General features: G+C 35.8%; 14 protein-coding genes, 1 long non-coding RNA gene and 1 other non-coding gene across 27 annotated transcripts in view; 10 read left to right on the top strand and 6 right to left on the bottom strand.

Moving 5' to 3' along the window:
- The window catches only part of Ndf (Nucleosome-destabilizing factor), a 38953-nt gene extending 7253 nt beyond the window's left edge, over positions 1-31700 (bottom strand). The window contains exons 1-7 of the mRNA XM_070295048.1: positions 31594-31700; positions 31472-31508; positions 30092-30180; positions 29881-30007; positions 29539-29640; positions 29263-29454; positions 27535-27708 (exon numbers count right to left, since the gene is read on the bottom strand). Coding sequence (XP_070151149.1) covers positions 27535-27708; positions 29263-29454; positions 29539-29640; positions 29881-30007; positions 30092-30180; positions 31472-31508; positions 31594-31628 — 756 coding nt within the window. The 5' untranslated portion in view covers positions 31629-31700. The remainder of the gene's footprint in view (positions 1-27534; positions 27709-29262; positions 29455-29538; positions 29641-29880; positions 30008-30091; positions 30181-31471; positions 31509-31593) is intronic.
- LOC138932844 (leucine-rich repeat and immunoglobulin-like domain-containing nogo receptor-interacting protein 4) lies at positions 15922-21221 on the top strand. Of its 3 annotated transcripts, none has more exons than XM_070295046.1 (4): positions 15922-16370; positions 17007-18850; positions 19126-19408; positions 19749-21221. In XM_070295046.1, exons 2-4 carry the CDS (start codon positions 17016-17018, stop codon positions 20409-20411), a joined length of 2781 nt encoding a protein of 926 aa, XP_070151147.1. In that variant the 5' UTR covers positions 15922-16370; positions 17007-17015; the 3' UTR covers positions 20412-21221. The 3 variants fall into 3 exon arrangements, with proteins under 3 accessions (XP_070151147.1, XP_070151146.1, XP_070151145.1); XM_070295045.1 differs by having other exon boundaries at positions 15922-16554; XM_070295044.1 differs by having other exon boundaries at positions 15922-16660.
- A 774-nt stretch (positions 31701-32474) lies between the features above and the next one.
- Positions 32475-35003, top strand: Ndfip (Nedd4 family interacting protein). 2 transcript variants are annotated; one of them, XM_070293820.1, is made up of 6 exons: positions 32475-32676; positions 33097-33258; positions 33329-33460; positions 33625-33748; positions 33828-34013; positions 34105-35003. In XM_070293820.1, the coding sequence occupies exons 1-6, from the start codon at positions 32650-32652 to the stop codon at positions 34206-34208; spliced, it is 735 nt and encodes a 244-aa protein (XP_070149921.1). In that variant the 5' UTR covers positions 32475-32649; the 3' UTR covers positions 34209-35003. The 2 variants fall into 2 exon arrangements, with proteins under 2 accessions (XP_070149921.1, XP_070149920.1); XM_070293819.1 differs by having other exon boundaries at positions 32477-32676; positions 33329-33469; positions 34105-34996.
- Positions 35004-35769: 766 nt separating this feature from the next.
- On the top strand, positions 35770-35841 carry Trnaq-cug (transfer RNA glutamine (anticodon CUG)). Its single transcript has one exon. It is a non-coding gene; the product is annotated as a tRNA-Gln (tRNA).
- A 722-nt stretch (positions 35842-36563) lies between these two features.
- On the top strand, positions 36564-38752 carry Cyp40 (Cyclophilin 40). 2 transcript variants are annotated; one of them, XM_070294188.1, is made up of 7 exons: positions 36564-36779; positions 36862-36999; positions 37253-37551; positions 37637-37771; positions 37860-38114; positions 38182-38334; positions 38459-38752. In XM_070294188.1, the coding sequence occupies exons 1-7, from the start codon at positions 36641-36643 to the stop codon at positions 38483-38485; spliced, it is 1146 nt and encodes a 381-aa protein (XP_070150289.1). In that variant the 5' UTR covers positions 36564-36640; the 3' UTR covers positions 38486-38752. The 2 variants fall into 2 exon arrangements, with proteins under 2 accessions (XP_070150289.1, XP_070150287.1); XM_070294186.1 differs by lacking the exon at positions 38459-38752 and having other exon boundaries at positions 38182-38439.
- A 938-nt stretch (positions 38753-39690) lies between these two features.
- Positions 39691-46134, bottom strand: Cep97 (centrosomal protein 97kDa). 2 transcript variants are annotated; one of them, XM_070294184.1, is made up of 13 exons: positions 46068-46134; positions 45642-45793; positions 45154-45312; positions 44979-45080; positions 44629-44825; positions 44276-44359; positions 43872-44167; positions 43591-43680; positions 42644-42847; positions 41973-42578; positions 41758-41890; positions 41452-41677; positions 39691-41364 (listed from the first exon to the last, which is right to left on the bottom strand). In XM_070294184.1, the coding sequence occupies exons 1-13, from the start codon at positions 46078-46080 to the stop codon at positions 40768-40770; spliced, it is 2859 nt and encodes a 952-aa protein (XP_070150285.1). In that variant the 5' UTR covers positions 46081-46134; the 3' UTR covers positions 39691-40767. The 2 variants fall into 2 exon arrangements, with proteins under 2 accessions (XP_070150285.1, XP_070150286.1); XM_070294185.1 differs by lacking the exon at positions 43591-43680.
- A 1663-nt stretch (positions 46135-47797) lies between these two features.
- Positions 47798-55839, top strand: LOC138932627 (probable RNA-binding protein EIF1AD). 3 transcript variants are annotated; one of them, XM_070294652.1, is made up of 5 exons: positions 47798-47865; positions 51934-52222; positions 52468-52645; positions 55500-55656; positions 55750-55839. In XM_070294652.1, exons 2-4 carry the CDS (start codon positions 51950-51952, stop codon positions 55646-55648), a joined length of 600 nt encoding a protein of 199 aa, XP_070150753.1. In that variant the 5' UTR covers positions 47798-47865; positions 51934-51949; the 3' UTR covers positions 55649-55656; positions 55750-55839. The 3 variants fall into 3 exon arrangements, with proteins under 3 accessions (XP_070150753.1, XP_070150755.1, XP_070150752.1); XM_070294654.1 differs by lacking the exon at positions 47798-47865 and adding an exon at positions 47997-48034; XM_070294651.1 differs by lacking the exon at positions 47798-47865 and having other exon boundaries at positions 51817-52222.
- Positions 48023-51903, top strand: Tam (DNA polymerase gamma, catalytic subunit tam). Its single transcript, XM_070294644.1, has one exon. The coding sequence runs from the start codon at positions 48023-48025 to the stop codon at positions 51803-51805; it is 3783 nt and encodes a 1260-aa protein (XP_070150745.1). The 3' UTR covers positions 51806-51903.
- A 593-nt stretch (positions 55840-56432) lies between the features above and the next one.
- On the top strand, positions 56433-65308 carry LOC138932625 (tubulin beta-3 chain). The gene is made up of 4 exons (XM_070294649.1): positions 56433-56520; positions 61098-61206; positions 63768-64341; positions 64477-65308. Exons 1-4 carry the CDS (start codon positions 56464-56466, stop codon positions 65105-65107), a joined length of 1371 nt encoding a protein of 456 aa, XP_070150750.1. The 5' UTR covers positions 56433-56463; the 3' UTR covers positions 65108-65308.
- Positions 65309-65953: 645 nt separating this feature from the next.
- Positions 65954-68522, bottom strand: LOC138932833 (tubulin beta chain-like). Its single transcript, XM_070295020.1, has 6 exons — positions 68466-68522; positions 68084-68195; positions 67637-67855; positions 66972-67380; positions 66533-66782; positions 65954-66374 (listed from the first exon to the last, which is right to left on the bottom strand). The coding sequence occupies exons 1-6, from the start codon at positions 68520-68522 to the stop codon at positions 66012-66014; spliced, it is 1410 nt and encodes a 469-aa protein (XP_070151121.1). The 3' UTR covers positions 65954-66011.
- Positions 67830-71582, bottom strand: LOC138932626 (tubulin beta-4B chain-like). Its single transcript, XM_070294650.1, has 4 exons — positions 71485-71582; positions 70486-71150; positions 68822-70266; positions 67830-68195 (listed from the first exon to the last, which is right to left on the bottom strand). Exons 1-3 carry the CDS (start codon positions 71539-71541, stop codon positions 69660-69662), a joined length of 1329 nt encoding a protein of 442 aa, XP_070150751.1. The 5' UTR covers positions 71542-71582; the 3' UTR covers positions 67830-68195; positions 68822-69659.
- Positions 71583-71604: 22 nt separating this feature from the next.
- On the bottom strand, positions 71605-88815 carry LOC138932624 (organic cation transporter 1). Of its 3 annotated transcripts, none has more exons than XM_070294645.1 (9): positions 87481-88815; positions 86496-86858; positions 76529-76787; positions 75156-75247; positions 74407-74610; positions 74023-74269; positions 73786-73917; positions 72817-73174; positions 71605-72577 (listed from the first exon to the last, which is right to left on the bottom strand). In XM_070294645.1, the coding sequence occupies exons 1-9, from the start codon at positions 87604-87606 to the stop codon at positions 72307-72309; spliced, it is 2052 nt and encodes a 683-aa protein (XP_070150746.1). In that variant the 5' UTR covers positions 87607-88815; the 3' UTR covers positions 71605-72306. The 3 variants fall into 3 exon arrangements, with proteins under 3 accessions (XP_070150746.1, XP_070150747.1, XP_070150748.1); XM_070294646.1 differs by having other exon boundaries at positions 72817-73171; XM_070294647.1 differs by lacking the exons at positions 86496-86858; positions 87481-88815 and adding an exon at positions 83206-83872 and having other exon boundaries at positions 76529-76783.
- An 11229-nt stretch (positions 88816-100044) lies between these two features.
- Positions 100045-104323, top strand: Vps28 (vacuolar protein sorting 28). 2 transcript variants are annotated; one of them, XM_070294474.1, is made up of 4 exons: positions 100045-101436; positions 101507-101824; positions 103044-103266; positions 103397-104323. In XM_070294474.1, the coding sequence occupies exons 1-4, from the start codon at positions 100139-100141 to the stop codon at positions 103814-103816; spliced, it is 2259 nt and encodes a 752-aa protein (XP_070150575.1). In that variant the 5' UTR covers positions 100045-100138; the 3' UTR covers positions 103817-104323. The 2 variants fall into 2 exon arrangements, with proteins under 2 accessions (XP_070150575.1, XP_070150574.1); XM_070294473.1 differs by lacking the exons at positions 100045-101436; positions 101507-101824 and adding an exon at positions 102671-102811 and having other exon boundaries at positions 103038-103266; positions 103397-104318.
- Positions 104324-114233: 9910 nt separating this feature from the next.
- Positions 114234-115307, top strand: LOC138932447 (uncharacterized). Its single transcript, XR_011446770.1, has 2 exons — positions 114234-114563; positions 115045-115307. It is a non-coding gene; the product is annotated as an uncharacterized lncRNA (long non-coding RNA).
- A 1018-nt stretch (positions 115308-116325) lies between these two features.
- Positions 116326-132416, top strand: LOC138932832 (tubulin beta-1 chain-like). The gene is made up of 5 exons (XM_070295019.1): positions 116326-116439; positions 124085-124407; positions 124597-124846; positions 125058-125065; positions 132194-132416. Exons 1-5 carry the CDS (start codon positions 116326-116328, stop codon positions 132414-132416), a joined length of 918 nt encoding a protein of 305 aa, XP_070151120.1.
- Positions 132417-173988: 41572 nt separating this feature from the next.
- Positions 173989-280906, bottom strand: Trim9 (E3 ubiquitin-protein ligase Trim9). 2 transcript variants are annotated; one of them, XM_070294098.1, is made up of 9 exons: positions 279347-280906; positions 274401-274676; positions 197931-198026; positions 196830-197223; positions 193517-193549; positions 184665-184837; positions 179609-179747; positions 178317-178547; positions 173989-176899 (listed from the first exon to the last, which is right to left on the bottom strand). In XM_070294098.1, the coding sequence occupies exons 1-9, from the start codon at positions 279836-279838 to the stop codon at positions 176571-176573; spliced, it is 2163 nt and encodes a 720-aa protein (XP_070150199.1). In that variant the 5' UTR covers positions 279839-280906; the 3' UTR covers positions 173989-176570. The 2 variants fall into 2 exon arrangements, with proteins under 2 accessions (XP_070150199.1, XP_070150200.1); XM_070294099.1 differs by lacking the exon at positions 193517-193549.
- Positions 280907-288358: the final 7452 nt, after the last annotated feature.

Genomic DNA, 288358 nt, shown 5'->3' with positions numbered 1-288358 from the left:
TAATAGCCAATCAAATCAAATTAAAAAGATAAAATAAATTACAAAGGGAAAGAATTAAAAAACTTTTTTAAGATAAAATAAATTTATATATTGTAGAAAATATAAAAATTAAATCAATGTATACGGTATAGGAAAAAATTTTCTAAATCTTGTTGAACTTCATTAAAATTCTTATTTTTAATTCATCGTAATCGTATCGTACAAAAAAATTGTGCTAATCGGAACGCGATTACCACGCAATATTCACTGCGTAAATTCCGGGGAAACTAATTTTCCGAATCAATGCCACGAATCTCATAACGTAAAATGTCATACGAAAAACAAGTACGCGACAGGTGACTTGGCAATCGAATAAATAAAAAGTACTGACAGACAAGAGACGGTCACGACGAGTTGCAATAATGTATACGGCCTTGAATGAACTTGGGCAACTTGTACGGTTTCCATGAAGGAAGAAATCCAATGATTTTTAGGACAAACACACTGCACACCTTTCCATTTCTTGTCACGATAACATAATATGACGTCGATTTTCGCTTAATCGCTCGTAATTCGATAACCCTAATGATAAAATGTATGAGTTTTTTCACTATCTGTTATTTTAAAAGACTCATAAAATCCTAAAAGCGCATAAAAAAAAAGACATTAAAGAAATAGTAGTTTTGAATAAAGTACTTTGTAGACATAAAACGCGTGCAATAAAGTCATATTTAGAGAATTAAATTATCACCAATAAAAACTAAATTATATAACTAGTGCATTTACTAATATACATTTCACAAAACAGTTTGTATTGATTTGACTTAATTTTCGCGAAGTTTATGCAGTGAGAGATATTACCTATAGATATTATTATATCTTTAAATGAGTCCAATCTTCTCAATATGCCCACGTGTTACACTAATCGAATAAAACCATTAATGGCGAATGAACTTACAAGGTTTTCTTTGTACATTACTTTCTTACTGTGTATTTTTAATTTCTTATATATGTTGTCTTTTACAATCTGCTTTATCATATTTAAATATAAATTACAAATAAGAGAAAAGAGATACAATTCTTAACAATTTTAGCTCATGTAAGATGTTATATAAATATTATATAAAAGTGAAAAGACTCGCATCTCACGCATGTATGGCCTACGAAACACACGTGGGTGAATAACTGTATATGCTTAACATTGAGGCTGACGGTTTGGCGTCCGCATTAATGGTCGATGAGCGAACAATACCATTTGCCATTCCCGCATTGTATCCATTATACACTTGCAACACTGCAATTGTCAACGTAATTCCTCATCAAACAAAATATTTGTCGATGAGATTGCCACTTTATTCATCTATATCGAATTTCCATATACATAAAAGATATTATGCTACTTTATTTTTTTTTCAACACATAAAAAATATCTTCAAAGTTAAAATATTTTGATTGCGTATCGAATTAATCTTATCATAAGCAAACATAGCAAATATGTGTTACGAAATTTAAAATTTTAATACCCTACGCAACTCTAATATGATTTATACCGGGTGTCCCATTTTAAAGGACCCACTCAAATATCTCAGAAACACTGCGTTAAATCGAAAAATGATTCAAACAAAAGTTGTGTGGCTTCAAGGGGGCCATAAGATGGTGACAATGATTTGACCTTGGAAAATCATTCGAAGGTCATGTGAAGGTCAACTTTAAAATCTCAAATGGAAACCCCCATTTTTTATTTAGTATTCTTGTAGCTGACATCGAGAGCTTTCCAAAACACTATAATAAAGTATTTTTTCATTAAGTACTTTTTGAGTTATTTTATATTTTAATCTGACATATTTTGATATAAAAAATTAAATATCTCGTAAAATATTTAGTTTTCGATAATCTTACCGTAATACTTCTATGTACAGAATAATGAGACAAATCAATTAGTATATAAAAAAAAAATTGTTTTTAAGAAAATTATTTACAATGTATTTTTTAAAACAATTATTTGTTTTTTTTTGGCACTAATTAATTTGTCTTATTATTCTGTACATAGAAGTATTACGGTAAAATGATCGAAAACTGAATATTTTACGAAATATTTTATTTTTTATATCAAAATATGTCAGATTAAAATATAAAATAACTCAAAAAGCACTTAATGAAAAAATACTTTATTATAGTGTTTTGGAAAGCTCTCGATGTCAGCTACAAGAAAAAATGGGGATCTCCATTTAAGATTTTAAAAGTTGACCTTCACATGACCTTCAAATGATTTTCCAAGGTCAAATCATTGTCACCATCTTATGGCCCCCTTGAAGCCACACAACTTTTGTTTGAAACATTTTTCGATTTAAGGCAGTGTTTCTGAGATATTTGAGTGGGTCCTTTAAAATGGGACACCCTGTATCTTACATTTCAATATATCCTGTACTTATCACACTTTTATTATCAATTATGTTCTTCTGATAATATAAGATATTGTAATTGTACTCAACGCGAAAAACTCTTGGATCAAATATAAAAATTAAGTTTTTTTAATTAAGAGAAATCTATTTTTGATTAATAAATTATTCTTTCTCTTTCGGGTGAAGGAACAATCGGCATAGCTCGCCGAGATATCACAATTGTGGGATACTCACATATTTCCAATAAAAGGAGAATAATCATAATTGATAAACCAGGAAACCGAAACATGATATTGTTGCATAGACAGCTATTGCGATTAATATCTTGAATAAAAAAGGCTTGAAGAATGAAGAGATCTATTTATTAAAAGTGCTTATCTCTTGAATCACTAACAAAAAATCTTTACACGTAAAAGAATAATTTGAAAAATTAAATTCTGCAATAAAATTTTGTGTTACAATGTTTGTTTCGCGAAGAGCCAGAGAGTCCTGTCAAAACTTTAAATTGATGTCTCTCTCTACATTTATAAATATCGATCCGCCGATAATCAAATTGTTTCATTCGGTGGGTGAAGCAGTTTTGATTGACGGCAAAAGATACGAATTAAACGCACACGCGCGCACGTGATCGCATGCGATCATGCATTTAATTAAACATTATTCCATTATGCGCGTACCCACGTAAAATTACGCAAAAGCCGACAATCGCGAGTAATGCTTTTCTTATGCATATCGAGATACGGATCTCCTCGCCGATTGTTCCATTATGCGAAAGTGTCCATTGTCCACGCAAAGAATACACTTTTGATCTTTCCGGTACCATATGGACACAAGAGACATCCGAGCGGAAATTGGGCCGGTAATAAATTCGATTCAAGTGCTGATACCAACTTTGACAGGAATACGCCCAGGTAGCCAAGAAGAAAGAAAAAGCGGCAAGGAATGTTAAACAGCGGGATAATTAGGAAGCCGTCTGTAAACTGCTTCAAAGACTCGGCACTAACAGCCTTACGAACAAAAACGATAAAATTACTAAAGGATGGAATATTCGATGAAATTGACGATTGTTGGTCGTTCAATTGCCGTTTTATTGCCGCGGGATGTTCATGTATGACTTACGTAAAAAAATTTTCATAGTTAAAAAAATAAAAAATTTGGAAACACGAGGGTTTCACATAAATGTGTAAAATTTCGTAGAAAAAAATATACAGAGAGAGATTGATCGCGGCTGTGTAAAAAAAAATAGTCAACAATAAATATAATATTTTTAAATATTTTACATAACATAAAAATAAATGTATTATTATATAATACAATTTATTTGAAATGAAATTTGTAATGTAAATTAAACCCGATGCCATTTGAATTCGCAACGCGAATGCTTGTAGGCGGAACGAGCCAGTGCAGTTTGGTTCTCGGAAAACGAGATTATGTAGACGCAATTTATTTTACTATACTATAGATTTGAAAAATCCTATTAACATGTTAGCGAATCGATTATTTGCGACAGAATATCCTTTTTTTTTTCTCGATAAAATAAGCTATGAACTATATCCTGTAGACAGGTAGATTAGGAAGCCGAATTTTTATCGAAGTCGATTTGCTTATAGCAAGTTCGCCTCTTTATTGTTGGGAGATGAAGAAATCGAAAGCAATCACGTTAGCGTGAAAGTATAATGGTTTGGCACTTTCTTGTTTTCACTTTTCCGCAGATGGAAACCTTCATGCGGTGTTATTTTATCATCTATCAACCAAAAGCTAGGTAAACAATCGGCTCTTGAGTAAGCAAAACGAATGTCGTCGAGATTCAATGTCGAAGTAATCGTCCTTGGTACTTTCCATTCTTGATTTTGCGATAAATTGAGAAAATATTATCTACAAGATATATTCAATTTCTGAGAGAATAATATATGTATAAATAATATATGCAAAAAAATGTATGCAGTTAGAAAAGTTTAATTGTATTTTTTCACTGTCTCTATCGTCTTTATAAAAGCATAAAAGGAAGTTTGAAATTGAGTATTTAATATTAGGTGTACAACTTTGCTTCCGCCGTTTTCTTATAGATGGCTTTAGCGGTAAGTAGTGGTCGAAATAAATAGATCATAGATGTCATGCGATAAACTTGGGCATCTGTCAACATAACCCCATAGAAACATTAGTCGATTTGTGTCTGCATCATAAAGTTACTCTCGATTGAAAATGTCAGTTTACGAGTCAAATTCTCGTCATTTGCGGGAGGTTTTAATTTTCTGCTTCAATATGAAGAAATCCGCGGCTGAGGCTCATCGAATGCTCTCAAATACTTATGGTGAAGCCGCTATTAGTGAAAGAACGTGTCGTGGGTGGTTTCAACGCTTCAAGAACGGTGATTTTCACGTCGAAGACCGGCATAGCGGTGGAAGAGAGAAGGTTTTCGAAGATGCAGAATTGGAGGCATTACTTAATGAAGACTCGAGTCAAAGTCAAAAAGAATCATTGGGAGTGACTCAACAAGCAATTTCAAAACGCCTTGTAAATGTATAACCAGTTTTTTTACAATAAAGCCTCGAATTTCGGAAAAAAACGGCGGAAGCAAAGTTGTACATCTAATACATAATGGTACATCCAAAATTAGTAACATATATATATATATATATATATATATCAGATTATCGACATTATATCTTTAAATACATTGATATAATTCCATCAATAGTTATATATACTGATATATCAATGTCCGATATTAATAGATATTTATTTTTAACTACCACGGCATGTAATACAACAACGAGCTATGACAATTCATTTGGCAATATAAGTAACACATGGGTGCAATGGCCGTTGCCAGTATCTACGGCCCTGATTCTCTACGTGCGCGTTTATATATCCGATACCAAGTATTTATAGCCACGAGTACAATAGCTAGAGAAAGTAACTTGTTTGACAGTTGTGAACCTTTTCACACAAGATTTTACTATACCTACACATTCCATCAGAAATGAACCTTTCGAGAATGTCAGTCTGATCGGTAAAATGCCGAAGACGAAGGCGGATAACGATACTGAGAGCACTAAGAAGAGACGAAGAAGCAAGAGAACGGAGAGAGAGAGAGAGAGAGAGCTCAGCGAAAAAGAGAACGATAGGAGGGGTTCAAGAGGAAAGAGAGAGAGAGAGAGAGAGAAGAAACCGGGGGAAGCGGTCGACACAGCGGCACGCCAAGCAACCGGCACGTTTAAATAAAGAGCCGACGGTAGTTGCGACGTTGCCGGATTGGCTCACTATTGATCTGCGGACTCGTTCAGCGCAGCAGCCGGGGGTCATGCGCCTGTGAAACGGCAACGTCGCGCGTCTCCCAGCTGATCGGGGAGCTCCGCTCTCGACTCAGCCAAGCTCTACCGTTGTCGTTTCATCTCTCTCGTTTCATACAAGAATCGCATTGCCTTGTTGCACTCATGCAACTAGAAACGCGATACGTCGCACGGCCTAGCCGAGCGTGCGACCGCTATTGCCCCGATTCGTAAAGCGAGGACTTCTCTCTTTCTCCCTGTAAGAAAGTGTGTCGTTCCGCTGTGGTACGAAGACGAAACCCTTCTTTTGCTAGCGCATTGCTCGCGTTACGTAACGAACATTATATTTTTTCACGGCCGGCAGGGCCTATAGAGATACAAGATTGCACCAGCGGTGACTCGCGCTTTTTAAAATGAGAGCTCATATATAATTAAAACAATTTTTTCAGACTACACAGGCATCTATATTTATATGTCGTGATAATTAAAAAAATATTCAAACATTTGATTTCTCGTAAAGAAAATCGAGTATTGTCAGAAGTATTTCATATACCATACGGTTACCAATATTAATCATGCTCTATCGACTTCATAATTTCTGAGCGCATTATTTTATACCACATCTATCACTCAGAAATAATGAGGACGGAAAGAAATCTCAGAGTACAATTGAACTTTAACATTCCGAATAGTACAGCGGACACATCTCAATCGCGGTCATTGCGTGTAATTCTCTCGCAACCAGAGATTTATCGTATCTCGAAGAATGAAATTTTTATGAGATTCTTTAAGAGCCATCGATTTTTTCAATGCATCCTTTTCCATCGAAGATTCCCATCTTATGATTATTGTACTTATCGACGTCGTTATGTAACATGCGCAGAAATTAATCGTTCTCTTATTTTTCGGAGAAACCTACTTTCGATGCTCAATGAATTATATAATACACTTTCAAAAATAGCGCCGCGATCTTTCGGGAATAATTTCCTTAAGCTATTCGTATATATCGTCGCTGTTCCTATTTCGAAAGATCTTAATGCAAGATAAATAAAAAACTCTCATATAATAATTATTTAGAAATTATTTTTAAAAACTATTTGAAAATAGGGGATGCATATATATACATATCATTTAGAAAAAAGACATCTTTTTTTTTTTTTTTTTTTTTTTTGTTGAAAAGTGGTATTTATTTTATGCGATCATTCGCGATTTGTTTAAATGATGAAATTGCATTAAAATTCCATATGGATTCGTGGTGGATACTTCATCTTCATATTTGAAGAAATATCGTGCAAACAAATATAAGAAAACTATTAGGTGTACAACTTTGCTTCCGCCGTTTTCTTTCCGAAATTCGAGGCTTTATTGTAAAAAACTGGTTATACATTTATGATTCAAAGTATTGTCCATCGCTGGCCACTACTTTCTCCCTTTTTTTGACTTTGACTCGAGTCTTCATTAAGTAATGCTTCCAATTCTGCATCTTCGAAAACCTTCTCTCTTCCACCGCTATGCCGGTCTTCGACGTGAAAATCACCGTTCTTGAAGCGTTGAAACCACTCACGACACGTTCTTTCACTAATAGCGGCTTCACCATAAGTATTTGAGAGCATTCGATGAGCCTCAGCCGCAGATTTCTTCATATTGAAGCAGAAAATTAAAACCTCCCGCAAATGACGCGAATTTGGCTCGTAAACTGACATTTTCAATCGAGAATAACTTTATGATGCAGACACAAATCGACTAATGTTTCTATGGGGTTATGTTGACAGATGCCCAAGTTTATTGCATGACGTCTATGATCTATTTATTTCGACCACTACTTACCGCTAAAGCCATCTATAGGCGGAAGCAAAGTTGTACGCCTAATAAAAAATAATATATTACTTTTATGAATTATATTTTTCGTGCAAAATTGTTTTTTCTTCGCCGAATAGTTTCTTTTCTTAGACGCAAAATGGAATCTCTTCTGTAATTTTTAATGATCTAGTTGCACGCGTCGAAAAAGTACGAAGGCGCGGTGACGAGATCAATACGAAACTCATAAAAGTCGTCTTACAGAGTAACCTAGCTGTGACTAAATAGTGCATGTCCTCAAAAGAGCTGAAGCCTTGGTGTGCATAGAGAGATCAGATCGAAAAAGCAGATGACCCTACCCTTTGGTACCGCCTCCCCCTGACCATGACCGACGATGTGTGCAAGCAAGAACGGAGGTGGAAGCAAGTTTTCATGTGGCCTTCCCGCAACCTACAAAACTTCGCCAATCGAGGCCAGACTCAATCTTATTATTAGATAACAAAAGTATGCAATCACGTTCTCTCAAGCTGACTGACTTGCAGCAACGGTTTAGTTTGGACATTAGACCGATCTTTCAATCTTATTTAAATTGCAATCTATACTAGGAAGAATATCCTTTTATAAAAGTGAATAAAATTTTAATGACGGTTTCTTTGATAAATTTGTAATTAACTATAGAAATCGATAAAGCTCTCTGACAAGTATTATAAATATATTAATCAAAGAATGGATTATTCTATATATATATATATATATATATATATATAATAAGAACCGAGCGCAAGATCATGAAAGCAAAAATAAATATAAATATAATTTTAAGAAATTAATTGAGGGGTAAATTTATTTAGACGTTTCAATCCCACTTCGGGCTATCTTTGGTAACCGTATAAAGCAAATTAACATACGATAAGTATAAAAAATACAAAATTGCATAAATAGTAGGTATAAATGATACATTAGAATATAAATACTTGGATAAATAGAAGCAAAAAATTATATCATGAGATCGTAACATGTATCGAATCCTACGATCTCATGCAAACTTTCCGGATGAGGAGCCTCCTACCGGTTCCAGATGTTAGAAATGAAAATTTAGTTTGCGTGAGATTGTAGGATTTGACGCATGATACAATTTTTTGCTTCTGTTCATCCAAATATACAATATGTTCTAATGTACCACTTATATGCATTGTCCGCTCTCATGCAACTTTATATTCTTTTATGCTTATTGTATATTAATTTGCTTTGTATAGTTACCGAAGATGACCTGAAGTGGGACTGAAATAATCCACATCTAATCAATTTATCAATTAATTTCTTAAAATTATGTTTATTTTTATTTCTGTGTACAGCTTGCGTTTGGCTTATATACAGGGTGTCCCGTTTTAAAGGACCCACTCAAATATCTCAGAAACACTGCGTTAAATCGAAAAATGTTTCAAACAAAAGTTGTGTGGCTTCAAGGGGGCCATAAGATGGTGACAATGATTTGACCTTGGAAAATCATTCGAAGGTCATGTGAAGGTCAACTTTAAAATCTCAAATGGAAACCCCCATTTTTTATTTAGTATTCTTGTAGCTGACATCGAGAGCTTTCCAAAACACTATAATAAAGTATTTTTTCATTAAGTACTTTTTGAGTTATTTTATATTTTAATCTGACATATTTTGATATAAAAAATTAAATATCTCGTAAAATATTTAGTTTTTGATAATCTTACCGTAATACTTCTATGTACAGAATAATGAGACAAATCAAACAGTATAAAAAAAAAAAATTGTTTTTAAGACAATTATTTACAATGTATTTTTTTAAACAATTATTTGTTTTTTTTTTGGCACTAATTAATTTGTCTTATTATTCTGTACATAGAAGTATTACGGTAAAATTATCGAAAACTGAATATTTTACGAAATATTTTATTTTTTATATCAAAATATGTCAGATTAAAATATAAAATAACTCAAAAAGCACTTAATGAAAAAATACTTTATTATAGTGTTTTGGAAAGCTCTCGATGTCAGCTACAAGAAAAAATGGGGATCTCCATTTAAGATTTTAAAAGTTGACCTTCACATGACCTTGAAATGATTTTCCAAGGTCAAATCATTGCCACCATCTTATGGCCCCCTTGAAGCCACACAACTTTTGTTTGAAACATTTTTCGAGATATTTGAGTGGGTCCTTTAAAATGGGGCACCCTGTATATATATATATATATATATATATATATATATATATATATATATATACCCGTTCTTTATTTAATATATTTGTAGTTAACTTTTCCTCTCCAAAGTTTCTACAAACTTCAACGTTGTAATAAATTTGATAAGAAAATAATAGAGTATAATATACAAAGCATGCTGTATAATAATATATATATATATATATATATATATATATATATATATATAACAATAAAATTATATTATTTATATACGGAATCGAAAATAAATGGCTGATCGTTTGATAATACCGTTCTCGAAAGCTTCTATTTTTAATCGCAATCAGGATTATAAATATTTTACTAATATTATAATTAATAATCGTAATTTTATTCTTTGCATCCAAGTTCTCCTTTTTCAATATACAAAACATCGCTCGGTCATAAAAACGTCTCGATCATGTCTACTCGACATGAGTTTACGCTAGGCTTTTACGGTAGCCATTCTCGCCCGACCTGATCGCTTTTATAGATCGTGGCGCAGTCGAAGATGTACGTCGTCGAGGACGAGGGTGACGACGACGGTCGATGTTCAAGGCCGTATCGGCGAACGGTGCGTGACAGTTTAGACAAGTGAGCTGGCACATTTGTTAGCGTGGGTGGAATCGGATATCTCAAAAAGGGGTCTTTTCCCACTTTCTTTTCAAAATATCAACAAAATTGGAAGAAAAATATGCGAGAATTTGAAATATATGATAATATAGAGAATGTGGTCTCTCTCGAAATATTTAAACACATCAAGTCTCGCAAAATGGTAATGTTTCAAAATCTCACGAATTATTAGATTCGAGAGCATTATATTATCATAAAACGCATATCGCTTCAGATTTTTTGAGATAAAATTCTTTTTCATGTAAGCGACTCACTCATAGGAAAAAAAATCTCCCTTTATCTATTATAATGATATAAGCATCGATAGCTTTGTAGAAAGTGTTATCGATATATTGTACATTATGTAATGAGTGTTAACACGAAGAGCCCGTAAAATTTAAACGACCCTATCCTTTTCTGTGTTACGAATAGGTTGAAGGTTGCTCATTAATTCTCTTCCACAAACGCGAATTAATCTAGGAGATCGCCGCTACATATTTGATGAAGATGATTATACGCATATTGAAGCATTTATCTTGAAAATGGTGCGGGTCACATTGCAAACATCATCGGCCTTGAGTGCAAAGCAAGATTAATATACATTTAAGTCTTGATACAGATAACGCGCATTTATAAAATGCTCTTTGATGTTTTCATAGTAGAAGAAAAAAAATTTAATGTAAGTAACGACATAAATGAAATAATATTCCGTGGTTTTTTTTTTTTTTTTTTTTAAATCGTAAACGATTGAATCTAAAAATACTTTTTACATTTCAGAAATCATCAAAATTATGACACGGATCTCAAAAGAATATTAATATTAATATTACGAAAGAATGTGAAATCATGTTACACAAAGGCCAATCAGGACAATCTTGGACAGCCAAATAAAGATGTAATATCTTTCGCAAATGATAGGAGCCGAATCGCGATAGCCGATAGTCACGAGCGAATAGCGTTTTCTAAATGCATATCGTTATGCAGATTATTACGCAGCTGTAACATATGGAAAATTTTGTATTTATTAATCTTAAATTAGAAAATATTAACTTAATCGAATATATTTACTCAATTAAAATGTGTATTAATAAAACGTGCACTTTCTCCGAATTATTTCAAAGAGAATTGGAATAGAATAATTTTGAATCTCTCATCGATTTTGAATAATTTCATAATTTTGCAGAAATTGAAGTTGAGTTATGCTATATACAAGGTCTCTGTTAAAATAACATAAACAGCGAAGCTTGACGCATTCCGACCCCTGTGGCTTACGTAAACGCGATTGACGTTCCAATAACGCGTGCTATCGCAAATTCTTCGTTCAATATAAATAGTTTTATCGGATTATTGACCTTTATTATATATGCAATGGCAAAGAAGATGGCTCTATTAACCGGGCGAATAGCTTCGATTATTCGTGAGGCGTGCTTGGCACGAATGATAACGGCTCTCGGCAAATCATGATTGAGTTTATTGACAAATGGTTACTCTGATTCGCGCAATAAGCAACATTTGCGGCATAACATCGCGACGTTCACCTCATTGATTCGATCGCGAAATTGTTTCCCTTGCGCGCCAGCATTGTGCGCAATTAACAAGCTCCTACGGTTTTGCGAAACAAACCGTGTATCCGCATAAGACCTCCGTCATTGAATCGATTGTTTGCAAATAAGGCGGCGTGTTATGTAATTGCTCGCTATTGTCGCGAAATACACGAAACTTATAATCGCTCTGATGCAAAAGCATTTTTTTTTCCAGCAATAAAGATTTTAATTCTTCAAATATTGGAAAACCTAAAGCCAAGAATTTCTTGACATATCATGCCTTGCGTAGCACATTTAATATATTTTACATAAAAGTTGCTCCACATTTGATGGGAACTTAGATTAAGTTTTGCAAATGAACATATCGAATCTTTGATCTCCGAAAGAGCTTTTCTAAATTGTCTAAATCTCTGTCTAAGCTTGGAAACAGCGTTGAGCGATGTTTCCGATTCGACTCCAAATGGCTCGTATGTTACTGGCAAAAGCGAAGAACGAAGTTAGGTCATGGATCGATATTGCACGGTGGATACCTAAGGGATAATCCACCTCCATCCTTCGTATATCGTTCAAATACGCCACGATACCCTCTTTATTCAAACAGAAATCAACGAAACACGATAGTGAACGCGTATTAACAGTTATACAGAGTGCCTATAAATGTGCTATTTTGTAGATAAATCCTTGCAATCTATTCATAAATTATTCATGTATTTTCTGCAATACAATATAAATAGTAAGTATAATATAATGTATAATATATAGATATATGCAGGGTTGGAAAGTAACGCGTTACTTGTAACGCCGTTACCGTTACAGTTACTTTTTTTCGGTAACTGTAACGGTAATGGCGTTACAAATTTTATTTGTAACGGAAAAAGTAACTTCGTTACATTTTTCGGTAACGAGTAACGAATTTAACAGTTACTTTTATCGTTATTTTTTTCAAATTTTTTGATTTATTTAAGATATTATTCTTGCTATTGTGCGTGATAAAATTTTTATCTTAACCGTAAAGCCGTAAGCAAATCGACCAATTAGCATTCTTATTATGTTGTAATCTCATTTACTACCAGTTCTAAGTACCTTGCAACGAAAATTAGAAAATCTCAATAAATCTGACCTTATAGATTGCCATTCATTAGTTGAAGCTATTCAGCAAGGTTTAAATAAAAGGTAACTTATTAATTTGATTAATACATATGTTATTTAATTTTAAATAAGGATTTAATTGAAAAATATTATTTTATTTTAAACTATTGATTCAAAAGTATTAATTTCAATAAAACAAACAATGTCGCTTAATTTACTATATTTGATTTTAGATTTCTTACAATATTTGAAACAAAAGAATTAATAATAGCAGCATGTTTACATCCAAAATTTAAGTTAAACTGGTTAACCGGAGAAAAAAGAAAACGTGCTGAAAATTACTTGGAGGATTTATTGGGAATCCGATCAACTGAAAATTCTTCAAAAGCTGGAAAATCTGACGATCACGATGATTTTTTCATTTTTGAGCAAAAAACGGTGCAAAATGAATCTGAACAAGAAGAATTGCAACGGTTTTTAAAATCAAATAATTGTAATATAGAAATGTTAAACGACTATCCAAAACTTAAAAAACTTTTTATTAAATATAATACAGCTCTACCAAGCAGTGCATCTGTATAAAGAATGTTTAGCATCGGTGGCTCTGTATTAACACCACAAAGAGGGCATTTAAATGATGATACTATGGAGCAACAAATTTTTTTAAAAATTAATAAAGAATTTCGATAAAATTTAATCATTTATTTTGTAATAAACCTTGAATGAAATCTTGCTTACAATTTTTTAAAAGTTTTTCTTATGCAAAATAATTTATTAGTTTGTATTGTAAAAAAATAACGGAAATTGTAACGACTCGTTACTTTTTAGTAACTGTAACGGTAACGAGTTACTTTTTAAAATTAGTAACGAGTAACGGTAACGAGTTACTTTTTAGAAAAAATAACGGTAACGGTAACGAGTTACTTTTATAAAGTAACTTTCCCAACCCTGGATATATGCATAGCAAAAATAAAATAATACATGAAAAAATTCAGGAGAAGAACATAGCAGAATTCGATGTTAAGATAAAACACGTTTATTCTTCATTTCCGTCACATTAAAAACGGTGAAACTATATTATAATGTATACAGTCTGCATTTGACGAAGCGAAATACAGCGATAAGATATTGCACTTTATTCCTATCTAGAATTTATAATTTATGCTAATGACTCGCTTTACGTTCATAATAAGTAAAAATGAAATATGACATTAGAATACATAATATGCTGTATCATTATCTCTAATGTATCACTAGAACAAACAAACAAACAAACAAAAAAACAAAAAAACCAACAAACGTTATTTATTATTAGAAATTTCAATATTTGGCGGCATATAATTTTTTTGAACCGTATAAAAGCTATAATAAATAACTCTTTTTATTTTTACATCTCGACTCTAGAGGTATAGATTAATACGTATCGATAATATTGATTTTCATTTTAACGGAATTTTATTTAACTATCACGAATGTTTCGATTCATTGGGAAGTGATTGCAGTTTCCAAAAACGCTAGACATCGAGGCACCATAACTAGAAATAGATTTGATTAAACGCGAGCGAACGTGGGAGTATCCCCTCTGGCTAAGATGCTCGTGAAATTCTACCGTCTGCACGATCAGTTCCATTAGCGGGAATCAATGTTTAAGGCCTCATTCTACCGCTGATACGAAGTTGCATGGTATGTCAGCACAGCTAACAATTGGCAAAAATTTCTTTATCTTTTAACATTTATCTCTGAACGGTTGAACAAAATAGTGATAACAACCAAGTACTATCTCTCCAGATAATAATAATAATAATAATAAAAACAACAACAAAATTGCAAATATTCAAGGCAAAATACAACTACTAAACATAATGCTATTTATTATACGAGGAACGATATCTTTCTTGATTCTACAGAACTTTGTTTCATAATGTGAATAGCTCTTAGAAGCTCCATTTATGGCCCTACATCTTTATCTACAAGATACAATCGATAATGAGATTAAAATCTTTCTTTTTGATTCTAGATTTGTTCCAGTCTTAAAAAGAGTTCGTAATTCTCTGATCCTATTTTTAAGGTCCGATTTTTACAATTCCATTTACGAGACTGAAAAAAAAAAAAAAAAAAAAAAAAAAAAAAAAATGTTGATTCTATAATAAATTCTAAGTATGTTTAATACATTTTACTAGTGATATCAGATTTGTTTAACCTTGACCGTGAATGTATGTTTAACATGTTTTACTACAGATGTCTGATTTATTAAACTTGGCCTGTCATGTTATGTTAGAAGCAATGTGTGAGCTATAGATTGATTAGCTTTATGCTTCTCCCTGATCGCTGAGAATGTTCAAGGAAGTGCTTAAATATTGTTAATCGAAAATCAAAATTAATCACGGCTAAAACGCACTTGTTTCTCGATCATACGTGGTAGTCTTCTTACAAACGATGAAACAACATCAAACATTTTCAGCAGCTAATTTGGCATTAAACTTGAAATTATTTTGGATCGTTAATCGCGATATTGCGATATAGCTCGAAGACAAGAGCCAAGATATCCGACTCGAGAGAAACACGTCCGGAAATATCTTCGAGAAAATGTTGAAAAAATGATCGGACGTGACGAACCGATGCTGAAATAAACCTGGGTCGCTGTGCCAATGGCACGCTCATTTCAGAGGATATTCGATGGATTCGTCGAATAGAATATCAAATAGAACCGTCTGCGGGAAATCCCAGACTCTCAGAAGGCATTCGACAGGGCCATTGCCGAGGGGCTGCTGCCTTCTATCCAAACCCTTCTTGCCCTTGCTCTGCCATCGCTTTTCGTTGAGCGTTGAACCGCTCTTTTACAGCTGTTCTCTCTCGCACCTGGTACTGCCCTCCCGCCACCCTCTCTTCCTCTCTCTCTTTTATCCTACTCGTTTCACAGAGAGGCCGACGAGGTCTGCGTCGGCGCCGACTGACTGGGGAAGTCGGCGACGTTGCCGGTTCTCGCTCAAACTGGCGGTCGCCACGAGGAGAGTCCGCTGCTCCGATAGAGCCGCGACCGGAGCTCCATTCCACAGTCGCTTTTTGCATCTGACGCGCGGCGGGTGGATGCAGCCGGCCACCGGGAGCGTGATATATATGAACGTGTCATGTGACACGCGGTGACAAGTGGTGCGCGCTACGGCGTTGCTGCGCTCGACATGAACGGGGACGGTTACCGAGACGAATAGAAGGAGAACGAGAAGGCGTGACAAAGAAAGAAAGAGAGAAAGAGAGAGAGAGAGAGAGAGAGAGAGAGGGGTGGGAGAGAGGGAGAAGGGGTAGGGAATAAGAGACGAAAGAAAATAAACCGTTTTTGCGGGTATATCCTCCGTGCGTGCGTGCATACGTGAGACCACCGATGTCGGTTTAACGTTGTTGATGGATTGATATTTCTCTACGATCTTGTGGTGCTCCTTGTCCCGGTGCTAATGCGGTACGGTACAGGTGAGCGCAATTATGTTACCGGCGCGATACGACGGCAGCATTAACGGACGACAACACGTTACTAATACAATCTTCGAATCATCATTCATCGTCAGCATCAATATCGTCGTCGTCGGACACATCAGGAAACTCCCCGACACACCCGTCGTCGTGAAACACGGTGCTGTTGGATTCCTCGTAAACGGTTAGGCTCCAAGAGCTCTCTTCTCTTTGTGTTACTATCCGTCTCGCATTATCCTTGGCAGCGAAATATTCGGGGTAGTCTGCGGGGAACACGACCGTGATTCTCGGTAGGTAGATAGAAAGAAACAGAAGAGATTCGAGATGTCTCATGGGAGGAGATTTTAGAGGTACAGAGGATGCTAAACACGTGGTCGAGTAACCGATGTATCGAAATTATTGCCGGTGTCGAGCGGACAGAAAAAAAGGAAAACAAAGTAGAATTCGATCGTGAGCTATAAATAAAAACCTTGTCTTTTAGTTGTAGTCTTAATCTTTTAGTAACTAACTGGGTAGTTCAATAGATAGTCTAGAATCGGTACGGTCATAAAGAACTCGTTCGAAGACTTACGCGTAGAAGCCCCTTTGTCAGGGATATGGGAGATCACTGTATCTGTGAAAATCGTCATATTACAGGTCTTAGGAATGCGGGAGCGGGTGGTGACGGAAAGCGATGGTCTGCGCTCGAGGTGGTTGATCTTTCTAGTCGCGGTGGTAGCAGTGGTACGAGTCACGGGTGCACCTTCGAACATACTGTCGTCGATCACGAACACGTCGCTATCGTCGTCGGTCACATCTTTGCAAATAAAATGTCCCGGTGGTTGCGAGTGCACAGACAGCAACAACGGCGGCATCCTGGTATGCGTGGAGCGCAGTTTTCTCGGTCTTGGCTTACCCCGAAGTGTCACGAACGTGTTGCTAAAGAATGTTCAAGCGGCTGCGATTCCAGTGTCCGCCTTAGAGGCATCTGTCAACTTGCAAAGTCTGGTTTGGACGTCAAGCGGCATCGAGAATGTAGAATCTGGTGTGTTCCGCATCACCACGCATCTCGAGCGACTCGACTTAGGTGATAATCGGCTGTCCGAGCTGCCATCGGACGTTTTCCATCCATTGCATCAACTTCAGTACCTGAATCTCACCGGAAACCGGTTAGCCGTGTTGCCGCAGCTCCTGTTTGACGGCCTGAATTGTCTCCAGGAGATTCGTCTGGCGGCGAATCTGCTCTCCGTATTGCCTTATCAGGCGTTCGCGCCCGCCAGGGAGCTTATGCGACTCGATCTCAGTAGTAACCTATTGGTTTCGCTGCCGGATCATAGCTTTCAACCGAATCAACAACTGCAGGAGCTACGATTGGCCGGTAACCGGTTGACCAAGCTGCCATCTCGGTTATTCTCCGGTTTGATTCAACTAAAAGTGCTCAATCTCGCTAATAATGAGATCGACACGCTGCCACGTGGCCTTTTCAGCGATCTCACGGCCTTGGAGCACCTCGATCTTGGGAACAATCCAATCGCACGTCTCGCCGACACCGCGTTTCAAGGCCTCGCCAATCTACGATGGCTTAGTCTGAGTCATCTGCCGATCTCATCGCTGCCTGTAGAGGTCTGGCGACCCATTAGCAGACTAAGGACTCTCTTGTTATCCGAGACCAAACTGGAGAACCTCCGAAATGAGAATTTGGCGGGTCTGATCGAGCTGGAGACTCTGGAGATCAGAAACAGTCCGTTGCGCGAGATCGGTCGATTGACTCTGAACGAGACGCCATCTCTACGTAGAATCGACTTGCGGAATAACGATCTAACCTTCCTACCGGCGAATGTGGCGAATCTGCCACTACTAAATGAACTGCAGCTACAGGGCAACCCGTGGGCTTGCGACTGTCGTATGTTTTGGTTCCTCAAATGGGCGGAGAGCAGAAGGCATCTACAAGCGGCTTTCCAGAGTGGACTCAAATGCGGCCATGAAGTGGGTGGTACTGTAGACACCCTGCAGACGTTGCGTTACCTCAAGTGTAGTCCACCAATTCTAGTACGAGCTACCAGTACCCAACAGCATCTCCTCCTGAGCTCAGTGTTGCTGGAATGCGAGTTCATCGGAAATCCCGCACCCTCCTTGACCTGGGTCACTCCGAATGGTTTAGTTTTCCACTGGATGCCGGATCCGGCCTTTCCCGATGCCTTTGTCGAGCATCCGCCTGTACACAGCTGGTTGTCAGATCAGCCGATCGTTGACGACGGCCGCATACGTGTTCTGGAGAACGGTTCTCTCTACATCAAGATGTTGCTACGGCAAGATGTGGGCAAGTACAAATGCACGGCGGTGAATCCAATCGCAAATGAGACCATCTACGTGACGTTGCACATGGACTCGGTAACTTTGCACAATATCAAGATCTTCAGCATCCTCGTCGGTGCGGTCAGTACTGCGGCGTTTCTTTTAATCACGCTGTTGGTGCAACTGCTGCGGTACTTATTATTGAAGTGAGTATCAATAGTGATATAATTAGATGACATATACATTGTATTTTTCTTATATATTGTATACTTTGCAACACTATAAAATGTATTGTCAGTATTGTCGATTCGTTAATAGTTCGCGAATGACAGTAATTGTTCGTCAAAAGCGTCAACTTTGATGAGTAGACCAAACAACTCGCAGGAAGATCGGGTGATAAATTCATCCGATTTACAATTTCGACGATTTTCTATATTTCTTTCGTACTCTCTCATTAACGGTTTTTCCATATTTCTCATAGATGCGGATGTGCCAAGTGGTGCGTGTGCTGTAGACATGTAGGAGCAACGCCGCGGGCAAAGCAAATCTACCAAATGCTCGATAACATTGAGCAATACAAGAGTCAGCAGCTTGAAAGACTGAGGGAGAACTATACGCAACAGGTGCACAGAATTAAAGATAACTGCGCTCAGCAAGTGGAATGGATCCGCGACAGCTATGAAGGTCAAATGCAACATATACGGGACATACGGGATTACGGTACCAGCCACCTGACTGCGTTGAGAGATCAGTATTATGATCAGGTACGATATTCTGTGCGATTATTCTTTATCGCAGAATTGTATTTTTTACAAATAAACACAATTTTTTTTATTATCGTATTCGCATCTATTTGATCTACGTGATTTTGTTGCAATGCGCAAATTATTGTATGCGAAAAATCTTATATGTGCGAAGCTCGTTATCATTGTTTTGATCTACATCTCGTTGTTAGAAAAACAATTCTTTATCGAGAAAGCACGATCGAGCTTAAGAGTCACGTAGCGCGGATCAATTGTCGCGATAATAACGAGATAACGTGAGATATCGTCATATGCAATAAATGTACATACTAACCGCGTCTATTTTTTTATTTTTTCGCAGGTGAAGAGAGTACGAGATTACTCCACCAGCCAATTAAATTGGGTGCGCGAGAATTACGTCTTCCAACGGAACAAAATCCGTAAGTTCAGCGCTCATCAGGTATTGCGATTGCGAGAGAGTTACAAGTACCAACAGCAGACGCTAGTCAAAGTGCTGGAGAATTTGCCGAATCTGTATTTCGACAATTGCCGGAGCGGCTCGTGTGGCAAAAGCAATTCCATGGTGTTCGATCCTAATAAAGACGATCTCAACGACATGGATACATATTTCAAGGCGAAGCTTGATGATCTAACGGCAGGGATGAGTCTGGAGGATGTTAATAGCGAATATTATACGCCAACCGAGCTATCATCGGCCAGTCCAAATGGTCAAAATATGATGGATGGCATTCATATTAATTACATTGAAGAGACCGGTCCGCCACCGCCGCCTCCAGGACTCGTCTCCATGTTATCTACTTCGACAATGCTACAATGTATTGATGAGTATGACAGCATGTTATCCGTGTATAACAACTACGAAAACAGCAACAAGCCAATTTTTAGAGGCCCAAATAATACAAACTTTCTGACCGAAGAACCGCGGAAAGAGATTCCGGAAGCCCTGGGACTTCTAGCATCTAGTAACAGTCTACCTGATCTTCCACGCGAGACTAAACTCTAGCCGACAGCTCGTTAAAGCAGTCAAGAATGGGTTCCTGCTATCGTTTAAGTTATCAGAAACATAGAGAGAAACGTTCTCGAATAATCGATAAGGTGGAATGGAATGGAGGAATAATCGTTATTCTGTTCGATAAGTGGGAAATTTGCGTCTTCGATATCGAGAAGACTGCTCGAAGCTTCTTCCGGTTTCAATTATACTAATAATAGACTAATTCGAATAGAGTGTCCTAAAAGACAGTTCGAGAATTCGTACATTAGTGCCAAGAAAACGGAAGATCCTTCTTCTGTCGAGATCGAGACTGTCGATTACAACAAGTGTGCGCGTGTGCTAACTTAGAAGAATAAAAAAAAAAAAAAAAATATATATATATATATACGGACAGTTTTCAAGGACTCTCTTATATAATCGACCTTGCAATCTGTCCGTCTCGTCAAGCAATGTGTGCTTTTCAGTGCGTCGTCGTTTTTGGATGACCGATATCATTCGAAAAGATGAAGGAATAAAGATAAAGATATGCAAATTGCATTTCGCGCTTCGTCAACTCGATTATAAATTAATTTCTTCTTGCAAGTGCGATGAGAAAGAAAAAAAAACTTCGCCTAGTTGTCAATTCCACAAGTCTTAAGATTGCGATTTCCGTAAGAAACCATTCTTAACTCTTCTGTAAATAGGCGTGCGTGAAAATTTTATGTATCAGTGTCCGCGAGAAAAAAAAATCGGATTTCATTCTCTATCGCAAAAGACTGAAAACAATGAGATTGATTCGCCCACAATCATTCGTTTTAATTTTTGTCTCTTTCTTCATCGCGAATAATCGAAAAATGGCGAAGAACACCGGTCGCGTTTGCTCGCATCTCTTTTTTTAATCGCTTGTGTTTAACGTAGTAGGTTATAAATTGTTGACACACAAACAAACAAACACACACACACACAGAATCTTATCGAAGAGAGAAAAGAAAAAAACATATACCATAAGTGTAACAAACGTACGTACTTAATTTTTTGTTCATTGTAGGAACATATCCAACCGTTCGTGATTATTACAAAAAAAATGAGGAAACAGAATAAATTATAATAAAGAAATTATTGGCTGTTAGAATTTTTGAAATTAAAGCACCGCTTCTGAGAAAGAAATTGTATGTACAGTTTTAGTTGCAATGGGATTGTTCTACAAGTTTTCCAAGAATGCATCATTTTGTTGAATAAATCTTGACGAACCATCGCCAAACCTCGTCTTTCTCTATGTCTTAATCGTTTTTTTCCTTTTCATTCTCGATAAGTAAACTGAAAAAAACATTGCTTCGCAAAGAGTTAATCCCTATCCAAATTCCATTTCGCGAGATAAGAGATTTCTTGCAGAAAAATATATTGATAGCTCAATTTGAAAAATATTGAATGCTCAATTTAAATAGAAAGATAAGAGTGCTAATTAGCAATGAACAGATCGATTCTGATAATTATCGTTGCTAATTCTAAACAATCTAATTAACGTGGATTCTAATTTCTAGATATCTAGATTATCATTGTAATATTATTCAGTGTCCGAGTTACAAAAATAAGAGTGACAATTAAAAGATACAGAATAAGAGTGGATTGTGCATAATTTGTCAAATCCAATTTAAAACTCTTTAATAAATTATGATCATTAAATCATAACATGCAAAAAGGATTTAACAAAAAATCACCAATCATCTATGGACAGAATAATTCAAAATTCAAATAAATTTAGAATAGAATAAAAGAAAAATTTTTAAATATGTTAAAAAATTTGTTTAGCTATATTAGATTTATACAAGAGATAGCAAAATAATTTTATTTTAAATCGATTTATTTTTAAACATATTAATCTCAAAAAGACTTTTTTTTCAGAAAATGTGATTTTTCTGAAATCATTTGATATCCTCGTTAAATTTTAATTCTATTATTACTTTAAATCAATAATATAGTTCCATAATAAATTTAAAAATTTATAGAACTATATGATGAGAAAAATAATGTTATTTATGAAAAAATATTGAAGTTTATAATTATTACGAATACACGTACACAAAATAAAAACTGAGTATTATTTTTCAAATATAAAATTTTATGTTAATTAATTAATAGTTAATTAAAAACTATTTTATAATTTATATTAATCATAAAATATAAAAATATATTAGGGATAGCAAAATACACATATATTTATTTCGAATGCTATGTTAAGAAGACCCAAGGAAGACTCAAATATTTATAGATTTATCACTTGGTTTGCTTAGAAATTCATCAATCGTCTCGATCGAATCGTAGAGAACGCATACTTTCATACGAAAAAAGTTACCTGATAAAAGAAGGTACCTGCATACCAATCATCTACGCAAATGACACTGCTAATCATAGAAATGACTGAATCACAATAACAACGATATCAATGGACGGAACGGAAAGAAAAATGACCGAGGCCAGAAGAGCGTTGTTTTCTTTGGATCGTGTCAGCGACGTTACACGAGAGATAAAGTTTTATCGTGTTTTCTCTGCTTTAGATAGAGGGGGAGGCCGCATACAAGACGAAGCGTAACCATGGCGGAAACCATATAGCCGGTCTTGGTGTTACGGCGTCGTAATGACGTGAGGAAAAGCATATCCTATGTCGAAAAAAAAACGTGCTAGGCTAAATCCGAAGAACTCAATCAGTCATGATTGGAAATCAATAAGTCATTAAATTCAAACTTGATGAAGTTGGAACATTTTCTTAGTGAAAAGTTGGGTGAAAGCCTAATTAAGGAAGTTTCGGTAATAATTAGTCATGAAATAAACAGACATTAATCTTCCAAATAATCCACTTCATTATCTCACCTAATGGGTTCTATCAAAAAATCAATAGAAAAGTTTCTAATAAATAATATTTATATGTGATTAATCGAAAAATATTGTAATATTCATTATGCCAAAACTGAATCTATGTGATTTAGCGATATTTTTAAATATTGATCGGTAAAAAAAATATGATTTTCCATATATATAATACAAATTAGTGTCAAGAAGCTCTTATACAATATTTCGTTGTCGAAGTTAACATTTTTGTGACTGTCAAGTTCTATTTACAAGTAAATATCAAAATACAGATTTGCAGTTATAATGCAAATACTTAATTATTGACATATATTTCTCACGATTCTTACAGCAGTGCAAAAAGTTATAAAAATTTATTAACAGCTTCTGGCTCTTGACTAAAACATGTATGAATAAATCAAAAAAGCATATCAAGTATCACTGTTAAATATTCAATATAACTAATTAAAAAATTTTCATTTTAATTAATTGTATATATTATATATATATAAATTAGTTTTTAATATATTTTAAATAATTGCAAATGTGTTTATAATAGAACCTGTAACTTACTAATATCAGAAAAATTGTCATTTTAAAAATGTCGAGACTGAGATTTCATTTATGTCTTTTTTTATGTAAGATACAATTATTTATATGGATAATTAAAAAAGTTTTAATAATTAAGATAAGAATTTTTTTAATAACATCTGTCTTAAAATAATTAATCCAATTTTTTATAGAAACATAATTACCGCAAGCATTGAACATTTTTAATTAATTTGCTAATCATTCTTGAAAATTAAAAGATATTTACGCAATTTTTTACAAAGAAAATATTTCCCCATATTTTCATCAAAAAATATTCTCCGTCTATTGATTTCCAACTTTTCAGACGCATTCTATACTTCATCTAGATTGACGAATTAAAATGGTAATACTATATAAAGTGCAATCTAGTGCCTAGTCTCGTCGGTACATCCACGAGTGTGCTAATTTAAATTTAAATTATTTTCGCCCCAATTTATTCGGAGTTGATTGAAATAATTACAAGTATAGCGTATATCTTGCAATTGAAAATTTAATTCAAGATTTTATTAAAAACTTGAATAAATAGATAAATGACGGGCGATACACACTGTCATTATTTATACAATGATTCTTATTATCAATTCGTCAGAAGCGGTACAATTATACCAGTTTACAGATAATATCTAAAAATAGCAAAATCAATTTTAATAAAAATGTTATAATATATCATTTGCATATTATGAAAATTGTCATAAAAATATATAGCCTCTCTCTGGCAATAATGTTTTAGTATATATTTCTGTTGTTCTGTGTGTCTCAAAATTTTTAACAAAACCGTGAGTCTCTTTCCGTTTACAACTCTGTTTACTTTCTATTTAAGATTATTATCTCTCCATATTTTTTTCCGGACTATCGCCACGATGATAATTCAAGAAGAATTGTTTAGAATTTTAAGTTATCTCTAACAATAAATAAAAGAAATAAAAAAAATTTTCGATATAAAATCTCGATGGCAAGAGAAGAGCTAATAAAAACTGAACCGCATATATTAATACGTAAATATTGATTTCAATATGATTGGCTTCTGTATATATAATATTTGTCAAATCCATCGATCTGCTGCGTATACACATTTCAAAGAGAAAATTCGTTACTATTCTAATTCAGAGACAATCATATATATATGCTAATATTTACACCTGCTTTTTTCTATCAAGTAATTCGATGATAGCATTTATTTTATCAACAAATGAATGAATTATCATGCAGAAAATTAATTTACATCAAAAGTATTTGAAATTGGTGTTCGATTAATAATTATCAACTTGATTAAATTTCGTTATTAAAAAAAAAAAAAAATTAACTTTTAGATTTTTACTACTTAAGATCGCGTCGCTTCTAACATAAACAATCTTTTAACTAAAATATTAGATTATGAGGCAATCAGTATCAATAAACCTTTCATATCACTTTTTTATTTGTGATTATATAAACATAAGGAGAAAATAAAATCTGATTGATGTGTTTACCCGCGTATTTCCCAACATATGGTTAAACCGATCTATATTACTGCATTATATAACCAGACTAGGTAAACATTCTAAAAGATGAACAAAAAAATGAGAAATCTGAAATCTACTATGCTTAGAAAATAGATTAATCTAACTACTCGCGTCATGGCACATCGAATCTTAGGTGAGAGAATCCTTCTCTGTTCCTTTATAGATCGGAAAACTTGTACTTATGCTTCCAGCATATATATTTTTTATACATCGTTTTAAATTGTAAAGCCTTAACGGAAGAGTGACGCGTGTAGCACACATGTAAATTAATTATAGCGTAAAAAACGCATTATTGACTCTAATTATGAGACGTATTATAAAACATTGAAATAACCTGAATCGCGCAAAGATACTTTCCAGCAACGACTTTTCGCGTTCCGATATATATTATTATATTGACAGTGGCGTAATACAATGATGTAGATAATCGGTACTTCAAAGTTCGAAACATTAAAAAGAAAAAAATTATTATTAATAAATTAAAAATGAGTTCCGCCACTATCTATGCGTATATGTAAATAATTATAGAAATTATAAAATAGATTATAAAATTTATTCCATGTGTGTAATATCTAATGAGAAAGTCGTCGTAAAAAATGCCGTTTTTAACGGAAATCCTCATAAAAAATAATTCTCTAGCAAAAATTTATATATTATAAGAACGTCTTTAGAGCGATAAAGAAAAACTTTACTTTCTTAATGCCTAAAACTATATCGGCTATTTGTATAGAACATCCTATGCAACTTTGATATTTTATTCAACATGTTTCTTAAACGCTGTGATTTGTTAACTTTAAAGGAATATATTACGATTTAAATTATCCATATATTATAGAATATAGAACTTGTGTGTGTGTGTGTTGGGTGTGTGTGTGTGTGAGTGAGGGGGGGGGGGAGAATTATCCACTTGAATGTCTTTTTGGTGCAATTGATTATAAGTTGATGATAACGAATTGTCCTCGGAATTATTGTAAAAATAATAATTATTTGGAGCATATATATATTTATTCATTAAGTTTTATAATTACGATATTGAAAAGTATTAAAAAGAGAATAAATTATACATAAAATCAGGATAAAAAGGTATAGCAAATTTTTCATTAATTGTAAATAATATTTGCCAATCACTGAATTTGTCAAAGATATATCGATGTTATCAGGTTATATATCTATATTGTATACAAGTAACTCATTGTGTTACAACTCAAAATTTGAAAATTGCATACCAAAGAAGAAACATCTGAGATGCAAATATATGATTATTAAATATTGTATAAAAATATATAATTGTTTTAAAATTTGTTTCTGCAGCTGAAACACTGTTTTCATATTTTCGAGAGTTTAATCCGATTTCCATTGTTAAAAAGAACAAGCAATTCTTATGGTTATTTCTGTAAGAATATCGTTTCAAAATATTTTAGATGTAATCCATCACAAGAGGATTACCTTTCAAAATTTAACATTGGAATATCTTGTCGAGCTTTCCACCGGCATTCTTCTATTTTCTACTCCAAGAAGTATCATCGATATATCAAAAAGAACAATAAATAAGTGCAATGGAATAAGTTATTGTTTTTTATTCCGTAAACTTGCATGTTTCAGAATAAACAATGGAATAGCACCGATTTATATTAAAGGCATATACTGTTCACTATTCAAGCAATATTCATATTAAAAAATAAAAGGTCCAACGATTAAATTATTTCAAAATTTCGACTGAACGATAAAGAACCTAAAACCACTCGTAATGAGTGACCTGTTCGTTTTTACGAAAATAATTCCGAGTTATTTATTTCGATCGAGATAATGTCGGCGAAAATAATTTCGAGTTATTTCTTTCGATCGAGATAATGTTGGCGAAAATAATTTCGAGTTATTTCTTTCGATCGAAACAATATCTGTGCTCAACATCTTAAGTTAATAAATCTTCAGTTAATAAAATGTTTATTATATGATTGTTGGTTATGACTTTTGATTTCCTTCAACAATCCTCTATCCAATGTTTTTCATTTTAAATAGCATGAGTTTTAAGTAATTTTAATGAATTAAAACAAATAAATTAATATATAAGAAATTTTATATGCATTTATATATAAATTGTTAATAGAAAATAAATGTAGTTATAATAATAATATTTCAATTATAACGCATCGGCAAAAATTTTCTACGCACGCTGTATAGTGGAAGAAAAAAAAAAAAGAAAAAAATTTGATACATACCTTTTCCTGCGTCCGATTCCACACGATCACGCTATGACCACTGTTGATCAAATTTTTCACGATACCGCTACCCATGATGCCAAGCCCGAGAAAACCAAATTTCAGATTTGATGGGAGAATGTTCTTCTCCTTGAGAGTTTCTGACATCGTTTCGAGATCTAGGGGCGGTGTGACCTGCGGAAAAAGATAAAGGAATATTACGGAAGCAATACTCATAAATTATTTCTGAAATTATTTCTTAAAAAAATACATATAAAAATAAAATGTTTTTTTATGACAAATATTCCTTCCGTAAACAGGCGCGCACACGCATGCACGCACACACTCATGCACACATACATACACACACGCAGGCACATACGATTCAATTGATATAAATTTTCGCTGCTTGAAATGTTAATATTTAAATAATTGTAACTTTCTTTCTTTCTTTTTATTTATATTCTATTTAATTATATTCGTCATATAAATGTTTCAGCAGTAGATACCCGAGCAGTAGATAATTCGAATTAAAAATACTGTTATTTTATTTATTATTAATACAAAATTAAATAATTTTCTGGTAAATGAAATTTTAATAAAAAAAAAATAAAAAAGAAAGAAATAATAATAATAATAATAAAAGAAAGAGTCTGCAGTTAATTGTAATTAAAATCCGATTTAATAGAATCTTAATTAAATTCTTGATTACCAAAATATTTATACTAAAAATTAGAAAATCATTAGAAAACTTAAAAACTTTTAACAAGAAAATATAAGTGATGAGTGATTAGTAAGAATAATGAATTTACCGAGATATGAATCATTAGATAAAACAATTTTTTATAAACTAAATTTCAAGAATGTATTAAATTGGATATATGGATAATATCTTTGAAATCCTAAGCAGATCTTTTTTCATGTCTTATAATATATACATTTATATGAGTAGCATAACTTTTAATAAATATATAATAAAATAATCATAAAATTTTACATACATTTTGTATATGTGTGTATACATACATACATAAATATATACACATATAAATAATGCCATTTAATATATATAACATTGCAAAATTAATATGTTTAAAATTATAAATATTATAAAAATTATATTAAAAGACTAGAGATAAAAATCTCTAAATTTGCAAAGTCATTAAGTATGGTATGTCTAAAATCTGAGGATATAATTAAATATCATATTGTTTTTATCATAATTAAAATAAATTAAAAATTTCTTTTAGTTTATAAACTATATTATCATAAAAAATATATATTTTCAATATATTTTATTAAAACTAAAATAATATTATGTATATGGAATAGGTATAGTAACAGGATCACTGTGTAGCTAAGTACGGCACTGAGACACTGCGTTCGTATATATACGGAACATTACGCGCACATATGCCGTACGATTCTCAGCTTATGATAACATCCTATATAATATATTCATGGATAATAGATGGCGAATAAGAAAAAATTCTAATTCAAATAATTATATTTAGTGTTAAATGCGAAATGTAAGTAGAGCTTCAAATATTTAAAAACAAAATGTCGCATCTTTTATAATTATCTAATCTCAACTCTATAAAATGTTCCACTTGCATAATATCGAGAGCAGATTTATGTCAGGTTTAATAATATTATTAAATCGTATGTTCTAAAGATTACTTGTGTTAATACTCACAGTACAAAGTATAAATTTTTTCTATTAACAACGAAAAAAAATTAATTACTTACAGGTCTGGTGACATTTGCCGGTCTGTTTAGAAGCGAGCTCGTTTTTCTAGCCGGAGTAGAATGATTCAGTGTAGGACTGACACTGCCGACTCTATTGCTATTGCTGGTGCTTGATTCCCTACGCTGCTTTTTAGCAGGTCGACGATCATCTGAACCACTCTCCCTTAACCGCTTAGGAATTTTTGTTACTTCCTGTAGTAATAGTCAATACGAATATATAATACAAAATATAATAAACATTTTTAACAATTGTGGAAAAATGTGTTTGCTACCAACCTTGCGAGGTTTTGGCGGTTTAACGACAGGTTTTTTCTCAGCTACAGTCTCTTCTTTAAGTCTATCGAAGAGGGAATCTGGATCTAAGCCATCTTCGAATACCTAATGCACATCAATAGATATTATCATTTTTATTATGCAAGATTAATTAGATGTATTATTTCTAATTTTTGTTGTTACATTAATTATAATACATGTTCCATTACTAATATTTAATTTAATTAATAATATATAGTTATATTTGTTAAAAACTGTATAATTAATATTATATCAGATTATATATATAATATATAGAATTATAAATAAAATTATCAAATACAAATACATAAATTTTGAACTCACTTCTCCTTTGGCGATAAATTCTTCTATGGCTTCCACTGCATCTTTGAATGCACCAGACTTGCTAGATTTCACTAATGTATCTTTATACTCTTGGTACGGTTTAATGTGGGATTCTTCTATCCACGCACTACAAAAAACACATTGAGAAATATAAAATACAGTAACATTTTATGAATATATAAAATATAAACAATTTGTAAATAAAACTTACTAATTGTTTGTTCCAAAGAAGAAAATACACTGTACTGGTCCCTTTTTAGTGTTTGCAGGCTTCTTTAAGTCCTTTGAAGGAACTGACACCTTCACATGCCATTATAAAATTAATATATAGCCTGATGTATTGATAATTACATTTCTTTTTATATATGTTTTGTATTTCATTTTTATTTACAATCCATTTAAAACACAATGTTATATATATATATATATATCTTTATATATAAAATAAAAGATAGATATATACAATAATTTGAAAATTAATTCTAACAGAATACTTTGGTATGATATAGTTGTGTCATTTACAAACTGAAAGTTCGCAACTGTAAACTTTCAGTATCTATATATGTTTTCATGACATAAGATTAATAGAAAAATATGAATAAAAATATTGCCAGAGGTATGGATATATTATTAAAGATAATTCGTCAAATAATACTCGAATAATAATTATCCATCTATAAATCATTTATTTATAAGTGTCATGTAAAAAAAAAAAAAAAAATTGAATTTTTATATTTATACATATTAACATGATTTTCTGAAGATAAAGTTATTAATATTAAGGTGAAGTTATATCTAAATAATAATTTTATAAACCACTCCTGATCTTCGTACGTCCCTATCGTGAAACGATGTACAATTACCGCGTAAAATTTGAGGGGCTCTGGAGTTACGTCTTTTAATACCTACTCTATTTCTTTCTCTCCTTCTACAGAAAAATATGCATTTATTGTAAACGTAAAAAATGCGGCTGCGACAAGCTGATCAGACGTAATCGGATCCGCTCGAACAACACTCGTATTCGGACGTCATGCGCGCGTTATTATCAATCGAAAAAGATAGCTAGATTACGCGGGACAAATTCTGAAATTCTCGACGATAGCGAGTCTCAATATCGCTAATTTGATATTCATCGCGACGACGAGAAGTTACGTGATCCGCGACGATCGCTTTCGCCAAGAGAGAAGAAGAGAAGGTGAAGAAGGTGGGATAGTAAGGGAGAAACGCATTAATTCGGCGTGTATTCCACGGGATTTAGGTTATATTTTCGCGGCCTGCGCACCGAATTTGAATTCGAAGGTCAGATGTGGCGGGAGATAAGAGACGCGCGATGCGATGCGGGTCAAAGCTAGTGGCGTCGACAGCCAAATCCGGGGGATAGAAGACGATGTTGCGGCAGAATAACTTGATACGAGCGAACGCGGCAAAACCCGCCAAATACGAGCGTGCGCGCGCGCGCGCACGCGCGCAGAAGACGATGTTAACGGGAGGAGCGTAGCGAGAGAGCCCGCGTTACGATAGTCACGGACAAGGGAAAGGGGGGAGGGGTGGAGAGGGGGGGGGAGAGAGGGAAGAGGGAATCAGCACTTACCCGGCCGGGCCACGGCGAGAATCCCTTCATTTTCGCCCTGAAAGCCAGAAAGAGAAACGAAGAGGATTAATACGCCTGGCACTAAAATACACAATCGCAATATGCGCACTCTTAATACACACCAAACTAAGTCACCCAATTTGAATACTTCCGACATCGCGTGGACGAAGAGAGGACCTGTCTACCTACTCCCGCAACGATCAGCGAACGACTGGAGCAACTGACTGACGAACGGAGCGTCGTTTGTGCGCGACGACGTGAACCAAGCCGCTCCTTCCCCCGCGCCCCCTCCCCACTATATCATCCTCGTCGGACGGCTAGTCAAGCGAGCGACGGTTTCACGGATGAACGATGTTGACGATGCTTCTGCATGTAATACGTAAACGTTGAATCCACGTATTATTCGCGATGCGCAAAGGATGTATCGCGACGTTGTTCGAAAGGACGATAAGAAAGTCATTGTTAACGGTACATATCTGGTGCGCGTTGTCTTCCGGCAGTTGGGATCCCGTCCTAAGGCTCGGTTCTCATTGCCCAATTGCTCGCGTCCAATCGGAGCCCTCGATATTCCGACTCTTCGTAATCCGAATTTTCGCGGATTATCTTCTATATTCAAGTCACAGTCGTAATTGTTGATAAATGCTTGTGATGTCGAAGATAATATTGCTGGAACGTACAATTAAATTAGGTTAACTATTCCTTTGGAATCGTAAATATTAATTAAGAAATTTGTTTTCTTCTCACCTGCATTTTCTGTGATACTTTATTGATAGTATAAAAGTATAAAATATACACATATCGACTATCGACAGTGGTCGATAAGGTTTATATGAAAACTAAAATAGAAATTTAAGACAAAATAGCCAAAGAAATGCAGCAGTGTACTATGAAAATATAATAAACATCTGTAAAAAAGAAAGAAAAAATTCTCTTTCTTGAATTCATGATTGCGTTGTTTGACCGGAACCTACAAAATATCGAGGATGATGGACGTGACTTTAGAGCGATCGTGAAACGTCACGTCGGCTACGACATACCAGCTGTCAGCCATCGGAGTTGTGAACGGTTTTTATTAATTTGGAAAGTGACGTTTCTCGCGTTTCATAAGCGCGTGCCGTCCCTCGCGGAAATAATTTCCGATACCGTTTGTCAATTTCCATACGGAAATCTGGCCGGAAATGGACAGTAACGTTCGTCACAATACGGTATGTCTACTGACGAACCATACATGGTTCCATTCACTAAACCTTTCTAGGACACATTTTATCCTTTCTCGTGCCGAGAAGAGTATCTTGTGCGAAATATTTCTATGCGAAAACATCGTGTCAATTTATGTGTCACGCACGACAAAAACTCGCCTCGCATGATCGTCAATATTTTCTTGCTCGATTATAATTAGCTCTGTTCAAATTGTTAAAATGCTTACCCATAATGTCATATTATTTATGATCATTTTTATTGGATTCTGTATCTCGGCATTGTTATCTATTATCTGCCACGAGACATATATATATATGTTTATATTACGAATGTTTTTATCGATTATATCTTTTGAGAATAATTGGAAGCGATACTTTGTAAACTATATGTATTTATCGAAATCTATCCTATGCACTGTTTTATAGCCGCCTCAAACAAGTGCGGATACCAGCGGTGAAACGTCACATCAGAATGAAATTCCTACGGTTACTGTAGCTATGCCATTCATGCAAGTTGATATACTCAGTCATTCCGGAACTTCTGCTGCTGGTACACAGGCAAATAATCTGACAACAGCAAATCGAATGGTAATATAATATAACATATAGTAAAAATCTTTCTACATTAAGTAATCACTAACTTGATAAAATTATCCAGGTCGATGGAGAAGAGATACCACCTCCAAAACCAGACTTTTCTGCACCACCTCCTTACGAAGTAGCTACCAAATTGCCCAGTTATGAAGAAGTGCAGCGTGAAAAAACTCTACAAGGCGAGCCACAACCTCAAGTACATATGGTACATAGCTGTACTTGAAAGAATTGTATATATTTATATATTGTATAATGTATTGTATTTATGTATGTATTATATATATATATTTTTTGTTTTTAAATTTATATTTTAAACATTTAGGTTTAGAATTCTAAGTTATTCTAATATTCCTATTATAGCCAGGAAATATTAGATCACCACAACAACCTCTAACAATATTGGCTATAGACACCGAGGCTGCAGAAGGAGATCCAGAAAGTGGATTACTTGGTACAGACTTTATGTTCTTCACAGCATTTCTTGGTGGGATATTCTTTTATTTTTTCAATTTTAATGTTTTTTAAAATGTGATATTTATTTACATTAATTCTACTTTTTATAGTTGCATTCCTATTCAATTGGATTGGGTTCTTATTGCTGATGTGTTTCTGTCACACTATTGCCTCTCGTTATGGTGCGCTGGCTGGTTTTGGCTTGTCTCTGACAAAGTGGACACTCATTGTCAAACACTCTACCGATCTTGCTTCGCGTGAGAACTCATGGCTTTGGTGGTTGATAATGGCATTTGGTTTGTATGATGTTTAAGAAACTTAATCAAAAGATATTTTAATGTAACAATTGTTATTAAAAGTACTGAAATATGATATTACTTGTTTCAGGAGTCTTAATTTGTGTACGTGCCATCATTCAATATTTGAACATCAAACGCGGTTGGAGACTATTGTCCGGCAGTGCACAGGAGCGTTTACTTTTTTTCTATTAAAAACCGTTGAATCTGCACTTCTCTTCTTTATTCAACTTGGCTTTAGAACAAAGAGAATTTTTATGTGGGGTCATATTTGTATAATATATAATCGACAGATTATTATATAAATTGTAATATCTATCAATCGTGTCTAATGTAGAACAAAAACAAAGATCTTAAAAACGATTTGAGAAAATTTCCGGCGTGAAATGGAGATAATGCGAAAAAAGAAACGAAAAAGAGAAATTCATTTTTCGCGTATACATCTATATTCACACATCCTAAAACACTATTTTAAGTGTTATCATACAAGATAGCATACGGGAAGAAAAAATGTACTTTTTTATTGCTCAAAATAATATGAAAAATGCTTTAAGCCAATGATTTTATTATTCATTTGCTGCGTATTATACATTTAAATTACTGAAATAAATGTAAACACGCGTGGAGCGCGTGTGAAATTGTTACGTCATATCGACTCGAGTTAAAACTAATCGCGCGAAGGAACAAATTATATTATTCGTTATTATTTCCAAATAAGTAATGGAGGACAAAAAAGTTCTGATAGTATATAATATAGTTTAGCACTAGAAAAGCTTCTAGAAATTTGACTACTTACTATATGTATATGATAAGTGTATCGAAATCTTGCTTGTTTATATAATATTAATATAATTTTCATATATATATATATAGAGCAAAAATTCTTATTGAAAAAATTCTGTGAGATATAGATAAAAGATATATAAGTATATGTATAAAATTTATTATATGAAATAAGTGATATGCAATTATATGTTATTATGTGAGGAATTTCATTGTTATACTTACTTATTACAATGATAAAACAGAAAAATGGATATTGGATATTTTATGTTCTCGACTATCCTATTCATTTAATTCTAGAATTATTGCCATTTTAACATCTTTAAAAAAAAAAAGAGATTTAAATCATCTGTTAAGTAAGTTCGAATATATACTGAGCTAGCTTCAATGGAGACTTTGTGTTCATTGTAAACATAATTTGAATCTCTGCTCTTTTAAGTAAAATTTGAATCTGATAAGCAAAATTCAATTTTCCCATTAGCAGATTTTAATCTCTGACATTTCGCACAATGTTGAGCCCATTTTGTACTCCATTATAATATGTAATATTTATTTGTATTATATACAGCATGGAATTTTCGATATGATTTCTCAATATATAAATTCCACTGTATACTTATCAAAATCTGTAGGCCAAATTAATTCCATCATTTCTTAATTTTGTTGTTTACAATCTGAAAAACAAAAATCATTGATAATTGCTGATTAATATAATTTTATAAACTGATGCTGAAAAATCTCAATATAATATTAAAATTTATTGAATTTGTGCAAATATACATGAAAGAAATAAATTTTTATCTCTCATCGAAGATACATGTAATATAATTCTGTCAGTACTTAAATTGTTAACACCTGTTACCAATTCTAAATTTAACAAATTAATGTTTTAAAATTACATAATATTGGCAATAATTTTTATTGAAAAATTTCAATTGTTTATGTACATTATCTACTGTACTCTTACTCAAGAGGTCCCATGGTGTAATGGTTAGCACTCTGGACTCTGAATCCAGCGATCCGAGTTCAAATCTCGGTGGGACCTAATCGTTTTGCGAACGTGTATATATTTTCTTTTATTATTTTTTTAGTAGTTTTAACTAACGATAAAATAAATAATATAGTTTTAATTTTTAATATATATAAAATACATAACTAACAATAAGATTATATTGTTGTGAAAATTGAGAGATGTGTTGTAAGAACAATTAATATTTAGATAGTAATTTTCACTATACTGTGAAAGAAAAAAGGAAATAAAGTTGGAGTTTAAAAAATTTTAAATTTGAAGTTTTTATATATGTATACCCTCTCTTCTACCTTTTCAATCTTTGTTCAACTTTCAGTAAATAACAAAGATATTATACATTGAGAACTGGTTATATATACTTTCAGACTTATTTAAAGTCATAAAAAAAGTTAGCTCGATTTTTATCTCTGACAAATTTAAATAACTCTCTCTTATATCCTTATCTCTTCTTATCTCGTACAAATACACAAATAAAAGAATTATTCTGAATGTGAGATTTTCTCTCGGTCTCGTTGACATCTTTAAGAAATTATTTCGTTCGAATATTCTTTATTATTAGGGTTTTGAAAAATATATTTTTCTATGTTCAAAAATAATAAATCTTACAATTATATATAAAATAATTAATTAATTGTGTTAATGTATTATTAGAGAGAAAATCTTTCCTCTAATATTATAAATAGTAGTTAGAGAAGCAGCGCGTATATCAGAGACACAACGGTTTTGAAATTTGACATTTGTGTTTATATGTGAACTTCACGTCTTCACGTATACATCAAGGTGACGAATAACTTTTCATCTTTTAAATATTTAAATGAATAAAATTGTTCACAGCGATTTTTATACCAAAGAAAATGTGAAACTGTTTTCCTCGAAAAGGAATATGAGCGATCTTCTTAGCGATAAGGACAATCCCGTGGTTTTCCTGGACATTACGATAAACGACGAGAAAGGTATTTCGCATGAGGTTATAAAATATCGCGATGTAAATATTTCGTTACAGCGTAAAAAAATTATGATTTTATTATTATCTAGTGGGAAGAATCATCATAGAATTGTTTAAAAATGTAGTGCCACAAACCGCGGAAAATTTTCGTGCCTTGTGCACCGGCGAGAAAGGTGTTGGAACAAAGGCTAGGAGATTACATTACAAGGGAAGTATTTTCCACAAAGGTATGCATTTCATAATATTCTCAATATTAAATCCTCTATTGTAATGTAATTTGTAATCAATTAGTTTTATTATTTTTCTTCTCATATTTCCCTTTGTTTGTCAATCGTTATAATCTTGAGATTATAATACAAAAATAGATTTCTGTGTCTGTAGAAACATAGATTTATTATTTATTTGAGTAAGAAAGAATTAGAATCTAATTGATTACAATAATTGACTCTTATACATTCGTGTAATTTTGTATCGCTGCAGTCATTTCGCAGTTTATGATCCAGGGTGGAGATATTGTCAATTTTGATGGGACTAGTGGAGAAAGTATTTACGGTTCTTATTTCAACGATGAAAATTTCACATTGAATCACAAATCTGTTGGATTACTTAGTATGGTAAATGAAGGCAAACCGCATACCAATAGTTCCCAATTTATTATTACTGTTCAACCTTGCACACATTTGGATGACACTCATGTAGTATTTGGAAAAATTATAAAAGGCATGGGTGCAGTGTTAGAAATTAATAAAGTGCACACTGAAAAGGACATTCCAGTTGAAGTAAGATTGTGTATCTCTTAGTGCCCAAGGATAATAGTTTCTTTCATCTATGATAAACGTTCAGTGTCACGATTGCTTTGTTTAGAAAATAAGTATAGTTGATTGTGGAGAACTGAAAAAAGATGAGGATTGGGGATTGGAAGAAAATGATGGATCAGAGGATATTTATACCCCATGGCCAGAAGATTGGAATTATTCTTTACATATTGAGAAGCTCAGTGTAAATTATTGTTCACGTATATATTTCCGAAAATCATTTTTTATTGATATTAAGTTATTTCTTAATTTTAATTTATTCACTTTTTTAGCACAAAAGCATGGAGAAAATCATAAAAAGGATAAAGGATTCCGGAAATCTTTATTTTTCCAAGAAGAACTTTGTAGATGCTGGTAGAAAATATAAAAAAGCATTACGGTATTATCTTTGGATGTGCCAGCAGAAAGATATGCCAGATACAATTTACGTCTCATTGGTAGAGCTTAAATCAATTTTATTGCTTAATTTAGCTGCTGTATATCTAAAGCAGAAAAAGTATCGTGAAGTTATAGATCTCTGTAACAAGGTAAGTAAATATTTTGTGAGAAAAATCAAAAAGATTGCATTATATTTTAACATATAATTTAATTCAGGTTCTCGAAACAGACAATACTAATGGTAAAGCTTTATTTAGAAGAGGGCAAGCTTACACCAGCTTGAATGAATATAAATTGGGAATAGCAGATTTAGAGAGAGCATTGGAGATGTACCCTAATGATAAGGATATTACGAGAGAAATAAAAAAAGTAAAAAAGATGGATAAATCTTATTTAGATTTTGAAAAAGCAATATGTCAGAAAATGTTTCATTGAGTACATTTTACATTCATAAAGATTTTAATAAAAATATTTATATATTTTTATTTTTTAGATAAAAGAATGCATCACTCCTCTGTAGATTAAGAAATTGAATTGGATATTTAAAAATCAATAATTTTTAATTGATTATTATATAATAAAAATCAATTTTTGTAGGATTAATATATCGATTTTTCAATTAATATTTAAGTCAATTATATAATTGTGTATATATATCATAGTACTCATGAAATGAAGAGAATATAAGGATATTAATAATTCTCTGTATGTATTACATCTTTTTTGATAAATTTTTATTAAAAACGCAAATATATCTATGATATATTTACTAAGAAAATACTTGGATAATATTTGGGTAAGAAAATACTCTAGGATTATTGAATATTCTCAGAGACAATAATATTTGCATAACATATTCTAATCCTGTGTATATTTCTTAAAACAATGTTAAATACAAATATAAAATGCAATTTAAATAATATAATTTAAATATAATAGGAATGTATTGCCTTATGTATATAAAATTTATAAGTTGTCAGGGAATGTGTGAGAAATAAATACAATACTACACAATTTATGTTTCTACATTCTCGTTTCATAAGGAAAATGTCTATTCAACCCGTACTATTACAAGAAAATTATTTTGGTTTATATATCACATATCATATCATGTTTCTCTCGACAAATCACAGGAATAAAAATCTTAGCTAAGCTTCCTCTATTGAAGCAAACATTGCTGCAAATATCTTGTAAGTTACATTAGACGCACATTGAACATTCATCTCCAAGTTCATAAAAATGTTGAATTATTCAAGGAATTCCAAGCATTAAAATATTAGCAAGTATAATCGCGTCTCTTCATTCTTAATTTCACTCTTAATTATTTCCCTTTTTACGTTATTTTTCACTGCTCTTTTATTACTTGACATTCTTTATTATACACATAGAATAAATGTTGCTATGTTCATAATGGTATGAATGATCTATTAATACACGGATCTTTTAATTCGAAATATATTTTTCTGAAATCTAATGATTTTAAAAGAAAATATACCAAAAACAAGATAAACTTCTCTCATTATAATCAAATTTTTCAATTTCTTAAATCTATTTTAATTATAAACTGATTTAGAATTATATTACATATAACATTTTCATTCTATGTATTGTGACCAAATGCAAAGTAATAAATTAAGATCAGTGAAAAAGGGAATAGTAAAGAATAAACAATAAGAAATATAGAAACTACATATATATATATATATATATAATATGCTGCAATCAATATAGGTATAGTATTAATTTAGTTAAGCTCGCGTGTATTTGCAGAATATTGAATTGTTCAATGAACAGTTATATGTCATATATAAATATTAAACAGAATCAAAAGAAACACAGTGTTATATTTTTTCTATATGATTTAAATCGTGCTTTTTAACGATATAGCGAATCTTAAATGAAGATTTTGCGATGTTTATTTCATAGCCTTAAGTAATATCTATACATAACAATTCTGAGGTGAATATCTACAGTGTACCTAAATGTAAAAGCTACTGTATTGACTAGAGTATCAATCATATCTTTTGCTCTAATTTATTTTAATATTTTAGTATTTTTAGTGTACGTTAAAGATAATACTTCTTTGTACTGCAAATAAATAAATTATTAAATACGAAACTGCTGCATGAAAGAAATTGATTAGATATATTAAATGAATAATAAATATATATTTTTTACACGTTTTTAAATTTAAAGAAACCGGCACCTTTTGAAATGCAAGTTATGTTTTCTTAAAGTATTTTATGAATCTATTTCGATGAGAAAGAGCATTATAAACAGAATTAGTGTAACACTTTCAGAAACAATTCCCGATATCCAGTACGGTGAAATAAATTTATATTTTACTCGAATGTATATATTATCACGTTAACAGTTGGATGTTTGGACGGAAAATTTCTGAAATTTTTTGACATTATACGGAAGTAATTTATAACAAAAATTGTACTTAAATTTTGACCGAAACGTTTCATAATTATCGAAATAAATTTCATTGATATCGCTTGTGCGCAATGTTTTTATCAATCTCATTTATTTAAGCACGAGAGATTATTACTCCGTCAGAATGGCAGCTTTGTTCAATGTTGATAAAATTTCTTCTTATATTTCCTCTTATAATAAAATGGTTTTTACGATTAAAATTAAATTTCGTTTTATAATATTATTACGATTATAATTATTATTTACAATGAGCATTATATTTCGCCATTCGTCTTCTTTCTCTTTCATTTCACACATACCGTCTTACCGTGATTGCGCTACTCACAAGGCATATGGTGCGAATACGAGTCGATATATTCAAATCTACGAGGTTTCCTTATCATCTCCATTAACCGCGTTCTTCTTATCGCAATTTCCACAAGCTTCCGCTACATTTTCCGTTTCGATTAAGTTGTGCAATTCCTTGCATAACGCTTCCTCGCATACCTCACCATCTATTGCCGCGTTCTCGATTATATTTTCGTAATCGTTTGTCGCAACCTCGTTCTCGACTGCCTCCTTAAAGTCGGATTCTATTATCTCCTCGCAACTCTTAAACATCTCGGGATTATCATTCAAGTGCGGCCCCTCTGGATTTTCATTTGAGTTCAAGATGTCCGTATTGACTTCGTCGTCTGTTGTGTCAGTTGATTGCGACACTTTCTTCAGCACGCTGTCCACCAAGTTGGACGCGAAACTTTTGTTCTCGTTTCCCTCGTGTATTGTTTGATGTATCGGTAGACTTTGCGGTCTATTAACTTGTGGACGTCCATACGGGAATGTGTTCTCTTCGCCCGCCGGTGTGTGCACGGCAGATATTTCCGTTTGAGTAGCGACACCGTTATCAACAAGATCGGGTCTTGACTTCATACTAGACATACAACGCTTTATTTCGGACATCGAATCCTGCAATTGCTGGACCTGACAAAAGAAATAAAAAATGTAAACTGTTGGAAACATTTTATAGAGTCCATCATGTGCACAGAACTTACTCCATTAACAACTCACTTGAGTATGAAGTAGATTGCAGGTTTGAGTGAGATTACTAACTATATCTGTATTTGATTGCAGAGTATTATTGCCTGTATCATTAAAGGTATTTTCTCGATTGCTGCCTGGTTGCAAACTGACAACTTTCTTCCATAATGCGTTTATTGCTTGCATTTGTAATAATTGTAATTTATGTTCACTTTCAAGAGCGGTTCTTGTAGCTTCCATGTCAGTTGATAGTTTCCTGTAAAATGTTCTACCTGTGTATTTTATTTTATAAATAATATATATAGAATTGCATAACAAAAATGTGTGCAAGTTTACTGGATGTATTTATTTGTTCTCATCATGTCAATTGTTTTTAATATATTTGTAGCTTTTCTATTAAGATTCCTTGTATGATAGCCTCGCCACATTCTTTGAATACAGATAGCAGCCTTTTCTGTTTGATCCTGATCTGTTAATTCGAAAAAGTATCCATTAATGCACACCATTAAGTACTTTTATTTTAATACTCCTATTTTAAAATCATGTCTTACCTTTGTTACTATCTTCTTGCCTTCGTTGAATAGCTCTATGCCGAATACTATCCAATTTCGCTTGACATACTTCACTATCCTCGTCACTACTTTGAGTTCTGTTATCAACATCGCCGTTCTTATCTTCTTTGTTCAAGTTACTCTTGAGTCTCTCATTAGCGCTTTTCGGTCGCTGTATACTTCTGGCTAGATTGGGACTTTTTGTGCTCCTCTTCGCAGGCAATGTCTTGCTCTGAACATAATTGTTAATCTTGACGCTATGTGGGCACTTGGTATTAGCATACGTCACGATCGGCTTAGCTATGTTCGGTTTCACGACGCTGCAATTTGTCGCCGAATTACTCTTCATGAGAGCGTTCGCTTTTATAGCGTATAAACTCGTTTTCGCCATAGGATTGATAGTATTTATGATCGGAATTGCCTTTCCATCGCCATCCATAGATGGTTTGCTAGGTATTGTTATTTGACAAGGAGACGTTAATTTACTTGGTGTGGGAGTCTTTGGTAAAATCCGCGAAAGACCCGACGGCGGACGAAAATCTGGACTCATTAAAGATTCTGGTACTGGTACGAGTTTCGTAGCCGCTTGCAAAGGACTCGATGTTTCTAGATAAAAACATTTTTCTCTTATTGTGATCTGATTCTATTATTTGATTATATAATTATATTACCTTCCATATCTTGCAGATTGTTGTTTGGTGTTTTATTGTTATTCAATGTACCAGAGAGCATATTGGGATCTAAGCTTTGGGTCATCAGAGTCGAATCATGATCGCTGCTCAATAAACCATGACACGAAGAAACTATAGCGTCAGTATGACAGCTGGATACCATTCGGTCTGGTGATTTCATTTTCAGAGAATTCCTCGAAGAAGCTTAAGTTAAATATTGTTTGATACTGTTGTTAATGTTTATCGTGCAACAATCGAGATTATATATCATTTGTATAAAATATATTTGTGCTTGTGGGAAGTTTCTGTAGATGCTAATATTGCTACCAAAAAAACATGCAAGAATGATTTATGTGTAATCTACTTTAATTAAAATTATACTACATTATTCATTAAATATACTATTCAAAAAAAAGATGTGAACTATGTGAAAAGGTCTCTTTCCAAATCGTCCAATGCTAATATGCTAATAAAATCCTCTAAATTTATAGCTGTAATAATATATTAACTGCTTTCATTTGGCCAATCGTCATTTGTACTGTAAGCCTAAAGAAGCAACTGCTCAGAAAGTACTATGCATGAGAGGAATAGGTATGTGCATGAATCCAAACTAATTGGTTCTTTTATCTTTCAATTGTTTTGAATAATTGATTAATATTTGCTAAAAGTGGAATATATAGACTGTAAAAGACTAACAATGAAAGTAAAACATTATAAAAATATTATATATATGACTTATATCAATGTTTATATGAAAATTATTAAAAATAAAAGATAAAACTTCAATTAAATTTAATTTGAATTATTTAAATGATTATAGAATAACTACATAAATTGAAATATATCATTTTCATTAAACACAATTTAAAGGATAAAGTTGTTCTTAGATTCTTGCACATTCCTGATATATGATATATATGATAAATCCTCAATTTGACCTTGGATACCTTTGCAAGGGATATGGCAGACACAGTACTTTGCTTCATAAAATTTTGGTGATTGTAAGCATTTATCTTCATAGTATGTCAATATTGGCACTAGAGAAAATAGATCATAACTAGGATGTGTGTATCAAACAACTTGACGATTGGAAAATCTACATCACTAGTCCACTTCTCACAAATATGATATTAAATTGAATTCTAAAAAATTCTAAGAATTTTTGAAAAAAAAACTCATTCCATTCGAGTCTCCAATATGGCAAAAAAGATGGATATATTGGACTCACTAGGTCGTCTGGGAGAGTTTGTCTTGTTATGACTAAGTCTACGTCTAGCGGCTGGAGAAGGACTCATTGTCACGCTACTTAAGCTGTGCACGCTTCCGGCATCGCTCTGTTGATTTAATTGCTGTTGGTGATGTTGAGCTTTGCTCAATATCAGCCTAAGTTTCCTGTCCGTCTCGTTCTCTAAGGACTCGCCCGAAAGCGGACAGACAGATGCTAAATATTGAGCAAGTAAGGCGTGTTCACCAACGCGGAATTGTCTACCGCGTCCCTGAGAATACAGCCACTCTGCTTTCAAACTGAGTAAATGTTGTTGCCAATTAGTTTTAATTATTCAAATTCAAAATGTTCGTGAATCATAGTCTTGATATATTAATTATATAAAAATATATTTTTGAGAAACCCACCTTTCAATAGGATCAATCGCATAACCATCAATGGATTTTAAGCTCATACACCAATTAATAACAAAAGGCCGATAGTCAAATCCACTATAGACCATTTGTTAAGAATAATATGCTATTGTAATGCTATATGATAAATGTAAACTAATTTTCTTATATCTAATAACTGTGAAAGCAATATTTAACCAGCAAAGATTATCACTTATAGTATTTGAAAAATAGAATGCTACAGTATTATGTCTTAGTATAACAAATTTCTTTGCAGCTATAATTAATATTAAAAGATAACATCGACAAGTCTACTGATTTCTAGATGAAATAGTAATGTGCGTGCGTATGTTTTACAAAAAGGATACATACTATTACCTGTCATACTGACACACGGATTGTTAGCAATAGAGAAATTCACCAGATTTTTAAGATTAGCCAAATGTGACATTTCATTCAGATCAGTTATATTGTTATTTGCCAATGTAAATGTTTCTAAAGATGTGGGTAAGTAACGCTCGCATTGCCGCAATGTTATTATGCGATTATTATGTAAAAAAAGTTCCTAAAACATTATTTATCATATAATAATACAAAATAAAAGATACATATTAACTGTAAAGCATCATTCAAACTAAACTAAGTAAAGCAATAAATCAAAGCATTTAATTATTGTTACATAATAATTCTAGACAAAAATATATCCAGAATGATATACCTTTAAACTTCGCAGATAAGATATATCTGAAATATGGCTGATGCTGTTTTCAGACAAATCCAGATGTTCCAATTTGATATTTGTGTGTAGATGTTCAATAGACTATAAAATATACCATTGTTATATATTATAATATTACAGAATAGTAAAATACTATGATTGCATTCCATCATACCTTGATATTATTACCCGCTAGACAGAGAGTCTGCAAGTTGATCATGTCCTTGATACCTTCTATTGTGAGTATACCATTGTTTGCCAAATTGAGAGTAACAAGATTATGTAACTTTGACACACCATACATACGCAATAATTGGTTTCTGACTATAGAAAGCTGAAATTAGTAGAAACATATATATATATATTAATACATATATATAGTTTTGTATATTGTATTGATAGAATAAATAATTTTATATAATATATAAATACTATAATTTTATATCAGATCTACTAATGTAATGAGACTGTTTTAAACGATAGAAATTAATGCGTAATAAAACTTTATAAAAAATTCACAATCCTTTTATATAGAGAAAGGCTTAACACAGCTATAGAATTAAAAGAGCTAGTTACAAAACTTTACATTTATATATATATATATATATATATATATACATATGGATTAACAATACCTTTTATATAAATTTACGCATAAATTACCTTGGTAATTCTGTGATAAGAATCCAGATTATCAAGCCGTTGTATGTCATTGTCGTCTATGATCAATGTACTAATATCAGCGTCTGAGGGACATCGGCTGAGTTTCTTGAGGCCCTGACCGCTCAGATCGAGAGTATCGCACACCAGAGATTCTAAAAACAAGCAAAGATTTGTCAACTTAATATTCTCGTAGATACATGTAGGATACAACGTGCATTTAAACAAAAGGTGACAGAGGAAAAGTCGTATGGTCAGACTGAGACAAGTGCGCGGAAAGATGGAAAATTAAATTACGTCAATGCGATAAACGGCAGAAAATTCACGAAGAGTGAAGGGGAAAATTATTTATCCGCGTTACGTTCCATTATCGTCTCGTAAACAAATTAAAACGGCAAATTAAATAACATTTTCGCTACGAATACTAACCCATCGAAGCCATGATGAACACAATAAACTGGTGGACGCCGAGATCCGAGATGTCGTCGCGATCACAGACGGTACGGCGAGAACCGAAATATATACTGGGTGGCCCATTTTAATCCATCCAGTCGAATATCTCAAAAACCAAGCCCGGAAGAGAAAAATGTTTCAGACAAAAGTTGTTTGGTTTCGAGGGGGCCATAAGATGGTGACAATTATTTGACCTTGGAAAATCATTTGAAGTTCATGTAAAGGTCAACTTTAAAATCTTAACGGGAAATCCCCATTTTTTATTTAGTATTCTTGTAGCTGACATCGAGAGCTTTCCAAAACACTATAATAAAGTATTTTTTTATTAAGTACTTTTTGAGTTATTTTATATTTTAATCTGACATATTTTGATATAAAAAATAAAATATTTCGTAAAATATTCAGTTTTCGATAATTTTACCGTAATACTTCTATGTACAGAATAATAAGACAAATTAATTAGTGCCAAAAAAACAAATAATTGTTTAAAAAAATACATTGTAAATAATTTTCTTAAAAACAATCTTTTTTTATACTTTTTTTTTCATTTAAGATTTTAAAGTTGACCTTCAAATGATTTTCCAAGGTCAAATAATTGTCACCATCTTATGGCCCCCTCGAAACCAAACAACTTTTGGTCTGAAACATTTTTCTCTTCCGGGCTTGGTTTTTGAGATATTCGACTGGATGGATTAAAATGAGCCACCCAGTATATATATATGCGAGTTTTTTTTTCAATATTTGCGAAGAGAGACGGATATATTTCCTGTAAAAAAAGCTATGCCCTTTTACGAATCATATTTTCTCAAATTTATAAACCGAAAAAATTATTTTCAGTCAAAACTGAGCATTTATTAATAAAAGTAATTGATTTATAATTATAAATTCGTTAATTGTTTTTATGTATTTATTATTCATAACACTGTATAAAAGAAAAAGTTTCACATTTGTAATTATAAAAATGTGTAATTACGAAAGGCATATTCGCTATTGATTTTTGAATTGCGTGATCAAGCGTACAGCGTACATGCTAGTATTAGGCCGGATTCACACTTTGGCAGAAAAGCAGAAAAGCAGAGCTCGCGTTAAAATCAGAACTCGCGTTAAAAAAGCAGAACGTACTGCTTACTTTCAGCGCGAGTTCTGATTGGCTTCTGCTTTTCTAGCACAAGTTCTGATTGGCTTCTGCTTTTCTACCAAGGTGTGAATTCTCCCTTAGAGAGAGAAGCTCGAAAGGGAGTCTATTTTTTTTATAGCTGAACTAATAATGAGAGAGAGAGAGAGGGAGAGAGAGAGAGAGAGAGAGTTGGATTGGGTGTATTAGGTCAGAGTTGATCTTTTTCTCTCCTTAGGAGGAGAATAAAAATAAGGTACAATAAAAGCCTTAAGAATTTACATCAATAAACCTTAAATTTTAGTCATCACTCCAAATATTGTTGGAAATATATTTATATACATTTATAGACATATACCAACAGTCGAAAAGTAATGTAGTACGGAAAGCAGCCTATGTAAAACACTGGCATGACTTCTACGGTACGTTCGGAAATAGTACCCGAACAACGTTCTATCTTTGTTCAATTTTTAGTAAATAACAAAGATAGAACGACACTCGTGTGAACACGGGTGATGTTTCCGCACGCAGAGATCTTCCTCAGGCTTCTTTTTCTGTCTATATGAAAACAAAGATTTGACGATCTTTAAATTATTAAATATTGAATTACTTAATAATTCCGTGATACCAAACAGAGTTTGCTTCATTTAATATCGTCAGGTAAGATGTTGTTTCTTTTTATTTTTCATTGAAATTTTTAGCAAAATATCGCTTTATATAATATTGCACGCGGTTTCGATAAGTTCAGTTACTGAAACATGTGCTTCGTGTTTTATTAGCCGCGAGATATTCAAAGGAAGAAATGTGAGACGATAAAATGCGGTTGAAGGTTCGTTTGATTAATATTTGCATTCGACATAAATGCACAAAGGTACCGAATGATATACGAATTTCCAAGAAGAGTCAATGGAAAAAAGTACGTTTAAAAACTGTACGACATGTGGAATTCCAACAGGAGGATCCAACCTCTAAAAGCGCCGCACAACCCGCATTGAACTCTATTTATAATACGCCTGCAATACCCGATAATTTCGAAGCTGGTTTCTGCAAATTATTTGAAGAGACATCGAACAAAACAAATATTAATATACAGGTTTTAAAAGAATTGAAAGTGGATAAGAAAGAAAATTTAGATGTAAAATTGAAAACTCACGATGTAAACATGCAAATAACTGAATCGTCACATCAACAAATAACCCAAAATGATGCTCAGGAATTTAAAAAATCAGGAAATAGCACGGATATTGATAGGGACACCAATTTAAGAGAGGACACTACCAGAGTTAATGAAGTTAATATGCAAATGCTGTCCAAAACGTTGCATAAACAATTGTTCAGAAAGGATAGTAAACAAGAATGTCTCTCTGAAGAGGAAATCAACAGCATCAAAAAAAATTTAAGCACGTATAGCATAAATGTAGAGGATGCAACCAGGTTGCCAGATGTAAACTTGAAGCTACCAGTTTTGGAAGGAAAAGATATAGAGGAACATTTTTATAACATTGGAAGGGAGCAGGTTAAGCCGTATCTAAAAATCATAAATGAAATTATAAAGGACATTCCTGAGATGCCAAAAAAATGGCTCTTCAAAGAAGGCTGGACTAGATATACAGCAGATGGTAGGGTAGAAAGTGTAGATTATCCATTGGAAGATGGAGTAGTTTTTGATGTTGAAGTTTGCATGAAACAGGGTCCTTTGCCTACTCTTGCCACAGCAGTCAGTAATAAAGCTTGGTATAGCTGGGTATCAAATTCTTTGGCGCAAGATATCGATCAAATGTTTGACACACAATGGTTCATGCCAAATATGCTTATTCCTATGGAAAGTAGCAGAGAAGAACATGGCCACAAATTGAATCAACATCAGAAGAAACCAAAAATCATTGTAGGTCACAATGTGTCATATGACAGATGCAGAATTAAAGAGCAATATTGGATGAGATGTACAGGAAGTCGTTTTCTCGATACTATGTCATTACATATATGTGTCAGCGGTCTTAATAGCTACCAAAGATCATTATTATTATCTAAAAAAACGGATCTAGAAAAAGATGGCTGGCAATCCAACACATCGCTAAACAGCTTGATAGAAGTGCACAAGCTGTATTGTGGTTACGAGATAAGTAAGGAGCAGAGAGATATATTTGTCAAAGGTACTATCAAAGATGTTAAAACTAATTTTAATATGTTGATGACTTATTGTGCCTCTGATGCTGTTGCCACTCATAATGTTCTACGTAATTTATTTCCGCTTTTTCAAGAGAGGTTTCCTCATCCAGTTACTTTAGCTGGAATGTTAGAACTCGGCTCTGCATACTTGCCAGTGAATTCTAATTGGCAGAGATACCTGGAGGAATCAGAATCCACTTTTGACGATTTAAATTACGAAGCAAAGTTCACTCTCGCTAAGAGAGCCGACGCCGTTTGCCAGCTCATGCACGACGAGAGATATAAACAAGATTTATGGATGTGGGATCAAGATTGGAGTACGCAGAAAATTAAACTAAAGAATAAAATGTCTTCAACAAAAGTAGAACTTGCCAATGTAGAGACAAAAGAAAATACAAAAGAACAGTCAGACAATAAGAGATATTTATCAGATGAAGAAGAAGAAGAGGAGGATCTTTTGGCAAAGGAATTTGCTTATTTAGAAGAGACTAGGCATCTGTTACCTGCCAGAATGCCTCATATGCCGGGATATCCAGCCTGGTATAAAAAACTCTGTTCCAAGCCAAACGATGAAGATTGGATACCAGGTCCGCAGAACATCAGCACCTCCATGCAAGTAGTTCCAAAACTATTAAATCTGACATGGGAAAAGTATCCGTTACATTATATAAAGGAACATGGTTGGGGAATTCTGGTGCCCTACAATGATGATCCCGATGTTGAGACTAAACTACCATTAAAAAATCTTTTAGCGCACTGCCCTTTGCCAACGACCAACAAATCTAGGGACACATCCGAAGACGTTATGTCCACTTTAAGAACAGACGTGCAAGACGATCTCCACAAAATAGAATTCTGGCGGTTTAAGAAAAAGCAGAATGGGCCGGATGATAAGATATACAAGGGTACCGGCATGTGGTGCAATGTCGACATCGATAACTGTTGCTACTTCTTTAAGCTACCACACAAGGACGGTGTTAGTCATAATGTCGGTAATCCGCTCGCCAAGGATTTTCTCAATAAATTTTCCGAGAACGTACTTGCCGGTTTGGACGTCAGTGCCGCGGAGGTGCTGAAAATCGCTCGTATGTTGTCCTACTGGCGAAACAATCGCGACAGGATCATGTCGCAGCTGGTGATATGGTTAGACGACTGTTCTCTGCCTGGTAGCGTCAAGAGGATCAAGAAACATACGCGTTATGGCGCGATAATACCTCAAGTAGTCGTTTCCGGTACTTTAACGCGACGCGCCGTGGAACCCACGTGGATGACAGCATCAAACGCACATATCGAACGAATTGGTTCCGAGTTGAGATGCATGGTTCAAGCGCCGCCAGGATATAATATCGTCGGCGCCGATGTAGACAGCCAAGAATTGTGGATTGCCTCAATTATCGGAGACGCGCACTACAAAAGTATTCACGGGGCAACGCCTTTCGGCTGGATGACTCTGATTGGCACTAAATCCAACGGTACGGATATGCACAGTGTCACCGCTAAGGCCATTGGTATTTCACGTGATCACGCCAAGGTCATCAACTACGCACGGATCTACGGCGCTGGCCAAAAATTCGCCGAGCGATTGTTGAAACAGTTTAATCCATCCATGACTGATGCCGAGGCTACTTCTAAGTCACGCAAGATGTTCGCCTTGACCAAGGGTAAAAAGATGTTTCGACTAAAGACTGAATTTGTTAATAATGATCTGGAAGATAAGCCTTACACATCTTATCAGGCATATAAGATGGCACAATTGCATGGGAAAACGTTGCAAGACATGTTCCAAAAGTCCGAATGGATAGATGGTTCGGAATCGGCCATGTTCAACCGGTTAGAACAGATTGCTGGCAGTAAACATCCAGTCACACCGTTTCTCAACGCCAGATTGAGTCGCGCTCTGGAGATCACCAATACCGACGACGATGACAAATTCTTGCCCACCAAGATTAATTGGGTTGTGCAGAGCGGCGCGGTGGACTTTCTTCACCTGATGTTGGTCTGCATGAGATGGTTGATGAGAGATAACGCAAGATTCTGCTTGTCGTTTCATGATGAAGTGAGATATCTGGTCCCATCTAGATACAAGTATAACGCCGCGCTGGCAATGCACGTGACCAACTTGTTGACGAGATCGTTCTGCGCCTCTCGACTAGGCATGAAAGATCTGCCAATGTCGGTGGCATTTTTTACCGCTGTGGAAGTCGATACTGTCCTTCGCAAAGAATCTGTTCATGATTGCAAGACCCCGTCGAATCCTCATGGCTTGCAGAATGGATATGAAGTATCGCCCGGCGAGAGTTTAGACGTATGGGCCGCCTTGGAAAAATCCGATGGCTCTCTAGGCTGGTGGCATGATGTGAAAAGTCGCAAATTTAAATCGGCAGAAGATTCAATCATCGAACAATTGCCGAAATCTCATAAAGCTATTTAAATTACGGAAATCATGAAATCAATTTTGTATCACGATCTTTAAAAATGCGAAGAATTATGTTTTAAATAAGAAAAAGTTAATGAAGAAGAGAGAAAAAAATTAAAATTCATGGTATTTTTTAAATTTAGTTTTTTACAGAGCGCAATGTCATCTTCTATAGCGACGAAACGTAAATACGTTCTCCAAGAGTTTGACGATATGAGCCTTCCCACGGATTCGCAAACCATTGTACGAATCGTTCAGGCCCGCGGCCATAATCTTCACGAAATTGTCACTCCCTCTGGAGAGCAATTCATCGTCTCGATGCCTACCAAATTCAGACAGAATATTTATGTAAAGAGAGGTGACTATATTGTTATCGAGCCAATCAAGGAAGGGAAAAAGGTTAAGGGCGAAATTGTCAAGATACTCACAAAGGTAATTCATCGTCTTATAGCTACTCCCATGGTTTCTTCTATCATTTTACACGAAAATTTCTGATTCAAATATCAATAAAATTATATAAAATATACCAGAAAGAAATTTTTATATACTAGGCGTTGCAATGTTACCGAGTCGCTTGATCAATAAAATAATAAAAAACGTCAAGTTAAAATCCTATTGCAACACATTAAAAAAGATACAGACTTTATTTTTTATTAATAATGTATATACGTTTTAAGGATCACATAAAATGGTATCGTGCACAGAATTGTTGGCCACCGGAATTCGATGAAGATCCGAAAAGAAACGGACAATCGATAACAACGAATTATACTATGTGCGACGATGAGGAGCTCTTTGTAAATACGAATAGGCATTGCGCTCATGAGGAAACAGACGATAGTGAAAGTGATTCCAGTGAGTCTGATTCTGATTAATATTATAATTTAAAACCAACAAATTTTATCTTTGTATTATATTACAAAAATGTACATACATAGACAATTTTGTGCCTGTTAAAAACAAATCTTTCTTCTTTTCTACTCGAACGTTATGTATATAGTTATATAATAAATTTTTGCATATAAGATTGACTTCAACAGGATGATTTTCTCTTAATACGCTCTAGCAAAAATAAATTTGCAAGACGAACCAGTTACAATTTTAAATTATCGGCGTTTTGTAAACATAACACGCTACAGAACGTAAAAGAGATACCTAATCATAAAATAACTGAAGTACTTTTGAGGATCTAAGGATCATCATTTACGAGAAAAGAATATTATATGGATCAAAAGTTAATTGTGTGAAATTAAGAAGATAAAATAAATCAATAATCTTGATAGAAAGGAGACATGGACCAGGAATTTCTCAGTGGATAACATGTTATGTAGCTACGTAGTTCAAGATTTTACGTGGATATAGAGGCGTCAAATACGGGTTTTAAACCTGGGAGATGACCGCTCTCAGGCTTTCTTTCTGCGATACGTAGCATTTTGCATCATAACGTTATAACAACGTAATATAATACGGTACGGTTATGAAGGAATGTTGTGAGCGCATAGCTTCGGCTAGTGAGCTAACGGATTAATGAAGTACAGTTAAACCGGACGGAATTAAAGATCGACCGGACACGAGATTTCGGTCTCGCGCCGAATCGTTACGTGCTTCAAAGAGGCGAACGCACAAAGAGCTGCGTCACATTGTTTCGTTTGAGAAACTGGCCGGCCGGTCGGCACGCAAGAAACTCGAGTCGGAAATAATTGTGGCCTGCGTATGACCCTGCACTTCCGCTTAATAACAAACGTCTCCTTTCTACCGAGATTATCGCTTTATCTTGACTCTCTAATTTCGCGCAATTAACCTTTGATCCGCATAATATTCTTTTCTCACAAAAGATGAGTTTCGGATTTTCGGTACTTCGGTTATTTTATTATTAATTTGCCAATTTTTAATTTGTACGTCGCGGCATTAATGTGCATGCGAAGCGATTTTCGTAATTAATTTATATAATAATAATATATTAATAATATAAAATTATAGATATATAAATAATTATTTAACGTACAATATGTACAATTATAAAATTATTATTGATATATAAAAATTTATGAATTATTAGAACATATTAATTATAAAATTGAAATTGCGCGCGCGTGTACATGCGCAATTACCGGACACGATTTGGTGTCGTTCGCCTTTCATAAAACGCAGACATTGACCTTAGTAGAAACAAAAAACATGACTCATCATCCCCGCTGCGTGTTGACCGTCTCGTCTTGCGAATTCGATCCATCGCCAGGCGCCGCACGCAACGACAAAATGTGCGCATGTCCTACATACCTAGCTGATTGAAAGAAAAAGAGAACAAGAGAGAAGCATCATTTTTTTTTTGCCTAGTGCACCAAATACCAACTCTTCTTCCGTAATCTCCTTTATTTATTAATTTAATTTCACGTCATTCTCTTTTCTTCCAAATAATTTGTTCTATTTCAAGGATATCGACGTTAAATTGAAATACACTCAGGAAAGTGCAGGTTTAATCTTTGGTGCATAACAAATGCGGGTTAATATTACATAGAATGCAAGCGCGCGATAACGGTAATTAATCGTTATTATTGTCAGGCGCAGTTACTTCCGTACTTGGAAAAAGAAGCCACACACACAGTTCCATTAGAATGATATAAAAAAATTATTTCAGTAATTCTTATTAAAAATCTGGAAAATTTATGTACTGTATTAGATATAAAAGTCGCTTCATTTTGATTTGATTATTAATTATATTTAATTACGTATATGTTGATAAAGAAAAAGAAAGAAACAGAGAGAGAGAGAGAGAGAGAGAGAGAGAGAGAGAGAGAGAGAGACTGAAATTGATCTCAAATCGCATTGTTGTGTTTGACAAAAACTGGCATTTATCGAACTTCTTTCTTTCTGAATGCGCACGATGATTGCGTGTCATCGTGTCAATGACGCGGATGTTAACGGGAAGTGAGAAAAAACGTTAGAATAATAGACGGAAGCTTTTTACAACAGCGGGAGACCGTGAAGGAGCGCGGCGCGCAGCTGGAGACGGGATGCGCGACTATCGTCTCGATTATTATCGTCGTCGACGAGGACGGTGGAAAGCACGTAGAGTGTCGTTTTAAGAGAGTGATTCACCAGATAAAGACTTCCAACATCTTGCTTCGTTCGTGCACTTTCAATGTTTTTTTTTTTTTTTTTTTTTTTTAGAGCGACATCCTGCTTTAAGAATTCGTGGCATGCAACCGTATGACTGTGTTCTGTGCGTTATACGAATAATTATACGTTGTAATTTGAAGCGACCAACTATTGAGGTTTTAATATGAATGTATGTGTATGTGTGTGTTTAATGTTAGAGAGAGTAGATCATATAAAATATTATTTACAGACTTTCACGGGCGTATATTTAATTACTATTTATTAATTACCATATTTAGAAAATAACATTTTAGAAAATTGCTTTAAATTATATAAAAAAGTTTTTAGAAGAAATTTATTTATATTTATTAAATAAATTATATATAAAATTTTTAATACAGATTTATATAATAAGTTGGACAATATTTTTTTGCTATTCTTAACAAGCTCTAAAGAAATGTTGAAGTATCTTCAATTCTTGCTTGAAAGTAGGGCAAAAACGATTGAACTGTAGGAAATTAACGTAATTAAAAATATGTTAATCTGTAATATTTATATTTATATTATTATATACTGACGTTTCAATGCCATTGTCAATTATAATTCGCAGACATTAACAGCATGCAAGCGTTGCCCCAGAATTCATATGACCGAAACGCTTCCCGCTTAAACGTGATACCTTCGCCTGTATTCACAACCAGAAGGAAGTATGTACTTTCCAAAAAAAATCCTATCTCTTGTTACAGTTCCGGTGAATGAGCTCCAAGGTAATTCGATATAAAGAATAATCGTACCGTCGCAATCAATAATGTTACACACTGGCGCAAAAACCCCATACTAGCTATATATATAATTTACAGCTTCCGGTGAAATCAAATCAGCGGCAATAATTAATTCGCATTATATTCGAAGAATCGATTTTGCGCTCCAAGCTCAGGAGAGTTGATGCTGCGGATAAAAGAAAAGAAATGACTACTCGCTCCGATGATCAGAAGAAGCTTCGCTCGCGCGGTGTATCTATTCATAGAGCGAAGAGAAACAAACGGACTGGAAGAGCGTACTCCGGAATACAGATTTGTGTATCGCCGAGGGTTTACACACCCCTTCTCGGAGTGTAACCCCGGATGCGAAAACCAGCCCCGTTGTTTTTCCTCCCCTCGCTCCCTCCCCCATCTCTCTTTCGCTCTTCTTTCCTTCTCTCTCCGTCAGGACGACGGATTCTCCTCTCCCCGCTCCTCTCTTGGGCTTAAACCCCATCATCGCCAAGCGCCGTAGCTTCGCTTCGGGAGAGTGGAGTTCAGGAGGCCGACACGAGTGCGTTTCCCTCGTCCGGCTCGTCATCCATTCGCAGGCCCGACTCGCGACGACCGGTTGCACACCTCGTCTCGGTTGCACTCAGCTGCACACGCTACGCACAGATACGCATTCCATTTCGACGCATCGAGCACGCACGTCACAGCAGACCGGTACGGTATCGAGCCGCGACTACGGTATAGGATACGAGAGGATCAGGAAGGGATCAGCTGTTCTTATTCGCCACGCGCACCGTTTTTCCGCGCTGAAAGGAAAGCAGGATGAGGGAGATCGTGCATCTGCAGGCTGGACAATGCGGCAATCAGATCGGCGCGAAGGTAGGTCGATGGTTAATTACTAAAAAGAGACATCCTTTCTTAGGATCCTTTCAGGTCAGTATTGAAAATGTGAAGGTAAAATTACTGCATGTGTATTTGAATTTCAAACTTCAAACTCGAAGTTGATTCCTTTTCGGCAAATTTGACAAGAGGTTGCTTGTTCATCGGGGAAGCGGTTTTTTAATGTTCTATATTTTTAAGTATTTCAGAAATCATTTATTCGCACTAGGATGACGTTATATTTTTCAATAGATTTTCTAACACATTTAAATGTATCATTTCCCACTTCTGTCTATCTTTAAAAGAAAGTATTTCGTTAAAACAAAACGTCGATAAATTAATAAACTGATACTATAATTCCAAACGAAAATACGGAGATTAAAAATGTAATTTTAATATTGAAAGCTAAGAGGAATGAATAGAAGTCGCGATATATTCAAGTATATTCAACAGGGTGTGGAGAGTCGCAGGAGAGCATCGCGATAGGACAAGAATAATTTATTTGTTTGCGAAGATACGTGGTGCCGGAAATTAACCGTAAACCTGGTTTATGTCGCGTGCGGAGACGGACAGTCAATTAAAGCGCGAACAAGCCAGGCATTGTGACTCACTGTCTTTGAAATATCGATCTTAGTTCGCTCAGGGCACTTTCGTCGTAAGTTCCAAAAGAGTTGCGCTCCTCAAACTCTCTCTTCTCGTTCTTGTTATATTCGTTTTATCGTTAGCCGAAAATTTTTTTCGTTTCTATTATTTTCAAGGAATTATTCTGTGTCCGTCAAAAAAATGCGTTTATTATTATTATTATTATTTTTTTTTTTTTTTAAATACGTAATATTATTTTAATCATAAAAAATAATTGTGAAGTGAATATTTAATCTAAAACGATTAGCAAGAATAAAAATATAATTCCGTGAACTTGAGCTATCTTGTAAAATTCTCTGGTCTCCCACTTTCTTGTCATAATCAATAAACTCGGCGGAAAGTAATCAGCAGGCACACGCGAGCGTTGTTTCGAAAAAAGAAAAAAAAAATCCGAAAGAAAAAACCGAAGTACAATCTCTTTCTCATCGTTTGACTGCGGCTATAATTAAGTCGAAGATAAGGCAGCGCACAACGAGATGGAATTTAAAGAGCTTCGGTCGTTTCGCTATTGAGATTACCCCTTCTATCTCGTGCGGCCAAAGTGCGTAAAGTGACCCAAGTTTTAATCGTGCTAGCGAACATGAAGGGCAGGGGCAGGAAACGAGACGAGCTTACTTAGCGTGTACTTAAAGAGCACTTAAAATTCTGCAGTAATCGTCTTCATTATCCATTGGCGTGAAAATGAGTGGAGTCGGTCGTCTCAAGATTTATCTTTTGAAATTAAATCAGTTATTTGAAAAATCAAGCAAATTATTCTCATGAGATATTGATGAAAATAAAAAAATTACTTTTACATGCGATTATAAAATAACTTGCTTGTTGAAGGAAATTAAATATCACTTATATCTATAATTGAAAATGAGTATTAATATTAATTATTCTTATTGCTTGTTGATTCTGAGTCAGACACGTTATCGGAAATATTGTAAAGTATTATTGTGAGAGAAGCACTTCAGATTCGTTAATCCATTGATCGTGTTTATAGGCGTGACAACATAGGGATTCGCGATATTTGATATTCGATTACATCAATTATTGTGCGCAATATTACAAAAATATATTTTTTGCATTGAAGATCAATTACTCTGTATGTTAATTAATTGTTAATTTATACTCTAATTTGTCTATTGTGTTTATTTTTTGGGAATACTTTGTTTCCATATATTTTATTCTTTACACAATTTTCTCTTGTGTATATTATTTTAGTAAATATTAAAAAAATTTGGCGAACAATCCAATTTGAAAACTGTCGTAAAGATTTAATTGCATTTAGCTAAAATAAACTTTTTGCTTTATCGTGTTTTATCTTCGATGAGTGATACCTTATCAAGTTTTTGTGTAGCTTTCTTACGAATTAGGATCTTTCTTACGCGATATTGCTTATCGCGAAATGACACATGTTATACCGTGAAGGACTCAATGAGTCAGAAACATCTTTATCAGTAACGTAGTCAAATATTTAGATTTAGGCAGAGAGTGGCAAAATATTTTAAAATGAGAAATATTATAATTAAAAATTACACATTAAATGATAAAAAAGCAATACATTTACTAATTAATTAAAGAAGTTTAGAAAATGTATCTATTTTTATATATTGATTATGCTTTTTTATAAATTATGAATAATTATCACATACAATCTACAATATATATATATATATATATTTGCGATATAAATCTTTTCTGTTCAAAATCTGAAAATTAATTAATTGACAAAATGAAGATGTAATGTTAGGAAAGTGCAATCTCTCGTTAGAGTGAATCAATTCGCTAAAAATTAATTCAATTTTTACAATCGGATGCGCATTATTTTCGTCAGTCTAGCAGACGATCGTCAATCTTGAAGAGAATATCCGTCCCTTCACTTTATTCTAGATGTGATCCACTATCGCTTCCGCGGTATTATTTTCCGCTCGAAAGAGTTTAACTATTGCAGGAAGCAAGAACGAGAAGAAGTTTCTGCGAGATTACGGAATGTTTATGATCTAAACGAGATTATACGACGATGTTTTTGAGTAATTGAAATAGCTATCGAAGATTTGTGAAAATCTTGTTTGAGAGAATTGGCTAAACATTTCTCAATAATTATATTACAATTTTGCGTTTTACATCATTCGTCTAAGAGAGAGAGAGAGATCTAAGCAAATATATACAATATTATAATTAAAAGCCTACGAAATATAATTTTTTATATTTGGTTTTTTAATAAATGTGACAATATGCACATATATTTCTTGTAAAATGGAGATCTACAAAATGATATCTCGATAATGATATAAATATTCTACTTTGAATGTTTGTGAAAAAAATGAGAGATGATTACGATTGATATGATTAGATTAATTTTTATTCCGTACGATAATAAGTGCAGCGAGGATGCACCAGGATTAGGGTTGCATGAGACCCAAGACAAGACAATATTCGCAAAAATATTGTATTGGTCTTGAAAATTTTAATCTTGTCTTGGTCTTGAGAGGATTTTTGTATCAAAAATCTCTTCTTGTCTTGTCTTGCCTTGATTTTTATTAACAGTTTTTATTTAACACTAAATTATTCGTCAGCTTGATAAAAAAGAGAAAATAGTAAATATATCTGATTTCTTCTGTTATCCGAAGCGCCGAACACGATTTTCGTTTGTTCTTTACTGCGTATGCTCACGTTTCGATTGTGCAGACGCAGTCTAAAAACGAAAACCAAGTTCTTCCGCTGAATATGCAAACATTTCCGAAAGTGATAATGAAAGTTCGGAAGTAAGTGCAGTTAAACAATGCACATAGAAAACTTATTTTAAGTATGAAACAAGAGACAATGAAAAAAATCGGCGTATGTTTATTATGTCAAAAAGAAAATGTGACTAAAGAAATAAAAATGAAAAATAGTAACGCTACTGGATTAAAAAAACATTTGGAGAAAGATCATAAAAAAGCATATGAAGATTTAGTTGGATTAAAAGCAATGAAAAATAAAATATTGTCAGAAAAATAAAAAGCGATAGATATATTTTTAAACGTAAGTATTGAAATTAAACTTTATAAATTAAGTGATATAAAATAATTAATTTGCACTATTTTTATGTCACATTAAAGTGTGCAATGATAATGATGCGCAGACTCTTTAAATTTAAATTTTTTAAAGTTTTTAAATTTATAAATGTTTTTATTTACTAACAATAAAATTTTTTGTCTTTCTCGCCTATTTCCATATTAATTAAAATCTCCGTTCAGAGATCGGGAACAATTAGATAACTTTTTCTAAAAACCAAAACTTCTTGATAAGATCAAGAATCTTGATAATTTGTTTTGGTATTGTCTTGATAATTAATTTAAGATCTTGTCTCGATCTTGTCTTGAAATTCAAGACAAGATCAAGACAAGACCAAAACTAGTCTTGGTATCCCGTGCAATCCTAACCAGGATGCAGTTAGAATAATCGGAGAGACGCATTTCGCCGTGGCTGCCGCCTCGGCGACTCGATTTGCTATTAATAGGAAGAGAAAATAGTAAAGACAAGACAAATATATGTGGAGAGAGAAGAAATGTTTTAACCGGAGGGTGGACATGAGCCAGGGGGGCGGCCGCAGGGGCCGCGTTAATTCCGTGCATCCCTATTTTTGGATGTCGCGCGTGTTATCCCCCCCCCCCTCCCCCTCGTCACATCGCGACCCGGGAGCTTTAGGGTAACGTGCTCGATGGGAAGCCGCCCTTCATTCGATACGTCGAGTGGCTCGAGAGTTTAGCGAAAAGCGCAACACAGAATAAACCTCTCTCCAAGACGAGTTTTATTTAGGAAATGATAAGAGGATGCTCTCCCTTCTCCCCTCTGACCTATTTTTATATAAAATTATTTTTTCTAGTTACTAAATATTCCTGGAAATAAGCGAATTATTTGAGCAATTGTATATTCATATAGCATAATGTTATCGCATCATGTTGCAGTTCTGGGAAGTCATTTCTGAGGAGCACGGTATCGACCAGTCAGGCATTTATCACGGGGACAGCGATCTGCAGCTCGAACGAATCTCCGTGTATTATAATGAGGCCTCTGGTAAGAACGTGTATTAAATATTACATGTGTTAAATATTGTACTAATATTTTTTTTCATTCCTAAATTCAATTGGAATTCAACTTATTATTGAAATATTGTTATTACGTATACTATATGCTAGAAATTTAGTTTTTTATATACGTAATAAACATTTTCAAGTTTTTTAAGAAAATTATTTATCTTAAAATAATTATAAGAAAAATAATTATATAAAAAATAATTATAAGAAAAATAATTATATAAAAAATAATTATAAGATACTCGAGAAAGCATTATATATATATAATGCTTTCTCGAGTATCTTACATACAGACATGACATACAAATATACATGATACTTACGTTAATGGAAATCGGGTTACTGACGCACCTGGCTTCTCGGTGAAAGGATGTATACAAAGATAATTAATCTAGAAATATCAAGAATACAGTAGAATAAAAACCTCTAGAACTGGTTAATTTAATTGCAACTAATTTAACTTTTTTATGTAGTTCTGTTTAAGCATATCCATACACACAAATGACAGTTATACTTAAAAAAAACACATTACTAAATATTTTCAAAAAACAATAATTTCTAATGTTTATGCAAGTTGATAAAAAAAAGAAATGACATATAACAAAGTGAGTATTTGCGTATTATGAAAGTACGAAGAAATCGTATTCACGAGTGAGGAGAGATTTTTCGATTCATTGCTGAGATCTTTCCAATGGAGATGACTTCTCCCTCTTTCTTCTCTCTGCGCGGATTCTGCCCTCGTGTCAAAAATAGCAATAACGAGAAAGGTAGAAAAGCGCGTGTCCCGCGCCGATGGATGAGGAGAAACTTCGGGACACGCATTTACGCTGAAAATAGCCGCTTTGTGTGGTCGGAGACTTATAGATTGCGGCTGCAACACGATTTCAGGACTTCTCATGCATTTCTTCGCGGCGTGAAATATAATTATTTCCAAGAACGTAACGCGCGGTACGCGTTCTCGCACGTTTGAAACAGCTCAATTAATGTGGAACGTACACATTAACGCTGTAAATTATTCGTTATAAATAGACTCGAATACATATAAAAAGAAAAGCTTATATTTTTCATGCTTGTATATCTTTTTTCCTTTTTCTATATTTTTAATTTATATACTTTTAGAGCCGTTGTCATAATATCTATATCTATAATATATGTCTTATTAGCAATTGATAAGAGTATTGGATATTGGATGATTGCATAAGTTTGTGCCCGATTTTCATAGATGGCATTAAATTACTGCATGGCGGAGTTCTATTGTTTTCGTGTGGTAATTGTTGCTTACACTGAATAGATGACGTTGTCTCATGTCAATTTAGCGTCAGATATTGTTCAGATAAGTCCATTTGTGCATAAGAGAAATCATTAAAAATGGAGAACGAAAGGTGCATTTGCGGCATGTAATGCTATATGAATTTCGGAAAGGCGTGAGTGTTGGGATTGCACAAAAAAATATTCAAAGCGTTTATTTGGACCGCGCTCCTGCTCTCCGAACAGTCAAAAAGTGGTTTGGCAGATTTCGAAATGGTGATTTCAACATGGAGGATCAACCCCGCTCTGGACGGCCTTCTGGCATTGATGATGACATTGTGCATGCCTTAGTGGAAAGAAACCCAAGGATTACAACTGAGGATATTGCTGAGAGGCTGAACATCGATAATTCAACCGCTTTTCGTCATTTAAAAAAGCTTGGATACATTTCCAAGCTTGATACGTGGGTGTCGCATCTCCTGACTGAAAGGAATAACTGAAAGGAAAACTGCAGGAGTTGTAATGGGAAATTCTGCAGCACCCGCCATATTCTACAGATATTGCGCCTTCAGATTTTTATCTGTTCCGGTCTTTGCAGAATAGTTTAAATGGCAAGAATCTCAATTCCGAGGAAGCTGTCGAAAATCACCTTACAAACTTTTTTCAAGAAAAACCAAGTTCTTTCTTCAAAAATGGAATCGACAAGCTTATAGATGGTTGGAAAACCATTGTAGAAAAAAATGGAGACTATATAATTGATTAATAAAAGTGTTATCTCTAAAATATAATCTATTGAAGTTTATATTTAAATCGGGCACGAACTTATGCAATCACCCAATAAATGCATATTTCATTAAGTATCTATGTTAAAATTAGAATCATCTTTATTGTGATGCTAATTAAATCGCATAACGCGGATCTTCATATTCTTTTGATAGCATATCCCGACTCATTTGCAAACGATACAGGCACGCATTTCCGTCGATTACTATAGCCGTTACGGATTTTTGGTAGAATGACAATAGCGACTAATTAATATGATAGCTTTGACGTCTTGTATCATTCATGAGTCATACGGCGCCTATTGAATACAATCATTGACGTCTCATACGTCTTATCTTCGATATTTATGTATGTATTTAATAATTGAAAAAATTTAGAAATTTCTTTCTTAAATAGCATAATATATATTGTTATCCCGTTTTTATTTTAAACATTTTTTTTATTTCTTGCCTTTTTCATAGTATTTTAGTATACGTGTTAATGATCTTATTCTTCATTTTTTCATCTCAGTTGCGACATCCACGAATGGAGGAAAATACGTGCCACGTGCGATCCTGCTGGATCTGGAGCCGGGAACGATGGACGCCGTACGTTCCGGCGCTTACGGAAAGCTCTTTAGACCGGACAATTTTGTGTTTGGGCAATCCGGTGCTGGTAACAATTGGGCAAAGGGCCATTACACCGAGGGCGCTGAATTAGTCGACTCTGTTCTCGATGTAGTGCGGAAGGAATGCGAGAACTGCGATTGTCTTCAAGGTTTTCAACTCACTCACTCGCTGGGAGGCGGTACCGGATCCGGAATGGGCACCCTGCTAATCTCCAAGATCCGCGAGGAGTATCCTGATCGGATTATGAACACTTACTCGGTGATGCCGTCGCCCAAAGTATCCGATACCGTCGTCGAACCGTATAACGCGACCCTATCGGTGCACCAATTGGTAGAAAACACCGACGAAACCTATTGCATCGATAACGAGGCCTTATACGACATCTGCTTCCGCACTCTCAAGGTTTCCAATCCGAGTTACAACGACCTCAATCATCTGGTCTCGCTCACTATGTCCGGAGTAACGACTTGTCTCAGGTATGTATAAAAAATCTACGGAGCCAATAAGGGAATTTATAGAAAAAATAAAATTTTCCCCGAATAGCAAGGATTGATTGATAACGTTTTCATCTCGCAAATAAATTTGCAAATAACACAGATCGATTTTTTCAGGTTCCCTGGACAATTGAATGCCGATCTCAGAAAGCTCGCGGTGAATATGGTGCCCTTCCCACGCCTGCACTTCTTCATGCCGGGCTTCGCACCTCTGACGTCCAGGTCCATGCAACAATACTCGGCGCTTTCTGTACCAGAGCTCACCCAGCAGATGTTCGACGCGAAGAACATGATGGCGGCTTGCGATCCTCGCCACGGCCGATATCTCACCGTGGCGGCTGTCTTCCGCGGCAGAATGTCGATGAAGGAGGTAGACGAGCAGATGCTCAGCGTACAGAACAAAAACAGCTCGTACTTTGTCGAGTGGATACCGAATAACGTGAAGACCGCTGTCTGCGACATCCCACCGAAGGGCCTGAAAATGTCGTCGACTTTCATCGGCAATACCACCGCTATTCAGGAGCTATTCAAAAGGATCTCCGAGCAATTCACGGCGATGTTTAGAAGGAAGGCCTTCCTACATTGGTATACCGGTGAAGGTATGGACGAAATGGAGTTCACCGAAGCCGAATCCAACATGAATGATCTGGTATCCGAATACCAGCAGTATCAGGAAGCCACAGCGGAGGAGGACTTTGAAGCAGAAGAGTGCGCCGATGACTTCGAAACTTGCGAGCAGGAAAACTGAAAGTAACGCAATATTGCTTTCTTTTTCTGATTCTATCTTCAGCTTTTCTATCTGTGTCCCGTTATCGTAGAAGCTTGCAAAACGACCGACTGCGCGCTTGCGAGAAACCACCTTTTGATACTTTTATATATGATACGCTTTGTAATTGACGAAGTGAATGTAATATAGGCGATTGAAATGATTTTTATATACGAGATTGTGATACCATGATATTTATATATATATGATATATATATATATATATATATATATATAAATATATATACATATGGATTAACAATACCTTTTATATAAATTTACGCATAAATTATTATATATATATATATATTTATGAGGATGAGTAATTGAAGGTAAATGATATTAATTGCGGCAAAAAATAAATTGAAGAATAATTATTTAGAATATAATATAACTATCATTAATTTTTGATACGCCTATATTATATTCAGCTTTATTAGTGATAATTATAAAGATCTTAATATGTTGCTTGGATAAATGTAACATGGATTGGACTGTAATAAAAATTCTTGAAAAACCACGCTTTTATCACAATTGATAATCTTGAAATAATGGAGTTTAAATTTTTATTCTATATAGTAAAAAGATTCTTCAATCCAAGATTAAATTCTTTTGTTTATCTTTTTTGGAAACCTTTTTTTGTAATATATAATATCACACTAATTGCACTATACTATAGTTTCTTTATATTTTTTTTATACATTTTATATGCATTTACAAGTAGCAATAGATAAAATTATGAAATCTTGATTTTTCATGATAAAAAGCATTTTTGATATTATTGAAAAGTGAACGTGTATATACACACAATAATTAATTCATGCAGTTCTTTCTTGGCTGATTTAACATATATATATATATATATACTTACAGTGTCAGATTCGGTTCAGTCTTCAACATACGGTATAAACTCTTCGACGAAAGTCGTTTTGGCTTCTGCACTCTGATACTGTTGATATTCAGAGATGAGGGAGGACAAACTGTTCTGAGCCTCCAAGAAATCAGATTCCTCCATACCCTCGTTGATATAAGAATGGAGATACGCCTTTCTTGTGAACATTTCTTGAAATTGGTCGAGCAGCGTCTTAAATACATCCTGAATCGCGGTCGTATTTGACAGCGAAGTAGCAGATATATTCGTATTATACGTTGCTATGTCGCATATAGCAGTTTTAATATTATGCGGAATCCATTCGACGTAATGTGAACTGTACTGATTTTGTAAGAGATGTATGCTTTCGTCCACTTCCTAAAAAAGAAGAGTTAAATCGTGTCAAAATTTCAAAATATTTTTTCATTTTATATATATATATATATCTTTACCGTCTTTTATGATTTTATATTATTTAAAAAATACCAAGCTACAAAATATTTTATTTTATACTTCTAATTTTTATTAATGGATACCTTAGTTGATATTCTGCCTCTGAAAATAGCAGCGGCGGTAAGAAATTGTCCATTTCTAGGATCGCAATTGATAAACATGCTTTCACTTTTGAACATATCTTGAATCAATGTTCTAACCTTCCCTTTTCTACGAGCAAACTTATATCCTGGTTGTAGGGGTACGTATCCAGGTACGAAAAAGTGCAGTCGTGGAAACGGCACCATGTTTACCAGGAGCTTTCTGAGACCTGCATTTAACTGACCTGGAAACCTATAACAATAACAAGCAAGTAAGACGAAATGAATAAAAATCTCTTTTAAATTTTCCGAATGTGAAAAATGAAAATTCTTTTACAGCAAATATTTTTTTGTTAATACGCTGTAATATTAAAAGCTTAACAATATTAAAGTTTTACATTTAATTAAACGCTGAAATTCATAAATATGCCGTCATCTCTACCTCAAACAAGCTGTGATTCCTGACATGCAGAGAGAAATTACATGATTTATCTCGGGATAGAACTCTTTATTTGTTACAATTTTCAATTTGTCGGAGCAAATGCGGCTGATAGCGTCGTTACTGATGCAAAAAACCTCCTGGATGCAATCGATCAAATAGGGAATCGTTAATACCGCGTTGTAAGGTTGTGTTACTATGTTGTCCTCTGATGACGGCATCAATGTGTAGGATTTCAGAATTTTATTGGGATATTCCTCCATCATATATAGGGCGAACAAACTGCCGAAACCTGATCCAGCACCGCCGCCCACAGCATGCACAATCTGTATACCTTTGTTAATAATATATATATAATTATTAATCTTTTTTACTAATTTAGAGAGTAAAAAGATTGCTCTATGCAATAAAAAAAATACATATATATGATTAAACGTTCATGACAATAATAATAAAGAGTGACAAGGGGGGGGGGGGGGGTCAGGGAGAGAGAAATAAATGAATTAATAGTAATAGCTTAGTAATAATAGTAATTGATAGTCTAATTCTCTTCTCTCTGTTCCTCTCATTTTAATCAGCTAAAAAGCTTTAGTAGCAAATAGATGCGTTGATTTTCTTAACCGCTCAAGCAATATCAAATTCTTCGCCGAGGTTATTAAACTTTCAACCTTGAACCGAATCGCAGGCCTCGACTTCCGTTCGCACGATCTTCAAGGCTTCTTCCAGGATGTCGGCTCCTTCGGTGTAATGACCTTTGGCCCAATTGTTATTAATCGCGGATTTGCCGCACACTACATTGTCGGGCTTAAATAGCGAGTTAGATAACACGTAATGCATATTTTTACAATCGAAATCAAGCAGTACAGCTCTGGGCACGTATCTTTCATCTAGAAAAAAAAAGAAGCAACTGCCACAATAATTCCGTATCTGGCGTGATGATCGCTTTATATATAACGATCTCTTTTAATTGTGACAAATATAACTACGCGTATCGACTTCTCTGCCGTTTATTCCGAGAGAACCTTCCGTTTAATTAATACATGCAATTATTATTGTATAAATTAGCTTTTGAAATGATAACAAACACATATTACAGTTGCGTGTAATATTAATACCTGCACCTTCCGCAAAGTACACATCAATACGTTGCTTTTGTAGTTCAGAAGTGTTTGGTTTATATCTGCCACACTGATCCAATCCATGCTCGGCTGCAATTACTTTCCAAAACTAAAAATTAATTTATATATATTATATATATATATATATCACATTTTGTTACATAATTATTATATTATGTAACATTATTTATATTAATATAATAAATATATTTTGTAGAAATTTAGTACGTGTGTGTTTTCTTCAAAAAGAGAGATAATATTTATTATAAAATTATTTTTTACGAAAAATGAAATGTACGTTTGATGAAATATATTTGCACATTACATTACAAAAGACATAGCGTGTGTTTCAGGATGTAAAACAGGTTAATATAGTCACCATTTTTCCAATACGGTTACCGCAACGCCCTATTTGCACGTGCACAATTTCTCTCATTGTGAATATATTAACTGGGATAATTTTGAAATTCGAATCAAAGAATTGATAATTCTTTTAATCCGAACAATTACATTTTTGTTTCTAGTTTTACAATATGACTATTAAACATAACATATACATACAAAATTTCAATATCGTGCAAACTACGCTATCTTAATATCAATAACAGTATCGATACAGGTTACAGATATCGTTTGTAAATATCGATCTCAAGACAATTAGAAGCTAAAAGTAGCATCAATTTTTTTTTTCAATTATATTTTTCTTTTTAATAATTTTTATCTTTGTAATAATACCTCTAATTTTTGGGATAAAATATCGCTGTGGTCTTTCAATCTATCTTACACCAAACAATCTTTTCTTGAATCACACAATGCGCGATCTGTCAAAACATTTTTGCAATCACTTTTGTAATATTTATTATCTGACCAAATCATAATTTCTATTATATCGCTATAATTTCTCGAAAACGTTGTTAGGTTGATGTTGCAGCAGAAATCGACATTAAAATCGACACGCGCGGATACACTGGATTCGCCCAACATTTTTGCTTGTCGCAGTTCGCAGCTCAGGCAATAACACGCGTTCTCCGTTATTGCACGCAATAATAAAGTGTTTGCCCTCGCGGGGCACCGATGAGATAATGCGCGATCGCCAATTTTTGCCGAGGCCTTGGCTTCATCAATGTCAGTTGGCCAGAAGGACGATATGGAGTTCGATAACGAGAATCGCGTCTCTAAAAGCCTGCGAATATTCGTCTTATTTAAGAGACGCGTGTATTTATCACGCTGTATGGACAATGTTATTAACAGATACAAATGATACTGTCGACAGCGCGAGAAGTAATTTGTGTGCGATTCCTAAACGATCGGAATACAGCGTGCTTAGAAAAAGTCGTTAATTAATTTGCGGCCATGAAACTAATTCCATGTTTCTGCCGCGACATATTATTTATTGTAAACTTCGCAAAAACAGTACAAATAATCGAAATCTTTTCTCAAAATGCGTGTACACAAACGACATACAAAATGCTGTAAAATATTAGTAAAGCGAAAGTAAAAAAAGCAAAAGTAACAGGTACAAAAGAAAGAATCGTCAAAAAAATTAAGTCCGTATTAACTTCCTCTCTTTCTTCTACTTCTCCATTTCTTCCTCATCTATTTCATCATCCTCAATTGTCGCGTCTTGATACTGCTGATATTCTGATACCAAGTCGTTCATATTCGATTCCGCCTCGTTGAATTCTAATTCATCCATGCCTTCGCCAGTGTACCAGTGGAGGAAGGCCTTCCTCCTGAACATCGCCGTGAATTGTTCGGAGATTCTTTTAAACAGTTCCTGTATGGCCGTGGAGTTGCCGATGAAGGTAGCGGACATCTTGAGGCCACGGGGTGGAATATCGCACACCGCTGTCTTTACATTGTTCGGTATCCACTCGACGAAGAACGGGCTGTTCTTGTTCTGGATGTTGAGCATCTGCTCATCGACCTCTTTCATCGACATCCTGCCACGGAACACGGCCGCCACGGTGAGATAACGTCCGTGACGTGGATTGCAAGCAGCCATCATGTTCTTAGCGTCAAACATCTGCTGGGTAAGCTCCGGTACGGTGAGAGCTCGATACTGTTGGCTTCCTCGGGATGTGAGAGGCGCGAAACCTGGCATGAAGAAATGCAGTCGGGGAAACGGCACCATATTCACCGCGAGCTTCCTCAAATCGGCGTTCAATTGGCCGGGAAATCTATGATTATTTATAATAAATAGCTTGTATATTTATTACTTATCAATTTATACACATTATATATATATATATATATATTTATTATATTGCGATAATTTCTAGAAAGCATTGTTTGGTTGATGTTGCAGCAGAAATCGCCTTAAAATCGACACTCGCGAATACACACTGGATTTTTTATATTTATTTATGATATAATTCAATAACTTTTATACAACAGACCTTAGACAGGTTGTTACACCAGACATGGTAGCAGAGACTAGATGATTGAGATCACCGTACGTAGGTGTAATTAGCTTTAAAGTGCGGAAGCAAATGTCGTAGAGCGCTTCGTTGTCGATGCAATAAGCTTGATCCGTGTTCTCCACGAGTTGATGAACCGACAGGGTGGCGTTGTAAGGTTCTACAACGGTGTCGGAGACTTTCGGAGAGGGTACGACGGAGAAGGTGCTCATGATCCTGTCCGGATATTCCTCTCGGATTTTAGTGATGAGCAGAGTGCCCATTCCGGACCCGGTACCACCTCCCAGCGAATGCGTTAATTGAAAACCTTGAAGACAATCGCAGCTCTCCGCCTCCTTCCTCACCACATCGAGCACCGAATCGACCAGCTCGGCGCCCTCGGTATAGTGACCTTTGGCCCAGTTATTGCCGGCCCCCGACTGCCCAAACACAAAGTTGTCAGGTCGGAATATCTGCCCGAAGGATCCCGAACGCACGGAGTCCATCGTGCCGGGTTCAAGGTCCACCAGAATCGCGCGCGGTACATATTTCGGTCCGGAGGCTTCGTTGTAATAAACATTGATTCGCTCCAACTGAAGATCCGAATCCCCGTGATAGGTGCCTGTAGGATCGATGCCGTGCTCATCTGAGATCACCTCCCAAAACTATACAAATTGTAAGAAACAATTAAACGCCAGATCAAATGATATTAAATGTCGAGAAAAATGTAAGCGTGATAAATGATAAAATAGAAAGGTAAATTTATTAATTAAAAAATGATCATAGAGCGATTGTGTATGTTTAATTAATAAAGCCTATTTTTTAAATCCTATTATACTGATTATTTCCAAAAATTAACTTTGAATTTTTAATATAAGTATTTTAACACAAATATTTAAAAAAATGGCGTCTAAACGCGATAAATATTTCAGTAGGTCGATAAAGCTTTGAAATCATGATCGCTATTATCGTATGTTTTATTTTTTTACGGTTACTAACCTTGGCACCAATTTGGTTGCCGCATTGACCGGCTTGGAGATGAACGATTTCACGCATTTTGTATCGAGTATCAAAACGTTAGGACAAAGTAACTACACGGGATTCGACGACAATCTCCTTAATGATCGCGATAGAAGATCCTCGAAAAATTCAAAGATGAGGAGCGAGGATATTACGGACTTGCCCAAGATGTCATTTAAACAGAAACAGGCGACTGCTAGATTCTCCTTGGCGACTGTCTGGCTACCCGTGTAGCTTTCTACTTATCACAACATCGCAAACCGACGACGTAAATATGTTTTATTTCAGCATTTGAGCTATAATGCTTGTAAAATGTGAATCATGCACAGATTGGCAAGGTTTTTCTCAGACGATCTCGTCAAAATGCCCCGCATCGATATAGATATTAAGATATTTTATTTAAGCTAATTGAAATCACAACAAGACTCTCTTGTTCAATAAACGTAAGGACAAAATGCAAAATCCACGTCTAATCAAAAACATAAAAAAGTATAGGTGTTACTTTCTAAAGTTCTCACGGCGTTGATCCTCAATCCACACGCATATCAATCACGCACACACATCGCGACGACAGTACACTCTCTTGCAACACAGAAAAAGAGACAAAAATCGAGCCGTGCCAGTGTTGTCGACAAACTCAGGCAGGTTTTACAAAGGAAGTACATTATAATAAATGGAAAAATAAATACAATGTGCGTGTGTCTATACCGATAATTATATAACACAATGTTTGTAAAGAGAATCAATTTATAAGATTGTTTCTCTCTCTCTCTCTCTCTCTCTCTCTCTCTTTCTCTCGGTTCATTGCGACTTCCGGCACACGTTCACTTCCACTATCACGCTAGACGTTTTCGATCCGACAACCGTCTCGATGTTCGTCAGCTCCTCTCCCTTGGATACGCTTAAGTTCCTCGCCTCTTCTTCTTTTGAGGGAAGCAGGGTAGCTGGCTTCTCGCTCTCCGATGTAGTCGCGACTTCCTGCGCCGCAATCTTCGAGGTAGACGAGCGACTACCCGGTCCACCGTTCACCAGATACCTCAACGGCACGGACTCGGATTTGCCTGAGCCTTTTCTGAAGCGCCAACATCAGCTTGGTTAATTAATTAATAAACACGAGAGAGATCATTAATAGAAAAAAATTAGTCATAATAATGTTTATCGTATTATTTGATAAAATAAAAAAAATATATATAATTTTAATTATGCAGAAATTGTTCCGTAAAAATTTTTTCTCTGAAAAAAAAAAAAAAAAAAAAAAAAATCTGGAGTGGTTTTTTTTTCCGTCAAATTTTCATCATCGAGATTACTAACTTTGGTATCGTCGGGCAGGACCACAACTTGAAATCAGCCCCGAACTGCTCACCCTCCTCGATCGTCTGCGGCAGGTGGATGTTGAGCGTCTCCGGCAGGAATACGGAAGTGAGGGCGCCGGCAACGCTCAGCGAACCCATCACGATCAGGGGTAAGACTCTCGAGTATACCGCCAAATGAACGATGTAGGGAAAGGTGAGAAGGCCGATGCCGGCTATGAAAGAAGCTATGCCCATCGCCTGAGACCTTAGCACAGTCGGCAGTAGCTCACCGACGAAGACGTAGAAGACGGCGAAGGACGCAGCGATGCCGAATTTCCCGATCATCGCCAGGCTTACGGTCACCCAGACCGCGTCTGCTGCGACAAGGGCCGATTGTGTATATAAGTTGTATATTCCCTGAATCTCTCGATTATAGAGCGGCATATTTCATTTCCTTAAATTCATCGACTCTCCTTTTAAGAGGGGAATTTAAAACTTACATTTCGTTGACTTCTATATATTAATAAGAGAAGTTATGCATGCAGAATAATAACTAATTTATAAGCAGGTCGAACGTTTACTCGTAAACGTTGTGACGTCGGCGCGACGGTAATTCCCGCTCATACCGAACATGTGTGAGTGTGACAATATCATGACGAATTCAATAAGCTAATGACGTTTGAGGCCGCCGTGACGCAGAAGTACGCGATTCGGCTTAATATTTTTATTCAATTCCGCGAAGATAATCAAATAATATGGAGATGAGCAACGCGCGTATATAATAGCATCACGCATTATACATTTATGTGTCATCATTCATTTTTCGCTTTTTAAAAATATTTTATGATGTGATAAAATGAATATAATTAAGGGTGTATAAATATAAAAAAAAAAAAAAAAAAAAAAAAAAAAAATTTCAAGAAAATTACATTTTTGTTTATTGAATAAGATCTCAATCAAAGTAAGAGATGAATCGACAAAGTAATACCTTCGGGCACGAACATACACGACACGCAAGCGAGCCCACCCAGCATCATGGTCACGCATAATACCCATCGTCTGCCCAATCTGTCCATCGCGTACCACGTAATGAAGTACGATGGAATCTCTACGATACCTCCTACGGAAAATAAGCAAAAGAATCTCATAAATTTTGGATGATATGAAATCATGAAATTTATGATAATCGAGATAAAAGCGAGAGAGAAGAACAAGGAGCGTTTACCGATAAAAAAAGCCAGATAATCGGAGACACCTAGATTGGTCGTGTTGTAAGACAGTCCGTTGTACACTACCGCGTTCGCCACCCAATCGAAAGCGAGAATGAAGAACTTCTTTCTAATGTTCGGATTCGTAATCAGATCCATGGGTGTCGCGGACGACGGCGGCGATCTGTTCTCGCCCTCCACGTCGATGCTGCCGTCAGAGTTCTTACCGTTACACGATATTCCCTGTCTCTTTAATATTTCTACCTACAAATAATGATCGCTAAATATCATATAACTCTCTCGATTATAATGGAAGAATGAAAAATATATTTTTTATATACGTTATGAAAACGTAGAGAGATATGTATATATTATGATAATTAAATATCAAACGAGATTACCTCCATTTTTCTAAGAAAATTCGTAGGCACTGTTTTGCCATTGACCTTTGCCATATGCTGGACGATTACTTCCGCCTCGTCTATTCTGTTTTTACTGAGAAGCCACCGCGGCGACTCGGGGATGATCCAGTAGTAACTGAAGAGAAGAATGAAAGGCACCGATGTGGCTAACGATAAGGTGTACCAATGCCTTAACAAATAACCCTGACGAAAAGAAAAAAATAAAAGCATATACCAGCGAATGAAGACGGAAAATAAATAATAATCTTTTGTATCTTTTTTGGCCATATTTTCGAATTTCATCACGTATATTTCCTTAATGCACAATTTTTTTTTCTCTCTTATAATTTAATTTTAATATATATATATATATTGTATAATAAATTTAATTTGCGATAAAACATAATAATACATTAACTTCTGCTAAATTTCGAATTAAGAAGGCAATTTGGCATAAAAACGAATTATTCGAATTTATTTATCTCTCTCGCGCGCGTCGCTTCAGGGACATCGGAATGTTTCTATTTGCATGCGGCGAATCACTCGCATTTGCATACGCTCGTATCATATGATACACGCTGATAAATCGCTTGCAAAATGATACGCGTTGCACCCTCGTATTAAGTTTATTGTGCACGAGATGTCGCCTCGCGCGATCATGCGAGTGTCCCGACGTCAAGATTTTTGCCACGAAACATTGTTGTAGACTGTATTTTGCTCCTTCACATTTTATAAAGGAGAATACTTACCAGCAATGCTAGAAGAGACATTGCCGTAGCGAAGAACATACAAATTACCATCCCGGCAAATGTTCGGTATCTTGGTCCCATCAGCTCGAGAGCTGCAACAAAATTACAAGTGTCATTTTGTCGATCTTCTATTTACAAGAAGAAAGACATTGTAATCTCTCTGATTCTCTCTTCTCTTTCTGTTTTTAAGCTTGCTTTTAAGCAATCTTGAATTCGTTAAAAAAAAAAAGATTCAAGATATTGGATGATTGCATAAGTTCGTGCCCGATTTTCATAGATGGCATTAAGTTACTGCATGGCGGAGTTCTATTGTTTTCGTGTGGTAATTGTTGCTTACACCGAATAGATGACGTTGTCTTATGTCAATTTAGCGTCAGACATTGTTCAGATAAGTCCATTTATGCATAAGAGAAATCATTAAAAATGGAGAACGAAAGGTGCATTTGCGGCATGTAATGCTATATGAATTTCGGAAAGGCGTGAGTGTTGGGATTGCACAAAAAAATATTCAAAGCGTTTATTTGGACCGCGCTCCTGCTCTCCGGACAGTCAAAAAGTGGTTTGGCAGATTTCGAAATGGTGATTTCAACATGGAGGATCAACCCCGCTCTGGACGGCCTTCTGGCATTGATGATGACATTGTGCATGCCTTAGTGGAAAGAAACCCAAGGATTATAACTGAGGATATTGCTGAGAGGCTGAACATCGATAATTCAACCGCTTTTCGTCATTTAAAAAAGCTTGGATACATTTCCAAGCTTGATACGTGGGTGCCGCATCTCCTGACTGAAAGGAATAAGCTGCAGGAAAACTGCAGGAGTCGCAATGGGAAATTCTGCAGCACCCGCTATATTCTCCAGATATTGCGCCTTTAGATTTTTATCTGTTCCGGTCTTTGCAGAATAGTTTAAATGGCAAGAATCTCAATTCCGAGGAAGCTGTCGAAAACCACCTTACAAACTTTTTTCAAGAAAAACCAAGTTCTTTCTTCAAAAATGGAATCGACAAGCTTATAGATGGTTGGAAAACCATTGTAGAAAAGAATGGAGACTATATAATTGATTAATAAAAGTGTTATCTCTAAAATATAATCTATTGAAGTTTATATTTAAATCGGGCACGAACTTATGCAATCACCCAATATAAATCTATTGATGACTTTATGCATGCATTTTATATGTATGTGTATTTTATTTCTTTGTGTGTTTTCTGTATTACATAAAGTATAAAATTAAGAGATAAAATTTCTCTACAAGTTTATCTCAAATTTTGTCGCAAATTAAAGATTGTGTTGCAGTATATGTATTGTCATGTATATTTTTGCTTGAAATTTGATGATTAAATAGCTTGTAAATTATGCGTGGTCAACTTACCAAGTATAAAAGGTATCTGATAAATGGCAGGAAAAAAGAGACCATTCACAGTCCTCAGCGCGGTGTAGATCACGTAATTCGGACTGAAGCTCGTGGCGATGGAGAATATCACCTCGAGGAACAGGATGGCGAAGAAGGCCGTTCTTCTGCCCCATTTGTCGGCGATCCAACCGAACACAACGTTGCCGAAAAGACTGCCAACGTAGAAGAAAGTCGTCGACGTGGAAGGCCACCAACTGTTGTCACATACCAGGTCTAGCTATGTGGATATAGAACGCCATTAAACTACTTCGCCGACACGAATTTGCATATTGGCGAAAATAAGTCATGGTTTAAGTCATAATAAAAATAAAAAAACAAATGCTATTAAAAACATGTATGTTTTAATTAATCGAAGCGTTTCAAAGTTTTTTGCATTTCGCTTATCTAATCGAGAAATGCCAAACAGTCGAGCATGAGAACTGAAATAAGATCACTGTGCAATCAAGAAAATTCTCACCCAACCAATGTGATTACGAATAATGACTGTATGACGACTCGAGGAGATAAATCGATATCGCGGAATGTCCGAGGAAGTCATTGCTCTGATCAAATTGTCATCGTTCTTCTCATATAAACATACACATAATATATATAATTGTAGACTGTCTTCGATAAATGTGATTTTGAGATTTTACAAAAATTATGATCGACATGTATTTCGTAAGATTTGCATCATGGTATAAGAATACAAGATGTTGTAACATTAGAATACGTTAAAGTTCACGGAATGAACTTCAAATTAAATTAGAGAACTCGCATTATTCTCTAAATATAAAAATTCAACATGTAACATATATTGGCTGTCTATTAGAATGATAATCTAAGCTTCCGATATACAAACATACCTTGCGTTTTAGAATTCGATACATGAATTTGAAAAGCATATTTTCAAAATTTTATAAAAGTTCAAAATTAAATTTAAAAATTCTGCATAGATTGATTACAAATTCATTCGCGAACACTCGCTGACATTGACGATGAACGTCATAAAGCGCTCTATGCACATACACCCGCACAATAGCATATATGCGGCGCGCTATGCGCCAACATTAGCGACGAACCGGAGTGCGTGCTCGCACGCGTGTGAATACACGCGTCATTCGGTTGATCGTCATTTGCTCGTCGGTCCAGCATCGGTGACACACGCACCCGCGTGCGCGCTTCGAGGAATGGAGCAGTGGCTGGAAGCTAGAAAGTGGGAGATGCTGCGCTGGACCGGCACAGCGCGATGGTGGAGGCGTTTCATCTCGTTGCGTTCACTCATTGCGGAAGGCTACCGGCGTAAACGCGCGAGTGTTTATCGCGAGTGGGGGAGAGCACGCTTACGTGTACGTGTACGAGAGAGTCTGTATGTAAATTGCAAGCTCGCATGCGGACGCGCGTGTTCGTCCGAAGGACGCCAAGGTGTATTGGTAAGCTTCCCACAGTGAGAAGTGTCCATCACCCTCGTTTGACAGGAGGAACACGGTCCCCCTTTCCCCGCGCCCTTTAAAATCCCCGTCTCTCTTTCTCTCGCGCGGCAAAATCGACGCGATCATCTCAATGAGCGTATGTTTGTTAATGCAAACGATGACGACAGATGCTTACACTTTGTACACTACATTTTTCATATGACACACTAATTAAAAAATTGCGCGTATGTCATTTTAGAAAATTATAGTTTCTACTACGCTTATATTTTTTCCAATGTTGTTGAAAGAAACTATATAATTGCATAAGAATTACTTGCGCAGATTAAGTTTAAATTAATTTTTAATATGGATAAAAAAATATTTTTTCATATATATATATATATATATATATATTTGTATTTAAAAGACAATTAAATTCCAATCAAATGCTTTTGATAAATGCTTATTATACTCAATCTATTTTATAAGCAAGAATATCGTCTTGACTTTACAATAGCTTAAAATGATTTAGCATTTGTGCAATCGCGAAATAATAGTTTTGAAGAAAATAAGGAAATCGTGCGCAAAGATTTTGTTAAAAATTCTCTTTCGCTAAGAAATAACGTGGATGCGGTTGCATCCTGCATTCTCGACATACATCAAAAAGATGTAATTAACATTATTAGCAAGAGCAACCCACATACGACAGCTGAACAAACAAAATCTCTCGATTGAGTGCCTATTAGCTTCAACAAACAAAATCTACCTGTACACGCTAATAGCTTTGACACAAAGTTTGATTTAAGCAAATTGCCACTTACGGACTTTCGAGGTCTGCGCGAAACGCGCAAAAGATAAATTGCGCGGAAAGACAGAAGTGCACCCGCTGATGATGCTACCGAGTTATTGTCAAGGGCAGTGCGCGCCGTCCATAAGGACATTAATAATACGTATGTACTTTGTCACCCTGACACACTTTGAAATCGCGCGATATATTGATATGGCCGCGATACCGTTTGTTATCGCCTTTCTTTACGCGACTTGTTGCACAGATTCGACACATCGATATTGAATTCTACGTCGATAGGATCGATGATATATGTCGGCATGATATTTATAATTAGATAAATTTAATTAGCTGAGGAGGTAAAGATTTTCAAGTAATTTAGGTTTTGTGTTTAATAGTAATGGAAATTATAAAGAACACATAAAGGATTTGTATAACAAAGGAAGGTTGGCAGCCAATAAAACATGGGGTTTGGGGGAAAGGATTTGTAGAGATGATTTTACAAGAAGGTGGGGGTTATTTAGGTATCTGGTGCAGAGTGTAATGTTTTACGGAGTGGAAATATGGGACTGGGAGGAAAAGAAGGAATTAGAAAGAGTGATGTTAGATTACGTAAGATGATTATTCAGGTTATAATGCTGTACGCCAAGGTATTTAATGTCGAGAGAATTAGGTTTAAACAAATTAAGGATAGAGTGGGGTATAAGGTCTTGGAGATATGAGGAAAAGATAAGAGGTATGGAAGAAAGTAGATGGGTAAAAAAGTGTTGGATGGAAAAAGAAGTAAATAGAGGGGGGGATATGTATAGTAGGGGGAGAGAAAAATATTATAATAGAAATGGGTGGGGTATCGAAGCATTAGAAATTTTAAGAGAGGAAGGAATTGATATTAGAGAGGAGTTGAGAAATAGGGACAGGGAAGTGCAGAGACAATTAGAGGATAATAAAATTAGGGAAGCTAGATATAATAAGAAATACAAGGATTTGGAAATAAGGTTGGAAGGGCCAGTGTATTTAAGGGAAGGAAATGTGGATATAAGAAATTTAGGCGACAGCGTAAGGGCTTTATTAAGGTTAAGGTGCGGAAAGATGGAGGATAGAAATAAATATTGGTTAGGGGAGGAAGCGTATGCCTGTGTATTTTGCGGTATAGGCGAGGATTGTACAAGTCATTATTTTAAAGATTGTGATGTAACTAAAAGTTGGTTTATAGAAATAGGTAAGGATGAGAATGAAGTAGAGGAAAAATTGTGGAACAATGTGTTAGATGATGCGAAAGGAAGGTTATTAAGGAAAATTTGGAAGGAGAAGGAGAAGGTTATAAGAAAAATAGGAATATAAGGTAGTTATAAGGGTATGTATGAGAGAATGAGAAAGATATGTGAGTTATAGGTATTGTGTAAACCAAGTCCACTTCTTGGCGTTAAGCTGAAGTTAAATAAAGATTATACATTATTATTATATTTAATTAGCTGCGAAATATATGGATCACAGGAGAGGAGATGCAAAGAAACGATACGATCAATATCAAAACTTCGCGTCAAATTTTGCGGAAATATTGTGTGATAATTAGTCGATAGTAATTGAGGACAAAGTCTGTGATACATTTATCTACATACACTTAACTTCGAAACACGGCACGACAAAAGTTTCTGTTCGCCATACTATACTTATACTCAATTAAGATTGCAACCGCTTTATTTATAAAAAAAATGAAAATACGAGAACCGCCTAAATACGAGCCGTGACGCACATCGAGAGGCAAACCTGTCCTTTCATTTTCCGTTTTTTATTGTCATTGCTTTCTACTGCTATGGTGCTATGTCGCACTCGTTCGCTTGACTATTTTATTCCTCTTTTATCATTTATCATTTTACCCTTTTAATCAATTTACTATGATGCTTGTTTCGTCACGAAATAATCACGCCTTTCGTAAATGAATTAAATTACTTTATCGAAAAGTATACATTGAAAACTTTTAGAAAAGATGCATGATTGATTTGTTAGGAAGTATAAATAATTTAGCAATTCTATTGTGCAACGGACGTTTTTAGTCGCATTTTCTATAGATTAAATTATTCTGTTATCGATTCAAGATGAAGAGTCTCGTAAACTACTTTGGCTGTGTATATTTTTGTTAATCAATATCGGATTTTTTTTTTCTTAGATTAAACATCAATCTAAAGTTAGCGATTTTCAAGCATTCTCACGTGTCCCCATGCATATTCGTAATTCATTAAGTTGTTCGCTGGTCCGCGTGAGTGATTTAGAATGACGGTATCCTGAGAAACTGAAATAGAACAAGCAAGAAAGGATTTTATGAAATGTATTTGTTCTGTTACCGGATGCAAGTGACAAGTCAGCAAAAACTGCTTTTTTATCAATTTATAAGAGAATAACTGTGTGTGTGTGTGTGTGCGGTAAATAATGCTATAATTGAAGCTAATTCATATATAATCGAAGCTATTCATCTGTAATAATTAAATTATCGAAAATATGATATTAGTATATTTTTTTTGAAAGCTAAATTTATTTAACTATAATTATCATAGCGTTATAAATGTATACCGAGGTTACCGATGTAAATTACACATATATAAGTTACGGAATATGGATATAAATTATCACGGCATCCTATAAATTAAATCCGGGCAGGGGGAGAGAGGAAGTGGCGGATATGTGGTATATTCGTCTTGGCCGCTTGTCACATGTCGACGCGGAAAAGACAATGACCTGTACCGCGGTCTCGTGCGGCGTAGTGTCATTAAAGCGAAGCTCCTAAATCGAGCACAATAAATCATCGGATCGGAAGCGAAGGATACAGGCGCGAATGCCCACGCGCTTATTTTTTATTCACGCTGGCCTCTCGTTCTCTCCACCACGCAAACATATCCGAAAAAAAAAATATTTTCCCAGATTGCATAAGCGTTTCAAAATAATAATTTCGTCTCATCCTAACCAAACGAATTATGTGCGGTGCTAATTAAATAAACGCTCACGAGAGTAAAATAATTGAAAGATTTCAATACAAATGACACTTTAAAAACGATACACGCGCATACATTACACATCGATGCGTACTTATCAATATCAAACAATTATCTTTATATTATATCTCGTTAAATATCCAATAAAAAGAAGTACATAAAAGATGCGGGAGCGAAAAAAGTGACACGTGAAAATGCGGAAGAAAGAGATGGAGGAAGAGAAAGAGAAGGGGGAAAAAAAAACGGAAGCTTGTCGCGTTGAATCCGGTAGCGATCAAGTACGTAGGAACATATACCCTCTATATGAAGAGAGGTAGCAGTTTGTGCGAGGCGTTTGATGTGACATATCACATGACCGGATGCGGGGGTAGGTAAATTGGTCGGTAATTGCTGACGCCACCAGAGTTGCAACCTATCGGCCAGTCACTCGGTCGCTCATCAACCTTGTCATCACCTGTTGATGATTCTCGTTGCTGAATTCTCGCTGAATCCCTTTGGCGGAATCTTAGAATTCCGGCGCGTTAAACGCGAGACGTCACTCTTCTCGTGATTTCGAGAAATTCGCTCGTAAATCATTCATATTATCGCACATAGTTGTTTTTCTTTTATTTAGAATAAGCAAATTTTTTTTTTTATTTATTTCATTTATAGTAATTAATTTATGTGACGATTTGTTATATAATAATTCTCTCTTTTTATCCGAAAAAGCAACGATATATTTTTCGATTCCAGTAATGGTGTAGTATCTCGCATGAGACGCATTTATAAACGGACAAAATTTATTTCCCGCGCGTTTATCGCATTAAATTAAATCTCTCTGCAAAAGCGAGATAAATTTGGCTGTTGTATCTCATGTCGGTTAAATAAATTTTGCGGATGATTAATTAAAAGTACGGGCGGAAATGCAGTGGTTGTAATTCATGTGATTCTGCTGAATAAAAACGACAACCGGGCGCGTAAACATCGGATAGAACGAGCAAATACAATAAAATAAACGTAAACGCGATGCACTGATAGGCTTAACGTCGCGCTTATCAGATTCTGAGGAATACGCGAAGAGAAAATTATGTAATAATTCTCTGATTTATCATAAGCGGCATCATATAAACGAGCGCATTCGCAGATATTAATATCCGTAACTAGATAGGCAAAATAAATACAGACAGGTCATACAATTTCGAGAGGTGTACAAACGTATTTGCTCTTTAAAAAAAAACAAAAACAAAAAAAAACAACATAATCAATATTCAGATTCATCGTCAGTCAATAATTATCTCATACAAAATCCGCTACGAAATTACGATCGAAAATCGGTTTAGTAAAAATCAATAGAATTGTATAAAAGAAAAGAGGAAGGAGAAAAAATACGCCTAGATTTTCGACCCCGTGCATTGCGATCCCCGTTACGTCAACAGTTCACGTTGCGTTGTCTAATTGTGGCAATTTAATAATGTCTTAATGAACACTTACGACTCACTGCCACGTGACAGCGAGGTTTATCCAGTCCCAGGCTCGGCTGTTTTCTTCGATATTCAAATGCACGACGGAAAATGACTTCTTTTGGAAACGCTATACGCGGTGTTGACTTGATACGGATTAAACACGGAGTTGCCTTCTGCAAGACGCGTTTTGCAACGAAAGCAAAATACGAAATTATAAATATAACGTAAAACGAGACGACACAATCAGAAATAAAATAAATCACACTCCGTGAAAAAACACTATTTTGGCAAAACATTTGTAGAAACGGACATTTTGCATTTTTTCAAATATTGTTCTCGCATTTGCGTATTTCATAGCGGAAACGTGATCCTCATAATGAAAATGTTTACGAGCGTCGACGAAGATTTCACGCAACCGAGACGAATGATGCTCGTTATAGATAGAGGATGTGACGAATCGTTCTGAATACGACCGCTTGTAGTTACGTCAATTTTACGCACGTCTGTTGGAAAAATTGCTTTACGTAGTTTACTCGTAAACACGCTGTTCGTCAATAATTTCCGGTATCAATAAGACCGATCTCCCTCTTTAATCTCGTTCTCTATCAATATAAAAAAAATTGTTTTAATTCTGAATAATATTAGGTGTACAACTTTGCTTCCGCCGTTTTCCTATAGATGGCCTTAGCGGTAAGTAGTGGTCGAAATAAATAGATCATAGACGTCATGCGATAAATTTGGGCATCTGTCAACATAACCCCATAGAAACATTAGTCGATTTGTGTCCGCGTCATAAAGTTATTCTCGATTGAAAATGTCAGTTTACGAGCCAAATTCTCGTCATTTGCGGGAGGTTTTAATTTTCTGCTTCAATATGAAGAAATCTGCGGCTGAGGCTCATCGAATGCTCTCAAATACTTATGGTGAAGCCGCTATTAGTGAAAGAACGTGTCGTGAGTGGTTTCAACGCTTCAAGAACGGTGATTTTCACGTCGAAGATCGGCATAGCGGTGGAAGAGAGAAGGTTTTCGAAGATGCAGAATTGGAGGCATTACTTAACGAAGACTCGAGTCAAAGTCAAAAAGAATTGGCACGATCATTGGGAGTGACTCAACAAGCAATTTCAAAACGCCTAACCAGTTTTTTATAATAAAGCCTCGAATTTCGGAAAAAAGCGGCGGAAGCAAAGTTGTACACCTAATACTAACAGTCACCAAATTCCCTTCGATACATTTTTAATCGAATATAATCCTCCAAGGATGAACACTTTCTTTTTACGACAGCTATGGAAAACACGGTGAGATAATAAACGCGGGAACGTCACGTCTCTCAAGATTTGGTTTCACGATATCGCGCTTAATCAGACCTAATCGTGCGTAATCCGCGCTCCATCATTTAATCCGTTCGCGCCAATCGTTCTCATCATCGTCGGCAAATACTTCACGGAAAGACGAGAGATCTCGTCACGGAGGTACGTAATTTCGTTCCGCGAACGGGACCGCAGAAGCTCGGCGCGATGCACAACCGTCACTGGGGCAACGCTATCAAGTCAAAGGCCAAGGCGACGTGGGTGAAATCCGATGCTAGACAAAGAAGAAATTTGCCGGCGACGATTAAGGCCGTTGTAGGAATATTAAGCGAATCGTCATGGCTATGTTTCGCGCTATGAACACGTCCAAGTTATTCACTCGCGCGTGAAAATCGCCTCTTCTTCTTTTCGCGAATTTGCAACAAAAGAAACGTCTGATTTTACTCTTTCAAACATATAATAAGAGATTTTTATCATCAATTATAAATTTAATTTGTCGTCCAGAAAGAAGAAATAAATTAATGCGAGTTTATTTCCGTTTCACGGGCGATGAAAACGAGTAGATCGGTCTTTTGTAATTTTTTCACCATTATAGTCGCCATTGTTACGTATCGTTTTTTTTTATAACATGTACTTTGTACTTAAAAAGATACATACAGGGTGTCCCATTTTAAAGGACCCACTCAAATATCTCAGAAACACTGCGTTAAATCGAAAAATGTTTCAAACAAAAGTTGTGTGGCTTCAAGAGGGCCATAAGATGGTGCCAATGATTTGACCTTGGAAAATCATTTGAAGGTCATGTGAAGGTCAACTTTAAAATCTTAAATGGAAACCCCTATTTTTTATTTAGTATACTTGTAGCTGACATCGAGAGCTTTCCAAAACACTATAATAAACTATTTTTTTATTAAGTACTTTTTTAGTTATTTTATATTTTAATCTGACATATTTTGATATAAAAAATTAAATATCTCGTAAAATATTTAGTTTTTGATAATCTTACCGTAATACTTCTATGTATAGAATAATGAGACAAATCAATTAGTATATAAAAAAAAATTGTTTTTAAGAAAATTATTTACAATGTATTTTTTTAAACAATTATTTGTTTTTTTTGGCACTAATTAATTTGTCTTATTATTCTGTACATTGAAGTATTACGGTAAAATGATCGAAAACTGAATATTTTACGAAATATTTTATTTTTTATATCAAAATATGTCAGATTAAAATATAAAATAACTCAAAAAGTACTTAATGAAAAAATAATTTATTATAGTGTTTTGGAAAGCTCTCGATGTCAGCTACAAGAATACTAAATAAAAAATGGGGGTTTCCATTTAAGATTTTAAAGTTGACCTTCACATGACCTTCAAATGATTTTCCAAGGTCAAATCATTGCCACCATCTTATGGCCCCCTTGAAGCCACACAACTTTTGTTTGAAACATTTTTCGATTTAACGCAGTGTTTCTGAGATATTTGAGTGGGTCCTTTAAAATGGGACACCCTGTATATATATATATATGTATTAAGCGACCACTCGGCCCGTAAAATCAAAATTATCCGCAACGATTTAAATTTTTTTGCCACATATATTACACTTGTGTAACGATACATAACAATTACAACATTATCGTTAGCGAATTAGACATGCCGGTAAGAGCAAGGAGCGCAGAATGTATACGCTCTGTATACTCTTTCGTATATTAAATTGTTTTTTTACGCGCGGTTATCGATAGTAAAAAGCAATTATTTGTCCTTCATCGAAGAGTTGAAATTAAAAATCGACGCTCGGATTCTCTCTTACTTTAAAGCCATCCAAACAATTCGCAAGAAACTGCCATTGCCCACACGCAATCAGTACCAGACACGAGTGTCTCAAGTGCCTCGTTACGACGGAAACAGTCGCCTCGATGAACGAGCTACATGAAGTCTCTCTCTCTCTCTCTCTCTCTCTCTCTCTCTCTCTCTCTCTATCGGTGAAAGAGAGAAAGTCGAGTTTACCTCGGTCACAAGGGTGCTATCATAGTCCCTGGTGTCGTAGTTCCACCCGTATCGGCACTTGGTAGTCGGCCAGTCGGGACTGCTGACCGGCGGCGATCGGCTCGTTGACGGACGAAACGACGTGGTCGAGGGCAACGTGTGGCCGGTGGCGTTCTGCAGATCGTCGGCGTACCGCAGCCACGAGTCGATTATCTCCGTGTAATTCACGTCGTACATGTGACACTTGGAGTAAATTCTCCTGCCGTCGGATTTGACCGTGTAGGGCAGCGAGAGCGCCTTTCTCTCCTCCAACGACATCAGATCCGTCAGATTCTCCAACTCCGGTATCCTGCACCAGTGTTCCGGCGAGGCGCTCACGAACACCTGTTCCGAAATTACGTGAGTCTAAAGTCTCTGATTACTCGGATGTGTAGATATTTTGTTACGTTCGCATCTACTTATCGCTGCCTCGTAATATACTGCCTCGATTTAACAATGTAATTTTCATTATCAACAGCTTTCATCTCAGAATGCGGAGACATTTGAAACGCTCGTTGGATATTTTATGAATTTAAATATCTGATATTCGATATTAATTTATCGTTTGTTCATTTTTATATATATATATTTTATCAAGAGAGCGAATAATCGAGTTATACATATTAAATTTTCGCGAAATTTCTGTGCCTTTAAACTGTACGCATAATAGCTATTGTATAACTATTGTATATTTTATCTGTTCGCATAATTTAATATCGCGTGCTTCAAAAAAATCTACCAATCGGATCTATTTATTTATTATCTTATTCATGGTAATTTTGCGATTTACGTTTTTGCAAGATATAGATTCGTATTAATTAATATAATATTAATATATAAAGTATATATTAAACATTGAATTTCATTCAGCATTTTGCTGTTATTTGTACGTTGTATCAATCCCCATTTCAGCGACGACCCTCGAATCTCCTGAAACGAAGCATCATGACAGAAGTGACACGCTTACTTGCGAGAACGCCAGGAAGGCGGCCGGCAGGGTGGCGGGTATGCACAGCAAGTAGTACATGATGTTCTGGTATCGGCCCTTCTCTCCCACGTGTACCAGCACCTCGTCGAAGTCGATCGAGCTCATGTTTCCGGCGGTGTCTCTGCGACTCTGCCGTGTCTCAATCTCAGCTTCACCACGACGACGACGACGGCGATGACGGCGGTGGTGGTGGCGGCGGCGGCGGCGGCGGTGATGACGATGACGGCGACGATCGTGCACGATGCGACGGTGGCGTGGTAGACCTTCGAATTACACGGCATGACCGCCGTCGCTCATCCTCGAAGGCAGCCACGCCAAATTACAAACGCACGTTTCGCGCCCGTGTTTTCGTACGACCGCGCGCCGAGGAAGTTCTTCCACCTCCTTGGCGCTGCCTGCTCTCTTCTCGTCACCTCCACCCCCGCCTCCTTCTCTTCCACCTTCTCGTCCTCGTCCTCCTCTTTCGTTTCCTCGTCCTTCTGCCGTCCCTCTGCCGTCTAGACACTGGATCCGATGTTACCCCGAGCGTGTCGAATCGGGCTGTTTTTCGAAAGCGACAACTTTCTCACGATTCGGATGTGAATTACAACGCGAACCCGGTTATTTCATACGAGGGGTCCAAGATCGCGCACGATAATATCAAGAATACTAGCGAATCGCGGTTGATCGGGATCGAGATGCCGATTTCCATTCGGCTGAAACAAGCGCGTTGCATTTCATGTCTCATGTCGTAAACCGAGAGTACGTTTTGTTGTCTGACCAACGCTGACCGAATCCCCTTCGAGAGCTTGTCAAAAGCGCCGAGTGTCGCGATCCACGTGCGTCGATCAGTTTGCGCGATCCTTGACGTTTCGTTTGGCGGATATAAATTAATCGTGAAAATTTAAAGATGAAATGAAAGGAAAAATAGGAAAAGTAATAAACTCGCTTGATCGCGGAGCAGTTTGATCCTTTTTCACTTGCCACGTGCTCTTCACTGTCACCTCACTATTGTGTCGAGGACCTATTGGATCGAGTCAATCTTCATCTCGATCCTCTCGTCTAACATTCGGCAACTGTTCACACTGCGTCTTCACAGTATCGTTATCTCAAACGATCGTCACGGTAATCTAAGTCGCGGATATTAAACTTTGCGGCTTCGCGGAGTCTGAATAGTTCGTCTGATCACGCAAACTTCTTCCACTGAAAATCCGATTCGTCCGATCGGGGCACTACGCGGGTCGACGTTCACTCACCCTTGCTCATGATTGTTTACGGAAGTGACGCGCGTCCACTTGACTCTCCCGCTCTCTCTCTCTCTCTCTCTCTCTCTCACTCTCGCGTTCGGCCGCGCACGCTGCAGCTTGGCTGCTGCGACTGACACTTCTCGACACCGCTCGCGATTCACTCGCGACAACGCAGCGGTTCCTCGTTTACGAGGGACCGTCCCTTCATCCTTCGTACAAGTTCCTCGTTCGCTCGTCACGAACGCGATCACGGACGCGTAGATCCCGGATTCGGCTACTGTGCGAACACTTTGATGATGACGATGATGATGATGACGTCGTCGTCGTCGTTCGCGCGATAGAGCGGCTTATACGCCGCGGGCATCGCGACGATCAGCCATTGCCGGAGAAGACCTCCTCTCGTCTGATCCTACCGAACATCATCTTCGTCGGGATCTCGCCACCTCCTCTTTCGACCGATCGAGAGTCACCGCCGCCGTCGCTTCTCGGTCAAGCGCGTCGCCGCAGTCTCCGGACGTTCGTCCGCCTCGCCGCTTCTCTCCCTCTCTTTCTCTCTTTCTCTCTTTCTGCAAACGAAATTTCCTTCATAGTGCACGCTATCGTAAATGCTCGCTAGTCGTTAGCTTCCGCGTGCGACGATCTCGCACGATCGTCACGACGGAGATAAAGCCGGCGGATTTTGACACGAGGGTCAATTCCGCGTCGCCTCGTCTCCGAGGGAACGTTTCTGAAAAAACAAGTTAGATTCGCGAGGTGGCTATCTGAAAAAAAAAAATCATGAATCCTGGATATCATCAAACGATAGCACGGGGGATTTATTGCTCGACGTTGATAACAAAAGGAATTTCCCCTCATCCTTTTTTTTTCCCTCGAGAGAAAATGTGACAAATTTCCTTACTGTTATAAAACTCATGTAAAGATTTTCTTTTCAATATAGATACAGATTTCCAGAATCTATGATTTATGCTTCTGAATTGATTATAATAACGATACGATCCTTATTGCTTTTCAAGAGATCGAAATTTTGCACAATTTATTATTCATGGAATTAATTTGTACGCGTCGATTAGATCCTTTTATTAGCTCTGCATTTTCAAATTCGCATAATACGATGAGACTTTCTTCAAATTTCATTTATATATATATATCCATTCAAGAGTTCCAAACTTCTGTGAAAAATAATCTTGAAATTTTAATTTTTCATCTATTTTATATCATTTATTATATGCATACATATAAAATCTGCTTTATTGTAATTTAATTCAAATTGATTTAATCTTATTCAATTGAAAACGCAGATAGTCTACGGATGTTGGAATCATTTATTTCTTTACACATTTAAAATAAATTAATGAAAAATTTTTAATGATAAACAAAAAATTCGTACTCCGAGCGCTTTTATCGTTCAAACTTATTAACCGAATTACATCGGGTTTTCGCAATTAGATCATCACAGTCACGTGCGTCGTTGGAGTATGAAAAATCTGCACGCACGTGCCGGAGAAACTGTGGAAATGACAAAAGAGAGATAAATAAGAGCGCGCCTATGGTGCAGATGAACAGAAAATGACCCGACTTCGCGCCCTCCGACAAAATTACGCGTATCTCCTATTATCTCGTGTTGCATTATTTTCATAACATCGGGATGTGCGGATGCAACCATGCGAGCAGAATGCAATTCTCGCACGCTTTTGCCGCTCGGCGTTAGAAAAAACTGCGCGTTCCCACAGTAACAAAACTTTGTCTCTTTGAATTAAAGGTGTGTTTAATATTTTTTTTTTTTTTATTTAATCGAGCGCGATTTTAAGAAGCAAAGGACATAGAAAGACCAATTCGAGATCTAAGAGATAAAGATTAAATTATATGATAAATCATTCCTCATATGAGGAAAAAAAATTCTCATTAATGATTTAATACCGCATCTATAAAAAGATGCTTATAAGTCGTTTCGTAATAAAAAATTAAGATTGATCGAATCTTTCCTCTTAGAATCGAAAGAGTTAGAAGATCTGAAGGATCATTCAAAATTCAAGAAAAATTAGCGCGAGTTAATGTTTGTGAGAAACGTTTAGCATAAATTATTTAGCTAAATTAACATAATTTTGCATAAATTATTATGTCCAATATAGATATATTTCTGTTGAAAGTGAAATATCAAATATACATCGTTATGATAACAACAAGAATCACAGAGAAAACATTATTGCAACAAAATGCGTCGCTCTGTAGAAATGTATTCCTATATCAGTGATTGAGATTAATAACATGTAATATTTCAAATTTACGTCACCTGATGCGGACTTTGATAAGTAAAGGAGAATAAACATATTTCTCTGTTCGCGTTGTTAATTCGTTCGTAAATTACGATCATCCGGCGCGATTGCGATGTGTTAACTGTGTGTTGCAATTTAATTCTTTTTTTTTGCATAGACGTAAGAATGTCACGCGCATGCAACTTTATTAATATATATTGTACGTAATGATGTGTGCTCAGTTATAAACTACTAACAAATAAAGAAGATGTTTATATGCGTTACAATTTATCATTGTACGTCATACTTTATAAATAACTGTCTCAGCATTTTTATTACTCTTTGATATCTAACTCTGTAAAAGACGCAATGTAATATCTACTATATATTTATCATCGTATGATATGTAAAATAATGCATAATATTCTAGATTTTTAGAGAATATAAATTCCATGTCAAAATCGACATAGTCAAAATGACAAAATCAATATACCGGATATAAAAATTTCAAAGATTATCAGATTTTTTATTGATTTCGCTATTTTCAATTCGTCAATTTTGACATATTTGTATTAAGCGAAAATACTTAAATTTAAATAAATATATTGAAAAGTATTTGATAGGTCTTCGACGAGTAAATTTTCCCGCAATAGATTACATATTCAAATAAAATATCTTATTAACTATAATCGATATAACAAATTCTCTCTCTCTCTCTCTCTTTTTAAGAATTAAAAAAGTTTTAATAAAATATAAAAAAAAGTTTTAAACACTCACATAAGCATTTATTTTTGACTGCAAAGAAGCTTTTCTACGTATCACATATGCGTTAGCTATAATACGATAAAGTATATGAAACTAGTTTTTTTGCAATTTAAACATTTTTTTAAACAATTTGAAGATTGAAATCGTATTCAGTGTAAAAAAATTATTAGAAATAATTATTCTTATTTTTATGTTTGAAAATTATTTCTTATCGAACTGTGTAAACAGTTATATTTCGCTATATATTGTATATCCTAGATAACAAAACGCAGCAAAATAGAGAATAATCGTGCAACTTCTAGGCAAGATAAGACCATTAATGGCATTCCTACGTGCTCGTCGACAAATTATTATTGTCACGAAATCGTCGATAATCAAGCCATCGTGTAGTACATGTTTCTATCTTATCTTCGAATCTTCTTCTTTTTACCGCTATTTTTTTTGTCAAATAATGATAAAGACGAATAGAGATTTAGAATGTCAAGATTGCCAAGATTTTATTTATTGTCTTATGGAAACTACCTATCGGACTTTTGTTAAGATGTGGCGTGATCGTGTCTGGGAAAAATTTGAAGAAACTTTCAAATTTTAAGAAATTAGGCTTTCATGTGACATTACAAATTTCAAATAATCGCGGGCTAATAAGAGCCAGAACGCGGATAGTAGTGCGTTAGTTTCATAGAAAAATAAGTTTTCTATGAAACTGAATATGTGCACAAGGCACGAAATTTACTTGGTGCTATACCAAGATTTTTTTTAAAATTTGTATCGGAGAAACTTTGTTTGGTGATATAAAATGTTGATGTTTATGATTTTGTAAACAATTTAATAATAACTTAATCGACAGTATTTATAAATATCTTTTACGAGATAAGAAATGTGTTCTTTCTTGAAAATAGAAAAAATATAATAGATAATGGATTAAATCATACTCATATTTATTGTATCCTCATAACGTATGCAAATCCGAATTGCGCAGGCGGTTTCTTCAATTTTGTAATCCCACACGCACACGCACACAAAAGGTTGACGCTTTATCTATTTATCAGCTTATAGTTGACGTAAGGTAACTCTAAACCTCGAAGAACATACGGTACGCTAGTGCTTATGCACGCATGTGTACGCTCGCGCCTCTCATTGTTCATTACAATTACGGGTGACGTCACGAGTGCAAACAATGTCATTCCGTTTCGCACGCCTTCGCATTCTGCCCATCCCTCTCTTCCCTGTACGCGATCTCCCACCTCGTTATCTCCGCCGTTTCTGTCATCTGCGTGTTCGCATGCGAATCCGGGCGCCTACGCGATTTTTTTTACACATTCCATACCGTCGTAGGATCTTCTGCAGAAATTCCATGTTTCGCTTATATTTTAATTTTTTCCTTGGTAAAAGTTTCATTGTACTTTTTTTTTAATAATACCTAATTTATTGCTATATTTAATAATCCATAATTTAATAGGGCATAATTTTCATATAAATTTGTTATGTGTAGATTTTACAATTCATATAACTAAAGCGAAAATATATATGTTAAATTGCATTAAAAATGACTGTCAAAATATGTAGTCCGCGATAAATATTGTGAAAATAGCGAGGAAAATATTGAAGATTGCATTTACATTTTTTTCTTGATTTAGTTTAATAGACATATGAAAATTGTGCATGCTTTCAAAAACGTCATGGTTATAAATGTTCAATAACATTACTCATTATAATATCCAATAAAATCAATGACGATATTAATCGAAGACGAATGAGATTCTGCAAAGGCGTTGGTTAGTTTGTGGAACTTGCTAAATAATTCTCTCCTCGATATGACAGAGGTTGAACTTTTATAATGATGCAATGCATATATGTATAAATAATTTTTTATGTTATGCTTTAGTCATAAGATGTATGAGGAAATATAATTCGCAATGCTATCAAGTTTTTGCATTTTATCGCGAAAATGAAGAAGCAATAAAAAAGTTTTATAACGAAAATGAAGAAGCGATCTGTATAACATTATAAATTTATCGTTTTGTAAAGTAGACTTGGCAATCCCACTCACATGTTTCTGAAATATAAATATAATCATAGATAATTATAACCCATACAGCACTGAAGCTTGCAACAACATTGCTGCAACATTGTAATATTGCATATTGCAGTTTAATGTTGCAGAAATATTGCAAAGACATTATTTTACAATATAACTTTAGCAATGTTACAGCAACATTCCGAAAATATGACAAAAAAAGTATTCAATAATCGTTAGTTCATTCGTTTACCATTATGCGGCGCATGTTGCGCTATTTATTTCGCATTTAATTTTTAGTCATGATGATTATATAAAATTTACAAAGAGCGGCTAGTAAGATTAAAAAGATATAATAACTATTTTTGTTAATTTAAGTCGTATGATATGACCTCAATACAGGGGCTCAGACATTGGACTAAAAATTCTTTTAATAGTTTCCATTCTTATATAAAATCAAAAATTTGATAATGATTTTCTAATATGTAAGATACTTTAGATTTTAATAAATAAATTTTGAGATTATATAAAGACAAGAGAGATGTGAAAAAATTCACCACAATCTTTTTGCATCCGGATATCTGAATATTTCGGATACAAAGAAATAGTGAATTTGCACAATTGCAAATTGAGTTTTTTCTTATTTCTCTTAGATATTCTCTGTCACTGAAGGAAATCGAATGTGTACTGAAAAATTTACATTTTATAATTTCGTTATTATTATAATACAGAAAATCTATATACACGCTAGATCCTGACTCTTATAGGCCTAATTTCTTATTATTTTTTTTATATGTTAAGGATATTATATCGATAAATATACATAAAGCATTATTGCATATATATTATATTGCTATGTTGCTGCAATATTATATTGCAATATTTCTGTAGGCGGACATTTTACTGTTGCTGCAATATCATAACAACGTTGCAGCAACATTTCGCAATGTTTCTGCAATGTTGCAATCTTGCAGAAAAATGTTGCTGCAATGTTATTGCAATCTTGCGGTGCTGTATGGGAACTTGCCAATTTAACAAAATCATAAGCACGTAGCACGTAACAAATTTTATACACGTTATTTAATAAATGATATCGTTCTATGGAAATTCGTTTCAGATCGATCTTTAGAATCGATCTCAAAAATCGTCTATATTTGTACTTGTGTGCACCTGATAAAATTAAGGATGTAACCGTCTCTATTCCAGCGATAGTATAATAGCTATGCCTGATAAGAGAAATGGTAGCGGAGATGACGTGCTTCACTATGACGTAGATTTCTCTGACGCGATTTCGATCAATCGAACCTGTTGCGAAATGCAAAGATAAAGGAGATTTTGTGTATCTGGAAGAATTCTTGGACATAATAGCATATCTTTAAACAAGTGTAAAGTGTCATTAATATAATTCCTCGATCATTTAAACGAGATATTTATCCATCTATACGTGATGCATTATCGAAGACTAGTAATATTTCATTTTTATATTTTATATTTATTTCAGATTTTATATTTTCATATTTCATTTGTTTCAATTCTCAAAAGACAATTCGAGAGATTAATAGTTTATTTTTTACTTATTCTATCATACTGTTTAAATATGTCAAAAGTAATCACTAATTTTTACTAACAATATTCTTTTATCTCTATCATATAACTAGAATTGGAATCGGACAATTAATTAAATTGCAGCATTAAAATAATTTAATTGCTAGTATTCCATTTTCAAAATCCGTTTCGCTAAATTGCCAGATATTCGCAATTGCTCTGGTATCTCGGCCTCGTGAATGAATAAATCAATCATCCGATCTTACCCCGATATCGATCAATCCCTGCGATTTCCTACCACAAGGATCGAAGAAAGCTCGATGAAGCGCTCGCGTCCGGCCGTCGCTTCCTCTGCGTTACGCTGATTGAAACGCGACAGCGCGCAGATGGGGCTGATGACGAGAACGATGACGATGATAACGACTTGATGCTGTCACTTGAATGGACCACCTCGGATAAACTAGACGGAACTCGCTGCCTTTTCTTCCTTCGCGAGCCGCACGTACACAAGAGCGCCTAAGGGATCACTGTATAAGACCCCGATTCGCGCCCGTTCGCAAGCACGCACGTACGCACGCACGCAGCAAGAGAGACACAAACGCACGCACGTACACGTACATTCGCTTAACGCGGCACTCGGAAGTTCGGTGGAAGCCACGAACACTCTTCAGCGAATCAATCGAATCACTGCACCGCCCGGCATCCGGTCACCTCCGTTCCTCTACGATGATATGTGTATATATGTGTGTATATTACGCGTGTATTCATTGAAAATAATTAGCGTTTCGCGACTCTCGTGTTGGAGCACCGTCGCGAGTCGTCATCCCCCGCGCGCATCATCGACAAGGGATGACGAAGAGAATCGGGAAGATATTCTCGAGACAAAGGACAGATTCAGAGATTTTTCGTGTATCTCTTCGAGGAAATCGTCCGTTCGTAATCTTCGCACCCTTCCGACTCCTCTTATCCTTATGTTCTATCACCGATTTCTTCTCGTAATTGCTTCCTCCCTTCCCCTTTCTTACACTTTCCGTTTCTCTCACTTTCACTCTCGATATATTTCCCCTTTCTCTATTTTTTTCTCTCTTATAAAATATTGTTCCGTTCTCTCACCTTGTCACTTTCTCTCAACTCGTCTCTCTATTTTTTTCTCTACTCGTCTCACCCTCTTAGACTATAAAAGAGAAGCGCGCACCGCTATATCTACCGCTAGAAGAAGCAAGTAACCGAACTGAAACTGAGGCTATCGTGTATGGATGCAAGGGGTCCGCGCGTTATTCCGTCCTCGTATCTATCATTTCGAGGCCCCCCCTCGGCTTTCCCCCCTTCCCACCCTTCCCCACCCCTTCCCTCTCGGCCACCCCGCGGATCCGAACGCTCGTTCTTCCTCGATCGGATGTACGGGCCTCTCGAATCCTCTCGCTCTCTCGCGCGGCCCCGCTCTTCCCGCCCCTACCATTTGCCGACAACGATCCTCCGGGACCGCTCCCCCCTGGCTTCCAACCATCGTCCTAACCGAGAGGTGGCCCTCTCGGTATAAACGCGACACATACAGCCGGCTATCTCGACTATTAATATATAAAAGGGGTTCCTCGACACTCGCCGCCCGGTAATTGTGTCCGCGCGCCCCGCATAGCCCGGTGCTCTCTCGACGATTTAGATTTCCACACCGGCCTAAACCCTTTCTCGCCTTGTTTCTCTCTCTCTCTCTCTCTCTCTCTCTCTCTCCTTCTTTCTCACTGACCTCTCTCAGTCGTCTGGTCCCAGTAATTGTAAAGACGATTGAGTCTGTCCGAAGATATACATCTCCTTCCCCGATGGAGTTTCTAAAAAATGAAAAAATGGAATATAAATTTTGAAAGTAATATTATCAAAATTACAATGGAATAATATGTTATTGTCGCAATAGCAAAATAATTTAAAAAATTTAGATGTCCTTTTCGGAAATGAACGAACAGCTCTTTTCTCCCTTTCCTATTCTCTCATTTATATGGTAGGAGAAAGATTTTATCAATTTCTTTTTTTTTTCGAACACACGTTCTCTGTCTGCTCGAAAACGCTTATCGAAGGAGTGATGCTTTAAGAGCGCAAGGGCTTACATCAATCATGATCGAACGGGGTCGGAAGGAACATCTTGTCGCCTCATTTGAATAAGAGCACTCAGAGCATATCAGGGTAAGATAGTCGTATCACATCCGCGTGCTCAAATCAGGCTATAGCGGATGCTATATTGAGGCAGATCCGCGGAGCACAGGATATCATCACGCTAAATCTCGCATTTGTACGTTTAAGCACGGCATTAAAGTGGGAAAGTGTAGTGTAGTAGAAATATATATCGTGTGATTTTTTTTTTAATAGCGTTAAGAGAACTTTGACGTATTTTTCATAGATTAATTTTTATCGCTTTTTGAATAGTATTAAAAATCCTCCTAATGTTTGTTATGATCCTTGATAAAATTATAAAGGATAATTGTAATACTACAAGATAGTTAGAGTTAGGCCAAATGCATTTGGAAATGATTTTTTTGTTAAATTCTTGTAATTAAGTTGATATAAAACGGACATTTCAATTTTTTTTCGTCAAGAAGGCATTATTTGATGTATCAATCCTGGTGCTATCCCATACAGCACTGAAGCTTGCAACAACATTGCTGCAACATTGTAATATTGCATATTGCAGTTTAATGTTGCAGAAATATTGCAAGGACATTATTTTACAATATAACTTTAGCAATGTTACAGCAACATTCCGAAAATATGACAAAAAAAGTATTCAATAATCGTTAGTTCATTCGTTTACCATTATGCGGCGCATGTTGCGCTATTTATTTCGCATTTAATTTTTAGTCATGATGATTATATAAAATTTACAAAGAGCGGCTAGTAAGATTAAAAAGATATAATAACTATTTTTGTTAATTTATGTTGTATGATATGACTCTAATACAGGGGCTCAGATATTGGACTAAGAATTCTTTTAATAGTTTCCATTCTTATATAAAATCAAAAATTTGATAATAATTTTCTAATATGCAAGATACTTCAAATTTTAATAAATAAATTTTGAGATTATATAAAGACAAGAGAGATGTGAAAAAATTCACCACAATCTTTTTGCATCCGGATATCTGAATATTTCGGATACAAAGAAATTGTGAATTTACACAATTGCAAATTGAGTTTTTTCTTATTTCTCTTAGATATTCTCTGTCACTGAAGGAAATCGAATGTGTACTGAAAAATTTACATTTTATAATTTCGTTATTATTATAATACAGAAAATCTATATACATGCTAGATCCTGACTCTTATGGGCCTAATTTTTTATTATTTTTTTCATATGTTAAGGATATTATATCGATAAATATACATAAAGCATTATTGCATATATATTACATTGCTATGTTGCTGCAATATTATATTGCAATATTTCTGTAGGCGGACATTTTACTGTTGCTGCAATATCATAACAACGTTGCAGCAACATTTCGCAATGTTTCTGCAATGTTGCAATCTTGCAGAAAAATGTTGCTGCAATGTTATTGCAATCTTGCGGTGCTGTATGGGTATCTATATTATTAGGATAGGAGCTATTGTATAGCGATAATATACCAAGAATATTTCTGTAACATCTCTTGTAATATATTATTTCTTGTACTTTCAGCATATAATAAACTCATCATTAATAATATCTTGTTTATTTGTCGAATGTTATAAGTGTAGCCTGGAAGAAGCACGCTGTGTCCACGTGTTACAATATTTTATTGCTATATATGACGTATCTATTTGTAAATATCTCGTATTTAAGTTTCTTCCACGAATGCGAAAAAAAAGCCTATAAAAAGATGTTTATATAAAAATTGGATGGATCAGATACACCCAGAGTTAATAAATCTAAACATCTCGAGATTCATGAATTTGATTGCACGAACAGCGCGCTCTCTTTTAGATTTTTAAAATATGAAATTATATAATAATTAATTTATGTGTAATATTTAAAGTAAAAATTTATTTTGTAGAATTAAAATATTTAATTTTCATGAATTTTTGTATACGGTCGCTATAAAAATTTTATGATCTACAAGACAAATATTTTAACGGATAAATAATTAATTATCAATTTTATGTTTTGAAAGGCTAAAAGCTTTTTTGATGACAAATTCATGAATCTCGAAATGTATTATTAAATTTATTAACTCTCTCTCTCTCTCTCTCTCTCTCTTTCTCTTTTGACATATCTAGTCCACTTAATTTTCTTCTTAATAAGACCAAATGCAAATATTTGTTTATTATGCTCCTGTAGCATTTATACAACATGGCAATAAAAAGATATATTTACGCTGTCATTATTTTTATACATAAATCAAATTTATTAAAAGAATTTCGTTTAATTCTTTGCGATCTTGACTTCTAATAAAAATTGTGAATTCTATTGAATTCTTGATGTGTATAATAAAGCACTGAGGAAACATAAATTTTATAAATAAACATATATAAATATCTTGCAATTTTCAGATCGGGAAAAATACGAAAGATATTAAAATAAGTAATAAGCGAAAGCGATCAATTACAATCGAGAGAAGATAAATTAAGTTAATAGAAAGAAAAAAATTCAAATGTGATTGATAAATTCGCGTGCTCTGCTCGAGTCTGATCTAGAACGTAGGGTGCAATAGTTCAGAGATGCATGATGACTGATTGTCATGGCAACGATAAAATGGCAGTGTCCAGAGTCCAGAGTACGCACGAGTCGCACGTCAAGTGTAATATATGGGCGATTGTGTAATTCTGCGTCACAATAAGCAAGCTATATATATTTGGATTTATTCGTAATGTCGGAGTGCATCGAATCAAGCCGCAGTCATTCTAGCAGAGATGCATCGTGCGATATTAAACCGAGGCACGTGAGGCGCTTGAAATTCGGAAAATCGATCCTCAAGCTCGATGACGCGGAGCAGGTTAATTCCAATTCAAATTGCATCCTCGTGATTGATCAGAATGTGGCTCACATACCGTGCACGGGGAAGAGGGATTACGTGCGCATGTGGCTCGAGACTCAGGGGAACGACGTGATATCGAACGACGATCTGTCCCAATCATCCCCCGTTCTTGAGACATCGACCACTAAGACCTCTAAGAAATCGCCGATACTCGCTGGTAGCAGGAAGCGATCTAGGAAAAAGATTGGTATAAATAGATCCGCTACAGTGAAAAAGATGGACAATTCCCAGGAGAACGCAGGGCACTCCGCAGATTGTAGGCTGCAATCTAAACTAGATGAGAAGAACGAAAATCAACAGGAAGATTTAAGCGAGACCGATTGCACACCACCTTGCGTAGAGAAGGTTGCTGACGAGATATCTCCTGTTCTTAATATACATTATAAGGAAAAGCGAAGAAAATTACAGCATGAACCAGAGGATGGCATTTTTCCAAAATGTTTGCAATTACACAATGATAAAGTCACAAGTACAAATATAAATCCAGTAATAGAGCTTGATAATAATCATAGTATTCTGAGAGAGATATCTTTGGATTGTGATAAGTTGAAAGAGAATGTTAAGACAGTTCCCTTCTTAAGTGAAGCAAAAGAAAGTTCAATAGAATGTAGACAGATATTTCTATCACTGACACACGATAGATTGAACTTTGAAGACAGTTCAAGTAATAATACTGATAAGAAAATTCCAAACATAGAAATAGATACAAGCGATGATAGTAAAGATGATGAATATAATGAACTTTCCAATACACAAAGCAGTAGCAACAATAATCTGAGCAATTTCATAGAGGAGGCTGATACACAAGAAACTGCAAAGATATCTCAACTTTCGATACCAAATGAATCCTTGATTCCTTCAAGACAATCATTTACATTCTTACATTTAACTGCCAATGACTTGGATAAAACTTATTGTTCAGAAGCTGAAACGATACATGATCAAAGTACACCACTGTCTGCAAAGATCTCTCAGATACCATCTTTTAAAACGACCCAAAAGACAGATAATAAGTCGATTCAAACCGATGCTATTATTAGCACTATAACTACTCCATCGAAGAAGTCTCCAGACAAAAGTATATATGTGCATCTTCTAGATTCTGGAAAAAAACGTCGCAGATCTAAAAAGTGAGTATATAGAGAACATGCAGTTTATACAATAAACACGATTTTTATTATTATTGCATTCTTATTTCAGAGGAAGCATGGTTGCAAAACTGCAATCTTTGATTAATGCGCAAGTATCCAGTATTCGTATATGGCGTCACCAAATGAATAAGGAGCACAATGCTGCATCAACACGGTTCATCAGCGTATTTGTACGTAACTGTACAAAGCAATTTGGCAATCAATTTCTGGAAGGCACCCTGATCGAAGATTCTTTTAATCTCTTGCAACATGATATAGAAATTGAAGAAGCAGAATCGCATAATGTTCAAGCACAAACAAAGAAACTTTTGCATAGAAGTATAACAATTATGCTAGTCTGTGATATTGTCGGTACATTAAAAATGATGTCGGAACTAGTAATAAATGTCTATCCACCTTGGAACATTTTAGATAAATTTAATCTTACTTTAGAAGCAACATACATAAGTATAAAGGAAAATTGCGAAGTACCTGATATTATTAGAAATAAGGACAATTCGCATAAACGTAAGAAACGAATTGTCAAAGAATTTAATTGCCCTTGTATAGAAGAAGGAAGAGAATTACCATTCTGCGCGAGAAAACCTAGCAGCGATAAACCTGATGTGATGCAACAAATATTTGATTTCTGATGCTATATTTCTTATATATTTGGAAAAGTATACGTTATATATCGAAGAGAGTTCCGGTATTTATAGAGCACAGTTAAGATGTTATAATAACTGTTTATATTTCTTAAACATATGGCTGCTGTTATCTATAACTTTAAATAGCCATATACGTGATAATTTTGTTATACGATTATTATAGAGTTCCTCTATTTCTTAATGATATATGAAATGCAGTTGCAGTTTATTCATGTAGATAACTGTTTGAATCAAATGTGTATTTTGTATATCTTGTAATATTTTTATAGTATATTAAAGAATGACACGAGATTATTTTTATAATATTTGTAATATTACTATGATGTAATATGAATTGACTATCTTCTTTCATATGTTCTTTTTTTAATACTGATCTGCGAAAAATAACATATTCACAAAATAAATTTATGTATTTAAGAATACGTTGTAAAATGTTATGAAATAAAATATTTTTGAACTGTTATTAATTCACAACAGATAAAGTCGATAGTTGCAATCTCTTCGACTTTAGTTGGCTTCTTCTCACCAGAGATGTCTCTGATTTTGTATGATTCTCCTTTTGTGTTTTCCCCTTCGTGGAAAGCTGTTTGGTTATTATCAATTAGAGGTTTAAAAATTTATTGTTTTTAACGTTTTAATATAATTTACATAATTTTTATCGTGAGTAGATGAATAAAATTAACAACTTACTGCTGTCTATCATAAAAGTGAGTAATAAATTATATTTCTGTGAAATATTGTTATTGTCGATGTGTCAAATGACTTAACATACTTAAATACGTCGAATTACTAATACGTAGTTTAAATTTAATCTACAAATATCTCGAGTGTTGACGAGACATTTGTTTTAGAAAAGTAATTGAAATTTCTACAGACAATAAGCATGATTATTTTAATCTTTGTTGCTACTAGTCTAACCAAACTTTCGTACAGTTCTAGAATAATGTCGATAGCTCAGGATCGCCCTGAATTGTATGAAGAAGTTAAGCTCTATAAAAATGCTCGGGAGAGAGAGAAGCACGACAATCAAGCAGATTTGTATGCTGTTGTAAATACGTTGCAACATTTGGAAAAGGCTTACATCAGAGATTGCGTGACGCCAAAGGAATACACAGCGGCATGCAGCAAATTATTAGTGCAATACAGAGCAGCATTTAAACAGGTCAATATACAAAATGTGAAGCGAGAGTTGAAGTATACCCTTGGATTTCTTAATATGTGTATATAATATTTATAAATATATCTTTTTACAAGAAAATTGATTGTAATACAAATTTCATATTTTATTATAGGTACAAAGCGATCAATTTCCAACAATTGATTCTTTTACCAGAGCATTCCGATTAGATTGTCCAGCTGCACTCGAGAGAATCAAAGAGGACAGACCAATCACGATAAAAGATGACAAAGGCAATACCTCCAAATGCATCGCAGACATTGTTTCATTGTTTATCACGCTTATGGATAAACTACGATTGGAAATCAAAGCCATGGATCAATTACATCCAGATCTAAGAGATCTCATGGACACCATGAACCGTCTTAGTATACTACCAAGCGATTTTGACGGTAAAGAAAAAGTTGCAGAATGGTTACAGACTCTTGACAATATGTCCGCCTCGGATGAATTATCCGATACTCAGGTCAGACAATTGATATTTGATCTTGAGACATCCTATAATGCTTTCAATAAGATACTTCATAATTCTTAATTCTTTGAACAGTTTTTGGCAAATTAATGTAATATTATTTATAATATAAATCTTGATATGCATATTAATTATACACTTTAACATATTGAAATATATTAAAGCTATTATATTATTTGTTTATACCGTTCAATATTATTAATTAATTTAATCACAACGTATTGATCAATGCATTAAGATTTTTATTATAGGTAGTATTACTTTATTCAAAAGTATAATATATCTGTAGTATTTATAATGAAATTGTTTTCTCGATAAGTGATGGCTTGTTGTCTCGCATCACTCATTTTGCATCGTTCCTTGAATTATATGCGGCTCGCGACATTTAAAAAATCCTTGCATACATTTTGTCGCTAAGTGGAATTAGATATATGTATATATACGAATATAATAGCTGCACAGAGAATGAACTATTTTATATGTAATTCTTTGTAAACAGTGAATTGTTAAGCAATGCTTGCGTTATGTATATTATCGATTAAGTTAATAAAAATGCATACAGTTTTAATAGTCGATAAAAAGATATAACATTTGTGAATGTATGTCCTTTCGAAAGCGACTGTCTGTTAAATTTGCTTCATTCAGTTCGAGAATGTTATTGTCTTTTATCTCGCGAGACCCGCGAAGAGCTTTTCATCAAGAGCCGAATCGGCAACCGTGTTTTATCAACCAAGATGCAGCTTTTCTAAACGCGCAATAATGACGTCACATTTAAAGCCGATATTTCGCTGGTTCTGTTTGCGGGAGGGATGGGATTGCGCGGGTGGGGAGGGGGGAGGGAGGAAGGGAGGATTGTTAATTCGCGCCGCTGTCCCTTTGATGTGCCAAGGGCAGACTTTTCCGAGTCGTGTATTTACGCGGGCACACCCGGTATGCAAATGGAGAGGGTGGTCCTTCGGCGGCACTCGCCGGCATGCCGAGCGTCAGAGTACAATAACGGGCTTAGCTATTGACTAAACTAAACTAAATTAAACTGAGCTAAACTAACAGCCAGGATGTATCCGCATTCGTATCCACATGCATGTGCATTCCCTATCCTGTCGCCCATGTACACGCGTACTTGTAAGTCAAAAATTTACATGCAATATAGGAATGCTATTGTTCGCTAGCGAAAAGTTTAGAGAGTTACGATATTTAGAAAAGAATATCTCTTAAAATTGATTTCGTCATTGTATGTATGGTCATCCAATAATTATATATATATGCGATCGGAGCAAGATTCTAGTGCGTATATCTGATTATTTTTCTCGACAAGCGTCTTCTAACTTTTAAATACGTATAAATGATTCGCAAAGATAGATATCACATTTCAATTAAAATTTCACAATTGAAACTCAATTCAATCATTTGTATTCATCTAAAAATTACGTGGGTAGAACTTTGAACTATCTTGTATATACGCACGCCTGCATTTTATGTTCGCCAAGCTGGCTCCGATACCCGAGTCGAGTTTCTTCGAAATAAATCGAGCCATATCTTTAAATATGTCACTTCGGATCCACTTTAAATCCGTTTTCCGTCCGGCTCGATTGCGGCTTATCAATGCCAACTCTAAGATCTCGGGTCATCTTCCAATCGGCGATCTGAGAATTTCTTCAATACGCTCCGAGAACGTTTTGAAGAAAACGGGAGATCTTCATCCAACTTCCAAGTAAGGATGATCCTTTCAAGGCAATTCTCGAGCTATTCCAGCGAGCTTGAACATTGCCAAGCCACTCTTTCGCGAAGAGAGATATATATCCTTCATCGTATACATCCTGGTGATAAAACATACACATGCGCGCACGTAGATATACACGTGTCATACGCACACTCGCACGCCGGCTTATCCGTCAATCTATTCGTTTACCTGACGGTGTTATTTCAATATAAATCACTCGGTCCCGGGCTAGAGCGAATATGCTTGCCTTTGACAGGGTGATTTTACCCTCTTTCACTTTTGCCTTCGTATAAAAATTCAGATTTCGCGGAGCGATTCGGCAGCTGTGGAAAATCAAAAATCGCGATATATAGATACGATCTCTCAGCTGTGCATCTGTCACTGTCTGCGCGCATGCATTCACGTGTACGATCGCAAAAATGGATTTATCATCGTTGTCGTCAGTTATCGCAGTGCATCTGAAAAACGCGTGTAATTATCGCGTGACTATGCATTCTGCAAGACTTTCGACAAAAAGAGATGACAATGGAGTTTGCATTTTCATCGAACCGTTTTTTCCATTATGGTATGCGAGTGTGTATGCGTGTGTATAACTATTATTAATTATTGTGTGAAGTTACCACTCGGACGAGCATATCTATTCGTCGCTATCAAGTTGCTAAAAGATGTAATTTTCCTTATATCTTATATTTTATTATATTTTTCTCCTCGAAAAGTATGAATCATGATAAAAGCATAAAGCGATATATTTCTAGCAATCGGGGTAAATATGGTACAGCATCGCACGTGTAACGTCGCACAAAAGTACTCGAAACACGCTCTCTTATACAGAGGAAAGAAAATCTTCAAGAGGGCTAGAATATACTTTTCATGCTATTCCATGTCGAATGACGGGGGCATTCAACACGGGATTATCTGCAGACGTCCGACGTTATCTGTAGAAAGCAGCACGCGCGCGTCTCTCTCTCTCTCTCTCTTCTGAACGACAATGATCTTGACAAAAGAGTGTACCGAGGAAAGCTTCTAGTTACGTGCATTCACTATGATGGGATCGTATTGTCGCTTGAATTACACGCTTCAAACACGAGCAATATTTGCTTAAGCGTTGACTATGTCGTGTTGTTGCATTCGAACAGAAGATAGAAGTTCTGTTATTCTATCTTCTTTTTTGCGAGATTTTTCTAGCGCAATAATACGATATAAATGTTCTCTTCATTTTTTATCTTTTTAGAGAAAAAAGAAAAAAATATAGACTTATCAGTTAGAGAAAGAAGTTGTTCTGAAACAACATAGATCTGACATCTATGAGAATTGACTTTCATTTTCAAATTTCGACCAACTTGGAATTAGAGTCTTTTCTATTTGTTGTAAGATTCTTCCGTTCATTGTAAGATTTTACAATATATATGACTTCAAATAATTTTGGAATATATTTTTTAAGTACAGTCAAAAAGATTTGATTTTTCATTTTGTTTACATTTTTGAGAAGCTTTATTCTCGATATATCTTTTATTCACAATAGAGGATAGCTTCTCTCTCAATCTTTTGACATTAAGGAAAAGTCGGCTTGATGTTTGGCTTTGAAAAAATCTGTAAATAAAAAGGCTTGTTGGTTTTCTCTTTGGTGGAATAGCCCAAATAATATGCATTAATACAACACCGATCGAGCATAAGATACGCACACGCGGCGCGCGTACGTGTCTCCCTTGGCTTCGTGTCGCTTGAAAGGCATATCACACATTGAGAGGACGTGAGTCGCTTTGAAAAATGTCCGATATGCCGGCGGAACGAAGAAAAAGAGATGGCACGTGAGAGGGCTGGAAGGGAAAGGCAATGCCGGGCTTCTTCTCGCACGCCGCCGATCGTCCACGATGGCAATGGTGCACCTGGGTTCTCTCAAATATGCGGCTAGCAATGTATGTGTGCACCTATGTATATGTATATATATATATCAGGGTTGGGAAAGTTACTTTATAAAAGTAACTCGTTACCGTTACCGTTATTTTTTCTAAAAAGTAACTCGTTACCGTTACTCGTTACTAATTTTAAAAAGTAACTCGTTACCGTTACAGTTACTAAAAAGTAACGAGTCGTTACAATTTCCGTTACTTTTTTACAATACAAACTAATAAATTATTTTGCATAAGAAAAACTTTTAAAAAATTGTAAGCAAGATTTCATTCAAGGTTTATTACAAAATAAATGATTAAATTTTATCGAAATTCTTTATTAATTTTTAATAAAATTTGTTGCTCCATAGTATCATCATTTAAATGCCCTCTTTGTGGTGTTAATACAGAGCCACCGATGCTAAACATTCTTTCTACAGATGCACCGCTTGGTAGAGCTGTATTATATTTAATAAAAAGTTTTTTAAGTTTTGGATAGTCGTTTAACATTTCTATATTACAATTATTTGATTTTAAAAACCGTTGCAATTCTTCTTGTTCAGATTCATTTTGCACCGTTTTTTGCTCAAAAATGAAAAAATCATCGTGATCGTCAGATTTTCCAGCTTTTGAAGAATTTTCAGTTGATCGGATTCCCAATAAATCCTCCAAGTAATTTTCAGCACGTTTTCTTTTTTCTCCGGTTAACCAGTTTAACTTACATTTTGGATGTAAACATGCTGCTATTATTAATTCTTTTGTTTCAAATATTGTAAGAAATTTAAAATCAAATATAGTAAATTAAGCGACATTGTTTGTTTTATTGAAATTAATACTTTTGAATCAATAGTTTAAAATAAAATAATATTTTTCAATTAAATCCTTATTTAAAATTAAATAACATATGTATTAATCAAATTAATAAGTTACCTTTTATTTAAACCTTGCTGAATAGCTTCAACTAATGAATGGCAATCTATAAGGTCAGATTTATTGAAATTTTCTAATTTTCGTTGCAAGGTACTTAGAACTGGTAGTAAATGAGAGCTCTGCTTTTCCGAAAAGATAAAGCTCTCATTGGATATCGCGCGTCGCGTCATCGCACTGGTCTGCAAGAGCCATAAGTTGATCAATCGCATTCAAGCATTTTTACAACATAATAAGAATGCTAATTGGTCGATTTGCTTACGGCTTTACGGTTAAGATAAAAATTTTATCACGCACAATAGCAAGAATAATATCTTAAATAAATCAAAAAATTTGAAAAAAGTAACGATAAAAGTAACTGTTGTGTAAATTCGTTACTCGTTACCGAAAAATGTAACGAAGTTACTTTTTTCGTTACAAATAAAATTTGTAACGCCATTACCGTTACAGTTACCGAAAAAAAGTAACTGTAACGGTAACGGCGTTACAAGTAACGCGTTACTTCCCAACCCTGATATATATATATATATACATATGTATGTGTATCTGCGCGCGTGTATACCCGTTTCCCGAAAATTTTACGCGGCTAAGCCAAGATCGACGACGTAAGTGAAATTCTCGCTCTTTTGGTATCGCGATACCGGAATCTCGAAATTTCGGAAGGCTCCGTCCTGCAACTTCAAGGAGAGTAGCTCCGGAAAAGGGTATCTCGATCCCTTGAATTTTTTTCCACGGGTGTTCCACGATACGCTGCTCCGGTATCGATCCTCACCATCTATACGGAACGCAGGTATGTATACGCGCGATTGGTTCGCTCCTCGCAAATTTTACATCGTTCGGATAAGCAACAACGTTCGGAAAGAACGTAAATGAAATTCTCTCGCCTTTGGTCTTTGACGGAATTTTCGAATCTGCGCTTTGACCTGAAAGAAAATTGACGAGAAGCAGCTTTCCGATTCGCAAAAACATTTCTCCGATTTTCCGCAAGACGATATCGATTCTCATGCATCTGCTGATTTGAATATATGCTTGATAACAGGATATATTTTTGTACTTTTCTGCGCGCTATTTCTCTCTTTTACATAATCTGCGAATAAATAAAGATCGAAATCGTATACATGAAATTTCAACATTTGCCCTTTCCTCGAAATCTGGAAATCTTATAATACATAATACATTACTTTTAAAACATTAATGCATTTTGCATTTTTACGAAACGTACATGTGATTGAAAAATAAATCTTTGTTTCTTTAACAATGTGATATAAGCATATTTCAATCAATATTTTTGGCACAACCACATATTTCAATTGCAATAGATGCTGTTATACGAGAAACGCTCGTTTTATATATTATACTTTATTGATGTTTAATTTTGAGATGTCGCTAGTAGATAAATTAAAGGAGTGTTTATATATGTACGACCCAACTGGCAATTTATTGTTCGATTGTCATCACAACGTTTTGACCATACGGTTTTGGTCCTTATCAAGTGAACTAAAATTATAATATTAAATAATGATAATCACGTTATAAAAATGAAATAAACAAATTTATGTACCTGCATTATAGTTAAAATTGAAAGAGAAAAAAGTCGCTATGTCATAATGACACACTGTGTCAACCTCTCTGTTTAAGATACCGAGAAAGACTAAACGATCTTTATTAATCTATCGTGTATGTTATTTAAATTCTCTGTATCCTTTTGAGAGTTAACAGTGTTGTCATATTTTTTAATAAAGAACATTTCAGCTATTTCTCTCTTTCTTACATGTTTTTCAGTATGCAGGATATCAGGCGTTGACCAATCGAAGTCATGATCAAATTCTAATTTGTGTTTACTAATTACAGAAAGATTACTAGCGTGCATTTTTATGTTATTAAAATGTTCCTTGACGCGGGTAGCTAAATGTCTTTTCGTTTGACCAATATATGAAGCACTACAGTTCTTGCAATTTATTTTATAAACAACTTCCGTTCTATTACTAATAGGCAGCACATCCTTACCACGTTTAATCAATGAGTTTAATTTTTTAGGTACATTGTAGACAACATTAAAACCCATATCTTTAAAAAACCGACCGATACTGTCACTCAAACCTTCAACAAAAGGTAATGCAATATAAGAGGGCTTGTCTACATTATTTTCCTCAGTACTCGGAGTAACATCTCTACTTTATCTTCATAAAGTATAATATATAAATTTTTTTTGACATCATTTGTCGTTAAGATATATTAAATGTAAACGCGAGAAGGAGTGTCAACTTTCCAGTTTTATCTATGGCAATTTCGCGTAATGGCACGGTAATAAAGAAATACCGAGTATCTCGGAGAACGCGAGAGTACAATATCAATATAAAGCTGCTATACCACGGGTAATGATCGAGATTACAGAAATGAGAAAGGTGCATACAGGCAAGGTGCGTTTGGGCAACGCGACGCTTTGATGAGCCCTCGAGGGACGCATTTGCGTGCTGCAGATGCAGTCTTGGAACGCCATACCGGCATAAAAAGAGAATAGAAGAGGCTGAACCAGTAGCAGCGAAAAATTATATACAAAAATTATATACATGTGTCGCACGTTGTACGTGTCGGCCGTTTTATATATGCGTGTACATAAGTGTGTAATACGTGGCAATTATCAAAATAACGTCGTTTCTCGCTCGTGGACGCTCCCAAGGGCAAAATGAGAGACGAGATTTTTATTTCTCTTGCAAAATATTTCCGAGAGATTGTATTTTAATTTCGCATAAAAAAATTTTGGACTTTCCGCGTATAATAATATGAAAGAAATATATCGGAAAAACTAAAACTCTCTCTCATATTAACAAGATTAGAGAAAAGATATATGTATGATCATTATGCTTTCGAGATAAATCGAGATAAATTATAAAAACATCTCCATTCTTATCAGAATAAATTCTTTCTGTCGCAGAGCAACATTACAGATATGATGCTCATTTGATTATTCTTTGAGAAATTTTCCTTTAAACGAAGCCAACTTGACGAAGCTCGTGGTTTATTCCTCTCGAATAAGATGACCATCGTAGAGAAGAAAAAACGCAATTTCGTAAAGTCGATCAAATGACGAAATTAGGCGTAGGAATCGAGGGATTTCCGCGCAATCTCGTTCTTCCTAGGGGACGAATGCGACTCTAACGGGGTCACCAGGGAGCTATTCCGTCGTGTGCCGCGGGGTACATCGCCGATCGTCGCAACGCACTGCCATTGGCTTTTAATGTCCAGCTGAGAGATTATTGATCCCTCGAGGGTGAGCTCGAAATCGAGATCGAAACTGCTGTTTCGGCGCGAGAATAGATTGAACATTAACGGGCGCGCAATATCGAATATACACGCACGAAGAGCTTCGAATCAATTGTTACGATAATGAGGAGAAGGCGGTGTGCAACTACATATGTCCCCTCATTCGCGATCTTGCCGAATATGAGTTGCGTGGCAGTTAGTATTTTGCAACGCCGATGGCCAACTTGCAGCGCAACTTGACGCACTCGATGTAACTTTGCATCGAACAAATAACACTGAGAACAAGTATAGAGGTAAGGCTCTATTCAATATCTATAAATATGAATGTAATAAATTTCGATGATTTTATAATTTATCTTAAAATTTATGAAGTTTGAAATATAATATTAGGTGTACAACTTTGCTTCCGCCGTTTTTTTCCGAAATTCGAGGCTTTATTGTAAAAAACTGGTTATACATTTTGAAATTGCTTGTTAAGTCACTCCCAATGATCGTGCCAATTCTTTTTGACTTTGACTCGAGTCTTCGTTAAGTAACGCCTCCAATTCTGCATCTTCGAAAACCTTTTCTCTTTCACCGCTATGCCGGTCTTCGACGTGAAAATCACCGTTCTCGAAGCGTTGAAACCACTCACGACACGTTCTTTCACTAATAGCGGCTTCACCATAAGTATTTGAGAGCATTCGATGAGCCTCAGTCGCAGATTTCTTCATATTGAAGCAGAAAATTAAAACCCCCCGTAGATGACGAGAATTTGGCTCATAAATTGACATTTTCAATCGAGAATAACTTTACGATGCAGACACAAATCGACTAATGTTTCTATGGGGTTATGTTGACAGATGCCCAAGTTTATCGCATGACGTCTATGATCTATTTATTTCGACCACTACTTACCGCTAAAGCCATCTATAGGAAAACGGCGGAAGCAAAGTTGTACACTTAATATATAAGAGACGATACGCGCGTCCATTTCTTTCTCTTTCTTGATCGATGAGATAATACATCTTTTTTATGAAAATTGTGCAATCTTGCCGACACGATAATGTTGCGTAAAAATTGTCGACACGCACTCGTTACGAGAAATGTAGCCGGATAATGCGCTGCGGCAAAATCTGCAGTATCGTCCTCCGCCTGCGCTGCTCCTTCATGCGGCAATCGAATTTCTGGATGCGCCCATGAACTTCGCCCTCGGGAATGCGGCGTTGCTCGACCAGAGAAATCCAATTGTTCGCCGTTGATTCCTTTGTAATCGGCCAACCTGCAGGTATCCGCCGGCGTCGGGTGTACAGGTAACATATTTAAAGGGAAAAATTTCATTCTGACCTCGTGCCACGCGATGCGTCCGTGCGGGTATAATCGGAAAGTGCGCGGTGAGCCTGCACGAAACAGCAAAAGGCCGGATTTAATGATGCGTTCTCGCAGAGATACAATAATGAGACGTACACGAGAGATGTAACAGCGGAATTGATAGCATTCGGCCATCCATCCATTCGGTCGTTTCAATAAAAATTTGCTCTCTGCCTCGGGTCATACTGTCGTGTTTCTAATATTGGAGAGATACACAAAGCTAAACGTGCGAATTAATTCGATACCATATGAAAAGAAACGGACGCAGATAGGAGAGAAAGATGAATGCAAGAAAATTCATCAAGCTCATTTTTGTCCCGTAGTGGATATCTATGCACTAATTTACTTACACATCATATTCTCCCTATAGCAAAAAATTGTAGAGTAATTTATCTTATTAATATAAGAATATACATATGATATTAAAAGACTTTCTTTTTTTTTAACATAGGAAATAATAATATTTGCAGAATGATTCATATATCTGCGGAAGTTGCGAGATAAAAATTATTCAAAAACAAAAAATTCTTCAAATAAAAGTTATTCAAATAAAGAGATGTTTATTATTATTTAATTAATACAAATATATATATATATATATATTACAAATCATATATAATAAATGTTCAAAATATTCGAGAATAGACGTTGCTAATAATTCTTTACATCGTATTTAATATAATATTTTCAAAATATATTCGACAAATAATAAAACATATTCTTCCTTTTTTTTTGTTTCTCTTCCTGTCTCCATGTTTTTTTCTTTCTGATAATATTTATATTATTATTTGTCACAACATATATCTATATATTTCTGACACTAATAAAAAATACTTTACAGCGTTGTAACTCGGCACATTTTCCTTGATAAAGTAAACCGTATCTCTTGATAAGTCTCCTTGAAATAATCACGTTATAAAATGTACATTTATAGCGTTTATGAAAATTATTATCAATTTTATCTTATATTTATTTTCAACTTTATTTTATGAATGTTGTAAAAAAGTCAAATGGTTTACGGAGAATATAAAATGTCCCTGTGTTTATTATGTCTAAAATATTTATTATACGAGTATTGTATTTATATTCTTGGCACGACTATTTTTTAGTGTAAGTTCTGAAATGATTACATTATAAAATATACATTATAAGAATTATTATCAATTCTTATCTTACATTATATTGTAAAGAAGCGGATGGATCACGAAGAGCATAAAATATTGTTATTTATTATATATCTATAATATTTATCATATAAATATCATATTTATTTCAAAACCACAATATAAAAATTTATGATAGAATTTTTTATTGCTTGGATAAACATTTTTTTACGCACAATTTCTTCTATAAAGCTGAACAGATCGAATACAATCTCCATCAGAACTTAAATCTTGCTTCACTAAATATTTCGAAGAAATAAATCATGAAAGCAAGCTTAGCTCTTGTACTCGTGCTCGTCTTGATTCTAGGAATTACTATTCCTAATGGAGTCACTGCTGCAGCTGTTCCTGCATCTCCTCTACAAGAAATAATAGATAAAGTTTCAGCCAATTTGAAATTGCAACTCGAAGCAGCAGCACCGAAAATCGAAGGAGTTCTATCGCAACTCAGAGAACGCTTCGCTGTCCTCACCGCTCTTTTAAAATGATTTTACAAAGTAAGTAAATTTTTTAATTAAAAAATAAAATATTTGTTGGAAATAATATATGAATATATAAATTAAAAAAATATATATGTATTTTATGAATTTTTTCGGAGCTTTGCCGAATGAAAGAGAATTAGCTAAACAATTTTTAGAGAGATTCTATTAAAATTTATAATAGTATAATAGTATAATAGTTTAATCCACATAAAACGTTAGCGCATTACGTGTGTCAGAAATATAAAATAAAAAATGTCTATATAAATTAGAAAAAAATTAACTATAGCAGATGATTCCATAGAAATTATAAGAAGAAATTTAATAAGTACATTTTAAAGTTGATGAAACATTTCCTGTCAATAATAGCGCGTGAAATCTTATTTTATATATGTATCTCTGATATAATTCGCGTAATTTCTTTTGCATAGAAATATTCTAGATAAATTTTATTTTATTTCATATTTGATAATACGGTGTTCGTTGTATTTTCTTTCAGAGATTTTAAACCTATAATGATGGCATAAAAATAAACATCCTGTCAACAATCATATACAATTAAATAGCGAAGATATTCCAGCAATGGCATTAAAAAAATCAATCTTAGCAATCTGAAGAAAACGAAAATATTTAAATATTTTTCTCAATATATAAAACATTATTTTTTATTTTTTTTCATAAATGGTCTTTATGTCAATAGAATATATTGTACACATCTATATGTAAATATGAAGAATAAATTGAAATAAATAATCTTAAGGAGAGAGAGAAATATCTTTTTTAACCTATAAAATTGAAATAATTCAGCAAAAAATATATTATAAACATACTTTATTTCTGCGATTTATATAGTAATAATAGTAATTATAATATTAAACTTGCTGATAATTCATAGTAATAACTTGACATGTTTTATATGCATTAGCATTTTCACGTAGAATATACAATATTAAATTTTTTTTCCTATTTACGTTTTAATACATATGTGAAAGCGCGCGCGCGCGCGCGCGCGCGTGTGTGTGTGTGTGTAAAGATAACTTTTGAGATTATCAAAAACGGTAGATTGCAAATAAATTTTCTTAAAAAGAAAGATATCAATTTATGAATATTAAATAAAAAATTGCAAGTAATGAATAATGACAATCTTTTTTTCTTGTAAAGGTATATATAATAGAAAAGACACGCACACAAAAATAAAATAAAATAATTAAAATAGCTGTAACATCAGAACACACTTCTGGTTTGAGAAATATTGATATAGATCTCACGATGCTGCTTAAATGTTAAATTTTTTACGTGGCAACTGCGATATTGTCGCAAGCTTCCGTTGCAATGAGATACGTTAATAAGATATAGTACGCTTAAATATTACATATGAAAGCGATGAAAAAAACTTTTTTGGATTTTAATTATTTTGGAAGAAAGAAAGCGATTAGATATAGCTTCTTATAAAATTGCCTTCGGCAATTTTCTTTTACTAAGAAATATCTGTTCTAGTTATAGTTTCGAAGAATATATATTTATGTATAATGTAGAATGCGCCCATTAAAATTTTTTGATACTTTAATGGATTTATCGATACCTTAATGAATATTAATGAATGTTTTCTTGGTGGTATATATACACGCCGTAAACATCTCTTTTTCAGTTTAGTTCAGAAGAATCTAAATTAAGTCGAAGTTAGCAATATTGTGATAGTTATATTTAACAATTATAAAACATGAAGATAATTTCATTTTTACTCCAATTGTTCCTGAATTTAACTTTACTAGGATTGATTATGTCTAATGGAGTTGTTGCGAATCCCATCGCTGATCCACAACCCATCGCTGATCCACAACCCATCGCTGCACCTGAACCTGATCCACAACAGTTTCTTATTGCGGCTGCCAATGTTCTGCTTAAAGCTTAAAGGGTAAGATAATTTATAACTAAATGATTTATAAAGTAACAAAATTATATTATAAATTTTTCTTTGCATTTTCTTTGCAAGCTTTGTTGAATGAAAAATCATTGATTAAATAGACTTCCGGCTTAAAATTTATGAAAAAATATATAATATATACATGTATTAATATATATTTTTAAATAGAAAATGTAAAATAAAATTTTGCGTAAAAAAGAAACGTAATTGATTGTAATAAAAAATTTCTTGTATATTTGACATAATATAATATAATAAAAATCTAATTTTTTATAAAAAAAGCACATCTTAATCTGTATTTGTAGTTAATATTAGATAGATATTGAAATTGGAATTAAAGTTTTATTAAATAGCAAAATATTTGTTAACTTTTAGTTTTAGTTTTCTCATTACAACTAATAGTAATAATATTCGCATGTATTATTATTGTGTACATTATTATGTCAATGTATAAAATAAAATTTTTCTTTGTCACGGATGCTTTTTTTTATAAATAATTTCAATTGTTATTGTTACGTAATATGATTTTTGTTCAAATTAATTCTAGAATTTTTTAATAAATTTTCTTTTCTTTACAGAGGTTATATATAATGTCTTTCAAAATGTATCTAAATGTATTGAAGGAAGACACGATCACAAAATCAAACAAGGAATTTTTCTCAACAATTTTGCAGTAAATATATCTTAAGTTAATGTAATCTTAAGAAAATGTATTGAAAATTCGAATATATCCTCTTCTACATATAAAATTATTGGTTTTCATATTGTAAATGTCTTGTCCATAAAAGAAATTGGACATTAACGCAATTTGAAAAAAGTAATTTAATAAAATAAATAATGTTAAATAAAAAAGAGATTTGTTTTAATTTACAAATTTTAATAAACTAACAACACGTTACACGCAAACTTTACATTTGCAATGTAAAGGCGAGAATAATTATAACCAATTATATAATTAATTTTAATTAATTATGTTAACTTCCTTTAATTTTTTGCAACAGAGATGAGATAAATTGATATATGTATATATATGTATATACATGTTAATACAATGTAAGATAAAATATAATAATAGCTTTTATAATAATAGCTTTTTTTTATAAATAATTTCAATTGTTATTGTTACGTAATATGATTTTTGTTCAAATTAATTCTAGAATTTTTTAATAAATTTTCTTTTCTTTACAGAGGTTATATATAATGTCTTTCAAAATGTATCTAAATGTATTTAATGAAGACACGACCACAAAATCAAACAAGGAATTTTTCTCAACAATTTTGCAGTAAATATATCTTAAGTTAATGTAATCTTAAGAAAATGTATTGAAAATTCGAATATATCCTCTTCTACATATAAAATTATTGGTTTTCATATTGTAAATGTCTTGTCCATAAAAGAAATTGGACATTAACGCAATTTGAAAAAGTAATTTAATAAAATAAATAATGTTAAATAAAAAAGAGATTTGTTTTAATTTACAAATTTTAATAAACTGACAACACGTTACACGCAAACTTTACATTTGCAATGTAAAGGCGAGAATAATTATAACCAATTATATAATTAATTTTAATTAATTATGTTAACTTCCTTTAATTTTTTGCAAAAGAGATGAGATAAATTGATATATGTATATATATGTATATACATGTTAATACAATGTAAGATAAAATATAATAACAGATATACATAAAAAAAAAAAGAAATTAACTATAATAGATTTTAATAGAGCTTTTTATAGAGATTATGAAATAAATTTGATAACTACGTCTCTCTATCACTTGATGAAAATTTTATATTAATTATAATATTTTCATTTCAATATTTCCTCAAAGATCCAATAGCAAATAAAATGTATCGATTTAACAATGAGAAAATTGATTTAATGATGTGATGATGATACGCTCTGACAGAATCTTTGATCCGAAAGAATCGACGATCGATTAATCTCGACGTTTGACGCTTTGTGTGCGTACTACGATTGTTTTATTATTAAAACTTAGACACACACGGAAGCGAAGACGCGGATGGTGCTCAGCTTTCCAGCAACACCGCACGTCTTGGAATCGGTAACATTTGTCGGTGATTGGAAGAATTTACGAGGTTCTTTCCCGTCTGGGACCCCGCTCTTCCGCCTATTCCTCACCGGCTCTTCCTCTCGCCGGAGCTACCGATAAATCACTTTCCCGACTTCGCGAGATTTAATATAACGTCAATATTCCCGCTAGAGCGAATAAAAAAGCGGAAAAGGGATATTCACGGCGAGTCCTCGCTACGCATCGTGACACTCGCATGGTCCTCCGTGCACGACGCGGGATAAAACCGTTTTAAAATCGCAAATATGTCGCATGTCAAGACTTTAAGACAATTTCTGCCTCTCTTCTTGGAATACGATTGCGACTGAGAATTATGACAAATTCCTTTATGGACCTACGTTTATATCCATTGAATTTATTGCGTGGCTTCGAACGAAATAACCAAGATTTAAGAGAGGAGACAATGCAGTACAACGTTAATATTCTTCCAATAATAGTATAATTAATATTAATTATAATAATTTATTATAATATAAAAAATAGTCCCTTTCTCTTTTAAAGAGACTATTTTATTTTATAAGAATTATTATTTCTTCTTCTTTCTAATAATATGCAAAATGTTAGCCTTTTTAAAAGTACAATCAATAGATTCCCTTATGATTGTAAATAAATTTTTCTTACATCTCAGAAACATTCCGCTAATTTAATTCACATGTTACGATTCAGTCCTCGAATACCTAGATTTAATATAATCTCGATCAATATTCCTGGCAGAAAGCGCAAAGAAGGAGAAAGTATAAAAGTCAAGATTCTAGACTGCTCAGCACGCGTCGTGGATGCTGCGTTTTTCTACGTGACACGTAATGAATAATTGATATATCATTTATTTTCCAACATAACGACACCTGATTTTGTCGACGAAACTGCTAACGTTAATAAACGCAAATAGGAAAAGAAAATATGTATAAAAAAGCTCGATTTATATAAAAATAACTATAATAATAAATAAAATAAATAAAATTATTTATAATAAGGTATACAATATAGCAATGGCAATAAATTATTAGTAATAATTGTTCTATAATAAATTACTATAAAATTAATTGTTATAATTATTATATGACAGTATTATTTTACCAATATCAAGATGCTATTTCTTAAGCAAGAGATCCACTATCTACGGTCATATCGTTTATTAGATCCGACTTGTATAATTATTACTGTTTCAATCAATGCATAAGTGGCTGCGACATAAGCGCGGTTTGCGTGCTTCAACAAATTTTAATATATCCAATACGATAAAACAGAAAGATGATTTTCCTGAGAGAGGAGAGAATCTGAATGCACAGCGTCACGCACCACTCATCTAGCGGATTCTGCAATTTCGTACGTGCTAACCCCACGATGAATTCTGATTGTGATGTTTCGCAGCTTGAGATTTTTTTTCACCCTCGCGGAGAATAAGCGCGTCACGGCGGAAGCTTCTTTGATACCGGTAAACGAAGGAATACGGAAAAATTCCTTCTCTATTAATCCAGGGGATAAATATGTATATTGGAAAAATATGTATATATTGTGAGTCTTGTTATCGCAAATATCTACAGGGTTGGGAAAGTTACTTTATAAAAGTAACTCGTTACCGTTACCGTCATTTTTTCTAAAAAGTAACTCGTTACCGTTACTCGTTACTAATTTTAAAAAGTAACTCGTTACCGTTACAGTTACTAAAAAGTAACGAGTCGTTACAATTTCCGTTACTTTTTTACAATACAAACTAATAAATTATTTTGCATAAGAAAAACTTTTAAAAAATTGTAAGCAAGATTTCATTCAAGGTTTATTACAAAATAAATGATTAAATTTTATCGAAATTCTTTATTAATTTTTAATAAAATTTGTTGCTCCATAGTATCATCATTTAAATGCCCTCTTTGTGGTGTTAATACAGAGCCACCGATGCTAAACATTCTTTCTACAGATGCACCGCTTGGTAGAGTTGTATTATATTTAATAAAAAGTTTTTTAAGTTTTGGATAGTCGTTTAACATTTCTATATTACAATTATTTGATTTTAAAAACCGTTGCAATTCTTCTTGTTCAGATTCATTTTGCACCGTTTTTTGCTCAAAAATGAAAAAATCATCGTGATCGTCAGATTTTCCAGCTTTTGGAGAATTTTCAGTTGATCGGATTCCTAATAAATCCTCCAAGTAATTTTCAGCACGTTTTCTTTTTTCTCCGGTTAACCAGTTTAACTTAAATTTTGGATGTAAACATGCTGCTATTATTAATTCTTTTGTTTCAAATATTGTAAGAAATCTAAAATCAAATATAGTAAATTAAGCGACATTGTTTGTTTTATTGAAATTAATACTTTTGAATCAATAGTTTAAAATAAAATAATATTTTTCAATTAAATCTTTATTTAAAATTAAATAACATATGTATTAATCAAATTAATAAGTTACCTTTTATTTAAACCTTGCTGAATAGCTTAAACTAATGAATGGCAATCTATAAGGTCAGATTTATTGAGATTTTCTAATTTTCGTTGCAAGGTACTTAGAACTGGTAGTAAATGAGATTACAACATAATAAGAATGCTAATTGGTCGATTTGCTTACGCTTTTACGGTTAAGATAAAAATTTTATCACGCACAATAGCAAGAATATTATGTTAAATAAATAAAAAAATTTGAAAAAAGTAACGATAAAAGTAACTGTTAAATTCGTTACTCGTTACCGAAAAATGTAACAAAGTTACTTTTTCCGTTACAAATAAAATTTGTAACGCCATTACCGTTACAGTTACCGAAAAAAAGTAACTGTAACGGTAACGGCGTTACAAGTAACGCGTTACTTGCCAACCCTGAATATCTAATATATCTTTATTATTCCGAGATGTTTTAAAAATTGTAAGAGTTAGTTTTCGCGATAGAAAGAATCATTTCAAACGGATAACATTTATAGCACGCATTTTTTAAGTCGAGTCATCCTCTCCGACAAAGTTAAATCTCCGGGATTTCACGGACTCCTCCCTTCTGGAATTTTCCGGTAACTTCAAAATCGCGGCGGTCAACAAAATGGATTAACGGCTGGGCGCGATGAAGGGAATTTTCCCATCGTACTCGGTTGGAATTTTTAGCACGTTCGGCGTTACAGGATGAAATCGGCCGAAAATTCGTGCATGAGGTGGTGTCGGATCTCTCGGAACATCCCCCCCGTCTCCTGTACAACATATTCCCACTCCTTCCACCCTCGCAAATAAATGGCGACAGGAGGGAGAAGGGGTGCTTTAGTGGCCGCGTACGCGCGTGAAGTCGACGTGGAAATTAATTCTTGCGGTTGTGGAAAATTGCCACGCCCGGCATTGTGAGACGCCGCGGCCAATCGTCGGGGGAAGATGCGCCCGACATGGGAAAACCGATTGTGACGATAATTGCTCGTTCCTAATGATTTTCTCCCTCGTTCTCCCTCGTGGCGCGCGGCGCTAATTTACGACGCGTATTTAACATCTTAATCACCGAGCGTCTGGTGCTCTACTTCGCCTCCATAAGATTTCCTCGTTATTACCTATCAACTCCTCGAGTCAAGTGAAAGCGTATATGAAAGTGTCTTCGACTACAGTTCGCGTGCTTACAAATGCGTCGAAGTAAATTCACGCTCCCGTATTTATATGTCGCGCCTCATTATACGGGTGCGACACTTTTAAGGAATTAAAAAACGCGAGACTGTGTGTGTGTGTGTGTGGGTGTGATGCAACGTGTCGAGCCGATCGCGTTTGTCAGTCGCGCTTTGACACTCGCGAGTGATATCCGGTATCAAAGCACGCGGTTCCGCGTCCGCGCATATCGAGCTCATTGTACATACATGGACGAGCAATTTTTCGTTTTATCGCGCAGCAGACGACCGACAGACGGCGGCTCTCCCTCCCTCTGCGGATGTTGTAGCATCCCGTCGAGGGAGAAAAAAGATAGAAAGGGGAGAGGAAAAGGGGGAGGGAGAGAGAGAGAGAGAGAGAGAGATATGATCGAACGGCTGCACCCCTACTTTCCTCCCCGTCAAATGATTTCCGCATTGTACCGGCTATAAGGACGGACAGATCGGCGGAATTTTAACGAGTTTTGTGCAACTTGATATAACGGGGGTTGGGGAAAAAGGACAAGGAGACGGAAGGGTGGAGGAGGATACCGTGGCGCCGTCGCTTCGTTTTGCTCTCCGTAAAATGCTTCTTGTACGAAGAGGCATACCGAAGTTAAGGCAAACCGTCGCAGCCGTTCCCCGGCTACGCCCGTTGGCGCGTATCGGGACGGAATTAAGGGCGTAAAGATACCTCACGTTTTTCTCCCGCAGGGCATCCCTCCATCGCCCTTCGTCGCTACTACTCGATATAAAGGTCTCCCAGCGAAAGATACCGGCGTTTATCTGCGACTTGGTGTACACACATTTTCGTGTTTACCTATGTATAATAAACAGCAATCTATATCTTCGATCGTGAATGTGTTCGATTATATCTGATATGGCGTTTTGAGAAGAAAAGGAAAGATGATAACGCGAGATATATTTGAATGGCAGGAAGAATTATGGATCAATTTTTTCATTCTGATATAAATGATTTTTCTCTTATAATTTATATCGATTTTAATAGAAATAATGCGTCTGATCCGAACAGACAAAGAAAGGTATCTTCGTCGATATTTCATACATTTTACTATTTTCTTCAGATTTTTAACGGACGATATTCGTTTTTTCGTGCAATCAAGTAAGAATCCTCGACGCTCTCTGCAGATACCGTATTATTTAACACACAAGAGAGTCGTACATGCGTCATTGCACACTTATACTATATTCCACGTTACCGAGGCTCATCACTATGACATTATTGGCGAATGAAAGCATCCGGAACAGCGTCATTCCATATTCTATAGTCTCGCGGAATTTTCAATAACTGTGACTGCATCCTTATACGTGGTGAGCCAGAGGAAACGAACGTTGGAGAAGATGATGCTCTGATAAAGTGTGTCAAAGCTACGGTATTCCATTTAACCGCGATGAGTTAATTTCGAAAATTGCTTCTCTGGATTGCGCGCTTTAATATAAATACATTTGTGATAACAAATGATTTTAAAGGGAGCGAGAGAGAGGGTCGGGCTTCTGATAGTAAATTCGAATTACCAGGTATATAAATATAAAATCGAAATTTTTGTATAGAAAATACACGTTTATTGTATGAAAATGATAAAAAATATTTTATTCCAAGTATTGCCCATTGCTAGCTATACATTTTTCCAATCTCTCTGACAATTTGTAGATGCCACGCCAAAAAAACTGTTGCTCCTTTGAGGCAAACCAGTCATCGAGCCATTTTCGTACATTTTCGTAAGAAGTGAAGCGCTGCTCGGCAAGTGCGTGTCCCATCCCTGACCCCCCCCCCCCCCCTGTCTCTCTTTATTATTATTGTCATGAACGTTTAATCATATATATGTATTTTTTTTTATTGCATAGAGCAATCTTTTTACTCTCTAAATTAGTAAAAAAGATTAATAATTATATATATATTATTAACAAAGATATACAGATTGTGCATGCTGTGGGCGGCGGTGCTGGATTAGGTTTCGGCAGTTTGTTCGCCCTATATATGATGGAGGAATATCCCAATAAAATTCTGAAATCCTACACATTGATGCCGTCATCAGAGGACAACATAGTAACACAATCTTACAACGCGGTATTAACGATTCCCTATTTGATCGATTGCATCCAGGAGGTTTTTTGCATCAGTAACGACGCTATCAGCCGCATTTGCTCCGACAAATTGAAAATTGTAACAAATAAAGAGTTCTACCCCGAGATAAATCATGTAATTTCTCTCTGCATGTCAGGAATCACAGCTTGTTTGAGGTAGAGATGACGGCATATTTATGAATTTCAGCGTTTAATTAAATGTAAAACTTTAATATTGTTAAGCTTTTAATATTACAGCGTATTAACAAAAAAATATTTGCTGTAAAAGAATTTTCATTTTTCACATTCGGAAAATTCAAAAGAGATTTTTATTCATTTCGTATTACTTGCTTGTTGTTGTTATAGGTTTCCAGGTCAGTTAAATGCAGGTCTCAGAAAGCTCCTGGTAAACATGGTGCCGTTTCCACGACTGCACTTTTTCGTACCTGGATACGTACCCCTACAACCAGGATATAAGTTTGCTCGTAGAAAAGGGAAGGTTAGAACATTGATTCAAGATATGTTCAAAAGTGAAAGCATGTTTATCAATTGCGATCCTAGAAATGGACAATTTCTTACCGCCGCTGCTATTTTCAGAGGCAGAATATCAACTAAGGTATCCATTAATAAAAATTAGAAATATAAAATAAAATATTTTGTAGCTTGGTATTTTTTAAATAATATAAAATCATAAAAGACGGTAAAGATATATATATATATATATACCAGGTATATAAATATGAAACCGGAATTTTTGTATAGAAAATACACGTTTATTGTATGAAAATGATAAAAAATATTTTATTCCAAGTATTGCCCATTGCTAGCTATACATTTTTCCCATCTCTCTGACAATTTGTGGATGCCACGCCAAAAAAACTGTTGCTCCTTTGAGGCAAACCAGTCATCGAGCCATTTTCGTACATTTTCGTAAGAAGTGAAGCGCTGCTCGGCAAGTGCGTGTCCCATCGATGCAAATAAGTAGTAATCGGATGGAGCCAAGTCTGGTGAGTAAGCCGCATGCGAAAGTATTTCCCAACTAAACGCCTCAATCGTTTCCTTGACCGGTTTTGCTGTGTGCGATGATGCATTATCATGAAGCAAAATCACTTTGTGTTGCCTTTTTTGATATTCTGGTCGTTTTTCACGCAAAGCTTCATTCAAATCGAGTTATTGTTGCGTTTGAGCGTCATCCTCATCCAACAATGTTTGCAATTCGCTGTCTTCAAACTTTTTCGGTGGTCTTCCACGTTCTTCGTTTCTCACGTCAAAATCGCCACTTTTGAATTTTTTAAGCCACTCAAAGCACTGTGATTTACCAAGAGCATGCTCACCGTATGCTTCGACAAGCATTCGAAGCGATTCTGCAGCAGTTTTCTTCAAATGGTAACAGAAAATCAATGCTGTCCGCAAATCGTAGTTTCCAGGCACAAAATTCGACATGTTCAACGCTATTAAAAACTATGCTGTTGTATGAAACTTGTATCGTTGTGAGTTGAAAATCTTTATCAGATGTCAAAACAAGAAAATGGCGCCAATGACGCGGTTTGACGGTAACTACATTGACAGCTAGGGCCAGCTATGAACAAATTCTGGTTTCATATTTATATACCTGGTAAATAATTAAATGTAAAATCTCTTCTGATAAATCGTATTTTTCGGATACTCTTATACGACAATTAACTCGGGACCGAGTATCGACAATAAACTTTTGACATCTGACATTCAATTTCCACGATTGTTTGCCGCACTTTTATGCAGTATGCGGCCTCATTGTTTGAAAGCCTTTATTGCCAGTATATGTATTGTGTGCATTGTGACGTGATCACCCGTTATTTTTCCACATGCCAAGTCTCGTAGTGAAAATTTCCGACGGGCATTGTATCCAAATATCGATGACGAGCAAAGTGGAAACTTCGCGTTCGGCGTCACGTAAATTGTCAACGTTTGTGCGAGCGTGACAGGCGACCACTTCTTCAAGTTATTCCATTTTATTTCCGTATGGTTTCGCGATTCTTGACCCCTCGACAATATCCGCTTATATACAAATACACATGCATTCGGCATGAAAATGACAGCAACAGATCTGTATTTCACGGGTCTGCAAACCGATATGAAAGATTAATATTATTGCCAATATTAATATTATTATATTAATATTACATAACTATGGCATTATTATTGCTTCTATGGCTTTATTCGCATAAATTGTTACCACCGTTAATAATATTTGTAGTTTATATATCAAAATATCGCATATAATTAATCTTTTATGCGCGTGTGTACGTATGATAAATTAATTATTTTATAAAATCTATTATTTCCTCTCTCTCTTTTTTTCCTTTCGACGTACAGAGTTTGCTTTTTTTTTAAATACAAAGATTACGCGATGATCTCGTCGGCGTTAGCGAAATATACACACGTTACTTCTATTAATAAATCTTTCCATTATATATTTCCCCGTTTCCGATATTTTATCTCGTTCATCTTAATGATTCCCCGAAGGGAGAAAAGTGCGCACCCGCGATAATATTAACATTCCGATTCACGGTGTTCGGTCTCTTCGACGAACGGAAATTTCTACCCAGCAATTTTAATCGTTTCGATAAGCGTCCAAGCAGGAGAGAGACGCACTACGTTCGATCAGCACCATAAATCCGAGAGTGGCGTTCCACGAGTTCGTTGCTCCACGGTCCGATACTCATTATATCAGCATTGTGGCCGTCGCTATTCCATATTCTCGGCGTTAAGTCGTATAGAATTTCCAATAGCAATAGAATCGGAATCCCCTGCGAGAGAGAAAATCAGCTCCGTTGAATAATTCTCGCATAATCGACGCGCGCGCGCGCGCCCGCAACAATGTAACCAGGATTTGTAACCCCGGAGCGGAGAAGTCGACAATTTCTGACGCGTGTTCGCACATCGCATTTAACGCTAAATATCTATAAACGCGAGGCTTTGTCTTCATCTCGTATGCGCACGTTTAATTCATTCTACTGGATTTCGATCGTCGCGAGATAAGTCAACGTCCTCACGGTCCTAGTAGATGATGATCGACGTAATAGTTTCGATTAAGGGAAACTGCCAGTCAAACTTCGTATCCATTACGCGAATTGCCTTCTGTGAGCAGTTTGCAATCTGTCGATACATAAAATCAAATCCGCAGAAACGTCGCGGAAATGGAGTACGCTGGGATTTTTCCGCGAGATATGTTTAATCGACGCGTCGATAAATTCGACGGTTTGCAAAAGGATTGTCGATGCTCCTCGCGTTCTTTGACAGTTTGTTATAAAGAAAAAAATCGAAAACGTCAATCAACATTTCAATAACGCTAATTTTTGATAATCAATCATAATACCGACAAATTTCCAAATCATTCGTTCAGATGACGTTTCAATTTTATCTACACCGACTATATTTTTCCACCGATCTCCCGTAGATTGACGTGTACAAAGAGCGCGTGATTGCGCAAATTTGGCATATCGGATTAATATCCGAGTGAGCGCGTAACGAATTTTTACTCACGAGTCCCGCACAACTTTATCTCGTTTCGTCTCTAATGAGCTTCGTCGTCGGAACTCTTACACTCTCGATATGAATTTTAAATTTCCATCCGGACTCTTTTTGCCTTACAACCCGCTTGTCGGATATTAGCCGGAACGCGCATGTCTGCAGCACGATTTTGCCACGAAATCGCTCTCTTCCGTACTGTTGCATTTATACACGCGTCCCTGATTACAGTTCCTCTCCGCGATACGATAAAACGTTAGGTGTATTTGCATTTGTTGAATCTGTAAAAATGTGCTTTTTCTTTATGTAAATGCAATTTTATTAAATGCACAATATTAAAGTATCTAGATATAAAAATGCGCAGTTGCGTTTGCATTATAGCATATATAAATTTTAATATTTCATATATACAGGGTGACCCATTTTAAAGGACCCACTCAAATATTTCAGAAACACTGCGTTAAATCGAAAAATGTTTCAAACAAAAGTTGTGTGGCTTCGAGACAATGATTTGACCTTGGAAAATCATTTGAAGGTCATGTGAAGGTCAACTTTAAAATCTTAAATGAAAACCCCCATTTTTTATTTAGTATTCTTGTAGCTGACATCGAGAGCTTTCCAAAACACTATAATAAAGTATTTTCTCATTAAGTACTTTTTGAGTTATTTTATATTTTAATCTGACATATTTTGATATAAAAAATAAAATATTTCGTAAAATATTCAGTTTTTGATAATTTTACCGTAATACTTCTATGTACAGAATAATAAGACAAATTAATTAGTGCCAAAAAAAACAAATAATTGTTTAAAAAAATACATTGTAAATAATTTTCTTAAAAACAAATTTTTTTTTATACTAATTGATTTGTCTCATTATTCTGTACATAGAAGTATTACGGTAAGATTATCAAAAACTAAATATTTTACGAGATATTTAATTTTTTATATCAAAATATAATGTCAGATTAAAATATAAAATAACTCAAAAAGTACTTAATAAAAAAATACTTTATTATAGTGTTTTGGAAAGCTCTCGATGTCAGCTACAAGAATATTAAATAAAAAATGGGGGTTTCCATTTAAGATTTTAAAGTTGACCTTCACATGACCTTCAAATGATTTTCCAAGGTCAAATCATTGTCTCGAAGCCACACAACTTTTGTTTGAAACATTTTTCGATTTAACGCAGTGTTTCTGAGATATTTGAGTGGGTCCTTTAAAATGGGTCACCCTGTATATTTCACATGACAATATTCGAGATAATCATCGTCTAAATAAAGAACGCCGTAAACGAGCGTCCGATGTTCTTCTCGAGATTTTCCATGTCGTTCTTAAAGTCTGACGAGCAAAACGATCTGTATCGCGCATGCAACTTCGGAAATGGATTGTTAGAGACGCATGTTGTTGATATGCATCCGCTATATGTGTCATGGGAGTCTGAGAGCGACGTAAAGCTGCATTTTGTCGAACGCAAATGCGATCCTCTCGCGCGATTCAGGAAAGAATGATAAGAAACTCGAAGGATATATCGGCGAGGGAGGCGAGAAGAGACTCGTCTCGCCGTTGTTCCAAGGCACAATGTGTCTCGATTGTCTATCGAAGTTTTCAAATATCTTCCAGGAGCCGTTGGGATGCCGGCGAATTTACGTACCCGGTACCTGGGGGAGGTTGCGCGACTTTTACCATCTCATGTGCATACGCGTCTCGCGTAAAAGAGCGGAAGCAACGTTCGTTGAAAGAGGTTAAAACATCGAGGAGAAAAAGAGCTTCCAAAAAATCCGATTCCAGAGAAACCGAAATGGCATCAAGAAACATAATTCTAAGGGGACTTATTCGAGAATTTTTTTTATGGCCTATGTATATCTATTGACATGGCTCCTTCCCTCCTCTCGTTTCTTATCGAATCAAGCAATTATTGAAGTCACATAAAAATATTTTGTTTCATAATTCTTCTTGTTCACATTTTCGCAACACATTCGTTCAATTATTTATAGAACAAAAATTTTAGTACTGTGTCTTTCAACGTTTGATAAAGAGATTGTTGTTCTATTCTGAATATTTACTCAGAGATATGCGCGAAATTGAAAACACGCCGCGAAAAAAAGGATAATAAGGCGATTCGAGCAAGCTATGCAAGCAGCTTCGAGAAAATCGGTAGAAACTGATGCTTTTTTAATCAAAAATTAAATTCGTCGCCGTCGTCAGGTGAACAAAAAATTTCCGCTGACAATTTTTCTCCGGATCTCGCGGTTTTGACTTTGTTCGCCAATAGTGATAATAATTAAATACTGAGCAGCGTTTAATTTGTTTCTTGTCGATAAAGAATCCTGAACAATATTGATACTGGTGGCGAAAAATTGAAGAGAGATGGGATTATCGCATTATTCATTTTCGCCGTGATTCGTATTGTAGTATCATAAGAAGACAAATATTTTGCATTAACTTGTTTAAGCGCGTGCTCGATTCGCGAAATGAAATGTGAGCAAAGTTTGCCGCAGAGACATGTTATACGACAAGATATTCTTACCTTATTAAGACCCGTAGAGGAGAGACTATCTCGTCGTAGTCTTCCTCAAGACACCGCGAGACAAGGAAATTAGGAAAATGGTAGATTGAATTGAGTTCCGTTTAAAATATTAATATTCGTAAGCATAGCGTGATGTTGATATAAGAAGAGATTATAATTAAAGCATACATTTTTGGCGACGATTAATTAAACATCAAATGCAAAATGAAAATCAAACATTGAAATTAGATTGTTTTCTCGTGTCGTTGATATATTTGTCTTTAAAAAAGTAATAAAATAAAAAGATATTTAAAGCTTTCGATCTCTCATTAATCCACTTTGTTTAGCTTCAATTTATTTAAGTGACTTTCCCGATCGGCGGAAAAATTTCTTCTCTTATCCCTAAACGTCATATACCATCTCAATTGACCGGAATGTTTCACCTTCATTTGATTCATCGTCCAATCCTATTCATCCACTATTACTTTGATACAGGGTTGGGAAGTAACGCGTTACTTGTAACGCCGTTACCGTTACAGTTACTTTTTTTCGGTAACTGTAACGGTAATGGCGTTACAAATTTTATTTGTAACGGAAAAAGTAACTTCGTTACATTTTTCGGTAACGAGTAACGAATTTAACAGTTACTTTTATCGTTACTTTTTTCAAATTTTTTGATTTATTTAAGATATTATTCTTGCTATTGTGCGTGATAAAATTTTTATCTTAACCGTAAAGCCGTAAGCAAATCGACCAATTAGCATTCTTGTTATGTTGTAATCTCATTTACTACCAGTTCTAAGTACCTTGCAACGAAAATTAGAAAATCTCAATAAATCTGACCTTATAGATTGCCATTCATTAGTTGAAGCTATTCAGCAAGGTTTAAATAAAAGGTAATTTATTAATTTGATTAATACATATGTTATTTAATTTTAAATAAGGATTTAATTGAAAAATTATTATTTTATTTTAAACTATTGATTCAAAAGTATTAATTTCAATAAAACAAACAATGTCGCTTAATTTACTATATTCGATTTTAGATTTCTTACAATATTTGAAACAAAAGAATTAATAATAGCAGCATGTTTACATCCAAAATTTAAGTTAAACTGGTTAACCGGAGAAAAAAGAAAACGTGCTGAAAATTACTTGGAGGATTTATTGGGAATCCGATCAACTGAAAATTCTCCAAAAGCTGGAAAATCTGACGATCACGATGATTTTTTCATTTTTGAGCAAAAAACGGTACAAAATGAATCTGAACAAGAAGAATTGCAACGGTTTTTAAAATCAAATAATTGTAATATAGAAATGTTAAACGACTATCCAAAACTTAAAAAACTTTTTATTAAATATAATACAGCTCTATCAAGCAGTGCATCTGTAGAAAGAATGTTTAGCATCGATGGCTCTGTATTAACACCACAAAGAGGGCGTTTAAATGATGATACTATGGAGCAACAAATTTTATTAAAAATTAATAAAGAATTTCGATAAAATTTAATCATTTATTTTGTAATAAACCTTAAATGAAATCTTGCTTACAATTTTTTAAAAGTTTTTCTTATGCAAAATAATTTATTATTTTGTGTTGTAAAAAAGTAACGGAAATTGTAACGACTCGTTACTTGTTAGTAACTGTAACGGTAACGAGTTACTTTTTAAAATTGGTAACGAGTAACGGTAACGAGTTACTTTTTAGAAAAAATAACGGTAACGGTAACGAGTTACTTTTATAAAGTAACTTTCCCAACCCTGCTTTGATACCGCCCATGGTGCCCGTTCATCGTGTACTCGTGTTCGTCTACACAACGGTCGTTGATGTATAGCGTGCGCGAGTTATCGATCTGCGGGCTGAGAAGCCGGCAGACAGTTTCAAGATCCGTGTTCCACGCGGGCCATAACACAATTACGTTAATTGGCCAATGCTTACATTAGTATTAAGTTCAAGTCTGACGAGGAGAGCCGAGACGAGGCGAATCGCGCCGCAGCTCGTAGCTGTTTCGGAAACTCCTTCGACAGCTCATACGTTCATACAGAGGGACAAAGCTCGTTGTCTCGACGTGGCAAAGTGCATCAGCAGTGGGAAATCAGGCAAGTGAAGCGAAGCGAAAAGCAGGGTGATACTCATACGATAGTTTTTAGAATAAATGTTTTATAAGAAACTATAGAGGGATAGAAAAAAAAAATATGACAAGAAAGTAGAAAAAAATAAGCAAAGGATGTGACAGCGAGGGAACGTATTAAGTTCGTTAAAATCGATGAGAAAAGCGCGATGAAAATGTGTCGCAATGATACCACGCATCGAAAAATTCGGATAAACGAAATTAAGAGAACAGGATAAAATCGGAGAAAGAGAGACAGACTGCAGATAAAGGGAGTTGGCAGATGAAAACGGGGATGGGAAAGGTATCGCGCAGAAAGAAAATGCAAATACGGGGAAAGCCTTGCAGCGCTGCTCGAGAAACGTCACGAAGGGAGAGAAGAGAGAGAGAGAGAAAGAGAGAAGAAAAGAATGTAGATAGAGCGAGCATGCGGAGATACCGAGAGAGAAGGTGCGAAAGAGAGAATGAGGCGGAAGGGAAAGAGGGAGGGTAAGAAGGGTGGTCTTTGGTTGAAGGAAGGGTGGTCTACGAGAATGGTTTCGAGGCGAAGTTCGGCGGTTTGGCATCCCTCTACATCGCAAACTACCACCACTACACGTTTCCGTCAGGCTTGCGCGAGGTTGCTTCTCTCGAATCATCGTGCCCCGGCGCTGATTTCACAGCGCCCTTCGCAGGATAAGCGGAAGTCGGTCCCCGCAGTACAGCTCCCTCATCCTCCCCGATCCCAAACGCAAAACTTTCGAATCTCCAAAATTCTCCGGGTTATTCTCAGAGGAGAAGGAGCGCACGCGCTCTTCCGCGAGAGTCTCCCTAATATCGAAAGAAAGAAGCGACACGTTTTTGAAATTTCTCGACAATTGGTATAATTTTTTCGGAACGAATCGTTTTTTCACTTTCGATCCGTAACAATCGAATCCCCCGACCGATCTTAATTCATTACATTGTTTATTCAATATGTAGGTATATACAGTGGACAGAAATATATCGGCGTCCCATTTTAGTGAAATTTCCAAATTAAATATAAATTAATAAATAAAGAATTAGAAAGAATTAATAAATATGCAAAAAGAAATGTATACAAAAGTCAATAATGTACATCGATTCACCGAAATAAATTAATGATAAATTTAAGACTCAATCACGTGCTAGCCGCGTCGTAATTAACTCAGAGCCAACAAACGACGGAATGACAACTCGATCACGCCTGTTCGCAAAAAAAAAAAAAAAAAAAAAGAAAGAACACGTACGATCTCTCGCCGTGTCCGCGCGAAATTCGCGCCAATCGCATCGTCGCGTTTAATCGAACGCGCGCGGAGAATCCAGTCGCCCGAATATTCGAATATTCGCGCGTACGAAGGTCCGATAATCCCGATCCGGGATCGACAATAGTTCGCCGTCGATTATAATCCAACGTAGCTCTGAAAAACGGCTCAGCATTGTGGACGAATTCGATCTGTCGTTGTAATTGTCGATCGTGCAATTATATAGACGAGGCCAATATGACACTTTGACATTGTATCGACATTGCATCGAGCATCACAGCCGACCGAGATGTTTCTGCCATCGATACTAATCTGCCGACAGGTATTGTCGATATCTGTTCTTACAGTATCGGCAGTGACACGAGCGTGACATTTGTGCAAAATGAAATTAGGGGTCGATTTATACGGAATAGGTCAGAATTTATTATAGTTTTCTTTTCGTCGAACGAAAATCTCAAGGCACTAATATTAGGTGTATGCAACTTTGCTTCCGCCGTTTTTTCCCGAAATTCGAGGCTTTATTGTAAAAAACTGGTTAGGCGTTTTGAAATTGCTTGTTGAGTCACTCCCAATGATCGTGCCAATTCTTTTTGACTTTGACTCGAGTCTTCATTAAGTAATGCCTCCAATTCTGCATCTTCGAAAACCTTCTCTCTTCCACCGCTATGCCGATCTTTGACGTGAAAATCACCGTTCTTGAAGCGTTCAAACCACTCACGACACGTTCTTTCACTAATAGCGGCTTCACCATAAGTATTTGAGAGCATTCGATGAGCCTCAGTCGCAGATTTCTTCATATTGAAACAGAAAATTAAAACCTCCCGCAAATGACGAGAATTTGGCTCGTAAACTGACATTTTCAATCGAGAATAACTTTATGATGCAGACACAAATCGACTAATGTTTCTATGGGGTTATGTTGATAGATGCCCAAGTTTATTGCATGACGTCTATGATCTATTTATTTCGACCACTACTTACCGCTAAAGCCATCTATAGGAAAACAGCGGAAGCAAAGTTGTACACCTAATAATTTTCGTGCTGTTACAGATAGTGTTCTGTATGCTTTTCAATAAGTGTAAAAATTTTTATATATACGTATTTAACATAGAAATTCAAATGAGATTTTAAGCGACGAACAAGCATTGGAAGGAACAAGAGTATGGTATGTGAAAACGTCACTATCGCGGTTTTTCTGGATCCAACGTGAACCACCATGTGCAATCATCGCAAGATCAAACATAGAAAGTGCGTGTCAATGCTGGAAAGCAGTCAATCGGATTTCATCGCAATCCCCGCAGGCGTGCGATCGTCCTCTAATTACGCGACTAATTCTCTCATTTATTTGAAATCCGATATGTTATCTCGTAATGGCGACAGAGCGAGCTCACCGTTAATGTCGAGCACGATCGACGACCTAATTTCGGACAAATTCGGAAAAAACTCGTCGCAATTTTTCGTCACGGGAATCTTCCACGGGGAAGACTATCATCATAATTTTGAATATTTTCCAAGTTTTCGAATGATAGCAGCCACGTCGATATCGCGCGGATTACAAACCGTTTGAACTTTTTTTTATCCGGTTCGCGAAATATTTGCGCAGACGGGCGCAAACGCGAAACGGGTTAAATCAAATTCCACGATGGAAAATGATTTTCGCGATATTGCGAAAACATTCATCTCGCTTAGAATTTTTTCCGTGATTGAAGAGAAATCAATTCGCGCGATACATGTTCCTCGCATTTGATTTGCGCTCGCTGTTACCGGCGCTGCGTTTGTCAATTACGCTTCTGATTTTGTAAACGGAAAAAAATATAAGTGGATAGATTTTTTATTGTCGCAAATCGTTTCTCGCAATTCGCAGTCATAGAGATATTTGTCATTCGGCCGCACTACAATAATATTTCACTCCCATACTACTATTTCAGAGACAAAATTAATTTTTTATATTTTTATTTACTTATATTATTGTATTAAGTAATTAATATAATTGATATTTTAAATGGAGGAAAGGAAGAGAAAGGAAAAGAAATAAAATTGAAGGAGAAAACAATATCTGAAAGCCGGGATATCATAGCAAAACCACTAGGTCGATTTTTTTAAAGTCGCTCCGAAGAGACGAGCTTTATTTCCTGCCGACGTGGTTTTGCGGTGAAAGATGAAACGCCGCGTCAAGTCTACTGTTGCACCACTTTCCTGGCTTCCAGACTGCATCAAAGGAGTAAATAACGGGAAGCCTACCGTCTCACCATGCTCGTGTCACGTTTAAAATGACACGATTGTTTAGAGTGACATGATTTCATTGTCTCTTTTTTCAAAGAATCATTTTCATAAACATTCTATCATATACATATTTAATTTTGTTTTACTTTTAAAAATGCTTTCAATAAAATGCAATTTTGTGTAAAAAAGAGAATATAAACTAGTATTTATTTATTTTATATATTTATACTATTTTTTAATACTTTATTTTATATATCTTATCATGGATATCCTTACATTTTGATAAAAATATAATATGTAAAATATACATATGTAGAAGAGTTGTTAAAAATTATTAATAAAGATGCGTAAAACAATGCAACCTCTCTCTAGCTGCAAGATTCTCTTTTAAGTTACAACGTTTTTAATCTCATGCCTGACAAAGGACATTGTCGATCTGCATTACATCAATATTCGACACGGAATAAGTGTTCGAAGAGAAGAACCGCGAACTCATCACCCAGCTGCGGGCTTGATCTTTTGCTTAATGCTCGTACACTCTTTGAGAGTTTTTATAAGCATACCCGTATATCCGCTCGTCGTCTATTATCTTCCACGTGCGAATGCACGTGCACGCACGGACGCGACTTCGCGACGGCGTGAAAAATTCGCGACTGTCGGCGCAAAAAGCCGACGGCGAAATGACAGTGGGAATTCTTCTACGGGCTGTGCGAAGGGCCCGCATTCATCAGTCTGATGGCTTCTACTTAATACTCGCGCATAGCCTGAGCTAGGATATCAATCGCGATTTTCGGAAAAGGGGAGTACATTTTCAGGGTTGGGAAAGTTACTTTATAAAAGTAACTCGTTACCGTTACCGTTATTTTTTCTAAAAAGTAACTCGTTACCGTTACTCGTTACCAATTTTAAAAAGTAACTCGTTACCGTTACAGTTACTAAAAAGTAACGAGTCGTTACAATTTCCGTTACTTTTTTGCAATACAAACTAATAAATTATTTTGCATAAGAAAAACTTTAAAAAAATTGTAAGCAAGATTTCATTCAAGGTTTATTACAAAATAAATGATTAAATTTTATCGAAATTCTTTATTAATTTTTAATAAAATTTGTTGCTCCATAGTATCATCATTTAAATGCCCTCTTTGTGGTGTTAATACAGAGCCACCGATGCTAAACATTCTTTCTACAGATGCACTGCTTGGTAGAGCTGTATTATATTTAATAAAAAGTTTTTTAAGTTTTGGATAGTCGTTTAACATTTCTATATTACAATTATTTGATTTTAAAAACCGTTGCAATTCTTCTTATTCAGATTCATTTTGCACCGTTTTTTGCTCAAAAATGAAAAAATCATCGTGATCGTCAGATTTTCCAGCTTTTGGAGAATTTTCAGTTGATCGGATTCCCAATAAATCCTCCAAGTAATTTTCAGCACGTTTTCTTTTTTCTCCGGTTAACCAGTTTAACTTAAATTTTGGATGTAAACATGCTGCTATTATTAATTCTTTTGTTTCAAATATTGTAAGAAATCTAAAATCAAATATAGTAAATTAAGCGACATTGTTTGTTTTATTGAAATTAATACTTTTGAATCAATAGTTTAAAATAAAATAATATTTTTCAATTAAATCCTTATTTAAAATTAAATAACATATGTATTAATCAAATTAATAAGTTACCTTTTATTTAAACCTTGCTGAATAGCTTCAACTAATGAATGGCAATCTATAAGGTCAGATTTATTGAGATTTTCTAATTTTCGTTGCAAGGTACTTAGAACTGGTAGTAAATGAGAGCTCTGCTTTTCCGAAAAGATAAAGCTCTCATTGGATATCGCGCGTCGGGTCATCGCACTGGTCTGCAAGAGCCATAAGTTGATCAATCACGTTCAAGCATTTTTACAACATAATAAGAATGCTAATTGGTCGATTTGCTTACGGCTTTACGGTTAAGATAAAAATTTTATCACGCACAATAGCAAGAATAATATCTTAAATAAATAAAAAAATTTGAAAAAAGTAACGATAAAACTAACTGTTAAATTCGTTACTCGTTACCGAAAAATGTAACGAAGTTACTTTTTCCGTTACAAATAAAATTTGTAACGCCATTACCGTTACAGTTACCGAAAAAAAGTAACTGTAACGGTAACGGCGTTACTTCCCAACCCTGTACATTTTATATTCAACAACTTGTGTGCTTGAAAAACAAAGAAAGCTAAGTCCAAAAAATTGACAAATATTATTTGACAGATTTGAATCATGATCGGAATTAATAGATCCCACAGATTACGGAATGGAACAAATGGCTAGAATACCTTGAAAAATCCACTCTTAAAAAAGGCATGTTAAATCGATACTCGCAAGTATTGTTGCTTTTTTTTCGCGATGCTTATCTCGACACTGTGCTGTATATTATCAGGGTTGGGAACGTTACTGTATAAAAGTAACGCGTTACCGTTACCGTTATTTTTTGTAAAAAGTAACTCGTTACCGTTACTCGTTACTGATTTTAAAAAGTAACGCGTTACCGTTACCGTTACTTAAAAAGTAACGATTCGTTACTTTTCCGTTATGTTTTTGTTTTTTGTAATGCTCAAATAAGCTATTAGATTATAAAATTATTTCCCTCTCTAAAAAAGGCATGTTAACTGAGTGAGAATTCAATTTGTATCGAAGTATTGAGGCCTCTTTTCCGCGATGCTGATTGGCTGTCTCGCTTGTGCGCTGCGATTTGCTTCAATTCGTGTTATTTGCAACTGTCAAATCTGCAACTGCAAATTTTGACAGTTTGACAATTTGCGAAAGAAAAAGTTAAAGTTAGGAAAGAATAGTTCAAAAAATTGATAAACGTCCATAAATAAAAGCGCGCGCGCGGCGCGCGCCTGTGTTGTTCTAGTAATAATCAATATTAAATGTAATAATCTATGTTACAATTAAAAACTCTAAATTAGTCACTATATAGCAAGCGCTTTTTATATTAAACTTATTTAATGATTCTAATTTTTTATATTAATATCTTTACTTTTTAATATACTTATCTTTATAGGAATTTAAATTGTAATTTACAAATTTCAATTTTGTTGAAAATTTTTATCAAACATTATTTTTAAATATTGATGAGAGAAATATTGATATTATTAAGAGTGTATCCCAATATTCATTGTCAGTATTGTAAAATCTATAATTTACGTTGCTATAGATTTTCAGTACTGGCAGTGACTGTCAGAATGCAGCCTATGATAGAAGGCTACAAAATATTTTTCAAAAAATACATCTATTGAATAGATATAAGATAATAAAAATCAAAAAATAACGATAAAAGTAACGGCTAATTCGTTACCGTTACTGTAAAAATGTAACGACGTTACCGTTATCGTTACAAACAGAAAAAAGTAACGATCGTTAACGAAAAAAAGTAACTGTAACGGTAACGACGTTACAAGTAACGCGTTACTTCCCAACCCTGTATATTATTTCATATCGCTAAAAGGCTATCACGAGGCTAAGCCGCGCATTCGTTAGTTCAAATATTAAGTAAATGCGTATAATTTTAATTTCTTTAATTTTGAAAAAATTGGTAACCCGATTTAATATCTAAATAATTTTATAAATATATATGTGTGTATGTGAAAAAATTAATTTCACTGTTAATGATTAAAACTCTTTCGAATTTGAAAGAACAAGATTAAAACTATAGAAAATAATAATTATAATAAAATAGACTGGTCGCGTTCCAGAAATCACGATCCTTCATATATTGTATAAAGATATTTTCGTATTGGAAAAAGTAGACTTTTTGAAGTAGCATCCTGCAAGATATAAAAGAAACTTTTAATTTTAAGTTTAACCAAAATATTGTAAGAGATACCTCGATTTTTTTGTATGACATTTCGCGAAAATCTGACAATATACTTATTATTGGATGATCATATGAACGTGAAAGAATTAATTAATGCTGCTAATGTTGGAAATTCTTAAAAAAATAAAAGATTACGGACAAAATTATAGAAAAATTATTGTAAGATAGATTTCTTAGAAATCAATTTTTTCTGTCATATCACGTATCAAGATATTTCTAAGTTCCGAGGGGGATATGAAAATATTTTGGCGCCCCTTTTTCTCTATTTTCTCGATTACTGTCTTTTTTGCTTCCATTTTATTTAAAAATGTTAATGAAAACGAGATAGGACGCTTATTTCACACGATATATGATTTTGTAATATGAGGAAAAATATATTTTATAATTGAGAGATTAACTATATCGCATATATCTTGTTTTCCTCGATTAAAAGAAATGCGATGTAAATATGTTTTGAAAAAACAAACAATACACGCATAATATTATACGATAATTTAGATTGGATCTCATTGGATCCAATTAATTATTAATTATAATAATCATAGCAAATTATATTTTAATATTTGTCGCCATCGCGTTTAGAAAAGAAATTCGAGCATCTCGCACTTACTTTACTGCTCGAGCGTCGCTGTATGAATGATGACAAAACCGTAACACGTTAACAATAGCGCGCTAATATTTACACTGTCAAGATCGAATATCATGTTATTGATAATTTGCTGCCGAAATATTTTCCATACAAGCTTAATATTAAATTATCCAAGTATTTTAAATTATAGAGCATTTATTTAATAAACGATTAATATATCACGGGATATCATTGCGCATTCTCAATCCGAATTATATTTAAATAATTGTCGAAAAATTAAATGATGAAGTATCAGATGAAATATAATTGAACTTTAAATATTTTTAAAGAAATAATTATTAGTTTGTCAATATAAATAGTGTTCTAGTAAATAAAAAATATAATACAATAATTTAACTAAATTAATGTCATATTAAAAAAAACGTTATTTTGTGCACATAATATGTCATTTTAAATGCGAAAAATATATAAACGCTAAAGAAATATCTGTATATTTTGTATATAAAACTATTTCCCACGGAAAATATATATCATTCGTCAAACAATTAAACCCCTTGCAATTAGTAAATATTTCATTTACGAATTCAAGACTAAAACGCGTGTGTGTCCAATATTGAATTTGACTTAGCCGGCGTGATACGTACGAGAAGAGAGGAGGGAGGAATTAGAATCGCGGTTACATTCCTGATGTAGACCGAGAAGTTTAATTGTAAGCGCAAATGCGAAGCACGTGCTGCTGGACGCGGATCGATCCCCATCAGTCTGATGGGCTTTTACTTAACTGCCGCCCGGTATGTTTGCCGAGGACGCGACGACACACGCCGCCCGATGGGACGCGTATTCACGTGTACGAATTTGCGAACACGAGCATGAAAGGAGGATGAGTCTCTGAGTACTTCCGTGTACGTGGAGTAAATCGCTAGAGAATGAGTTGATGAACGCAATAGCTAGTAAAGACCAGCCATGTGCTTTCACTTCAAAAGAGAATTATGATATCTGCTTTTTGGTCTTGTAAATAAATTACGGTAAAATAATTAAGAAATATGAATTATTATCGATATAATTATAATAGTAATTATTTCTTAAAACAGTATTATTATATTTCGCTTTTCTTTAAATATTAAAATTCGAATAAGATACAATCACCAAAAAATTTTAATTATTGTAAATACGAAAGATAGAGCAAATTCAATATCGGAGATTCCCCTCCCCCCCCCCGTTCCAAAAAAGATTACTTTCTAAAAAACCAGGACGTCCGGCTGCTTCAATATAGCATGGCGGATAATGTTTCTACCGGAAGATACAGCGTGAATAAATCGCGATTTAAAACGCCCAACGCCCTTCTCGTATCACCGAAAATTCACGGTCCAGCAATATTGGATTCTGTATGAACAGGCGGGCTGCTGATTTCAAGCTTAATGGACTTCGCGCTAATAAAAATTGAAAAAAGACAATGTTGCCGATAGCTCTCGCGCTTGAATGTCCTCTACGCATATTATTGTACATTCTACGTGCGATACTGCAATATTTTCCATTAGCAAAAGTTATGTCGATATATTGCTGCAATATATATCCTCCACAATATTTCTTGTTCAATTTTGGGATTATATTTTATATAAGATTCTCTAATGTCTTTGTAATCCGGCATGCGTAAAATTATACATTCTCGTTTGTAAAATATCATTCATCTATTATAAAGAATAATAATACCAATAGCTCTGTTACAATTTATCTAATACCTGTTATTCAGAATGCGATGTTACACGCCATAGTTGTCACCGGTTTCATCATCCGAGGACCAGCTATTGTAGAATATTAGGAGTAACTTTTGCTAGAGAACTTTGATTAATATCTACTGCATGGAGATAATATATATCCTTGATAAACGCGGGTCCTGCGATATGTAGACTTGTTAATATTACGCGCGTCCTACACGCTGCCAATATATTTTCATCATCTGGAAGCCGGTATTGTACGATGTCACGTGTAATTTCCGCGTGGAAACTTCGATCGATAACTATCACGCGTCTGGAAAAGTAGTATCCTCGATAACAAATTACTCTCGTCGATATCGCATTCTATTCGGCCGTCAGTTCTTCACTCACGCGTATCGAAAACACGAGTGATTTCTGTTGAAATTTTCATTAGTGAAAATTGAGGGGGGAGGGAAGAATAACATGTATCGCCGATACTTGTCGAGTAAAATGTCGCATTATACGCGACATTTGATTGCAAATATTTTGATCACCTAGGGACAGAGGTATCGGACAGAATCGCGGAGATAATTTCGGCCGTTGCGCGATCAATATGCTAAACTGCACGACGTGCAATATTACATATTGTCCTGTGCGCGATTGGTACGCGATCCACATATGTGCATTACCACGGCGCGAGGTTTGTTGCAAACAATGATGCAACTCAGCAGCCTGAAGCGATATTTCCAATTTCCAAATTCATATATATATATCCATACAGCACTGAAGCTTGCAACAACATTGCTGCAACATTGTAATATTGCATATTGCAGTTTAATGTTGCAGAAATATTGCAAAGACATTATTTTACAATATAACTTTAGCAATGTTACAGCAACATTCCGAAAATATTACAAAAAAAGTATTCAATAATCGCTAGTTCATTCGTTTACCACTATGCGGCGCATGTTGCGCTATCTATTCCGCGTTTAATTTTTAATCATGATGATTATATAAAGTTTACAAAGAGCGGCTAGTAAGATTAAAAAGATATAATAACTATTTTTGTTAATTTAAGTCGTATGATATGACCCCAATACAGGGGCTCAGACATTAGACTAAGAATTCTTTTAATAATTTCCATTCTTATATAAAATCAAAAATTTGATAATAATTTTCTAATATGCAAGATACTTCAAATTTTAATAAATAAATTTTGAGATTATATAAAGACAAGAGAGATGTGAAAAAATTCACCACAATCTTTTTGCATCCGGATATCTGAATATTTCGGATACAAAGAAATAGTGAATTTACACAATTGCAAATTGAGTTTTTTCTTATTTCTCTTAGATATTCTCTGTCACTGAAGGAAATCGAATGTGTACTGAAAAATTTACATTTTATAATTTCGTTATTATTATAATACAGAAAATCTATATACACGCTAGATCCTGACTCTTATAGGCCTAATTTCTTATTATTTTTTTCATATGTTAAGGATATTATATCGATAAATATACATAAAGCATTATTGCATATGTATTATATTGCTATGTTGCTGCAATATTATATTGCAATATTTCTGTAGGCGGACATTTTACTGTTGCTGCGATATCCTAACAACGTTGCAACAACATTTCGCAATGTTTCTGCAATGTTGCAATCTTGCAGAAAAATGTTGCTGCAATGTTATTGCAATCTTGCGGTGTTGTATGGGTATATATATAAAGATTCACATTTGACATGTAATATTCCCTTTTAACATAGAAATCAAGTAAATAAATTATTTTTAACAATTTTCTTTATTATATAATTATTTAGTTTATAATTTTAATATATATCTTATAAAATTAAAAAAAAATCTCTTTATATAAATTATAAATCGTAAAATGAAATGTGGAGTTTATGTTAAAAGGGAATATTAAATGTCGGATAAAAAAATTAATTTGGAAAAAGAATAACTTATATAATTATTTAATTTTAATATTTTAGATTTTTTGTGAATAAATCTCTCTTGGGCAGATCAGATTGCACCGCAGTCTGACGATCTGGTACAATATTTCTCTTTTATCCTACGCGAGAATGTTCGTTTATGCCGGAATTCCGGTATGAGCTCCGGCAGCCGAAACACGCAAGAAATGCCAGTTCGTTAGCAACGTTCGCGCAAGTTTCACGCGTGTGAGTGAACGATACGGATCATATTCGAGCTCGCGGAAGCGAAAGGAGAGGGTGCGACGGGGGTTATGACGGCGTGCGTATACCCTTGTGTGCATTCGCCGGCGTCGAGCATGTCCCGGCGGGAACTTGATCGCAAGTGATAATGCTCCTTAGTGATCGGCCCTCGAGGTGCTCGAGATTCCAAACGCGTCTCCTAATAGTCCCTTATCGATACCTATCCCTTGCGGAGAAGCGTCGCGACGTCTCCCGACATAATATCCACACACGATATACGTTTATAATCGACGTCATTAAACAACGACCGCAATAATTAACTATAATTATATAAAAAAAAAAAAAAAACGCGTTGATGTATTTCGTGTACTTTACGCGATTTTCGACTTGGAAATTAATCGATCGATCGGAATGAAGTAGCCGAAATATTACGATAAATTTCGCGCGATTCTTTTTCAGCCGCGAGATATGAGATGACAATAGCGATGACACTTGATGACCAGTGTACAATGAACGAATCGATCGACATGACGGAAAGGGGCAATGATATTTCCAGGGTTGGGAAGTAACGCGTTACTTGTAACGCCGTTACCGTTACAGTTACTTTTTTTCGGCAACTGTAACGGTAATGGCGTTACAAATTTTATTTGTAACGGAAAAAGTAACTTCGTTACATTTTTCGGTAACGAGTAACGAATTTAACAGTTACTTTTATCGTTACTTTTTTCAAATTTTTTGATTTATTTAAGATATTATTCTTGCTATTGTGCGTGATAAAATTTTTATCTTAACCGTAAAGCCGTAAGCAAATCGACCAATTAGCATTCTTATTATGTTGTAAAAATGCTTGAATGTGATTGATCAACTTATGGCTCTTGCAGACTAGTGCGATGACGCGACGCGCGATATCCAATGAGAGCTTTATCTTTTCGGAAAAGCAGAGCTCTCATTTACTACCAGTTCTAAGTACCTTGCAACGAAAATTAGAAAATCTCAATAAATCTGACCTTTACATATAGCCATTCATTAGTTGAAGCTATTCAGCAAGGTTTAAATAAAAGGTAACTTATTAATTTGATTAATACATATGTTATTTAATTTTAAATAAGGATTTAATTGAAAAATATTATTTTATTTTAAACTATTGATTCAAAAGTATTAATTTCAATAAAACAAACAATGTCGCTTAATTTACTATATTTGATTTTAGATTTCTTACAATATTTGAAACAAAAGAATTAATAATAGCAGCATGTTTACATCCAAAATTTAAGTTAAACTGGTTAACCGGAGAGAAAAGAAAACGTGCTGAAAATTACTTGGAGGATTTATTGGGAATCCGATCAACTGAAAATTCTTCAAAAGCTGGAAAATCTGACGATCACGATGATTTTTTCCTTTTTGAGCAAAAAACGGTGCAAAATGAATCTGAACAAGAAGAATTGCAACGGTTTTTAAAATCAAATAATTGTAATATAGAAATGTTAAACGACTATCCAAAACTTAAAAAACTTTTTATTAAATATAATACAGCTCTACCAAGCAGTGCATCTGTAGAAAGAATGTTTAGCATCGGTGGCTTTGTATTAACACCACAAAGAGGGCATTTAAATGATGATACTATGGAGCAACAAATTTTATTAAAAATTAATAAAGAATTTCGATAAAATTTAATCATTTATTTTGTAATAAACCTTGAATGAAATCTTGCTTACAATTTTTTAAAAATTTTTCTTATGCAAAATAATTTATTAGTTTGTATTGTAAAAAAGTAACGGAAATTGTAACGACTCGTTACTTTTTAGTAACTGTAACGGTAACGAGTTACTTTTTAAAATTAGTAACGAGTAACGGTAACGAGTTACTTTTTAGAAAAAATAACGGTAACGGTAACGAGTTACTTTTATAAAGTAACTTTCCCAACCCTGGATATTTCATACATTTGAGTATCGATGTAATACGCCTTTTTTAAGAGTAAAAAGAAACGAACAATTAATATCGAGTAATGAATAATAAAATAAATTAGTTATAAATTGCTCACCTCGAGATTGCTCCGGATTCGTTCGATATCCCTTTGGATCCCTTTCTTTCACTTCATATTTTTTATCCTTTATTATTTCATTTTTCCACATGATTACGACACTCATCGCTCACATAATTACAATTGTTTCGACACATTCTTGTTTGATTTTCGCCGCATGATTGACGGTAGGTTGGGTAGATATATCAACATTGCATTATTCGCAGAGAAGGCTAAATTCTTTTATGTGACAACAAATCGATGTAAACGTTAGTACCGCTAACATCAAGGACATATACCAATCGGTTTATTATTGCCCCGAAAAAGGTATATTTAATATATGTATTATAATATAAATTCCGCGCTGAATATTTGTACGTATGTATGTGTGTATGCTGTATTTTGTTCAAATTTTATGCTGAATAAATGAGTTATCGTCGCATATAAAATTTAACGTTTATGTGAAGAATAAAATTTACTCATTATCATTAAGAAAGTATATATATATAAATTAATTTAGTATTATTACTTTACATCAGATTTTTATATTTTAAGAGAGATAAAATTCATGTGTCATTAATGAATCAAGAATTCTTTTTTATTATTATTTTTTTTTTTTTAAACAATACAATGAAATCCATTTGCGAGAAACATGACAATATACATATATTCTTTTTTCTTTTGATTTATTAAAGGCATGTAAATTCCTCGCGGGGCATAAGTAAAAATTTAAAAGAGAAAAATAATAATAATAAATGATGAAATTTTCATCTTGTACGTAAACGTGAAATAAAGATAAATTTTATTTTTCAAGTTTAAATTAACGTTAAATTCATAATCGTATATCTTTTATATTTTTATTAATTTTAGCGCAACAGAGATACTTCTTTTCTTAATAAAGAAATAATCTTCCGAAAATATGGCATCTGCAATTTTTTCTGTACCAAGTCTCTTTCTCTCTTCTATCTGACGGTAAGTCTTTTGATTCTTTTATAGCCGCGAGATATGAGATAAATGACCATAAAATAATATATATATTGTATATATATTTCTTGTGACACAAATATTTCCCCGTTTATTAAATCGCCATTAATATCGTAATTCATCATATTGCGAATTTTCGTCAAAATTGCATCGCATTGTTTCCTCTTTTAAATAATATCATAATTTATTGAACCGAGAATGTAATAATGAACTTGTCGAATACATCCCCCGAAAAGGGGGAGAGGGGAAGGGGAAGGGAATCGCATAGGCGCAGAGGAATCACAAACTCGTTCGATATCATAAGCTCGCCGTCTGAATGGAAAATCATAAATTTTACGAGGCACAGTCACGTAATATCGGTCGCTTTATTTAGACAGAATTCTATTATAGCGTGTTCTCTCCCCCCCCCCCCTCTTTTCTCCCCACCCCTCTTCGTGATTCGATCGGTCGTAAATATCCACCGTCTGTCCGCCGGCGAATTTGGCCGTTATAGTCGCCTCCGTTAATTGGCATGCACGTCGAATCACGGGGTAGGGCTCGCCCCGTTTCTGCCCTCCGTCGCGAAATTCATTTCGGAGCAAACAGTAATGCCGCATTCCAGAAGCCACGCGGAATCGAATCTATGGTCGGGCGCGTTCGGCGAGTTTTAAAGCGGTCCATCTCGAAGCTCGTTAATTTCGAAGGAAGGGACGTGCGCTCATTTCCGACGTTATCCACATATTGCCGCGTGTCTCGATTTTATTTCGCGAAGAGATGCGTCCAAATTAAAAAAAAAAAAAAAAGAAAAAAAAATGGCTCAATCGAGTTTCGTTACTTGCAGAATGTTATAATTTTTATAAACGTATTACAAGATAACGGATTTGGATGATAATGAAGTATTGTCGTAAAAGAGCTCCGATGGAATTAAGAAGAAGCGAAACGTTCGCCGCTGCAAACGAAGATAATGCGGGCTCTGTTGCAACCTGAGGCTCTCATCCTATATATAAAACGTATAGGTACATTCGCGCGCGAGAAGAGAGACCCATTTCCATAAACTGCCCTCCCTCTGAAAACCCGCGGCCGTGACAATAAATCAGATTACGCGAACATTTCGCACATTTCGTACACCACCGTGAAATCCGCGCGAGATCGTGCGCCATGGCTCGCGAGAGAGAAAATGATCGTGAGCTGACAAAAAGAGGATCCACGAGCGGAAAGGAAGATCGTGGGAGCGCGAGTTATTTCTGCTACACGAGTTGTCGTTAAACGACGAAAGCAATTTGGTCGCTACCACGTTTATTTAATATACAGACGCGATTGTTTCTATATAATTCGAATATGTTACAATAATAATGATAATAATCATGGCCGTATATATAACATACAAAGAGATAATCACAATGGTATACATAATAATAGAAATATATCCCCCTCTTACTCCCTTCGATAAATCTATATGAGATGTAACTCTCCATAAATCATATTGTATATTTTTAACGTGGTTTGTCAATAAATAATTATAAAAAATTCTTTACAATATATTAATAAAATATTTGAAGATCTTTTTAAGCATTTATCGCTATTAATTCTCTGCAATTCATATAGGGTTGCACGAGACCCAAGACAAAACAATATTCGCAAAAATATTGTATTGGTCTTGAAAATTTTAATCTTGTCTTGGTCTCGAGAGGATTTTTGTATCAAAGATCTTGTCTTGTCTTGCCTTGATTTTTATTAACAGTTTTTATTTAACACTAAATTATTCGTCAGCTTGATAAAAAACAGAAAATAGTAAGTATATCTGATTTCTTCTGTTATCCGAAGCACCGAGCACGATTTTCGTTTGTTCTTTACTGCGTATGCTCACGTCTCGATTGTGCAGACGCAGTCTAAAAACGAAAACCAAGTTCTTCCGCTGAATATGCAAACATTTCCGAAAGTGATAATGAAAGTTCCGAAGTAAGTGCAGTTAAATAATGCACATATAAAACTTATTTTAAGTATGAAACAAGAAACAATGAAAAAAATCGGCGTATGTTTATTATGTCAAAAAGAAAATGTGACTAAAGAAATAAAAATGAAAAATAGTAACGCTACTGGATTAAAAAAACATTTGGAGAAAGATCATAAAAAAGCATATGAAGATTTATTTGGATTAAAAGCAATGAAAAATAAAATATTGTCAGAAAAACAAAAAGCGATAGATATATTTTTAAACGTAAGTATTGAAATTAAACTTTATAAATTGAGTGATATAAAATAATTAATTTGCACTATTTTTATGTCACATTAAAGCGTGCAATGATAATGATGCGCAGACTCTTTAAATTTAAATTTTTTAAAGTTTTTAAATTTATAAATGTTTTTATTTACTAACAATAAAATTTTTTGTCTTTCTCGCCTATTTCCATATTAATTAAAATCTCCGTTCAGAGATCGGGAACAATCAGATAACTTTTTTTAAAAACCAAAACTTCTCGATAAGATCAAGAATCTTGATAATTCGTTTTGGTATTGTCTTGATAATTAATTTAAAATCTTGTCTTGATCTTGTCTTGAAATTCAAGACAAGATCAAGACAAGACCAAAACTAGTCTTGGTATCTGGTGCAACCCTAAATTCATATATGTTATTTCTTATTAGTGATATTAATCAAAAATTAGAGAAAAAGACAAGAAAAGTCTACGATCCATGATCAGAAATATCTGATCATGGATCGTAGACTTTTCTTGTCTTTTTCTCTAATTTTTCCTTTTTATAACGCTATCATTTTAATTGTCCGCGCGTTCGCGCTAACGTCGATAGATTTTGACAGATCGCGGAAACACGAGAGTTTTGCGACAGTCGCGAAATGAACGGGATGCTCAGAATAGTGGTACTAACTAAATCAGCCTGTGTACCGTACGGGAAGTATTCGAGCGCATCCAATTTTATAAACTGTTCCGCTGTCCGTAACGATAAATCAGATTACGAGGACGTTTTGCACACCGTAAAACGAGCCCGTGAAACAACGATGCGCCCGCGGGCCGTGACAGCAAAAATGATCGTATCGCGGATAACGAAAAACAAGCGAATCGCCGAAAATCGAGAGAGTCGGCGCGTCGCACAATTAATCAGGGCTCGTTCCCGGCAGTTATTATCGCCGTTATTGTGCGCAAATTATGCAAAATACTTCGCATAATTTCGGAAGTTATTTACAATCGGTTACATCGTAGATTCAACCGAGCGAACGCACATACATATTCATATTTTATTCAGCGCGCGTGACGTTAATCGTTAATTTTCGAATCATCTATATTTCTCTATAGCAAAAACTCTAGGCGCGATCGATTATTTTTGCGAGTGTTTCGAAGAATCGAGTTTCAAGATTCGCACTCACCTTCGTCACCTTCGCCATTAGAGGGAATAAACGCGCAATTTTATTCGCATGGAGCGATTATTGGCATTACTGTCACCGACACTTGCTATTATCCGCATTGTTGCACGGCTAATGGAACAGTGTATAGAAGTCACGAGTGACGACGGGGGATGTATTATCTAACCGGGATATTCGTATGCCGAGTACGGTTTCATAAACTGCATGGCCGGTCGCGGTCATAAATCAGACAACCCGAATGCAACAGAATGCGCTGCCCGTGGTGATAAACGCACGGTGCGTCGCGGGAATAAATGATAATAACTGCTAGGAAGAAAGAGAAATGAAGGGAAGAAGGCAGCGTTGGAAGTAATAATAGACAACACGCAGCCATGATAATATCAAAATTATGAAGCAATGATGTAAATTAATAATTACAAAAATACACCAATAAAAAAATAAGAATTATAAAGATAAATAGTATGTATCTATATATATATATAATTCCAAGATTTAAAAATATCAAGAGTATACAAAATCATTCTTACCGTGTGATAGAATAAAATGAAAAAATAGAATAAAGTAAAATTGAAAAATTAAATTAAACGAGCATATCTTCTACGCGACGAAGTGTCAATCTGTGTATTATTATAATGATGAATCAAGTGTAGCGTGTGATAGAACACAAGGGAATAATTTTCCACTAACACACCGACAATTGCGACAATTAAACATAGTGATTAATGATAATTTTAGCGATTATATACACGATAATCGCATAAATTAAATATTCTCGTTTTGTACCAAATTTATAGGGGACAATTCGCCTAATTCAGGCTAAGGTGTAATCGCCGTTTTGGAATTTTAACGCGTTTGCGTAATTTATTCGTTCGCGCACAAACTAAGTTTAAGATAACTGTCGAAGTCTGTTTTATGTAAACTACGTTCATCATCCAGCGAGACGCAATGCAATTTATGAAATAGTTAGGCTAGACGTAGGCAAATTGCAAACGATCGTCACGAACTAGCACGGAACGTATTATGCAAAGCGCCTTCTCGTGCGCCCAATGTTTCATATTCGGACGACAATAAATCAGATTATAAGAAGAGACCTCGTGCACGCCACGCCGTGCCTGATTTAACTCATGCTATATACGGCGCATTTTTTTGCCAAATATCATTCTAGATCCCTTTTATAAAGGCGCTCTAAGCGGAGCATACCGAGTTTATCGCGTGTTATTTCGCCGGACGGCTAATGAATATAAAGTTGCGCGCGAATAAAATCATAAGGGGTCGCGCTATAAATCTTCGTTACGATATGTAAATCTGCCAAACGCGTGAGGTGCGCGCAAAAAATATGTTTTATAAGCAAAGTAGCAGAGTTCGTCCTTGAATTAAACTTTTATTTTCTTTCGAGTCGCGTTCGCGTTAGCTAAATTAAGGATTGCAATTCTTACAATGAATAAAAGGGCGCAAAATGCGTTAAATTTTGCAACGCTATAATTGTGCATATTATGTCAAAGATAAAATGTTTTTATTGTACAATAATAAAATAAAATAATAAACGCTTGATTAAACTTTGGCGAAATGATAGCGGCGATGATAATATATAATAATAACAATAATATCTAATACTTATATATGTAACGTTATAATACGATTTACGAGCGATGAATGCAAGTTTCGACGGTGATGTAGAAGCGTTATGTCAGGCGTGCATTCGCGAGAATGCAATTTCACGACTGTCTGACCAGCCACCGTGATAAATTAGATCGCTCGCTCGCTCCGAGTACGAATTCTGGCGAAAAACGTGATGCAACTGCCAAGGAAGTAATGCATAAAAGCCGCGTAATTAAAACTAATTTCGCGCAAGTATGTCGAGCGAGGATAAATGCTCTATCGAGTTTTACACGTCATCTGGGCGCCTATATATGCGATAACGTTCAAAGAGAGACGTTTGGAATACGAATATCAACCGCGTGACGTTACAACAATAGTTGCGTAATCATAGGGGCTAACTACGTTTAGGTGAACTTGGCGTGCATAGTAAACTCGTATAAAGCATTCCCAAGCATTTTCATTGGCCGAGTCTCATTTGAACGATCGCATTTGTGGTGATAATACAAGTTTCGCAAAGGTTGACACAGCGGCATGTTTAGAATTTCACTGCGTAATTCTTGATGAACAAAGTAATCTTATATATATATATATATATATACGTCTTGAATATAATAGTCATATTGATAACTGTTGAATTGGGGGCGATGAGTGGCTTAGAGCGTTGAGTCGCGGACTGACAAGTGCCACGTCCCGGGTTCGATTCCGCTCGGATCTCATCCCACCATATATCTCTTTATAGAAGAGAAGGAGGAATGACAGAGAAGAAAGATAAAAAGGAGAGGAATAGGAAGGAGATATAAAGAGGGGTTAGGTAGGAGTGAGTGTTAGGAACAAGGAAGAAGAGCGAAAAGAGATAAGGGCATAAGGATGAAGGAGGAAAGGGAGCATGAGGAGCAAAGGGGAAGAGCAAGAGAGAGGGAAAAGGAAAGCGGTGTAGTAAAGCGTTGTGTAAAGCGTTAGGTTAGGTGTAGGAGCGTTAGTTGTAAGAGCGGAAATGTAAGAAAATGAAATGTATTTGGAAATTTGTAAAGTGTAAGAGTGTAAAATTGCAACCCCATTGGGGAGTAAAGACATACATACATTACATACATAACTATTGAATCGTGCTTCTCTCTATGAAAGTACCTAAGCGTGCTTTAACCCTTGCGGGGGTGTCGGAAAATATATAGCACTCTCTCCTTTTGCATGCAATAACCATTTATCACCGCAATCATAAATAGTAACGGCATTTCATGACGGTGTGTTAGCGTGTCAGAAAAGAAGAACGTTGCTTCTTATCATCACCGTTTATTACCACAATTATCGTTATCTGCTCATTACAGCAGGAAGCGACCGAGGGGTTGGATTATAAAGTAGCCATCGCGTATGCACGTAGTTCCATAAAGTATCGGCCGCCATGGTCGGTATAAATCAGAATTTATAACAAGCACGAATACCTCACGTGCATCTCCCGTTGAATGTTATAACGCGAACGAGCGTTACCTCTCTCGATTTTCGGCAAGAAAAAAAAAGATGTTATTATACAACGAGAAAAAAAATTATATTGCTTTTTTTCTTTCTTTTAAGAAATTATTTCGATATATTTTATTGTATATGTATTTTATATGTATATATCTTATTTGATAATATACGAGTATTTATATTTTATTATAATTATTAATGAAATAAATTTGTATAGCTAATAGTATATTTCTTTTTGTTTATGTAAATATTACGAAAATTAAACTATTAAAAAAAGACAAATGTAATTTCATTATATCGTTTGCGTATCGTTCATCAATTTGTATCGTTAGTAATGTTTAATTTAGTAGTTTCATGATGAAATCAAACAAAATTTTTTTACAAAGGATCAATTATTTTAGAAGGATTTTAAAGAGCAATTCTCTCACTTGAAGACATACAATAATCTCTTATATCCGCGAAATGTTTGCTATTGCTTGCGATGCAAGTTTATAATACATCACATACATATAAGACTGTGAGAACAATCACACGCGATATGGTCAGAGCTTAATTTCAATTTAATACCTTAGAAACGTTGTGACATTGACAACGAATTAAAGGGAATTAGCGTGTAAATTAAATATCGATTGTTCGCGACGATACGAAATGCAACATTTCAATAAACACTTGAAAAGATCAACGGTTGGCCCTATCAATTCTTTTAATTTAAGCTAATATCTTTGTAAAATAAGCACATACAAGAAAATAACAATATTTCAAAATAAAAAATAACTAATATAATGAAATAAAACGTTTTTTGATATAGCAATTAATTTGTTCATATTTTAAATATATAATATGATATAATTTATAAATGCTAGTATAATAATTGTATAATTATATATTTAATTTTGTTATATATAATATATTTATCTTAATATAATATAAATCTAATATAATAATAATAATATATAGTATTATAATAGTTATATTAGTTTTTTTAATTAATGTATTAATAAGAATAAGAATAAATCTGTAGAATTTGGCAAAGGGTGTCTCAACCATTCTGGCCAACTGTACGTACATGGTTCGCAACAGGATGGCGCGGCAGACGAAGAAGAGAGCGGAGTCTGGTACAAGAAGGGAGTAGACTCCAATTACGACGTTTAGGGGTGGCTGGGCGAGAGCACGAGGCGGTAACCGTAGAGAACGGCAACCCCAAGGGCCCCGAGGCTATTCCCGATTTTCAGATAGAAGGGAGTAGGGAGCCAGCCGGCAGGCAGCGAAGTCACCTTCCTCGTTCCCGTAGCCGAACAGTGAAGAGCTCGTTAGATTTTCCCTTACATCCACGATATTCGCTTACATCCACGTTTTATCCGCGTATCAGCACGAGCCGCTCCTTTTTTTCCGACCACGGTTCCGTTTTGTATCCCGCTAATATAACGCGGATCTCGCTACGCGGTCGTATTTTCAGAAGAACACGTACTTTTATCCTTATCTGCCCCCGAGTCATATCAGTATCTGATGTTACGCTCCGTCTCGTTTATATATCTAGACTCTAGAGTTAATTTAATTTAAAATTGTAATTCAATTTCGATTTTTTAAGAAGTTAAAAATCAGCTATAAAATTGTTACAATTTAATAATTGATTATAGAATATATAAGTTGAATAAGTGACGTAAAAATTAGTGGAAAACTAGATCACTGGGCTTTAGCATAATAATATAATTTTGTATTGTGCAATTAAAAATATATGTATAGAATATTATAGTATATTATATAGTATATATAGTATATTATTGAAGAATTACAATATAAATCCTTTCTATAGTCCGTAAAACACAAAGCCTGATTGATATCTGCAAAATTTCCGACATACGCGTTTCATCTCGTGTGCTTATATTCCCAGTTTCCGTTTGTTGAAACGGGCAAAGGGAAGAATCGGAATGGAAGAGGACGATAAATTTTCCATCGGTCCGGCAAAATCGATAGACCTAGCAATAGCAGATATTATTTCACGCTTCATCCCGCTATCCCGTGTTTTGCATGTAAAACGGTGGGCGCGGAAGCGCGTTGTCACGCGTCGTTCATACGCGGCGATCTCGGCCATTATTTTGCATATGGACCTTTCCTCCTGTCATTGATATTACATATTTCTCTCTTGTCGATATTACGCCGTGTATTACCCGAGCCCGAGTCGTACCTCTCGTCTCATTCGGGCATCGGGATAAGGGTAAGATGATCGATGTGTCAGGGAATTGGATCACAGAATCTCGACGGTACATCGTCGTCAACTGCTTGACGAGGATGCTGCGCGGCGAGGATCGAGAACAAGAGACCCTCTTGGTATCATCTCGGCGGAACATCCGCTAAATTGTGCTACTCGTTTAAATTTGCATTATCCGATCGTCGGCACGGCTCTGGCATTTTCTCCTCTCGTTCCCGTACGTCGTCCGCAGATCGATGCACGTGATTAAGATAAAGATTCGCGCTAGCCTACGAAAGATACCGGTCGTAATCGGCTTTCGCGTGGAAGACGAAAAGCCGATCGGTGAAACGCGACAGTTTGACGTATTTATCATAATATTCGAATTCAAGGATCAGAATGACATTTTAAACTCAAGATTTTTATTATTTTGAAAAATGAAATATTGCTACTCAATAATTCCGTCATCGATACTTGTGTATACCTTTTTTCTTTTAACTTTGTAAAAGTACTTTTCTTTTAAATAATTTGTCTTAAAATAATTATATTTTGTTAATAATTTGTCTTTTTTATATTAGATTTAATTTAATTTTCATTACAAGAGATGCATTTTTTGCTCGAAATTAATTTGTGCGTACATCCGATGCAGCGAGCGTTTTGACAGATCACTCTGTTTATTAAGTAATACCAAAAAGCACCGTCATTCTTCACACACGCGTTTGCAGCTCTTCCTGATTTTAACGTCGCTGTCACACGTCACGCGACACGCAGTAAATTCATAGATAATAATCAAATAGATTGTCATCGTACTGTTTTATTACGCATTAACGATAATTGTAAACTATCATCGAATCACCACCCGTCCCTTCGTTCAATTATTTATCTCTCGTCTCGACACAGAGACTCTTTGCGCTAAATAAAGGTATTACGTTCCCGTGTTTTTTATCCCCGCGCTTTTTTCTCGTCCATTTTCTGCATCTGCGAGTCGCATTCTCGATCTCGGCGAGCATCTTGTTATTATTCGTATGTCGGAGACTTTTTATCTCCCTTGTCACGGAGTTCAGCGATGTATCCTATTTACCTGTCTTGCGTTCCTCATTGCAGAAAGCGTCTTAGCGTCTTATTGCTTCGTTCCGATGCCCTTGCTTCTATCCATCTCTGTGTAAACCTTTCAATAAGAACAACGTCGATTGAAATTAAATTACGCTTCGAGATGAAAAACGACGGAGAATGCGAAAAGTTGGAGAAGAATGCTGCAAGCTAAATTACGCGCAACACGAGCCCGGATAAAACTTTTCTTTTCGTCTTCTCAGAAAAATCACGTTCCTACGACAAAGAAAATTATACAGCTTAATATATAAAAATGTTGCAGGAAAGATTATCTCTATCGATTATAATACCGTTATAATATCATCACGAAACTACGCACGCGCGAAATGACACTACATCATTATCAATTCAATTGCAAGATGTCTGCCGCTATAGAATGTTAATCTATTTTTGATATTTTCTATTTATATTTCATTATTCGTAATCTTATTTATAATTCTGTTTAAAAACATTCTTTCTCTAGTTCATTATTATTATTCTGCTTTTTTACTCTTTTTCCTTAGAATTTGTTTCCTTGTAATTTTCTAATTTAAAGATCAAAATAGACGAGAATGAATTTATTCTACAGATTCTTATTAATGATGCGCGATCACCAATTTGTGACAGCAAAGAGAAAAAAAGAAGAAAAGCACGTCGCGGCATATTTATACCCGTATTCATAGTCCTTCCTTATTTTAAGGACGGAGGAAGCCTCCATGAAGGATTCCTTGAATCTGCAAGGCCACCTTGTTTCATAGATGGACCTCGAGTCTCCCTTTCAGAAGGAAGGAATATTTTAGGGATTTTTAGTGACCGACTGGAGGCAGCACCGTTTTATGCTGCCTGCAATTAATTTCATATAATACATATGAAAACTTTTTCGTATCTTCAAAAAATTCCACGGGATTTTCCCAATCGCGAATGTATCTTTTCGGAATCCGCCACAAAATCCGATTCTCTGGATTTTCCTCTTCAAATCCATCGTCAGAATCATTTAAAAATTCATTGTCCATTATCCCTTTTTCCTTTATACACTTTCAGTTTGAGAGCGCGACAACAAATAACCACAAAACCACAAATGTAACGAAACTAACTTTTGGAGGTTATATTTGGTTATATTCTGCGTATCGTCTGCTAAAAAGGTCACATCACTCCTCAAGGAAACTCGTGATCTTCCTTGAGATAAGGGAGCCAATAAAATTCCTTGTTCGGTCAAGGAAAGTTTATGAAACGTGGAATGAGGAACAAGGAATCCTTATTCCTTAAGGACGGACTATGAATGCGGGTATTAATCTCTTCCAACGTTCCTCATTAATTTTTCTTATTACATCGCATGTTATCTCCGCACAATTATCCACAATCATATTTTTTTAATCATACATGTCACGATTCTCCTCTTTGCTTTTGCGACATATAATGATAAAGAATAATATTTGTAAGAAAGAAAGAGTTACTATAATTTAAAAAAAGATTAATCAGGCTTCGTAAAATTTTTACATGTATACATTATGATTTGGTTCTCAATGTGAAAATAAAAAAAAAATTATTATAGAATTGAAATCTATTGCGTGTCTTATTAAATCTGTAATACTTTCTATTATATAAATTTGATTGAATTTTTAGACAAAGATTGCTTCTCAATAATTGCTAAGGAGTATAATATCCATTGCTGCAGGAGGTCGTAACTTTTGCACAAATGGCTCTAGCAAATGTATTTGTAATACAGTAAACTATTAATGAAACGTATTTATGCGGAGAAATAACAGGCCCTATCCGTCGTAATAATAGACGTACATTGACATTACTATTTGCTCGTTAATTAATTAAATGCATATGCCAAACTTTTGCGAGCGGTCACGCATTCAGCGTGTCGCTCGTTGCGATCCAAATATTGTATATGAAAGCGTTGGTACGGCAAATTACGATGACAGTTTATTAACGCCACCGTAATTAACAAATCGCGAGTGACAGCTCGAGAAAGCGTGAATATTCCATCTAGCTTTTAATGAATAAAATGTTACTCGCATAATTATAATAATTATAATTTTTTTTTTATTATTATTTCTTTTATATTAATATAAGTATGTAAAAAGTGAGAAAATTTTTCCTTCATAAATATCTTTTGCACAGGACACAATATTATATAATATCTAAAAATATTTTTAAGAGACGGCACACATTTTATCATATCGAGTCTCTTTCCTCATGCCAGAAAGCCACGTAACTTTTTATCGTTAGTCGCCATTTCTCTTGACACTTTTCTTCCGCATCCGCGACCGAGAACTCTTCAATTCTATCGCAAGGAAAACGTAACAATTTATTTTATGAATTCTCGTCAGCGTATAATCCTCTCAGGGTTGGGAAGTAACGCGTTACTTGTAACGCCGTTACCGTTACAGTTATTTTTTTTCGGTAACTGTAACGGTAATGGCGTTACAAATTTTATTTGTAACGGAAAAAGTAACTTCGTTACATTTTTCGGTAACGAGTAACGAATTTAACAGTTACTTTTATCGTTACTTTTTTCAAATTTTTTGATTTATTTAAGATATTATTCTTGCTACTGTGCGTGATAAAATTTTTATCTTAACCGTAAAGCCGTAAGCAAATCGACCAATTAGCATTCTTATTATGTTGTAAAAATGCTTGAATGTGATTGATCAACTTATGGCTCTTGCAGACCAGTGCGATGACGCGACGCGCGATATCCAATGAGAGCTTTATCTTTTCGGAAAAGCAGAGCTCTCATTTACTACCAGTTCTAAGTACCTTGCAACGAAAATTAGAAAATCTCAATAAATCTGACCTTATAGATTGCCATTCATTAGTTGAAGCGATTCAGCAAGGTTTAAATAAAAGGTAACTTATTAATTTGATTAATACATATGTTATTTAATTTTAAATAAGGATTTAATTGAAAAATATTATTTTATTTTAAACTATTGATTCAAAAGTATTAATTTCAATAAAACAAACAATGTCGCTTAATTTACTATATTTGATTTTAGATTTCTTACAATATTTGAAACAAAAGAATTAATAATAGCAGCATGTTTACATCCAAAATTTAAGTTAAACTGGTTAACCGGAGAGAAAAGAAAACGTGCTGAAAATTACTTGGAGGATTTATTGGGAATCCGATCAACTGAAAATTCTTCAAAAGCTGGAAAATCTGACGATCACGATGATTTTTTCATTTTTGAGCAAAAAACGGTGCAAAATGAATCTGAACAAGAAGAATTGCAACGGTTTTTAAAATCAAATAATTGTAATATAGAAATGTTAAACGACTATCCAAAACTTAAAAAACTTTTTATTAAATATAATACAGCTCTACCAAGCAGTGCATCTGTAGAAAGAATGTTTAGCATTGGTGGCTCTGTATTAACACCACAAAGAGGGCATTTAAATGATGATACTATGGAGCAACAAATTTTATTAAAAATTAATAAAGAATTTCGATAAAATTTAATCATTTATTTTGTAATAAACCTTGAATGAAATCTTGCTTACAATTTTTTAAAAGTTTTTCTTATGCAAAATAATTTATTAGTTTGTATTGTAAAAAAGTAACGGAAATTGTAACGACTCGTTACTTTTTAGTAACTGTAACGGTAACGAGTTACTTTTTAAAATTGGTAACGAGTAACGGTAACGAGTTACTTTTTAGAAAAAATAACGGTAACGGTAACGAGTTACTTTTATAAAGTAACTTTCCCAACCCTGAATCCTCTCACAAATGCGGTTATAGATAATTGCATCAAATAATGCAAAGTCATTGGTAATAAGATTTAGTCGCTATTTATAATTTCATACTTCTTTATAAATTTGTAACATTAATAAATACTTAAAAATTAAAAATTATGAGAAGCTAGTAAAGTCAATATGTATCAACTTAGAAAAAATTGAGGATGATATAACGTTTAGTAGGCTATTTCGTAAAAGGCGTTAAGATCTTTTATTATGCGTTGAAATCTATACACTTTATTCATTTTGTTAAACATTTTTATACAATTCATTTCAAATGGAGCAATACATAATGATCGTCACAGAAAAGCCGACGACATTCAAAATTTATGTTAGAATATTTGACATTACATGTAGTGGCGTAAAGCTTTATTCATCTGCATGGCAGACATTTTCCGCAAGAGAATCATACATTAGAATTTATCTTACGACCGAGACATAAATTGAATTATACTGCGCTTTGAGTAATTTAACACACGTACCATCTCTCTAATGCATCACAAGAGATTAGTCTTCACGGAAGAATATGATATGTCACTTAATGTTTTTAGATATTACTAATATCTTTCTTTTAACAAGCGAAAATTAATGATGTTACGTCCGCGTTCAAAACACGTTCGAAAATAATTTTATAGACTCCGTTTATAATATTAAAAAAAAAAATTTAAATATATCGATAAAAACTCCCACATAATTAAATGTGACTTATTGCATTAAAAATCTATTTGTTTCTCTCAAAATATACAATGTATATACCTCAAGTAAAAATCAATTATAGACGTGTCAAAAAATTTATCACTAACATTTTATTGGACTTTTATAACAGCTTCTGTGTAATAGAAATCTCACGTAAATATCCTACACATACTATATGTACGTGATGAGATATATGACAGTTTATGAAATGAAATATATGCGTTTGGGAACTACAAATTTTCTCGAAAACTACTGCCTGTAACTTAGTGGGTTAAGCTTAATGAAATGAAAACGTATATTACAAGGATAATGGACCAGCGTTACTATGGTGTATATAAGCCCCATGTTATATTTCCAAGAGATATAATCAATGTATATATGTGTATTACTAATTCCAAATAATCTTACTCTGGTAGAGAATGAATAATGTGATTTTTGCGTCGTGTACTACATTATTCATACGTATAATCCACTTATTGTTATTGTATGAGTGTGTCTGTATATACAGGGTGTCCCATTTTAAAGGACCCACTCAAATATCTCAGAAACACTTCGTTAAATTGAAAAATGTTTCAAACAACAGTTGTGTGGCTTCAAGGGGGCCATAAGATGGTGACAATGATTTGATCTTGGAAAATCATTTGAAGGTCATGTGAAGGTCAACTTTAAAATCTTAAATGGAAACCCCCATTTTTTATTTAGTATTCTTGTAGCTGACATCGAGAGCTTTCCAAAACATTATAATAAAGTATATTTTTATTAAGTACTTTTTGAGTTATTTTATATTTTAATCTGACATTATATTTTGATATAAAAAATTAAATATCTCGTAAAATATTTAGTTTTTGATAATCTTACCGTAATACTTCTACGTACAGAATAATGAGACAAATCAATTAGTATAAAAAAAAAATTGTTTTTAAGAAAATTATTTACAATGTATTTTTTTAAACAATTATTTGTTTTTTGTTGGCACTAATTAATTTGTCTTATTATTCTGTACATAGAAGCATTACGGTAAAATTATCGAAAACTGAATATTTTACGAAATATTTTATTTTTTATATCAAAATATGTCAGATTAAAATATAAAATAACTCAAAAAGTACTTAATGAGAAAATACTTTATTATAGTGTTTTGGAAAGCTCTCGATGTCAGCTACAAGAATACTAAATAAAAAATGGGGGTTTCCATTTAAGATTTTAAAGTTGACCTTCACATGACCTTCAAATGATTTTCCAAGGTCAAATCATTGTCACCATCTTATGGCCCCCTTGAAGCCACACAACTTTTATTTGAAACATTTTTCGATTTAACGCAGTGTTTCTGAGATATTTGAGTGGGTCCTTTAAAATTGGACACCCTGTATATATATATATATATATATATATATATATATATATATATATACACTCATACAATAACAAATCGTATTTTCTAATATCAATAGCTATATTCTGTAATTGTACGTTTACAAATTTTCTATTATAGTTATTTCTCTTCTTTATAATATAATATAAACGGATTTGTTTTTAATTATAGAGGGAAAAGTTTAATATTTATAAAACTCAATATTAAAATGTGTTAAATTTTATATATTATCTTTTTCTCCATTTTTATCTTGGCCGTTCAAAGTGGCATAACAGTATGCAGAAATAATTGCTTCAATCCAGGGTTCCAAGTGCTATCGAGCACAAATACACACAGCTGGCAAATATCAACATACCTAAATTTGCAAAGCACAATGAAACGTCTTCGGAAAACAATAGCGCACCCCGTCGCTCGGGTGAGTGCTAACGGGGTGATTCGAATCGGTGAGTCGCAATCGACACGAGGGCCACTTTGGTAATGAACTTACGGGGAAACATGCTGATTAACCGGAACAGAACAATCCCGATCGGCGAATCGCCACGGAGAGAAACGTCGGCGGCTCTTTGTCCCGCGCGCTATATAATAATTGTAGTTCAGAGCGAGCCGCAGTTCGCCATTTCATCGCAAACACCGATTGACGCGACGGCGATTAAGCAAAGTTATTTTACTCAGTCGGTGACTGACGCGAGGCCTCGAATGTTTGCCTTTTGCATATTTATTATTTACGCGGATCTACATCTGATAGTAACTCAGCGGAGCCGGGGAGGGGGGGGGAGGAGAGGAAGGCTCGCGGAGGAAAATGTTCCTCGGAAATGAGTTCTTTTTTTGCATAACGAGACATTTTAGAAACTCGCGATTCACACTTTCGCGGCTCCGAGAGGAAGTTTTCTCCCACGGAGGAGGAAGATTCGTTCCGTTGTGTCCCGGGAGGACGTTAAAGCTTCCGCAACAAAAAAAGAAGTGTGCTTAAGAGTGATGTCTCTTTTCGCGTCTCATTTTGCAAAGTCTAAAACCTACTTTCCGTGCCACAATCAAAAATATCCCATACGCGTCCCGTGTGAAAGAACTCGGAGAACTTCACATACCCTCGGTGTAATCCTCAGGAGAATATTATACGTATAAGGGTAGTTCTTCTTCAGTCAAGAGTAATGTCTCGTCTACGTTTTGTGCTATTTCAGAACTTCGTCTTTCTTTCTTCTTCTTCTTCTAAAATAAAAAAAAACAAAAAAAAAACGTGTTTCATCTCGTGGTCAAAATCGCATCGATAAATGATTTTTCGACGTTCAGTTGCATCATTCTCGAAATGAAAATAAATTATGTAAATTAGTAAATAAATTTCTGCGTTGGAGGATATAATCAAATTGGAAAGTCCAGGAATAAGATTTCGATTCCGAGTGAATTCATTTAATTATGTGCACTTTGCGTCAAGCAAAACACTTTTGCTGAGATTTAATTTCAATCAATATGGTTCCATTATTCGTTTCTTTTTAATCCGTTTCGCTGTCTTTTCCATAAAAAGATTATATAAGATTAGCGTTTGTTCTATAAGCGATATCAAATTCTCCTCTTTTCATTAAAATTTCTTAATATATATATTATCAACGCATCCTTTCGTGAAATAAATAAGATTATCTATACGTATAGTGACTTCGCAAGTATCCTAAGAATAAAAATTTCTAAACACATGCTTTAGTACATGTAGGATTAAGTGGTAGTATCTTGTATGTGAGAGATACACCTGTGTCATCTTTCGATGATACCGATTTGGGCTTTCTATGCCGAAAACGACGAGATGTACGTACTTACTCGTTCGTGAAAACTTGGTCCTTTTTCTTCGACGTATTGAACTCTCGAGGAGTACTTTATTGAGGATTCGGCGGCGGGCTAAGTTTCTCCTTTTGTTCTCTCTATCGGAAGCTGCCGAGTTTCGAGTAGTGTACACGGCCGGGTAGTCTAAGCCATAGCATCGATTTCTCCATTTACGCTTTGATACGGTCACTACGCGAATCCTACGCCGTCTGGCCATTTGTAACCATATCCATGTAACGTACACCGCATTCGGCGCTCGTATATCTCGCATTCGATCGCATAATTACGAACTTCAAAACGCATTGCTTGTCAGATCGCGAAAAGAATTTATCGCGTATAAAATACGATTATACCGCGTTAGCCCATAGAGCACCGCAAGATTGCAACAACATTGCAGCAATATTTTTCTGCAAGATTGCAGAAACATTGCAAAATGTTATTGCAACGCTGTTATGATATTGCAGCAACAGTAAAATGTCCGCCTACAGAAAAATTGCAATATAATATTGCAGCAACATAGCAATATAATATATATGCAATAATGCTTTATGTATCGACATAATATCCTTAACATATGAAAAAAATAATAAGAAATTGGCCTATAAGAGTCAGGATCTAGCGTGTATATAGATTTTCTGTATTATAATAATAACCAAATTATAAAATGTAAATTTTTCAGTACACATTCGATTTCCTTCAGTGACAGAGAATATCTAAGAGAAATAAGAAAAAACTCAATTTACAATTATGTAAATTCACAATTTCTTTGTATACGAAATATTCAGATATCCACGGATGCAAAAAAATTGTGGTGGATTTACGCATAAAACGAGTTTTTTCACATCTCTCTTGTCTTTATATAATCTCAAAATTTATTTATTAAAATCTGAAGTATCTTACATATTAGAAAATATTATCAAATTTTTGATTTTATATAAGAATGGAAACTATTAAAAGAATTTTTAGTCCAATGTCTGAGCCCCTGTATTGAGGTCATATCATACGACTTAAATTAACAAAAATAGTTATTATATCTTTTTAATCTTACTAGCCGCTCTTTGTAAACTTTATATAATCATCATGATTAAAAATTAAACGCGGAATAGATAGCGCAACATGCGCCACATAGTGGTAAACGAATGAACTAGCGATTATCGAATACTTTTTTGGTAATATTTTCGGAATGTTGCTGTAACATTGCTAAAGTTATATTGTAAAATAATGTCTTTGCAATATTTCTGCAATATGCAATATTGCAATATTGCAGCAATGTTGTTGCAAGCTTCAGTGCTGTATGGAAGAGGGAATAACAGAAAATAATTTGAGCTGATAAATAAACGCGTATCGGAATAAAGGAGCACACACAGGAACGAGTCTGAAAATTTTGGATTCTACAAACTACATAATTATTCAAGAATTTTTAATTTATTGTTCGTTGAAACGCATTTAGTAATGTGGCTATAAATTATAATGATTTTCGTAACTTTACGGAATTAAGAGATTTAGTATAAATATTTACGAGATGTTGTGATATATATATATATTATACGTCAAACATTTTGATCTCTTTAACGAAGTACTGCATTATAATTAATACGTCGCGTCACGTAGTTAATCTTTTTCGTTTTAACAACCTTTCTCTCTCCCTCTGCGTACCGGATGGAATGAGGAATGGCCCGAAAAGCGTCGAATTTAATCCGCGTGTACGCGTAAACGATTAAATAAGATTTACCGGCGATGCGGTCGAAAAATCATTCGGGTCGCTGCACGCGCCGCGCCGACAATATCGATGCTTTTAATTGAAAACGCGTGTTACCGTGTGTTTTTCGGGGATTTCCCGGGGATTCCGGAATAATAACGCGGCTCATCGGCGCCCGATAATTATTTCGCACTCGACCCGGTTATCGGCTCGAAAATTCGCGCTAATCCCGCGCGCGTGGACTCTCTCTCTCTCTCCACAAATGGTGTTCGCTCCATTGGTCGGCGCCTCGTTAACCCGGAAATTGCGTTTCGAAACACCCGTTCCTCTAATCGCCCTGCCGTACCGCCGGAACGACAATTGTCGGCGGCGAAGGAAGGAAGGGTTAATCTAATGGTTCTCGATCTCCGAACGGCAGACGGCGTAATCGTAATCAGGCGCCCAATATTGGCAAATGTTCCGCCGCCTCTAAAATCGCGATTCTTCAAAAATTCTGCTCGTGTACTTGATAAAAGAGAGCTGTTGACTGAAGGAAAAATACCTCTCAATTCTAACAATTTTTTGATCTTATTGTTTCTTCGTCTTCGCTCATTAATGTATATAGATTTTTTGCGAGGAAAATTCAGAGATGCTTATATGTACTGTTGATCGAGAGACAATAATTTAACTCATTGAGTAAATAAATTTACTTATAGAGTAAATATTTCCCATACAGCACCGCAAGATTGCAACAACATTGCAGCAACATTTTTCTGCAAGATTGCAACATTGCAGAAACATTACGAAATGTTGCTGCAACGTTGTTATGATATCGCAGCAACAATAAAATGTCCGCCTACAGAAATATTGCAATATAATATTGCAGCAACATAGCAATATAATATATATGCAATAATGCTTTATGTATATTTATCGACATAACATCCTTAACATATGAAAAAAATAATAAGAAATTAGGCCTATAAGAGTCAGGATCTAGCGTGTATATATTAGTTTTTCTGTATTATAATAATAACGAAATTATAAAATGTAAATTTTTCAGTACATATTCGACTTCCTTCAGTGACAGAGAATATCTAAGAGAAATAAGAAAAAACTCAATTTGCAATTGCGTAAATTCACAATTTCTTTGTATCCGAATTCTTCAGATATCCGGATGCAAAAAGATTGTGGTGAATTTACGCATACAACGAGTTTTTTTCACATCTCTCTTGTCTTTATATAATCTCAAAATTTATTTATTAAAATCTGAAGTATCTTTTGCATATTAGAAAATATTATCAAATTTTTGATTTTATATAAGAATGGAAACTATTAAAAGAATTCTTAGTCCAATGTCTGAGCCCCTGTATTAGGGTCATATCATACGACTTAAATTAACAAAAATAGTTATTATATCTTTTTAATCTTACTAGCCGCTCTTTGTAAACTTTATATAATCATCATGATTAAAAATTAAACGCGGAATAGATAGCGCAACATGCGCCGCATAGTGGTAAACGAATGAACTAGCGATTATTGAATACTTTTTTTGTAATATTTTCGGAATGTTGCTGTAACATTGCTAAAGTTATATTGTAAAATAATGTCTTTGCAATATTTCTGCAACATTAAACTGCAATATCCAATATTACAATGTTGGAGCAATGTTGTTGCAAGCTTCAGTGCTGTATGGGTTGGAAATAATAATCGACATATAAGTGAACGATAAAAATAAAATAATGAGAGACACATGAGTGCTGCCAGATTGAAATCGCGCATTGAATATTAACTTGTGATAAAAATAAAAATCTGCCATCCTTCTCACACAAGAATAATAAATTTTTAACTCTAATAATTAACAGAAAGCTTGAATAGAAATAACGAAACAATCGTTATTATAAATATCAAAAAAATTTTCTTTTAGTTTCTCGAAAATTTTCATTTTTAGATATGACTGATTGTTACCGAGATTTTAATTATGATTTTAATTATACGCTGCAAATAGACAATTCTATAAAAACTAAACAAAAACTTTTATGTAAAATTCTATTAAATGCACAAATGCTAAAACAAGGATTTTACAAATCTCTTGATTTTTATGTATTTTAAGAATACTGTAATTTTTATCGAAAATGCAGTTATATTCTAAAAAAGAGGGAAGCATATTCACAAACTTACATTCTTCCGCAAAGAATTTTACGCTTTGTCAGTACAGCGATATGATTTCGACATATATTATTCACTGGGGATAAAAATTTTCAAAGGACGATGTAATGTCGCGAAAGATACTTGAATAATTGAAATCACAGACGGTCGGAAGTTTCGAGTTTACGATATTAATGTAGCGCACTTAGACTTCGCTGATGACATCGGACACACACAGATATCCATCCAGATATTTAACGATCTTGTGGAGCTTAAAAGCCACCGTGAATTCGACGTCGCGCCGCCGTCGAAGTGCTTCCCGTCGCTGCTTATTTAAATTTTCATAGTCCTAACTGCGGTAAAAATATTTTTTTATTAACGGCTCAACTCCTCAAGATATGTACCCAGTCTTTTCGGATCGATACCGCCCAAGTACATATTTATGAACGTAATGCTGAGTTATTGCGAGAGATTCACGATAATTGACACGATATTGATGGATAGCCTAAAGGTAAAGTTATATAAAATAATCTATAATTATCAATTAAAAATATAAAATTATAAATACAATAATTTATATATATTTTCTTTATTTAATTAATATTTAAAATTATAAATATAATTATATTTGGAATTTAAATTGTCAGTCGCGCGAGATAAGATCTTTTATAAAGCTGCAATTCCTAATTAAAGTGTACAAAGCAATTAAATAGAAATGATACCGAATGCGGTTTCTTCGACAAGTCTTCTGTAAATAAAACTCGCGTATACACTACCTTCAAAGCAATTCGGTCTTTATCTAAGAAAACCATCGTATTAGAAGAAGTCTCTCGGTCCAACTCTAACGAACCCCTCGAAAGGTTCCCCGTATCTTTTCTCTCCCCTTCTTTTTTTAATAGACTCGCCGATGGAGAGCTACGCACGGCTACGCGATTAAGGCGACCCTTCTATACGCCTCGCTGATCACGCACGTACAGTAGTCCTGTTTAATCTCGCGGGGATAAATAAGAAATTGAGCGCGGAAGAGAAGAGAGTAGGTCGCGAACAGGGGATCGACAACGTGTCTCGGCTCTTCTCGTTCTGGACCGAAACGAGCGTCACGTTTCCGCGTCTCGATCGTCCCGGGAATTCGGACCATTATCAGCCGGAGATAGCGCATGGATCGCGAAAAAGGACGCTGGATTTACGGACTACCACCAGGGCAGATGGCTGCTCTTGTTTCCTCTTTATTCGCTCAGGCTGGACGGCTTGCTGCGGACAAAACTAAGCGGAAATACGCGTATGTTTTTCTCTTGTTTTTACCATTGTCGTTGTATATATGTTGGATTATGGCTTGCAGGAACAATGTAAATGGGCTGAGCGAGTCCTGTTAATTTATAAGCTTGACTCGGGGACGCGCAACATAATATTATTAGGAATGTATTTCATTTTCGTTTTGATCGCAATAGAGATGATTTTTTTCAAAAATTATTGTAAGATAGTAACTGTGGTCACATAGCAGATAATTTTCCATTCGCGTAATTATGGAGAAAAATTCAAGAAATTCTTTCATCAATTAATTTTCAATCCTTGCATGGCTTACAGATATTCCTTAAAATTCAAAGAATGTTTTCGATTAAATCATCATATAGCTACTGCAGGGTTGGGAGGTAACGCGTTACTTGTAACGCCGTTACCGTTACAGTTACTTTTTTTCGGTGACTGTAACGGTAATGGCGTTACAAATTTTATTTGTAACGGAAAAAGTAACTTCGTTACATTTTTCGGTAACGAGTAACGAATTTAACAGTTACTTTTATCGTTACTTTTTTCAAATTTTTTGATTTATTTAAGATATTATTCTTGCTATTGTGCGTGATAAAATTTTTATCTTAACCGTAAAGCCGTAAGCAAATCGACCAATTAGCATTCTTATTATGTTGTAAAAATGCTTGAATGCGATTGATCAACTTATGGCTCTTGCAGACCAGTGCGATGACCCGACGCGCGATATCCAATGAGAGCTTTATCTTTTCGGAAAAGCAGAGCTCTCATTTACTACCAGTTCTAAGTACCTTGCAACGAAAATTAGAAAATCTCAATAAATCTGACCTTATAGATTGCCATTCATTGGTTGAAGCTATTCAGCAAGGTTTAAATAAAAGGTAACTTATTAATTTGATTAATACATGTTATTTAATTTTAAATAAGGATTTAATTGAAAAATATTATTTTATTTTAAACTATTGATTCAAAATTATTAATCTCAATAAAACAAACAATGTCGCTTAATTTACTATATTTGATTTAAATTTTCTTACAATATTTGAAACAAAAGAATTAATAATAGCAGCATGTTTACATCCAAAATTTAAGTTAAACTGGTTAACCGGAGAAAAAAGAAAACGTGCTGAAAATTACTTGGAGGATTTATTGGGAATCCGATCAACTGAAAATTCTCCAAAAGCTGGAAAATCTGACGATCACGATGATTTTTTCATTTTTGAGCAAAAAACGGTGCAAAATGAATCTGAACAAGAAGAATTGCAACGGTTTTTAAAATCAAATAATTGTAATATAGAAATGTTAAACGACTATCTAAGACTTAAAAAACTTTTTATTAAATATAATATAGCTCTACCAAGCAGTGCATCTGTAGAAAGAATGTTTAGCATCGGTGGCTCTGTATTAACACCACAAAGAGGGCATTTAAATGATGATACTATGGAGCAACAAATTTTATTAAAAATTAATAAAGAATTTCGATAAAATTTAATCATTTATTTTGTAATAAACCTTGAATGAAATCTTGCTTACAATTTTTTAAAAGTTTTTCTTATGCAAAATAATTTATTAGTTTGTATTGTAAAAAAGTAACGGAAATTGTAACGACTCGTTACTTTTTAGTAACTGTAACGGTAACGAGTTACTTTTTAAAATTAGTAACGAGTAACGGTAACGAGTTACTTTTTAGAAAAAATAACGGTAACGGTAACGAGTTACTTTTATAAAGTAACTTTCCCAACCCTGAGCTACTGTTAGTTAACAATTCTCAATCAAGAGTCCTTTGAACGATGCGATAGTTTATTGTATCCGGAATAATTTAATAATTTTAAATAAAGATGCAAAAGGTTTTATAATTAGAAAATGGAAAAGTTTTTAACTCGGTATACGTAATTTACATCGCCATGCGGTAGAGGTAATGGAGCGCTAAAATTTTACCAACATCTCATAGAATCCCTTAAATCCGTGCGAAACATTTTGAAGAGCACGGGATTTACATGATGGCATCATTTAACGAGGTATATTTTTCGTCGTTACGTATATGTGTACCATTGTCACAACGCGTGCACGGTGTAGCCGCCGATTCTCTCCGCAACTAACTTTTAAGCTCAAAAGCCGCAGTATACACTTTTTCAAGAAGGGTAAAAAAGCGAAACTTTTATACTTTGAGATCCTTATTGCATTATTGTCAACGAGCGAGCAGAATACATGGACTTAATTTTTGTCTAGAATTTGATGTCTTTCCGTAACGTGGCTTGCATGAAATCCTTATGAAAAATTATGTAGGATTATTTGTAACAATCTTTGAGACTCCATTCTCTGGTTCGAAAAGGACTTTTTCTTTGAAAAAAATTCGATTGGATGCAATCTTTCGCGTAGCTTGTGAAAATTTTTAGCACATTAAATATCTCTCTTCGGAATTGCTCTTTAATAAACTTGAATTGAATTTCTTTGAAAATGAAGTATATTTAAAATTAACTAAAGCAAACGTAAGTTCCGTTAGTCATCTCTTTAATCAATCCTTAATTTATTAAATTTCTTTATCTTTAAAGTTACATAATTTCATTATATTCATATAAATATTATATATATGTATATTAATGCACATACTGCTTGATTTAGATTTTTGCAGGGAAAATCTTGATTCGTACTTTGTCAAAAATTATTCTCTACTGAAATATCCTGCACGCAATAAAAGTCGAATAATGATATACAAAGATTTTACTGCTAATCACGTTCGCGTAAAGTACCGGCAGTCTTTTATTGGAGTCTTATCCTTGTTTCCTTTCCCCGGGAACAGACGATCCTAATAGTAACAATATTCTCGAAGCGCCTCTTTCGCACGCGACACACTCAATGCTTTTTTTTCTTTTCTTTAATCCGAGTTACGCCATCTTTCTTACCAATAGCACCGCCGGCTGTAATTTGTAGGGGACAAGAACTTTCCAGAAAGGCACTGAACAACTTTTATAACGTTTTTTACGCGTCGTAAACTGGTGTGATACTTTACCTTCTTCTTATATTACCGCTTTCCTGAAGATTATAGCGCGCAAAAAGGTAAGCAAGGAATTATCTTTCCTAAGATATTTCCTAAGAGTAGTTTCATTAGTGGACAATGTTCTAAAAAATAAAAAAAAAAATTAAAAAAAAAAATAAAAAAATATTTTTTAAAATATTTAATTTATAAAATAATAAAATGTATAAAGAAAAGGTAGAAAAAAATTTCTTATATAAAACTTTGCATCTCAAATAATAATCCTAGTACGCAGCTTCACATGCTTACTAAATTAATTTCGTAAAGAGTCTGATTCGCATTTTACTGCAATTTCTCAATACATTTAAATAATGTCCAGAAGCTATTAGAACACAGACATTACGACGAAAATATCGGGACATTTTTCGCTCGTGACTTCATCTAAACGGAGAAGCGCTATTGACGATCGAAGCGATGCATCGTGACAGTCGTATTTTCTATCGACAAGACGACGAGCAAAAGAAGGGGGGCGATCGATTAGCCCTTAAGCGCGAACGGGCAACGTCCTTCCTCCAATCTCCGAATCGAATCAAGCGCCGTGCTTGAACGAACTTACGGCAAAGGCGATATAAAATAACGCCCGAAGGGGAAAAATGATCCCGGGCCGCAGCCGCGACGGCTAATTGCATTCGTTAAAGAGGCCCGCCCAAACCGCGTTGATGCTTTCTCCGGGGCACACGCAAGCTCACCCTTCTCCACTTTCTCCCCCGTACCATTCGCCCCTTGCTTCTTTTTTTTTTTTTTCCTCCATCCCTCGTGGACTAGGCTCTCCGCCAATCTTTTCCTCCGCCGTTCGGCAACTCGTCGCAATTTGCGCAACGGCGGGAGAACTTCCTGAAGAGAGGTTACGAAAGTTTCGGATCAAATGAGCGAAAAACGGGAGGGAAAGAAGGGAAAAAGCGGCAGGAGACCACGCGATGAATTATGGACATGATCGCGCGGGATCCCTTGATCTCTCTCCCTCGGAATCTGAAAACTTAAAGCTCGATTTTCTACCTCACGAGAAAAGTATATTAATTTTTTATAATTAATTAAATATATAATAAACCAAAAATAAGTGTTATATTATTTCTTTGATATTAATAATATATTAAAATAATCTTAATACATGTATATTAATTTTTATTTAATTAAATATATATAATGAATCAAAAATGAGTATTATATTATTTCTTTATATTAATAATATAATTAAAATAATCTTAATACATGAAAACAATATTAATAATATATTATGTTAAAAAAGTGTTCTCTGTAATATCTCTCTGTAATATGTAGGGGAGACTTCGTCTACGTACTTTAATTTACCAACGGGGGAAATGAAAAGATCGGATAGGGAGAATCGAGGGATCATCGAAATATGTCACGTCGTGCGGAGGTTTTCGTTGCGTTTTATTGATCCGATACAGAGTCGTAAATGGTACAATCGGCAAATTCATCGGCGGTACAATCGATATAGTCATATGTATATATACACTTATGTACATATGGCGCCAATAGACGCGCGCATCAGCTAACGCAATGCCTGGCGCGGAATAACGCTTCCGGGTTATCGTTATACATCGAAATATAACGGGAAAATCGAGCGTCCTGTATTCCTGATCGTCGAGATACAAAGTCGTAAAAAAGGACCGGCGCGAAATCGTGGACGCGAATGCGAGGGAGACAGGAAGGGAAACGGGGACAATTGGAATAAAGGTGGACAAACAGAGAGGAGAGAGATGTCGATCAGGAGATCTCTATCGAAGACTAGAAAACGTATACTCGATTCGTATGTTATTGTACACTAAAGCCGCGACAGCACTGTGCTTTATACGCCTTACCTATCTATACGCTTTTAATGGAGCTTAACGCCTACAAAATGCGATTACACCTATACGTGTCTGTCGATATGGATAATGGGTGATAGGACGATCGAGCGATCTCTGCGTATCGATCGAGCGAATAGGACAAGGAACCTTTCGATCAGCATGTTCCTCAGGGAGCCCCGATTCCTCATCTTGTATAGGATAATTATCTTATCATGGTCGATTATCCTGCGTCTCCTCGGTCGTCGATCGCGCCTCGTCAGCGCTCGTTTCAGCATCGAATTAAATTAAGAGTCTGAATTCTGTTTCGATCAAAATTCAATTCGGCAGATAAAGAAAAGGCGCAATCTCTTTCTTGTATATTTATGTACAAAAATGTTGCTTTATATAAAGCAGATGTAAAGGGAATACATTTTCTCCTCGTAAAATAAAATTATTTCAAAAAACATGTTGACAAAAATTTTCTTATACCTTTTGCATCGTACGATGATCACGCGAGATGAATGATAAGTTCTTCGAGAGATTATCAAGATGGTTAGGTTAGGTGCACGACGGCAGGTGATAAAAGAGTTAATTACGCGATCGACAAAAACTGCGGCGGATGTCGCGTCCGGTGGGATCGATCGTCGTTTCTTTACTGGTTACTTGACGCAAGCTGCGGAGAAGACTACTCGATGTCCTTCTCGATGCCTTCTGTCGGCCCTCAAGATGCTCTTTGCGCACCCTAGAGTCTCGACTTTACTCCCCGAAGTAAGAAGTTCCAAGAGAATCGCCGCGTTTCATCGCGAGGGGCCGGTGAGCGGGACGATACTCACGTTTCTTCCTCTATCGACGAATTTCGCAAAGAGAGTCTTCATTTATTCGGGGTGACTCTCCGCTTCTCCGATTGATCGCTTTTACTCAAACGCGGAAGTTTGTCGGCGACGATACTTGGCTATTTGCTAATGGACGTTTCCTTGCTTCCAAGGCTCAACTCTTCCAGTTTCGATTAAGTATCCGGTAATTTCTCCGACCAGTATAACGCATAAATTCCTAGATTGTAGTCAGTTGTATAGCGCGCGAAGTGTCAAAGAGTTAGTTGACTGATTACTGAGAAGCATCGAAATCTGAGAAGTGCGTTAAGTCTTCGCCGAAGTAATCTTTCGAGACAAACGGAGAAACGTATTCAGGAAACGTGTAGGAAAAAATATTTTCTTTGCTTCGCTTTTATATAGCGCGTGCTATAAATAGAAAGTGTACTGATCTTGAACGGAGGGAACTTTATCTCGGCTCTCTTGACCTCCTGACGAGGGAGATATTATTTATGGATTGCGTGACGTGTGTGCGTAAATTACTTCAGTCTCATTAAATCTTCAAAATAAAGTGCCTTTTCACTCTTCGAGTAATTTTATACTGTCTTATGTATTTGCGATATCTGTGTCTCGATTGAAATATTATCTCGATGATCTCTGATTTAATGGGATTATTGACCGTGCGAACGAAAGGGAAAAATAATCCCGATTCTAAGTTTCACTTTCTCAAACAAGCCGGATCCAAAAAAACTCCACGATTTGCGCCCTCCCTCGCCGAAACCTTCTCACCGAAATTTCCGGACCTGTTGAATTGTCATTTCTCGTGGATCCCGCTTATATTCAAGCAAGTAGAACGAGACAAATTTTACTTGGATTAACACTCTCGGGGACGATATATTTCTGAATCGTATATATAAAAGATCAAAAACTCATATTTCTAATAAATCGGATATGACATAAAATACTCGCAAAATATATTTTCGAATAATTGAGAAATATCGCAACGTATTCGGAGTGAACATCATGTGCCCTGTGTCCCCGAGAAAATCGAACCACTTTCGTGTCGCCGCACAATTTGACGAAAAATTCAAAGTTCATGTCGATATCGTGGAGACATTTCGGAGCGATTCTGGGTACCGTCGAACCGAGCGAGATAGTAGAAAACCGAGACACAATGAACGATCATATTAGGCATACTCATAGCGATCTATTCATCAATTAACATCAACCGGACTCTCCTCGACAATCTTCTCCAGCAGCTGGCCCGACTCGAAATCCCTGCATCTGTTACCGATGCAAACGGACGAGCCTAAGGCCGAGCCGATCTCCTGCGGCAGGCCCTTCTTCAGGACATTGAGATACCCCTAGCTTTGAACTATATCGCTAACATACTCCTCGTGGAGCGCGAGCAAATGACGCGGTACGTCTAGGGCGGTGTGGAGGGTTACGGTGACGCCGCGATTAAGGCTTATCGCCGGATAAAAGACGCCATAGAGATCGCGAAACGCGACACCGCCCTGCGGCTGATCGTTGACGAAGAAGCGCAATGTGTGCGTGGTGTCCAGGTCGAGGAGGACACCGACGGTCGAGCCCTGCTGGACGCCTCCCTCGGTACGCTGCGCGTGTCCGCCACCGTGCATGAACCACGATCGTTGCCGATCTATGTACATGCTCCAGCCCTTGTCGTCCTTACCTGTGAACAGACGATTTGCAAAATTGCGCGAGCCGATCTCCAGCTTCGAGAAAAAGACGAGGAGATCGAATTGCATTACCACGTAAATGGCAGAATAAGTGTTAGAATGTTAGAAACAGAATGTGCGGGGGAGTATATTTTAAATAAAAATATTTGTATAAATTATTTTTCTTCTACTGAATTATAAATGTGTTTATATGAAATAATAATCGTATCAATATTTATCTGTATGTTAATTGAAATTTTATGGGAAACATGTGATTGATTTTACGAATCAGAAATAAATATTTCTCTTCAAAGGCAAAGAGACTTCGCGTGATCAGTCGAGATAATTATTTCTCTCGCATTGTGAGCAGTAAAATATGATGGTTTGAGAGACATTCTAGTTTCTATTTCTATTATACATTTCCATCGGGTTTATTAAACTGAGCGCGATCTTTGGTTTTCCACAGCTCTAATACCCGTATTCATAGTCCTTCCTTATTTTAAGGACGGAGGAAGCCTCCATGAAGGATCCCTTGAATCTGCAAGGCCACCTTGTTTCATAGATGGACCTCGAGTCTCCCTTTCAGAAGGAAGGAATATTTTAGGGATTTTTAGTGACCGACTGGAGGCAGCACCGTTTTATGCTGCCTGCAACTAATTTCATATAATACATATGAAAACTTTTTCGTATCTTCAAAAAATTCCACGGGATTTTCCCAATCGCGAATGTATCTTTTCGGAATCCGCCACAGAATCCGATTCTCTGGATTTTCGTCTTCAAATCCATCGTCAGAATCATTTAAAAATTCATTGTCCATTATCCCTTTTTCCTTTATACACTTTCAGTTTGAGAGCGCGACAACAAATAACCACAAAACCACAAATGTAATGAAACTAACTTTTGGAGGTTATATTTGATTATATTCTGCGTATCGTCTGCTAAAAAGATCGCATCCACTCCTCAAGGAAGCTCGTGACCTTCCTTGAGATAAGGGAGCCAATAAGATTCCTAGTTCGGTCAAGGAAAGTTTATGAAACGTGGAACGAGGAACAAGGAATCCTTATTCCTCAAGGACGGACTATGAATACGGGTATATGAGCATTGACCTGGTTTCCACGTATCCAAGGATTAAAGTATCCTTCTCTTTTAGTACGTTGCACAACCGCCCGCTTTCGGAATCTCTTGACCATCGTTTTCTTTCATCCACAGCGACATATAAGAGATAGAGAGATACAGAAAGAAAAAACACAATACATACGTCTCTCGCTTCCGAATTTCCCAACAAATCAGGGATCTCCGGAGAGTGTACCGGGTGGCGCATGAATATTTCATCGGTGCCAGATAAACCGCACGATCTTCCTCTCCTTTTCCGGAGAAAAAGACCAAAGAGGAGAGAAAGAGAGAGAGGGAGGGCAACAGTGTTAGACTTACCCAGCATCTGATCGCGCGACACGTCGGCCCGGGCGATACCGAAGGCCGGATCGGTGTCACTGTGATATCGATCGATAGTCAGCTCCCAGTAGTGGACGCCCCGCGAGAAACCGACGCTCGAGAGGACCACGCGGTGCTCGTAGCCCTCGCAGGACGCGCTCATCGCGTCCTCCGATATGGACACCTCCTGCGGTATGCCGGCCGCGCCGGTGGCCCACGAAAACCACGCAACTGCAAGGGACCAGAGAGGATGTAGCTCCGATTAATATTCCGCGGATACGGATCCGCAAGCGCGCTTAACGAACTGCTCACACGAGCCCCGGATATCGAAGTGGCCGGGTTATTGGAAATTCGATTCATCGCCGCCGCACTCGATTTTAATAACGGCGTGACGGGATCGTGGAATCTTAATGGGGGACGAGGAACGATGTGAGGGAGGAGAACCCGGATTTTCTACGCCGCTAAATAATTTAAGAATTTGACACGTCGAAGGTCTCGATGTGACGCGATTGCGAAACCTGAACGTGGAAGGGGGAGGACATATCTTACTTCACGCAATGTTGAATCATTAAAAATTTTTATATAGAATTTCTTACGACGCGTGCGACTGTCGAAACTTAATATTTAATATTCTCACTCAGCGAATGTCACAAGTTATTCACTATCCGGAAATACGAAAAAAAAAGATCAATTTTCTCTCCTTTACAATCTCATTACGTATTAATATCTCATTCCGAACAATATATGTTATAAATAGAAACAGAGCAGAGCTAATGCAATCTTAAAAAAAAAAAAAAAGGAGCAACGTAAAAATTTTAATCTGCGTATCAAATAAACATTCAATATTCGTTATTAATCGATTCACCGTTCAAAGATTAGAAGATAATAATACATCTAATTCTCTGCGATGATAAAAGATGAAGAAATATTTATATAATAGACTCAATAATAATAAAATCAAACGAAATTTCTCGAGAATCCGTATCGAAAATATACGAAAATAAAAATGGGAGTCATTTGCAATTGTCGGTCTCACATTATTCCGCAAACGTTAGGCTGGCGTTCTATCGCGTTCATTTCTGTGCGTTCACCGTCCATCTCATCGATCACGCGATCGCGCCGCGGAAAAAAAAAAGAGAGGAATACGCGCGGTTGGAAAATCGACGTCGCTTACGACCGTTCGTCTTCCTAACGCGACACCGGCGCCGATGCCGGTTTCCCAGCCGAGCCCTTTGCGCATTCGGCCCAGGAAACCGTGAAAAAGGGGGGGGAGGGAAACCGGAGAATCTCACCCTCCGCGGTCTGAAGGCCGATCAGTTCCGAGTACTCGCCCTCGCCGGCGCTGTTAAAGGCCCGCACCCTGGCATTATAGAGTGAGTTGAAGTGCAGCCCATCCACAGTGCAGATAGTCTCGCGTCCGCAATAGACTTCCTGTGAATCAGATTTCAAACGGCACACCCGTAAATTTGCGGCTTGCAATTACATCTGAGTAATTTGTATCGCTAGTCGAGAGAAAGAACGATATTTTCGCGAAAATATAATTAATTCCTTTGCAAAATAATATTATTTAAAAATCCTTGCTTGTCACAATGCACAAGATATCATTTATATATATATATATATATATATATATATATATATATATTAGGTGTACAACTTTGCTTCCGCCGTTTTTTTCCCGAAATTCGAGGCTTTATTGTAAAAAACTGGTTAGGCGTTTTGAAATTGTTTGTTGAGTCACTCCCAATGATCGTGCCAATTCTTTTTGACTTTGACTCGAGTCTTCATTAAGTAATGCCTCCAATTCTGCATCTTCGAAAACCTTCTCTCTTCCACCGCTATGCCGGTCTTCGATGTGAAAATCACCGTTCTTGAAGCGTTGAAACCACTCACGACACGTTCTTTCACTAATAACGGCTTCACCATAAGTATTTGAGAGCATTCGATGAGCCTCAGCCGCAGATTTCTTCATATTGAAGCAGAAAATTAAAACCTCCCGCAAATGACGAGAATTTGGTTCGTAAACTGACATTTTCAATCGAGAATAACTTTACGATGCAGACACAAATCGACTAATGTTTCTATGGGGTTATGTTGACAGATGCCCAAGTTTATCGCATGACGTCTATGATCTATTTATTTCGACCACTACTTACCGCTAAAGCCATCTATAGGAAAACGGCGGAAGCAAAGTTGTACACCTAATAGTATAAAAAAATATAAAGATATTTTAAAATAAAAAATTCATTTTCCATATAAATGCGTATGTAAAACAATATATTAAATATAATAAGAAAATAATGATATGAAATAGAAATTCTTGAAAATATACAGAAACAAATAATTTATTTAAAAATATGATAAGATATCGAGATCGACTTTCATATACGAACAATGGTTAAAGCAGATCGAAATGTTCGACTGGAATAAAATTCTAAGGCGAGCATTGTAGTTGAGATGGTAGATCAATGAGAATAAGCGGATTTTACTTGTCATCCAAACTTTTTAAAAAGAAATGTCAAGTTAATATTGATTGGTCGAGCCACAGATAAACAAACCGTGATACGTATTATCAGATTTATGTCAAAATAAAAGTTTTGCGATGCGCTAATAATTAACATACGGTTCAAACAATTCTTTTTTAATAGTTATTTTTTCTTTTCAATACCGTCAATACAATTTTGTTTATCCTTTTTATATATACGTCTAAAAAATATGATAATAAAGATACACAGGAACAATTATAAAAATTATTAAATTTAACTATGCGTATATCTATTATAATATTGCATAATTATAATACCTTGATATATACAATAAATATAATATAATACATTTGAGACGAATGAAAATGTATAAGGTATGCTAAGAGTTATGAGTCTTTCTCGAAACAAAAATAAAAATCAGACTCTTGTATATTTTTCTTAAATAAAATAACGCAGAACATATAAAGATGAGATTAATCTCGGGGATTAGTGTGAATCCGCGTCTGAACTCGATCCCTATCCATCAAAGGAGATCCCGCCGCAAGCTTGAAGGACGATGCCGCAGAAACGTAGGAGCGAGCGAAGCGAACTACGAGGAAACGGAAACCAGAGACCGGGAAACCCGAGGCCGTCGTACTCGCGCGCGAACGAGCTCGATTTAAATATTAAAAGAGGGGGAGGTGGAGGGAGGTGGTCGTGCGATACCGATCGCCATCAGGAGGACTCGGGCGACGAGTCGGGCAAGGATGGGCAGAGGAAGAACGAGGAGGGCGCCGACAACGAGGACGATTTATATTCGCGGTATCGCTACGTTCGTTAACGAGCACCGGGGTATCGCAACGCGCCGCCGGGTGCATTATTAACAAAGCATGAAAATTTAGACGCGCGATTTACAAGCCCGACCTGGAGCACGTTTGTGCGAACGGACGATATTCATATATACGTACGGAGCGATACACGTGCTATTCTCGTCGATTTTGCTGCGAGTTTTGCATGTTATATTCGTCCGCGCGGATCATTTCTAGAATAAAACTCTCACGAAATATGAGAAGAATTAATGTAATTTCGAATATAAAAGTGTTTTAAAATTACAACATTATAAATGTGTCATTTGCCTTGATTGAAACTACTGTAATGTTTATACATGAAATCAAAATCTGATATTAATAAAATAAAAAAGTATAGTGTCTTTCTCTTTTTACTAAGACTGTATTAGGTGTACAACTTTGCTTCCGCCGTTTTCCTATAGATGGCTTTAGCGGTAAGTAGTGGTCGAAATAAATAGATCATAGACGTCATGCGATAAACTTGGGCATCTGTCAACATAACCCCATAGAAACATTAGTCGATTTGTGTCTGCATCGTAAAGTTATTTTCGATTGAAAATGTCAGTTTACGAGCCAAATTCTCGTCATCTGCGGGGGGTTTTAATTTTCTGCTTCAATATGAAGAAATCTGCGACTGAGGCTCATCGAATGCTCTCAAATACTTATGGTGAAGCCGCTATTAGTGAAAGAACGTGTCGTGAGTGGTTTCAACGCTTCGAGAACGGTGATTTTCACGTCGAAGACCGGGCATAGCGGTGGAAGAGAGAGAAGATTTTCGAAGATGCAGAATTGGAGGCATTACTTAATGAAGACTCGAGTCAAAGTCAAAAAGAATTGGCACGATCATTGGGAGTGACTCAACAAGCAATTTACAATAAAGCCTCGAATTTCGGGGAAAAAACGGCGGAAGCAAAGTTGTACACCTAATATAATCTCTTTTATTTAAACCTACTGTATCATTTTCATGTATTGTACCACGTATATGGTATATAAATATTTATAAGAATTAAAAACCCAACGGTATTAAAAGAAAGACTCCGTACGAAAAAGACTAATCTTTATAATATATCAATTGATCTCCCCCTCCACCCTTTGTTCAACTTTTTTTTCTCTTGCGATAGCGGAAGACAAAACTTTATAAAACTCCACGTCGATAGAGTGCCTCACATTAATATCGTGGATTATGTTGCAATTCGACGGTTCGAAATGCCGTCATTTGATAGAAACTTCTAATGAAAGAAGCAATTAATAATTGCCATCGCCCGAAAGACTCGCTCATTTCTCACGTGTAAGCTCGGAATCTTGCGAAATTGTGGAACTCAATGAACGCTCTCGAATGCCGAGTCTTAATTTACGAGTAGAAAAAATTCTCCAATTCATAAATCGTTTCTATATAATTGCAGATACTTGCTTATGCGCGCTAAAAAGAAAAAAAAATTGATTTGTTATAAATTACAATTTTTTTTCGTATTATACAGACAATTAGAGATTTTATCTCTTATTTCTAAATACGCCGCAAACGAATACGATTGTGATTGAGGAGATCCTTTACTCGCGATTCTCGTAACAAAAATCTCCACAGAAGGCGTAAACTTTACGGACGATTGGTATTGATATTTGTTTCGTGGCGCGCGAAGCAAATTTCCATCGAAAGGGACTTTATAATTTTGTCGTCGTTTTCCGATTACTCTCTCTCTCTCTCTCTCTACGTGTTTCAGTGTCACATAATATATAGCCGATATTAGTCTTCCGGGTGAATTGAAAGGTAGCTTTTTATGTATTTAGTCTTTTTGGTTTTGTTAAACGTCCGGCAATCTGTCCGGTGAAGTACATTTCGATGTTATCGCGTGTAATAAAAATTATCGTATTGTAAGAGACAAAGCTGTTATATGATAGTGATAAAAATTGTGCGCGCATATATTTCGCAACTTAAGGAAGTAATAAATAAGCAGTTTCCTAACACAACATGACATTAAATGATGTCAAGAAAGTTTTTGGTTTTAATTTTTCAATCTTCATTTAACGGAAGTACAATCGATAAATGCGAGGAAATCGGAATACATGTATAATTTATTTTCTAGAGAGAGAAGCTGCTACCATTTTGTGGCTAATTTTGTATTTACATATGTATTCAGGAAAAATTAAGAAGAATAGTCGGGACGAAAGGTAGAGTTTTACCAGGCATAAAAAAAAAACTTACATCTCTTTTCTCTCGGTTTACACTGTCACGTTTAGTTCAACATGTACAACCGATCTTTTCGAGTTTCCTGCCACGTACAATCTTATCTTTTTTTTATTATTTTTGCACGAGTAAACTTTATTTCATCAGAGCGCAAGGAAACTCTGTCTAACTTTTCGAAAGCGAGATTGATGGACAATCTCGCAACATCACTTCCAATAAAATTAGTATTTTATTTCAACGCAGTATTTTATATTAAATTCGAATTACATCGCAAATTTCTATATTAAACGGATAATGATCAATTCGTCATTTTATCTCGAAAATAAATTAAGCGCAAAGAAGTTACGATTGATGAAAAATATTTACCCACATATTATATTTGCACTGTGTAAGAAAGCTGATACGACATTTTCAAAATTTCCGTGAGAGAAACAACAAACGTCAAATATTATTTAATGTCAACCGGTCTCCTTGTATCATCTTGTCCGAGCCGAAACAATTCTACGAAAAATATCGTGAGAACGTTGAAGTGCCCCATTGTTGGACAAAGCCGTATCGCCGTCATCGTCGACGGGATGATACGACCGAAGGAGAGAACACCCGGCAAAGAAAGAAACCCCGGAGCCGGATGTCCGTCGCGACGACAAAAAAAAAAAAAAAAAAAAAAAAAGAAAAAACGAGAAACGCGATGAGGGATCCAACGAGTAAAGTGTCATCGAAGAATGCGCGGGGCCGAGATCTCGAGAAAGCTTCGAGAGATCCAAGCCGGGCATCTCCTCATAGTCACCGACAATCCTACGACAGACACGGGAGTACAATTTCTTCCGGACACATCGGGGGTGTGTTTACTCACCCTAAACTCCCCGCCGCAGCCGTCGTCCAATTCCAAGAGGTATCCCTCGATAGCTGGGCCTCTCTGTCCGGCACAGCCTATAATTCCGTGTCCAGGTGGCGGCTGCCAGGCAACGGTGACGCTGTTGTTCTCGGCACTACACTCTTCGGGGATCAGTAAAGGCGCTCCGGGTGCTAGAAATATGTGCGTCGAGACGGTTTAAGTAGCGCTCCGTGCTGCTGTAACTATGACGGTGTATATATGTGGAAATGCGAGAGTAAAATGATATGCTGGATTTAATAACGTCGTTTAATTCCGAGATAAGAGAACTTGGGATTAATTCTAATGTTGTAGCATTCGCGATGACTCGATAGAGATTTAGTTATATTAAATGAACGAAGATAAACCGATTAAATAACGGATTTTCCGCTTGATTTAAAAGCGATTTTTCTTCTCGATATCACGATGTAAAGAAAAATACATTAATAATCGTGTGATGTAAACATAAGTATAATAAATTCGTAAAGAGAATGATAAAACTTGTGAACTGAAATTGACTAGAAAGAATAAAGTTATAAGCAGATTATAAATGTTGTACCTGTTTAAGAAGTTCTCCAATCCCGGAATTTTCCACTTTGATATATAGAACTTTGTACATACTTAACAAGTATTCCAAATAAGTAGCTAAACATTCCGTATTTTCGCAACGAAAGCATTTAACTTTATAAATTTCGAGTCGACAAAGTTCGCTTGTGAATCACCTTCGAGAAGCAACGGGAGTTTTATAAGTAAGAAGGAAGTTGTGTCATATAAATAAATTAAAATTAAAAATAATAAAATAATAAAAATAATAGAATAATTTAAAATATTAGAGAATGAAGTAGATAGAAGAAAAATCTGATAAAATAATATTTATATAATAAGATATGTATATGTATATGTACATATGTGTAACTTATATTTATATATAAGACAGAAAATATTCTTCTCCGATTTTATACTGTCAAAAAATAAAGAATCATCGGAAACAAATCAAATTTAAAAAATTCCATAATTTATCGCGTTAAATTATTGAGAATAAGATCGCAAAAAGGCGATAAAATAAAATAAAATACGTTCACACGGAGATCGTTAAACGGTTTTACCGAGAGATAGCTTTAACTCCGCTGGCTAATTTAAATATAACATGATCCGAAACCGCTTGGCTTCAATTCCGATTTGCCTCAAAGCCGGATTGCCGGTGATGACCTTCGGCGGCAATAATTTCACAATTTAAACGGACTGCCGGATTTACCGCGAGTTCCCTAACGACGAATGGAACTTGTTCGTTGCCGCGCGACCGCACGATTCCATTCGATGGCTGACTGTCTAAGGTACAAATCGAAGCTGTGCAAATTACTGCGCGGTCGCCGTTATCTAGATTTCTGTCCGACAGAAATGTATTGAGCTACCGGTGCAGAGCACCAATATCTCAATTTGTCAAATCTCGATCGGAATATATAAGTTCCTCAATAATACGCTGAAATCGAATTAATTCTTCATATTGTGAAATTATATAAGTTAAAGTTAGATAATAATTTATTTCTCATAAAGTTACTCAATTACATGAAAAATATGCGTGCTTTTATTTTAAAAAATAACAATTTCTCCAAATATTTGAAATTTTCGATTAAAATGAAAAATTACATTAATGATACCGTCTTTCTCTCTCTTTCTCTCTTCGTCAAATATTACTTTATTCGCTGAATCTCTAGATAAATTTTCCCGCGTGTCGCTTTCGCCATAAGAGAGCGAGTTTCGAGTAAAAACACGAAAAAATCGAGGCTTGACAAACACGCCGCCGTCAGAACAAAAGAAATATCTCTCGCAAAAATTATCGCGATCTTTTTTTGCTTGTTATTGTATAGGTTGACGCTATGAAATTAAAAAAAAAAAAAAAAAAAAAAAAAAAAAAAAAAAAAAAGCCAAGTCAACTCTTTGATAGAATTGTGCTATATAGGGTGTCCCGTCTCTATTGCATTATTTTTGAATGACAATTTCGCATTCATCTATTCGAGGTAGATTTTTACTCTGTGATAATATGCAGATAAATAACATTTTGCTCAATCTAGATTATAAATCGGATAATATCTGCTTTTTACAATAGATAAGAAGAACAGACACACGCGGAGTTACAGATCAATGGATCGATTAGAATTGCGATAAGAGTGTACATTTATTTCGCAAAGCGAAAAACGGAATTTCAATAGCATATATCTCATACATTCGAGCGAACGAAAAAGTGCTGCCTTTGATAATTCTATGGAATAAAAAGCCGTGGAAGCTACGATTCCGCCCAAAACTAATCATCTTTCCGATTTCGATGAGATTGTCTCGTCGATTCAATGATGTAGGAAATTTAATACGTTTTTTTCAATATATATGTACGATGAGAATAGTATGAACAATCACATTTTTCTCTATACAAAAGATGTAATCTTTTATATGGGAAAATATAATTTTTCATATGGGATTGAAAAATGTAATCTTTACATGGGAAACTGTCGCGATATGAACGAATCGCGAGATAAAGAGAGAGAGAGAAATTTTAAAGTAAAAAACTATATATGTATATACAGGGTGTCCCATTTTAATCTCCTCAGGCAAATATCTCAAAAACCAAGCCCGGAAGAGAAAAATGTTTCAGACAAAAGTTATTTGGTTTCGAGGGGGTCATAAGATGGTACTATTGGTTTGACCTTGGAAAATCATTTGAAGGTCGTGTGAAGGTCAACTTTAAAATCTTAAATGGAAAGCCCCACTTTTTATTTAGTATTCTTGTAGCTGACATCGAGAGCTTTCCAAAACACTATAATAAAGTATTTTTCCATTAAGTACTTTTTGAGTTATTTTATATTTTAATCTGACATATTTTGATATAAAAAATAAAATATTTCGTAAAATATTCAGTTTTCGATAATTTTACCGTAATACTTCTATGTACAGAATAATAAGACAAATTAATTAGTGCCAAAAAACAAATAATTGTTTAAAAAAATACATTGTAAATAATTGTCTTAAAGACAATTTTTTTTTTTTTATACTAATTGATTTGTCTCATTATTCTGTACATAGAAGTATTACGGTAAGATTATCGAAAACTAAATATTTTACGAGATATTTAATTTTTTATATCAAAATATGTCAGATTAAAATATAAAATAACTCAAAAAGTACTTAATAAAAAAATACTTTATTATAATGTTTTGGAAAGCTACAAGAATACTAAATAAAAAATGGGAGTTTCCATTTAAGATTTTAAAGTTGACCTTCACATGACCTTCAAATGATTTTCCGATTTTCCAAGGTCAAATCATTGTCACCATCTTATGGCCCCCTCGAAACCAAACAACTTTTGTCTGAAACATTTTTCTCTTCCGGGCTTGGTTTTTGAGATATTTGCCTGAGGAGATTAAAATGGGACACCCTGTATATTATATGTCAGATAATATATTGAGAGATAAGGGAAAATTGATTTAATTTCAAGTATTAAATATTTTATCATAGCACGCGATATAAAAAGTTTATTACAGTAAACTTATAAGTCGAGTTATATGTTTAAATTTTAATTTCGTAAAATATTACGTGAATTGATGGGGAGTGAAGCGCGTTTCAAAGTTTATATAAACTGTTAATTCTGTTTTATATAAACGCTAGACATAAAACACTGGGGATGATGTTTTGTCCGCTACAACCTCAAGGAAGGCTTAGCATGTGTACGCATAATTAACCGGCTTCATGCTTGACAGCAAATCGTCATGGAGTTCAGCGTCTCCTTGGAGAGAGCCGTTCTACTCTGCAGTACGTTCTAAGGTCCCTACGGTATCTCACGTTATGAAATTAGGCTAATGGCACGAGCGTTACATAACTATGTTCGATGTTGAACCAACGGAGCTTTAATGTAAATTGAGGTCGTCTCTCTGTCTCTCTCTCTCTTAAAAAACTATTATTATTTTTTTAAATTAGTAGAAAATTATTTAAAAATAATGCGATCACTCAATGGCTTAACAGCTTTGCCGATAAAAAATTTATAGGCAAGAAAATTATCTTATTCGATAAAAAATTTATATCGCGACTTTAAAATCTGATTTTTCAGGGAGCGGTATCGAGCAGGATAGCATAATTTGCACGGGATGCGATAAAGATCGACGAGATAAAAGTCGTTTATGCCGAACGGGGGTAAGAACGTCGCGGGTTGAGAATAAACTCACGCTGTTTCATCGCTTATCGCGATCCAAAAACTCGTGTAATCCGACGTGGAACCTCGATGGAGCCGTTCGTACGGTAAATTCCACCGCGCCACGTTTCATCCGCTCTATACCGTCGACATTACTATCGATTATCCGGGATTTCGTCGGATTTTACGTCGGTGCTATCAACGCGCGACATCCCCAAGTATTACAGTCAGCATCGACCATTATTTCACACAATGTCATTTTCAAAATATCACACGTATGGATATCTATCTTTAATATATCCTTAACACGGAATAGCAAACATTTATTAAGACGATTATTTTGGATGTTTAAAATTAATTAAATTTATAACATCGAGTAAAATTTCAAAGTATAATCTAACTGGAAAAAAAAAAAACTCTGTTACGGCCGCCCTTTTTACAGTTTTGCAATGGGAATCGACACGCCAGCGAAACTTTATATCGGAGTGATTTATCGAACTGTGCGAGACGCGTCGCACTGATATCCGATATTCGTGTAGACTCCATCTCTCTTTCTCTCATTCATTCTGTTCTCTTTGTGAGAAAAATGTGGCAAAAGGGTGCATCGATAAGGGCGATACAGAGGAGAGGAGGAAAAAGAGAGAGGGAGAGCGAGAGAGAAGCACGAGCGCGTCGATAGCCTGTTAAAATGTATCGCGCGCAAAATATATCTCGCTGATAAAACTTGCCGACAGATGAAAATAAACTTTACGGAGGATGGACGGCTCTCGACGTCGCGAAAAATGGTCCTCTTCCGCGAGACTCGACCGTGATCTTGAGGAAGTTCTTCGCCGGAGACGATCTTTCACGCTTCACCGTTGGCGCAGAAGTAACAATCACGTTCGCCTCGACACTTTCGTTTCTGACGCGAGACAACTGATCTCGTTCGCGAAAAGCTTCTTAGCTTCTAGACTTCTGAAGAAGTCCTTCGACTACATACTTTTGATTAAAGTTCGATACAATACGATAATTCTTTTTCCTCATTTCGAGTTCGCAAGTATAGACGTTCAATGTATTTATCTCTTTCTTGTTGAGCAACTATGATAAAAGTTAATGAAATGGAAGAGAAGAGAAATTTGACAGTTCGACTTCAGACTTATAATGCCTATTAATTTCTACTATTTATTCATGAATATGATAAAAACTAATTTTTTTAATTTCTCGTTTACTAAAATATTTCTGTGAGAAAAATATTATACAATACATTCATCTTGTCGCATATATGGTAGAAAAATTTAATCACACTGTCTTTCTCAAAATATACGAACAAATATACGAACTACTATAAATTACTTCAATCAACATACTAGTATTATGAACTCTGAGAGAATCGTTGTTATTAAAAGCGATCGGTGGCGTTGACGATGAAGCGTGATTGCGGTGTCGCATAAATTAATGAGCGAATTAATCTGCCAGCGAGAGGAGGTAAAATCCCTATTTACCCGCGTGTTATCTCAACGAGACGTATGTACAGGACATTAACGTCGCATTGTACGGTCATCAGCCTCGTCTGCGACAAGCGCGCGTTTAATTTTCCGTCCGATGTCTGGACCGACTCATGGTTCTCTATTTTCTGTTCATAGCGGGAAACTTAGGGAAACCTCTGTCAAGTAAACAGGACAGAAATATCGCGCGACACTGGACGTCGAATCAGGCAGCAAATTTTTTTCATTAGGAATTTAATTAAAAAAAAAAATACGAGGAATAACACTATCTATCTATTCACTTTTCGTCGATGCTCACAAGACAAGATTGCATTTATCTTGTATATAAAATCATTAATTATAAAATCGATTATAAAAACCTCAATTAATATATATATATATATATATATATATATATATATATATATATACATGGTGTCCCATTTTAATCTCCTCAGGCAAATATCTCAAAAACCAAGCCTGGAAAAGAAAAATGTTTCAGACAAAAGTTATTTGGTTTCGAGGGGGCCATAAGACGGTACCATTGGTTTGACCTTGGAAAATCATTTGAAGGTCATGTGAAGGTCAACTTTAAAATCTTAAATTGAAACCCCCATTTTTTATTTAGTATTCTTGTAGCTGACATCGAGAGCTTTCCAAAACACTATAATAAAGTATTTTTCCATTAAGTACTTTTTGAGTTATTTTATATTTTAATCTGACATATTTTGATATAAAAAATAAAATATTTCGTAAAATATTCAGTTTTCGATAATCTTACCGTAATACTTTTACGTACAGAATAATGAGACAAATTAATTAGTGCCAAAAAAAGCAAATAATTGTTTAAAAAAATACATTGTAAATAATTTTCGTAAAAAAAATTTTTTTTTATACTAATTGATTTGTCTCATTATTCTGTACATAGAAGTATTACGGTAAGATTATCGAAAACTAAATATTTTACGAGACATTTAATTTTTTATATCAAAATATGTCAGATTAAAATATAAAATAACTCAAAAAGTATTTAATAAAAAAATACTTTATTATAATGTTTTGGAAAGCTCTCGATGTCAGCTACAAGAATACTAAATAAAAAATGGGGGTTTCCATTTCAGATTTTAAAGTTGACCTTCACATGACCTTCAAATGATTTTCCATGGTTAAATCATTGTCACCATCTTATGGCCCCCTCGAAACCAAACAATTTTTGTCTGAAACATTTTTCTCTTCCGGGCTTGGTTTTTGAGATATTTGCCTGAGGAGATTAAAACACCCTGGGACACCCTGTATATATATATATATATATATATATATATATATATATATATATATATATATATATATTAGTATTATCATAATATTTTATCGGATAATTATTTATACTCATAATTGGATGCATTGCGTTATAAACTAAAGCGGATAATAAGACGCATGAATTCTCGATGATGATAAACTTTTAGCTCCGCGAGGCGATGATCCGATCGGTTCTAAAATCGTGGAAGAAGATAATAATGAGATTTAGCGGCACCCCAAAAAGTTCCACAATTTTTCGTGTCGTAAAACTCGAATTATCGGCGATCAAACGTCGCAATAAAGTGGAAATTTAAAAAAATGGGACATTCGTTCTAGAGTTTCGTCGTGTCAATTGCTCATCTCTCCTGTTCTAAACCACGATGATAAAAGATTCGACGACTTTTGATGTTCGTTCAAGCTTTAGAGTAAAAGATCGAAATCGCAGATGAAGCGGGCGCAAATAACGATAAATGAATTTCGCGTTTATACCTTGCCTATAATTTCGTCGTCGCTATAACTGTACTGAGGGTCGATAATTTGATTACTCGCGTTACAGCTACAGCTATTGCAATCGTATTTGCAGATTTTTAAATCATGGAGCAAAGTAATTTTATAAATTATTGACGAATGATTATTCTTCATATTATCTTATTTTTAATAATTATTCATTAATATATAAATATTTTATTATTTCTTTGTAAAATTTATAGCACAACATTATGTAATACAAACTCTAAATTTTATCTAAAAGAAAAAGAAACTCATTAGTTAACAATATCAGTAATGTATGCCTGTATACATATACATATACTTTTCCAATATATTACATTTGTTAGATTCCGGAAATTTTCGCCCGAGAGATTTCGTCGCAAACTTTACGCGAAATCCCGACCAACTTGGAAGTTTCCGCGGGGCACATTCCTCGCTTTGCTATTTGCAAAGCCGGGTTAAGTAAATGAAATTCCGTGTGACTGCCAATCAAGTATTGCAGATTTTAACGAACTGAGACGTGCCCGCTCTTTGACGAGTAAACTGCGCGTAATGAAGAAACTTTCCAGTATTACCCGTCCGGATATACTCGATTTGTATCAAGATCGCTCGAGAATTAAATGTCCCGATAGATAAACGAGCAAAGAGTCGCGCTTTCCTCGCCCTCGTAATCATTTATCGAGTTTCGTTAAATAGATTTGTATTTCATTAACTCTCCTTCGCGCGCCAGTCCTGATTAGAAATCCCGACGCGGTTGTGCAAATCCGTTGAGATATAATAAGCAAATAGAAATTCTAACCGCGAGCGCTTTGACCAATTTCGCGTGTTAATTCCATCGCGTAATCGAGTCGACGAAATCAATGATTTTATTTATCACCGGAGCGAATCGAGGTACCGTCTACCTCTTCACGCGATTCACTCTGCCTCTCTACGCCGTAACGTTATTAAGTTATCCATACGTCCGTAAACACGTTAATCAGACGCGATTACCATTTCCCGACCCGACATCGGGTATCTAAGACTCGGTACCGGAGAGCTAGGCGTATACTCGACGAACGCGGTAAGGAGGAGGATGTCTCCTCGTAACGAGTTAATACCTCCAGATCGTTACGGCAGTTACTGCAAAGCCGGTACCTAATTAATCCGCTTTTGAAACGTTTTGAAAGGAACCGCTCCCGAGGGCTACATAAAATTATTAAGCGTTTCTCCCTCTTCCTCCACCCCTTCCTTCCCTTCCCCCTCCACCACGTCCTTAACCCCCGTCTAGACAATTCGGACGGATAAGATCGACGTCTCCTCCGTCTCTCTTAATTACTATTTTTCTTTCTCGTGTCTCTCTTTCGTTCTGTTGTCGCTACTTATAATCGGTGTCTAGTTGTGTTTTCCGTATCTTGGTCTTTCTTTACCTGCTGTCGGGAATCGTTCCTCCCCCTCTGACGCTGCGTCCAAGAGTAGAACGATTTTGTAATGGGTGAGAGAGAAGATATTTATATATTTAATAACGTATATCGCATGCAACGTTAAAACGAAACTCGGTCGAAAGTCGTTTTTCATCAAATACTTCTATCTTCGTTTTTTCCCGTTAATCCAAGCGAGCGTGAATCACGTAAAGTTACATCTTTCACGTAATTATTTTAATTCGAATATTTTAAGTCGATTAATTCGAGCGTAGACTATAAAATTCATTTAAAAAAAAATTATATCTAATTTTTAATTATCTACATACGTGAATTTAATTGGTCATCGCATCAGTTTCCGAGGATATACGTAACGGGATAATCGAGGTTACACTAGGATGCAGAACTCTCGTTTCGCCCATTTGAAAGATAAAACGATTATCGGCAAGCAAGACTCGTGCAAAGCGCAAAGTTGCGCGATCAGCTCAAAGATGTTGCAAAGATAAATCGCCCCCACGAAATCCCGATATAGTCGTGAGGGGTTACGAGTCAATTAAGCGTGTACAAAGACGTCTTTCGAACGAGTTTACGTCGCTTTTATGCCTGGTACTTTACTCGACACGTACATACGCCACGCGAACTATAGAATTCGACGTATCGTTCGAATTCGATGAACAATCCAGTTCGGACAACGAACCAGATGAATGAATTTCAAGGAGCCAACGAGATATTTCCGCGAGTTGTCTCATGACGAAAGGATATCTAGTTTATTAAATCTACTGCAGTGGTTTCCCCAAAATTGAAATTAAAAAGATTTTTAGGAATTATTTACAAAATTATTACGAAACATCTCTCCGCAAACAGCACTAAAGCTTGCAACAACATTGCTTGCAATATTGCATATTGTAGTTGAATGTTGCAGAAATATTACAAAGACATTATTTTACAATATAACTTTAGTAATGTTACAGCAACATTCCAAAAATATTCCAAAGAAAGTATTCGATAATCGCTAGTTCATTCGTTTACCGCTATGCGGCGCATATTGCGCTATCTATTCCGTATTTAATTTTTAGTCACGATGATTATATAAAGTTTACAAAGAGCGACTAATAAAATTAAAGATATAATAACTATTTTTATTAGCTTAAATTGTATGATATAACCCCAACACAGGGGACTCAGACATTGGACTAAGAATTCTTTTAATAGTTTCGATTCTTATATAAAATCAAAAATTTGATAATAACTTTTTAACATGCAAGATACTTCAGATTTTATTTACAAAATTGCAAATTGAGTTTTTTCTTATTTCTCTTAGATATTCTTTGTCACTGAAGAAAGTCGAATGTGTACCAAAAAATTTGCAATTTATAATTTCGTTATTATTATAATACAGAAAATCTATATACACACTAAATCCTGATTCTTATATGCCTAATTTCTTATTATTTTTTTCATATGTTAAAGATATTATGTCGATAAATATACATAAAGCATTATTGCATATATATTATATTGCTATGTTGCTGCAATATTATATTGCAATATTTCTGTAGGCGGACATTTTATTGTTGCTGCGATATCATAACAACGTTGCAGCAACATTTCGTAATGTTTCTGCAATGTTGCAATCTTGCAGAAAAATGTTGCTGCAATGTTGTTGCAATCTTGCGGTGCTGTATGGGTCATTGAGAAATATATAATATTTTAAAAATCGGAGATTATATTTTGAAGATTTCTTTTTTATATTAGACACAATTTTTTAAGCTACTAATTCTAAATAAATAATAATTTTATTGTTATTATTGTTAAGATTTTATTATGCATATATATGTAGACTTTAAATGAGCATATAATCTGAAATGGAATGTATCAAAGTCCCAGTGTACTTACGCATGTTTATTTGTCGATTGGTTCTCACGTTAAATATCGTTGGCTCCCGAGTAACTTCCTCTCTAAACGCGGTAGATCCGAAGATACCATGCTTCGACTAAACTTCCAAGCAATTAATTAAGACTTCCAAAGTCTCGTGCACGGCAAAATCGCTAACGTAAATAGTCAAGTTTGCTAGTTATACCGAAAGTTTTCTGATCTAAGTTGCAAAAAGTTACTAAGATTCTAAGCCGACAAAGTCGATCGAGAAGATGTAAATTTATTAAAATAATATAACACGTTATATGTAAAATCTAGACTCGAACGCGAATGGTGACATGCAAAGAGCTTAATCGTTTCAACCGAAGAAAATATATCCCATACAGCACCGCAAGATTGCAATAACATTGCAGCAACATTTTTCTGCAAGATTGCAACATTGCAGAAACATTGCGAAATGTTGTTGCAACGTTGTTATGATATCGCAGCAACAGTAAAATGTCCGCCTACAGAAATACTGCAATATAATATTGCAACAACATAGCAATATAATATATATGCAATAATGCTTTATGTATATTTATCAATATAATATCCTTAACATATGAAAAAAATAATAAAAAATTAGGCCCATAAGAGTCAGGATCTAGCGTGTATATAGATTTTCTGTATTATAATAATAACGAAATTATAAAATGTAAATTTTTCAGTACACATTCGATTTCCTTCAGTGACAGAGAATATCTAAGAGAAATAAGAAAAAACTCAATTTGCAATTGTGTAAATTCACAATTTCTTTGTATCCGAAATATTCAGATATCCGGATGCAAAAAGATTGTAGTCAATTTACGCATACAACGAGTTTTTTCACATCTCTCTTGTCTGTATATAATCTCAAAATTTATTTATTAATATCTGAAGTATCTTGCATATTAGAAAATTATTATCAAATTTTTGATTTTATATAAGAATGGAAACTATTAAAAGAATTCTTCATCCAATGTCTGAGCCCCTGTATTGGGGTCATATCATACGATTTAAATTAACAAAAATAGTTATTATATCTTTTTAATCTTACTAACCGCTCTTTGTAAACTTTACATAATCATCATGATTAAAAATTAAATGCGGAATAGATAGCGCAACATGCGCCGCATAGTGGTAAACGAATGAACTAGCGATTATTGAATACTTTTTTTGTAATATTTTCGAAATATTGCTGTAACATTGCTAAAGTTATATTGTAAAATAATGTCTTTGTAATATTTCTGCAACATTAAACTGCAATATGCAATATTACAATGTTGCAGCAATGTTGTTGCAAGCTTCAGTGCTGTATGGGATCCATGTCATTTTCATTCATTGTCTTAATACATTATGGTTACGGATCGCGGAAAACCTAAAAAATTCATACATATACGATAAACTTATTTTCCCAAGTACTCACGTTTCAGCTGGACGAAGGTGAGCTGATCGATGGCGCGTCGCAGCGGCTTGTCGTCCAGGGTGAGATCCAGCAACGGCAGACGGGCGATTTCCTGGACACCCTCGGCGCCGCCCCAGGAGCCGGCGGCGGTCGCCGCCCGTACCGACAGCATGCCACCGATCTGTAGAAAGGCCGCGCTGTCCGTCTCCTTCAGCGCCTCGATGCAGAAGGTGAGCAGCGCCGTGGTTGCCTGCAGATGCGTGGCGCATCTGGCCACTTGGTCACGCAACGAGCGTACCCTGGCCTCGCGGGTCTGTCGAGCGGCTTCGATCAATCGCGACTTTCTCGCCTGCAGGAGGCTCACCAGATTCGCCACCCGATCCTCGACCTCTCCCTCGAGCGCCACGCATTCCTCCTACGAACAGCGGGATCGGTCCGCTCGATTATGATATCGGAAAATACCTAATCTGAACGATAAAAAGGAATTTTTTGCGAGATGAGAGATTTTTCTCGCTAGATTCTGTACGTAGAAAAAAAAATTATGTTCCGCTTCGATCGATATATTCAGTGAAACATATCGTTTTTGCATAGTTCATATTTTTCCATCTCTCCAAAAAAGTCTGTCACGTCAGAATCTTTGTAAAAATACAATGATAATTTTTTTTTTATCAGGATATATCTCTCTATAAAATTTGTCTCTTCTGTTTTTCATAAAACTAATCTTTATCTTCAAAAGTATCACGTGCACTTTTTATATCACGTACCATATACACATGTGAATCTAAAAGAAAAGCTTGTACAAGACAGTATCGTGAACGAGAAGCACGATATCAAATTGATTATTCCGCTTAGCAAAATACGAACGGATGAAAAATAAACGCCGATGTCAAAAGAAATTTCATTCTCTGGCTTTTGTTCCACGGATGTAAGCAAGATAAGCCGTGATGGTGTTCTTTGTACATCCGAATTATCCCTTCGGCCATCGGAAATGAATCCGCGCCGGTATTGTAGGGCTGATATAATTAACGCCATATCTTTTCGCAATTTTACGGCACCATACCGCGCGACATGTCCGCCGACACGGAATATAAAACGGACGTCAAAGGCGTGATATATACTCACATGCACTTTGTCCGTCATTCCTTTGAGCCTTTGAATGAACTCCGTCGTCGAGCGGGCTCTCTCCGACAGCTGCTGCAAATTCTGCGACAGCTCCGTCTGTAACAGCAGAAATTCGCGACACGTGAGGGAACGTGCGGTGATTCGAAGGGGATTCCGCGGACGTGATATGGACGTAACATTCGTGCGATTGAAGATACCGATGTAAAACGAAGGTGACGTCTTCTTTTTTTTTTTTTTTTTTTTTGCAAAGTTTTCAGGAGAAAAGAAAAAATAAATTATAATATATAAGACGGAATGATAGAAAAAAGTCTTATCTTTTTACGTTGTAAAATGAATTATATCTCGTGCGTATATAACATATAATATATTATGCAATATGTATAGTCTCTCTCTCTCTCTTCTCTTTCTTTTCCGCATAAGAAATTATCCAGAAATTAGATATCTGTAAATTGTACATTGTAGAAATAGGGACACTGGTAATTAACGAAGATGAATTATATACAGTACGAGCGTTCGATATCGGATCGATATGTCACGATGGTTCCAATGGATAAACACACCCTATATAGGAAGTCTGTATTGAGCGCGCATATGCGCAAACAGTCACGCTTTCGTGAACGAGCTCGTATTAAGTACATATCGTTGTTTGTTCAATAACGATATAAAGTGCTCTTCTCTCGCTGCGGAAAAAAAAGGTCACAGGGTTACCAAGAAAAATCTGGCAACTATAAACTCGAGATATATATAACGTAAACTGACATATATATGTATATCTGATCTAGCATTATGCGAAATAGAATACAAACAAAATTCAAGATACTTTTTTTTATTTTCTATTTAAAGATGTTACACGAATTTAATAAAGGTATTATATTTTCAGCGTATATGTTACGACTTTCTTAAAAAGAAATCTTTTCGTAAAGAGCGCCGAATCTTTCTTCGTAAAACTCGGTGTTTTATCAATGTATATAAATTTTATTTAAATTAATTGGTATAGGCGTGTGTAAACAGTTGTTCCAACAGGCACAAGAACAACAGTTACGTAAAAATGGCCCCATTAATTTCCATATTTTTAATTCTTTTTCTGATCATCATTCGTAAAACAGTTCGAAACTTGTTACCTGAGCGGAGAGAGAGAGAGAGTCGATGTCTTATTCATTTATGTAAAATACTTTGTAGCGCTCAGGATTAATAACATTACGTGGCGAACGTCGAGGAACTTATAATCTGATAGCGGGTGGGCATTTACACAGCTCTGATTTAATTTATCATTTTACAACGGGCGAAAATGCGTCGAACGTCTCGCAATATCGTGGAATCGTTCCCACAGTTCTCGTTTATCATTTTCCTCATTTCTCGACTTTCCTCGCTGGACAATATCTTCAGATCGATCGTACGACCGGCGCATTTCGTCGAATTCACCGGAGACCAACGCACGTCGTCGGCAGTTTCCATTTAACACGACAATGCATGCTAGTCGAAATGGGATGCGATCGCGTATGCAGTATGCACGTGATACCAACGACACTCGGCTCATTCATCAAGGAAGACGCGGATTTACTCGTGCAAGTTCACGATAAAGCCTCGATGGATTACAGGAAAATATCGGACGATATGTAGCACGTTCGCGTCCTCTCCGTTCCTGTATTCTTCATATAATGAATGGTAGCGGGAATTTTTTTTATGCGTCGCTTACATTTATCCAGACAACATTACGATGCGTATGTTTAACGATATCTTAGTATTGTTAACTTTATGCTTTTGATTTATGAATATGCAATTTTTTACAATGGCTCGGTAGCTCAATCTTAAGCTATATCTCTAGCCCTTCGTAACTTTTTAATAGTTGAAGTAAAAAGTATTTTTATTAAAATATTATTTTTAAAGCAAAAAAATAGCGACGAATTATCAAATTAATTCCATATAATTTATAATATATATGAAAAATATACTTTTCGGGGCAAAACGTATCGAAATTTAAAGTTAATTTCGTCGGATGGTGTGTCCTTTATAATCACGTCGACAGAAGAAACTCGTTATTTTTCTCGCACCCGTGATATCGCGCATCGCGCTCGAAATATCGAATTAAAACGTTGACAAAAGCAACATGGGAGGATACAGTGTTCGGCTACGTCGAGAAACTCGCATTTTTCTTTGCACGTTTCTCTTTTTCTCGATGTCTCATCCGTGCCGAACACGACATCGTCGACGGCGGCCCTTTTCCCTCGCGCTTTGGCGCGTATCCATTGGGCGCGACCGGCGAAATCTTATTAGCATGAAAAGAGCTCTTGAGGATTTCATCAGGACGACGAGCTATCCAGCACGACACGGGCGAAATGTTCCCTCGATCGATTATCTCGCGAACATTCTTCGAAAATTCGCGCATATTAAAAAAAAAAAAAAAAACAAAAACAAAAAAAACTCGCCGCAATAATATTTTTAAATATTGTAAAATTGTTATCTTACGAGAAATATCCGTATGGAGAAGAAAATGTTTTATATTTCAATTATATGTGTATTTAAAAAAATAAAAAAAATAAAAATTCTACGGATATCTGATAATATATCTCCCATACAGCACTGAAGCTTGCAACAACATTGCTGCAACATTGCAATATTGCATATTGCAGTTTAATGTTGCAGAAATATTGCAAAGACATTATTTTACAATATAACTTTAGCAATGTTACAGCAACATTCCGAAAATATTACAAACAAGTATTCAATAATCGCTAGTTCATTCGTTTACCACTATGCGACGCATGTTGCGCTATCTATTCCGCATTTAATTTTTAGTCGTGAAGATTATATAAAATTTACAAAAAGCGGCTAGTAAGATTAAAAAGATATAATAACTATTTTTGTTAATTTAAGTCGTATGATATGACCCCAATACAGGGGCTCAGACATTGGATGAAGAATTCTTTTAATAGTTTTCATTCTTATATAAAATCAAAAATTTGATAATAATTTTCTAATATGCAAAAGATACTTCAGATTTTAATAAATAAATTTTGAGATTATCTAAAGACAAGAGAGATGTGAAAAAACTCGTATGCGTAAATTCACCACAATCTTTTTGTATCCGGATATCTGAATATTTCGGATACGAAGAAATTGTGAATTTACACAATTGTAAATTGAGTTTTTTCTTATTTCTCTTAGATATTCTCTGTCACTGAAGGAAATCGAATATGTACCGAAAAATTTACATTTTATAATTTCGTTATTATTATAATACAGAAAAATTATATACACGCTAGATCCTGACTCTTATAGGTCTAATTTCTTATTATTTTTTTCATATGTTAAGGATATTATGTCGATAAATATACATAAAGCATTATTGCATATATATTATATTGCTATGTTGCTGCAATATTATATTGCAATATTTCTGTAGGCGGACATTTTACTGTTGCTGCAATATCATAACAACGTTGCAGCAACATTTCGCAATGTTTCTGCAATATTGCAATCTTGCAGAAAAATGTTGCTGCAGTGTTATTGCAATCTTGCGGTGCTGTATCTACGACTAAATAATAATGGAAACTTACAAACTTTAATACAAATCTAACGAGTTGGCTAAGAAAGCCATCGTCTAAATGGCTTGTCTTTGGAATTTTTATGAATGCGAAGGTCTTATAAAAGAGCGTAATGTTGGTCTCTCGTTCTCCCATTCTATATAAACAAGTATACTAATTCCGAGACTTGCGAGGCATTCTTCGTACTGTAACTTTCGAGAATAATTTGTTAAAAAACAACGACAACTCATCTAATAACAATTCTGAAATACGTCTCAGGAATTGTTTCGGAATTGTGACAGACGCTCGGCTTTTTTCGATGACGTTAATTGGGCAAAAACAAATACATAAAGAACTCTGTTAACATGGACATCTTTATATACAATTCTTTGGACATACTTTGGATATAAATAAATAAAAAATATTTATATATGTAACAACCGAGGCATTATACGATTTGTAATAAAGAAAGATTATAGATTTGCTCGAGTCTCGCGGAGATTATCGAGAAGGCTTCCATTACGCCGGATGAAAGCTTCGTTAAAATCTTAACGAAGAGCACGCGAAAGCTTATTAAATCTCGCCAATGCTTTTCAGCAAATGCTTTTCAGAAAATACTGTATTTACATGGCAAACGGTAACGAATGGGAAAAGGTGGAAAGATGTTTTCGAGGGGTTTCTCGCGCGCGAGGGGTTAATCCCGACGGACAAGGCACGCGTCACCGACAAAAAAAAAAAAACGGAGAAAGAAGAAAAAGATCAAACATATAACTAGGCGATATTTCTATTGAGCGAACGAAGCCGATTAATAACCGCGATTTATACTCGCGGTCGCGCCAACCCGTAATCGTCATCCGTTTTCAATTTACATCGAAACGAGCTGCCGCGTTCAATGTCTCGCGGCATATAAACGAGGTGGACCGAAAGCAGTCCGCCGTAATAATGGAGTCCGTGTCGTCCGCAAAATTTCGAGCGCGACTGGATTAATTTCCAATTAATCCCTCGCCCGCGAACGTAATCGACGATGGATTCCATCATCGTTGACACGCGCGAACTGAGTCCGCTTTTATTCGATCCTTCTCGAACTGCACGTTCCTTAAGTATTAATCCGTCAGAAATCATCTTATAGATTGACATAAAAAAAAAAGAAAAAGTTATCGTTACTAATTTTCGATAATACGATTCGGCGTAATAAGAGTTCATCGGTAAAGCCATAAAGAAACGAGACGCCGATTGAGGAGACGTGGAAGGGCACAACGAAAATAAACAATCCTATACTCGAGCTCTTAATTCGCAAGCAACTTAAACCAAGCTACGAATTAAGAGTACGTCGGGGCTCATTATCGCTACAATGGCGAACCGAAATGAATTTTTGCCCGTTAACTTCGCGAAAGTATTTCCCGAGTCCTTTATCACCGGCGTGCGCGTGCACACATACGCGTGTAAATAGTACTCGCGCACCAATGCAAACGAAAAGTTTGTATTACGGCGATTCGTGCCCGAGCGTAATTAAGTTACTCCTTTCGAGTAAACGTCGGCCGCGCCCGGTAATTTCCGCAGTTTTCAACGCAACTTTCCGCCAAGTTCCGCGCGAGGCGACCAATGGAGAATGCTGCGAGATTGTTCCCGACATGCGGTCCCTTTTACGGGGAGTCCCCGACTCTTTGTTATATTAATTACCGCAGTCACCGCGTTGTACACCTATAAAGGGAAGCCGCAAGGGAGAGAAACCTCGTCGGATTCGCTGCAAGGGCGACGAGATCTCCCCCTTTAATAATCGATTCTTAATACTTTCGCGCGGACCACTCGTAATTCCATTAAAGTCTGCCAAGGTTTAGGTCTAGCACTTTCGTTATTTTAGTACCACAAAAAGTACAGTTGAAAAAAATGCAACGAGCGAGTTTGCGAAAAACTTGGACGCATTTGTTGTAATTTAAAATTCGCAACATCGGATTGAAATTTTTTCTGCGCATGTTACAATACTATTGTGTATCTAATGCGTTATTATATTAAAACGCTTTATATTTAATCAAATTTTTTTTTAAATATAAATCATTATTCTAAATATAAATCCCTTTTGAAAAGTATAAAAATTAATATATGTATAAAGAATTTCTCTCCCTCTTTGTCTCCTCTCTCTCTATAGGTGCAAGGTAAAAAATTTAAGAGTCATTTTGTTTGTTTTGTCCCTTTGTATGGTAAAAATCCATCTTTTGAAGTCACGGCGGTGGAACGCTAATAAACAAATCTTTATTACGCGATGATATATTCCATTTTCCATGGCTTAAATTATTCGGCCGCCGTGTAATCCTGCGCGATACCGTCTCCCTGCAGAGAATAACGTTTCACGCAAAGTACTATGAATTTTCATGATTCACCTTTTCGGCGGGAGTTTAATACTGGTTTTCGCCAAATGGAGCTGGTTGCTTTACACACAGACACACACAAAAAGTCGCCGGATAGTCTCTATTCTGCCCGATGAAGCGATGCGGAATCGCGGGGGCGAAGTCAATTCTCCCGCAGATAATGCACACGCTGCGCCCACGAATGCAGCCGTTGCACTTGTTAATTAAGAACGCCAATCAAACCGTACGACGAACGGCAGCGGTCATAATTACGAAAGTCGAGGGTGCTCCTCGAGCAAATTCTCGGGGTGTTTTCATGCAGCGCAACGTACCAAAAGCACCCTTGCACTCATTAAGCTCGAAAGCTCCGCCATTGTTTGCACGGTGGATCGATCGCGATCCACAGTCAACTCGAAACATTTGGAATTTCTCTGATCCGATCATTGTTACATAACATACTATATCATCTGCTATGCTACTTTAGATCTAGAGCAGAGAAAAATTTATTGTATACGCAGTATTCTATATTTAAGATACTATTAAGATACTTTAAGATACTCTTAATCATATCATCTGAATACGTTTGTATAAAAAAATTTCTCTTCTCAAAAGTTAAGAATTATCAGGCTTTTTTTTTTTTTTTTTTTTTAAATGTGAAATCGAAGTCGATTAGCGTCGAAACGAAGTTACGTATAAAACGAGAGTGCATTGACGAAACACGTGATATTGAGTTAAAAAATGCCAGCGCACATTTTACCCCGAATCGCGGCTATATCGAATAGCGCGCGACTCGGCGAATACATTTTTACCTAACTGCAGCCGTTTCATCACGTGTTCCGAATCATTCGCCGAAATAAGGGCGGACAGACTCTTTTTTTTTATCACTGTTGTCCCTCATTGTCTGCGCCAAGCGTGGCACGTAGACGTTGCCACTAGAGAATGTGTTTCGTGCGCCGAAATAATTGGTCACTCGAATGTATCCCCTTTCGTCGGAGTCTTGATTTCTAGCCCCCGTTCCCCGGTGAGATATTCATATATATACATATATATATATTACGACGCCCGAACGTAAGATCGCGCACGAGTCCGTTATCGTATAGTCGCAGCCCACGCGATTCGCCCCCTCGACTTGAGAAGTGGACGGTGGGGAAGCAAGAAGGACGAAGATAGTGCCACCCTCCTTGCACGGAGTCATCCGTTTAAAGTGATTTTCGCTGTTCACTCGGGGGGCGAAAATAGCGGAGAACATCGAAATAGATAACTTTTTTCGAGCGAGTGGAGAAGGGGGGGGGGGGAGGGCGAATGTGAACACGAAGCAACTGGACGATCCAGCGAATTAACATGCGAAACATTTCTAGCAGAAAATTGATACTAACATTTACACGAATTATATTTAATAAAAACATTCCGAGAACGATATTTTCATATTCATATCTTTTTATTCTGGTCTCTTGTTATTTAATAAATTAACTCGATGTCGCGATGAAGAGAGAGAGAGAAAATTTTTATATCACGTGCTTATATCGATTTTCTGAATAATACGCCAAAGTATATGCCTAGTCCTAATCTGAGGGTACCACCTTGTACATCCATTCGCTGTCACGGAGGCTCGTTTATCCGCGCCCTTACCGGAACGTGTTCGAGTTCGCCATAAGGGACGGATCGTGCGATGGATACCATCCTGCGTAAACACGATAGGTCTATCGCCGCGTCGATGCTCCGAGCAGTGCAAATGCAACGGCTGGATACGCACACGAGACTGAAACCGCACGCATGTCGAATGAGATCTGAGAGAATCCGATGCATCGGGTTCAAGTCACAAGGATTGCATGCGGAGATTGCTTTGACGCTTTATTACGCGCTTCGAAAGTTCTCTACTAAAGGGGCTTAATATACTTAATAAATTAACAGGGTTGGGAAAGTTACTTTATAAAAGTAACTCGTTACCGTTACCGTTATTTTTTCTAAAAAGTAACTCGTTACCGTTACTCGTTACCAATTTTAAAAAGTAACTCGTTACCGTTACAGTTACTAAAAAGTAACGAGTCGTTACAATTTCCGTTACTTTTTTACAATACAAACTAATAAATTATTTTGCATAAGAAAAACTTTTAAAAAATTGTAAGCAAGATTTCATTCAAGGTTTATTACAAAATAAATGATTAAATTTTATCGAAATTCTTTATTAATTTTTAATAAAATTTGTTGCTCCATAGTATCATCATTTAAATGCCCTCTTTGTGGTGTTAATACAGAGCCACCGATGCTAAACATTCTTTCTACAGATGCACTGCTTGGTAGAGCTGTATTATATTTAATAAAAAGTTTTTTAAGTTTTGGATAGTCGTTTAACATTTCTATATTACAATTATTTGATTTTAAAAACCGTTGCAATTCTTCTTGTTCAGATTCATTTTGCACCGTTTTTTGCTCAAAAATGAAAAAATCATCGTGATCGTCAGATTTTCCAGCTTTTGAAGAATTTTCAGTTGATCGGATTCCCAATAAATCCTCCAAGTAATTTTCAGCACGTTTTCTTTCTTCTCCGGTTAACCAGTTTAACTTAAATTTTGGATGTAAACATGCTGCTATTATTAATTCTTTTGTTTCAAATATTGTAAGAAATCTAAAATCAAATATAGTAAATTAAGCGACATTGTTTGTTTTATTGAAATTAATACTTTTGAATCAATAGTTTAAAATAAAATAATATTTTTCAATTAAATCCTTATTTAAAATTAAATAACATATGTATTAATCAAATTAATAAGTTACCTTTTATTTAAATCTTGCTGAATAGCTTCAACTAATGAATGGCAATCTATAAGGTCAGATTTATTGAGATTTTCTAATTTTCGTTGCAAGGTACTTAGAACTGGTAGTAAATGAGAGCTCTGCTTTTCCGAAAAGATAAAGCTCTCATTGGATATCGCGCGTCGGGTCATCGCACTGGTCTGCAAGAGCCATAAGTTGATCAATCACATTCAAGCATTTTTACAACATAATAAGAATGCTAATTGGTCGATTTGCTTACGGCTTTACGGTTAAGATAAAAATTTTATCACGCACAATAGCAAGAATAATATCTTAAATAAATCAAAAAATTTGAAAAAAGTAACGATAAAAGTAACTGTTAAATTCGTTACTCGTTACCGAAAAATGTAACGAAGTTACTTTTTCCGTTACAAATAAAATTTGTAACGCCATTACCGTTACAGTTACCGAAAAAAAGTAACTGTAACGGTAACGACGTTACAAGTAACGCGTTACTTCCCAACCCTGTAAATTAACTATATTTTTTTACATTTTATATTATTATAAATTATTTTTATAAACAACATGACTTTTTTCTACTTTATATATTATTCAAACACAGAGATCTCTTTTCATCTTCACGTTGTTCGTGCTATTTGTATTTTACGATGTTACACCCACGATATACTCAAGGAAAGCAAATCTCTGAATTACTGCCTCGCGATCACCATCGAGAGAGACCCCGTCCGACATCTTCCCCCTAGTCGAACCCCTCCCCGTATCTACGTTTTTTAATCAACTGGGATGCAAAAACCCCGTCCCTCCTTGGATGCGACGCGTCGAAATGCATAAACCCTGATGAAGATACGTAAACGCGTCTCGCGTTTCTTTCAAACTTCAAAATATACATTGCAATTTCAGAAATGTAAAAATCATTTTTCTTCACGATGATTTAAGAATCGTCAGCTGTGAATATGATAAGCTTCTTATAATATTATTATTCGTGCGGATATTAATATCAGAATTTTGATTAGTTACTTTTGCTAACATAATGAGTTTTAAATGTAAATAAACGAAGTTGAGATAATATCATAATATAATTATGGCATGATGTTCACGAATTTATTCGACCGACATGTTCACGAATATTGTAAGAAAGAAAGGGAGAGATAGAGAAAGATAGAGCGACGATGACGTAAAATCGGATAAATAAAAGAGGAACTCACGATAGTGCGCGACGACAAGACAATTTACGTCCATTAGGAAATGTCGTGTTCTTTTAGCAAAATGAGCGAGAGAAACAGGGGAGTGGCAGAGAATACAGCTAATACCCCCATGCAATCCACTATCTGAAATGTACGGCTGGCCGCGATGTTATATGCGACGTAACCCCTTTTAGATTCACTGTTGCGTTTCTGCAACACATTCTCTACCGATTGCAAAACCCGCATGTTGCGTTTGACCGTGACCTGTTGTACCTTCTAGGAATACAGATTATATGCTAAAACAGTAGAATTGATCCTTTATATATAATCACAGTTCCAATTTTTTAATCATAAGAGGAAAAAAAATTAATATAATAATATCATATATCAAGAAATATTTATTATTATTTATTAAAAATTTTTTATGTAAAGATATATTTTTATTACAAAAATCTGAAAGAGATATTGTATTTATTTAATGTGACATATTCAAGCTGCCGATCATTGGAGGCAATTATATCATGGTATCGACACATTATATTTTGTTCTCTATAATACAATAGATCAGATTAAGAGCAACAGTTCTCTCTTCCTTTCTTCCGTCATACGGCGTATCACATTTCGCAAAGTGTTTTGCAGTGAAGATTTTTTTTCTTAAATACATTGCCGTGTGTCCTGAACGCTTTGAATGCGATGCGATAACAGTGTATAGATGCACATAAAAGCTGATAGATTTCATAGTGATAAAAAATTTTTTATGTTTCAGTTGATGGAAAACAAAGCAAAATCGAATAATAAAATATTTTCATTGTATTCGATGCATCTTGCGATCAATTTTTCTCTAAAAGCTATTAAAACTTGAACTTTACGTATACATATACAGGGTGGTCCTCGTAACGGTCGCCACGATTTTTAAGGCACTTACAATAATCTGACATAAAAAAGTTTCAAACAAAAGTTGTGTGGCTTCAAGGGGGCCATAAGATGGTGACAATGATTTGACCTTGGGAAATCATTTGAAGGTCATGTGAAGGTCAACTCTAAAATCTTAAATGGAAACCCCCATTTTTTATTTAGTATTCTTGTAGCTGACATCGAGAGCTTTCCAAAACACTATAACAAAGTATTTTTTTTATTAAGTACTTTTTGAGTTATTTTATATTTTAATCTGACATATTTTGATATAAAAAATTAAATATCTCGTAAAATATTTAGTTTTTGATAATCTTACCGTAATACTTCTATGTACAGAATAATGAGACAAATCAATTAGTATAAAAAAAAAAATTGTTTTTAAGAAAATTATTTACAATGTATTTTTTTAAACAATTATTTGTTTTTTTTGGCACTAATTAATTTGTCTTATTATTCTGTACATAGAAGTATTACGGTAAAATTATCGAAAACTGAATATTTTACGAAATACTTTATTTTTTATATCAAAATATGTCAGATTAAAATATAAAATAACTCAAAAAGTACTTAATAAAAAAAATACTTTGTTATAGTGTTTTGGAAAGCTCTCGATGTCAGCTACAAGAATACTAAATAAAAAATGGGGGTTTCCATTTAAGATTTTAGAGTTGACCTTCACATGACCTTCAAATGATTTTCCAAGGTCAAATCATTGTCACCATCTTATGGCCCCCTTGAAGCCACACAACTTTTGTTTGAAACTTTTTTATGTCAGATTATTGTAAGTGCCTTAAAAATCGTGGCGACCGTTACGAGGACCACCCTGTATAAAAGCAATGAAGTAAAAAGAACTTTTACATAGTAGACAAGTCCGTACTTCGATTCTCAACGGGAAGAAAGAGAGAGAGAGAGAGAGAGAGAGAGAGAGAGAGAGAGAGAGAGAGAGAGAGAGAGAGAGAGAGAGAGAATCTGTAAAGAATAACAGACTGTTCTGCGATTCAACGATGTAAAAACAAAAACTCGTGTATATATATATATATTATTTATTTTTCACAATTTATTGGAAAGGGTAAGGTTAAAAAAAAGTTATGCAAAGAACTAGACTTGGACTTCTTCTGCTTTAAAAAATTCAGTTAAAAATAGTGAATATTAATTCCAATACACGTTTTTACATTTGAAAGAGATATAGAGATAGAATACATAAAAAATGAAGAATAAAATCAAGCTTAATTCTCAATATCTTGAAAAAAAAATCTTATTCTTCTATACAATATCTCACACACGATAGTTTTTGTGAATTGAATGCAAGATACGAAGAAGAATATCAATTAACCCGTTCTATGCGTATCTTTACATGTATATATACATATAGCGTCACACATATAAATATGCGGTATCGCGCTTTTATCACGATACGAACAACGCGCTCATAAATACCAGACGGCATTGATAAATCTGAAATATCGGGCGGACCGATAGGAGAGAACGCGCGGGTGAACTTCGCGCTGCCGCGTTTCGACTTATAAATCCGACGCTCAATGTCGACTGCGAACGACGATATCTCGCTGGGGTGCCGTGTCACTAAATCACACGCGGGCCGTTCCTGCGCGGTTCGCGTGCAGAAAAAAAAAAAAAGTAAAATACGTGCACATCGCGTCGCGACGGTTACAAATCGTAAGTAAAAGCACCGCGGCGTTGCGCTAGGGATTGATACCACCCGCGAATTGCGCGAAAGTTTCGAGTCGAACCAAATCTCGATTTTTCAAAAATCTATCATCGATGTTACATCTTTTTTTTTTTTTTTTTTTTTTTTTTTAGTCCGACAAATATCGGGCTACGTATTTTGTAATAATTCTGGCGAACTTTTCTGAGAAAAAAAAAATTGTTAACTTGACTAAATCCGTTCAACTAATTACCATTTTTTTAAGTAAAATATTTATATATATTTAAGACAGATAAGACATATTAAATCTAACATGACGTATATTTGACTCAAATATATAAATATTTCAATTAAAAAAAATGGTAATTAGTTGAACGGATTTAGTTAAATTAACAATTTTTTTTTTCAGTGTACATACACACACACACAAACACACACAAGAGCTGAGATATATACTACAATATAAGTATATTAATTCTATTATAAAAAGAATATAAAAATCTTATGCTGTATAATAAAGAATTATTCAAATAAAGATGTCATATTTTTCGCAATACTAATTTTCATGATATTGTTGAAGAATTTTTAAAAAATCGCCTTTTATTTTCTTGATTTATTTGCTTGATTTTAATGTCTTCATTAGCTTTTTCAGCTACTAGTTTTCATCGTCTTGTAACTTTGAAATTTATCACGGAGGTTTAGCAAGAACAGCCATAAAGAAATCCAATGCACCTCGAGGAACATGACCGATAACATATTTCTCTCAAGAAGCGCTGCTTGTACATGCATGCAGACGCATACAGCGTGCACTGGGAAAAAAAAATTACGATCGTAACCATATGTTCGAAACTTTATGGGCTTGTATATCCGTGCTTCTAGCACATGCTAGAGATAAAAGAAACTATCCATATATTTATAATACTCTCTCTATGTCGTCGCAATCAAATCTACATAAACTGTATAAGGTTCGTATCTTACGAAAAAAAAAAGAAAAAAAAAATTCAAAAATGAGGTATATAAATGTTTTTTATAAAAAACAAATTTTCATAAAGATCCGATACTTAATAAGCCATTTTGTAAAAAAATTTACAAAAAACTTGCGACATACAAAAATCTTTTTCTTTTTTTCACGTTTAAATCTCTTTACGTCAATAGATGAAAAATGCCTGAAAGTCAATTAGATTAATATACAATGCAGAAGAATAACTCTAATGCTAATGCGTATAACTTATTTTATACAGTAAGTGATTCTTGTCATAAAATGCATGGATAAATTGATAGCTGCTATTATTTTCAGTTTCGTTCCTTGTAGTTTGTTTCTAACGTATTAAACTGTCGCGTACAACTTTATTGGCGAAAGATCACGTTGAAGGATCTATGAGGCGTAAAATAATTCTCACTTAACTCGCGGATACATATTTACCGCCGCAATACGGGGGGGTGGATGTACCGTTCAGAAGTCTCGTCCGAACAGGCGAGGACATCGAATTTGCATAATACCGCATAAATGCGTCGAAGCCTTTAAATTCCGCTTCTGAATGCAAATTACCGTTCACTTTCTACGCTCTCAGCAACTTTTCTGAATAATATCAAATCGGCCATTTTATATGAATGACGGCGTCGTGCTTGTAAGATTATTAAAAAATTCGCAATAATTCAACGAATCGGCTAATTAATACATTAATTAACTACGGACTCCGAAGACCGTCGCTATCAGAACTGAGTTTCCTTTAAAGCACTCTTTGAAGGAAGCAAGACATTGTTCAATTAACAGGCCGTAATAAAAGTTGCATATTCCCGTGGGAGACTGAAATTATCGCGATCGACGCGCGTTCATCCCCAGGTGCAGCTGAGTGCAGCTGCGCGGAATTAAATTGCTTTATGGCCCACGAAACTATCACGTTTCTTGCCAGATTTTCCTCGAGAAAAATCGGCTGTACCAACATACTACTAAACTAATAAGTATGTATGTCTTTATTGGCTCCCCAATGGGGTTGCAATTTTATACTCTTACACTTTACAAATTTCCAAATATATTTCATTTTCTTACATTTCCGCTCTTACAACTAACGCTCCTACACCTAACCTAACGCTTTACACAACGCTTTACTACACCGCTTTTCCTTCTCCCTCTCTCTTGCTCTTCCCCTTTGCTCCTCACGCTCCCTTCCCTCCTTCATCCTTATGCTCTTATCTCTAACACTTCTAAACACACATAGCTTTCCTATCTTTTCTCTTTTCGCTCTTCTTCCCTGCTCCTAACTTCTAACCCTCTTTTTGTCTCCTTCCTATTCCCTTCCTTCTTTCCTTCTCTGTCATTCCTCTTTCTCTTCTATAAAGAGGTATATGGTGGGATGAGATCCGAGCGGAATCGAACCTGGGACGTGGCACTTGTCAGCCCGCGACTCAACGCTCTAAGCCACTCATCGCCCCCTCTAAACTAATAAGTAACGTACACGATAATTTTTGCAATGTTTTTTCACGAAACTTTAAATGCATAGAATTTTTTTTTTCTCAAAATTCAAAATTTAAAACAAGATAATATCGATAGATTTCAATAATATTAAAAAAAAAAAAAAAAAAAAAATTTAAAAAAATTTATCTATTAGAATAATTTTTAATAAATTATTAATTTATTTTAAAAACTCTTTTCAATAAATTAAAAGGACAAATTCTAATGTATGACTTTTTTAAATAAAAAAAGAGAAAGGAAAGAAAAAAAATATTCTGATTTCCAAAATATTAGAAAATAAGTTCGACTTTTTTCAAGATGAAAATCTTTTCGAATAATAGTTCTTTTCGTCCTTAAGATTCAGAGATATGCGATCTTGTAGTGAAATGTCCTCATACGTATGTAGCATCCGTGCACTCTCAGAAAGGATTTCTGATAACGAGACAAAAAATATTCTTGACATATTTAATCGTATCGCAACCTTATGCAGTATAAAAATAAAACAGTTTTAAAATTAAATCAATAATTCCTTTTCTTCTCTCTCGAATTAAATAAGATTATCTTACTATCTTGAGACAAGAGTAACATATACAAATCTAAGCTTATATATTCTTGCATTTAGAATAACTTGATGTTAGATTGCTACAAATTTTCATCTTCATCTTTGTGAGAAAATTAACGGGATAGCACCAAGAGCATTTTATTCTAGATTTAAGAATTTTCCATTTAAGATTAAAATATTCCTTTTTCAATAATAAATATGATCGTCGCTATATCGATCCTATTTTATGATAGATCGAAGAGTAATAGCATTAGATCCGGAAATCTTTTCTGTGGGTGTGAATAATCACGTAGAATTGATTCGCGTGAAACCTACGGAACCCTTCGGCTTTCTTGGCGCGGCCGCAGATAGCGTCGCGTTGAAGCAGTTGCACAAACCGGCGAAGGGACGGAATGGCACGAAAGGGTGCAAGGAGCTCATTACGACGCGAGTCTCAACACACCGCGTGGCTTTTGTATCAAAGGGGCGCGCATCTCGCTTTCGCCTTTCCATCCCTTTGTTTCCTCCCTGTATCTCGAGTATGACAGAGAGAGAGAGAAAGAGAGATGAAGCTACTCGCCGGGGCAGCATACGCGTCGCACGAGAAAGCGTAAAAAAACCGGAGACTATTGTGTCTCGAATATAGAAAGAAAATAGGAAACATTTCTCGATATTCCTCCGGTGACGCTTTTCCTCCCTCGAGGTATTTTTAAAGAAAAAAACGGACGCAAATGCGATCAAATGTGTTTTACTTGCATTATATTTACTGTCATTCTATTTTTACGGAAAAGAATTGCAAAGAAATCGCGCATTGCGTATAACGTTATGTAATCATTGTTACATCGGAGAAACATTCGAGGATAAATATTGAATATTATGTATAATTTCACGCGGAGAAGAGAAAAATCTCTCAATAATCTGCAGAAATTCATTTTAATTTCCGCGTAAATTTTTCCTCTTACTCTCAAGCTCTAATAATATATCGTCTTATATCTTTTTAATAATTATTTCTTCCAAGGTATTCGTATACGGCAACATTCCGCTTATATCAGACTGCAAGACGAATTACATTAACTGGACATATATATCTGATCTCCTATCGTACAAAGCACGCATCGCGAGAAATACGTGAATGTTCGCGTTTCTCGGCCATCGGTTGTCGAGAGATAGGGAACCCGGGGGATAATCATTTTTGCCGAGATGACTGGTGGACTGGCGGTACATTATCCGAGATCGGCGTGTGGAATTCCGTGAGTTAAGTACATCGGGAGAACATGTTTTCCAGACGTTTACGGCGGCTACGTGTCGGGAATAAATTCCCCCCGCGTTTTCCACATCATCCCTAAAGATTTTTTATGCGCTCGTCGCGCAAGGTGAGCTACTTGCATTTAACTGTAAATGTCAAAATCCGTCAGCGGATACAGGCGATTATTTTAAAATGTGAGACTCTGATCGGGAATTCTGAATGACATTTTGACATATCGATGTCGACGCAAATATTTCGTGCAATATGTAAAAACGTAATGTTTCAGAACAAGAGAAAAGCTTTGCACAATATCCGTAGAATGTATACAGCATGAATATCACGTTTGGGAATAGTTATAATGTGCTGTTGTGTACAAAAGAGCGTAAAACACCGTACGAAAACCTCTCTGCATATATATATATATATATAAATACTTCGCCGAACGGAATTATTAATAAATAACGGGGGGTCCGTCGTTAAAGTGTCAACAAGCTACCGAAAACGTATCGTTTGTATAACGCAAATATTAATTATCGTCTCGTTGATTACGGTCGAATCAAAGAGTCGCCGCGCATGATATCGCGCGTTCATAGTACCACGGAATGCAAATCATTTCGAACGTAAATAAAATACACGCGTATCTCCGATGTTCAATTTATTCTCTGCGTGACGTGAATTACGAGAAACTGAAAACGTGCTCCGATACAGACGCGCGATTGTAGAGACACGTGCGTAAATTCTACGATATTCCGCGATCTAATGAGCTTCGGTTCGGTTCGTTAAATAATATAACTAATCAATTTGCGCGAAATCTGACGATTATTTCAAAATCGTTAAATATCTTTTTTCACAGAGCACCTGTAAAGATCATCTATTTACGCTTGTCATAGTGAAAAATTTTGATTATAATAATCGTGCAGAGAGAAAACCCGTTGTATTTTTAAAAAGCTTTTATGTCTCGCGTATTTTATAAATCTATCTAATAAATCTGTATGACTGTACGTTCAGCAGCGAACGCTAATTATGCAATATTACTCGCCGGAAAAAAAATGGACGCGCGATGTTTCGCACACATGTATTGGGAATATTACGCGCGAAATAATATCGTAAAAATGAAGCTGCCCGGCGGAGCGCGAACATGACCGACGCGTTCCGGGGCCCCGCGTGTTCGAATTAATTCCCCGCGAGGGTTGTAATTTTCGCGAGTGTTGGAGCGCGCGATCGTGTTATCGCGCGCACTCGCACCGTCCGAAAAACAGACGGTGCCTTAATCTAGAACGGCGTAATAAATCTCCGCGGAGAGAGCGCGTCTCCGTACGGCGCAAAGAAATCCCCGTTAATCCCGGCGAATTAATGGTAATTTGCGCGCGATTAATTAGCACCGTCGCGGAGAGGATTAGCGACATTCTCGACGATAAGTCGAGTCATTCGGCATCGCGCCACGCCGTCGAGAAACAAACGACAATTGCCAAATGAGAGAAGATTGATAGGTTGAAATTATTTTTCGCTCATCTAAGTTGATAGAATCTATTATTCGTTATTTTCGAGCAATTTGCAACGGAGATTTGCAATATTTTATAAAGACTGAACTAGCAGGGTCTATTTAGAAAAATTGTTTAAAAATCAAACTAAAAATATTTGTGAAAAAAATATTTATCAGATAAATTAGCAAATATCAGAGATAGAAATTAATATAACTTTTATTTATGCCATAAATACGTGTAACTTTTTCCCAGTAGCAAGGAGAAAAGAGCGGAAGAAAAATATGGTAATAGCAGCCGCGGTTAAACGTCCGGAAGAGTTGAGAGTGAAATATTTTTCCGCCGACAATTCGTGAAAAATTTAAGGGGACATTGGTCGCGCGCACGCGTGTATTTGGTGAAAAATATGGCTACAAGTGAAGCACGCGCTATCATGGCAGCATGCGATCACTCGTTAGAAATTTTCGGCAAATCCCGCCAGGCGACGTTATATTTCGCGGCTGACGTAATTATCAATTATTAATGTCCGTTAGCGCGAAACAGCTGTCCTTTATCGCGGCTCATTTGCCAAATTGGCCCTCCGCGACGTGAGAGGGGAATCAGCATCAGCGTTTAAAGAGTAACGCAGATTATATTCCGCGGCTGAAATTAAAACGCGTAATAGCTGCATCGCTACCTCACCGTTATTTATTCCTTTTGCGCGATGAATAATCTACGCGAGGTTTAAAAATATTTTCACCGGTACTTTTGTACGCATTTATTATTTCCATGGTACGTTTGACGAAAATATACCTAGATTTTAATATAATGATCTCCTCTGATTAATAAAGATTCAAAAAACAATATTTCATCATAGAATATATATCTAATATACTTATTATACATTGGTATGTTGCATCAGCAAAAAATATTATAAATTATTATTTATTATACAAGAGACATTTCGCATTTTAATTTAAAACGTCTAAATATTATCGAGTCGCCAAATACTAATTAAAATTCTCTTTCAGTTTCACAGTCGTCGCAGTCGTCGGATTTGACATTCGCGTGACATGAAAATGATAACATGGAAATGAAAAGTCTCGTTGAAAAGTCACGAAATGATCTTCAATTCGCTGTACTCTTTGTTCGCACGTGAATCGTCGATTGTAGCAAACAGTGCGTGACGTAGTGATGTAATATATCCACGAATTACGAAAAGTTACATCTTCGAATAATGCCATTTAATCACATATGATTGCAAAATTGTTTGCTTCATGCAAGATATCTTATTTTACGTTCTGTAAAAATAATTTCACAATTTATATAACTATTAATTAAAATCAGTACTATTATCCCAACGAATTCTGCGCGGCTTCACGGTATCTACCTTCAAAGTTCAGGAAATGTCCAGACGGTGAGCAAACAGTCTGACGTTCTCGAGCCTCCGGATCATCCCTATGCAAACGGGACCCCCCTTGGCTCGTTACTTCCCAATCGCGATAATCACTCTAATACGTGTTAATAGGGCAAGGTACACCAGGTGCCCTTTATCACGTGCCATTTTCCAAATTATCTGACGAGGCTACGAGACCGTCTGAAAGTGGCCTTTACTGCCAAGGGAGCGTTTCGCTTTAATCCCTTCGTACGCCGGGCGAACGTTTGCACGTCTTGCGACGCGAGAGGGACAAGGGAAAAGAGAAGGGGGAAGGGAGAGAAGAGGAGGAGGGCATATCGTGTTGGAGAGAAGAGAGAGTTAATTATATATTTGTTCTCTACCTATCTCGGGCAAGCCAAGCACGGGGCTATTATCCTCCTCAACCCCCTAGAATCGTCGGGGCTCGGGAGCTAACAACGCGGTTACGCTTTCGCGGGCACGCTCTCCTGCGTGATTTGAATTGAAGCTTCGCCGACCGCATCGCGAAGCAATTCGATATCGCGACAATTTTCAGTTCTTAATCCGTTAATTGTCTAACCAAACATCAAGCTAGCGAGATAATAAGAATAGGAGCTATAACCTCTCCCTCTTTCTTTCACGTGTGTGAACTAGCATCTCAAATGTTAGCATCTCACAAATATCTTTCAGATTTACTTGCATCCAGCATATTCTATAGTTCCTGATAAGTTTTAACAATAGTTCCGGTGATTTTACTATTAAAATCGCGTTTAAAAAAATGAGATGCTAACTTCCGGTAACATATGATAGCATCTCATCATATTTCGAAAGTTTGATCATAAAAAAATAAAATTCCGTAGAGTTCTATAGTCTAGATATATTTTGTCAATAGTTCTGACGAATAAACGATTGTTTTGCTCGAAAAACGCGTATTTTCGAGGATATAGGTGAAATGCTGGTCGATTTTCAAGAGTTCTGCTTATTCGAAAATAGTTCTCGCATAATTCTGAGCATGTACATTACCTTTTAAAAGAGTTCTAATGAAAGAAAGCGTTTGAATATTTTTAAAAAATTGTTTTGCTCGAAAAACGCGTATTTTCGAGGATATAGATGAGATGCTGGTCGATTTTCAAGAGTTCTGCTTATTCGAAAATAGTTCTCGCATAATTCTGAGCATGTACATTACCTTTTAAAAGAGTTCTGATGAAAGAAAGTGTTTGAATATTTTTAAAAAAATTGTTTTGCTCGAAAAACGCGTATTTTCGAGGCTATAGATGAGATGCTGGTCGATTTTCAAGAGTTCTGCTTATTCGAAAATAGTTCTCGCATAATTCTGAGCATGTACATTACCTTTTAAAAGAGTTCTAATGAAAGAAAGTGTTTGAATATTTTTAAAAAAATTGTTTTGCTCGAAAAACGCGTATTTTCGAGGATATAGATGAGATGCTGGTCGATTTTCAAGAGTTCTGCTTATTCGAAAATAGTTCTCGAATAATTCTGAGCATATACATTACCTTTTAAAAGAGTTCTAATGAAAGAAAGCGTTTGAATATTTTTAAAAAAATTGTTTTGCTCGAAAAACGCGTATTTTCGAGGATATAGGTGAGATGCTGGTCGATTTTCAAGAGTTCTGTTTATTCGAAAATAAAATTGTTTTGCTCGAAAAACGCGTAGAATTTACATCTGCTACAGCATATCACAAACAAATGGTTTCACATTTTTTATGTACATGCCCAGAACTGTGCGAGAATTATTTTCGAATAAGCAGAATTCTTAAAAATCGACACCTATATCCTCGAAAATACGCGTTTTTCGAGCGAAACAATTTTTTTAAAAATATTCAAACGCTTTCTTTCATCAGAACTCTTTTAAAAGGCAATGTACATGCCCAGAACTGTGCGAGAATTATTTTCGAATAAGCAGAACTCTTGAAAATCGACCAGCATCTCACCTATATCCTCGAAAATACGCGTTTTTCGAGCAAAACAATTTTTAAAAAAATATTTAAACACTTTCTTTCATTAGAACTCTTTTAAAAGGCAACGTACATGCCCAGAATTATGCCAGAACTATTTTCGAATAAGCAGAACTCTTGAAAATCGACCAGCATCTCACCTATATCATCGAAAATACGCTTTTTTCGAGCAAAACAATCGTTTATTCGTCAGAACTATTGACAAAATATATCTAGACTATAGAACTCTACGGAATTTTATTTTTTCAGATTAAACTTTCGAAATATGATTTTTTAAACGCGATTTTAATAGTAAAATCACCGGAACTATTGTTAAAACTTATCAGAAACTATAAAACTATGCTAGATGCAAGTAAATCTGAAAGATATTTGTGAGATGCTAACACTTGAGATGCTAGGTTCACGTCTTTCTCTCTCTTATATAATTAAGAAAATATAATATATAAAAATATAATAATATAAAATATAAATATATAAAAATAAAGTCTAGAAATAATGAGCAATGTTTTTTTTTTTCCTTTCTTTCCGCGGTGAATCTTTTCGACGAAAACGGAATGCGAGCGGCGGGTATGCCAATTTTTGTTCGCTGCGACAATCATCCGCGGGCTTAATTTCGTGAATACAGCGACAGGTGTTTCTTATCCCGGCTCATTTTCCGAATTGTCCGAAGAACCGCGTGAGGATAAGTTTGGATAATACCAACGAGGCCGACGTACATTAAGGGCGGCGGATAAACTCGCGGCGAATAGGGGCGGATGAAAGTGCTCCGTTAACGGCGGGAGGCAACTCGCTTTAATTTCCATCGCTTTTCATAGCCCAGCTGCCATTTGATTAAAATATGAATTCTTGAGGGAAGATATTGATCATTCCGCGATGTAAAGAGCGAAATTTGCCTGGCACGTGGGAATTGAAAGAATAATATTTGCGGCAAACAATTTAAGCTCTTCTAGAAAGATATCGTGTACGATTGTATTTTTACGCGAAGAAATAAAGGGGATAGTCGGCTATAGAATTCTTTTTTCTAATATTAACACGTACAGCGTCTCTTTCCTACGTCGGGAAAGAAACGAAGAGCTAAAAAGGGCCACATTAGGGCGGTATGACGCCGCTGTCAGGGTGAGAATGAGCGATGGCGGGTCTCAATCACGCTAAAACGTTGCCGGAGACAGCTTGTGTCCATGGCAGGTGTGAGCTATAGAATTTCGTGATATACTTAAGCCGAAATTTGCTTAAAAGTACATAAAAAACTTCTCTCTATCAATATTTTCCGAATATCTGAATATAATTGATACTCGGAGAGATCCCGTATCTTGTATTTTAAGTTCAAAAATATTTATTGATTGCGTAGAGAGAGATGGTAGAATCTCAATTCGCGAGTATATATTTAAGAATTATAAAAGATTATTAACGAAGATGTCGTGAAAGTTTCACGTATTTCTTTATGATAATTGCACGGTAACTCTGGCCCAAATTATTTTCAAGAATATCATTCGATTATCTCGAGGAGACGGTATAAAACTGCCCGATGCAGGAAGAATAGGTCGCGTTTGCCAATGTTCTTGGAGAAGTTCCCGGAACCGCACACCGCGCAATTGATCGTCGACTTTGTCGAACGGGAGGATCGAATGACTCTGCACGTCGTTACTTTATGACACGAACACGCGAAAAGATACGAATAGCCGGAATGACCTTTGGGAACGATTGCTGGAGCAGGAGCGATGCATAACAACGACAGGGGGAAAGGGGGCGCATAATGAGCGCTTTATAAAAATAAATTGGCGATCGGGAACTCATGGATCGACGCCCACTATAAAATACGCATAAGCGGATTTTCCGGAATTTTATTCGTGAATCAAGGAAGCCTCGGAAATACGGTTGTGTATTCTCTCGAACGACCTTCTTTTCGAAGAAATAAACATTTCTATAACTTTATAAATTGGTTTTTATAAAAATCATGCTACGATAATTTATTTAAAAAAGAAATGTTTTCTTTTATTCTGAAAAAAATTATATATATATATATATATATATATATATCAAATATATTAATCGAAATTATTTTCTAATCTTAAAAGTGTCACTCTTCTCTCGATTTTTGCTGCAGTCTATTATTCGCGCGAAACTGAAATTTATTTTGTTTGTTCGAGGTTGTCGCTACGATTGCTATTTATTATGTCGGATGAAAAGCTACACGGTAAACTCGCGGGAAAAGGGAAATACCCGGAGTTGTGCTTCGCGGAGTGACGCATTAGGCGTTCGCAAGGCGGTAATTGGTTGCGCTGCGACTGCGCTTCCGTCGTTGGCGCAACACGGGAGATGTTACGTCCGGAATGAAATGATTTATGAGCATCATACCGAGGGAGAGGTAAATTGCCGACGTCGGATTGAAATCGCAATAATTCAAGAAATATCACGATGTCGCGTAGGTTGCGAACGAGCTCTACCAACCAGAGCTTGCATGCGATACATGTAGTGGCTAACGATGCTTGAAACAGTTACTGACATTTGTAGTATGCCTTTTCACCGCGAGAATCTTTTAATTATAAATTACAATATTATTAAAATAATTTAATGAAATTTACTAGAATAATTTAATAGAATTATATCCCTAAAAATATTTTTCTGTCCTTTCTATACACAGCGTTCAACTTTGATAACTTCAAAATCGTAAGCTACTAAAAATGAATGGCCATTGTTCGGTAAATACTACGACGATCGAAGTTGGTCAATGAAAGGAGTGGCATTAGCTTCGGGATGGGATTTTATATATTGTATATATATATATATATATATATATATATATATATTAGGTGTACAACTTTGCTTCCGCCGTTTTTTTCCCCGAAATTCGAGGCTTTATTGTAAAAAACTGGTTATACATTTATGATTCAAAGTATTGTCCACTCCCAATGATCGTGCCAATTCTTTTTGACTTTGACTCGAGTCTTCATTAAGTAATGCCTCCAATTCTGCATCTTCGAAAACCTTCTCTCTTCCACCGCTATGCCGGTCTTCGACGTGAAAATCACCGTTCTTGAAGCGTTGAAACCACTCACGACACGTTCTTTCACTAATAGCGGCTTCACCATAAGTATTTGAGAGCATTCGATGAGCCTCAGCCGCAGATTTCTTCATATTGAAGCAGAAAATTAAAACCTCCCGCAAATGACGAGAATTTGGCTCGTAAACTGACATTTTCAATCGAGAATAACTTTATGATGCAGACACAAATCGACTAATGTTTCTATGGGGTTATGTTGACAGATGCCCAAGTTTATCGCATGACGTCTATGATCTATTTATTTCGACCACTACTTACCGCTAAAGCCATCTATAGGAAAACGGCGGAAACAAAGTTGTACACCTAATATATATATATATATATATATATATATATATATATATATATATAAAAGATTAGCTTATTCTTACATGAAAACCTGCTTTACCTATATATCGGCTTTTCTTATTTCCGCGTTTAGCATGCGCTCGCCGTTTCGTCGAGTATCCCGAGCTCCTTTTCCTCCGTTTTTCTCCCGCTTTTCCGACAACGGTCCTAAATGTTCGTCCGTCACGTATCCTCGCTATGTAAAGTCTTCTTAGTGGCGAAGGCTGCACGGACGTGCGCGAAAAGATTCTTCCCTCGAAAAGAATGAACGAGTCTACTATACGCAAAACTATCTGCGAAGAAATCATTCGTTGTGTTCCCTTCATAAATCGATGTACACGTGAAAGATTTCTCTACAATAGCAATATAATGATTTTAGATAAAACATTTATGTCTGCTTTTAGTCGTTTATAAATTTTCGTTTAAATTGTAAAGTTTGATTTTTCGACGATTTAATAAAATTACCGTTCATTTTGCTTTTGCATTGTCGTATGCACGAGATAATATTGTTTTTTTATCAGTTTTAACGATTCTTAAAAAATTCATTCTGTTTTCTTCTATTATATTAAAAATAATACTAATTAACTGTAAGCGTTCCCTATGCCGGCCATTACTTCATTTCTCTGCGTAGCTATTTATTAAAAATTTAATTATTCATTTCTCTTGCTTTCGTGTACCTCGACCTTATCGCGTTCACTCGTCTATATGCGTGATTTATCTTCGATTGTTAGACTATGGCCGCAATTAGTGGCCCTCGCGACAGTTTCCGTCGTCCTAATCACCGATTCCGCGGTATATCATATAAACGTACGAGCCGCAAGTCGCGCGTTCGCGCGCGTGGAACATTATCCAATTAACCAGCGCAAACAAAGTTTGTGACGGGGTGATTTACGTCGCACTGATTCCGAAGCGCGTCCTTTGAACTCACGTCGGAAAAAGCAGTCCCCGACGGGGAGAGATTAGATTTTTGCTCTGTCATCGTTCCCCGGGCACGATACGTCAGTATGACAGCTGGTCGTTCTACGCGCCGGATAATTGAATGGCTTTTGCATAGAAAGAGAAAAACAAAATGCCAATTCGTTTTCAGTCTCATCATCTAAATTGAAGTTCTTTCCTCACGTCTCTCATATTTAAATATCGAGGATAACGGCAGCGAAAATAACTCGCATCCAAAGTTTCAAAGTTATAAATGCTCTTTAATCAACTTGTTTTTATCAAATTTATCCATATAAAATTTAATGTAGATCTTAATGCAATTCATATAAAACTTAATATAATTTAATGTAATTGAAAAATGAAGAATGTGAGAGAGAGAGAGAGAGAGAGAAGAATGTTGCTTCTCATTTACATTAATTTGAAAATATTATAACTTTTTTCATTTAAATTCTGTGATGACACCTGACAGCCATATATAAGCCGGAAATGTATAAACCCAGGCAGAACATTAATCCTTCTCCACGACACATTGTCTTCGAAGTCTCGAAGGTCGAAAGCATAGAAGACGGATCGTCGAAGAAAATCGCATGAAGAAGGAGGACGGAAAGAAAGAGAAAGAGAGAGAGAGGGAAGGAGGCGAGGGAGAGAAGGGAAAAAAGTCATACTCGCGATACTCGCGAAGCAAACTGCAAACGGTGCAACGCACACGACGACAACACGCGGGGACCTTAGTATCGTTACTCAGCGCTTATCGAACACCGGCCATTACTCGCAAGCCTTATCCCCTTCCACGATTTTCCAGAGAGAGTAAGAGAGTCGCGCCAACATCGTAAAACATTCCCGTAACTTACGTGGTTAAGGACAAACCGATAGCGTTACGCGAAGGGAAGGGTGAATTCTCGTAAGAACAAAATAAGCGAACGAAGGAGAGCGCGCGCCGTTTCTGTATTTACGCGATGCTAACCCGAGCGCGCGATGCGAAATTAAACGTGGCTTTTCTATTACCGACGTCTCGTGAAAGATATATCGAACAATCGGAGGACACTTCGATAGAATTTCTCTCGACGAAGTCAAATTGTAACTTTGACTACAGCAGTAAAGAATACAGCACTGTCATTTACGCCAGTTGCATAAACGTTAAGTCGGAAGTTCCCTAAATCACAGCGGCAATTACGGATGTATACAGGGTGGTCCTCGTAACGGTCGCCACAATTTTTAAGGCACTTACAATAATCTGACATAAAAGAGTTTCAAACAAAAGTTGTGTGGCTTCAAGGGGGCCATAAGATGGTGACAATGATTTGACCTTGGAAAATTATTTGAAGGTCATGTGAAGGTCAACTCTAAAATCTTAAACGGAAACCCCCATTTTTTATTTAGTATTCTTGTAGCTGATATCGAGAGCTTTCCAAAACACTACAACAAAGTATTTTTTTATTAAGTACTTTTTGAGTTATTTTATATTTTAATCTGACATATTTTGATATAAAAAATAAAATGTTTCGTAAAATATTCAGTTTTCGATAATTTTACCGTATTACTTCTATGTACAGAATAATAAGACAAATTAATTAGTGCCAAAAAAAAACAAATAATTGTTTAAAAAAATACATTGTAAATAATTTTCTTAAAAACAATTTTTTTTTTTTATACTAATTGATTTGTCTCACTAAAATATAAAATTACTCAAAAAGTATTTAATAAAAAAATTCTTTATTATAGTGTTTTAGAAAGCTCTCGATGTCAGTTACAAGAATACTAAATAAAAAAATGGAGGTTTCCATTTAAGATTTTAAAGTTGATCTTCACATGACCTTCAAATGATTTTCCAAGGTCAAATCATTGTTACCGTCTTATGGCCCCCTTGAAGCCACACAACTTTTGTTTGAAACTTTTTTATGTCAGATTATTGTAAGTGCCTTAAAAATCGTGGCGACCGTTACGAGGACCACCCTGTATACCTCTAACAGGAAATAATTATTAACAGAATTAAAATATTAAATGAATTTATTGGAAAGAAACCAAATGTCGTTATATTCAGTTATACGCAGATTCGGTTATTTATACCGTAGACGAGCCCAAAGCGATTTAACCGACGGTATAAAATTTTCACGATCGCACGAGGAATTTTTCCGGTCAGCCGTAGAAGCGTAAAATACCTCTTCTGAGGCGCAGAAAGGTTATCCTTTTACGTTTTTTTTTTTTTTTTAATTACCTCTTTCACATGTAACGCGAACGAACGAAATGTATTCGACGCTGAATGCAATTTATGCCTGTTGCACCGACGAGCCGAGAACGCGAGTGAATAGAACAGTAATTAACGATAAATTGTTTTTTCCCATCCTCGCGCATTTCGCGATCTGACCATGATGTAATAAATATAAAAGAACTTTGAAAACAGTAGATTTGAGCCGCATTCGCCAATACATACTTTTAACGAGCATTTCCCTTGAACAAACAACGCCCGCTATTATTCTTTCTCAATAATATCTGCACTTATACCAGTCTGTTGAAAGAATCGCGTGTATATTGATAATCATATTTGTCAAATAAACATTCAGAATTATATTTATATATGTGATTTTTAATTATTCGATGCACACAAAAACCTATTCGAAACTTTAATACGTAATACTTCAATGAAAATATATTGCGTGATCGTTTCAAAAATATTCGTGGAAGGCATTACGCTTGGGGGAAAAAAAAAACCACCACCTATATCCGTGTTCATTGCAGCAATTTATTATAGCAAAAAATGCCCTTAAAACGTTTATAATTTTAACGGCGGCAATATATCAAGCGCACTCGTGGCGTTACGACCAGTCGCGTTTGACGGAACGCCACAAATCCGCCGGTATATCGCTAGGATAAACGTAAAAATATTTCATTTGCATTCTCCCCATCTCTCTCTCTCTCTCTCTCTCTCTCTCTTTTACTCGCAATCGTGAGAGGCTGTAACGCGAATGCCTGAATGCGGTCATATAAACGAACGCGCGCGCGCGATGCAGAAGGCGCGTGTCACGTGCAACGGTGGTCACGAATCCGCCGGTTGTGTTTTTAATGCGTCTCCGCACTTCGACGCCCCGATGATATTTCGAGGAACGCGAGTACTCCGAAGTACCCCGTGATTGCACGAGTGTATCTACAACTGTACGTTTGTATTTTTCGCGCCAATGCGGAAGGGATACACCCCGGTAAAACGGAAGGGACGCGCCCCATTCGAGAAGGAGAGGGAAAAAAAGAAAGATAGATAGAGAGAGAGAGAGAGAGAGAGCGCCCTGCGGGCCCTTCGAGCTCGATATTGGCGCACCAGGCACGTTTTTCACGGTTAGATACCCCTCGCACACCGATCGATACGGAGGAAACTCGGATCGCTGCATTTATTTCCGCAATAATTACAACGTCTGTCTGTTCCGACAGGCATGCAATAACGAGACGCGAGTCGATGATGAGACGAGAACGTTCAATCGAACATCTGATTAACAAGAATTATTTCAGTAATTTCAAAATTGTATCTCTCGTCATTGAAACTTTATGTAAGAATAAAATATCTAAATAGAAATCTTGAAAGAAATTAAAATATATAAAAATGTCCCTTTTTTACTAAAATAAACAAGAAATTTATATAAATATTTTATCTATGAAAGATAATTTTTTCCTATTCAAAAGCAATCCATTTAAAAGATATTTCATCACTTTGACGATATTTACTTTGAAATAAAATAAAAAAATATATGATTAAAATTTTATTTACATAAAATTTTATTCAAATATCTTACAAATTTCGATATAGCTAGTGATAAAAATAAATAAAATAATATTTAAAATTTGTCTCTCTTTCACTTTCGATAGCATTGTATACCTATCTGTCTGTATCTATTTCAATTACCGTAAGTAAAAAAAAAAATTATCTGCCTAAAGTCGTCTGCCTAAAGCTTTATCTTCAACGAAAACTTTCGAAACAACGAAAAGAAGTACTTTAACATAATTGCGTGCAGGTATAATCAAAGTTTCGAGTTAAGTTTACGCAAAAATTATATTATACTTAACAAAAGATTTCTTTACATATGTAGCGGTTTCTCTCGACAATCGAAACGGTACACACATTCTCGTTGTAGCGAAGAGATTAAAATTGCTTTCATGGTAAACGATCCGACTTTCTCTCACTGTGCACCGAGTGTCACGAGCGTAATATTCGTTCTAAGCGATGGTGACATGGAGAAAGAGAGCGATTCTCGCGAAACATAGTCGTTCTATTTTTCGATCGACAACGACACGGAGCGTCGTAAAAGGTAGCGCAAACATCGTAAACGAACGCGCACGTCTTGGCACATCCGTTAGATTTGTAAGCAGGGAGAGGGCGTAAAACCGATTGCGAAGACGTGACCTCGTTTCGCGGCGGGCCATCTATCGGCAGTGCCTACATCTCGAGTGATGCATCCCGTTTACGCGTCGCATCTTCCTTCAGCATTATGGCGCCACTCCGTTGACATTCCGTTCCCGATCGGTTATTACACTTATCCCGCTTTTAGGTTTCATACAGTCTGACGATGCCCGAATCTCGTAGATGAGATCGATTTATTTCGCGATATTTTCGCGACAGCCATGATCGATCGGACACTATCGTCCGTTGTAAAATTTCAGAAGACTTGCCGAGTTATGGGAGATAGATATAGATAGAGATTCTCTGGCAAAATGCATTTTCGCGGAGGGGAGAAAGGTCTCGTATATGTAGATCCCCCTCGACAAACTTTGGAGTTTGCATCGCGACTTTTATGTATGAGATCGTAGATATGCGCGATCGTACGACTCTGACGTAACACGTCGGGAAAAACTTGTAAAGTTGTGGAGACTTGACAGAAATTCTCTCGCGAAGTGTATCTTTGGAAAATCGAAGGACATAATCGAATCATCGCGAAGAAGCTTCTTTTCCAAGCGCGACTGTTATATGAAATTAAAATTTTATACAATTTTACAAAAACTTCTGCAATAACTTGTGCGATTAAATTCGACAAAATTTAGCGAACTATTTGTTACAGTGTCCGAGAAAATTGAGATGTTATAAGATATCGTTAGCAGCTACGAGATTAACAATGCGGCCAGTGATTGGCGAGAGATCGCGGATCAGCGGAGTCTCGATTCTCGTGGAAAATGTGCATTCATCCATCTAAGCGAGGAGAGAGAGAGAGGAAAAAGGATGCCGCAAGCTGCGCCAGGATGAAACGAACGAGTAGAATAGTCGCGCAAATGAAATTCCGCGCTCGCGATTTTCATCGGACTCCTTCTCTCTCTCTCTCTCTCTCTCTCTCTCTTTCCCTTGGATAGGACTCCTTTCTTCCTTTTTTTACGCCGGCTTCTTTTATTTCGCTTCGCCGACAGAGCACATCCGCGGCAGCGGCGAGCATTTCCGGTTGGCGAGGCCCCGCGCCAACGTGCCGACGTTGCGCCGGCGAATATTTAAGCGAGAGGAAAACTAACTCCTCTCTCTGTATCCACCCTCTCTCCCACCTTTCTCCCCCTTCTCACGCACACTGGGAGGGGGGTGGGTGGGAAGAAACGGGAAAGGGAAGGGTGGAAGTGCGGTTTGTTTGCGGAAAAAAGTCACTTTCCGTCGGGAGAGCCGCAGCTGCGCGCATCGCATTGTTTGCGCTGGGGATGCTGCGCGAGGGTGGGATATTGCAAGGGGGAGAAAGAGGAGATGCGGGAGAAGATAGAGAGAGAGAGAGAGAGAGAGGAAGAGAAGAGGGCAAAAAGCACCGAGCATACACGCGCGCCGAACTTTGGCAAACATTTCTAGCGGACAGCCGCCGATCTTTTCTCCCTCCCGTTCTCGATATAGCGTTAGGAAAAAGTTGCCGTCGCGTTATGAAAATGTTTCTTCCTCTCCTCCCGTTTATCTGTCGTAAAGCGGGCATCTACACGTTCGCATTCGAGTCTGCTAAACGCGTTACGCGTATATTTCGTACGATAAAACTTTTGTTCGAAGATTTTTCTTTTTCCCACGTATCTCGCGCCATTCCCTCGTAGCGTATACGATTAGAATGAAGTACGTCGAGTTAGCTTCAAAGTGATCCTGCCTCCGCAAAAATTCTAATGATACATCCTGCAAAACTTCACGCGCGCGGTTTTCTCGCTGGTGTATTTTTATCGTCGCGCAATCTCCGATGTAGACACACTTCTATATATTACAATATTATTCTTCGGACTAGTTTATTCGCCAAACTGTGCAAATATCCCGTTATTCTCGTTGCGAGCCGCGGTGTTTGCGGAATTCGGTATGAGTAAAATAGTACGAAACTGACTCGCAATCGCATGTTGCCTGTACAACGGGAACGGATATTGAGTAGAAGTCGGGAAAACTAAATAGAGACGCGGCCGAAAACGGCATATTATATCGACCGCGTGCGATGCAATCGTACTATGCTTTCTAGCTTTGATTAATTTTCATAATTAACGAAATTTACCCAAAGTGGATAAAGTTAACCTTGCCTACCCACGTATATAAATATACGAATTTATGGTGATAATAATTCGTAACAATAACGGATCGTAGAAAATATGTACGCAGTATATATTATATTATTGACAGTATAAATTACAGGAAGTTGAGGCGTATATCGTTACGAGAATGTGAACATGATTTCTTTACCCAATATATACAATATATTTTCATTTTTCACATAAAATTTAATTAAGCGTGTAATTATTAATTTATCGAAGACAATATATGTACCATATCGAATTCTCTGTATTAATTTCGGATTAACATATTCAATTAATTCTCTTATGTGCATTATCAATTAAATAAAATATAAATTATAAAATTTATCTTTTATTAAAAACGATAAAATATTATTATTATAAAGCATTCCAATAAATTGAAATTAACAAAATTAAATATTAATTTTCCATCTCTTTCTAATTTTATGTATCGAAAGAGAATTATTTAGTTAACTTCGAGTAATATATATATTATATATTGGATGATTGCATAAGTTCGTGCCCGATTTTCATAGATGGCATTAAGTTACTGCATGGCGGAGTTCTATTGTTTTCGTGTGGTAATTGTTGCTTACACCGAATAGATGACGTTGTCTTATGTCAATTTAGCGTCAGACATTGTTCAGATAAGTCCATTTGTGCATAAGAGAAATCATTAAAAATGGAGAACGAAAGGTGCATTTGCATGTAATGCTATATGAATTTCGGAAAGGCGTGAGTGTTGGGATTGCACAAAAAAATATTCAAAGCGTTTATTTGGACCGCGCTCCTGCTCTCCGAACAGTCAAAAAGTGGTTTGGCAGATTTCAACCTGGAGGATCAACCCCGCTCTGGACGGCCTTCTGGCATTGATGATGACACTGTGCATGCCTTAGTGGAAAGAAACCCAAGGATTACAACTGAGGATATTGCTGAGAGGCTGAACATTGATAATTCAACCGCTTTTCGTCATTTAAAAAAGCTTGGATACATTTCCAAGCTTGATACGTGGGTGTCGCATCTCCTGACTGAAAGGAATAAGCTGCAGAAAAACTGCAGGAGTCGCAATGGGAAATTCTGCAACACCCGCCATATTCTCCAGATATTGCGCCTTCAGATTTTTATCTGTTCCGGTCTTTGCAGAATAGTTTAAATGGCAAGAATCTCAATTCCGAGGAAGCTGTCGAAAACCACCTTACAAGCTTTTTTCAAGAAAAACCAATTTCTTTCTTCAAAAATGGAATCGACAAGCTTATGAATCGTTGGAAAACCATTGTAGAAAAGAATGGAGACTATATAATTGATTAATAAAAGTGTTATCTCTAAAATATAATCTATAAGTTTATATTTAAATCGGGCACGCGAACTTATGCAATCACCCAATATATATACAGGGTGTCCCATTTTAATCTCCTCAGGAAAATATCTCAAAAACCAAGCCCGGAAGAGAAAAATGTTTCAGACAAAAGTTGTTTAGTTTTGAGGGGGCCATAAGATGGTACCATTGGTTTGACCTTGGAAAATCATTTGAAGGTCAACTTTAAAATCTTAAATGGAAACCCTCATTTTTTATTTAGTATTCTTGTAGCTGACATCAAGAACTTTCCAAAACACTATAATAAAGTATTTTTTTATTAAATACTTTTTGAGTTATTTTATATCTTAATCTGGCATATTTTGATATAAAAAATTAAATATCTCGTAAAATATTTAGTTTTTGATAATCTTATCTATCTCGACAATCTCGTAATACTTCTATGTACAGAATAATGAGACAAATCAATTAGTATAAAAAAAAAAATTGTTTTTAAGAAAATTATTTACAATGTATTTTTTTAAACAATTATTTGTTTTTTTTGGCACTAATTAATTTGTCTCATTATTCTGTACATAAAAGTATTACGATAAGATTATCGAAAACTGAATATTTTACGAAATATTTTATTTTTTATATCAAAATATGTCAGATTAAAATATAAAATAACTCAAAAAGTACTTAATAAAAAAATACTTTATTATAGTGTTTTGGAAAGCTCTCGATGTCAGCTACAAGAATACTAAATAAAAAATAGGGTTTTCCATTTAAGATTTTAAAGTTGACCTTCACATGACCTTCAAATGATTTTCCAAGGTCAAACCAATGGTACCATCTTATAGCCCCCTCGAAACCAAACAACTTTTGTCCGAAACGTTTTTCTCTTCCGGGCTTGGTTTTTGAGATATTTGCCTGAGGAGATTAAAATGGGACACCCTGTATATGTATATATATATATATATATATATATATATATATATATATATATATATGTATATTTATGGGAATAAGCTTATATGTAATTTTCTTTTACGGAAAACTTTTCTCACGGGGGCACAACTCGTTCGACCTCGTACATAATTCCCATCTTTCCCTCGATCCTCGTTTCGCCGCCGGAATCGTAAAATTCGCATCTCGGATGAATCCGCTGTTCGATTCCGCGCGAGATGTCACGATGTCCCGCGGCTTCTCAGGATCGTGGCCCGCTTTCTCCGCAATAAAACCGCAGCGGATTCTCCTCCTCGTGCGCGACAGCACGGATTCTCATATTATTCGACGAAGGATACAAATGTGCATTGTTTCGTGCGACGCGATTGAAACTCTAACGCTCCGAATTCGCCGATATGGCACACGACGTGGTCGCGATGCCTCGTAAATACGCCTCGTAAAAGCGGCATTATACGATCGCGCGCTACCAATTGGGACGCAGCTGCCGCCGTTGTCGGCTTTAAAACTTTAACGTCGGAGACGGTGGACCGTGCGACTCCTCGGATCGCTCCACGTCGCGAACACTCTCGAAATTGCCCGTCAAGATGATTCTGAACGCGATTCTGATAGCGATGCTAAGAACAGTGATGGAAAATTTCAAAGAGGAATCATGACGATTGTAAAGAGAGAGAGAGAGAGAGTTATGACTATTGTCGTTTCGGATCGTTAAACATTAAATAATACTTAAAGAATTTATAAATAATAATATATTACAAAGAAATCATAAAAAAGAATTTTCAAGAGATGGTACAAAAATAAACCTAATGATTATTATTCCACCATAAAATTTGATTAACATGTAATTCTTCTACGATAACGAGTTATTTATTTTTTCATTTGCTTTAATAAATAGATATATTTCCTAATAATTTTCTTATTTTCGCCAACATTTCTCGAAAGCCTGCAAAATTCACAGCGTCATGAGAAATTATAGAAATAATTCCATAAGATCGGCAAAACTTGTAATCTGATAATTTTCGTAAATTCATAAATCGTTAAAGACAATTATAGGAGCTGTCAAAAATAGCCTGCAATTTGTACAGTCGTTATCTGCGATAAATCCATCAACGCGCTTCCCAAACCTGAAATCAAATCCGGATAGAGGCGACGTGACTCGACATTGATTTCATTAAGTATTGATTTTCCGAAGGGTGTGGATTCGGGGCCGAATATATGAATGCTGATGGCGAAACGCAGCTCGTTCCTATCCTACTGAGCTACAGACCTCGTGCATAATGTACAGTCCACCTTGAAACTGTTTGTATCTATATACTTATCGATGTTGAGCAAACGCGGCGACTAAACTAATTCTGTTTGTATATCTTTTATCTGCTAAATTTTTTTTTTTTTCCCCTCAAGCAACTAGCACAGCATATCTCGCGCTTTTCGTGCTAAGTATGCTAAGAATACATTTTACGATCTGTATGTTAATATTTTACTAGATATATTACCGAACATTAGCACTGCAACGCAAATGTATGACTATCTTGACTTTGAAAAAAATATCGCTGCGGTAAAATCAAAGTTAAACCGAAGTTAAACGAATTGTATATTAATCTTTTCAAATACGATGAAACGATACTGCATTGTAAATATTCGTCAAGCTTAATGGAGCGTGGTAACGAAATAAGATACGCGACGTAGAGATTCCGAACGGAAGAGCCAGACGGCAACGCACGCGTCGAAATTGCATCGACGTAAATTTCCTCCATCACCGGCAAACAAACGGTTCGTTTCAATCGTCAGTCCCGACATTTCGCAATATTTTTATGGCCGTGCTCGCCCGCATGTGCGTTTCCTCCCACACGTCGAACGTTTATATCTGGGAACAACACGGGGGCATTAATTGAAAAAATTCCGATCGCGGCCGGAGAGGCGAAAGCTCGCTCGCTCGCTCGCGTTTGTGCATTGTGCGCCCCGATTGTCGGCGAGAGAGGAGGTGGGGAAAAAAAAAAAAAAAAAATACTCCTCTTCCAGGAGCTCGATTCAAATTAAACTCACTTGAAGGTTAATGCGGTATGAAATAAAAATTGTAAATCGCGCGGCCACGGCAATGGAAAAGTTTTCGCGCGCGCCTCTCGACGAGGCTCATTCGCGAGCGAATGATATTTCCTCCTCCGTTTTCGCGTTTCCGAGCGAGCGTACACGTTGCTTTTCTTCACTTTTTTTTCCCTTTTTTTGTAGAAGCGTCAAACAAGCGCAATTTCGTCACGGGATATTTATCGGTGTTGACAGTTCCCATGCAATAAAATATCTATCCCTCATGATAGGATATTAAAAAAACAAATCGGCGGTTGAATTAATGTTCGTTAACTCTAGGAAATTGACGATAGCGAGTGTTACTCCTCCGTGGTGAACGTGTTAAGCAACCGTTTCTCGGTGCCGCGGAGAATAAATGGCTATAATCACGATTGACGGATCTCGGGACAATCGGCGCACGTGCGTGACGAGAACTGGATAGAGAGAACGACGAAAGGAACGATTCATTCGCCCCGACCCTTTTCTCCACGATCCCCTCCTTCTTTCTTTCTTATTCGTCCCACCTTTTCTCGGTGTCTTTTATACCAAGTTACGAAATCACACCGGATCTGGAACGACGCGCGCCGTCACTCGTTCTTCTTGCCGCGCGTGCACTTTCACGAAAGCTTTTGGCAGCTGACGGTCCGCGAGGCTTGACGACCGCGGAGCTAAAATTAGAGAGTCGAAAAGGTGATGCGATGTATACTCTTCGCTGTGTGTCGCCCACATGTTTTGTCCACGTGTGCGTGTAAGAGAGATGCAGCCGCTGGATATGTATATATAAATACCCACGTTCTCGCACTCTCGGTAAAAACGGAGGAAGCAGCGAGTTAAGGGGATGAGTCATCCCCTTTGCACGCGCCCGCGCTCATTCATGACTTCTTTTTTCTCCCCGTGTTTGGGGACCGATAACCGCGGAAAGTATTTGCGTTGTTATCGTAACGACTTTGCAACACAATAGGGTAGACGTAACGACGAGGAAAATGAGCGTCGTATAATTTAAGTTTTCGAATAGTTAATATCATTGATAAAGTGATATAATGCGAGAACCATTAAGAAATATCTGATGTAAAAAGTGGAAAATTTGCGATAAATGTCCTCGCTAACGGAAAAATTTGAAACATCGCCGAATGAAAGATGTAACACGAAAAATAATTTACTATTCGTATATGGTTCTACAATCTCTTTTATTTCTCGTGAAAGCGCAAAGATTACACTCGATCGTGCACACGATTCTTCGTGTTTGGCAAACCGCACGTACTAGAGGATTATTCGCGATGGCGACAACGCGGCTCGAAAGTTCTTGCACATCCGTCACGGAACTGGATCCGAAAAGATCCGGAGCAAGCAAGGCCAACAATGCGATTCAAATCCGACCTGTCGGCACAAACCATCCGGATTCTTTCATCTCTCAAAGAGAAATCGAACTTACCTGCGTGACTGACAATGGTGGAAATTCAACTGTATGTACCTTAGAGAAGAGCACACTGCGTGGCGCCTGATCCACGCTGGAGATCGAAAAGAAGCATGACAAATAGAAATACATTCTGTGTATCCGACTACGCGTACGTTATAAACTTTAATATTCAGTAGAATATTGTCGCATTTTTTATGTATAAAATAAATAGCAGGAAAATATAGAGAAAATATTTCTATAATAAATTCAATACACACACACACACACACACACACACACACACACACACACACACATAGAGGAAAGAGAAATATATGAAAAAATTATTACATTATTTTAGCCGATATTATGTTGAAAGAAAGTCAAAACTTTATTTTAAAAATAATGAAATTTTTAAAATAATCCCATTTCATTTCATAGATATAGATATTTCTCTGAGCAATGAGACAGAAAAAATGTGATAGAATGCGAAATGACGCAAGCGGTAGAAAATACTTGGCAGGTAATAATCGCGGAAAATCAACGACTGTACGATAAAAATTTGCACGCAGCAAATATTACGGATATCGCGTCGCAATAGTATGACTCGCGAGGCAAGCGGAGAAGTAATAAAAAGTGTTAAGTATAAAGGGATGTTATATATAAATAATCACTCGATAAAATGCGCGCTAAATATACGCTCCGCTAAGGTAGTTAATAACACCTACTATTTTTAATCTTAATGCCACGTAATTTATTCCCCGTGAACTCTTGCACTTTCGCGACATTATAAACGCAGGACCGCTCTCGCTCGTGCATAAAACGCCGACTGCACAAAGGGTTTCGAGAGCCACTTCATCGGCCAGATAGCGCGACACAATTGCATTAAAAAAGTCATCCCGCCACTTCTCCTTCGTCCACGCATTCACTTTGCTTCGGTAAGTGTACTATACGCGACATGCCCTTTATTCGTTGTTCTCGGACGTCAAGAGTATTTCTTTTCCAAATAAAATCAGATATATATATATATATATATATATATATATATATATATACAAGGTGTCCCATTTTAAAGGACCCACTCAAATATCTCAGAAACACTGCGTTAAATCGAAAAATGTTTCAAACAAAAGTTGTGTGGCTTCAAGGGGGCCATAAGATGGTGACAATGATTTGACCTTGGAAAATCATTTGAAGGTCATGTGAAGGTCAACTTTAAAATCTTAAACGGAAATCTCCATTTTTTATTTAGTATTCTTATAGCTGACATCGAGAGCTTTCCAAAACACTATAACAAAGTATTTTTTTATTAAGTACTTTTTGAGTTATTTTATATTTTAATCTGACATATTTTGATATAAACAATTAAATATCTCGTAAAATATTTAGTTTTTGATAATTTTACGGTAATACTTCTATGTACAGAATAATGAGACAAATCAATTAGTATAAAAAAAAAAAAAAAAATTGTTTTTAAGAAAATTATTTACAATGTATTTTTTTAAACAATTATTTGTTTTTTTTTGGCACTAATTAATTTGTCTTATTATTCTGTACATAGAAGTATTACGGTAAAATTATCGAAAACTGAATATTTTACGAAATATTTTATTTTTTATATCAAAATATGTCAGATTAAAATATAAAATAACTCAAAAAGTACTTAATGAAAAAATACTTTATTATAGTGTTTTGGAAAGCTCTCGATGTCAGCTACAAGAATACTAAATAAAAAATGGGGGTTTCTATTTAAGATTTTAAAGTTGACCTTCAAATGATTTTCCAAGGTCAAATCATTATCAACATCTTATGGCCCCCTTGAAGCCACACTACTTTTGTTTGAAACATTTCGATTTAACGCAGTGTTTCTGAGATATTTGAGCGGGTTCTTTAAAATGAGACACCCTGTATATATACAATATATTCGAAAACGGAAGAATCAGATTAAGAGAACTGATTATCTCCGATATTCCACGATATGTTTAATAACGGGACGATAACTTCACACAACTGGTCCGCTATATTTTAAGCTTCAATTAAATCCGTTGGCAAGCAGTTGACGCATAGCAGTTTCCTTGGAATCGCTCCTGCATCTGACAATCCACTGTTAGAAATAAGTACGTGGAAACGGGACTTGATTTTGGCACGAGGCTAGTCTGACGATATCCATCGCGCGTACGGCGCTTGGCAAAACGAAAGCGATGCCACGGTGCTCCGGTATTTTCGAATCCATGGGCAAAGGATTCGCCAACAACTTTGTTATTTTTAGAAGATGAAAGGAAAGGCAGAGAAGCCCCTCGTGTCCAAGTGATACGCGAGATGACTCGGAAAGCTCGTACGCAGATCGTAAACCATACGCAGAATACGCGAGCTTTCACATATTCAATTTTATATCAAGCATTTTCCCAGAGAAATCAGAGATAATTAATCAGAGATAACTGCAATTTGCGAAAATATAGTTTTACTTGTTGAAAAATGAATGCGTGGATTATTCTCTCTGATAAAAGAATAGTGTTGAGACTTTTAACATTATTCACAAAAAATAAATATAAGTTGTCTATATTAAAATAGTTTCTAATACAATTCTATTTACTAGAAAAGAACGATGACGACTGCTATTGATATTCGGAGATTTAACGTTTCTATTCTCCGTATTCGTCTAATTAATCTTGGCAGCGAAGCTAACATTTCAACAAGAGACTTATTAGACTTCAAATCTCTTTTACAACAAAATAACTATTTATTACGTAAATTTGTGAGAAGAATGATGTCGAGATAAGAATCATTTTTCACAAAGAAATTCTTCGGTCCTTATGAATAAATAGGTAAATGCATCATAAAAGAAAGTGCAGGATGAAGTGCTCGGTTTGCGACAAGAATTTTCTGAAATCCTTTACAAGAAGAGCCCCTTTTTGATGTTAAGAACGCACTAAGCAATATCCTCGATTCTAAAGAGAGAGAGAGAGAGAGAGAAAGATTTTCACATTACATTTTCCGCGTAAAACCACGTTCTCTCGAGGCAATTTAAAGCGTAGCCAAGTGCAGGCCTATTCTTGCCCTCGATATATTGCACAATATAAACGTCCGAAACGAAATGTAAAGCCTGCATCAAGGGTACAAATTGCTTTCGGCCTCCCCTCGTCTTTTGTTACGCGTTCAACGCACTGGCGTAGAAAACGCTTCGTTGCGAAAAATACAGATTGTCAGGTCGTTAACATTTTTTCGTCATCCAAATCGCGATCATTCGATCTTTATCAAGATATACAATTTATACATTATATGATATATCATATTTATATCTTATAAATAGCAAAAAGTTATTATCTTCGTGGTAGCAAATTTCTCAAATTATATAATATATCTTGACATTGTCTTTTTTTCCAAAACTTTGATCTACCAGGTATATAAATATGAAACCGGAATTTTTGTATAGAAAATACACGTTTATTGTATGAAAATGATAAAAAATATTTTATTCCAAGTATTGCCCATTGCTAGCTATACATTTTTCCCATCTCTCTGACATTTGTGGATGCCACGCCAAAAAAACTGTTGCTTCTTTGAGGCAAACCAGTCATCGAGCCATTTTCGTACATTTTCGTAAGAAGTGAAGCGCTGCTCGGCAAGCGCGTGTCCCATCGATGCAAATAAGTAATAATCGGATGGAGCCAAGTCTGATGAGTAAGCCGCATGCGAAAGTATTTCCCAACTAAACGCCTCAATCGTTTCCTTGATCGGTTTTGCCGTGTGCGATGGTGCATTATCATGAAGCAAAATCACTTTGTGTTGCCTTTTTTGATATTCTGGTCGTTTTTCACGCAAAGCTTGATTCAAATCGAGTTGTTGTTGCGTTTGAGCGTCATCCTCATCCAACAATGTTTGCAATTCGCTGTCTTCAAACTTTTTCGGTGGTCTTCCACATTCTTCGTTTCTCCCGTCAAAATCGCCACTTTTGAATTTTTTAAACCACTCAAAGCACTGTGATTTACCAAGAGCATGCTCACCGTAAGCTTCGACAAGCATTCGATGCGATTCTGCAGCAGTTTTCTTCAAATGGTAACAGAAAATCAATGCTGTCCGCAAATCGTAGTTTCCAGGCACAAAATTCGACATGTTCAACGCTATTAAAAACTATGCCGTTGTATGAAACTTGTATCGTTGTGAGTTGAAAATTTTTATCAGATGTCAAAACAAGAAAATGGCGCCAATGACGCGGTTTGACGGTAACTACATTGACAGCTAGGGCCAGCTATGGGCAAATTCCGGTTTCATATTTATATACCTGATATATATAGTCAATTCGTCTCTTAAAATTCAATTATTTTAATTGAATTTTTATATTACAAAAATAAATGGAAAGAAAATAAAAAGGAGAATATAAAGTATAACTTTACTGCTCTCTTCAAACGAGTATTACAACCCTTTCGTCATTCCTGCACGATACATTCAGAAATATACAGGAGTGATGACTGCGCGCGTGTGTGAGGGGGATTTAATTATAAATCACCTACGTACACACGTTATTAATCTCGTTGGAGAGCAGCTACGCCATTGCTGTACAAGTTACATAGTAGATAGATAGTACGAATGGGGGCCCATGTAGAATCGTGGGGGACAACTTATTGACTTTGGCTGGCTGAATTTTCCGCCATTAAATTCGGAAAGAGGGAGGGAGGGAGATAATCGGGAGGAAGAGAGAGTAGATAAGGACGCAAACGTCACGGCATATGTCGTGCACCGAGGCACTATGTAACGCGGCTCTTGTCCTTACGCATCCTGCGGTGCACTGGCGCGACCGCGTCGTGTGCATCATAAATATCTAAGATAGCACACGCTGATATATCCCGTTGCGGTGTCGACCGACACACGAATCAACTGGCAATTTCGCGTATATGCCGGTGAAACGCGAAAATACGCGGCTGCGGGCGCGTTCCGTTCGCGGTGGTTGACCACCAAACCGATACAAACGGCGCGAACCCCGGTTACGGGACTCTTTACACCTGGTGGCTTTGATTACATTTCGTGTTTTTAAATTAATCATGTGGTCGTGTGGTTTACATCGGGGCAATTAGATGACTGTTTACAATCGAATAACAAATGTCTATGTAGCAAATTGTTCAATAACGTGAATTTTGAAGGCACCCAAAATATTCAGAATTTTATTATTTTTAATTAATATCAAACTTTTTTTTTTTTTTTTTTTTTTTAATAGTTTTCTTATTCGGAATATCTTTATACTAAACGTATAATTTTACATGTTTTACATGTTTAAACAAGGATTCATTTAGGGAATTAACGTGATATATTTTAAGAGCGGCGCATATCATGCACGTGAATCTTTATCGTGGCAATCGGAGTAACTAGAATATGTACAATATTCGGTACGAGGGCCGTGAAACTTGGCAGCGCGAAAGATAACAATTGCTATGATAATATACACACGCATACAACGTAATCTCTCGAATTAAACATTGTGCAGCAGAGTGATAAAATAAACCAACGGAATTTCGCGTGCGTTTGGCGAGGAGCGTTCCTCGGAATTTTTAATGACATCGCATGAGCTTGTGTTTTAGCGTCTAACGGATCTACTATAAAACTATACTCCGACTATATATAATTGCGTATACACGCGGAAACGTAATTTTCTCGCAACATAACTAATAACGGCAAAAGTATAAAACGTCGGAGCGCCGGTATAACAGCCGCGATACGCAGTGCGTATACGCGTTTCTCAAAATGAGAATGTTTCACCAATCTACGGGACTTATAAATATTTGAGGATACCGCAGAAATACCGGCGCACCTCGGGCAAACAGCAGCGTGCACCGACAAGACTTTTTACCTATTTCTTTCTACGCAAATAAAGCGTTCGTTCTTCTCCTCCTCTCCTTTCTCCCCTTACCCCGTTTACGACGTTTCGCAACGCGAGATTTACGTGGCTGCGAATTATAATTTTCCCCGGAAAAGATCTCCGCGCTTTCTTCAATATTTATTCGCCTCTGCTACTTCCGAAATCGACTAATTGTGATCAAATAATGTAAGACCTATATACAGGGTGTCCCATTTTAAAGGACCCACTCAAATATCTCAGAAACGCTGTGTTAAATCGAAAAATGTTTCAAACAAAAGTTGTGTGGCTTCAAGGGAGCCATAAGATGGTGACAATAATTTGACCTTGGAAAATCATTTGAAGATCATGTGAAGGTCAACTTTAAAATCTTAAGTGGAAACCCCCATTTTTTATTTAGTATTCTTGTAGCTGACATCGAGAGCTTTCCAAAATACTATAATAAAGTATTTTTTTATTAAGTACTTTTTGAGTTATTTTATATTTTAATCTGGCATATTTTGATATAAAAAATTAAATATCTCGTAAAATATTTAGTTTTTGATAATCTTACCGTAATACTTCTATGTACAGAATAATGAGACAAATCAATTAGTATAAAAAAAAAAAATTGTTTTTAAGAAAATTATTTACAATGTATTTTTTTAAACAGTTATTTGTTTTTTTTGGCATATCAAAATATGTCAGATTAAAAAATAAAATAACTCAAAAAGTACTTAATGAAAAAATACTTTATTATAGTGTTTTGGAAAGCTCTCGATGTCAGCTACAAGAATACTAAATAAAAAATGGGGGTTTCCATTTAAGATTTTAAAGTTGACCTTCACATGACCTTCAAATGATTTTCCAAGGTCAAATCATTGTCAACATCTTATGGCTCCCTTGAAGCCACACAACTTTTGTTTGAAACATTTTTCGATTTAACGCAGTGTTTCTGAGATATGTGAGTGGGTCCTTTAAAATGGGACACCCTGTATAATAATAAAAGTAGATTAAACGAGCTGCCGCGTAATCGCATTAACCTGCTAAATGACAGAAAGTAAAATTCTTTCTAAAGGAGGGGAACACCTCTTTCCGCCATAATTTTTCTTGCCGATATATAATGTTATATTCGATCGCAATTTCCTCTTGGGCTTATCTCTGAGATTAAACATATGTCTGTTGAATTGCCCCATTGCTTTTTCGAACTAATTTTCGTTACTGCGCATTAGAATGGTGTTGACCGAGTAAATATTTACCGAGTAGAAGTTAGCGACATGGTAACGGTATTACGATACTTTGGCGCGGCACCCTTTGTGACAATAACTGTGCCTCGAACACCCTGTGCCTGTCGCCGATTAATTAATCTACCTACACTTTAAATAATCAAGGCGCCTCACAATGAAACGATAACAGCGACACGAAAGTCGTATATAGTTCTAAATTTATTCTTAATCCATCCATTCAATTTACGCGATTCAGACATTAATAATATTCGAGTTAATATGTAGAGAAAAAAAAACAGATATAAAATTCTTATATATATACATTTAATATTAAATAAAACGCGTATAAATATGCTTGATTGAATTTTATTTTTATTACTCGTCTCAGAGATCGGCACCGGCGGCAACTCACGCAACAGAAAGAAACCGACATTCAAGCGGACATTCGATAAATTATTCCATGACGATTCGACGTTCGCCGAACATTTACAGCATTTCTATCTTCGACGATGGACGAGAACGCGTGCTTTTCGCACGCGCGTCGTTTATTTAGAAACGCGCCCGCTCGCGGTATCAAAGGCTGGCAGTGTTTCAAGAGTTATTTTCGTTTCCAGAGTGTTCCCTCGAACCCCTCGAACCGCTCGCATCATCATCTCCTCTCAACCGCGCACTCTTTTGCTGCAGCCTCGCGAAGATAAGACGTCGAGGATACGCAACGTATCTCGTTCCTCGTAACGCGTTTTACGCGCAAGATACGAACTGCAGACGTAAATTATCATTTGCGCGCGAGCAGAGAAACCTGGCGAACGTGGGGAATAGTTGATTTACGAAGTCTTCCTGCCCTTTGTACTCTGAGTTCGTCGTGCGTAGCTTTGAAAACGACGGAATATGACTAAATTGGAATAATCGTCTTTACTTTCTATGCAATTAAAAGCTGTATTAACGGATGATAATTAAATTGAAATCTACGAATTCGCATTATTATTGTATTATACGAATTATTCTCATTCACTGTTTATCATGATTTGCAGTTTTAAAGAACTAACAACATAGATTATTTTTGCAATATTAATAAAACACTCTAATTCTTTCTTAGATATTAATAGAATCTAGGAAACAATTTACGTGCAAACTTTTCTTATTAGTTTAAAATTTATATTATTATGTATACTTTTGAGAACGCAAACTATAGTTTTTTTTTTTTTTTTTTTAATGCTATACTATTAGTGCTTACAGATTTCATTACGATTTCACATAACCACATCCGCATATTTCCCAACGCGTTAGAAAATCTGAATAAATCTCCGCGGATTATAATAAAATGACGAAAGGAATAGTTCTTTGTCCCTTACCGCGAATCGGTAGGGAGCAGTATTCTGGAGGCCAGCGACTTCACCTTCTTCGTGTCCCTATCTATCTTTCTTTGAGGGCGTTGCCGTCGCGATTTATCAACTATCCCCCTGGCCACCCTACGACGCGTGCGATCGAAATTATCATTTCATACGCCGATTTGCCTCTGTCCAGGCAAATTTATCGGCGGCCCTTCAACTTTTTTTTTTTTTGTGTTCGTCGACTTGTCGTCGTCCCCTTCGCTTTTATCGTAATCGCCGGTCTCTGCCCCTCCCCCCCCCCCCTCTTCCCGCCCGGCAAAATGCTCGTCGTGCATACCGTAAGAATCGCTAAGGAAAGAGAGAGAGAGAGAGAGAGAGAGAGCCCTTACACGAGGCTACATGAACGAGAAAGACGATTCAAAGAAATTCGCTGCACTTTTTTCCTTTCTCTTTGTTTCCATCTTCTCTTTACGATGGAGAAATATTCTCCTGTAACTAGGGAAAATCGGAGGAACCCAGACATTTTCCGTATAACCGACCCCCGACCGCGCGATTGTAATGGAGAAGTGCTCCGTGTTTGTAATTCCAAACAATGTGAGCGCTACGGCGAGATATGCGATATCACCGGGTCGTATAAATTAGCCGAGCCCAAATATTGCAAATTAGCTGTACCATTGTAAACTTTAGTCTCGGATAATGTAACGGTAATGTGGTTTTGCGGCTTGTAAATTCAATGCGGTAAATATGTGCTATATAAATTCCTTTTTACTGTAAATTTCGACTATGTATAAATTTATTATGTAAAATTATTATTACTAAATATCACAAACTAGAGTAAATAAATATTAAATTCACCAATCTCTCTGCCTCTTTCTTACATATGCAACTTAAAAAAATTAATTCAATTATTATTAATACAATTATATATTCTGTAATATTATATTATAAATATTGTGCCCTTTCACAATGATTGTTATTTCTTTTTATAAAAGAAATATTAACATGTGAGATATATGATTTACAGGAAATTTTTATTTAGATGACACAGGATGATCTTATCCGTCAACTCTTGTCGCGCATTAACGCAACCAAAATACTCCACACTTCTTAAAATCGAAAGAGTACCCCGCCCTATACCGAGACGAACCATAAATGTCAGACGGTTCACTTATTTTGTCGCGCACCCTCGCTCGCTGATTTTCCACCATTTTAAGGCGCAATTTGCACGCACTCGACCGACGATCCTGCCTGTCGTCACTCCGAATTCGCTCTTTCCTCCCTTTCTTTTTCTATCGTTTTCTATCGCGCGTGCCCTCACCGACTCTGACAACCCTCGACACTGTAGTTTATCATTCTGCGTCCATCGTCTTCGCCTTTCGACGACGACGACGACGACGACGACGATGAACCGCCATCCCGATTTCGTTTAGATACGATCAGTGGCGTAATAACGAGGGACCCGCACAACTTTCCTAGATAAATTTCTACTGTGATCAATAAAGTCGCAAAGTTCCAGCGAAAAATGAAATATTTAATGGAAGATTTGTAAAAGATATAAGTCAGAAAAATTTAACTATTGCATACAATAAATTATGTTATTGCAGATAAGAGCATAAAGGATATATAAGTCCATTTCTGAAACATTGACATATATATATACAAGAAGTAACAATTCTATTGCATCTTTCAAATTTAATAGCGGATTCTTTGATCGACGATTCTTCTAAAAAAAAAAAAAAAAAAAAAAAAAAAATCTATAGATAAAAAAAATAATCAAAATAGAGTACAAATATTTTCTAAATTTAATGTAATTTTATGCTCATAATTTATGACTACAAATTAACGGAAGATTGTTCAGAAAGTTTGCTAATGGAAATTTGTTAAGTATTTCACAATTAGATATTCTAATATTTGTTAACTTACATAAATTATCAAAGTAGATCTTATCTTGAATTATTAATCATAGTGTTATTGTATAATTTGGAAAAGTATAACTATATATTGTGCGCGCATATGTTTCTTTAAAAAATATATCAGATGCATTTTTTTTCGCATTATATCGAATTTCAATGAAAATTGCGAAATGATAAACAAAGATTTATATTGACAAAAACAGATTGATATAATATAAGAACGTTAAAAATACGCGATTGTAATATGATAATATTCACATTAAATGTTTTTCAAAAACACGATAAATAGCTTTATTATTTAGAAATTATAATCGGTTAAAACGCGCGTTGAATTTCGAGGGACGAAAATTTGATAGGCCGATATATGTGTATACATATTAATCAAATATCATCAGCAAAAAGAGCACAATCAACGGAGGATTTGAGAGCCAAGCATCCGGCTCATCCCTTTTCTGTAATTATAAACGAGAATGAAATTCGCAGGATCAGCTGTTACGCCACTGTTACCCTATGCAACAACGCGCCCCTCGGTTTCCCTTTCCACGATTTACTTTCGTCTGACGAATTTACCTCGTCGAATCTGCCTCGATTACTCGCTACCGATTAAAGCCTCCGGCCCTTGACATACAGGATAGGATGATAAACATTTTTCCATTTACCCATACCAGAAGCGAAGCCGACGTTTGGAAATGCGTATATATCGCCGAAAAGGAAGACATTACCTCTCGGTGAAACGATTAAATATACAGAGTGTTTCAAACGAATTTTTCTCTTATATATCTTTAAGATATAGAATTTTATTCTTACCATCATCGTAAAAATTATAGATAAAGAAACAAAAACAGACGGAAGAATTTAATAAAATATACAAGGCGCGTATGATCGGGATCTACAGTTACGAATTATGAGTTAAATTCCAATCTTTATTAGCTGACAAATTTTCATTACTTATTAAACTTTAAATTGCTAAGTTTCAATTAAATGAAAATATTGAACTTCTCATATTAAATTGAAAAATTTTATATCTTTTTCCTCGTTTCTTGCGCTTGGACAAGATCACCATTCATATTCTTTAAATGGCTTTAATTTCTCAAAACCAATTATCTCTCTTGAATAATCTTGACACAGAAATAAAGAGATATATCATTGAGTCGTTTGTACGCGGTTGATTCTGCCGACATGTTTAAATATTTAAATTCTTCAAAGGAGTTCTCTCTCTCTCTCTAGAGAGAGAGAGAGAGACAAAGAGAGATATCGTGCGCTCCAAAACGTCTCTCGCATAAAGGAAAATCAAGAACTTTCTGTTCCATCTCTGGATAATTAAAAAAATTCCGAGACGCAGCGGTTTTTATTACGTTTTTACGACGTCGAGTGTTTGTTGTCGTGCAGCCAACCGGAAAGAATTGTTTAATTGCAACATTAGTTATAATGAAACGCGCGTGCACACGCGAAAACACACACACACACACACACACACACAGGGATTTTAATACCCTTCGTAAGGCCGCTCGTTGATGAAACAACAAGCGAATTATAAAGGGAAAAGATTTCTAACGAAAGTCAACCAGATGAAAACGTTTATTCGATATCACATTGTGATAAAGTTCTCTATCTATATAATAGCGCAGACGTTCTTTAATCCAAGTTTTCAAGTTAATTAAAATATTTTCAGGATACAAATTTTATTAAATACTCATTCTAATTTCGTGTCGTAACAATTAGATATATATTTAATAAGCTGAGCGATATTTCTTAAAGTAATAAATGCTCATATTCTCTCGCTACTTTTGTAATTTCGATTTACAATAAAAAGTAAAATAAAATATTATCACATATTTTCATCCCGAAAACATAATTCGCGAGAACACTTTTTTTTTTATTGGCTTACAGAGCTCGAGAATTGTTTATGCTCCAATACTTTCGTCGAGAAAAGATTGTTTAAATTTTTGATGCGAAATATCGTTCTGCGAAAATGTAACGAGAATTCTCCTTACCTTTGCTCGCGGTGCTCGTGCATCCATATCTCCACCATCCCCCCCCCCCCGCTCCCCCCTCCCCCGTACGCGGAATATCAACTATATACGAATGACCGAAGTAGATCGTGGTGTCGTGAAAAGATACCGCAAATAAATAGTGTCCGTCGATGAGCGAGGATTCTTCCCATTCGATTAAAGATACTCCGGTTTCGTGCATCCGCCACGTGAGCGAATCTCGTAGTTCGCCGCTCCGAGATACGATCCTCGCGTGGGTTTCGCGTGAGTTTCGTACCGCGCTATTAATGGAGCAATTTAGCGAACCAACTTAACATTACCGCGATCCCTCCCGTGTATTCCGACAATACGATATCGATCTTAAGGGGTATGCCAAGGGGATGCGGCGGAAACGGAGACGGCATACCATCGTCTCCGATCATCCATTATCTGCCTACTCGCGCGATCGCCAATCACTATTTGACTCGGCCGGCACGCCGCGAATTCGACCTCGGCCAGACAGTTGTATACAGCTGTTGAAGGTCGTGACGTCAGAGACAAATACAGACCGCAAAGTACACATGAGGCTCCGACTCTTTTCGCACGATGTAAACAATGATTTTATTTATTATCCGTCTATGTGTGTGTATGTATATTATTGTTGTTGTATTTCTGAGTTTCTTTACAACTCTCTCTCTTATAATATATATTCAAATTTGTTATTTTAAATAAAATGTTTAACCATTTATGAAATTAAAAGCTTGAAAAACTTATGATATAGAGATTACTCGAATGCAAATCAAGCAATTGACAGATTTTACGCAGCTTCATTGAATTTGTATTGTCTCACGACCCAACACTCGAGCTTACGATAAAATGAAAAACGTTTCGTATTAAATACGTCAAGTTCACTTTTGAATCGATCTGTAAAGTTAATTGGCGCCCGAAGGGTCGTAATCGCGTTGATTATCATCGACCAAACAATCCCCTTTACTCCTGTCGCTCCGCCAAACAGACGTGCTCAAATGAATACTCCCACACATTTTTCCAATGCCCGGGGATGCTTTGGACGCTGATCGCAGAGCTTGTTAATTAAAGCGTTGGCGTGCCGAGTATATAAAGCGTTCATATATCCCAATATTGTCCGCAAGAGCCTAGTTATTATAACGCGCGCGATATGCAAGGCGAAACGTATAATAAAGCGCGACGCGTCATCGCGATAAAGAAGTGGATGGCTGTCCGCTGATTAGGGATTAAGTGTCGGGAGAAACGGCACTAATAAGCATGCAACAAGGATCACGCGGCATGAATATTCGCACGACCGCATACGACAGTCATAATATTTCGAATATTTTTACGTGCAGCATATATATATATACTGGGTGGCCCATTTTAATCCATCCAGTCGAATATCTCAAAAACCAAGCCCGGAATGTTTCAAACAAAAGTTGTGTGGCTTCAAGGGGGCCATAAGACGGTGACAATGATTTGACCTTGGAAAATCATTTGAAGGTCATGTGAAGATCAACTTTAAAATCTTAAATAGAAACCCCCATTTTTTATTTAGTATTCTTGTAGCTGACATCGAGAGCTTTCCAAAACACTATAATAAAGTATTTTTTCATTAAGTACTTTTTGAGTTATTTTATATCTTAATCTGACATATTTTGATATAAAAAATAAAATATTTCGTAAAATATTCAGTTTTCGATCATTTTACCGTAATACTTCTATGTACAGAATAATAAGACAAATTAATTAGTGCCAAAAAAAACAAATAATTGTTTAAAAAAATACATTGTAAATAATTTTCTTAAAAACAATTTTTTTTTTATACTAATTGATTTGTCTCATTATTCTGTACATAGAAGTATTACGGTAAGATTATCAAAAACTAAATATTTTACGAGATATTTTATTTTTTATATCAAAATATGTCAGATTAAAATATAAAATAACTCAAAAAGTACTTAATAAAAAAATACTTTATTATAATGTTTTGGAAGGCTCTCGATGTCAGCTATAAGAATACTAAATAAAAATTGGGGTTTCCATTTAAGATTTTAAAGTTGACCTTCACATGACCTTCAAATGATTTTCCAAGGTCAAATCATTGTCACCATCTTATGGCCTCCTTGAAGCCACACAACTTTTGTTTGAAACATTTTTCTCTTCCGGACTTGGTTTTTGAGATATTCGACTGGATGTATTAAAATGGGCCACCCAGTATATATATATAAGCCGGACGCGCGCGGAATAAAAGATTCGGATATTAAGAGATGTGTACATCTAGCGTAGACGATGAAAATTTTCACGAAAAATAAAATTCAACACGTTTTTTAATTTGGCAGATTTATTACATATTTTTGTTATTCTTAAATCTCAAATTGCATTAATAAAAAGATGCTCTAGCGATATTATCGGATTTAAAACATTATATTTCATTTAAATTATACCGTAATTATGAAAATGTATTATTTTGTATTCATGTTGAATTTCGTATTCCTTTTTGTGCCGGGATTTAATTTAGCTTAAGCTGAAAAGCGGAACGGAGTTAATCTAAAATAATATTACGGCGCATTTGAATATTTTTATAATTCGCGTTCGTTGACGTTCGTTTGTGTATAAGTTATACTCACGAACCGCGATAATTAGCAAACGCAATTACGATCAATTTATGAAACGCGAGCTAAATAATGAGCTAACCGATACTCGAATCAAGTTCGTCGCGAAACATGATATTTCACCAAAAACTATATCTCACAGTTATGTATATAATATATTATGTACGTGCAACTCTCACGAAAGAGCGGTCCGTATTATTCATATTAGTAATCAACGAGTGTCGCATTATAAGTACGGGACAGGAAAATCAGAAAATTCTGAACACTCGAATGGACGGTATTATGGGCGCGCCAACATTAACGATAAATTCCAATTGTCGCGTGTTTCGTAAGCGTTAAACTTTCGGGGTGCTCGCTCGCCATTCGACCATTATCGGATCATTATATTCGCACGGATTGCAAATTGCAATGTGCTCTCTAATGCACGAACAATGTTGATCTCGCGCTATGAAAGCCGCAAAACAAAGGGATCAACAATATGCGAGCCGGACATAATAAGGGAAAATTGATTGTACCGATCGTTCTAGCGCGAATATCCGGTCAGGGACGCTGGAATAGTTATATTTGCTATTACATACGCGATCGTCGGAATAAATATTTGCCGTGGTTTCCTCCCGGGCCTATTGACGGAGAGCTCGTAGCTCCTATATTCCTTGAACGAAGCCAATCTATAGGACAAACTAATTTTGTTAAAGCGACTCGGCGAATTGATTTCTCTCTTCCCCTTTGAAGATTCGTCCGCTCTTCGCGTTTCACTATTTGCGAACGCGTTTTTTGCAGTTTTATCAAGATTCGAAGCAGAAAAATTGCGAGCGCAAAGAAGCTGTAGAAAAAAAAAAAAAAATAGACGCGTAATGTAAAATCTGTTTGCATTTTGTTCATTATTTAGCGTACGAGTATATTAATCTAAAAATCTGAATTTATGTGAAAAATATTATACGATAAATTAAATTAAGTATTAATCAGACTCGCGGACTCTCAAAGATTTTTTTTTTTTTTTTGCAACATTAAATACTAATAAATAATCGTGCACAGATAAATCTGATAAATTGTAAAGCAGACGTCAACAGCAATGTGGTAACACTTATTCCGTGTTACTGAAAACATATTCCCTCTCGACCCATCTATAAATTATTTGGAGCCAAGTTTCGAAAGATACGCGCGTTCGCTATCAGCGGTTCATGAAACTTTCATTCAAATCTTGTCTCTTTCTCACTTCCACCATTCTTTACATTCTACAAGAAAGATTTAATAAAATTTTTCCTTTCTCGGATTATACATCTATGATCTTGTATCAACATTTTTATACATTTATTACACTTGGAAAAAAAAAATATATATATATATATCTTGAAACGATATTTTATTATTAAAACGTATGTGTCTTTAAATTCCCGGATCGATGTCTGGACGAATAAAGGGTCTGAAAATGTTGGAATCGCGGTTGTTAAGCCATTTCTAGTGCATGTTACGAAAGAGATGAGCGAGGGCGTTTTCTTGGCACCGAATTTCATCCCCCGATGAATTTTTAAGCGTAATACCGCGTCGAGACGGCGTAGAGAAATGCTTTCGAGAGAGGCGCAGGTGAGTAAGGATTTTCGTGCGTAGAGCGCATCGGAGCATCTCCTCTTTGCGGTATTCGCGCAGCCGGGTCGGCCAAACATGGCATTATTATTCCATGTTAAGCACGTTTAATGCTCTCTCGAGTCGACGCTGGGTCGACCACGCTCGTCCGGGAAGAAGGAAGAAAGTGTGAATAATCGCCGGACACGACTAATGTTCGTGTACATACAGAAGAAGCGCGAGACTCCGTTTTTAACGAGAACCTAACAACCGCTTATTGTTAAGAGTGTACTTGATTAATGAACTCGCCTAAAAAGCGCGTGCAATATGGGACACAACACAGTGTTTGCGCGCGTTAACATATGCAATTTTTTTTTCATCGAAAGTTAAAGTTGAGTCATATATATATATATATATAGAGAGAGAGAGAGAGCTTCCAAGAATATGCGGAATATAACTACGAGGATATAAACCGCATTAATTTTTCTTGCGATAATCGTAACGCCTCGATGTATTCGCAACTTAATTTACGCACGCAACACTGATCTCGCAGAAAAAAGAGGGAGAGGATGATATTAAACTCATTTACAAAACGAAACGAGAAAACATAAGGTTAATGAAGAGCAAAGTTGACTTTCATCTTTCCACGTCTATATCTCCTCCCTCGGTCTATGACCATGCACGTGAACGGTGTTGTATCCTGCTCTCGTTTCCATTTACGGAATCTAATGGTACATGTCCTCTAGAAAATCTCTCTTGCGTTTCGTTCAACTCTTTATCCCGGTAAGACGCAATAATATCGATTTTAGCGAAATTTGAATTAACCATTACAAATACAATATTATATATTTCTTTTCCTACTTAAATCTTGATTGAAATATAATTTAAATATATATATTTATACTGGAATAATATAAATGTAATATATAAATGTTAAACTCAAGATGTATTATATAAAATTAATTCGTAAAATTTATAAAAGTTACAAAAGTTTAATTTTATCAATCAGGAATTTTATACGCATTTATTTGCATCCTCTGATGGCATTCATTTCTTCATATCTATTATTATTATTATTAACTAGCACGTTCGGAAATTTTGACAAAGCTCTCTTTGGATTATTTCGGGCGTCGTCCGTAATAACGTATGCAAGATCGACAGAATCTAGGGTCGACGAACGGCGTTGTTTAACGAGATGAGCGTCGTTCTCAATTAGCTCATTAGGTAATCTAGTCGAGTTTTTCGGGACGGTTGTGCGGCGCAAAATCCTTATTAAACTCCGATAACTAATTACGTAGACGAGTAAGAATAGCGGAGTCAGCATGCGCAGGAGATTTGCGAACTCAAATTTTCGGTAATCGAAGTCGATCAATATTTGATCAATTATCTAATCGTGACGTTTCGCCAACCTGCTATTAAAATCTGATGATTATTTATGCGCGCATATTGGCTAAGAGAAACAATCAGTCAATTCATGTTCGAAAATTAATTTAATTAAAAATTAGTCTATTGAGTTCCGGATCTATTTCACTATTTATGTCTCCTCTCGTATAGATTAATTTGGAGAGTAAAAAATATATATTAAATATTATATATTTTCATAAACTTATAATTTACGTAATATAAATATTATAATTAAAAATTTAATCTAGCCCGTATTGACATAAAGTTTCCTGAAAATTAATTAAAAAGCATTTAAAACATAATTTCTGCCAAAACTTTTCATTTTGTAATTAGATAAATAAAAATAATTGAATCTCAGATAATTTAGCTACAAAATAATCACTTATAAATTTGTCAAATAAAATCTGAAGGAAGAAACGTGCCCTTATTATTAAAGCATATTAAAATATATATTTCGGGCTTTTTATTACATGATTATTACGACTTGACGTGGAATACATCTTTCCGAATACGGAACAAAATAAGCTTCCCCCCAGCATAGCTTTTCCCACGCGAGTCGCTCGCACGCGAACGATCGATACGCGTTGCGCCCCGCGCCAAAACATGCGTGTTTAATGTGCCTCTGTAAGAGCACCTGCCAAATCGTAGTCGTTCCACTCTCATTCGTTTCTCGGCTCCATTTGCCGGCTAGAGTCGAGTTGGGTCAAGTGATCCGGGCACTTGAGACCGCGTCCGAGATGCCACGGCGCCAACAGCTAAACCAGCTAGCGGGAATTGGACCAAAAATATTTTCCAAGCGCCTCTAGACACTCGATAAAAAAGTGGCTCGTACCTTCGTCCCAGTGCGACCAATTTAATCCATCAGGATAATCCAGTTCGATACAAGTGGCAAACAATCACGTATCGCTCTACCTACTGACTCGTCTTTCAAGCCAGACACACTGTTATTGTTTCGTATTGAATTGATCGGATTAAAATAAAAAGGAAGAAATTAAAATAATATGTATAATTTTTTTTATATAAATTATGCGAGTATAATAATTTATATAATAAATTTAATAAGAAATATTATATTGCTTGATAAACGGAAAAACTAAAATAGAAAGCACAAATATAAAAATGAATTAAATAAAAATTACAGATCGATGATAATTTTATTTCATATATGATAATTTCTCCTTAATATATAATATATGATAAATCACACAAATCAGAGAACATAATAAGAGGATGGTCTTATTTTCATTTTACGATTTCGTGAGATAATTATTTTTACCGTTTAATACCCTCAATATTTGGTAGCTTGTAATCGTTTAACGGTGCGATATATTTTATTCTGAAACATGCTATACAAACGATATTCGAATAGTCGGATCGGCAGAGGATAACGCTCCGTTAGTGGAGGCTAAGCTGGGGAGCAAATGTTCAGTTTTGATGAGAAAAAGACGACGAAGGCTTATCCCGATGTGATGGCGGGGTTTGTCGTTTTTTGCGAACAACGGGGAAACCGATTTCCCGAACATTGCGCGCAAGCAGTCGCCTCCTTAGGCGCGATTTCCTGGAAAAGTAATTTCCCGTAGGAAATCCTCCCGACTCACCTCGAGTCGAATAACAGTGGCTGAAAGAATCTCCGCCAGTCTGGAAGGGCCTCTTGGCCATCCTGTTTAAAGGAACCCACCGCCACACCCGGCGTAATACCGCTGAAAGGAGATTATCTACTTCGTGTATTTACCCCGAGATCCATCGTGTGTAGTTACCGGAAAATTATCAACAATACGGCGAAAGTTCTCGAACGCTTCCGAAACATCAACAAAATTGAAAATTGCGATAACAATACCTCAACATTTTGAGTGATTAATATATTCTTTTTATTTATATGAATATATAATTAATTTTATCAATATCGAATTATTAGTGATTAATGTTAATAATTGAATTGATTAGACTGAAAGGTACGGGATATTTAGGTACTATAGTTTAGGCCTTAGGCGAAATTCAAGCATGCAGCATAATAATCTCGTCGCGAACAGGATGAAACAAAGAGATCGCTAAATCGTGAAACGCATTTTGAACAAAAAAACGTGCTTTGTGATTTTAACAACATAAATGTTCGCTCATATTTCAAAAAGGGGAACTACTTCCTATCGTCCCTATTATGAAGGTACTTCTACAAATTGGAGGTTCTCCCGATACCGGGGATGCGACCGTCGTCGATCGATACTGCCTCATTAATTAAAAGTCGTAGGAAGAGGAAGTATAGAAGTGACGTGGAGGTTAGGTACGACGTTGCCTACTCCAACGTTTAATAAGCTTCGGGAATTCCGTAGGGAGATGCTAAAAAGGCGGCTACGACGATGACATCGTTGTCCCCTTTCAACGAAAACGAGAGAAGAAAGGAAGGTAACCCTAATAAAATTAAAAGCTGCGCAAGAACTTCGAAAGATTCGTTCCCTTAAAAGGTAATCGAACCATAAAATATTTGTATGCATGAAAAAGGTATATGCTGCGAATAATCAAACGCCCAAACGATAGGGCGTTCAGCCCTATAGAGAATGCTAAATTTTATATCTCTTTCAATCTTGCCGAGATCGCATCGTTTTCTTCTATCAAATTAAATCGAAATATGAACAACAAAAATATGAATGAAATATAATATATCGTTAAAAAAAATCTATAAAAGATGCTTTATCTAAGTAAATTTTCAGATTGTAAGTTTATTGTAAAAATTGATAACATATATGGTATATAAGTATCCGGTATTTACGAATATCTATTGCTCGATGAAAATTCCATGTAAAAGACTCGAGTCAGATTCGATTCGTCACATCTTATGAGTATATCCAATTCAAATTTTAATAATAAAATTACGATTATATATTTATCACAATATAAATTTATGATTATTGAAATATCTGCGCGATAATGTTTCTTCGCAGTTGGCGAAAGCTTACGGCGACAAGGAGGACCGGCACTTTACGCAACTCTAAATCGCCCTCCGTTCGATCAAACGGAACTCCGGATGGGGCAGAACTTAACATTTCGCGCTCGCGTGTTGCGGTACGCACGCAACAAGTAACTCAATCGGCGACACGTCGAAGAAGTGTCAAAAGCTCGCGTGAGCTGAAAAATTTCAACGCTGGCTTTTTCCCGCGCAAAAGAGATCGCCGGCGATGCGACGCGGAGCGGAAATCGAGCGAGCGAGCTATTCGTATGGCTATTCTATTTCGGCGCGCTCGCGCTTTAATTTCCCACGAGGAATCGCCTTTTAAAATTGCCCCTGGTACGGCGTAACACGTGCCGCATATATTACACGCGTGCGGCGCTCTCGATGCAGCCGGTTAGATATAAGCAATCGATGCCGCGACGCGATAAGGCCACCCGCGAATCATCCGTTGGTCGTCGATAGAAAAGATGATAATGACGCGCATGCTGAAAGCGCAATAATTTATATCAACGTATCTCCCGTATACAATTTTCATCCTTAACTGATCCAACAAAGCGGAATTTTATTGTCTGATAAAATTCTCGACAGTATAATATACTGAGGAACACTTTAAAAAATGAGATGAAAAATTAATTTTGCGTGAATTTTACATATGTATTTTTTTTAGTACTTGGCTTAATTCCAGTTTGTGTTCAAATTAAGAAATGTAATTAAGAAGCTTATTAAGATTCGTATAGCGGATTTAACTTGTAAATTCCACAAGATAAGATCATTTAACCTGCTATTATTTTATCGTAAGCGAAAAAATTCCATGTCTTTGCCTAAGAGAATCGTAATATCTTTAAAATGAGATCGATAGCTTATTACATCTTTCAAATTCTCCTCTTTTAACCCTCTATCCTCCGCATCCTGCTTAGAACAGGCAACGTATCGCGTACGAAACTGTCGAGACCCTTTGTTGAATCAACGGGAAATAATGGTTCGTGGGGGTGACTGCTCCCCGTTGTTACGATGAACTTTATTTCAGAACTCGAGACGCGGCGCATCAAGAGATCGATTCTTAAACCGACGCGTGTCTGACATATGAGTATAGAACCCCATTGTTATTCGTCGTCAGCGTAAAAGCACTTGACATAAATATTTCAATATTTAAAACCAATATAAATCGATGATTCTCAAGATTTCGCTTATAGCAATGCAATATTTATAAGTATATTATTTGTAACTATAATATTTTTAATAATTATTATTCGATTATTAAAATATGTATATTTCTGACTTTTCAACATGTCGCAAAACTTTTAATAATTAAAATAATTGAAAATATCAATTAATTTTTATATAAATGATATTCTTACTCAAACGCATGAATGAATCTGTGAAAATCGATCCAACATTTCGGTCAACATTTCTTCATCCCAAGTCGCAATCACGTTCGTGTCTATAGGATGCATCTCTCAGCCGGATGATTAATGCACTCTGCTGTTCCGCGTTATCCAACTTTAGGTTAGGTAGCAATTTATTCGTAGGGAGAGAGCTACTTCGCGTAGTTGATCTCATGGCGAGAATCGAGATAGACCAAGTATCACGGACGGCGAATACGAAAGTTCAATTGCAATGTACACGGCGTCGCGATATAAAGTAACTTGCTCACACTAACATGAGAAGCGGGGAAAACACAGGCGGAGAGAGGGATCCCTCCGTTGGATCAAGGGAAAATAATGGCTCGTGGGCCGACTCTGATCCCTGGCCGTTACGGCGTTACTTTATTCTCGTTTCCGTGACACGACGGCTCGTCGACGAGCTGCACGTATGTACGTACACCTCGTAAATGAATCCCGAGTGGAAGTAAATTTCGCTCTGAATTAGCAATGACTCATTAATCGGACCGGAACGGATAAAGTCACTTGTGTGTACGTGTGCGTAAGCTGATGCAAGTACAAATTTATTTTTCACGAAACGTCGCTCTGTTTGTCAAAATGCACGATAAACGTGATCGAAGAATGGTTCGCGCGCGAAATATAATATAATTTGCGCGGAGATATAAATAACGTTCGCGAGCTGTACGCATTTGCGTTTTTCATTTCCGCGAATTTATATTTGCGCGTGTACGCGACGGCGGTTACATATTTTATATCCAACGTATATTAAATGATAAATGCATAACCGAAAAATTGGAAGCTATTTTCCGTATCATCGCTTTAAAATATGTACAAACCCGTGCAGTTCATTATTCATTTATTTTGTTATGCTGAATCATAATTTTTTAATTGGATTCATCATCGTGATTATTGATACAAAATATTAATAATCGTGGAAAACCTTGTATATTTTGCGAAATAAAAGAAATATCGCCGGAGCGCATCTCCGAATAACTCATGAACCGAGACGATCCTCCCCAGTACAAGGATAATGTAGTCCTAGAGAGGAGGGTGAGATTGCTCGATGAAAAATTAAGCGGCGTGTATTAAACAGGACGCGGAAAGAAGTTGCGAGGGAGGAAGCATGAGGGAGAGGGAGGGGGGAGGGGGAGGGGAGCTTTTATCATAAGCTACGGTAGATTCGAGTGACATCGCGCTCTTCGACGAGGTGGCATAAAGAACGAAGTGAGTGGCATGGGGATGGGACAATAATAATGGGAGGACAAACTTCCGCGAAGAGAACTAACGCAGGAAGATGAGATAGAGAACCAGAAGAGAGGAGGCTCCGCGCGAGACGACAATAGAAAAAAAAAAAGGAGACAGCAGGATCACGAGAAACCGTGGGAACGGGAGGGAAAGGTAGGTACGAGAGGATTTGAGGGCGCCAGATGCCAAGAAAGACAAAGACAGGCATAATAAGAACACTCGTCGAGTAGAACGATGATTATATGTTCCCGGCGCGCGCGCGGAAAGGGCCACATGTCCTTTTAACCCGTTTTTATTCAAACGTGTCCCGTTTCTTTCCTTTTACCTCGCAGAGATACGGAACGCACAAACGTTAGGCCAAACAATACGCATTCAAAGAATCCGACGGAATGATCTATGAATCCGAAAGCAAACATAAATTTTTTCACCGACGATCTCCTCCATTATAAGCCTGACGTTCGACAATTGAAGATAATCAAAAAAATATCAAACTGTCTGAATAACGAATCCGTCGTTGTGTCAATCAATTTTCACGAATATTCCGATGAACTTCACGGATACATGAATAAAATAGAGATATCGAGAGATGATCGTAAATATTTTAATAACATATCGAAGCGCGCGTATAGATGTATACAGAACACGGCCGTCTATAACGTCGCTTCTTGTCGATATGTCAATAATCCTGCGTCTGTCATGTCAGATAACTTTTAAACATCGCTTCCATTTCAAAATATCTGACGCAATTGCTGTGTTACCGATTCCACACGAACAATCGTAGCTAGTCTAACAGCCCAACTGACGCGTCATTAAAGAGCTTTCTATAGTGAAGTAACAAAGACAGTTCGTTGCCGCAATTAAGTCTGATTGAAACGGGAAAAGGAGAAGGACAAGATTCTCGAGGGGTTAAAGGAACCGCGAGCTTCGTCGGTCGACTTCCATCGGTTCATCAGATATTTCCTATTACTGTCCGAAGCGAGAAGTTCCCGAGGATCGAAACGCAACTTCGAATGAACGTCAAGAAGTTTAATAAGCTCACGAGAGAGAAAGAGAGACGCAAAATCGAAGCCGCATCGTGACCTAAGAGGTTCGATCGCCGATGCAGTTGTTTACGATCGAGCACGCGGAAGCAATTAACGATTCGCCTGTGATTTGATTACGAAGTTCTGAGACCCGGAGTCTCTCTCTCTTTCTCTCTCTCTTTGTCGGATCCCCCGTCGCTAGCGCAAGACCAAATGATTCAATTTCAGCGCGCCGGATCCGTCCGGACGTTAATTGAATGATCGAACTTTCCGACGCGTCAGACAGGAATCGAACGGGGCTCTTCCTGTAGCCCGAGCCGAAAATAAAATTTTCCTCGTATCGTCGTCGTCGCGTCGATGGACGAACCTTGTCGACGCGTTTCATAGAAATAATTTGTAGACAAACGACATTGGCGTTATGTAAGAATCTTAATAATAAGAGTGCAAATATATTATGCGACTTACGAATTTTAATCTAAAGATTAAATTAACCGTGGACTTTGTACGCGCGAAGAAGAACGAGGTACCGTCTGGGTTTGTCAATGGGCATTCATTAATTCGCGTGTAGTCTTTTGTGTGTAAATTTTTCTGAGGCGTACTTAATATTTATGCTAGAATGTACGATTTAAATGCGCTCTCTCTCTGCATTTTCTTTCACGATTTTCTCCCCGTGCTATATTGTCTGCCTTTTTGTTCGAGTGTACGAGCTGTCAACGAATGAAAATTAAACGGATTTCTTCGACCATCCTACGCTGATAAAATACTTCAACTTGCATAAAAATGCGAATGTAAGGCGCAATTTCCTCTCTCTCTCTCTCTCTCTCTCTCTCTCTCTCTCTCTCTCTCTCTGTTCGTAAAACTTGTCAAGCTTAATATTTTCGAGACAGCTGTCTCAAAACAATAAAAAACTTCGCAAAAAAAGCTTGTACATTGAAGACCTATATGTACAATTCTTACGTAACACAATTTTAATTTTACAATTTCATAATGAATCTTTCTGCGAAACGCATTAAATGCGCTCTTAAAGACGGATGCATTAATACGTCAAAGCTTTTGCATTTCGCTGCGGTAGTTTTCGAGAATAAACGCCGTGCTTGCGAATCCCTTGGGCGTCGCATAAGTTCCGTCTCCACGAAACGCTAAGCTCTAATAAGAGAGACGTGTATTTCGAGGCTGAGAATCGTGACAGATATGCCGAGGCTAGGACTGCGGAACGGCAGTCTAGAGATAAGTTCGCCTGGAGTTCCAGACTCCCGACGAAGGCGAAACTCACGCTTCACCCGCGGAAATACGAAAAACTGCGCGTCGAAGAAAAATTGCATCAATAATACGTTGAGCAGGGATTTCATCTGGATTGCGAATGAAAACTCGCAAACTATATTTCACATGGATATCGTTCTTCCATTTCAATGCAATAGAAAAATCTACAAAAGTTACACCTTCGTTCTTTTTTTTTTTTTTTTAATCGTATTTCAATCTCTCCTTCTTTCTCTTTTTGAGAGAAATATTGTAATTGATATAATATTATACGCACACGATAAATATTTTTTTCTCAGAGACGCACATTGTTGTAGATTTTTAAATATTACTGCCATTATTTTGTTAAGATATAATTCTGCAAGATTAGGTTTAAGTATAGATTTTTGAAAGCGCGCGCGACTAGAGAGAGAAAGAGAGAGAGAGACATGAGGGATTAGATGAGTTGAGAGAACGAGTGAGCGAGCATATAGCGAAAGAGAAATTAAGAGTTCCTGTAAAGAAAGAAAGTATTGATTCATTTATTAGAAGAGAGTCTAAAGTTTTTTTTTTTATTTTCTGTATTATTGCTTGTTTCACAAGTATATTAAATCTGATTTGTATAACGTTTTTTTTCTGGACTATTGACTGTAAAATACACGTGCATAAATAACACAAACCACGTGTACAATTATTACGAGATCCCAACATAATTAAATAATAATACAGCGTGAAAAAAATCGGGATTGTACAAACTGCCGCAGGTGAAATGAAAATTGCAATCGTCAAAGGCTGTGATTTACGTATCGTAAAAATTGTGTATTTGTATTTCTGTTCCATTCGTATCTCTATGGCGTTAATTTAATATTTTTCGGTTACATGGAAAATATTTACAAGCCGTTCTGTTGTCACAATTTAATTATAGATATATGAAACCGACGTGCTCTTTCACATTACGATCTCATGACCAGAATTATATTTGCTCGCACGGCATACGGATATTTTTTTAAAAAAATTTAAATGTCGCGAACACGAGCGCTTGTGACGCGTTGTATTTCATTAAAGAGACGCGGGTGTATTGCGATTAATTCGTTAGGAAAGGACAAACTCTACGCACGCGGGAGGAGAAAACTTGCACAAAAAACATTCCGGAGTTCAACGAACCCGAATACCGACGACCAAGTAATGTCAAGAATGCATCGTAAAATTTCTTAACTCTCGGAAACGTAAATTTCCTACTGACATGACAGCGCAACATCTTTCAATCAACTATTCGCGATCAAAGCAACGATTGGCTATTTAAAGATCTCAAAAACGGTCAAACATGACTTCACTTTCCATTTTCTCAGTTTACAAAATATACATCAAAAAATTAGCATTGTTAAAAAAACTTGAAAAAATTCTTTCTTAATACAAAATCCTAATTTATTCCCAATAAACCGATCGGAATCGATAGCGAGATTTAGGGGACGCATTCGACTTCTCGACGCGACGGATAAATCTTTTCCTCTCTCTCTCTCTCTCTCCCCCTCTCCTACACGTACTTGGGCCTTCGTCTTCCGGCAAAGTGCAACCGGATAAACTGCATGCCGTCCGGACGCACGTGTCTCCCGCGTTCGACCTCGATACTTTGTTCGCCGAGGCGGATTATCCTCAACGGTACGGGCAGCTTCCCTTTCGGGACGCGCTCGACCGTTTCGGGCAACGGACGCGCACACGTGAAAGGAACCGCACAATTCCCTTCGATAAACAGCGAATGCGCACAAATGCTTTTCCCCTCGCTTTCAGCCGCGCTCGCGCTCCCTTGGTTTTCATCAATCCGTAGGTACTCTTGACGAAACGTTTGCGGTGCTGGAGAGTTCGCTGTCGTTCGCGAATAGTCGAACTAAAAGAACAAACGGGGAAAGAGAAAAGTGCTTGCAAATTCATGTCGCGCGTGTTTCATCAAATCGAACGCGTGTTAACGTCTTCAATAAGAATCCTTATTATAATTTCTTATTACGTAGATTAAAAGAAAATAAAAGGAAGGTGTAATATTGAATTAAAAGTTCGAATGATTTATCTTTAGTTCTTGACGTTTTCAGCGGCTTCTTCCATCAATCTATATTTTTCGCGCGAAAATATAGTGCAATAATAGAATTGAGGAAAAAAAGATGTGACCATACGGTAACGACAGATTATGCGTTAAAATTAAACTAATGTATCCTATGTGAAATGTTTTCAGTAAAAAAAAAAAAAAAAACATTTTCTTTTTTGCACTTATATAACATTATCTAATTACGTACATACGCATGAAGTTGCGCACGTATTAAAAATTTCAGAAACATTTCCACAATGAAATTTCCGCAAATAGTTTTAAAAGTCCCTAAAAGTCGCCAAGCAGGAGACAATACTCGGGTATTCGTGACGATGTCGGCGAGGAGTTAATTTCGCGAAACGCATTTAAACGCGCAGCGATGCGAGGTAGGAAAAGGCGGAAGGCAGGAGGACCGAGGAACGCAATAAAGGCACTCGGCTGCGAAGATGCAACTGAATAAGGGAAAGAGAGGAACACGGGCATCGGCGAGAAACGAGCGGCGATATTATCTTTCCCTTCCTTCTACGGCGTTTGAGCACCGCTCACAGAAGATACGCTTTTCTCCCTTTGCGTGTTACCTCGGCAAAAATTGTCACTGACCCGTCCTACAGGGATTCCGCGGTTCACTGCCACCACACCCGCGACCACTGCACTTAGGCGATATGTGCGTTTGTGTGTGTGTGTGTGGGTATGCATCGATGCATGCGTATGTGAATATTTCCGGTTCTCGATATTGCAACCTTAAAGACCGTAGCGGTATCGCAGACCGCTATTCCGATCCGAAATATCGATTTCATCCGCGAAGAAATATCCCGTTAATATTTATAAATGTCATCGTTTCAATCGACACGCGTTTCGAGTGGAGGCTACTCGACGATCTCGACGATGATCTCTTTCGAGAAACGACACGAAATGATATTCTTCCAGGGTTGGGAAGTAACGCGTTACTTGTAACGCTGTTACCGTTACAGTTACTTTTTTTCAGTAACTGTAACGGTAATGGCGTTACAAATTTTATTTGTAACGGAAAAAGTAACTTTGTTACATTTTTCGGTAACGAGTAACGAATTTAACAGTTACTTTTATCGTTACTTTTTTCTAATTTTTTGATTTATTTAAGATATTCTTCTTGCTATTGTGCGTGATAAAATTTTTATCTTAATCGTAAAGCCGTAAGCAAATCGACCAATTAGCATTCTTATTATGTTGTAAAAATGCTTGAATGTGATTGATCAACTTATGGCTCTTGCAGACCAGTGCGATGACGCGACGCGCGATATCCAATGAGAGCTTTATCTTTTCGGAAAAGCAGAGCTCTCATTTACTACCAGTTCTAAGTACCTTGCAACGAAAATTAGAAAATCTCAATAAATCTGACCTTATAGATTGCCATTCATTAGTTGAAGCTATTCGGCAAGGTTTAAATAAAAGGTAACTTATTAATTTGATTAATACATATGTTATTTAATTTTAAATAAGGATTTAATTGAAAAATATTATTTTATTTTAAACTATTGATTCAAAAGTATTAATTTCAATAAAACAAACAATGTCGCTTAATTTACTATATTTGATTTTAGATTTCGTACAATATTTGAAACAGAAGAATTAATAATAGCAGCATGTTTACATCCAAAATTTAAGTTAAACTGGTTAACCGGAGAAAAAAGAAAACGTGCTGAAAATTACTTGGAGGATTTATTGGGAATCCGATCAACTGAAAATTCTTCAAAAGCTGGAAAATCTGACGATCACGATGATTTTTTCATTTTTGAGCAAAAAACGGTGCAAAATGAATCTGAACAAGAAGAATTGCAACGGTTTTTAAAATCAAATAATTGTAATATAGAAATGTTAAACGACTATCCAAAACTTAAAAAACTTTTTATTAAATATAATACAGCTCTACCAAGCAGTGCATCTGTAGAAAGAATGTTTAGCATCGGTGGCTCTGTATTAACACCACAAAGAGGGCATTTAAATGATGATACTATGGAGCAACAAATTTTATTAAAAATTAATAAAGAATTTCGATAAAATTTAATCATTTATTTTGTAATAAACCTTGAATGAAATCTTGCTTACAATTTTTTAAAAGTTTTTCTTATGCATTAAATAATTTATTAGTTTGTATTGTAAAAAAGTAACGGAAATTATAACGACTCGTTACTTTTTAGTAACTGTAACGGTAACGAGTTACTTTTTAGAAAAAATAACGGTAACGAGTTACTTTTATAAAGTAACTTTCCCAACCCTGTATTCTTCAAATATCAATTTATACGATTCTTTTTATGTAGAAAGTGTAGAAAAATACTTTTCTGAAAATATAATAGATTCTACGATTTATTGCGTGGATGTTGCACATTTTAACTTTTCAATCTATTAATTAATTTCTTCATGTTTTTCCGCTTCATGTAATTTTTATAATTTTCAAAACTCTTAATATACTAAAATATATATTTAATATATATTTAAATATAATTAAACTCATTTCTCAGAAAATATTTCAGTAAAAAAAAAAAAAAAAAAAAATATTTGAAAAATTGATTATATAACATTTTTTATATAAATATGCATCTATATAAAAAAAATATTTACCCAGCTGTTGCTCGAAATAATAATAGTATAAGATTTTATTCAATTAATATAACGCAATACAATGCTACCAAATATTTTTCATATTTCCTGAAAAGATAAGAGCCCTATTTCTTTACAAAAATTATAATTTCTTTTAAATTGCTATTCTCAATCTTTGTCAGATTTCGCCCCGTCAGCTGAATAGCGAATGAGCAATGAGATCGCGATCATCTATTACTCGATTGCATAGTCACTATCGTTTCGGTCAATAAAAGAGGAAGATCCTTACTCCATAACGCGTACCTTTTCGACGTCTGAGATCGCGCGCGGCCATCGTACGCAACACGCTCCATGGAATATACCGCGTGCCTGTATTTAAGTACGCTTTGCAAACGATCTCCCTCCAGGCTACGCGTGAGAGAGACTCGAGTTTCAGCGGCAAAAAGAGGACGAGCTGAACGTTCCGCGGCTGCGGCGGCGAGTGGTGAGAAGAGGACACACGGAGGGTAAGAGAAAAGAGGACGAAAGAGAAAAAGGAGATGAGAGGAACGGAAAGCAAGAGGAAGGAGAGAGTAAGAAAAAGGAAGAGAACCAAGTACGTATACCCAGAGCACAGTATTGTATGCCCCTGTATACGTGTCACACATATACGGTACGTAATATACACATACATATGTATCGGCACTGTGATACGTAATACGTGATATCGGAGAATCACCAGTCCTGCCTGAGTCCTGAGCCGGTTTGCGCCTCGCCACCTCTATCTCGCCCTTGTCTCCCCTCGCCAGGAACCCGAGTTTCCTCTCTCTCCTCTCTCCCTTTGTGCATTTCTTTCTTTCTTTCGCCCATGTGCCCTACGGCGCTTTGAACCTTTCCTACACCACGCGATATCGCAAGCTACGCTGTGGCACACTAGCACAATGAAACGTGTACTACCTTCGAATCCTCATGTATACGACTGTATCCCTTCTCTCCTCCACGTCGTGTCTCCTCTGCTTCTTACCCGCGTCTCGACTTAAGGCCCGTTTAAACTTAACGATTTCCAAAGGTTATCGTATGAGAGCAGCTAGTACGTGACTCTCGCGCAAAGATCTGTATACGCTATACAATTTTATTACAACAACAATAATAGTAGGATAGTGATAGTAATCCCATCTTAAGATGAAGAAAAAAAAGATAGATTAGTATTTTACGTATCATATCAGATGAAAAAATGCGTGCACGTTTTATAAAAGATATTTAGTTTAATTAAAAATTTCTAAACGAGATATATCGAAAGATCTGAAGCCGTTTGTGTGTCACGGCTTTATCATAAATAAATCTTAAAAGTCGACATCAAGCTATTCGCGCGCAATTAATTCCGTGAAAATAAAATATATTTAATCGAAATATGTTCAATCACATTTTGTGCATTTTTCGTAATGGGAATTTCATAATTTTATTTCAATCCGAGACTCATCCAGATGGAAACAATTGAAAATCAAATATAGTTCTGCATCGTTATATCTTCGATATTAAATTCTACACGATAATTAAAACCAACATTCGCCGAATTCCCCTTTTATACGAAAGCCGTTCGCTTAACGTGCGAAATTTCGAAAGATAAACGCGACGTATAGCCTTTCTCTTCTATGTGTGTTAAGAGGGAAGATATCTCCCTTCCTGAAAAAAAAAAAAAAAAAAAAAAAAAAAAAAAAAAAAAAAAAAAATCCTATTTCAAGAAGAAAATGTGTTGCTCGCGGATCTACTAAAGATCTGTTTGTCTAAATGGGCTTTTATATTCGTTCCGCTCGTTCCTTGCTCGCTTATTCGTTCGTCCTCGGCAGCCTCTCTTCGCTCGCTCTCTCAGCGTCCTTACTCCCGCGCTACCTCGTCCAACTTTTCCGCCTCCTTAAGGGGCCACGGTACGCGGATATGCTCTTTGTGACACGCGAATCGAGACATGGCTTTAAGGCAGGCAGGCAGACGCGACGTTTTTCCCCCTCAGTCGCGGAAATTGCGAACGTCGCGGCGCCGCTTACCGTACCTTGATTTTTCGACAACGATTCTCCCTCCTTTCCCGTCGACTTCCGGCGTCTCTTTTACCTGCCTGCCTGCTCTCCCGGGGCAGAACAGGCAGATTTCAACCGCCTCGAGGACGTTCCTCTCGACGGCGCCACGACGCGAGTGGACTGGATGAGGTCTCCGCTCAATAGACGCTATATACGACGGTGTTAAGAAAAGGAACTCGAAAATATTTAAGAGCGCACGCTTTAATAGAGTGAAAAGACAGTTCAGCTTATTCGGAAATAAGCAGCACATTTTAAGTTCAATTAAGATAATAACAATTTTTTTGGTGTAAAATTTAATTTTTTTATATTTGGAAGTAATTTTTTAAATATATTTTATACTTTTTTTTATATATCTAATAGTTTACATATGAAAAATGGTAAAGTAGCCATGCAAATATATTACAATTATTTCCTTATTGTTATGCAACGATTTTTAAATAAGATTCTTCTCAAAGAAGCTTTCTCATTTTTGCTCCTAATTTAAAGACTACGAAAACTAGCATGATGATGCCTGGAGGATCGCGGGGTATACCCTTTGCAAACAATCGATTCCCCGCGAGCAAACTTGACACAGAGGATCAGGGTCGACCCTTATCTATTTGTCGCTAACTGCTAAGTAATCGAATCTTGTAATACATTGCCGTAGACTTAGACCGTTAGGTATACGATGATATGCATATTTATGCATATATTTATGTAAGTTCATGCAAGATTCATGAAATGTGCAAATGTGATATTCGACTGCGAGCACACGCGCGCTTATCTTTCTTCGTCGGAGTTTTTAAAAAAATACCCAAAAGATATAAATTATGTCAATAACGAAACTATATTACTTAATGAAAATACGCATCTTTTTAAAGAATCTAAATTTTTTGTTATGTGTGAAAAATTATATCTTTTACAAAATAAAAGCAAATGAAAAAGAATTTTTTTCTAACATTCTTACGCGTGTTTTTTAAATTTTTATTATTATCGATATTAATATTATTATTCATGTTATCATAGTATTAATAAAAGCAGATAATTTGTAAAATCTTCAAGAAATTCAATAAAGACGTTCTCTTTATTGAAGTCTTAAACATCTAGAAAATTAACAGGAGAATGGCGAGATGCTTGAGTGTCACGCGTCAGACGTTTATTAAAACGTGGCCTTTTATATCGATTAAGGGGATATAGAATCAATTAAGGTCGGGAACGCGACCGCAATCGAGTCCGGCTGATCGATTATTATTGCGGTCCTTCCCGCTCGGCCATCACTCAACCGCGTTGTCTTTCGTTTAAAATCAATCGAGACCATCGTCGTAGCTACTAGCGTGTCGATTAGTAAGAGCGCCAACGCGCACGAGATATGATTTTGTCGTAACGACGCGATAGAGGCGATAAGCATCACAATAGTTTTCTAACCTCGCAAAATTGGAACGATAATTATCTGACTGATAACTAGTTTTTCTTACGCGAATTGCGTTGCGAAGAAACATATTATTACGCGTTTCAATTTGTTATTACGTAATCGCTACATCATACGGCTTAAAGTCTTACGCTCTTACCCGAGAAGCTTGAATCACGTTCAGAATGAGAATATAGCGGATATTGGGAAAATAACTCATTTAACGTGAGCATGCATTTAAAAAAAAATATTGCTTTCGTACATGTTTGATTGAAGTCTATTATATTTTTTATTATTTGTGTACCTTAAGTAAGTGCTACTTACGCAAAATGGATCGCATTATCGCGATTACAGACACAAATACCTGTCCACGGATACCGGCATTCCCTTGATTAGCCGACGAGCAGGCAGACTAATTACCGAAATATCAGGTGCAACGTGCGAGCATTGCTTCGTGCGTCGACATTAATGTGTAATAATGACTGGGGAATCGTCCAACTTCGATATACCTACGTCAAACGTAGAAGGAGGAGGAAACGGTTGAAGGGAGGAGAAGGGGAGGAGAGAGAGAGAGAGAGAGAGAGAGATGAACAGAAAAGACAAAGTGACGGATGATTACGTGTCAAAACGCGACGGTAACGGTCGCATCGGGGAGCGCAATCGCAGCTGACATGTGATTCGCGACTCACACCCGGAATCTACGATCGGCGCAATCCGTTGCCGATCTTCGCGTGGCACCGCTGATAAACGAGCCTGTTGCAAATTATACTTTATCGCGACTGTACTTTCAGCGCGTTTCTCCGACCTGGTCTCGATAAACGACGTGATGTATTATTCAGAAGACGCCATTCGGCCAAATTGTAATTATACCGAGAGAACATTTAAAGGCGCGATTGTTCAAGCGTGATCTGTGATTATTTACATTTACGTTATTGCAATTCCGCATCAGCGCGTTCTTACGGATCGACCAATATCTTCTTGTCATTTGAGGATAAAAGAAAGCAAATATATCACAAGTTCAATATCGATGATTCATGATACAGTCGTTTTCTGTCGTATTTACCCGATAAACAAAGGACGTAAAACGAATGTAAACCTCGAAACGATTCGAAACGATCTTTCGCCGAATCATCCATAATCGAAATCGCTAGAGGCGATCGGCATACGTTATTACCGCCGGATATCGACGATTAGAGAATCATACGTGATATTCTCTCTCTTCGGCGGTGCATAACCGTACGAACTCTATCGATCTTATCATCGGGGTCAACTATCGGCCGCGCCGTCTCGAGATATAATGGGTGACGAGTGCAAACAAAAGCGAGAGATCGCCCGCTTGTCCGGCGGCAATCAATTACGAAATTGCTGGGGTCAGGCGGTTTTGACTGGGCCGTACGAATAGAGGGGGGGAGCAATTTATCAGATTAATCGCGGAGAGGAAGCGATTCCATCGGCGCCGGATGATGGAACCAGCGCGGCGCAAGCGGGCTCCATATGTCAGAAAGTGACCAGGTGTCGGCATCCGAACAACGTCAGCCCCGGCGTCGAAAATGGAAGGCAACGTATGTGTCGCGCGGTGAGAACGGGGAGGAGGAAAGGGAAGTGGGGAAAGGTGGAGGGGAGGGGGGGGAGATGGCGCACCCACGCGGGGACACGCGATATCAAAACCAGCTGTCGATCGGGACTCGGTACCGCGTGTATTGTATCGTTACGCGCGGCCACCGTCCGTTGCGATTCTCGGGGATAAGGCAGACGAGCGTCGTATCGTCGCGGCGGGATCGTCGCCCTTATTCGCCACCGCCATCCGTGCACAATTTCCGCGTGGTGTTATCACGCCGAGATGAGAGAAAACGGAGAAACGTAATAACGCGATGGTAGTGCTTTGATGTAGCGCGATAGCATTGTGTTGATACGATATCGGTAACTTGCGGGCGTAATGAAACATCCTGGGGATAAAATGCATTCTCGTTAACGATACAACGCGAAAAGGCGATAACGATAGTTGAAGCAGAAATGTAGAATGATACGCGAATTTATGCACGAGGGTTAAAAATTTTGACGACTTTATATAGAACGATAGGTAATTATCAGGGTTGGGAACGTTACTCTATAAAAGTAACTCGTTACCGTTACTCGTTACTGATTTTAAAAAGTAACGCGTTACCGTTACCGTTACCTGACCTAACCTTTACTTGGAAAGTAACGATTCGTTACTTTTTCGTTATGTTTTTGTTTTTCGTAATGCTATAATAAGCTGTTAGATTATAAAATTATTTAATAATCAATATTAAATGTAATAATATATATTACAATTAAAAACTCTAAATTAGTCTCTATATAGCAAGCGTTTTTTATATTAAACTTATTTAATGATTCTAATTTTTTTATGCTAATATCTTTACTTTTTAATACACTTATCTTTATAGGAATTTAAATTGTAATTTACAAATTGTAATTTTGTCGAAAATTTTTATCAAACATTGTTTTTAAATATTGATAATATTATTAAGAGTGTATTCCAATATTCACTGCTAGTAGCCAGTAAGTTGTAAAATCTATAATTTACATTACTATAAATTTTCAATACTGGCAGTGACTATCAGAATACAGTCTATGATAGAAGCAGGGTTGGGAACGTTACTCTATAAAAGTAACTCGTTACCGTTACTCGTTACTGATTTTAAAAAGTAATGCGTTACCGTTACCGTTACCTAACCTAACCTTTACTTGGAAAGTAACGATTCGTTACTTTTTCGTTATGTTTTTGTTTTTTGTAATGCTATAATAAGCTGTTAGATTATAAAATTATTTAATAATCAATATTAAATGTAATAATATATATTACAATTAAAAACTCTAAATTAGTCTCTATATAGCAAGCGTTTTTTATATTAAACTTATTTAATGATTCTAATTTTTTTATGCTAATATCTTTACTTTTTAATACACTTATCTTTATAGGAATTTAAATTGTAATTTACAAATTGTAATTTTGTCGAAAATTTTTATCAAACATTGTTTTTAAATATTGATAATATTATTAAGAGTGTATTCCAATATTCACTGCTAGTAGCCAGTAAGTTGTAAAATCTATAATTTACATTACTATAAATTTTCAATACTGGCAGTGACTATCAGAATACAGTCTATGATAGAAGCAGGGTTGGGAACGTTACTCTATAAAAGTAACTCGTTACCGTTACTCGTTACTGATTTTAAAAAGTAATGCGTTACCGTTACCGTTACCTAACCTAACCTTTACTTGGAAAGTAACGATTCGTTACTTTTTCGTTATGTTTTTGTTTTTTGTAATGCTATAATAAGCTGTTAGATTATAAAATTATTTAATAATCAATATTAAATGTAATAATATATATTACAATTAAAAACTCTAAATTAGTCTCTATATAGCAAGCGTTTTTTATATTAAACTTATTTAATGATTCTAATTTTTTTATGCTAATATCTTTACTTTTTAATACACTTATCTTTATAGGAATTTAAATTGTAATTTACAAATTGTAATTTTGTCGAAAATTTTTATCAAACATTGTTTTTAAATATTGATAATATTATTAAGAGTGTATTCCAATATTCACTGCTAGTAGCCAGTAAGTTGTAAAATCTATAATTTACATTACTATAAATTTTCAATACTGGCAGTGACTATCAGAATACAGTCTATGATAGAAGACTACAAAATATTTTTCAAAAAATACATCTATCTATTGAATAGATATAAGATAACAAAGAACCAAAAAGTAACGATAAAAGTAACGGCTAATTCGTTACCGTTAGTGTAAAAATGTAACGACGTTACCGTTACCGTTAGAAACAAAAAAAAGTAACGATCGTTACCGAAAAAAAGTAACTGTAACGGTAACGACGTTACAAGCAACGCGTTACTTCCCAACCCTCGTAATTATTATATATCTAATCACGCGCAGTTATTAATTAATATGTAATTACGAATAATTACGCATCCCATATTTTACACGCATTTAATTTCAATTACAATTTCAGCGCAATAGATACGCAAATACGCCTGGTATGATCGATTAGCATAATGGCACTGTATTTTTGATTGTTGATCCCGCTAAATGCTAAATGAACATCGCGCAAATAGGATCGAGAGATCGTGTGGCATGTAAAACGCGGAAACTCGGCGCAAAACTACGGCGTTCGAGGCGCATCGAAGTGCGTATAGCGCGTGTAGAGAGCGAGTGGATTGAAACTGAATTATTGGTCGTGTTAACGGGCTTGGCACCGCATCATCTATTATTTTCGGATTTTGCCCACACCAGGCTACGCACATAAATTACGCGCCGGAGTTCATCATCAAATATACATATATTATCGCGCCGCGTATTTTGCCGGCAAACATCATTCTTCCGAGGTAAAACCTGTAGTAATCCCTGGTGTGTCTCTCCCTCCCACCGCTCGACGCAATGTCCGCGTTAATCGTTTGAGGTTTCGATTCGGGCTCCGATATTGGGTATTTCGCAGATCGCGATCGCCGATTAAGGATACTAATCTACGTAATGTAATCATTTTATATATTATCGCGTTCAATCGGATCGCACGAATTATCTCGCTAGGATCACACTTATCTCTTTTCAAAGTATTTATCTCGCGATGGTAAAAATTTCATATGCATTCGTGAAGATTTTTAAAATTATTTGGAAAGTACTTACCTTTTGCGCTTTGCAGGCAGCGGCCAATGGCAGGACGTCGTGAGGATGAGCGGCGTGGCGATCGCGAAGACACAGGGCGCATATCGCGATTTTGCAAAGGGCACAATAGAGGGTCACCGCTTCGCCGTTGTGATCGTTGCAGACCGGCGTATTCTCGGGCCGGGATCCCTTGGCCCCGTTCGATTGCCAGCTGCCTCTCGGTGGTCCCAGATTGTGAGTTGCCAGTGGGCCCCTCTTTGGATGACAGGACTCTCTGCAAGCGTCGCAGTATAAAACCTGAAAGAAGAATAATCGAGCGCTTCGTATTTATATAGGAAATATTAAAATATTAGGGAGAGAAGAGAGCGATACTCATTCCCGGATCGATATTTACAATATCGAATGCTTAGGAGAAGAAGCTCTAAAAAATATTGATAACGTGATAGTGCTTGAAAAATATTTATTTAATAACAGTTTTATTAAAATTTTCTTACATTTTGATCAGCGTCAAATATTCGATCAACATAAATAACTTACATAAAACTGACATAAATGCAAATCTAAATTTGTCAATGATTATTAATTTAAAGAATATTAATTTTTTCAGAGACCAAAAAATACGAAGATGATATCGTTTTCATTCCAATACCGTAGCATAGTAAATTTCTAATGTATCAACCGCAAAATACATATATTATTAATAAACAATCGATGCATCATACCTTTTCGTTAGTTCAATCAATTAACCATTGTCGCAATATTCACATATTTATCATTCATCGTTTATCATTAATCAATCCCGTATATTGATGATCATTAATTGCAATTATAGCAAATGATGTGTATATTGTAATATTTCTCGCGATCGCTTTCTCCAACTGACAACGTTACCAAATATAAGACTAGACAACCACAAAGTCGTACAAAGTTATGATTGAATTAAATGTGCGCGGACTGATAATCCTAATTAATTATAGTACTTATGAAAAATAATCGCGTTTCGAGATAATAGAAAGACGTAGCGACTCGCGATATATCTCGAGTCTCGCCGAATGTGCGAATGACAAGGCCAGACTCGAATCACGTCGCTTGAATAGCAAGGCCAGACACTGTTGTAAACAAACAATATGCTATATGTCACAAAGTATGAGCGCCGGAGTTTTTGCGGCACCCTGTTGTTTACATGCCGTGGCCTTGTCATTCACGCAGCCGCTTCATCTTTATATCATCTCGCGATTATTTCTCATATTTACTATCATTAATGATTTTCCGTTTAATCGTAGCTTTGTGTTTTATTTTATTTTGTTCTCGCAGTTTCGCATCGCAATATATGGACCGTTTATTTTGAAAGTGGTGCAAGTCCATTTTCTTTTGTTTCGAGAAAATTAAATGTTAGCAGATCTGACAATTAAAAAATATAGGTTAATTATGTGAAGTCTGGGAATGTTTGTACTAATTTATCAATATGTAATTTGATTATATAAATTTCTTTTAGGCGAATTTAACTAAAATAATATATATTTCCAGGCTGCAAATGGACTTACACCACTTTCATAATTAGTCAATTGTAAATATCATTTAATTTCAATTTTGAAATAACAAATATCACTTAAAATATATTTCATATTAATCCAATTTTGTTTATAAATAATAACAAGAAATAAAATATAATTAGTATTTTTTATTTTGAACGTTAATTATATTTATATATTGTTAAACTTAACACAAGATATTGGTATTATTAATTATTTATGCTCTTCATGTGGCAGTGTTTTAAAATATTCATGATGCACAGGAGGTATATAAGATAATAGCTGCTGCATATCCTTATATTTTTCGTATGTAATAGGCCTGGCATCGTGATGGAAATTGGACTTACACCACTTTCATAATCAATGGTTACGCAATTTCTTTTACCGGCCAATTTTAAATTGAACAAAGCATTGGCATTTTTTAAGATATTAAATACTAACTAGTTATAAACAAAAAGTTTACACTAAATTAAGCATAAATTACGTCATATCTCATTTTTTTAAAAAAAGGACTTACACCACTTTCAAAATAAACGGTCCATATAATAACGTACGATTAATGTCGAGAGAATCATCTTGATACATTAATCGTAAAATCATCGTATTTTGCTGATTAGTGCAGACGCGATAGTAATTAATCGTGTTTCCGCGAATGAATGACATGAAAGAGCAACAAATGTTGAATGAGAAAGGAGAAAGAGGCCCGGATTACATCGGGCTACAGTGGAACAATTAAGGTGATTTATAATTTATTTATTTTCTCATTCTACTGTATTATTTGTAAAATTAATTGGTCGTTTAGTTTCGCGCTATTTGATTTATTTTTAATAATTATATAATACAAATACATATTCTGTTTAAATTTTACCTTAAGAAATATTTTAAATATTTATAAAATATATTATAATAATAATTATGTACAGAAATAGATGTGAATAAATCTCACTTTAAGAAACTAATTTTCGTACAAAGTAATCGTATAATGATTATCGTATAAAGACTATAACACGGCGAAATAAAATTTTAATTTTATCAAAATAATAATAGAGAAATAAAAACAATAACAGGACAATGTCGTTCAGTACCAGCAATATTCCTCGCTCGCGTTCGATATTTCCTTTCCGGAAATAATATCATTTCGGTTATATATCAATAACCGAGCCATTGTCGTCGCGCGAATACGTTGCCGGCAACGAGTGAAACTGCGCCGCATATCGATTCTCTCTCTCTCTCTCTCTCTCTTTTTTTTCCGCGCAACGAGAAGCGACCGGCGCGGCGAGAATGTAAAATCACAGAAAAAAATATCCGCCACTTGTCGCAACGCGGTACAATACACGGAGAGGGTTGAAAATGAAATTTAACACTTCGAGGAGGAAAGTGAGAAAGTGGGAGGCGAGACGAGGGTATGCGATTGGCGTATATGTTGGTCGACGCGACACTCCGAAACGCGGTAACACGATCTTTTCAAACGGAACAGCGAACAATATACAATACAATCGCTCTTTTCGCGAGCGCGGATGTTATGTAGTAACGATTTTTGCGGATGTATCGTCCAAACAATTTGTGCGAGACGGAATTGACAATTGTCCGAGAAATATTGTCTCTTATTTCTTTTTCGCACATAAAAGGAAAGATTAATTTAAAAAATAATGTAATAAAAAAATTGTAATAAAAATTAAAAAATGTTATTAAATATTACTAATAATACGGCTAATAATATTGAAAAATACAAGATTTCAAGTCTGCAAAAGAAATTCAAAATAAAAATTTATTTAGAAAATAAAAAATAGTAAATTATAAAAGTTTATTTATACGCATTGTTTAGCACGACTTACACTATTCAAGGCGCGCATTTTTATATGCTTATCAAAATAGGATTGGATATTCAATAAAATAACGTTCTAACTCTTTATTGTATTTTGCGAGAAAGGTGTATCTATAAATTTATCGTCCAAATTTGCCTGAAAACGAGATAGAAGTACCTCCTTTTATACACAATTTTAAGGTTTCTGCTCAACATAATTGGTCGATATAAAATTACCAAATATATGTTTAATTATAGAATTTAAATAAGAAATATTGATATCGTGCGGCGATATCACGATTCATAAGAATTTTTTTGTTCTCGATTTTGCCGTCGATGAAATCTCCGTCTTTCTCGTACGACGCCTTTATAGGCTCGATATTAATACCGATAACGTATAGACGATATAGACGTAGCTCTTGTAGATGAGAGAGGTTCTAGTGCGCTTATACCGCGAAGAGAAAAGTTATGAAGTGGACTTCGGGGAAGAACGAGGGGGAGTTAACGAGCATCCTCTGGACGAGGAAAGCACACAAGAGAAATAAACACGGCTGATGCCGCGATCGTTAAAAATGGTAGTCCTGGGAACTTTTTCTGATCTTGGATGGTAGAAGTTTTCATAGCGAGCGAAAGATTTGAAACATGAGGACGAAAATATCGGGAAAACGACGAAAGAGGCAATTGTCATTATAATACAAAGATTACATTAGATAATGATGATAACGTGACATGATCTAAAGATTCAAAAATTTCGCAATTAAAAATACAACTTCCTTTTTACAGAACGCCTTACGACCTGATAGTTTCATATTTTTAAGCAAATCCGCAGCAAAGACTTTTTTCCCTTCTTTTCTCGACTCCGGAGGGGACGAGGGGAAAGTTCCCTACAGAACCGCACGAACGGGAAAATGAGAAGAAAAAGTTTATACGAATGTCACAGTATGTGGCCTCTTGTTTGATCCAAGATTACAGATACATATTTTTAAAAATAGAATTATAAATAGAGAAAGCTTGCGTCATGGAAATACGTAGTCCATGACACTCGAATAAAGAAAGAACTGATGAAAAATGAAATTATTGTATTTTATTATAAGCTTGATTTATCATATACTTTTATATATTTTATACATAAATTTTTGTTGTCAAAATTTTCAACAAATTTAAAGAATCTGCAATTTAGTTTTACCATCTAAAGTTATTCCTAGTTGACATGAAAAAATAATAACGTTATAAATTAATGACGAGCAGTTTCTATTTGAATATTTACTTGAAATTATCTTCGCTATTACTCCACAGAACTATCAATCCTAGCTAAACGTATGTTCGCCAACAATCCCAATTATTTCATCCGTTCTAATTCGAGAATGACTGTTAAATTAGAAGAAATACTCAATCTCACGCGTCATACATTCTTTCTCGTTAAAACTCTTATTCAACCCCAATTATTTATTAAACTTCTAATCTCGCGCTAATCTCTGGCCCGAGATTCCAACGACGCCCGGAAAATAGCGCGCTCGCCGCACGACGCTACGTGCTACATCCATACCGTACTTTCGCAAATCCCCAGTGTGCATCAAACACTATATATATTCCCTCGATTATACACCCCTATTTAATATAATCGGGCTAACCTCGCACTGCTCGCACGCGACGGTCGCGTCGCGCGGTTCCCCCTCGCACATCTGGCATTGAAGCCGCGCGTTCCGCGATTCCTGATATTTGTCGACGATGTGCTGCATCGCCCAATACTTGGGCAGATTGTGGGCACCGCCCTCGTCGAAGTAGACGGTCTTCTGGCAGATGGGGCACGAGAGGCAGAGGGTGCCGCCGGACGGCGGGAAGCCGCCGCCGTTGCCCGGGGTACCGACGTAGCTGCCCGGTCGCGAGCTCGTGGACGTGCTGCTGCAAACGACGCCGGAATCGGTCTCCGATAATATGGACAGCTTATCGGCTTCCTGATCTGAGCCGGGCGCGTTGGACGAGTCGGCGGTGGATTCTGGCGGCGAGTCCGGAGGCGCCTGCAGATTCACCGCGCAGGCGAGGCACAAGGCGTGCCAGCAGGGTAACAGCACCGGCTCCACAAACAGCTCCTTACAGCTGGGGCACCGCAGTTCGTCCTCCATCGCGGATGCACCGGTGGCTCGCCGTCTGGCGATCGTCCTGGAGTCCGTGGAGGATTCCTCGTGGATTCTCTCGAGCCGCGGCAGCTCGGATCGCCTCGATCGGGTCTGCAGGGTTCCTTCCTCAGGATGGCAGACGAGGCGACGACGTTGCGACTACGTCGACGGTCCCGTTCGATCCCCTTTCGTCGATAATTGCCGGATCGAAATGCGGTATATGTAGAATGCAAATACAGAGTGAACGGAGGTGTCTGAATTCCTCGGTACCGCTTTCACGCGGATTTCCCTGCGATTATTCCGACGTGTCGTGAAGAAACTCGTTCGATGGTTTCTTCTATCGAAGAAGCGCTCGTCGTCAAAATCTGATTACGATGCTTCCGAAGCTAAAGAGAGATCGCACATTTGTAGTCTAAGGCAATAAGAAACGGAGGATCTTGCGAGGATTTTCTTTAAAACATTTCTCTTCAACGGAACATAAATCAAGAGACTTCTGTTTTCAATTGACGCGAAACGAATGAGAGAAGCCGCCTCAAAGCGCGCGCCGAAGAAGAAGAAGCTCGATCTTTCCTATCAATTATCAAACGGCTAAATCTATCTCTCAACGATCGCACAAGCTTCCTGGTTTCATCACTATAATGCCGACAGGGATCCCATTGAATTCGACACTCGGATCACGCGCGACGATCCCACGTATCGATCGCGCCAAAAAAAAATCCCTCGATCCGTTCACCGGCGTGCTCGTTGATAATCCATCGCGTGATCCAGCAACGCGCACACTTCTCGTGTTATTAATAGCGAGCGGAACGTAAACTCTTTCACGTTTCAGCGGGAACGTGTCACCTGTCGATCGTGCGCATCGCGGGCTTTTCGCATTATCCAAGATCGTACGTTCGTCGACTCTCCTCGTCGACGCGTCTCTCTCGTTCGAGTTCGAAGATTGTTGACGAGTCTCTGGTTGACTTGGATATAATCGGCGCACGTACTCACACACGCGGGACACGCATTTGCCGCCCTCGCTCGAGCTCGTGAGCGCCGAGGACCACGCTTGCCAGAGAACAGCATGCAACCTGGAAGCCGTCACCGGGTTGACTGACTCCCGGCATCGAGTCAAAGTACCGTCGCGCATCGCGGCCACGCACGCTCAGGAGCGTGACCGTAAGGGGGAACCGAGGGATACTTTACGGAGGCAGGGGTTCTCAAGTTTGTCTCGATCTCGCGTCTCCTTCCTCATGTTCTATTGTCAAAAGACACGCGATAATAATTATCCGTCCATTTTTATAAATTAAAATTGAAGATCTGACATGCGAAAAAAAGAATGTGTGAGTGTCAAATATGCTGATCGGCAAGAAGCAATTTTTCTAAACGACGTATATTTACTTGCAGAAAATATCTCTACATCTATTTTGCATTCTTACATGTAGTCTTGGGTAATATGTGTATTACTGTCCTATCGGGCTTTGATACATGAAGAGTACGAATTTTTTTCAACAAAAAAATTATAATTAGATAAATTTTCTGTTGTATATAATAATGTAATTATATTGTATATATCAAAGTATTTACTTATCTAATTTTATCTCTTTTATCCTCAATTTCGAAAATCTCTTTCTTTCGAACGTAAGACTGATTTTCGCATAGCTATATTATTGCGAAATTATTCACGCTGCGTGAAACCGGTTTCACGCTCCGAACGCATATCTCAGGGACGCGCCTACACGAGGCATATCGTTGTATCGAGGTCATTCGAGAATCAAGTACACAGACTTTATCTAAAAAAGATTTATAAGTGCCTGAAAATATCTGCTAACACGTTAATAACTAATTACAGTAACAATATAAACAGTAGTAATTATATTATCAATTAATATTTTACATTGATTTTTATAACTTTAAGAAAGTAATCACATATAGTTTTTATCACATTTTTATATACATCATAAACACATTTAAAATTTTAATTGGATAGTCATTATAGGGGGATAAACCATTACTTTTTTCAAAATTAAATAAGAAAAACGATAGTTCGAACGAGAAAATTAAGACATTCCCGCTTCAAATGTTACCATCGACATCATCTTATTTATTGTTGACGGGAATGCGAAGAATTTGCACAAAGGATATCTGCAATAACTTCTTACAAGCCGCGAGTAACTTGGCGACAATACCGTTTCTCAACATAGGAATATCTCGCTGATGTGCGAGATAATAAAACGGAAAGGGAACGATATATACAGCGCGAGTCTCTCTCTCTCTCTCTCCCGCGGCGAGATGCGCGAGGGACTTCGGCATCCTTGGAAGAGAGAGAAGAACGGAACAAAGGACAGAGGGTTTGAGAAAGGGCAGGGTTTCGAGTGATCCGCGCGATATAATACCATATATACACCCCCATTAAGTTAACCTCCTCACCAGCGCTAAATAAGTTTTAACTTAGATTACAATTAGGTGCTAATTAAGTGCCGGAGGCCAAAATTTGGTGCTCGAAACGTTTGGCAGGAAATTAGAATTATACTGGGGACGGGGGGAGGGGGGGGAGGCTGACTTAGCATTAAGCTGGTCCACCCATACAAAAAAACATATAAATAAAATAATTATTTAGAAAACAAATACATAATAATTAAGTGCTAATTAAGTGCTCTCAGAAACCGTTAAGATATATCCAAAATAAAATTATTTTATACCACTTTACTCTTGTACGACGGTGCGCGCGACCGATGTTTAAGTTGGAAATCCTGCCAAACAGATCGAGCACTTAATTCGGCGTTTAGATAACTCGACATAATATTAATTAACGAGTATTTTGATACCACTAACTATTGAGCATCTAATTATTTCATATAACTTTAACCTTGTACGACGATGCGCGCGACCGACGTTTAAGTTGGAAATCCTGCCAAACAGATCGAGCACTTAATTCGGCGTTTAGATAACTCGACATAATATTAATTAACGAGTATTTTGATACCACTAACTATTGAGCATCTAATTATTTAATATAACTTTAACCTTGTACGACGGCGCGCGACCGACGTTTAAGTTGGAAATCCTGCCAAACAGATCGAGCACTTAATTCGGCGTTTAGATAACTCGACATAATATTAATTAACGAGTATTTTGATACCACTAACTATTGAGCACCTAATTATTTAATATAACTTTTCTCTTGTATGACGGTGCGCGCGACCGACGAGTATTTTGATACCACTAACTACCGGGCACCTAATTATTTAATAGGATTTTATTCTTATACTTCGGTCGCGGGAAGTGTACAAACATAAACTAACATTAAAAAATTATATGCTCAAAAGTTACTAATATTGAAATACTTTTTTAAATATATTATATGAAGATATGTGTACGCCGAATTAAGCGCTCATTCCGTTCGGTAAAATTTCGAATTTAAACTTCGGTCGCGCGCACCGTCGAACAAGAGTCAAGTTATATTAAATAATTAGGTGCTCAATAGTTAGTGATATCAAAATACTCGTTAATTAATATTATGTCGAGATATCTAAACGCCGAATTAAGTGCTCGATCCGTTCGGCAGGATTTCGAACTTAAACGTCGATCGCTCGCACCGTCGTACAAGATTAAAGTTATATTAAATAATTAAGTGCTCAATAGTTAGTAATATCAAAATGCTCGTTAATTAATATTATGTCGAGATATCTAAACGCCGAATTGAGTGCTCGATCCGTTTGGCAGAATTTCGAACTTAAACTTCGGTCGCGCGGGCCGTCGTACAAGAGAAAAGTTATATTAAATAATTAGGTGCTCAATAGTTAGTGGTATCAAAATACTCGTTAATTAATATTATGTCGAGATATCTAAACGCCGAATTAAGTGCTCGATCCGTTCGGCAGGATTTCGAACTTAAACGTCGATCGCTCGCACCGTCGTACAAGATTAAAGTTATATTAAATAATTAAGTGCTCAATAGTTAGTAATATCAAAATGCTCGTTAATTAATATTATGTCGAGATATCTAAACGCCGAATTGAGTGCTCGATCCGTTCGGCAGGATTTCGAACTTGAACTTCTGTCGCGCGCACCGTCGTACAAGAGAAAAGTTATATTAAATAATTAGGTGCTCAATAGTTAGTGGTATCAAAATACTCGTTAATTAATATTATGTCGAGATATCTAAACGCCGAATTGAGTGCTCGATCCGTTTGGCAGGATTTCGAACTTAAACTTCGGTCGCGCGGGCCGTCGAACAAGAGTAAAGTTATATTAAATAATTAGGTGCTCGGTAGTTAGTGGTATCAAAATACTCGTTAATTAATATTATGTCGAGATATCCAAACGCCGAATTAAGTGCTCGATCCGTTCGGCAGGATTTCGAACTTGAACTTCTGTCGCGCGCACCGTCGAACAAGAGTCAAGTTATATTAAATAATTAGGTGCTCAATAGTTAGTGATATCAAAATACTCGTTAATTAATATTATGTCGAGATATCTAAACGCCGAATTAAGTGCTCGATCCGTTCGGCAGGATTTCGAACTTAAACGTCGATCGCTCGCACCGTCGTACAAGATTAAAGTTATATTAAATAATTAAGTGCTCAATAGTTAGTAATATCAAAATGCTCGTTAATTAATATTATGTCGAGATATCTAAACGCCGAATTGAGTGCTCGATCCGTTTGGCAGGATTTCGAACTTAAACTTCGGTCGCGCGGGCCGTCGAACAAGAGTAAAGTTATATTAAATAATTAGGTGTTCGGTAGTTAGTGGTATCAAAATACTCGTTAATTAATATTATGTCGAGATATCCAAACGCCGAATTAAGTGCTCGATCCGTTCGGCAGGATTTCGAACTTGAACTTCTGTCGCGCGCACCGTCGTACAAGAGAAAAGTTATATTAAATAATTAGGTGCTCAATAGTTAGTGGTATCAAAATACTCGTTAATTAATATTGTGTCGAGATATCTATACGCCGAATTGAATGCTCTATCCGTTTGGCAGGATTTCGAACTTAAACATCGGTCGCGCGCACCGTCGTACAAGGTTAAAGTTATATTAAATAATTAGATGCTCAATAGTTAGTGGTATCAAAATACTCGTTAATTAATATTATGTCGAGATATCTAAACGCCGAATTAAGTGCTCGATCCGTTTGGCAGGACTGCGAACTTAAACGTCGGTGGCGTCCACGGCCGTACAAGAGTAAAACGGTATAAAATAATTTTATTTTGGATATATCTTAACGGTTTCTGAGAGCACTTAATTAGCACTTAATTATTATGTATTTGTTTTTGAAATAATTATTTTATTTATGTTTTTTTGTATGGGGGGGCCAGTTTAATGTTAAGTCAGCCCCCCCCCCCTCCCACCCAGTATAATTCTAATTTCCTGCCAAACAGTTCAAGCACCAAATTTTGGACTTCGGCACCTAATTAGCACCTGATTAGCACCTAATTGTAATTTAAGTTAAAACTTATTTAGCGCTGGTGGGGGGGCTTATTTAATGGGGGTCATATATACACCAGGTGCAACGCGTTCCGCATGCGGTGCAGCCAGCCGCGTGATTGGCCGCGTTTTACACAACTCTGTGGCCCAAAACTTTTCTTCCTTAATCAAACTGTCGCGTTCGTTCGGGGTGAATGACCACGAAGAAGGCACGCAGGCGCGCCAACTTCCATGAAATTCTACTATAAGCGCATATCCCTCGTTCACTCATCCATCCTCCCTTTGCCGTTCCCTTCTCTTTCCTTCTATAGCAGAATGGGATAACAAAACTTACCGCTAATATCGCGAAACCATTCCAAGGATCACCGCGGCATCGAAATTATTTACCGGGCACCGCGCCAATGCTATTAAACGATCGTTTATTTATATCATTATTCGGCCGCGCGTGGGACTTCCTGCCTTCAAAATAATGCTCTTGATACTACGAGCCTACGGATAATTGATGGCGGGATTAAGGGAGTTGCTTAGAAAGCGCGCGAGGTGCATTTGGGGCAATGGAATATTAACATGTATGATATAAATAGCCAGCTTTATACAGGCCGTTTCATCCTCCTGTCGTGCATTCATTCTACACAGATTTTTGGATAAAATCAGAATTTTTTCTCAATAATATTGATTACATACTCGGGGATCCGATAATTATTTCTTCAGTTATAAAAAAAATATATTAAAATTGTTTCAAAATTTTTATTTAAATGCGTGTTATATGAAACAGAATGTTATGGATGTTCAACTTTAAGTACGAGCAATACAAGCAGATGGGAATTCTTTGTCGCCTATTCCTTTCGCAGTTAAACATAATGCCGGTCCTACGTTATCTCTCACGGAGATATTACCTCGTTTCCTTTACCGATATAATAAATTGAATTACATCTGCCGTGTAACTGACAAATAATTAATCAAATCCGGATCCGGCGTGGAAGGTAAATTTCAATGAACGAACGATACATTGGCGTCCATGAAAGTATTTTAACCGCAAGCGGAAACGAGAGTACAATCCGTCAAGAAGACGCATTTAGCTCGCTAACTTGCATTTACGTGGAATAGGACTTATGTCTGTATATATAATAACATTCGATTGAGAGAGAGAGAGAGAGAGAGAGAGAGAGAATAATTAACAATGCAAGTACGTTGCTAAATATAAAGTATGTTGCTAACATAATTTTCATTCCTGTTGATCTATTACACATATATAGGGGAGACTGATAGGCCAGTTTTTTATTTTTAATAAAATACATGAAAGAAATATTATTGTAATTATTATCTTCAGTAAGACATATATTTGACTATCAAATTAAATTTTTAAAATTAGCTTAATTTGATGATAATTAATATATGTCTGATAATATAATATGAAAGGCAGCGATGATAGACGAGAGAGCATACTATCTTAAACTTTCAATAAATTCCAACATTTGATTTTTCTTATTATTAGAAGTGGCCAGTTGGTTGTTGGTTTAGATTTTGGCAATATATTTGAATATTATCCAATATAGAACTCAACTTATCTTTGATTTACTAAAGTCAATTTTTTGTTGCAGATAAATTACTTTTTGGTTATCAATTCGTCGAGTGTTGCATATAATAATTTATATTATATTCACCTCTTTTTTGCTGTGAGAAGCGGATAGCGGATCTACGGTTAGTTGGCCGTAAATCGCTGGGAATCTACTATCAGGATTAGCATGGAAGGATTTTGTTGCGTGAGGGATAATCGGACACAGATTTATCAAATATAAATAATATTTTTATTAACTCGAGTACAAACTCGCGTTATCAGCCTTAGCGTTCGGACAAAAGAATACTCTCTAGTCTGGCAGTTGAACACCTTCTTCTTCTTCTTTTTCTTTTGTCGAATAGCTCCGGGCCTGACCACACCGGACCACACGGCCAAATCGATGTAAATTAAAGAAATCAATTTTGAAGGAGGTGGATTCGAATTACAGCTTCAGATGTTCAGGTTGTATTTCTTGAAGAAGGAGGCAAGGCAAGAGATAATTCCAGCAGAAGGCAATGACAGAATTCTGAAGGCATCAGGTGGAGGAGGATTCTTGATTTTTTCCTCTAGTTTTTTGAGCAGTTGAGGTCTGTGATCTTGGTAAAGAGGGCAGAACCATAAAATATGATCTATGTCCTGTAATGGGTGTCCACAGTCGCATGCAGGCAATGATCTAATGCAGCAGCGAAAAAGACTGGCCTGAAGATTGTAATGGTTACTTCTACTGCGACAGCCGTAACTATTTCTTCTCGATCAAGTCCTAGTTTTAAGAACCAAGGACGGGGAGAGAAGGAAGGATGTAGATTGAAGTAAAGTTTGCCTTTGAGATCTCTTTGCTTGAGCAATCAGAGTGCGGTTAGAAGAAGAGATGGAACGAGTATGGGCCAAGGAGTAAAAATCGCTATATGGTATGGATTTCGAGACTAGTTCCCCCGTACGGATGGCTCTCTTGGCGAGAAGGTCGGCGGTTTCATTCCCTAGTATGCCAGAATGGCTAGGGATCCAGATTATGGAGATATTAAGGTTCAGAAGTTTGGCTGATCTAAGTCTCTTTTTGATTTCAAAAATTAGATAGTTAAAGTCTCTCAAGAGTTTAGCCGTAAGAAGGATTTCGACAAAGCTTCGGGAGTCAGTAAAAATAGAAGAGTTCATGAATTTGTTTTCAAGGATGAAATCAAGACATTTAAGAAGAGCAAGGGTTTCACCTATGAAAATTGAGACATATCCATCAATTCTATATTGTCGACTGGTGTAAGAAGAGTGAGAGTAGAAAGAAAAATCCATATAGTCCTGAGAGTCGGTTTTGGAGGCGTCCGTAAAGAAACATTTTCTTCCATGAATAAGATGATTATAGATGGCCATAAATATTATTTGCGGGATAGGGGCCTGTTTAATTTCATCAACAATAGCCGGAGGAGTGATATGGAAGTCTACTGTGGATGGAGTGGTTTCAAGATCATGGTTATAAACAGGCAGTAGATCAAAAGAAGCGATTTTGGTCAAGTAATACGTTTTTTATAACTCCTTGTTTCGAAACCCTGTAAGATGGTATATA

Source organism: Polyergus mexicanus, unplaced genomic scaffold (genome assembly GCF_030449975.1).
Source record: "Polyergus mexicanus isolate NDT 795.1 unplaced genomic scaffold, iyPolMexi1.0 SCAF_4, whole genome shotgun sequence".
NCBI lineage: Eukaryota > Metazoa > Arthropoda > Insecta > Hymenoptera > Formicidae > Polyergus > Polyergus mexicanus.
The sequence above is the reverse complement of the archived record's forward strand: the minus strand, read 5'-3'. Positions and strand labels throughout refer to the sequence as shown.

Coding starts and splice junctions, on each gene's coding strand:
- Trim9 (XM_070294098.1), bottom strand. CDS start 279,838: ATGGAGGACGAACTGCGGTGCCCCAGCTGTAAGGAGCTGTTTGTGGAG. Junction 197,224..197,930: donor GAATGACGGACAAAGTGCAT/GTGAGTATATAT, acceptor CGCTGTTCGTAG/GAGGAATGCGTGGCGCTCGA. Junction 179,748..184,664: donor GCTGCGGCGGGGAGTTTAGG/GTGAGTAAACAC, acceptor TCTGATTCACAG/GAAGTCTATTGCGGACGCGA.
- LOC138932832 (XM_070295019.1), top strand. CDS start 116,326: ATGTCTAATGGAGTTGTTGCGAATCCCATCGCTGATCCACAACCCATC. Junction 116,440..124,084: donor TTCTTATTGCGGCTGCCAAT/GTTCTGCTTAAA, acceptor AAAGATATACAG/ATTGTGCATGCTGTGGGCGG. Junction 124,408..124,596: donor GGAATCACAGCTTGTTTGAG/GTAGAGATGACG, acceptor TTGTTGTTATAG/GTTTCCAGGTCAGTTAAATG.
- Ndfip (XM_070293819.1), top strand. CDS start 32,650: ATGGACAGTAACGTTCGTCACAATACG. Junction 33,259..33,328: donor TGACAACAGCAAATCGAATG/GTAATATAATAT, acceptor AAAATTATCCAG/GTCGATGGAGAAGAGATACC. Junction 33,749..33,827: donor GTTCTTCACAGCATTTCTTG/GTGGGATATTCT, acceptor TACTTTTTATAG/TTGCATTCCTATTCAATTGG.
- Cyp40 (XM_070294186.1), top strand. CDS start 36,641: ATGAATAAAATTGTTCACAGCGATTTTTATACCAAAGAAAATGTGAAA. Junction 37,000..37,252: donor GGGAAGTATTTTCCACAAAG/GTATGCATTTCA, acceptor GTATCGCTGCAG/TCATTTCGCAGTTTATGATC. Junction 37,772..37,859: donor TACATATTGAGAAGCTCAGT/GTAAATTATTGT, acceptor TCACTTTTTTAG/CACAAAAGCATGGAGAAAAT.
- Vps28 (XM_070294474.1), top strand. CDS start 100,139: ATGTCGGAGTGCATCGAATCAAGCCGCAGTCATTCTAGCAGAGATGCA. Junction 101,825..103,043: donor GTCGGTACATTAAAAATGAT/GTCGGAACTAGT, acceptor GTACAGTTCTAG/AATAATGTCGATAGCTCAGG. Junction 103,267..103,396: donor ACAGAGCAGCATTTAAACAG/GTCAATATACAA, acceptor ATTTTATTATAG/GTACAAAGCGATCAATTTCC.
- LOC138932625 (XM_070294649.1), top strand. CDS start 56,464: ATGAGGGAGATCGTGCATCTGCAGGCTGGACAATGCGGCAATCAGATC. Junction 56,521..61,097: donor GCAATCAGATCGGCGCGAAG/GTAGGTCGATGG, acceptor ATCATGTTGCAG/TTCTGGGAAGTCATTTCTGA. Junction 61,207..63,767: donor GTATTATAATGAGGCCTCTG/GTAAGAACGTGT, acceptor TTTTCATCTCAG/TTGCGACATCCACGAATGGA.
- LOC138932844 (XM_070295046.1), top strand. CDS start 17,016: ATGCGGGAGCGGGTGGTGACGGAAAGCGATGGTCTGCGCTCGAGGTGG. Junction 18,851..19,125: donor CTGCGGTACTTATTATTGAA/GTGAGTATCAAT, acceptor TATTTCTCATAG/ATGCGGATGTGCCAAGTGGT. Junction 19,409..19,748: donor GAGATCAGTATTATGATCAG/GTACGATATTCT, acceptor ATTTTTTCGCAG/GTGAAGAGAGTACGAGATTA.
- Tam (XM_070294644.1), top strand. CDS start 48,023: ATGCGGTTGAAGGTTCGTTTGATTAATATTTGCATTCGACATAAATGC.
- LOC138932627 (XM_070294651.1), top strand. CDS start 51,914: ATGGTATTTTTTAAATTTAGTTTTTTACAGAGCGCAATGTCATCTTCT. Junction 52,223..52,467: donor TTGTCAAGATACTCACAAAG/GTAATTCATCGT, acceptor ATACGTTTTAAG/GATCACATAAAATGGTATCG. Junction 52,646..55,499: donor CGATAGTGAAAGTGATTCCA/GTGAGTCTGATT, acceptor TATAATTCGCAG/ACATTAACAGCATGCAAGCG.
- LOC138932624 (XM_070294645.1), bottom strand. CDS start 87,606: ATGAGCTCGATCGACTTCGACGAGGTGCTGGTACACGTGGGAGAGAAG. Junction 74,611..75,155: donor TGTCTCTTCTAGCATTGCTG/GTAAGTATTCTC, acceptor TCTTTTCGTCAG/GGTTATTTGTTAAGGCATTG. Junction 73,175..73,785: donor GTGTATGTTCGTGCCCGAAG/GTATTACTTTGT, acceptor CCCTTGTCGCAG/CAGACGCGGTCTGGGTGACC.
- LOC138932833 (XM_070295020.1), bottom strand. CDS start 68,522: ATGAGAGAAATTGTGCACGTGCAAATAGGGCGTTGCGGTAACCGTATT. Junction 67,856..68,083: donor GTACTTTGCGGAAGGTGCAG/GTATTAATATTA, acceptor TTTTTTTTCTAG/ATGAAAGATACGTGCCCAGA. Junction 66,375..66,532: donor GAGGCAGAATATCAACTAAG/GTATCCATTAAT, acceptor CTTCTTTTTTAG/GAAGTGGACGAAAGCATACA.
- Cep97 (XM_070294184.1), bottom strand. Junction 44,168..44,275: donor GCGATTGATCCTATTGAAAG/GTGGGTTTCTCA, acceptor ACATTTACTCAG/TTTGAAAGCAGAGTGGCTGT. Junction 42,579..42,643: donor CAATCTGCAAGATATGGAAG/GTAATATAATTA, acceptor GTTTTTATCTAG/AAACATCGAGTCCTTTGCAA.
- LOC138932626 (XM_070294650.1), bottom strand. CDS start 71,541: ATGCGTGAAATCGTTCATCTCCAAGCCGGTCAATGCGGCAACCAAATT. Junction 71,151..71,484: donor GCAACCAAATTGGTGCCAAG/GTTAGTAACCGT, acceptor CAATTTGTATAG/TTTTGGGAGGTGATCTCAGA. Junction 70,267..70,485: donor GGTGTAACAACCTGTCTAAG/GTCTGTTGTATA, acceptor AAATAATCATAG/ATTTCCCGGCCAATTGAACG.